This window comes from Podarcis melisellensis, assembly GCF_964234715.1.
Source record: "Podarcis melisellensis genome assembly, chromosome: 7".
Lineage (NCBI taxonomy): Eukaryota > Metazoa > Chordata > Lepidosauria > Squamata > Lacertidae > Podarcis > Podarcis melisellensis.
The window spans coordinates 44,519,615-44,755,738 of NC_138539.1; the positions used below are offsets into that span (position 1 = coordinate 44,519,615).

Sequence of the window (236,124 nt, forward strand, 5' to 3'; positions counted from 1 at the left end):
GAGACATGATTTCCCACCACCCAAATGGGAACAGGAAGCTAAGGCAGAGCATCTTCCTAACCTCTTCTGAACTATACGTAGCAAATAGGAAATTAAGGCTACAGCCATACCTGGGAGTAGTCCCATGTCCCATTGGATTTAGTAGGACTCACAACTGAGTAGACACAGAATCACCCTTTTTTATAGCTTTTCAAAGCAATTTATAAGTTTTTGTGATTCTTACAAATGACCTCTTCACACAGCTCATCATGCAGTGTTGGCCACTGGCTAACAGACGCTTTTGAAGGTGTGGGATTTGAGACTAAAACCGCCTTCCACAATGCCAGTTTACTCAAGAGCTAGCCTGCCTCTAAACTGGATGTTCCATACAGCTATCAATTGAGATATCTTTCTTTCTCCAGCTTCAGAGACAGTCTGTCTCTGAATAGGCTGATGGAGACTTAACAGAAAAGCATTATTAGCCTCAAACTCTGCTTGTGGGCTTCATTTTGAACCTGGTTTCCATTGGGGTGAATCCAGGGATGCTGGATTAGATGGACCTTTGGAATGGGCCTTTTCATATAATCTGATCCCTACCCCATTTTAAAGAAAAGATTGCTCTTTTCTATCTATCTTGAATCAAGTTTTTGCTTTTTTGTTAGCCTGTGAATACAACCCAGTGCTTCGAGAATGTTAACAAATCCCACTGTTCTGACGCATGAAGGTTTTTATTCTGTAATACTATACAACTGACAGGAAAATGATGCATTTTAGCATCACTATAGCCTAAAAAAGTTTCTAGAGTTGCTTACAAAGATCAGACAGTCAGGTCTCGCTTTGAGGGAGAAATTTAAAATCATGTAACTACACGTAGTTATTGGGAAGGTGGAAGGGAGAGTAAATTTTTTGGTTGGAGGACCTGAGAACACATTGGGAAAGAATGGTGGTTGGAAAGAATTGGGGGAAGGGGGGGTGAGAGATGGAAGGAGGGATGAAAAAGAGAGGTGGAGAACAGAGAAAAGGCGGAAGGAGGATGCTGTGCTCTGGCAACCCCAGAAATAGTTCCCCTCTAAGCTGGCCTATCATTACTGCAGAGCTTGTGCAAGAAACAGAAGTAAAGATCATTATCACCATCTTTATATAGCCTTAATGAATACAAGTAAAACATTAATGTGTACCAATATCTACTTTTGTGTTGTCCACCCCCACCCCATCCAAGCTTTTAGCCAGGCTATGAGCCTCAAATTTTTCCTTCACCTCCAACTTCACCTCCAATTAAAGGAAATGGATGTTTATGTATAATTTTGGTGCAGTAAACTGATACTGTCTACACCAAAGGTGGGAATGCATCAAGTATCCTACAGACTAACATGGTGTTTTAATAGATGCCTTAACCCTGTTCACGTGTTACTTACAGGTGGGACATAATTGTGATGGCTGCCAGGGTTTCTTAGACAACCCAAGCTGGAGATGCCAGGGAATAAACTGTGGACATTCTGCCTGCATTCTTTGGGGGAAATCATGTGCTTTAAATGTCTAGTGTGTTTGTGACCTATGTTATTGGAAACTACTCCCAAAAGTATGTTTACTTTACGCCCATCTTTGCAGGTCACATCTATTCATGGTTTAATTTCTTGATAGGACTAAATTACACCCACCCATCCTTTGTAGGCTATGCTATCTTTAACTACTTGGTCAGCTCATGAAGATGAGAACTATTTCAGAACTGTTTTAAGTACAAGAAGGCATCTGCATTATGAGGCCCACCAGGCTAGAATGACACCACCAAGCAGTGGCGTAGCGTGGGGGGTGCAGGAGGGGCTGGCCGCACTGGGCGCAACATCTGGGGGTTAGGGTTAGGGGGCGCAAATCCACGGGTTAGGGGGTGCAAATTACTTGCCTTGCCCCGGGTGCTGACAACCCACGCTACGCCACTGCCACCAAGCCAGCAGTAGCTCTTGAGCCCCTTGTGGCTTAAGCTGGCCTCATCTGCTGCCAACAAAGCTGCATTTGACCCATTTACACAATGTTTGTAGGAACAGATCTACTGTTTCCTAATCACTGGAATTTTACAACACCAGCACATTGACAAACCCCAGATCATCCCCAAATTTATTTAAGTCTACTATCTCCCCCTCCCTGTTTGGCTATTCTCATACACCCTGATACACTGAGTAATTGGCCCTCAACACTATGACATGCGTCCTTTTAAACAATACACTAGACAACATCCAACGTCATGTGAGGAGTAGGGGTGGGAGTGGATGGGTAAGGCCTGTGTCAGAACTGGACATCTGTTCCACAAGCAGGCTGACACTGTTGGTTGTCACCCTTAATACAGAGCAGCAGTTCTAAAGCATCAAAGCAAAGGCAAACCGGGTAAGATTTTCAGAAGTAACAAAGACAGAATTTCATGGATTGTTAAAAAGAACGGAACTGATCTGCACGTCTCAGCAAATCTCTAGAAAACCAGCAACCTATTCCATACTTTCAAGTTCAACAACAACAAAAACCAGGACAAAACTACTTTTATCTTTCACATGCAATACCAGCTGGAAAATAACTCTGAGTGGCACTCAACTAAGTTTTACTCAGACTTATTCAAATGAATAGGCCCAATTTAGTGATGTTCATTAATTCAAAGGATCTGCTCTCAGTAAAACTTAGTTGAATGCCACCCTCTATTTTAAAGATAGCTCTTCATTAATTCTGCAATGTAGAAAACTTGCAGCAAGTATTCTATGGACCTTCATCAAATTTCTAACCCAAACTTAGTCTCCAATAACGAACAATGCACATGAAGGAAAAAGAAAGCAAATGACAACAGATTCAGCAAGGGGGCTCACAAGCTTCAAACCTGTTTCTTAGAAATTGGCCAAATGCACATTCCAAAGGAAATCAGCAATATCCCTTCAGTCATTTGTTGAGTATTTTTTAAATGTTCTATGAACAACACTTGATTTGCCACTGCATCTCTGAAAAAGGGACACACTCACCAAACCAATTAAGATGTGAATGGCATCAGCACCTTCATACAGCTCAGAGCACTATGTCCTTGGAAACAGGGTCCCATGTGCATAACTGGGCAGGGAACAGATGCGCACAACACAGTGCTCCATGTGCCATTACCCTCTCTACGCACTAAGCCACTCTCTCCATGCACTACAAGTCCCATCGTCCCTGGCCATGCTTGCTGAGGCTGGTGGGAGTTGTAGTTCAGCAAAATCTGGAGGGCCAAAGGTTTATTTACACCTGCATCAAGTCCTTTCCTGAATACAAAAGTCCTACCAATGAATTGTGGGGCAAGGTGGAAGGTATTCAATTTCCAAACTTTTAACTTTTCTGCCAAATAGTCAAAGAACAGAATTTAAGTTTCATAAAAAACAGAAGCTAAGCACAGACTTTTGCATCAGAGCCATCACCTGGGAATACAATCCTTTGAAATCAGTAGGATTTGAGTTCCAAGTTGAAAGCTTATGGTCATTGCCAACTGAGGTGTGTGCAGAGAATTCTAACATTATTTTAGTGTCCCATTTTCAGCAGCTGACAACCCTTAAAAAATAAACTACTTGTCTACTATTTATTTCTCACTGTTCCCAATATGAAAATGGTACAGCTTCTTCTCTAGAGGGAAATGCATAGAATAAATGTGGGGTTAGCAGACATCCCCCCCCCCCCCCGTTTGCAACCTTGGAAGAAAACTTTCTGATCCCAGAATGGCTGCAGCATATTAGAAATGTAGCCCACTACAGAATACATCTCTACAACCAACCAACCAACCATTAAAAAAATAAACAAAGTGAACTGATCTACTTACCCTTTTGCTATTCTGTCCTGCGCACAGAGGCAGTAGTAAATGTGATCTCTCCTGCTATACCATAGCTGCCTGCAAAGGGTGCTTTATCCCCAGCTCCTGAGCCCTTCTTCCCATTCATCACATCTTCCAGTGGTATGGCAACTGAAAGAAAAACTGGAGTTGGAGGCCTGCCGCTATCCTGTGCGGAGTTAAAATTGGGATTGGCCATTTTCGGATCTGCTGCCCTGGCAACTGGTACGGGTATCGTAGCGAACCTCCTCACAGTCCCGCCAGTATCCTGCTGTGCAAGGACAGCATGGCCAGGGATGGGTTTCCAGTCCTGTTTATTCTGAACAGAAGAGCCCACTAAAATGAAAGGTGGTGCATTTCCCTTCTTCCCTTCTTCCATCATCACATAAGTTGGAGAGGACACTTGTGGTGGTTGGCCTTGTTGTAGCATCTGCGGCTGTAGATACTGCGGCTGGTCCTTACCACTAGATATGAATAGGGTTGCCTGGGGAACAGGAGCACCAGTTCCAACAGGTGGAAGGGGTGGTGGAGGTGGTGGTGACTTGCGACCTTGTTGATGCATATCAGTTAGACAATAGAGAGTCCACACATTAGAATATGGTGGTGGTTGTCCTGGTTCGCTTGTTGCCATGGCTATAAAATAAAAATTTAAAGAAAATTTGCTGGCATGAAAGACCATCTAGTAGGATGTACGAACTGCAGTCACATTGCATAGCCTTACCCACAACTTTATGCCACAAAGAAAGGATGTTACAGAGAGGAGAGAATCCCTGAAGGCAAAAGGGAGGACCTTGGCATGGCTGAAATGGAGAATAGCAGAAGAACCGGTTCTCATAATTTTCGAAATAAATCCAAAGTATCAGATTCACAACTTTGGGGGGCAATTTTTGTCATTAGGTACTTCTGTTGGTTGTAAGGATACTGTTTTTGTATGGGTGACCCAAAGATCATGGGTTTAAAGTGTCTCCTCGACCACAAGTCCTGTCCAGCCATGCCAACCCTTTGTATTCCTCTAACCCCTGTCCCCTTCGGCATTCTCTCTTCTGTAAGATGCTTCCAGACCTTACCTACCTATACCTCTCTAATGGGAAGTGACTAGGGAATAGTGTGCCATCGCAGGGCACAGCAAGGCCATGGGAAAGGTGCTAGGAGAGCTTCTCCAGCTTGAGAACAGGAGAGGGCTACACACTTCTCACGGAGGGAGAGCAGAGAACGAGAGGAAACAGTGTCGCCATGGGAAGCCAATCCTCCAGCTGCAGCAAGATCTGCAGTTCTCAGCAAGAAGCGATTAGTCCCCTCTCTGTCAACAATCTGGAGAAGACCAGACCTAATGGGACAGCCCAGGCAACCACCACCATTTCTTTTAAATGCAAAAACCTAAGCAGTGCCATGGCTGAGCATCTGAATACTTGTTCGTTTTTTTAAAAAACACAACCTGAAGCCACGGTCACCCACATCACTTTCTGTTAACCGCTGTGAGCATGTGTGTAATTTTGATTCAAGATGCATAGTCTATTGTGAGAGGGAATAATCATGGTTTAAAGAAGAGCCAAAAGGCATTGGCCTAACCCCCCGCTGAATGTCATCCTGCTCCTGCCCAGTCTGCTTGCAGGAAATGATACAAGACTTGAGCAGAAAATTGGGGCAGCTGGCACTCACGCAAGGTACATTTTGGGGCCTACTCACAATCAACCATGCACCTGGAAAAAACCAGAGGCAACAATTCCAGACATGCACATTCCAGTTAGGTGCTGTGGGCTCTGCAACTCCCTAAAAGCAAAAGTGACCAATCACTTATCTCAGCACTGCACTGTCATAGATACTTGCATTTAAATAATTAAAGCTCCAGGCCCCAAGGCACTGTACCAGCACAAGGCCTTTGGGGTCACAACCACACCATTCATTTAAAGCACATGGCTTCCCCCACAAAGTCCTGGGAATTGTAGTTTAAGGGTGCTGGGGGCTCTGTGAGAGGTAAACTGCAGTTCCCAGTTTTGTGGGGGGGAGCCATGTGCTTTTAATGTACAGTGTGGGTGTGACCTCTGTCTCAGCTGAGCTATGGGCACAAGTGCATTTGAGGAGATGGAGCCATCTGTTGATTATGGAGCAATAATATCACTACAACATGGAATAGGCAGCTTTCAGAAATATCTTGACTTTCTTACCTGACATAATAAAACCTGGATCAGCTGAACTCAGTTCCTCTGCAGTATCCATCCTGTCAGGGTCACATTCTGCATCATCTGCAGATGGATCTAGAATACTAGCAAACTGACCTGCATTCTGTGAAGCCATCAGCGGATTAAAGAGACATGCTACAGTGTCTACGAAAGGAATTACTATCTGCTGCGGAAACTGCTCTACATACGGTGGTGGTTGGGGCTCTCCACCAGCATTGGGATCATCATCACACATGGGGGTGAGCTGTATGTCTGATGTGAGCTCAATTTCACTTGAACAAGATTCAGCCTGCAATGGGTCTTTATCAGGAGGAGGAGGTGGTGGTGGTGGCGGGGGCGGCTGTTCTTCCAGCAAGGGGTCTGAGGAATCTGGATCTGCTACGTCGGCAGGTGGCTGCTCAGCCTGACTGCCTGAGGTAACTACCTCCCCAAGAGCAGAGGTGTGACTTTGAGTGGTGGACCCAGCCCTGAGAGAGTGTACAGAAGCTGCAGGGGCAGCAGGTTCTGCTTCTGCTTCTGCAGGGGCAGCAGGCTCTGCTTCTGCTTCTGCAGGCGCAGCAGGCTCTGCTTCCACGGGGGCAGGCTCTGGTTCTGCGGGGGCAGGTTCCGGTTCCGGTTCCGCAGGGGCAGGTTCTGGTTCTGCGGGGGCAGGTTCCGGTTCTGCGGGGGTAGGCGGTTCCTCTTCTGCAGGGGCAGGCGCTACTTCCGATGGGGCAGGGGCAGGTTCCGGTGCGGGTGAGGGTGGTGGGGCCTCTGTGACTGAAGCAGCAAGATTCTCTACACTTTGGGATGAGGTAGGGAGCGTCTGCACTGAGACCGCCACATCCTTCAGTTCAGCTTCGGAAGAAACAGGTTCAACTTTACCTAGCATCTGGGATGCCAGCTGGGCTGGATCGGCCGGGACGTAGGCGAGCCCAGCTCCCTTTTCGTCCCCAGCCCTGTCTACAAACTCGTCCACGGTCGATGGGTACTGGGTTGTCTTGGTGCATTGTTCACGGCGTGGTTCTTCACTTATCTGGTCCTCTTCTGTGTCAGTCGATTTCTCCTTCCGTTTCGGTTCGTCACTCATCGGAGCCGTCGTGTCCACCTCTGGCCTATATGCATCTCCCACATCAGCCCTTTTGCGGGGCACCTGTGCCGCTCCTGCTGTCCCTTCTGCCCATCCTTCCACTGCAGGGTGAACAGGAAACAAGGTTAAACAGCTTTCTCTTTAAAGCGCTTTCTCTCTCTCTCTCTCTCTCTATCTCGGTAAGCCACCAACTTGCAGTTGCTTAAAACCACCAACTTCCTAGCTTAGTTTTAAAAGCTTAACATTTATTAATTGCTGGGAGACTCAATGAACGGCTAACATGGAGCTTGTGAAACATTGAGGTTGTTCCATACATTCAACTGCCAAATAGTGTCCACTTGTCATTTCAAGGCTGCACAATAGGAGCCGGTTTCCCAAAGACTGGCTTTTTAAAATACTTTCGCTTTATACTTTAAATGCTGAACAAGAAATGCCATAATGACCTATACAACATTAATCCCTTTCCATAAAACCACTTATTTCCTTTGGAGAGGGGTTACAGCTCAGTGACAGAGCAAGCATTTTTTAAAACCTCTTCCTGTAATAGTTAGCTCATGATCTGTGATTTTTATATTTTTAATGTGGTTTCAATTGTACAGATGTAATTGTTGCAAACCACTTTGCTATTTTTTATTTAATTTTCATATGCAGAACAAATACATATACAAGGTCCGCTGTTTGCTCCCCACTGCTGCCAGGCAGGACTGGGAAAGACCTCTATTCAAAACCCTGGGAAGTTTCCACTAGTCAAGTATCAACAATACTGAGGTAGATACTGGCCTGATTCAGTATTAGGCAGCTGTGTTCTTTATGGAAGGTGTCTGCTGAGCACCACTTTCTATAAACCCCAGGTTCCTACAAATCGTAAGTGGATCCTTTCTACTTAAAACAATTCATCTGCTTCTGGACTATTACCAAATAGTGGTCATGGACCTGATGGACCTGACCTGATCTCAAGGCCGAATAACCCTAAATAGCCACTATGAGGAGGCTGCCCCCCTGTGGCCACATGTCCATTTGACAAGTATGTGCACTATTCACTCCTTGTTTTCCTCTAGCATCCACTCAGCAGCCTAATTTAGAAAGCAGGGGAGACCTTTTCGTTGTTGCTATTGTTAAACAACTGGGCATCAGAATCCTCATGGATCTGCTGTGAATCACTCAAGAGATCTACCTTCTGGCCACCTCTGCCTTACAACATAGATCAGGGACATATTTGGGGACAGGGTATTTTGTGACTGCATGAATAAACTTCCCCAACCTGCAGCATATTTTCCACAAAAATACAAGTCAACTTTCTACCAGGGATGAGGAAGCTGTGGGGCCTTCTAATGTTGCTGGGCTAGAACTCCCACCATCCTTGACTGTTGGCCATGCTGTCTGAGGCTGGTGGGGGTTGTATCAAAACAACCTCTGGAAGGCCACAAGTTCCACCGTCCCTGACTGCTGGCTCAAACAGTGTCTCTTCAAATTGCCATTTAACAGGGGATCTCTCCAAATCCAATTTAGCTGCCTCGGTTATAATCCCTTTTTGAGGGAGACAGAATAACACATTGCAGTAGTTCTGTGATCCTGTTTACAGGGGCGAAACTAGGCTTTATTTCATCCAGGTCAAAGACCCAGTTTGGCACATACACACACACGACCATGTGCATTTGTGTACACACAGAGAGGCTGGAAGCATCAATGGTGCCCCTCTGAAAGCTTCACTCGGGGGGGGGGGGAATATGGCTAGGTCTCCTCCACCCCCATAGCAACGGCTCTGCTGTGTAGCATATTTTAAAAGGCATGAGATTCCAAGACTCAGGCTATGATATTAGTGGAAGACTGATGTGGCTGAAAAGGGGTTTCTATTGCTACAATTGATAACAACTGTTACTATTACTAATGATACGGTTCAATATTCTCTAAACAGAGATATCAAGTCTTTTTAACCCAAAATGATGATTCCAATACAAAAACTGCAGGCTACCATTTAGAAAGAAATACAGTTTGCATAGTGCCTGTCAATATATTCTATACACTGTCTAAAGTTTATCCATACATACAATTCCTAGTGATTTAAAAACACATGTGCAAAAACACAAGATTGCTGATTTCCCCCCACTACAAGGACAATTTTTACTGCAATTAAAAGGTTAACAATTAATGTTTTGCTCCATTTGACACATTTCATATTTAATTCAGTAACATTTAAAAAAGCAAGGTTTCTTATTTGATTTTCCAGGGTGAAAAGCACCCTTCCCAAGCTGCATTTTCTTGTATGGGGTGAGTTTCAGTTGGAAAATGGGATGAGGAGGAGAGCCCCTTTCCCCCCACGCCAAGCTTCCACTTCAAATCGCACCCTCAGTTTATTTCTTTTAAAAAGAGGGAGGGAAGGCAGGAATGATCCACACCATGAAGTGCATTCAATGCACACTTAAAGCAGACTGCTTTCCTCAAAGAATTTCAGGAACTGTAGTCCCCCCAACCTACAATTCCCAGGACCCTTAAACTACCACTCCCAGGATTCTTTGGGGGAAGTCATGTCCTTTAACTGTGTGTTGGCTGTGCTTTAAATGTATGGCATGCATCTGCCTGTGCTAGTTCTTGCCCCAAGAACTATTGCGTTGCTGCTAATGTCTTACCTCTAGTCATATGAAACTCTCTCACCAGGTCTTTAATGTCTAAATTAGGGTGGTCTGGAAAGAAAAGGTGGGGAAAGCCAATTAATTATAATTCAGGATATCAGATTTTGCAAAGGCTTGAGGGGGTGTTGTGTTGACAATTTACAAATTGGAGCCATTGCAGCAGTACTATTAGTCCATAATGTCACTGAATTGCTCTATAAACTAGTATTTAACTTAAAAAGAAGAAAAGCAAACCTTCTCGGAAAAGTATCAGTTCCCTGAAATACACAGCAGCAAATTCAGTAATGTTAGAGGGACTGGCTTTCAGAACTGCTCTGCTCACTCCCTCAAGTAGAGTCTTGAGGCCATAAGGAACCACCATCCTGGGCTTTGTGGTATGCATTGTTGCCACTTGAAGACAATACTGCAATTTCACAACTGTAAGGAAAGGAAACTGGATGAAAAAAACTGGTGTTTTCTACAATCTACACAACTACTTTCTACCCATAACCCACATGGAATGTATCACTCACAGTGATTTTTCAGGGCCTCTAGTGGACATGTGTAGACCTCTTATGGGAAATTTTGGAGGGGAAGCCATGTTAGGCTGCAATCCACACCTCCCTCCTTGCCCAGTTCACACTGCTAACTTGCACCCCCAAGGGTAGCTGTAGAATGATGTCATTTCGTGCATTTATATTCTGCCTATTAGGGTAAACCCTCCCAAGGCAGCTAACAAAAATCAATACAAGATAGCATTTCAAGAGGTGTTAGACTTCTGCAGCAAAAACAACAGAAGTTGCTTCCAAATCCATTTACTGAGCATTCCTATTGATTTGTTTGCACGTTTGTGCGAAGGGTTACACACCTCACTTTCCAAGGTATTTCCCCATCACTCTCCGAATCACAAAAAGCACCACCTGAATTTGCAGGTATGCACTTGAATCACACCTGTAAATAGCAACAGGTGGAAGATGTCCAGAGACTCTTACAATGCCTTACAGATTAACAAATTTAATATGGAATAAGCTTCTATCAGATGCATGGAGTTTTATACTGAGTTACACAATACATATGGAATTTTTTTTGGGGGGTGGGGGTGTAAAAAGTGAGGTCGGCAAGGGAAATAAAATGCAAAAAGTATTAATTATGCACATTCACAAAACAGTTAAGTACATCCTTATCACCACACCTGCATTGTATTTCCAGCTATATTTCTACTCAGACCTAAATATGTGTGTGTGTGTGTGTATCTACACAAACACACACATATATGAATCTGATGAAGTGGACAAAGTGGTCCACGAAGTTTATGCCATAATAAGACACAAAGAGCAGAGAAATGTGCTGGGAGTCTTCCCTGTGGGGAGGGTAACCACAACTGAAATAAAGCATCCAGCCGTAGTAGGGCGCCGCTCCCGAGGCCTCGGGCCCGGGCTCCGACGCCCTTTCCTGCACGCCCCTTGCCCAGTTTCGCGGCCCTGCACACAGGAAGCCGCCCCTCGCTCGGCTCCTTGTTTGCTACCCATCCAGCCCGCTCGTTCTCCTCATCAGCCACAAGGTGGCTCCCTCGCTCGCCAAACCGCCGCTGGCTCGAAAGCCGCCCGACCTTTCTTTAAAAAATACTTCGCTATTCGGCTGCGCCAAAGCTCCCGCCTCGCCCCTTGCCGGAGCCTCCTCTGGAGCGGCGAAGAAGACCGGCGGACCTTTTATATCGAGATGCTCCTGGTGGGCGGGGCTAGAGCGCACGCATTTGTGAGGTCACAAAGGCCGAGTTAGACCAGCGCTAAGGAAAGGGCGGGGAGGCCGGCCCCGACGTTCGCCAGGCCTACTCTAGATATACGCGCGAAGCCCCTCAGCGCAGCCAACTCGAGATGAGCGCGCGCCTCACTGAAACAGGCGCGAAGCGGGTCAGGGCGTCGGGGGTCCAGCTGCAGTTATTACACGGCCGTTACATAAACGTGTCATTATTACAGTAAAAAACCCGCCAGTGGCTTTACGCGTGACGAGTTATCTAGTACAGAGAATTAATATGTCCCTCACTGTTTGCATTACCAGGTGAAACTGACTTGGCTACGCTCGTTTACCTGGGGGAAGCTCTTATTAAGCCTGTGGTGTTCAACAAGAGGCCGACCCCGTGCTGGCAAAAGGCAGTTCCCCACATTTAAATTCAAGTTATATTGGCAATTAGAGACGGTGTGGCATAGTGCCTAGGGTTCAAATCCCCACACAGGCATGAACTTCACTAGCGGACCTTAGGGCAAAGCACTGCATCTTAGCCTCACCCAGCTTACAGGGTTCCTCTGGCGATAAAATAGCGAGCAGAAGGCAAGGTGGTTATAAATGTGTTTTTAAAAAATTGTTTTGTCTGAAAAGATTGTTTACAATCTGTAACACATGCTTCTCCCACCCCTATAAAATGTATCTTCATACTGCTGTCAAAGGTTAGATTGCACACTCATGAAGACACAGACCTCTCTTCTTCCAGTATTTTGGAGGTGCTTTATAAATAAGCAGCAACAAAATGGATGTCTGCATGCATACAAATTGACAACATACAGGAGGCATGTGAATATGAGTACAAAAGACATCTTTCTTAAATGTTTGACTTTTCAAATCCACTTGCAATGTGTCAAGAAATGCTATATAAACGTGAAAAGCTCAGCTATTCAGCATTAAGTTCTCCCCTAGCTCCATTAAATCCGTATAATTTCACTGCTTGAGCGCCTTCCAAGGGCCATAGGTAAAGGTAAAGGGACCCCTGACCATTAGGTCCAGTCGTGGCCGACTCTGGGGTTGCAGCGCTCATCCCGCTTTATTGGCTGAGGGAGCCGGCGTACAGCTTCCGGGTCATGTGGCCAGCAGGACTAAGCCGCTTCTGGTGAACCAGAGCAGCACACGGAAACACCGTTTACCTTCCTGCTGGAGCGGTACCTATTTATCTACTTGCACTTTGACGTGCTTTCAAACTGCTAGGTTGGCAGGAGCAGGGACCAAGCAACGGGAGCTCACCCCGTCGCGGGGATTTAAACCGCCGACCTTCTGATCTGCAAGCCCTAGGCTCTGTGGTAACAAATTAACAAGTTGCATGCAAGTCAACAGGGGACTGTTGGCATCTGCTTCTGTGAGTATAGCTATATGAGGCATGTGCTTTCCGAACATTTATTTGCTACATTGACTTCTGTGTGCACCTGAAAATAAAGTATGTGAAGAGATCCTGAAACACAGCAGGCACAAATCTCCACTGGGGAGTTCATGTAAGCTTTTGAGGCTTCACAGTGTTCTGGTTTTTGTTGTCATGTATTTTCTGATTTTGAACATTGTGGACCAATTCTCTGTAACTCAGGACTTTAGGAGAACGTAAAAGACAAGTGTGGGAGTGAATGCAGGACTCTTGGCAAAGCTAGTGGTCAAGTGAGTAAGCAATTGAGTATAGGCAGATAAAAGGTTTTCAAAGCCTGCATATGCATGGAAAGCAGAAGTAGAACTTTGTAGATCTGGAATTATTCAAACACTCAGGTAATTAATACAAGTGTATTTTGATTCCTTTTTTTAATGCTAATGTTTTCAAAATGCTGGGATCTATTCAGGTATTTCCCTATCTTATGTTTGAGCTAAGGCTTGAAAGCACTGAACTATCTGCAGGTTGGTACTACAGATTAAACCGTATACAACCTTGTATGACCACCACCTTGAATACCTAAACAAAGTGATTTTTGAAAAATTCTCAAACTGAAGTAGCGAACATTGTGCATGGTCTAATGGATTTTATGCAACCATTACACTGGAAGAGATTGAAGGCCATCTAAACGTAACCCAGCACACAAAGACCATTCACCCACTTGCCCAACACAGATCAACCTGTGGCACAATTCAGCTCACAAAACAAACTCCAAGGCCTCCAAGCAACTTAATCTAGAGTGAAATACCTTCCAAATGTAAATCATACCCAGTTCATACCATGTAAAATTTATCCAAGTTATGCTGAATGAATTATTGTGAGTGTGACTTATGCTACAAAGCTTCCAGTCTAATTGTGGCAGTCTTGGCACTCCAATAGAAAAAGAAGGGAACCAGTTTTCAATGCAATGGTTCACAAGTGAGGGATGTGAAAATGTACAATTTCATTGATAAATATTATTGTATCATATTATAAGCCCAGCACACTCCATTTCCTCTGAGCTAGGCTAGCCAAAAAATTAACTCAATATAAATTTTCTTTTGATTTCCACAGTTTGTTCAATTTAATTAATTGCTCCTGTATTGCATTAACTCTGCTGTTATTTGCTGTGCAACAATTGTCCCTTTCACATTTGTTTGATCAAGCAACCCTCCTGGCTAAGCCGCTGATGTAATCTATGCAGGTGCTGAGGGATACAACAGGATGGCATTTAAAAAACAGAGGTCAAGTCAGGAAAATGTTCTACAGATTTTATTTAAGAACCAATGTGGTAAATATAAGAAACAAGCATTGAAAGTTTAGTGGCAGAACATAAAGTGTTTGGCTCCGGGGGGCGGGGGAGTGAATACATCTTTTAAGGAAAACATTTTTTAAAAATGGTAAACAAGTACAGATTTTGCATGGAAAACATGTCTTTGCAGCACACATGGAATACTGTTGTCCAAGCCACAACTGAGACCCATTTCATAGGTTGAATTATGCTTACACAAGACATGGGCAGTGCATCAACTGAATGGCATGAGTACTATTAAACAGCTGGGTTTCCCTACAGTAGACACGGGAAACTAAAAGGAAAGAATCACACACCCTTGTAACCAGGTATATTTAGGGAAAACCAGCAATTTTAAGTGCATGCTCAGCATCCAACCAACATCTGCACATGTATTCTGTATGCTGATATTTCTATGCAAGTATGAATCAGTTCTGAGCTGAATATGGTAGAAGTACTCAGTCTGCAAAACCTGGAGAAACTAAAACATGAAGAACAAACATTCAGGTTCCGGTGGCAGCCCAGAACATTTCAGCCTTTGTTCTCACTGAGGTGATAAACCAATCTGAGCTGTACACGGAAAACTAGGTGTTAGGAAGAAGGATTCTAGGTTAGAAACTTCTTTTCCTGAGAAGCTAGTCTTCTATGTGGAGGTGTTGTGGTTGTCAAATACAGAGGAACATTTAATCCTGTGAGCTCACTTCCTCAGATTTTCTTGAAAGAAGCCAAGCACAGGCCTACCACCTCAGAGAACTAGGCCTAAAGACCCAGCCTAGATATGACCCTAATTTGAATAGAGCAGAAGGGGAATTCAATCCTTTCTCTCATCAAAATTCCTGCTGCCCAGAATGGAAAAAGGTAACAGGCCCTAGTATTTATTCTCTCAAGTGCTTGCGTGTATTGCTCAGTAGGTGGTTAAGCACCACCCTCCTTCCAACTCTGATCAAATGAATGCCCTTGCAACTGCATTAAACAAAACTATTGGGAAACCCTCCACATGTCTCCTGCACCACATCAAATTTGGCCATAAGTTACACCATTCACTTTGATAAACATCCACGTATCCTTGAAAAACTATGCATATTTATCACTAGAAGGCTACTTAACTGAAGGGTAATTACAAAGAAGGGAAACCCTCAAATCTTGTTCTTAATTTTACTCAGCAGAAATATTTTTTAAAGTACAAGTTCTGCAAATTAAAGACATTTATAGCACACCAAAGTAAACAATCTAAAGTGACATGTAAAAATTCAAGTTATTCACTTGAAGGACGTCATAATGCGATAAGGTATCAACAACAACAAAAATATACCAGACCTGGTAAATTCTTAATAATATATATATATATTAAACCAATGAGATGCTTACTCTGTTATTGCTATTAGACCATGCCTCCGAGCTATAAAGTATAAAAACTTATTCCAGTTACATAAAATACAGCTGAGATTATTCTCATCACTGGCATAATCTAATATAAAAATACCTTTGACATTTACAAGATAGAGGTTTCTTCTATGTGTGCACGAGAGGGGTGGGAGTGGGGGAAATACATGGATGGCACTGAGCTGCTGTCAACATACAAGGCAAGATTACTTTGCTTGCAGGATTAGCACATCTCAAAACAGACCTGGCGACAGCAATAGGCCCATGGTCAGGTCACTACTGTTTTATTTATCATCTAGACACTTGTGAGGAGCCCCTCCTATGAACCCATCATGCCAGTGCAAAAGTCTTCTAACTTTAATAGCCTTGCTCAGGCATTTATTGGTGTGTAATCCTCAAGTCATGTAAGCTGGCACAGGTGTACTTAAAACAGTTAACTTCTACAAGAGTCTAAGATGCTGAGCTAGTTTAACTTACCAATTCGTGTCTAAAGAAAAACCTGCAGATAAGGTAAAGTGCTTGCACCAATTAAAAAAAAAAACTAGCAGAAAAATTGTGTGTGTGTGTGTGAAAGTCATAAGCAATCAGGGGTCAAAAATGCTTTCACACAGGCATATAGCTCCCAACCCACTACGTGTTTTAAGTTTTGTTAAATTTTGTAGCTGTAGGATGGCTGCTCCTGTTTCATGAGCTCAACATTGAAAGCTTATCCTCCGATCCCATGACCATGCAGGGATGAGGATGCTGCTGCTGTGTTTGATACCCATTGACTCTCTGTGTGACCACCAAGGGTGAAACCATCTTGTTGTAAGGCAACTGCAGTCTATTTCTTGAGCACTGCTAATTTCCCAATCCCCTTGCCCTTCCAAGGAATTTACTGCAAGGATCCCAACAGGTTTGTGGTTTTTTTAAATCTCCAAGCCAAGAAACAGAATGGCAAATCCTGCCATTTAAAGCAAACTAAAGAGCAAACATCCCATGTCTACAAAATGAAACCAAAGCAGATAAGCTGTCAATCCATTGAGAAATGGGACTCCTCCAAAGAAATAAATAATGATAATAATAAAGATATATTCACAGCATATAGTGTTACTAAAAAGTAAAGGTGTAGTTACATCTCTTAAACATTCAACTTCTCTTTTAGAAGGCAGCAGGTTCAGCTGTCGTGAAGTGCTTTTTACTGGCCAAAGGGAGAGTAGGGCAATCTGACCCACAGCTCCAGTCAATACTTGGCAGTTTGGGAAGCAGGCCTATGCAGGTTGGGGAATGCTCTATATGCACTGCACCACACGGAGTATCAGCGAGAGCTGGAGGTGAAATGTGGAGTCCCCTGCTTATATTTAACTCCACGTGTTCACTAGAAGCATGGCAAGGTCTGAATCAGGGCCAACAAATTTGTACTCTCCATATGCCAAGAAAGTGTTGGAGCCAGTCAGTCAGGTAAAGTATAAACAATGTAAGCATTTTTCAGAGTGTGCCAGAATAAATGTTTATAGCTAGATACCAGGAGTAAAAGCAAGGCTCTAACCACTTTGAAAGAAAATGGTACTTCAGTTCTATAAAGTTACACAATTCCCAAGTATTTAGGAAAACTGCTATTCCAAAAATTGGCGTTTGAGTTGTTTTTGATTTTTTTAAAAAACACTTACTTGTTAAAAATAAAACACTAAAACAAACTGGAATAAAGATAAGTGACATCATAGGTCTGGACTGCCACATGGCAAGTCCCATTATATTTAACATATGAGTGATAATTTGTAAACACCTTGTTAACAGCAAAGCTAGTAGGCAACAGTACCATTTAAAACAGATAAAAAATGTCTGTAACACAATTATTAAGGGTTTAAAAATAAACATTTGGCTGAAAAATAGAAGTTTCTAAATCTTCACACAATTTAACATAAATATAGGGGTAGGCTCTGTTACACATGCATTTGGATGATCAATATAACTTAAATGAGCAGGTTTGCTGTGCTGTGAGTGAGCCAGGCTTGATTCTTTCCAGGCTCGCTCTGTTTTTGTTGGCCTCTGAATAAAATAATATCTATTTCTGCCTATTTACAGTTTCAAACAATTAATTACACAGTACTGTTTCAAGAAACAGTTGGTATCCCTCTTCAAAAGAACAAATAAACCTATCCAAAATGAGAGAAAAAAGCTTTTTGCAGAAACTGAGCCAATGTTGTTATAGAAGTCAAAGTGTGCTTATTATAGGCTCATTTGTACAATCACAAGCTAAATATGTTCCACTTGTCTAAGAACAAACAAAAAAGACACACCTCAAAAGCAAAGGCTTCCAAACCTGGAGAAGTCCTCTAGCACAAATCCCACAGAATCCCAGAGTAGAGATATGAAGACAAGTGGGATGTAGGGGCTTGAATAATTGAGTAACAACTGCCTCTCCACGACCTAACCCAATTTTCCAGTCCCCATCGCCCCAGGCCTTCACATATCTATCCCAGGAGTTAGGCAACTTCTAGCTCCCACTCACTCAATTAGGACTTGTGCAAGAGAAATTGCTACTGGATTAGGCCCTAGGACACTTAATATTTTTTGGCTAATTTTGTCCTTAACCATTGAAGATGGTAATGTTTTTCTGCCACCAACTCTAGATGTCGTGGAAAAAGTGTCTCTGGCACTGGTGGTTGTTTTCAGTAGAGAAGCTGGTCCTCCTAACAGTTTTGCTCTGAGTGCAGAAACAGGGAGAAGAAAGAGTCGAGGCGTGCTGCCCATCACTGGGGGACCACTTCTTTTAGAGAGGCTAACGCTGCATGTATGCGGACATGCAATCTGTTCTCAAAATCATACCCTGTGAATTCCTCCTGCAATGAAAAAGCAAACAAACGAATACATTAGCCTAACTCACTCAGGTTTACCAAAAAACATGGTGACTTCTACACAGGACAGAATATGGCATTTATTTGTTTATAGGGCATAGCTCAATACCCTCAATGGCAATGCAGGCTGGGAAGGATAAGAGGTTTCCATTCACATCCCACAATTACTATTAGCAATGCCACCCTCCAAGTCCAGCCAGGTTATATCATGAAGGAAAGGACGCCCCATCTGTATAATAATAACAATGCTCAATTAATTTACTTTTTTTTTTACCTTTGCCTGAAGCAGTAATGCTTTGCCTCTTGGTACTGTCTGCAGGAGGAAGCAAAATGTCATTTTTGAAATTTGTGTGCAAATGCAAGAAAATAATACTTTGGGAGACAGACAATGGCACATTATGGGACTTTCTTCATTTCTTCACTCTCTGCTTAAATCTGCTCTGGAGGTTTTCCAAACCCTACAGTGAAAAATTGGGGGGTAGGCAGGGGAGAGGAGAGGATGTCTTGTTGCACCAGTGGAAACTTGTTCTATGGTCTGGTTAGTCACCACTGAATGTCCCTCTTTAACTGGTCTAATGAGAATTCAAGTTCTAATAATGAGTTTGGCTAGCAAAATGCCAACTACCGGAAATTAGAAACGTAATTTTAATAAATAACGTCACTCAATAAGTTTTTAGTTATCTCAAAATAACTGGCAGCTGTCTCTCCACATTAAAAAGAAGAACAAATTTGCACACACAGTGGGCGATATTCAATTAATGAGTCCCATTAGCACAAGGATTTCTGCTTGTGCAACGTGACTCCACCCCCACAAATCTCCTTCTAGAAAGCAGTAAACCTCGTAGGCCATCTTCCACATGCATTGTGTGTTTTTAAGTATACAAAAATGGGGCATAGCCCTTGAATATCTCCTCCTCTTCATACAAGGATCCAAATAAAAGGCAAATATGAAATACTGGATCTCTGTTTTTCATGTTCAAAACAAGCTCGTGCCGCCTTTCCATGGTCTTGCTGGAGAGCAATTAAGAGGCAGGTCTGAAAAGCATCAATTAAAAGCTATTTTAAGACCTTCTCTTTAAATATGGCAATGAAGAGAAGTGTGGGCGGCTGAGTGTATGAAGCATGAAGAGAAAGAGTACGAAGATCTCTAATTTTTACATGCCTAGATCTTTACGCTCTTACTAGCTTCACAAGTTTTGCCACGCACAGTTGGGAGTCAATAATGCTTGGACTACTCAAGAGTGTTCCCTACTGGAAAAGGGCTTAAGCAACCCAGCAAGCCACCCATTCCTCACTCTCTTTACCTGTACCAATGCTCTTCCCTTCCCTCCTAATCTCATCCATGATGCTAACCACCGCTCTCCCACTTCACCCTAAATGTGCTGGAGAGGTAGGGGTAGTGCTGGAGAGGTAGGGGTAGGAAGAGATACTCCAAGCCACATTCGTAGCCAGCTAATGCCTGGTTTAAGAGTAATGCTGAGCATGCAAAAGAAAGGGGAGGCGGAGAACCCTTACCTAAAAAGGGTTCAATGTAGCCAATGTAATTTTAAAAATTTGACCACTAGGCTCTACCTACCATGCTGGCATAGCATCAACTACAGGTCCCTGACATGCTAATGCTACATGTATACAGACCAGCAACACAATTTAGATATCTTCTCATGCAGTATTCTTTAACCTTTTATTGTGATACTTGAACTCAAGCCTCATTGCAAAGGGGGAAACAGGTCACCTGACACCATGCTGATGTCATGTGACCAACATCAGAGTGGCTGGGGATGATGGAGTTCAGGAAGTAGCCCGCCAGGCTGAAAAGGTTTTCCACCCCTGAGCTAGATCATATGTTGAAATGCCATATGCAATTCATTTGACTCCATCTGAGAATATCACCTGTACTACCAATGCAATAACATTTCACAACATTTTTCACCAACAATGCTGCAGTGACTGAATAAATAGACATTTCAAATGGACCATTGATTTTATTGCACTGATTAAATGCAAGAGCCATATCAATAAATTGCTGGTAAACTTGATGCAATTATGTTAGGCAATCAGTAAACTGGTAGGATAATATTAATACAACTTCCCAGAACACAGGAACATGTGTTAAAAATAACACCTTTAAGAAAGGCCAAAAAGAGAAAATGCACATTCCAGATTGCTTGCAACCTTCCTCTACTTCTCTTTTGAAGCAGTAACGTCACACCAAATATCAGACAGTTCCAAAGTATGCTGTACTGTTTACCTGTGGGTCTTCTAACAAGAGACAGCCAAGTTCATAGCAAGCATAGGGTTGGATATATAAATTGTTTTGGCGGCACAGTTCATCTTTAAGGGCTCGTTGAAAGAACTGTAAAACAAAATTGACACATTCAACACACAGTGACATTTCAAAGAACAAAAGAAACCTTCACACTGGACAACACATTCTCAGATCTCACAACTATCTTCACCTGCAGGGCCTGCTGATTTGCCAGTTAGCTTCGGAACCAGTTAATGCATCAAATCAAAAATAAACGTGGAAGAACTCCCTAGCTGTTAGGAGTTCAGGGACTTTAGAAGAGGAACATACCTGAACAGCATCTTCAGCATTTCCTAAGCATTTGTGTATGGCCCCAAGTAGCAAGTTCTTTAAACCAACAACAGTGGAATCATCAATTTCATGGCAAGCTTTATCAGAAAAGAAAAGGTTGAAGCATTTAGTTTTTAAACTATATAAAAAAAATTAAATTTAGTTCAACAATTTGTACACAATTTTATTACGATTGCCTTTAAGCAGTATACAAGAAACCCAACGTAATTATAACAAAAATGAATTAGATACAGAAAGCTGCTTAAAAAGCTTTAAAACCAATCTTCCCCAAGTTGCTTCTCTACAGATAAGTTTGGGACTTCAAAATCTCATCAGCCAGTGGACAGGGATGATAGGGGTTGTAGTCCAAAACATCTGGCAGGCAAATGATTGAGGAAGGCTGCTTTAAACCTATCCCCTAATCTTCTGTCTTCACTTTAGACTTTTTAGTCCAATCAACATCTGGACAAAAAAATGCTAATATTCTCCCCTTTCAGTCATCAGCCACCAGATGGATCTGGTGCCAACTCTACTACTCATGCATGATGGCAATGGGTCCGATCTGGGCTGTGGAAGCAGCAGTGGCTGCATAGCTCCATCAAGCCCCACCGGTGCCAGCTAGGGGGATGGATTGACCCTAAACCTTCAGCATGGCCATTCAAATAGGCAGGAGAGCCAGGTGAAACCATATATGAATTGGCTCATAGTTCAACCAACACCAAAAGTGTTTATAATAGCTTTGAAACATACTGTTCTATTGCACAAATATTTTCATTTATGTTTATGCTAGAGGAAATGCCAAATGTGTTTAAAGAAGCGGCAAATTTATGTTGACTAAGAATTGGTTAAGAAACAAAGGAGCAACGAAAAGTTTGTGAAGTTACCAATAAAAAACGAATAATGTAAAGCGTTATAAATCCTTCACAGTGGACGCTCAGCTTGCAAATATGATCCGTGCGGGAAGCACGTTCGCAACCCGCAGTGCCGCGTGTATGCACGCACGGGTTGCAATTTGGCACTTCTGCACATGCGCAAAGCGCAATTTAGCGCTTCTGCACATGTGTGACCGTCGAAATCCGGAAGTAACCTTTTCCGGCACTTCCGGGTTTCGGCGCATTCGTAACCCAAAAAAACACAACCTGAAGCATCTGTAACCTGAGGTATGACTGTATTTGCATGAACCAGGGAGGAACATGTTGGACACAGAAGTGTACACACACCATGGAAGGTCAAGCTTTCCGGCCTTGTATTCTGTATGAGTCAAATGGCACAGAAAAATGAACTTCTGGAAATATGTTCAAGTTGCTGCCTTTACCCCTGGATGGCTTTTCCAACCCTAAAGCCAATTTCCCAAGGCCTAAAGTACAGTCATAAAAGTCAGAAGAAGGCCTTGAGAAGCTATATACTGTTTATATACAGAAACGTGTTTTAAGTCTTGTCTAAATTGCTCACAGCGAGTGCCAGCTGCCATTTTGAATATGAATCTCTTCCATCCTAAGGCTTATAGCTTCTTCAGCAACCCGAGACAAATGACATCACCACTAAGATTAGCCTTGGCACTAAAGAACTCTGTTAAAGAGATGCATGACAAGGCATCTGTATAGGAATGCTGTATAGTTTTCTTTTTCTTTTGAAGCAATATGTTTTTTTATCTTCAGAAATCCAGTCTAACAAAGCGTGCTTCAAATTAAGGCAAAACATGAGTAGATAGCAAAGACTATTTGTCATCTGTGCCTGTCTCTACTTCCTAAAGATGACAGATCTGGCATCAGTTATTCATGCCCTAATTTCGAAGTGAATAGGTCGTGACAATGTGGGGTTCCCTTTAGACATTCAGGAAACTTCTACCAGTTGTCATCAGGTACTGGAAGACTGGGTCTTATACCATCCCTACTGGTTGCCCATCTGTTTCAGGGCTTTATTTACACTGCTGGTTCTGACCTTTAATGTGCTAAGAGTTTAGGACCAGATTGTTTCAGAAACCAGTTGCGAGATATGAAGATGCAGACTGGGCAACTAACAGCCAACCCTATCTATGTAATATCAAGTAATCTTTGCTGTGCACAGAGGGGAGTTAGTGAGAGGAGAGGGGGTGGCATAAGCTGGATGGGCAGTGGCTACCTGCCTCAGTGTGCCCCTTCCCATCACCTTGGACTCCTGCATCTATTGATAGCTCTCTCTTGGGAAGCTGCGTGAGCACTGGTACTCACAGCCTGAACATCAGAAATAAAGGGAACAATGGCAAACCACAACACTGAACCAGTAGCTACCATGCACTATATTTTGGCTCACATTACTGCCAAGAATATGTTCTGATCGGTGGTGGGAGAACAATACTCAAATTTCCACAATCTGGTTTATTATCCACTTCAAACTGCTTATTATTCAAAGCCCAAGAGTTTATAGTGTATCAATCATTAGATGAGTAAGCGAGTTTCTGCCTTAAATTGGCACAAACTGCAAGTATTAGCGACATAAAAGTGAGGGTTTGTAAAAGAAACAGTTTGTGCAGAAAACAACAATAAAAAGAAACAGACATCACATCTTGTACCTTGACTCATGTGCTGTAGGTTTGGGAAGGAGCAGTTTGGAAGAGCTTTCCATAAATACAATACTTCAATGGATGCCAGTATACAGAGTTGCTTGGTTGGTTTCTGCTTCCTAAATCTATCTGCCTGAAAACAATAAAATGGTTTATTTTAATTTCCATTCTAAGCCAAGGGCAAGAAGTTTTCAACATGTTTTCAAAATGCAACCTTTAAAGTTATACAATTGGACAAGCTGAAGGATATTTTTAACATTCAGCCAGAAAAACAGCAAACCTCTAAAGACTGAAATGTCAGCGTAAAGAATCATGTGCCACAACATAATGCTCCAGTGTACCCCTAAACACTACAAAGTGTGTGCTGTTCGGGTCTTCAGCCAGTCTAGCACAGGAACTTTGTAGTACTGTTTGGGACTCGCAGGGCGCACATTTTTAAGTCCCACTCTTCCAAAACATTCCCCTCTAGTACAGAAAAGCTCAGAATAACGATAGGCTGATCTTTGCGCATGACCATGGTGCAGCTGGGCATTTAACCCTGTTGTTAAATTGCTTTGAGACTTTTTTGTACAAAGTAACTAACAAATATAAAGACTAATACACGCAATGCAGATCTCATAGATTTAAAGTTAAAGGCACTTCCCTTTAACTTAAGAATTTTGCGAAGCATTTCTGAGCTCACATCAAAGGAGAGCATTTATGTTGCATGTACCTACTTTCTGGATCAGATTCCTAATCATAAAGAGTCACAACTTGTCTTGTGAGGATGAGGGACTCTTTCCAATTAGTTAAGAAAAAAGCAATTTGTGGGCGAGTCCCAGACTCCCATGGGAGATCCATAGCATATCACTTATTAGATCCTTCACCTCATTCAACCATACCTGTCCACCCAGACCAAGCCACCCCCATAGCAGAAATGTACTGGTTTTAAGGTCAACAACACACTTGGGTTACTGCCCAACAGCTCCCTCTTCTAATTTAGATCTGCCTCCAGGAATCTAAACTCCTGGTATTATCTCAGGTATCAACAAAGCAAGGGGACAAACATGGGAAAGTTTTTAAGGGCAAGAGAGGACAAAGGAGAGAGAAAGAAAAGGGACCAGATAAAAGAAGTGAAGCCTTTTTCTCTCCAGATCGCTTGTTGGCAATTTAAACTGTTTGACACTCAGTGGTAGAAGCTGAGATATGAAAACTAGGAGCTAAATGGCACATTAGACTAAGTTATGTTAGCCACAACAGAATGACTAGGCACACTTTTTTATAACAATACAAAACTGAAAATTAATGAACTGCTGCTAAAATCTTATGTTCATTTTTCACATGGTCTAGTCCTCATCTGAAAACTGCAAAAAAACACAAAGCCATGCTTCCCCTGCCTGCCCCCTTAATATTCGAGGGTCCCTCAAAACACAGCCTTTCTGTAAGGCCAGCTGAGAGGCAGAACCTATCAGCTTGCCTGGTGCTGCAGTGATTTCTTGGAAGTTGAGCAGGCAAAATTTCTCCTCCCACACCATCAGCAGCGGCAGTTTAAATCAGAAATTTTAGGTGCAGTACTGCTCAGAAATTGTTTGTGCTAATGAAATTCTCAGTCGCAAAATGTGCCTAGAAAAATGGGAGTTTTGAACGCTGTTGACACTGCTTTAAGCCAAGACATAAAACAAATGCCAGAGATTTTAAAATGTTCTTACAGCACTAACCTTAATAGGATCATTCTACAGACACTAACAGCACAGTAACTGAACAAGGAAAACGGCACAAACATAGCAAAAAAATTGATTATCTATTTTTCTCTTCAGAATGTCAGATGCACTATAATATTATTTTGCTTTCCCATTAAGACAGACATGGTATAGCTTTTCCAGTGGAATTCTTCCACTACCAGTTTCCATTTACAGAAGTATTCCTGTATCTGGTAGAAGAAGCATGCAAAATTAAGATTCTCATTAAAATTATGTGCACTCTCTCCATAAGGAGAAAATAATGTACAAACCAGCACAGCATTGCATGATTCTCTAGCGCTGATCTCATGAAACTCATGGCCTTTTCCTAAGTTGAGAGGGGTACAAACCGGGGGGGGGGGGGGAGGTGTCCCAGCCTGAAACACACATGCTTCTCATGACAGGTCCTGACATACTTATTTTAAAAAGGGTCAATAAACATCAGTATTTAAACTGCATTGTTCAGAAAATATTTTAAAAGAAGATTCAGCTTAGATTGCTACCACCACCACCACCACCATCAAATCAACTCGGCCTATGCTCATCAGACCTTTTTGACCGAAAACTGCTCAATTTGATTGTTTTTTCTTTTAAAAAGCTTCTGGACTTCTTTGAACACATTCTGAGCTCCATTCACATCACCGGTGGCACCTTGACACACTGTAATAAAGCACACACCAAAAGTTTATTCTAGTTATCGTAGGGTATAAAACATTTTCAGCTGCCATTCCACATATTCATAAAATTTCTTAAATGTTTAATGACGAACTGATGCCTTGATTTGCTTGTTTTTCTTTCCTTGCTCCATCTTTATGTAGGATACCTATGAGATTATAAGCCTACAGGCAGGTTCTGTGTTGCTTTTGATATTTGTACAGCACCTAGAAAACCTTAGGTGCTTCATACATAAATAATAATGAGATACAAACAAATGCAGATAGAGGCTATCATGCAGGAAGAATATTGCATGCTCACATTTCATCTAATTAACAGTAAATAAAAATATATAAATACACACCACTGTTACATTAATGTTGTGATTTGTGAAGCTGTAAATCTAAGGTTTATTTACAATACATAACCTAGAAAAGGAAAAATGTAAGTTGTGGGTAGTTTTCTTGCAGAGATACGCTACTGCCATATAATGATCAACAAATTCAACACACACACTCCTATTCATGTAATGATACTTCCCTGCTGTCAAATAGGCATAGTAGCATTGGGACCATCTTGATTCATTTTTAAGACGCTCAAAGGATTCAAATGCATCCTTGAAGTTCATTTCTATCATGCTGCACCAGCCTGTAAGAACAAGCAAAACATTTTTTAAACACACTGAAAAGAAATGGTTCATACACGGAATAAGTACACAGACACACAAACGTGTGTGTGTGTGTGTGTGTGTGTGTGTGTGTGTGAGAGAGAGAGAGAGAGAGAGAGAGAGAGAGAGAATATGAATATATCTGGAGAAAATAGAATCTGCCACTGATGCAGGACTGAGTCCTGATCCCTCACTGCACATGAGAGCACAAGCGTCTTGGGTGTGAACAGCCACTGTAGAAGTGGAGTGGAGTTTCTGTAAGCAGGCAGCTTTTCTGGCAGCAAGTTGCCCATCACACTGCTTCAAATAAAACCTGCTTGTTTTCTGTCTGAAGGAAGTCCACAAAGGTTAGGAGATGTTACAGTTTCAAAGAGTGGGTGAAAAAAAATGCATTCTTTGTCTTCTTTTAGAAGCCATGCTGCCTTTAATTATATCTGAAACACAGTCTTCTGTAAGAAGTCACCGAATAAAAACTAGAATCTGAAGTGTAAACACAGCTCTTAACATGCTTTCAAAATGTGTGTGTATGTGGGGAGAAGAGGTTTACTTTTGGTTTACTAATGCTGCACTTTCTTGACAGTAAGCAAGACCTGCATTCACTCCACAGTCACAGGTTGAACATTATCAATGAAACTTTTTAGGTGTGTGTTAATAAAGGCAATGAGCATGTAGCTCAAGTAACCCATATGCATCAATGGACAATTAAGTGTGGTAAACTTAATTTTCCCCTTTGTCTGTTGACCAACAAATGATCATGATTATTTAATTTACTAACACAACTCAATATTGCTCATTCAAGCACTAGTAGCAGTGATTAAACACAGTAGCAATAAGAAAATACGTTAGTATTATTATATACCAATTTCATATAGACAGACATGCTGAATCTCTCTCTGATCAATTGCCAGTTCCAAAGCAGTATGAAAGGAGGTCAAGGCACTGTTGATTTGACACTAAGAAGAGAGAGAGAGAGAAATACTATTATCAAAATGCAAATATGAATAAATACCAGTTGTAATCATTACAATTCCAAGTCCTCCAGCAGAGTTTGGAAGCGAGGATGGTCTGGTGTGATTTTACTGCAAGCCTGCAGCCCAAACATCAGCTGGCTACTCAAATCAGGCCTGGTTCCCAGGACACACTAACTTGGCTTAGCAAGATTACACAAAGGTATGGTCTGCTGGACAGGAGCTGACGGCAACTCTGCTGTTCCCTGGTCATTTTAGCTGCTGCAATGTACTGAGTTAAGCCAAGGTTCAACTTAGTATGCCATATGAACCAGGTTAAGTTCTCCTCTCATTAACCAATAGCTGTAACAAAGGTTTGTTGGTTCGTTTCTCTCCAAAGAGTTTGTTTGTTGCTTTGTTTAGAGAGAAACAAACCACAAGCACTGGTTTACACATAATACTAAGCCCAGCCTCCTGTTTTTCTTCCTCCTGGCATGGCAAAAACAGGAACTGAGTAAGAGCAAAGCAGGCACAAATGAGGAGCTTTCACTGGCAGACTCTGGTTCTCATTAAACCATGGTTGAAGTATGGTTTAACACTGCACATGAATAAGGCCACTGTTGTGCTGCCACCATTTTAGCTAGCCATGTACAATTTCAGAACAGTTCACTTCTTCTCCCACAAGGGGTCAGGAAGACACTGGATTGACAGGAATTAATGCTACCAACGGAGCAGCAGCCAGATATGAAAAATGTCACCCTTTTGCCAAAGGAAAACCTCTGTTTTGACATCTATAACTGCCAACACATTTTGGAGATATTTTCCGCACCCATGACCTCTAGAAACTTGCTTTTCAGTTTATTTTTCTTTTTTTAAGAGTCCAGGGTGCCATGTTTCATGCTAGATAGAACACTCCCCCAATCCCTGTCCTCTTGACTATATTATGGATAGGCCGACTGCATTGACACTCTGTTATTGAAATGGTTTTGACTCAACAAATCTTGCAAAATTACAGTCATACAGAGAAGTCTATCAGTACCTCTAGACGCTGTATTCTTCCCTTGAAGAACATAAAGAGAGACGAGTTTGGATAAGCAGCTTCTTTTTTCTGGAGAATGTCTTTAGCCTCTTGCAATCCTGCTTTGGTGTCACTGCCATCCAAAGCAAAAAAAGGACGAACCACAGTGTGGTACCACAGCAAGGCTAATCTGAAAAGACACGCACACACACAAAAATCATGACGCTAGCTGGTTCTGTAATGAGGAGATACTGACAAAACATTTTCTTTCTCTCTCTCTCTTCTGTGCCAGGCCAACATTATGCCAATACCTTAATTTAAACCTTAATCACAGCAAGAGGAGACATTGCCTTTAGTAAGGGGGGTTGTCTTTTTATGCTTCTAAGCAAGGTCACAATCCTACAGCATCACACACACAGGGTAGGACAGAAAAGTGTGCATTTGTGTTGTCATTCATTATGCAACAGAACAAGCAAACATTCCCTCCACCCAGCTACATACTTAAAACCAGTTTGCAATTCACCACACAATCAGCTACAGTAAAAGATTCAGAACACCTCAGGCTATGCCCAACTTATTCCTCCAGCTGTGCCAGAGATGTCTAGGGCTCCAGTCGAAGACCACTTGTGCGCACAACATGTAATTAACACTATACTACAAGAAGGAAACAGCTCAGCACCCCTGCATTATGGGGCTTTCATTTCAGAGGAAGAGGTAGCCCTCAGCATGCATCTCTTTGCACATACAAAGCTCTACTTTTATTGAAGTGAATACACACAGTATTTCTCAATCCAGAACCCTAACGTAGTATTTAAAAAATATGAATTACAGACTGCAATTGGAATTAACATGTTAAACCAGAATTCTAAATGAAAACAAATAGCTGCCATGCAAAATAAAAACCAACATTAACCCAACTTTGCAGGCACAAGTCAACACCAGCTAAATCCTTAACAAACAAAAAATATGTTTCTACGAAAGGTAAAAGTGGTATATAATTCATTAATATCATTCAAATCTTTCCAATAGCTTCACTGGATAGAGGCTGCATTCACAGTATTTCACCTCAAGCCAAATACTTCTTGCAGCTGTGGAGAACCAGAGGGTCCTTGCCACAGGGCTATTACATGCAAAAGGAGGCTATGGATTGGGCATAACTATTCCCTCCGCTGAGCTGAATGGAAAAACCAGAATAGAGGAGTTCTACATGTTGGTCACAGACCACTCAGGGCTTTTAAGAAATGTGGTCCATCATTGGAATGCACAGAATCACACAGGGACACAAATAAGAAATTCTATACAACATTACTGAAAACCAGTTTTAAAGGTGCCAAATTATTATTGCCTTAAGAGCTGTTTATTTCAATCAGCATTTATCTAGGCTGTTTGAATTTGTAAGCATCTGAGGGCACAAAAATATATCCTTGGTGAATTAAAAATCTCTCTAAAAGCCAGATTCTCATTTCATAAACCATCGCACATCAAGCAACAACTTTATCTGGTGATGTTTCCATTAAGATAAAATGAAAATAACAAATACAAGACCGCTTCCTAACTTACGTTGGCTTGCAGTTTACTTACTTTCAGTACTAAGTTATTTACCAAAGCATTGCAATATAGCTACTCACGTAGCTAAAGGGGCCTTCATGTCCTTACTTTCACTTGCATATATCAGTGAAGAAAGCCCCTGCAGGCGGTCTCCAGGAAAACCCAGCAGGTTGATGATTTTGAGCAGGTTTGGGGGCACCATGGATATGCAAAGATGAAAAAGTCCATATCCAAAGCTAACAGCACCTTTCAGACGGTTTAGTGAATCCTCCGTTATGCTTTCTGCAGCAATATGATTATCATTTGCAGCGTAAGAAGTCAAGGATTCCTGAGTTATCTTCTTCTGATATAATTCCTGAAGTGTATTAATGTCTGTATAGCATTTATTGTAGATTTTCCAAGCTTTTCTAAGGATCCACCCACCTTTTATATAAGCTGAGAAACGAAAAGAAGAGTTTAGTCAAAGACAGCAGCATTTCCAAACAGAGAAACAACACAATAATGATTCCAGAACAGACCTGGACCCTGCAGTCATAATCTGAGGCCCTTCTTCATGTGCTTTCTCCATGAAAGGTCCATGAGAACAGGCCTTTTCCCGTTTGTGGAATGCTCTCCCCAGAAAGGTTCGTCTGGCACCTTCATTATACAGTCAAACCTTGGCTGTCGAACATAATTCGTTCCAGAAGCCCGTTCGGCTTCCGAAATGGTCAACAACTGAGGCGCGGCTTCTGATTGGCTGCAAGAGCTTCTTGCACTCAAGCTGAAGCTGTGCTGGACATTCAGCTTCCAAAAAGTGGTCAAAAACCAGAGCATTTACTTCCAGGTTTTCGGTGTTTGGGAGCCGAGGTTTGACTGTACATCTTTAGGGGGGATGCAAAAACATTTCTCTTCTCCCAGACCTTGGGCTAATTAAACAATCTATGTATGACTTTTAAAACTGTGTGTGTAGGGTATTGTTTTTGTTTGTTATTAAGGTATGTATTTTTGTTTTTTTTATATTGTGAACTGCCCTGTGATATTTGGATGGAGGGCAGTATAGAGATTTAATAAATAATAATACTAGTAAAAGTCATTCATAAATACTGAACATCAACTTATTATACCTTTCCCCACAACAAACAAACTTTACAACACACAAAGTGTTCCACTAACGCGAGCACTTTTGGCTATGCGATGGAACTTCACTTCCTGTGTGCCCTCTAAATAAGTTCTGGGGGTTCCCCCAACCCTCCTCAGATATAGGGAAGCAAGGGGGCGAGGAAGGGGGAGGGAATTCCCATTGCACAGTCAGAAGTGCTTGTGCTGTACTGTTTTTAACACTGACTGGGAGCCGCCCAGAGTGGCTGGGGAAACTCAGCCAGATGGGCGGGGTATAAATAATAAATTATTATTATTATTATTATTATTATTATTATTATTATTATTATTATTATTATTATTATTATTATGCTGGTGGATCTGCTTAATGGACTAAAACCTAAAAAACCTTTCCAACTTATACATGTGCTCAAACCAATATGCAGGGATTCTGAAAACAGAAAAAGACTAAAGAAACTAAGCAGTTAGTATGTGATATTAAGAGGAGATTCTGGTTTTTGGAGGATTCTGCCAAGGGACTCAGAATATGTGGGGACATATAGGGCCCAAAGAAAAAAATGATGTAGCATGCAAACTCTAACCATAAATCTTTACAATGGTTAAGTCACTATTCATTCCAAATTGCTTTGGATAGGCTGTAAACAATGAAGGAAGGAACAGTTTCTTTTTTAGAACTACCAAGCTATGGAAAATTAAGCTGTCTGTTGCAATAAAAACATTCAGACCAACAGCCATGATTCAGCTTTATTAGGAGGCTAAAGTTACTGCAAGACTGTGCAGTTCGACCACTTTCTGCTGCATAGCACATTTGGTTCTTGTGTGGCTCACCACAAGGCAAGTGTTTACACAATTTTGTTCAGCAATGCCGCAGTAAGCATGGAGGAGGTAAAATACATAGTCCTCTCCTCACCTTGTGGCCTGGACATCGACAGATAAAGGTCAAAAATGAGAGGTACACTTCAGAACAATCTTATATAGACGTGCTGTGCTTTGCACTGAAATATTAGTTTTCAAAAAATAATCAGATATACATGTATTTCTTCAGTATGCAATAGATTCATTTAAAATATTCCTAATATCCAAGGGCGACACAAGAAAGTAAAAAACACACACACACACACACACATTGGATGCAGAATTACTGTTATCACATCATTTGATTAAATGTAAAGCAGCTTCTAATCTGACCAACAGTGTTAACTGAAAGGAGACCAACAACTCACTAACAGTAACTTGGATTTATAGGGTCTAATGTTAAATAACAATAGGAGTTCCAAAAAGAATTTGAAACCACACACAAAGAAAGCTGTAGCATGCACATGAGAGGAGAAAATTGTCTTTCCTTCTAGCAAACTGTTTTAACAGGCTACTAGAATGGAAAAGACTCTCCTCCTGCAAGAGAGGGGAGTGGTTGTGGTCGGGAGCCAGGCATTAGCCCCCTGCCTCCCACTCACCTGGCTGGCGCCCACGCCCTCGGCCAGGCACCCAACCAGGTGCCTGCGAGGGGGGCATGTTTAGCAGCCTAAATTGCTGCGGCACAAGCCTTCCGGCCTCACTTTTCGTCATCCCGTCGCGAGTCACCCACCCTCCACTCCCTTAGAGCTCAGGGTCTCAGTTTTCTTTTGGCCTTGCTATGGACCTTAGGTTGGTCGCCCTGGTTGTCCGGGGGGCCTGGTAGGAATTTTTCCATTTGGCATTAGGCTTTTTGGTTTTTTTCGCCTACCTCGTAGCAATCGTCACAACTTTCGTGGTATTGGTGGGTAGGTTAGGCATTGGAATAATGTGTTGTGGTGTGTCAAAGGGCTAGGTGTGGCCATCGCCTGCGCCTTCAATTTTGGGTATTCCGTTAAAGGAATCCGGCAGTCGTGTATTCTGTCCGATGCCTGCGTGGCGGGAGGCCATGGCACGACCCTCGGTGACATCAGGGGAGAGCTTATAGTTGGATTAGCATCAATAGGCTCCACCTACTGGTGAATAAACCCCCCTGTTTTAGACTCACCCCTCTCTGAGGGGGTGGAGTCAGCTGACGTAATCCAATGCCTAAGCCAATACCTTTTCACTTCCTGTAATCAATAAAGTTGTGGCCTTTTCTTGCCCATTAACCTTATATCGCATGTCCTTGTGTTTTCATTCCACTACGCGGGGATCGGGTCCTCGAACCACAACTGTAAGTTATCAATCACCTGCGAATCAAACTGGTCAGCAACATTTTATACTTTCTTGTCACCTACAAGTGGGAAGGACTGGAGAACTCAAAAATTCAGTTGGGGTGGGGTGGGAAAATAAAGATTTAATATTAGAAGTCGGAGCTCACCCGAGAGTTCTTGTTTCACAAAAGAAAGCACAGCAAGATAAACTTGACAGTCTGCTACAATGATTTGTCTCTGCAGTCGATCAATCATGGATGGGGTAGCCTTTCGGCCATCAACCTGTTTGAAAGCCATGAAAATAGGGTAGAAACATCCAATGAATCTTAAATTCTTCTAACTCAGGCAACATATTTTCCCTTGCAACAAGGTGGTCTTTCATTTCCCAATAGGGACACACACAAAAACTGTGTGAAATCCTAACACAGCACTGAAACTAAAGAGAATTGCCTATCACATTTACAAAACTGTCTGTATGTTTGGAAACTGAAAATATTGTACATTTTCCATATGTTGCAGAGGAACACTTTCATATGTAAGAGCATTATGATAAGGAATGTATTGTCCATCCAACAGAAAGCGTGCGTACATACTTCCTGTCTTCTGCTCTAGCAAGTAAAAAAGTTCATGACTGGAACCATGAAACAAGCATATCTATTGTATTTCCCATTCCAGCAACCTTCATTTGAAATCATTTTCTTATTCTGTGGAAGCATAGAAGGAGATGAGAGGCAGTAGCAACAAAGGAGAAACCTTTCAAATAAAGCCATGGTTAGCTTCGTATTTTAGTTCACTTTGGCATAAATAATCAGATTCTATTACATAAATGCATATGCAAGAGTGTTTTAAAAGAAATGGAATAGAAAAGCAAGCAGTAATACCTGCACATACATTTCATAAAATGTTGGGAATATATATCACCTTTTCTTTATTCAAGTGTCAGAGGATGTTACTGTCTTTTACCAAAAAAAAAAGGTGATAATCTGAGGAGTGAGCACTGAGTTCAATAGGGCATTATGCCTGCTGTTCCTCTCTGCAAAGTTGCTGCCCACCCCTGCCCCTCTGCAAAAGATGATGGATGGTGCATTTGTACACTGGGAACTGGAAAACAAAGACCTCCTCATATTCCCATTAGAAAAATATATGGAACAGTGAAACTAAACAAACTGCTCAGATTTTTATACACTCAACATTAATAATGCAGGATGTTCTCAAGGGAAGCCAAAGCTTCATTATTTATAGACTATGCAGTGCTGCACTGGTCCACTGAACTAGCAAAGACAAACAGCATCCATGGGATACTTCAGCAGGATTACTAGCCAAAATTAATCATTCTGGTTTGGAAGAGGAGATGTGCCAACTACATATATACAACAGGTGGTGGCAACTGAAGCAGAAATCCTCTATTAACTTACATCATCTGAAACAGTAATATATTAATTGTAATTTGTTTTAAGTGCAAAAACATGTGCTTAAATGTCATTTCAATTACAAGTGTCGGCTTTGCAGTCACAGACAAGTATCAAAGGTAAGCAGAGATCCACATAGATCTGTCAAGTCACAACACTGCAAATACCTGTATGAACCTGCAAATCAATAGACAGAAGCATGAGGGTTAGAAGCTAAATGGTAATTGGTAACATCTGGATTAACAGATGCACCTTCTTTGCTCTCCAAGTCCTGCCTTTAAACTAGTGTAGGGAAAGTGAGGAGAAAGGACTAGGTTTCAGTGGAGGAGGCCTGCACAAGTGGTAAAGAGAAAAAAATCAGATATTCGGGGGGGCAAAAGAAATTTGTCTGGGGTGTTGGGGGGGAGGAGAATCTGGGTAAGATTTTACTGTTTCAGAGAATCTGAAGGGCCAATTACTTTGGAAGGTTTGAAATTTGATACTCAGATTTCACCCTCTGCTCACTTTGAGATTTTGGGCAATTGCCCCATCGAGTTAGCATTCCACTTCCACCAGGAGCCAATGTGGAGTTCTATTTAGAGTTTTCCTAAACAGAAATTCTATTTAGTTCTCATGGCTGAGAATGCAGGCTTCCATGGACAGAGCTGGGGTGAAGCAGAAACCAAGGGAAAGTGAAACAGGAGCAGATGAACAAGAGCAGGGCGTTGTAGCTGTGGTCCCTCTGGTTTCAGGGGTTATCAGCTACCACTGTCAACAACTCAGCAGGGTTAGCAAATAGAATGGAACACGCTTCACAAAAAGAAGAAAGCCAAACGACTATATATGGCCAATATCTACCAATGAGATGCCTAGTGGCACCTGAAAGAAAGCTTCTAGAACAGCAAGACTAGCCATATCAGGCTACATTTTTTGTCACGACAACCAGAAGCCAAACCAGAAACCAAGACCTGATCTCTCAATTGCCATAAGCAGTCTGAAGTTGGAGCTTGTGACAAAACAAGGCCTTTAGGATCGCCTACCTGGAGTTCCAAAGACCCAAGCTTGGGTACCAATGCCTATTTGAACAGATGGCGGTTATGTACCCTGATGATTCTACGAAGTGGTAAATCACAGGGCTGATTGGTAGAATGTAAGACAAGGACCTCAGAGACCAAGATTTAAAACTTCACTCAGCCATTAGACAGATATCTAGGAAGCAGTTGCCATATTAGCATGGGGTACATTAGTACACATATTAGCAATGTTGCACTTACATTCTTCTTAATTTTGTTTTTAATGGTTTCTATAACTCCTGCTTCTTCACTCTCACACAGTTTTTCGGTAGCTTTTAAGTCCTCACACGCCAGCTGCATTTTTTCTTCTTCAAAAGTCATCATGGCATTCTGTTAAAACATAACCAAAACCAAAACAAAACACCCCTATTGAATCATAAAGTGACAACCTAATCTAAACCTGCTTACTGCTCCACAATCTAAGGATATTGTATAAACGGTTTTATAAGCACTTGAAATAAGCTCACTATCTAAGCCATATAAGCATCTCACCCAAGAGCACTGCATTCAAAATGTCACTGTGAAAATGAGAAGAGAAGTCAAAAATTTAACCATTTGCTACTGTGCACTGATTAAGTATTATAAAAGGGTACTGGGATGAAGGCTTCCCAGCGGAAAAATTATATACAATTAACTGAAGACTTTCTTGGAATCATTACACACTTAATGTAATAGCCAAGGTCACAATTAACTTTGCTAACATGATTGTAATTCAGGAACAGAGAGCATGTGGCCCTCCAGATGCTGTTTGATTCCATTTCCAGCTCCAGCCAGCATGGCCAGTGGTGAGATATGATTAAAACAGTGGTCTAACAACTCCTGGAGAGCCACAGGTTTCCCATCTTGGACGTAGTACTTATCAGACTGGCCATTCCAATGCATCATCAGAACATGAATCTTTTCCCATATGGCATGTACTTACTCTAATAAGTCTAATGCTATATCAGCTAGCATCAAGAGACCACCATATGAGACTCTGGGAGTGAGGACACAGAGTCGAAATATTAAGACACTAGAAGATTGTACTCTACTCTCATTAGATGGAAACTAATGTCAGTGCTCACGTATTTCCAACAGAGCATGAAGATTCTGTAGCATCCAAACTCCCTATATATAATATTAATATTTGGCTATTAGTTTTGATAACCTGTCAAAATTATCATGGAATTCTTTTTAACAGCTTACATTCCAGGTATTCCTGATAGAGCATGTATATTCCCTACAAGTTTAGGGAAGCTTTTAATGTTTAATAGGTTATTGCATTTTAGTGTTTTGTTGGAAGCCACACAGAGTGGCTGGGAAACCCAGCCAGATGGGCGGGGTATAGATAAATTATTATCATTATTATCATTATTACAAGTTAACTTATTCTTGAACTTCCAGGCTTTTAACACAGACATAAAAAAGAAATAATTAAACCACTTTCCAACATAAATGAATATACATCACCAAGCTTAAATACCGTATGTTTCTGCCTGTTCACATTATAAACTTATCAAGCGGCACTTACTAAGCATCAAGACAGCTGTGCCTGTCCAGCCATTTTAAAAGAAATGTTAACTGAACGCCCACTGTCCATCTACGTTTTCTGTTTTTCTTCCAAAATTCCCATTAAGAAAATAGATGTTCTCATGAAAATTTCCAAGGGAAAAAAAATCTTCTTTCATCAAACAACACGAGTTAGCAAACACTAAAACAACACGAGTTAGCAAACACTACACAGAAGCCATTGTCTCATTTGAATTTTCATAGTAATATGATTTTTCATCTTATTTTTGGCACAGCACTGATTCTTTTACACATTTCAAATTTGTCCTCTTGTTAGGATAACAGGGTACAAAGTACACCTTTCCAAGGGCAAATTCGCTTCCCAAACTGCCGCATTACTCCAGTGCAACTGAGGTTGTACAGTCTTTTGGACTCTTATTTCTGCTACCTGGAAGCAGGACAAGCAGCAGCAGACGCGCCAGGGCTGCCATCGTTATTATTAATATCACACTGATATCTCAGCATTCCACCCAAAGGAACCAGTTGATCTGGGTCTGGGAGTGCTTCGGCTCAAAGCTGAGCCCTTGCTTTTGGGTTAATGTTTGGAAATTTCCATCTCGTGGACCCATACTTCTCCCATCCCAAATCATCCACAAATCACTTTTGCATCTTGGTTGGGGAGAGCTTGAGACAGAAAGGGGAACGTCTCACTCTGCTTGCCTCTTGCTTTTACTACCCAACTTCTGAGACTTTGCTTCTTCCCTGACAATGAGGGATGGTACTGCCTGTACAGGTGCACTCAAAGGCTATTAGAGGTGCTGTGGCTTGGAACCTCCCCCCGCTCAGCTTCTTCCTGCAATGCAGGGAGGTACCATAGCTGGGATCCAAACCAACTTCAAAGTGATCCCAGACAGGCTCTGTGATTTCTGTATCTGTCTTTATTCTGGAGGACTTACACAGGACAAGCATCAGGGGGTGTGGGTATTTGAAGGAGACTCCTTCACACTGATGTCGAAGCTTGCTCTCCCCAGGTGCCCACCACCAAGACACTGCTGTCTGGTGGGGGGGGGGTGCTATCAGATCTGCTGAAGGTAATATTGCCCTCAACTAAACTGACCAACACTTCTGATAGATCCTCTGGGATCTCCTCCTTGTCTCCATGCCTAACAAACTGATCTCCAGTACAGCTCCAGGCAGAGGCATCTCCAGTGCTGCACTACAAAAAGAACAACAACAATAGCAGTAGTAGTAGCCAGAGTAGGCTTTCTTCCACCACTAGTGCTGCCAGCTTCAGAGGTGGGCTGCAGATCTACTGCATATCATTGCTGTTCCTGCCTGCCATAGTAAATGTGCATGTGAGTTTGGGGGGTGGAGAGAATTCAATGGCCAAGTGTTACTCTGCCACTGCCATTGCCACTGCCAACTGAACACCATAGACAAGCTCAGAATCCTTCCAAAGTGTCCCACTTCAGCTTGGGATTCATCCAAACCTGCTGCACTCCCAGAGTATTAACTCTGCCTTTATAGCTTGGCAGGTATCTGGGGTGGGGTGGCCAAATAAATAATGGCTAAGCAAATAAATAATGCTTAAGCAAGGCTGTTGAATTTATATACAATGCCAAACCATACTTTTAACAAACACAAAAACTGTAGCTTCACATCATGGTTTGTTGTCAGAAAACAACCCATGGTTTGTCTAGTGGGGCGGGTTCAGAAGTCCAAACAATGTGCTTCAGTCTAATGGAGCCAAGCCTTAGTGTTGTGTGAACCAGTCCAAGAAAAATCAGAAATTAAAATAGTTATCTGATTCTCCCAACATAAGTGGGTGTTTCATATACAACTGAACTGAAATTACTGTGATACTGTGTTTGCTGAAAAGAGAAGTAATGTTACATAAACACTTCATTATTGTTACTTCTATAGTTTCTATTTGTACAGATTCTCCTATGTATCTATCATCACTTTTATGCCTCAAAGTCAAAAGCAAACAGTAACCCCTTTACTTCTGGACAGGGTAATTTCATCTCAGCTCCCACATATAGCAAATTTATTTCCCAATGCTTTTTCTAATGGACGTTTTGAATGACACAGGCATGTAAAGTGCTGCAGCTATATTTAGAATAGTAACTAAGCAAAAGCTTTTCAGGGCACAATGATGCTGTGCTGTGGTGTTACACTGGTTCAGCAAACCAGCTCAGATAAGCAAGAGGGGTTTTTTTTGGGGGGGGGTTCTATTTATACACACCAAAAGGAAGCTATTCCTAAGAAAATATACTGCATTAAGCCTTTCCCTGACATGACAGCTGATGTTACTGGGACACTAGCAAACTCCAAGTTTTACAAAAATGTCAACACAGCTGCAAGTGGGATTTGCCCCGTACTTCTTTGCTTCCCATGTAAATTCGGCAATAGAAGAAAGTAGGACTAGTAGATATGCACATTCTTAGTCTAAAGATGCCATAAAAGCTTCTGCTGTCTTCACTATTTACCTGAAGCCACCAAGTTTTACTACATTGATCATGGCATGTGCTTTCATGGACAAGGGCGTACTTCACTTGATGAATCATTATCAGCAGCATCTCAGAGGATGGTTAAGGGAAAAGGTTACCTATTTTAATTTGCTCTAGTATGTAGGGAACGACCAAACAATTTACTGTGCTACAGAAGGAACAGGTCTGTCTTAAAAGTAGAGTTCATCATCAGATGTTGCAGAGTTATCTTTTTAATGTATGTTTGAATTCTTAGAAGATGATCTGCAGTAAAAGTTCTAAGTTGTCAGCATAGCTAGCATGACCTGTGCATGTGCTGCCAGGTTACACAAAAAGTGTTTTTGCTAACCACTAACAATGAACCTTCTTTTTCAAATTAAATAATTCAGTATCATACTACCAGGTGCAGAATTTACCAACATTAAAATACTTCTAGATCAGGAGTGGGGAACAGGATCTGATGGGTGGGCTTTATCTGCCCTACCCAATGCAGAAAAATTGGCAGGTCAGCAGGTTACCCACCTGTTACTTGATGTCAGGAGACACAGTGGAGTATTCATCTCTACCTGCCTGCTGCTGCTGCTGCCACCTGCCCACTCACAGGTGAAGTGCACAAGCTGCTCTGAACAGCACTTTTGAGCCGCTGATGAATGGAGATTAAATCCTGCTACCTTGACTGCATGATCCTGTTCCATGTCCTCCAGTGATGTCAACTGATAGGCAGATGAGTGTGCTTTGAGAAAAATGGCCTTGCAAGCAAATTGGACCCCCTGCATATATCCTTTATCACATTGATTTATTTAGACAATACAATACAATACAATACAATATAATATAATATAATATAATATAATATAATATAATATAATATAATATAATACAATACAAATGACCGCAAGAGTATTTGTGCTCACTTACCAAAAAACTGACAAAGCTAGCCCCAAAACTCATTAGTGGACTATGGTTTCTGTAAAGGAAAAAGAAAAAGGTAAAATTACTACTTGTGTCAACATTCCGTATTACTACTTGGGTGGAAGCATAAAAATATGATCAAACATCTTTGAAAAGAGCCAACATACACATCCAACAGTTTTAAAGTTGTGCTGGCGGGGACTATTGTTCTTTAATTTTCAGGATCACAATAAAGACCTGTTCTATAAAATAATCATTCAAAATTCAGATCCATGTTCCACTTTTACACAATATACATGGATTTAATACATTTCCAGGATTTTCAAAATTCGTAGCATAAAATCAAACTCCAGATTGTATTTTTAACTAAACATAGAATACACACTAAATATGAACGAATTGAAATTGACTACAGTGGTACCTCGGGTTACAGATGCTTCAGGTTACAGATGCTTCAGGTTACAGACTCCGCTAACCCAGAAATAGTACCTCAGGTTAAGAACTTTGCTTCAGGATGAGAACAGAAAATGCGCAGCGGTGGCACGGCAGACCCCTTTAGCTAAAGTGGTGCTTCAGGTTAAGAACAGTTTCAGGTTAAGAACAGACCTCCAGAATGAATTAATGAATTCTTAACCTGAGGTACCACTGTATATGAATTTATTCCAGCAAGGAAAAGTTCTAGTCTGAAAGCCAACAAATAATAACAAGAGAAGGAATCAGGTTTGCAGGCAGATGTTTCTTTGGCATTTCCACCTGAAATCACACTGCTATGAAGCATCAAGCTATATTTTTGACAGAAAAGTGGCTTGCTCATTAATGGTATGATCGGCTACAATGAAAATTCCAAAAATATCCAAAGTTCTCCTAAAGAACAAATTTCCAGAATAATACCATATAGAAAGCATTACCATTTTTATCCTAAACACTAAAAACACATAGATAATGAAGGAAGGACCCCCATTTCCCAACAGCTGGTGTTATCAGGCACAGGTGACAATAGAGAGTTCCATCAGGCTACATAATTTCTATGACACAGAGCTAACAACCCTTAAACTCCTTCTTTCTATGTATACCCAGAGGTAAAGCTAGATAATTTGGGTCCTTGGACTTAACGCTCTTGGAGTGCCTTTCAGTTGATCACAGTCACTCTAAAAAGTACTCGTCACTTAAATTTATTTGTCTTAAATTGCCTTTTATAGTCATTGCAGAACTACATCTCAAAACTAGATAGCCCTTCTAATCTTAGCTTGCTGATTTGAAGTTATCATGCTGACAGCTAATAAGACAAACTGATTTCAGTATAACCAAAATATAGAAGGAATGAACTGGGAGTGTTGCATACATTAAGTAAATTTAAACAGTAAATTGCATACTTTCTACTCAGGCGTGAACAAAATATTTAATTGCCACAAAGTTAAGAAAAATTAACTGTTTCCCAGGAAACATAAATCTATTCCACAAGAGACCACATGAATTTTAATTAGCTGCCAGCAATAACAAGTCCCCCACCCCCAGGAACTTAATTAGGACACAAAATAATCAGATGAACAAAAGAAATGCATGAAAGGTCATCCTTCATTACTTCATCTCTCTCTCTCTCTCTCTCTCTCTCTCTCTCTCTCTCTCTCTCTCTCACACACACACACACACACACTATGCAAATTCATATACCCAAATTAGGTATAGAATGTACAGTACTTAAATCTAAACTTACAGATAATCTTGGGAGGGAGGTTGCAAAAGGGAAAACAGACAGAGGGAAACTACTGTTTTGCAGCCATTTTCAACAGAATGGTCAACTTTGGCCTGATCATGGCACTCAGCAGCTAGATTTTACTCTATGCCAAATTTCAGATAGTTTGGACAAATGACCTGGAGCTTATTAGCATTCAGCACTTATAATTGATTAATGCCCTTTGATTCCTTCACTGAGCCTGTATAATTTAAACAGAATTCAGAGTGAAATGGAATTCAGCTAGCATGCTACTGCAGAAACACGTTAACTGACCCTTACATGTATGTGCTACTTCATTTAAGATGTACTGTATATGATCGCCACATCATACAATGACCACTGTGCTTTCCCTTCAACTGTCTTCATTTCATCCAATTCCACAACTGGTTTCTGCTCTAAAACAGCTGTCTTTTTCTGTCTCGTTTCAATGCGTGGAGTTCAGTGTTGCACTATGTCAAACATTCCATCTCTGCAAGCATTTCAGCTCACCAGACAGCACAATCCTTTCCCCCCCCCCCATGTGCTCTTCTGTAGGTTCTCCAACCCCACCCAGAGCCATGGGGGGCACAGGGGGAGGAGAGAGGAGAAGAGCCCCACTCCCCAAGTGGAAGACCTTGCACTCAGGTTCTGCTGATGGAGCTGTTGTCCAGCGGATCTTTAAAAGAGAAAGAAAAAGCATGCCTCCCGTCAGTTATTTTTTCCACAGCTACGAGCAGGGTTTGGGGAAAAGCAGCTCATATTAATATCTTTATCTTTTCCAGCCTTTTTGATGGTTTTCGTTCAACACTATTTTCTTGATAAGGCTGCATGCCTTTGAACTACAGATCTCCATAATGGGATTTATTGGCTAGAAAAGAGAGCAATTCCATATTGGCTAATCCTCTCCTGAAAGGTGGGGGCACATGAGGGATGAAAAGAAAACACTAATACAATATAAGAAACACTAGAATATTAAAGTAATGGTATTCTTACTACTCATTTTTACAAAAATTGGGCAGCTATTTGGAAACAGGCAGCTTTCCATCATGCTTAAACAATCTCTGTAGAATTGGGCAAATAATAAAACAACCTACAAGCAGAACCTGCAACAATTTGTTGCAGTGCTCTTGTTCATTTTTCCAGCCATTTTCCAGGGCACTCCATTTCACTTCCACTCCTTCCCACCCACCTATCTTTTTTGCCCCCTTAGCAGAAGTATTGAGTTTACAGAAGTACCAAAATTCCCCAGAGGCAGGGTAGGGACCACTAATACCTCTCTCTTTTTTCTCTGTGGCCCCTATTTGGCTAAAAACATGTTGTCACTCCCTAGCAGAGTTTGCTATTACAGTGAAGAATGCTGTTCTAGGTTTGTTTGGGGTTCTTTTTATTTTATTTTATTTATGAAACATTTCCTACAAAGAACCTCAGAGATTTCACGTTGCAATAAAAACACACATAAAAGGATGTATATAAATACAATTGCAATGTAATACATGTAACTGGCTAGAATAGGTCTCCACATAGAGGGCTTGCTGAAAGTGTTTCGTCTATAAAAAGAAACTCCTGAGAAAGGATAAACCTGCATCTTTCTTACACTTATTTTACTTACATGATCGTAGCTTTGCTGGGTGGGGAGAAATAAATAAATATATGGAGAGCGGAGGAAGCCCACTTGCCATTTATTTGGCACAAAGCTGTGATCATGGGCATACTTGGCTTTGGGAAGGCGGTGTGAGGGCTCTGGACTACAGCTGCAGTTGGCAATAGTCTTTTATCCACAGATGTCCAAAGCTTTTTAAAAGACATCAAAGCTTTTTAAAAAAGAGGGCTGCCATGAACCTCAGCCACAACTTATACTTATCTGAGGGAGTTTTCTCCTTCCATCCTCTTCCCCCATTTCCTCTACATAATGACCAGACTTGAGCACCAATTATTTTCAGAGCCCTTCAATGAAGAGAAGCACCCCATTAATTCCAAAAGGGAAAGCACACTTATGCAAGCAATCTCATGTGTGCAAATAATGCTTTCTTTGTTGAAATTAATGGTTCTAGCATAAAACAACAGCAAGTTTTCATGTAAGAATTGGACTCATTCGGTAACCAATACTGCTGCTACTACAATTCTTTAAATTGTACCAAATGTTTATTTTACACTCTGTTCATTTCATTTTTCATTACATTACATTCTGTTCTCAAAGTTACAGCTCACTAACACAGAACAAAAACCAGAACAACCCTTTCAATCTTTATAGAGGACAGAACTCAAATTAGGTATTTGTTGGATATAAGCAAGCAAGGAGATTGGTGTACTAGCTTCTTGGCAGAAACAATAAGCTCAGAGGGCTAGCAAAGAAGCTATACACTGAAAAATCCAACAGGTATGAATTAATTAAATCCAACTACAACTGAGCTCTGGGAAGAGAGTGAGGTCTAGCTGCAACACAGAAGAACAATGATCTATTAGTAACACAGGTGTTTTCGAGCACAATTTGAAGTGTTGCTGCTGACCGTTAAAGCCATAAACAGCCTCGCCCCTGTATACCTGAAGGAGCATCTCCACCCCCACCGTTCAGTTTAGACACCGAGGTCCAGTTCCAAGGGCCTTCTGGCAGTTCCCTCACTGCAAGAAGTGAAGTTAAAGGGAACCAGGCAGAGAGTCTTCTTGGTAGTGGCACCCGCCCTGTGGAATGCCCTCCCACCAGATGTCAAGGAAATAAACAACTATCTGACTTTTAGAAGACATCTGAAGGCAGCCCTGTATGGGAATGTTTTTAATTTTTGACATTTTGTTATGTTTTTATATGTGTTGGAAGCTGCCCAGAGTGGCTGGGGCAACCCAGTGAGATGGGTAGGGTATAAATAACAAAATTATTATTATTATTATTATTATTATTATTATTATTATTATTATTATTATTTATTATTATTATTATTATTAAAGATTTTAACTTGTAAATCCCCCAAAGCTTTGGTTCTTAGTTCTAATACTACCATGGTGATGAGTTAGTAAATTCTTGTTCATTTTTATAACTGTCAGTTTCCATTTCATCTTCCTAACTATTTTTGCATTTGCTGACACTCTTCATTTGCTTTCTTATACTGTATCTTCTCTTTTCATTATTACTCTGACCCCCAGCAACCATGTTAATGGTACGTTTCACTCTTACACCAATCAACATTACTAAATTTGAGTCCTCTTCTTCTTTTATAAAGCCATCCATCTTCAGCTCCTTGACAGCATGCATCCCCTCAACCCCCATTTCAAGCACACAAAATTATCCTCTGATCTGTACATTCTCCATCGGGATATGGAGCTGTTTACTCACTTTGTTGGCAATGACAGTGACAGTGAAAGAAACAGATGCTGTACAGTTAAGGTGCAATACTGAGCAATGACAGGAATACAAACGGGGATGCAATTTTGGAGAGAATAATGGAGGTAAGAAAAGAATACTTGTCAGGAATTAAAAGGTGTGAAAGACAAAAAGCAGAGCCAGGTGTGTTTCTGTCACTGCTAGGAGACTCTGATGGAGTGAGTGAGTGGCAAAGGCACTAGATAGCTCAGGTGGGAAGAGCCAGACACTCAAAACTACTTTAATTGAATGTTTCAATTACTTCTACACTTGTTTTGATGCTCAACTACAATTTAACAAACCTTTTTACATTATTGCATTGCCCCAAACTGTCCACTATTTCAGTCAATTTAGAAGAGGCTTAAAGCTTTGACACACCTGACATGACACTGAGAAATTTCCTATGAACATGTACTTTAAGTGACTGTTCTACACAAGTAGGGTTAATGGACTAGTCCTAGTTCTGCGAGGCAGCAACCTTGGTTCCAACTCTCAGAAGTCTCTCCCTGTTACATCACCAAAGGTCCTCACCCATATGTTCAAGCTTCCCGGAAGGGGGGGGGGATTAACTTCAAGGTTACAAGACTCTCAGGCTAGAAGTGGTTGGAAAAACTATAGGAAGAGCAGTAATTGACTAGCTCGGACAAAATCACATCTCACAACAAGGGGTGACATTTTTTTCAAGTAGTCAATACTGTTACTCTGGATGATCACTCTGGATGATACACTGGGTCTCCTCCAAACCTGTAATTCTGTGCCTGAGAAGATAGAATGAGTAAGATGAAGCCTGCCAAACTAGTTCTTTTGTAAAGGTATTAGCTTTGGCTAACCAGTTACCGGTAAGTAAGGTAAAGGTAAGGGATCCCGGGATGGTTAAGTCCAGTCAAATTCAACTACGGGGTGCAGCACTCATCTACACTTTTCAGGCCAAGGGAGCTGGTGTTTGTCCACAGACAGCTTTCCGGGTCATGTGGCCAGCATGACTAAACCGCTTCTGGTGCATGGAACACCGGGATGAGTGCCAGAGCACACGAAGGAGGAAAGCCACTCTCCGTTTATTTATTACCCCCACCAACCTGCACAAAGCTGCAACCACAGGCTTACTCAACTTTGGGAAAACAGTGTAAGGACTCTGGCAGAATCCCAGAGCTCTCACGGTGTTATCCCAAAGCTGGGTAAGCAATTACTAGGCTTTGGGAAGGAAACAGGAGGACTCTAGGACCCAGTCAGAGCCTTTGCACCTCCTTCCTTAAGCTGGGCAAGCTGCTCACTACTTTGCAGAGGGGAGCAGTTCTGTGGGTTCCTGGCTTTACGCCATTTTGCTTATATTCCCGATGGCCAGGAACCCAACCCACCACGTAACATGTGAGTTAGCTGTATTGCTATTTGCCATATGCAAAGAGGTCACTCAGTTGCCATCCCACTTCACTTGGTTGAATGCCATGCCATCCTAGGATAGAGTACAATGAGTAAGTATGTGAAAGTGTTGTGTGAGAGTTTTGAGTGATTCTGGAAGCTGGGGACAGAGAAACATGTCTTGCTCTGAGCTGGACTTGAGGCTCCCCTGGAAAACTGATGGGAAAGCAAGATCTGTTGAGGGTGTTAATGTTGTGAACCCCTTCATCTTACGTTCAGGTGCATATATATGTAAATATAAAATGATATATCCTTAAGACATCACACTCACCACTGACCATTCCAACTCTGGGTAAGTGCACCCCTAGAAGCTCTTGCTGCTTGCAGACTGGGGTAGGATGCAATATACAGCAAGAAAGAATTGCAACAATTATTATACCATTTGACTTGCAGTATTCTATATTCTTCATAAATCATCTCTTTCCTTGGGTATAAATTTTTCTATTCAGAAGGTAAGTCAGAAAGCCCCAGGCAAAAACTACAAGCAAGCAAACAAACAAACAAACAAATAGGAGAGCATGGATTCTAGGAAAACTGTTCTGTGAAATCTGCTTTGTGTCCTATCTTCCATGCAGCAACACAATTAACAAATGCTGGAAGTGATTAATACTTTCTATAATTTCCGTTACAACTAGCTGAGAGTAGGCAGCAACTAACGACAGCCACCCCCAAGTCATCTTTTGATTTCCCTTTCCAATTACTAGATCCTGGTTTGCATTAACACCGATTGGATCATCTATTCAAATAAGATGCTATTTGCAACACCCTGAAGCAGTCGCTGAAACTCTTTAATTTCAGAGGAGAAAACTGAGACATCATTTCTTTCTGCCACCATTTCTTCCTGTTAGCTGGGCTCTTCTAGTTTCTACCTCTGAGGTCCACAGAATAGAGGAGAAGGTTGTTTGACCTATATTCATGGTGCTGGTAGAGTTATACCACATGTTTTTTCTCAACTAAGATCAACTGAAGGATTCCAATTTCCCACTGGTATATACAGTACTTTACTATCCACTTATCTAAATATCAGAATAATTTTGGAACACATATGCCACTTCCCACATCTCAGCTGTTATTGCTTCCTAAAGTCTGTCCTAGAAGTTAAGGAAAGGATACACAGACATACACATATGTTCATGAGTCAAACTTTGATGTGACAAAGATATCTGATATGTTCCTGATTTGTGAGTAGACAGGTATACCAACTATCAGGAGCAGCACTCCTGTGACTGATTAGTAATGGTTTATGCAAATAATTTAGATGTTTTATCTGAAATTGACAGAAAGCATAATTATGCTGTTATAGTTGTTCTAAAACCACATATACCAGTTTAAGATCAGATTAGTTTCCTCAAATGAACAAGTTAATATGAAATACAAGGTGAAACAGCTATTTAGACTCAACTCTGCAAAACAACTTCCTCAGATAATAAATGACCCCCCCCCCCTCTTTTTGAAGTACAGGATTCTTGGAGTGTTAAAAAAAAGCACTGATTTTGATGCAGATTCAAAGTCTGTCAAACCTGCATCCCATCCAGCTGGCACTGCTGCACACCAGGTGTTCAATACCCAGCTGTGTTTACACCTCTTCCATGGTAAAAGTCAGGACACAGTCAAATACCTGCCAGGATACAAAATGCACTGAAGTATACATTTGCCACTCAAAAGAAAAAAAAGATTACTCTTTCATACTTCAACTTGCCTAGAGCTCAGTCTTTGCATAATGAAGATCACAGGAGAATAATTACATGAACTAGTCTCATTCTTTAAAATCTTAAGAAATCTATTTTGTGCAATAGAAACAGCAGAAATGGAATGCAATGTATGATTTTTCTAGAGGATTTTTTTTTTGCTTGCTAGAAAACATTTGCTGAGCAGCTCTATTCTTAGTAGAGCTTCCTCTAGTAGTTGGTATGCTTTAAACACACGTATTCAGTACAATATGAGGCCAAAACAACATCCCCCAAGTAAATTGAGGCCAAAACAACATCCCCCAAGTAAATTGAGGCCAAAACAAGTCATGGTTTGTTCCCCCATACACTCCCAGTCCTGTAGCATCCCTTGCACCCATTCTTCCCAGTCCCGTTACGATTTTGTAAAGCTGGTATACTATTTATAACTTGACAATGAAAGTTTCATGGGGGGGCATGTAGGGGGGCATACTTATACCTATTTTGCCTGCAAGACCAACGACGGAGACTAAAATTTAAATAACATAAACTATATTAATATAAAGAGATTCAGTCAGCAGCAGTCATGAGATCAGCAATAAAATCAGATTCCATTCTTCTTCTTTGGTGATCACTCATAGCAGAGTAAGAATGTCTTCCATAAATACGGTTTTAACAATGAATCCGTAAGTGACTGTAGAGGCCAATTCTGGATCTACACGTCCTTTCACAGTGGGGGCACTGGTTTCCGGGCAGGAGTTGATCACTGATGAGATCAGCAATAAAATCAGATTTCATTAAACTAGCTAGAAAGAGGAGAACTTTCATTCCTGTCTGAAAGCTGCAATGATAAGCCCTCGACAAACTGAAGTAAATAGCGGGTTCTAAACTGAATAAAACTAATAAAGACATATAAAGACATTTCCTTTTTGAGATAATTGTTAAAATCTGAATGGGATGGTTCTGAAGACAAAAAAAGGTCTTCTGCAAGAATGTTTGATCAATTTCAAGGTCCCTCTAACACGGCAGCTTTACTGAAGCTGAGCAGGTTGTCAGTGCCTGAATGAGAGGTCACCTAGGAACCCAATATATATTGACTTGAGTTATATATTTCATCCCTCTTGGACTATGTATGTAACAAACAAAGCATGTGATGCAGGAAGGCTGACAAGTGTATTTTTGCTGGTTCATGCACTACAAAGAGGAACAGGAAGGACTAAGCATAAACTTAACAATTTTATGCTGAAATAAATCTCAAGGACTTCAGCAGAAAACACTTCCAAGTGAATGTTTTAGAATCAGGACATAAGGATATAATTCTTCACATTTTACCAAACTTTAAATGTACCAAAACTTACTTTGGCTAACAAAAGTATCTATGAAACTGTACACTGGGAAAACAAAAACATACTGAAGAGGGTGAAATGGGGAAGGAAAAAAAGTCAACTAAGCAGATAATCTGCTCTGCTGAACTGAAATAAAAGAGTGTAATAGAAGATGACAGTATTCTTCCCCCAAATGCTTGCAGGATGCAAGGAAATGCTCTCATTAAGAAGATACACAGCATTTGTGCTTAAGCTTCTCTCTTTTCAGCAGAATCTAGGTGGAATAAAAAGAACTACACTGATGCTATCTTAGTCATGCTAAGAGAAAGACTTTCTGTGAAAGACTGGAGAGTGAACTGGGAGGGGAGGGGGGAAATTGGCTCATACAGGATGAAGAGATGGCACTGTAGTTTATGCAGGTGGCAAATGGCTGATCACAGGCCTGCTTACCTAGGTGCAACACAAGCACTAAACAGGGCTTGCAGGGAAGGACAGGCACTATCAGTAAGCAGAAGCAACAAAGCTTCCTCAGAGCAAAATAGGGCAGACGTTAAGCATGACTGGAGATCCCAGAGACAATACTTTGAGACAGCCATCATATTAAGGAACTGGCAGGGGAATCAGCATCAGCTAAATCAATGTGAGATAAATGGTCACCAAAGCAAGATTAGCAAGCAACCTTATGAGAATTTTCTTCATTTCAAGAAATTAGTCCCAACTCTAGAAGCACTGAGGTCGTAACAGCCTCCCCCACTCCTGTTCCGGTGTCTCAAACACAGAAATACATTTCTGTGATCAATGAATGGACTTGAAGTACTTGATGCAAAACTGTCTACAAAGCCAGATGAGAGGGTGCCTGGGAATACAATTCCTTAAGAGGCAGAGAAGGCCAAATACAAATGTAACAATAAGTACCACTTCAAATTATGAGAAACCACATTGAAAACTGGTTTGACAGAGGACAGGAGACCCAAGCTGTTGCCAGTCAACTTTTGAGTGAGGTAGGGATGAAGAGTATGGAATTCAGGAAAGCGTCATAAAGTGATAGAAGGTGGTTAATGATCACCAGCAGTGGCATCTCCTTGAATAGTAATACTGCTAGCTAGGTTGGCAGTTCAAAAGCACACCAGTGCAAGTAGATAAATAGGTACCACTGCAGTGGGAAGGTAAACAGCATTTCCCTGCGCTCTGGCTCCTGTCACAGTGTTCAGTTGCACCATAAGCCGTTTAGTCATGCTGGCCATATGACCCAGAAAGACGTGGGCAAACACTGGCTCCCTTGGTCTTAAAAGTGAGATGAGCACCGCACCCCATAGTTCTTTGACTGAACTTAAGTTCTTTGACTGAACTTAACCACCCAGGGGTCATTTACCTTTTACCTACCTAATACTGCTAGCTAAATGAATTGTAGAAGGTACCACTGAGTGCCTAGTTAATGTTTCCTAGACACTGGTGGTGCTCATTGGTGAATGGGACAGGGGCTAGAGTTCAAACAAGGTCAAATGCAGCTGTTTTCCTGACCAGGATTAGCAGTACAGCAGTGTTTGAGCAAGTACAAAGTTTCTCATTTTCACCACTGAATCATCATTAGCACTCCCATATATACAAAAATATGTGTATGCGTGCACACGTGGGGAGTAAATTTTTGTGTGGCAGTACTCACTGGTATGGAGGACCAGCATCTCCCTTTTTGCTGCCTGTGGCAGCCATCTTGTGCAGGCACCCACAGCTGGTATAATATACTGATATAATATACCAGCTCCTCATTTTTTACACCACCACTATGCACACACAGGCTTCCAGGATATGTTGCATTACTACCAGGCAGTGTGGAAGTAATAGGAGCAAACTCCTAGGGGCTGAGGGGTCTTTGCCACCCCAATAAAATATTTGAGGGGCTGGGCCCCTCCAAAGTTGATGGGCATTTCCATTCAGATTGTGTGTGTGTACCATGTCATGTGATTGATTTTGCAGGGCAGGGTTTACCTGCCCCCCTCCAAATATTTTATTCAAGTTGGCACCCCTGCTGGAAGTTTCTACCAATTCCCATTTTATAAGTTAAATATTAGGGAGTAACTATCCCTGAAGCCCAACAGATATTTCGCAGTGGGGAGACAAGTAAACTGGGATGAATGTAAGAAATGCAGACAAGGAAATAAAATGAATATGTAATTGTGATGTGAAGTCTAACCATAGCTGTCAACTTTTCCCTTTTTAAAAGGGAAATTCCCTTTATTCCGTATAGGAGTCCTCGCAAGAAAAGGGAAAAGTTGACAGCTATGAGTCTAACAATTTGTGGGCAGGTCATGAGGTATCCACAGCTACTGGAAAGTTCACGCAACAAGGCAAAGTAAGGGAGATTAACTGTAAGCAAACAAATAGGCACCAGTGGCTGTAGTGAGAGAAGAACTAGTTGATTCCCAGCAGGAAAATATTTTGGAAAGATTGAAACAAAGACCACCATGCAGAATTTCAATTTTATTGTGAAGGGGGTCATCATACTGATGTCAAAGTGGTACCCAGGAGTATTATTGCAATCTACTTCATTTAGCACTTATTCCAGAGGTCTATAAAATTGATTAAATTTTTTATTAAACTGTTGGGGAGGAATATAAAAACTAATGAGAGTGGAGGAAAAACTACTGAAATGAAACCAACAACTACTGAATGTGTGAGGTAACACAGCATAGTGAAAGTAACCAAGACACAAGCAAGGGGGGGAGGAACCATAAAAAGACTCTTATTTGTTTGTGGGGAAGAGAAGTTATGTGGCTTATACTGAAATACTGATATCCACCTGGCTGTTACATACAGCTTCTACATTAGTACATTTCTCTAGAATTGTCATCTTCTCTTCACACCATTTTCATAGAAGATCCAGTTTGGTTGACAAATCATTGTATTATAGAGTGATTTTAGCCTTCGCATGTTTCTCACACTCAAGTTGTATCACTTTTTAAATTACAATTTAAACCCAAATGCATTACCAGTCAACACTAGTGTGGACAAGCAAAGTGCTACTAAGGCTTTTCAGAACACCTATTCCTTTAATTAGAAGTATCCTGCTTGCAGGTTCTGTCCCTTCATTACTTCCTGCCAAGCATACACAGCTCTTGTTCCTAGAAATAATTGTCAAGATTACTTTAATTAGTTCTTTTCTCTCACTGTTTTCTTTATTTCCCCCCTTTATTTTATGTAAAATTGAAAAGCGAATTATGAGAGGAAATCACTGATTAAAGTCCCTATCGGAACTGATAATAAGGAACAACTAAGTGAAGCTGCTGAAGCAATAATTAAGAAGTTATTTATCAGTAATCCCACTGCTACACTCAATAGGAGCCAAAAAAAGGATCAAAGCATTCAAGTAGGAAGCTTTGGAAGAGACCTTTGCTTATGAATATATATTACAGAAAGATCGTAGTCAAGGGGAATAGCATTGCTGGGTAATGTACGACTGTATGAAGTGCAGTCTTTATTTTAATTCTGCTTCCCACTGACTTCAGTGTGACTGAGGCATTACCTTTCTGTAGAACTCTGATGTGGAAGTAACAGTAGTTGCAGACAGTGCACAACTTTCCCCCCACATGTATCATTACCAGGATAAGACCAGCCACCACAAAGCAGCACACTGGGCACATTCCACCAAAGAATTGCCACTGTGCAGTCTCTATAAACTCTCATGGTTTTTATACAATCCTCCACATATACTGTATATGAATGAAGTTCTATCAGCAGCAGTGTTAGTTAGGTGAATGGTGTCCAGTGCCTTCCTGGACAGAAAAAGCAACCCCCTTTCCACCACTGCTTAACCACAGTTTAAAGATCAGTTTTTGCTTTTAATGCCAATGTTGTGTCCTGATCTGCTTTTAGTGCCAATGTTCAGTCCTGAACCCCATGAAGTTATTAAGCATCTTCAAGTATGTGCAGAGTGGCTTCTTTCTTTCACCACTAACCACAGTTGATTGTCACATATATCTGGGTCTAAGCATTCAAAGATACAGAACACTGGGGAAAAAATCGAAAATACAGTGGCCTGAGAAAAGAAAAGATCAGATCATGATCTGGAAACGGTTAGCCCTCAGTGTATACAGTGGTACCTCGGGTTAAGTACTTAATTTGTTCTGGAGGTCCATTCTTAGCCTGAAACTGTTCTTAACCTGAAGCACCACTTTAGCTAATGGGGCCTCCTGCTGCTGCCATGCCGCGGGAGCACGATTTCTGTTCTCATCCTGAAGCAAAGTTCTTAACTCAAAGTACTATTTCTGGGTTATCAGAGTCTGTAACCTGAAGCGTATGTAACCTGAAGCTTATGTAACCCGAGGTACCACTGTAAAACCATTCTGCCAGCAAGTTTCAATAGACACCTGCTAAAAAAAAGGTGCATTAGGTGACACAGGGTGTGACTGCAGTGACGGGTATTGCTCCAAATAGGAATTAAGGCACAATTGGAAGGTGTGATCTTGTTCAGCAGGAGATGCAATAAAAGCGAAAGACGTCATTTATTTAATTTGGTATGTGGGCAACCCTTCCACATATACAGGAAGAGCAAATCCCTCTGAACATGCTCAAGGCTATTACCTCACACATCCCAGGGCCAAGTGCGGGCATTAAAAAAACAAGCTCAAGGTTGAGCACCAGCGAGGGCCGAGTTCTAGGTGCAGCAGCGAGGGCAGCAACGCCAAGCACAACAAAGGGAGAAGGACAAGTGGCGCACATTGCTAGGGTGGCAAGGGAGAGAGGAGCAGGTGGAGGGCTTCTGGCGGGCGAGCCTCCATGCACCCAAAGGCAACCCTAACGGTTATCATTCCAAAAAAGAAAAGCGGGCCGGGGGGGCGGCTTAAATTTAGGCTGGAGATCCGTCGCTTCTCACGTGCCCCCAGTTTAGACTGCAAGGTCCTTGGGGGGCCAGAGAGAGAGAGAGAGAGAGGATGGCGGGTACCTGTATTTCCTGAAGAGCTGGTCGGACTCCCGGAAGCCGTTGTTGAGCAGCATGTTGATGCCGGCCAGCGCCAGCTCGGAGTCCTCGAGGGGCAGCGGCGCCTCGCCGGTGCCGCCGTCCTGCTCGGAGCCGGCCATGGCAATGGGCAGGTGGGAGACCCGCCCAGCAGGCTCCGTCCTCCTCCTCCTCCTGCACGGGCGCCGGCAAGCGGAGAGGCTGGGCTAGCGCAGAGGGATATAAAGACGCGCAAACAAAGCCGAGGCTCGTTCCCGCCGCCCTTCGCGGCCCCTCCTCCCTCAGCGGCAACCGCCCGCTCTCCCCTTCGCCGGCCCGACGCGAGTAGCGCAACCGGTTAGCTAAGGCGACTCCGCAGCCCTCGGAGCGAGGGCTTGCCGCTGGCGCGCCTGCGCGGGGCAGTGCGTGAGCCTGCGTGCCTCTGGCGCCGAAGCCGCTGCCCTCAGTCAGCCGCCGTTGGCACCTGCTCGGAGTGGCTGCTCGGGGTTCCAAAGGGGAGAGATCTGGGGCGGGACGCCATGGGGAGAGTTCCTGTTTGCTCCTCCTGGTGGCGTCAGCGGGTGAAGGTGGCTTCTTTAACAAACCGAAAAAAGAGGAAAAAGAAGGGGGGAAGGTTTTGGAAGGGGGGTGTAAGCTTTATATTTAGTCCGCCACCTCTAAGCATCAAGGGGGCTGAAGGGTGCACCTGATGCAGTGCTTTGTTTCCAGCAGTGGCAGAACAGATGCCTCTCTTAAAGTCTTCAAAGATAGGCTGCTGCTGAATGTGGAGGTTCCACCATCTAACCATCCTAGTTAACAGACCTACATAGCCCAGTCCTCTCCGGTGCATGTTTGCTCAGAAGTAAGTTACACCGATTTCAACATACGTATATGTGCTTGTTTCCAAGCTTTTAAGTCCTGCCTCTCGGTCATAAGTGTGGTGGGCTAACAACATAAAAAGGCGGCGGCGGGGGGGGAGGAATCGATGTGAAATTCGTCAGTGGGGCTTTCTGTCTGGTCGGTGTGCTTAAGACTGCAGCAGTAAAGGATTATTGTTATTTAATGCAGTACTTACAAAGTGCCTAAAAATTTCCAAGCACTGTACTAAAATAGATGTATTAAAATATAAGATACACTTCCTGCCAGCAGTTGAAATGTGATACTCTGCACAATTGAACTATATTTTCAAACATTCTGTCAAATGTCCGTTTAAAAAAACCTTTGTGTGTTTTGATTTAGCTGTAATTTCTCCTTAGAGTGAACAAATCACGATAACGCTGCTATGACTGTGTGTGTGCTGTGCCTATACAGCAATTTATCAAGTGTCTCCATAATATATATGGTTTTCTGAAGCAAAATATCTCAGGAGACTTGAAATAAAAATGCCAGAGACACCACGATGTAATATGTTACAATTATATTTCTGCCTGCATTGCTGCATTAGTGAATGTGAGAAGTTGAAGCTGTGTTTTTACTTTATATTCCCCTTGTCATAGAAGCCCTGCCTCCTAATACCAGGTGTCTGACAGCAGCAGGAAAAGTTCTCTAAACATGTTCAAGGAGGTTGCCCTCCCTCTCGTTATTCTTTCAAGGACAAACCCTGGACTCCAAAGCAGATTGTGAGGCCAAGCCTTGGCCCAAATTCAGTGTAAACATGTGACTGCAGTTTAACACAGAAAATTGAACAGGAAAGGGCAGATTTTCCTCCTAATGGCAATGGATTGAATCCAAACTGAAATCCTGTACATGCTTACCTGAGAATAAGTTTAATTGAACTTAAGGGGCTTGCGTCTAAGTAGACAAGTAAAGGCTATTGCTGATGAACAAGCACACAGTTTTAAAATCTTGAATGTTTATTGACACAGCTGTCATTTAAGCTGCAAGAAGCCACACACAAGGATAATAATGCAGAAACTACTGGATTAAAAATAAAATGAAATACCAAATATAAATTTCCAATTATGTAGGACTGAAGATTGTGAGCAGCAGGGGAGGGGAGGCTATTTGCTCACTGTCAAAACTGACTGTGACACTCAGGTTGGAGGTGAGCGGTCTCAGGCCCACAATTTGCAGGGGCCCCATTGCCAAACCCCAGAATCTCCTGTCCTCCTTCCTTGCTGTTGCTTTTTCTTTATGCCCCAAGGAGGACCTTAAGGTCCATAAATAACAAAATGTTGGAGGTTCTGAGCCTCAAGGAAGTTAGATTGGTCTCAACTAGGGCCAGGGCCTTTTCAGCCCTGGCCCCAACTTCGTGGAACTCTCTGACACAAGAGACCAGGGCCCTGCGGGATTTGACATCTTTCCGCAGGGCCTGCAAGATGGAGCTGTTCCGCCTGGCCTTCGGCTTGGACTCACTCTGACCCCTTATATGGGATTTGGTATGTAAATTTTCCCTTGGCTTTTTTGCTGGCTCATGTAGGACCAGCATGGATAGCTGGCTCTGGTGAATATCTGATGTTTCCTCCCTTTATGGTCTTGATTTATGGGCTACTACTAAAATGAGGCTGCATTTTAAGCCGTATTTTAATTAACTGTCCCCGCCTTTTTTCCTATTATGTTTTATTGTAATTTATATTTGGTGTTAGCCGCCCTGAGCCCGGCCCTGGCCAAGAAGGACAGGGTATAAAAATTTATATTGTTGTTGTTGTTATTTGTCCTCTTAGATGCAAGTAGTAACTAAGGGAAGAAGATGCGCATAGAATCATAGAGTTGTAGTGTTAGAAGGAACCACAAGAGTCATCTAGTCCGACTCCCAAAATGCAGGAATATTTTGCCCAGTTGTGAATACACAACCCTGAGATTAAGAGTCTTATGTTCTACTGACTGAGCTACGAAGGCTTAATATCCTAGTTCCCACTAATATCGTTCTTAACAGGGACTGTTCTGAGTTTAAGTAGCAGCTAGGAATTAAGTACACACAGGTATATGGCTAGAGCTTTCTGGATTTTCTGGTGCATGTATACTGTGTGCTGTTGCTTGTCAATGCATCAGTGTATTCAACATACTTCACCTGGACTCCTCATCCTGCTGCAAGAGACATAGCATTAACATTTAAAAACTGATCCTAAGCACTGTACTGCCAAGTTGTTTTGCCTACTAGTGACTGCTTTACAGGCAAGCAAGAAAAGGATTTCAGACAGTAAGGATTGTGGTATTAGAATTCAGCAACAAAAATCTTTGAAATCTTGCTAAAAGATGGCTGAGCACCTTGCAAAGCCTTGCTTTCCGCAGAAGCCATTTAAAAGAACCCATTTATTTACCAGAATCGATGCTGCTAAAAATATCCCAAACCTGCCTGAAATAGATTGTAGGGCTTCATTTATTACTGAAATTTAAAAGTCCTTGTATCAAAAATGTTACAGCTCTTTGGCATATGAGTCCTTGCTTTAAGTGATTGTCATCTGACAGCACAGGCTGTGCTCTGCATAATCAAAAATGGTCTCAATTTTTTTTAAATGCATGAGTTTTCAATCCTTTTAGTTGGCCAGGATAGAAGTTAAATCTAAAGAGGTGGTTCTTTTCTATGTAGGTTCATATTTAAACACTCAAGCAATCTTCCTATCATTCAGCCCAAATTGGAGAGGGACAACCCGTGATCCTTCTAAAATCTGCCACCTAAAGTGATATACTCCCTTGCCTAACAGTAGAGCTGGCAGTTTCTACTGAAAGCAAATAACAATTTCCTAGCTGTATCGAATTCAGAGTGATAACAAATCCTTGTATGTGATGTTCGGCCGATTCCTATGCATGTTTTCTCAGAATTAAGTACCACTGAATTTAGCCATGAGACTTTAACCATTTAAAATTTCAGATAACATACAGACTGGTTGCAAGCGAAATCTGCAACAAAATTTTGCAGTGGGGTGTGTTTCCTTTCAGAATTCCAGTCACACGGATACTCCTTTCTCTCTGGTTTTCTAGTCCTTATCTCCAACAGTCCATCAGCATTCTATGGTCACTGAGCACACCTAGTCATCACTGGGCTGTTCTGCAGGGTTCCCTAATATCCTGTTCATAAGACATGTAGATTTGATATATGTTGAGACAGACGGATCAGGCCCCTGGTTGCATTGAAAGACTTGCACAGTATGTTCAGAGAACAGACCAAACACATTTGGGTTTCGTTGGGACATGATCCTGCACACACCCCACCCAGCAAACATTTGGTATATACGCCATGTGAGCCATATTCATCCATGAAGCTCACAGGTTGACCTGGGGCTAGTCCCTGTCAGCCTAACCTACCTCACAGGGTTGTTGTGAAGATAAATGAGGGGAGGGTTAGAATCATGAAAAGTACCTTGAGTTCCTTAGAGGAAATGTGGTATATAAACATAATGGAATAAACAAACAGATGAAATGTAATCTGAAAACAGACAGCCTCGATGTATTTCTTACATTTAGATTTGCCTTCATAACCACTACTCATCATGTGGTTTGCAATTTAGCCAAGCAAAAATCATGGAGGGCACAGGACTTAGGTACTTATTTGCTATCTGTGGAGTTCCCTGCAAAGTGTGAGGACCATGCTCTTTAGTTAACTCTGTATGGCCTACTTACAATCAAGTTGTGCCAAATGCTTAGGAGGATTTGTGGTGTTGAAAACTGTATTTCCACTACATTAAAGCAAACATGACGTACTTCAAACAGCAGTGATCAGGCAATTTTACTGCTGCTGTTTAGTGTTACAGCCTGTTGTTAATAGTTTTATAGTCCTTTTCCTGCGTTAATAAAGTGCATTTAATCTCTTTACTATGGAACATCAAGAGATCAGCCATGCTGCAGGGTTGCTTGCAGGCAAAGTCTGTTGCATAGTAATAAAGGCTGATTTGCAGGACTTCAGTTTTTTAAAAGTTGATGGGAACAGAATAAAACTGGATTGGTATTGGTAGGGCTGTGCAGCTTTTTAAAAGAAGATCCCAGAATTGTTGGACCTAACCCCAAAATAGTGATTTGAAGCTTTCTGAGCTGTTTCCAGTGCTTTTTCTATCACATTACCATACATCTGGGTTTACCTACTAACACAGCCAGCCACTTAAAAAGCCCATTGTGGATGAAAAGCAAAATATAAATATAATTTATGAATTAATGGGCAATATTTGCCTAGTCCTGTTAAATGCGGAGGGGGTGTTGATTGGCTGCACCTCTTGCAGATTAAACTGCATCCTTTAAAAAGAGGATGGGGACTTTATATGGCAGGGGAAGGCTTTCTAACTCCTCATGATGGCAAAGGTGTTCAAGCTTAGCTTAGTGCTGAACCTTGGAGCTCACCACCAGAGTTCGCAACCAGACCTCACAAATAGGGACAAGGATTGCAGAAGGAGACTGAAGAGAGTGAGCTTGTGTCTTCTGGAGCCTCAGAGTGTGTGTGGCTGATTGCTTTGTGGGAACACAGGATCTGAGGGGGAGGCGTTACAGCTAAGAGGAAGCCAACTGAGATGGGAGTTAGCAACCAGCAGCAGTCAAACTTAGCACAGTCCAGATCCTGGGAGCTTGCAAATAGACCTCGTAAACAGGGGCGTTTGCAAGGGCGTTTAGCAGGAGAGTTTAAGGGGGAGGACCAGAGTTCTGTCTCTTGGTGTGTATAGGACCAGAGACATGGAGGGTGAGGGAGCTGCTGCAGTGACCTGTAACACCTGTGCCATGTTTGTAATAGTACACTTGTAGCAAGTGCAAGCTGGATGATGACTCAAATGCTCCTATACTTACTTACATGGGAGTAAGTCCCACTAAACTCAATAGGACTTTGGGGGGACAAGGATTGCAGCATCAGTGAACTGTGAGGCACCCATAGAAATATTGACATTGTGCAAATGAAGGTCAACATGAGCACAAACTTCCCCATCCTCTTCGATGTAAAGGAATGTATCATGTATACAGTGCGCATTTGACTCATTTCCCAGTCTTGAGGGTTATGGTGCAGCCTTCCTTCCATGCACTTCCATGGGGCCCTGTGTCTAGGCAGATTATTTCAGTAATGAAATAATGAAATCAAGGCATAGAAGGGCCTTTCAGCCCCTAAATCAATCGATTCAAGATTAGTCCATGCTGGTAAAATTATTATCATATGACAGCCTTGCTTAGGCATGTGTGTGCGCGCGCGTACACACAAAGAACATTGTGTTCTCTCAGACCAGTTATGATGTCTATATACTGCATTGAGAATCAAAGGCAGTGTGCTTCTGAACACCAGCTGCTGAGGAACAATAATGGGAGGCAGCTATTGGCCTCATATCCTCTGTGGGAAGAGGATGATGGACCAAATAGGCCTTTGGTCTGATCCATCATAACTCTTAATGTTAGTCACCCCTAGAGACAGTCTTTTAAATAAATAAACAGGTACACAAATTGGGTGGCAGGGAATCAGTTTTCAATAACATGTCAGCATTGGATGTGTGTGTTTGTTTGTGTGTGTGTGTGTGTGAAATAAATCAAAATATTCATTATTGCTATTCTCAACACATATTCTCAATATAAAATTTCTACAAGTTAAGCCACTCATAGCTGCAGTACAGAAACTGATTGCTGAATAACCCTGAGAACATAACAAAATGTACTTGAGTAACCTTGTGAAGTGCAATACAGGGAAGTCTATTCCACCTTCAGTACCTGTTTTGGTTTGATGTACAAATACCTAACATCTTTGCCCTCAGGGTCATTTCAGTAAAGTGAGGTTTAAGCAAGGGTTTTAGTCTATAATTAACTAGCTCTTATTTTGCTGTCCTTTCCAGAATAGCTAGTTTCTCGGGTGAACATAGTAATAATGCTAGAGCTGTTAACCTTTCCAGAGATTGTATTACATTTGATCCTTTATGGCAAAAATCCTTCACTTGAACTCCACGGGAATTACTTCTAGGTAGGCATATATAGGAATGGACTGATTTGGTCCCCCAGCTATCACCTTGTGTTCCTTGTGACTGACAGTGCCTCTGACTCACTGACATTATGCACAAAGCGCTGTACTTAAGTCCAGGCACAACCAATTACAGTGAGTGAGTAACTCTAAATCACTTGTAACATACATTTTACTGTTCAGTTTGGAAACTTATTGCCCTCCAGATGTTGGACTACAGCTCCCATCATGCTTGACTGTGGCCCAGTTGACTAGGGCTGATGGGAGTTGGAATCGAACATCACCATTGGAGGAGGAGAAATAGTTTTCTCATCTACCTTAGTGTTTCCATTCTCAAGGGGGCTTCAGCTAAGGCTGAACAATGAATAAAACAGTAAAATTAATTGGTAATTCAAAACAAATTGTATAGCAATCAAACAGTAGAATATGGGTTTAAAATCCAAGTCAACGAAAAATTCCTCACCTAGAACTAGGTACTGGGTGAGCTTCCCTGGGGGGAGCATTCCATAGGGTGGATGCCACAATCAAGAAGTCTCTCTCCCTACGGTCACTGCCTGCACCTCCAGAGGCAGAAGAGCCAGAAAAAGGCCTCAAAGGATGACTGTAATGTAGTCACAGGTTATTGTGAAAGCAGAAGGGCATTCAGATACCCAGATCCAAAGCCATAGGGTTAAACACTCAGCAAACTATCATGGCAGCTTTGAACTGAAACACACAAACACCCCACCCAAAATTCTGATTACAAATCTATGTCATGTCCAGTTTGGCCCTAGTAATAAATGAGGGCTCACACAATATTGACTCTGGAAAGAGATTGTACATACTGTACTGGGGAGAGTGTTTGTTTCTAACATCTGATATAGCATCCCTGAGAAATACAGTTTTGTAATCTGAAAGGTTTTGCCACATGTGCTTGGGAAAATAAATGACTGTAATATGTGTTTTAGGAGTGGGACTGATACAAGTCTTTGTTTCCCTTTGTATGCCTGAACATGAAGGACTCTTCCTCAATTAAGTGTATTAAATGTGTGCATTCAAGCACAATAATTTTCATGTACGTTCAAGTGACAGCATTATCCATGGGCAACAGCTGGGTTAGGGCTCTTAATGCTTAGATAAGCTTTAGTCAAAGGCCTTCATGCCTTCCCTCCATTCTCAAGACACTGGAGGTCACAATGCTGGCTTATTTGTTTTTCTAAGGAAAAGCCAGTTCACGAAGCTGAAACTGGAAGAGAACTGTTTGTGTTTATATGTGCTTGATCCTTTCCCCTCTTGATATCTGTCGGCTTAAAATAATCCCCAAGTCACTTTCCTACCCACAGGGGGAAGGATATGGAGACACCTTATATCTTCCTTTTCAGGGGGAAAAAGCAGCTGAAGGAAAATAGTAAAGCAGCCTCATCCTGATAGCTGTCCAATTCCAACGTCTTGTTTCATTCTGCATCTATTTCAAAGGGGAGGCTGTGACAGGGGATCTGCCTGCCATCCTTTTTCAAATGTTAAATTAAATATGGGGAACCTGTGGCCCTCTTGTTGCTGGGTTCCTGCTCCCACCACCCCAGCCAAGATTTATCTCAGTCCATTTAATATCTGTATGTGGAGTGGTACCATCTTGTCCTTTGCCTCAGCCAGCAAAGTATCTTGGGGCTGTCCTAGGCAGGAGTATGTGAGCTGGAATTAGGGGGAACATAGAGCAGCTATTCAGGGACACAGGTGGCGCTGTGGTCTAAACCACAAAGCTTAGGGCTTGCCGATAGGAAGGTCGGCGGTTCGAATCCCTGCAACGGGGTGAGCTCCCATTGCTCGGTCCCAGCTCCTGCCAACCTAGCAGTTCAAAAGCATGTCAAAGTGCAAGTAGATAAATACTTCCAGCAGGAAGGTAAATGGTGTTTCCGTGCGCTGCTCTGGTTTCGCCAGAAGCGGCTTAGTCATGCTGGCCACATGACCCGGAAAAACTGTTTGTGGACAAACGGCGGCTCCCTCGGCCTATAGAGCAAGATGAGCGCCGCAACCCCAGAGTTGTTCACGACTGGATTTAACTGTCAGGGATCCTTTACCTTTACAGTGGTACCTTGGGATCACAGACGCTTCAGGTTACAGACCCCGCTAACACTCCTCTTTAATTGTTTCTTGTAGAGAAAGGGATTAACAAGGGGCTTAAGGCAAGTTTCCAGTTCACTGCTGCACCCCTTTTAGAAAAAAAAATGTCACAGCCTGTAAAACAGATTGCTAAAGAATCTAGCAGAGGTTCCTTTCAGGAGGTAATACTAATCTACTAAAACAGGGGTGTACAGGTGATGAGCATACTTTGTTCAACTTCTGCAGCCTGCATGGTTTTTCCCCCCACCTGCACCAGGCTTTTGTCATGTTGATGAATTATTGTATTATGAGTGCAGAGAGGCAGTATGTCAACATGCTATGCTAGGGCAAATGAATAATGAGATCTTAAGCAAAAGGTGAATAAGTAGGGAGTGGTGCTTGTAAATGGAAACAGGATATGCTTCCTTTAATACTGCTGCAAAAAGAGTGTTGACACTATGCTCCAACAAAGCCACTATTACAGTTTCTGATGGTGCCACTTAACTCTCATGAAAAGCTGTCTTTCCTGGATTAGTACAGCAGCTCTGATGATGGTATTCATGGTAGGTGTATTAGGGGCTTGTCATCTTGTGTAACCGCTTGCTTAGATCCATAGGCTGCCTCATGCCAGGGGCTCAGGGAGGATACTCAGAGAATCATCCATCTGGAAGGGCCAGAAGACCATCAGTTCAATGCAATCGTACAACAGGGCAAAACCAATTACAGTGGTCACTTCCTCTTTCAGCTTACCAAAGGTTAGGTCTTACCACAGCAGCATCCAATGGTTTGTTGAAATATGCTGTTGAATTACCATGCTTTGGCTTATCTGTACACATGTTAAACTGGCGCTGCTTTTTTGCGGGCTATAGAGGGGATCTGTACTTCAGCTGACTTTGCAAACGAAAGCAAGGAAATGGACCAGAGGAGGCATGGAAAAATAATAGGATAGATAATTACTAGTCACAGCTGCAAATAGGCACTTGTTTAATGGTGCACTATGCACACATAAATGTGACTATCCCTTTTTTTTAGGAGCTGGATGCTTCCCTATATATTATGCAAAGTGAAACAAGCAGAAAGAGAAGGCAAGGTTAGAAAGCAAGTTGTATAGGTTGCATTGCTGTGACTCCTTTTGCTCTCGACAAACATGACTTGTGAACCATGTGGTTGAACTTCAGTGCTATTGAGCAAACGAGGAAATGGTTTGTGGAAGTAAAGTATGAATGCTAACACTAATCCAAGCCACAGAGCTGATAACGAGCAGCAAGTTTTTCTATGGGAGTTTTTTTGGAGCTAACAGGACCAGGATGAGGAAATTAAGAAGTGGGCAAAAGGAGGAAACCTCCCAAATGTTACTGGCCAGGTAACAGGACGGTTAATTACTTTTATGGTTTTATTAATTTATAGACAGGGTTGTACCTCTTTCAACTTATTATTAAAACAATACATATCCTATTGGGTGCCACAGTGATAGGAGGTGCTAATATTCTAGTGAGGAAGGGATTCTTAGCAAAGTCCAAGTATCTATGAGCAATGAGTGGTACCCAACTAAGTCGGCGCACGCCCACTGAAACAAATGGAATTATGTTATTCATAATTATTTAAGTCCACTCCTTTCAATGGGTCTACCGTGAGAATGACTGGAAATATACTGATTCCTTCATCCCTGCATTATACAGGTGTAAGCTGGCTGCCAGCATGGCAGGACCATAGGATTACTAAACTGGTTTCTGAAATGTATGTGTTTCTCATAAGAAACATCATCTTCTTTAAAATACGCAATTGATGGTAGAATTGAGTGTATCATTGCAGCCCACATTGCTCAGGTATTTCTTAATTGTTATTTTTTTAAGTGGGCTGGTATAAAGGTAAAAAAGGTGGAAGGAAACCCTGAAAAAATGGCAGTCTAAGATGTAGATAAATCATGAACCAGTTGAATTTTCTAGACGTGTGAAAGAATACCTCTGGTTGCAGATCTTGCAGTCTCCAGACTGAAACACTCACGGAAGATCAAACTACCTTCATTTTCTCCACACACACAAAAGGGCACAGCATCTTTCTCACTTCTGTTATTATAGGAGGAAATTATACCACATAGAGATATTTTATGCATATTAAGTAAAAGATAGTGGGCTGAAACTTATTGTCCTTATTCAGCCAAATTATTTTGATTAAAGTTGTTCAAAATAGTGCCATGTGTAAATACAATAAACATACAGATATTTTTTTAAAAGCAAATTGCATTTATTTGGCCATAGAACTCTTAAAACTGTAACTTCTTGGATTCCATTCTTTTAAAGTGCTTCATATTCAGGTTTATATTATTTTTGTCAAATGCACACTTATAAGAAAGATCTGGTTCAGCAATCCAACATAATTGTCTATTTTTATAAAATTCTGCCAACGAGGTCAGATTCTGGTTGTAATCCAAAGATTTTTCATTTCTAATTTGGGTAGTGCTTGTCATGTCAGGTGCCTCAGGACTGGCCTTTTATGTCAATACAAGTGTTTTAGTTATGCACAACTGTGGCTGAGAACAAAGTCTCACCTGATTGTATTATGTACAACAGCATTTTGTATTTCATGTGGCTTTATCATATGGAATGAATTGTACCCAGCAAAAGCCAAACAAAATATCAAAGCATCTAACAATGGTGGCCCAGACCACAATTCTGAAAAATATATACATCCTTAAACCATGTTAGAAATAAGTGGCAAGAATAACACACAGTTTAGAAGAGATGAAAACATATTGTGGCATTCATACAGTACATTAAGGAGATTTCATCCTGAGGAGATACATGGGGAATTTAATTGACAGGGCACCCTTGCAAGCTGACAACACCATGAACATCTGAAATTTTGCTCACTAAAACAGGTTTGTCATTAATTGAAACACCCTTCAGACAGCCAAGGAACACGTCCTGAACAGGAAGCCACGGTGTTGCCAAATTTACTGTAAAGAGAAAGGATAAAGATAAGTTGAATACAGCACATTGCGGTTTGGTACAGAATTGTAGAAACTGCAGTTTTTCTTTATCAGTAGAAGTGGAATGAAATCAGTATATGCCTATTCCTATTCAAAATAAACTTATATAATGGCTATTAAAAATTACTTGGAATTCATCTATGTTTTGCAACAAATGTTAACATTTTACAAAGGCTCTCTTTCCAGTCCCACTGATTGGACAGCTTTAGAAAGATTAATACAGAACTCTCTAGTCAAGTATCTTCTCTTGCCCCCTCCCCTTCTACCTAAACTCCCTGGCTGTGGTCCTGTTCCTATCTATTTTCTTCCTGACTGGCCTCTTGGCTTGACAATGCTATATTCCCTTGCAAGCATCAAGCTCCCATGGAACTGGCTGGAACTTTGAAGTTCTTTGTTGGGATGACTTGTGTGTCTCCTCCAAAATCTTGGAAATGCATCATTTGCCCCTGGAGGGAAGCCACAACTGACACCAATGATGATCAGCTTCACTTCTGATATAAATAGCAGCTTTCTTAAGGTAAGGCCACTTGTCACTGGGGATAGCTGGGGTAGGGGGAAGGATTAAACCTTTTCTTCCCCCTTCTGTGGTCCTGCTGCTTTTGTCCCCATGGCTACTATTTACACTTTTTAAAAAAATAATAATTGCATTTTCATTTCATTAATGTGCATGTTATCTGCATTAATGTAATTAACTTCTCATCTAGTTTGGCCTTCAAAGAGAAAGGCTTATTCATAAGGAATGAGAAAGAGATTCTACTTTCTTTTGACCGAATGCGGTTTTTCCAGATAGAAGGTTGTCACATTCATTACATACATTTCTTTAAAAAATAATAAAAAAGTTAGCAGTACTGAAAGATTAACCAGAAAGAGTCTTCCTACCTGGAACTCTCCCAAAATAAAGTGGTTGAGCATGGCTGGTGGAGAGCATAGCTGATGGTCCAGTGGTGGAGTTAATCTTTGCATCTACTTCGAGGTACACAATGTTCTGTTTCCGAGTTACTATAAACAATCACATGAATCACATGCCTTTCATTAAGACATTCCTCAGTTTCAGTCACAGTAATACTTCACTTATATCCTTTCTCCTTGGATTGATCGATCTATCTATGAATGAAAATCTTTCCTCACCTACAATTCCAAGACACCTATTCTAGACAAATACAATATGTCTGGAGGTAGCCATGTTTAAATATTAGCCTGGTGGTGGTTGCTAGCCCTTTTCTCCCTGAATTACCTCTCCGCATGCAGCTTTTACCCCAAACCTGTTCACCTTGCAACCGTAGGTCTGAAAACCCTGGGGGGGAGGAACAGCTGGGGGTGGGAGGATCTAAGGAAAATAGGGTAGAATAGCTACATATTACAGCTGTAGTGTAATATGTAGTTTGGAATGCAGGAATGTTATTTGCAGTACTGTATAGTTTATTTCATTGTTATTCCAGTGAGAAAAGCATGTGGGAAAGCTGCTACAGAGAAAAAGAGCAAATATGACTCCACCAATCCACCGTCTAATGTTACTTAATAGATCTGTTAACCAAAGCAATAAATCACCTTGCTTTAGAACAATCCTGCTGTAGTCCCACTGAAATCTATGGGGTTACTCTTAGATTATTCTGAACTAATTTACAGATTGTGTTCATAACACGTGTATAGTCAGAATTCATATCAAGCTAAACTGAAAATGCACACAAATACATCTTAAACAGATACAAATTAAGTTATGCATTTAAAGAAAATTAGTTAAAAATGCATTAGAAATTCAGTTAGTCATCTTTAAAAAGCATGAAGTGCTACTTTTTTTTAGAGCTCAGCAATGTCTGACTCTCATTTTCTTGCCTCTAAAGAACTGGTGAATGAGATTGCATAGTACCTGCTACGGAGTGCCATTTTCCATCACACAGAGACTGCTGAGGCGTGACTGACGTTGAGAACTCTCCAGCACCATTATTACCAGAGGCAGTGAGCTGTGAAAACAGACATCTTTTAAATTAGCAGCAACAAAAGGAATAAAATAAAAGCATGGACACAAGAAAATGTGACGATGAAATATTTGCTGAGCCTGATTAATTTAACCAATGCTTTTAGGGACGGTTGTCTCACTTGTAAACCCTAGATTGCTATGCTGTTGATCTTTGGGTATACTTCCAATCCACAGAAATGCCAAGAAAGTGAGTTTTATATTCGGTGCATTACTTTGGTGAAAAGGAGGTAGCCATGTTAAGAGTTTTCTAGGTGGTTATGGCTAAGTTGAAGCTGATTTAATAATTTATACTGACATCACAAGACTTTGGCTTACACTGCCCTTGACAATGCCAGTGTCTGCAGTGAAACTTAGATTTTGCCCATTGTCAGATGTGTCCCATACTGCTGCCCTGTACCACAAAAATATATAGGAACCATGAAAACTGAGCCAGGTTCTATTTGCACAACTCCATCTCTTCATCTGCATAGTCCATCACCAGTTCCATTTGTCATGCTTGAATGTGACAGAAGTCTGGGAGCTGGCTTTTGTAAATACTGATACTAGATCTTAGTAGTTCAAAGTAGATGCTCCCTTCCCCTCACCCACTCTGTCTTCACCAAATCGGGGGGGGGGGCGGAGGAGAGATGGAATCACACCTACCATGCCGCCTTCCATGTACACAGTTAAATAGTTCCTCTGTTTGCTGCCAGTATGAATTAAAATGCCATTCAAGCTTCTTGAACGAATCTTAAATACAATCCTATAGTCCAAGCTCAATGAAAAAGCATTTTCTGTGAAGCAAAAAGAATTGGGAAAACATGTTAAAGGGGATGCCAGCTCTATACTGTACATTGTTACTTGCTACTAAGATGTGTATGTGTTCCAAGAGTCTTTTCTTTTAAGATGGTTATTATATAGTCCCCCATTCTGTAAGATGTCCCTGGTCCCAAAAGGGTTCTGACTGAATGCACAACCTCTGAATCTCTGTTCTGATTGAATGCACAGCTTGTGTTCAGAACCAACTATTTCTGCACCATACTTACCAATGACAATATGCCCCCCTTCGTTGAAGAAAGAGATCCCATTCTCCAAAACATTATCCAAGCAAGGCAGAACACCGCTGTTCTGATGGTATGTACGCATGTGCTTTCCTTCCACGTTAAAGTTTCTCAGGCAACCTGCAAAACTCTTTCTTGGTATACTCTGGAAATATAAATTCAACACAGATTATGATAATATTTACTTGAACAATGCATCACTCCATGCTGGCTGGCCTAGGAGCAGATGCCTAAATAGATCATGCAGTTTTTAGGCTATCTTGAAATGTCAAAATCTCTAGAGCTATATGTATTCTAACTTTACAAAGGAATCAGGGTCAGGCTAGAACATTGGTGAGGAACCTGTGGCCCTCTAGTTGTTGCAAAATGAAACTTGTGCATCCATATTTCTCAGTGGGAGTCAAGTTGGAAGGTGACATGCCAGTGACCATCTTGGCTGTGAGACCTAGAAGACCAGCTCCCTACCTTGCAGGCCTTTTCTACCTAGTCTGGGAGGGTGGAGCCCTGACTGACTCCAGCTACAAAAGCTGAGGCTGCTGAAGAGGCCAGAGACCATCTTGGCTGTCTCTTAGTGCAGACCCAGGGCACTGAACCTCAGCTTCCACAGCCACCACCTGCCATGAGCCACCATTGGCAGAACTGGCAGCAACAGACATGTTCTATGCTTCTGATAATATTTTATTCACTTGTTAATTATGCTGTTTTAAAAGTGCATTTTGTATTTGATTTCCTTTAGTAAAGTTTTATTTTTAAATATTTTCCTGTTTCCTGTTAATTATGTTGCTTTGAATGTATACTTTTTAAAAGTTCTTCAGTAATGTTTTATTCTGGATTGTTTAATTTTATGTTTTAATGTGTTGTAAACCACTTTGAGATTTTTTTTCCCTCTTAAAAAGATAAAGTAGTAAAAATAATAATGCAATTGTCACAGATTGGAAGTACTCCGTGTGAGAACTTTGTTGTTGTTTAGTCGTTTAGTCATGTCTGACTCTTCATGGCCCCATGGACCAGAGCACGCCAGGTACTCCTGTCTACCACTGCCTCCTGCAGTTTGGTCAAACTCATGTTAGTGTGAGAACTAGACTGCCACTATTTTCAGGTGGCATTCAAACACACACCAGCAAATTCAGGTTGTGCCATTATAGCTGATTGGGATGTCTTGTGCAACAAGCCCACTTCCCCAAAAGATTGGATTTTTTATGATAAGGAAGGTATAGGGAAAATGCACTGGAAAACTAGCATTAACTAAACTAACCTCCTTAATGAATGCTCATTAAGTATTGTCATCTAATATGCCTACAAACAAATCAAGATGAATGCTGAATAAGCAGGTCATCTGAAACCACCCCTGATTTTATGCAGCTGGAAAAAGAAAATGTTACCTGCCTTGAGCCAACCACATCTAAGTCCACATCAACTGAAACACCAGCTTTTTACCTGAATTTTCAATGAAGGAACCCCTCCTAGGTAGATCGGTGACTCAGTCATGGCAAAGAAGGAAGGTTCTGTGTTTACTTCCCGAGCTTTCAGACCATCAACAACAAGTCGTACTCTCTTTCCAGCTCTGCTGAACACCACCTTTTCAGAAAACAAGCACAGTCTTAAACAAATACACCTAAGTTAAAAAAAATAAAGCAGTGCTAAATGTCATCTTGGAGTAACACATAACTGCTTTTTTCATGCTAAGTGGTAACAGGACTGTGCCTTTTTTCAACTATTTTGAAGTGTAGCATTCTATGGGGGACACATAACTAACCTTCACCTGGCATTGTCCACACATTCTGAAATATATATTCACAATGATGAGGGCTGGACGCTTCAGTTGGTGACAGTAATGCCTGAGTGGATGTTAAATAAACCAATTTGCTGCCATGTAGTCATCTGGCAGTTCCTTAATGTGGAGAGTATGAGAGATTCTCTGTGTTTTAAATTTCACCAGAAATTGATCTGAACTAACCAGCCACAGAAGGAGAGGGGAATGAGAGGCAAATCATGGATTGGGTTCCAGTCAGATACCCCCAGCAGATGGCATGAAAATAAAGTGGTTTGGACCAGTGGTTCCCAATTAGCTAAATACTGTGGCCCCCCTGTTTTTCAAAAGCCAAGACATGGACCCCCTACTTTTGAAAAATTTGATATCTCTGTGGTAGTTTTTGTGGGTCTACGACAGCGGGTCCATGACACAATTCTCATGTAGGTTAAGCAAACTCCCTGGGGTCCATGGACCACCAATTGGGAGCCACTGGTTTGGACAATAATTGTATCACTAGACTTTGCTGCTTCTTCTTCCCACCATGGTAGTGGTAGCTTTTGTCCACAAGCTGCCTCCTTCAGAGTTAGACATCTGTCACAATGGCTGCCCTATGCACTAAATGACTGAATCCTTTAGCCTAGGCAGATTTCATACTCACAGTATGCCACTGTCCGTCATTGTATTTAGCTTTGCTTTTGATTTTTATCTTCCTTCCATCAGCAGCAAGTAAAAGCACAAAACGCCCTTTTGAAAGGAAAAGAGCTGTGTAGCTGTTCCCCAGCTTGTCTCCCATGAAGAAGATCAATCCTCTAGATGATGATGTACGAATGTCCACAGCAAAATGGGACCTTGAATTACATTTTTTTTTAAGTTCAGAGAAGATTAACCAATACGGAAGCAGAAAATGCTATGGTTATATTATTATATTTCTCATTAAATTAATATTCAGTTGCTTCTAAGTTCCTCTCTCTTCAGTGCTCACAATTACTCTTTGATGAAGGATATAATTTACCACAAAGACATCAATAAGCTCCAAGTATAACCAGATATTTGAACCTGGATTGCTGTATCCAAGCCCAGAACTGATTATCACATAAATAGTCAAACAAATGCCGCATTACATTATTATTACAATATGGGATAAAATATGTTCCTAAGAACCCAGTCTGAAAGTACCTGTATGATGTTTGGGGACATGAGACAGGGACTCAGGCAACATAACTCAGGTGCCTCTGAACTCTGCTCCTCTGGGACAGATCTCAAGCTGAGGGCATTACTGACTTAAATCTCCATTGTTCTGCAGCAGCATGCATATGGTGACATGAGCCAGAAAAAGCTGATTTTCAGTTCAGTTGGGACCTTGTGACTTAAGGAACCAACTGTAACTTGACGTGCCGTATATAAATCTTACTCCAAGTTGTGTTTCCCAGTCTGTGCAATTCATCCAACAGAACAATAGAACTGCCTTGTCACAGGTCTGTTGACTACATTCCTCCCGCCAGCAACCTGGTGCCTAGCCACCAGCCTGCCTTCCACTTGTTTCTCTGGCCCTTGTTTGTCTGATCCAGTGTCTGAACTCCAGCCTGTTTGTCTGCTGCCTTTGACCCAGCCCTCGTCTACTTTGCCAGACAACAGCTAGGTCTCAGCCTGAAAATATTCCATGGAATTCTAGATGCTTTGAAAATGTTGAGAACAACAACAACAAATCCCATTACCTGTCTCTTGATGATGCTTGAGATGTTGTAAACAACAAATGAGTGTCAGGAGTATTGCCAAAATGATATGCTCCAGTGACAAAATTTAACTGAGCATGTAAAGGACAGCCCTTGTTGTTTTGCTGCATAGTTCCATCTGTCAAATAGGCAATGGTTTTTTTCCTCTGGAAAAGAAAATGTAAATATTTAGTACTGGCACCTCTTATGAATAACCTAATACAAGGTTGGGGGTTAATAATTTTGCAGGGTTATGCATTTCCTTGAGATCATTGAGTGTATTCACTCATTTGTCGTGTCTGAAAATTGACATCTTGTTTTTCTCTCTGGTATCTGTCATAGATCTGAGGATATTTTTAGAACTATGTTTCAAAAATCATTGAGTCACAACTTGAGGTTTTCAAGGTTTTCAAAAGTAAATGCTATTCCTCTCTGCTCTCAGTGTGGTGTTCTTGATTAAATTATCCATCCTCTTCTGATTGGCAATCTATGTATGTTTACTCCAAAGTGACTCCCTTTATAGTAGGGATGGGGAACCACAATTCCTGTCATCCTTTACCATTTGTCACGCTAGAAGGAGCTGATGGGAACTGGAATCTATAGAAAATGGAATCCATAATGAGCTCAAAAGACGAGAGTAGCAGTTGCCAATCACCATGCTCCTGATGAAGGAAGCAACACTAGCACCAAATGAGCCCATGCAACCCACCTCTGGATCTGAACGACAGCCAAGCACCATATTTTTCGCTCCATAAGACGCACTTTTTCCCTCCTAAAAAGTAAGGGAAAATGTCTGTGCGTCTTATGGAGCGAATGTGTGGTCGATCGCTGGCTCTCTTTATGGCCCCGCCCCCTTACCCAGGCCTCCATTGTTGAATGTTCTGCAGACGGAGGCTGTTTGTTTCCCCAGCGACATGTGACTGGCTGATTAGATTATCTGTCTGGAAACTGTAGAAACTGCTCCCTTTCCTTTCCTAAAGAAGCTGCGGAACTGAGGTGAACCCCATAAAAACATGATTTTTTCGCTTTGCAAAGTAAGCTCAACAACTTTGAGCTGATCCTCAAAAAAACAGGGCTTTTCCCCTTTGCAAAAGAAGCTGCACAACTGAGCTGATCCCCCCAAAACCGGGCCTTTCCCCCTTTCCTCCTCTAAAAACTAGGTGCGTCTTATGGAGCAAAAAATATGGTACTTCTTCTGGCTATCACTTTTCCCCTTATCATGCCATGAAGCAGCATCCAGCAACGAAGCAGAGGAGGAAGACTACATTTGCTGTATTCACACCTCACTGGTAAATGCAGCAATGCCCCCACCCCCCGTTTTCTAGAGGTTGTTCTGCTTTTATGCAATTTTGCTCATAAGCACAATAGCCCTCACGTAAGATGTGAGCTAACTGTATGTTCTTTCCATGGTAATTACCAACTGTTATTCTTTCAAAGCATGTACTGTATATGCTAATTCAAGCACATTAGCAAAAAAATTACACATGGCTTATTTGTTGACTATGATCACTGAATGTATCCAAATAGGTTTCTTCCTTTACCCAAGTCATTTCCCAGAGTTTGTTCTCAGTCAGAGCTCTCTTTTATTATGCTTCTGCTATCACCACTTGCCCTATTCAGGCTTTCATTATAAGGCTTAAATGCACAAGCAAGGAGAGGAGAGGTACACAAGCTCACCTCCCATCCCCATTGCCCTCTGTGTGTTTAAGGGTAACTGTTCGCAACAAGGACGCCTCCTGTACTCATGGAGGCTCCTAAGCATTTTGGAATCCTGATTTCTATTTCTAGAGAACTAGACATAGTTCTGTAATTAAACAACACAACAATCAGAAGTTATGTTTTCTTGTTGCATAAACTTGTATTTTCTTTTCTTTCCCTTTTCTTTACAGAACGCTGAACTTCCAACCTTTAAAAACCTTGGATGGTCCACATCATCCAGGTCTTTCAGCAGCATCAGCTTGGGTTGTTTCTTTATCATACAGGATCCTAAGGATACATCAATCTTCTTAGTGTTATCTGTTAGGTTTTGAACTTCAGGAAGCCGATCTGATCTGGAATAGATGTAAGAGAAGGCACATATTTCACATAGTGGAGCCAGCTGGTAGGCTTGTAAAATACTTAAGAGAAATTCTTTTTTCTAGGAAGACAGTACAAATAAATCAATTTAGCCTAGTTTTCTCTCTAACTGCTTTGCCTCTGCTGTGTTTTGTATACGAGGTGAAACATTTGGAGGTGGCATTTTTATTGGCCCTACTTTATTAGTGAAAAATGAATGCATATTTGGGAAAGGTGTTCTGAATGCAGCTGTGCTGAGAATAAGCACCCACAATATAGGGAATAACATCTATAAATTTGTAAATCTTAGTTGAATTGATGAATGTTCTGCCTTGCCCTATCAATAATACTTCTCTTTTAAGTGGCTCCTTACTTATTCTGTTAAGGGGCGATGTGCAAAAATATTACTTTCTCTCACAGGGACTCCCACCTGGAATCTGATTTAACAAAAGGTTCTCTAATATTTATGTTAGAAAGTAGCTGATACACTGGATAGGTTACATGGGCTAGAGTCTACAGGGGATAAAAGATTGCAGCCTGAGTTGAGAGAAATGAGCAGGTAAGCTCAGTATGGGTGGTACCAGAGGAAGAGGGGCAAGCGCCCCTCTAAATGAGGAATTTGCCCTCCTCTTCATTGCTGGACCCCTGTCCTTAACACATACTGTTATTTTTCTTTCAGAGAGCAAGTTGCTCACCTAGAAATATACTTTGCCCCTCCTGTTTGCAACCCCCAAAATATTTTTCTGGTGCTGCCTCTGGGACTCAGCAACACCAAAACAGTTATGAAAGTGTAAAAGTATCACAACTGTACCTCCGCACATTTTGGGTGGGTGCTGATAAACTGATGCAATGCAAGCTGTACTGGAAAACTGCAGTGTGCCTAATCTGCACCAATTTCCTGATAGTCTACGAGCTAAGCAGTATGGCAAATGCCAGCAGAACAGTCAACACAGAGGAAGGGTGATCCAAACCCCGCACAATACAGCATTGTCTTTTTCAGGTACTACTTGCCAACATTCTGGTTTCACTTTCAGACATACAGATGCTACTTTTTCAGTATATGCCCAAAGGCATTGTGCTGTGTATTCTGATTCTGTTGTGTGTGCTCATTGTAAACACTGGTTTTGTGAGGAGCAGAAAGTACCATATTAATGGATTGGAACAGTCTGTGCTCTTGGGCAATATGTTTACCTTTGTATAAAGACATTGGAAATGCATCCTTCAAAATCATTCCCACCCAACTCTATTGGCCGACTCATTGTTTTCCTTCCAAGGGTTCCAACTATTGTTGACTCAGGCACATCATCAACTAGCATCTTAAGCCTGGAACAAGAAAAACACAATCTAGAGTGAAATTTTGGAGCAAAACTATTAAGTCATCTCAACGTTTATTTAATCAGCCACTTAACATTCGTACAGTACGTTTTGACAGTTGTTCACAAAGCTGTTTACAGCATAAAGCACTACTAGTACATTTTTTAAAAAGAAAAGAAAACCAAACAATCAGATCAGTACACACACACACACACCTGTAGCATTCCATTCTTAGTTAACTCATTTTCAAAAGCCTAGAACATTTTTTTTTTTGCTGGCCTCAAAAAATAGGCAAGTGAGAGCCCCCTGAAGGAGGACATTCTATAATACTGAGACAGCTACCCAAAAGGTCCAGTTTCTAATGGACACTAATCTAGAATTCACAAAAAGATGATACCCTGAGCTGGTAAATTATGACTTCAAGCACAGCCTTGTTCTCCTGTTACAACTTGGATGGAAAAGGGTTGCATATAATCACCAGTGTCTATTTATTTATTAATCGTGTATTTATTAAATTTGGACTTACTGCAGTAGAGTTTCCCCTTTTCTGCATGAGACCGTGATTAAGCAGAGTAGAATCAGATTCCGCACAACTTATGCAGAAGTATGTGGCCATGTTGGTGCATCTTTTGCTCTTTGTTTTCACACTGCAGCACAAAACCTACACCACTCATTAACAGTCCGACATTTTCTGTGGCTAGCCAAAGGCCCCATGCAGTCTATGTATACCCATGTGACTAAATGAGAGCATCCAAACCAGATTCTAAAACTCCATATAGGCATTATCTTAGAAACCAAACCATTACATTTGATACATTATTGCTGATGAATTGGATTGTTGCTGCAGTGCTCTCCAGAGACAGAATTCAAGCAGCTAGTTGGTTGTCATGGGATAGGGTTATTTCCTGCCAGGTTACCTCCCAGAAGCTGGTATTCATGGAATAAGAAGCCAATATTTGTGATGGCCAAACCACGACTGAACGTTCAACTAACCAGGTTAACCATGGTGATGATCGTCACATGAGATGCACATCATCAGAATCTAATCATAGAAGCTTCTGCTCCACCAAGCCAACACAAATTAACAATGGGTGCAGGCTTCACAATTGCAGCAACATTACAGAATTTCCCCATTTATGTAAAAACAAAAATAAAAATGCCATGATTCCTAGGTTGCTAGCAAAGATCAAAACAGATATGAAAAGAAGATATTTGAACAAGTCCATACAAAGAAGATGTGGAGGCAAAAGGTTAGCAGCATCTGTGTATTTAGCATAACCTGGGAAAGCTAAGAGATCAATTTATACATGCTAGTTGTGATCTAGCAGTCGCAATCTGCTTGCAGAGCTCTGTGTGCACAATATTTGCTTCATTCTGTTCTCTGAGAGGGAAGCGCATAGTGCACACAATGGGAAATGCCAGTGAAGTCTTACAGAAGAGTATGAAAAGCCTTTCTACTCTTATATGCAGAGTTCTTGATCATGCCCTATGGAAGAGGAGTGGGTTGTGAAACTGGCGTACCAAGCACAGAGATAAGCACATACAGAACACACAAAAATAAACTGGGTCTACATTTTGTCACAGAAAATGCTCTAATATTCAAGAATGGAACTGTGAAGACTTTGAAAATACAAAAAAAGTCTCCTGTTTATTCTGAGGTTCCACATCAACTGATGGCATTAATCCTAATGCAGTTTTAACTTTCTAGATATTATATACAGTGGTACCTCGGGTTACATATGCTTCAGGTTACATACGCTTCAGGTTACAGACTCCGCTAATCCAGAAATAGTGCTTCAGGTTAAGAACTTTGCTTCAGGATGAGAACAGAAATCGTGCTCCAGCGGCGCAGCAGCAGCAGGAGGCCCCATTAGCTAAAGTGGTGCTTCAGGTTAAGAACAGTTTCAGGTTAAGTATGGACCTCTGGAAAGAATTAAGTACTTAACCCGAGGTACCACTGTAATCAAATGTCAAGTCAAGCAATACAGCCCCATATTTTTTCTCTAACATAGCATTCACTCTGTCCCATAAAGTGTTGGACTTACGTGTCACCCTCTTTCATCACTGTTACATAATGCATTGAGCCATCTTCATATCTCTTGCTAGACTGACCTTCTTCATCAGCTAACTTTACGATGACAAAGCCATTTCTCAGGAGCACAGTAAGCACATCAGGCTAAAAACAAACAAACCAAAATTTAATTTTTGAGGTTTTAGCTTTGGCAAAAAAGGGAAAATGATTATCTTTGAATAGGAGAACAAAAGAAGATATATCTCTCATACCCGTAAATTGTAATATAGCAATGTTCCATCAAGGGCCAAAGTGTGAAAGCCAAATCCAATTTGGAAGTCGTTAGGAAATGGAAAACCATCATCACTCAAATCAAGTACTCCATTCTTAGAAAAAGTCGCAGCTCTCACAAGCTAAAAATACAAATGGATAATGAATAGGTTTCCTTTTTCAGAAGAGTCATTCCTACTTTCCTTGCTTCTGTCTAATATATCAAGTGGAATTAACGGATCTCACATTATGGGCTCCATGGGAAAGTGGGACTCACAGATCTTATTTTGGGAAGCTGTGGAAAGGTTGGTTTTTTTTTGTCTTAAATGCATTATATGAATGAAATGCCATCATGATCATGATTAGTATCCAGTACCTAAGGACGTTGTAATCGGCAAATTACCTTCCAGTCTTCGGGACAATTTTTGCTGACACCAAGCATCTCAGAGATGGTAGGGGAAGACTCAAAAGAAGTTTTTACATTCTTCATGCACCCACGAAATGGAGGTGTCGATATATTAAAGCTGTTTCCGCAAAGAAAGAAAAAATACCACATAGCCTTTAAATTTGCCATTATTGATTCCAAATGTCTCATTTCATGTACAAACTGCTTTCCACTTCTTATCTCCAGAGTAATTCAGTAAGTGCTGCTAAGAGATTGTGACTTGCCCTAGGTCACTAATTAAATATCTTGGTTAGAAAAGGGTACCCTACACTCAAATCTAGCACTCTATTCACTGACCCCCACTATACACATGAGAGCAGTATTACAATGGCAGAATGACAAGTGCAAACCGGCATTAAACTTATGTGAAGAATATTTTTGTATCTATGTAGTAAGCTTTTGTGTTTGCGAACTGGAACTGGAGGTACAAACTAAGGCCTTACAGTTCAACCCAGACCTGGGAAAGGACCATCTAGGTCTTTCAGTGAAATGCTCCGCTTTGTGTTAATCATGCCTGCACAAATGAAACCTACCAAGCTGAATACAGCCCAGCTGCCAAGTATTTGTAGTGTTCAAGATGATTTGACAATGCTCACACTAGACATTAAACACAGGAGAAACCCCCGTCATACCCGTCAGCACCCCGTCATACCACAACACCTGGAAGGTCACATCATTCAGCTCAGTGGACCCCAAGTTGTGCAGGCCTGACTTCCATCCATAAAACAACACAACAATCTTAAAGAGTAATCTGTAGTATAACTCACCGTTCTCTTACAGAGGCTGGGATTCCACCGAGGTAATATGAATTGAACGGAAACATACTTATGTTAACTTGTTCTCTAGGCCTGCCAAAAGCAACTATTTGTGGACCAATGAGTAAAAGAACCTGAAATGAATAAAACAGTCAGATTTTAAACCAGCCTACAAAGAAACAAGGGAATATATATATATATATATATATATATATATATATATATATATCATATTATCACAACTTGTTTTTAAAACAAATAATGCTTCAGAAGCTAATCTATCTGTTGTTCCACTGGGTAGTTAAATAACTAGTAAAAGTGAGAAAACTAAGTTCTTTGAAGGAAAAAAAGACATAACATCTAGAAGATGCTAAGCAGAAATGTTAACTTTTATAAATGGTGTGAATTCACATAATTTATAACATCATTCATAAGTGATTACATTGTCGGATATTCATTTATTTTACTTTTTAAAAAAAAACCAAAAAACCTTACTATTTGATCCATTCCGTTGTTTATGACCACTTGGCTCTTTGCTTCTTTCGGAGGCTGTGAATCAACTTTATACCTGAGTACCAGCTGGCCCTTTTCAATCCTCAAACAAATGAACTTGTCCTGCAATTAAGAAATAACATGTCGTGTAATATATTATAAAGAGTCATTTATTTGAATTAGGCATAATTAGCAGTACTCTGTGCAGTAATCCTGAAAATTTCAGCCTCAACGTTTTAAAGAAAATGTGCATTTCCAGTTCTAGTGGCTGAACGTACAGATGAATTTGAATCTGAGCCACGTTTCAGAAATCCATAACTCGCCATCCTCTACTTGCTCTCTTCTTTTCAGTGATCAAAGCCATATTAGATCCAACTACTGCACATTTCTGCTCTCTGAATCAGGCTGCCTGCTTGGTTCTTTAGGCATCTAAGTAACCTTAGTTTCAAGGACTCAGGCTTGCACTCGGAACCCCAGGATTCTGGGTCCCCATTATTGTGTGTTCAGGCCTCAGAGATGTCTTTATGCAGAACAGAATAGGAATCTGCAACGTCCGCCTTACAATTGGCAGGCAGCATAGAGTTTCTGGATTGGCCAGAGCTGGTATGATTGCCATGGCAGGTTCCACAGCCTTATTATATATTTCTAGGTTAGGAGCTCATATGTTGCACCACTCAAAAGCCCAAGAAAACACAGTCATTCCTTTGAGGACTTTGTTCTGCTTACTGCAGCTCTGTCCTACTATTATGTAAGTGGCCTACGTTAGAGAAAGCAGAAAGGCAACTCTGAAAGAAAATTTTATCACTATTCCCTGAGGAATAATTCATCCTTTCAGTTGATTCACATCTACATTTTTTTTTACTCAAGCAGTATTTCCTTTGATCTGACACACGTAAAACTTTTGCCTCAGCTCTATTTATTTATAAAATGCATATAGCGTTTTTTTATATGAAGACAACACAAAGCAGTGAACACAGTAAATCACAGTCTGAATATTTAGGTTGGGGGTTGTTACAGTAATTTCTCCTAATCTTTCATTCAAAACATTTCACCTGCTAACCTCACTTCTTCAAGACTGTGGGCAAAGTAATTGGGCATAACCGTTCTTTCCACTTCTGCCATATGTTTCTATGGTGCCTGCTGGCATCAGAATTCCTTGCTGAAATAATACAAAGCTTTAAATGGGTCAAGAATAGTCTTCTTTCAATTGATTAAGCTTATGCCCTGGCCTGAAGAATTAGTTAACTCAGATTTCTCAATAATCATTGAAGTTACTCATCAATTTTTGCCACCAAGCAATATGAAACACTGTGTTTTACAAGACATGTGTAAAGCACATGCTTTTTAAACATTTGTTCCTAATTACATTCAGGTTCTACAATTCAATTTTCTTATCCATTCACGCTTAATTGTTATGCAAATATTATTTGAATGAATCACTTTCTCCGCATGAGCAGAAATATTACCTGATTACTTGCAAAAAAGACAATTCCATCATCTGTAGTAGTCTGAATGGTTTGTTCATATCGTCGAAAAGTGCTAGTTGGTGAAGTTACATCAACATGGGCGTAACCTGTGCCTTCAAAATAAAGTTTAGAAGACTGTTCTTTATATCTGTAACAAAAAACGGGGGAAGTGAGAACTACTGCATGTTCAGAATCTCAAGAAGTATGTTAAGCAAACATTCACAAAATTAGTATTTTTCAGTTTGAGATCATAAAAAGGGGAAGTTGTATTTTAAAGCTTTTTAAAAAAAAAAATTGTCACAATTATTTTTAAAAAGGCTGCTTTCTCCTGTTGGGACACAAACAAGAAAAATCTACACAGTGGATTTATCTTGCACGATCTCACAGCAAGCCCACACAGATGACCTTACTTCCCCAAGATGAGCATTCTCATCCTCTGACAGCTTAATCATTAGTTTAACTGGAAAAGATTTTACAGAAAGAATGCCTGAGTTGTCTGTATGGCCTTCTTAAAACTGCACAGGACTTGGAGCAGTTCAGCACACCTAATTGTTAAGGCTTGTTGAACACGTGTTCATCTTCCTTTGCTAATTCTGTTCCATGTGGATGCCATTACAATATGATAGAAAAGATATCTCTTGAAGCCACAATGGCTAAACTTTGGTTGGGATAAGGTGAGTGTGGCAGTGTTAGAAACTGAGATATGAAAGCTAGGAGCTAAATAGCACCTTAAACCTAGGTTATGGGCACAACAACGGTTTAGGCGCCCTTTTTTATAACAAGAATACGATACTGAAAATGAATGAACTGCAGCTAAAATACTATGTTCATTTTTCATATGGTCTAGTTTTTCCCCGTTCACCCCCTAATATTCTTAATACTACTCCAGTCTTCAGAGAGTAGCTGGAAGTGGGGAGGCAGAAAAAGGCCCTCCTTTCCTTCCACTCTGCAGTTTTAAATCTGAAATCTTAGGCGCAGAACTGAGCCCAGAGCTCGGAAACTGCTCACACCAATGAAATTTCCTGTCGCAAAATGCACCTAGAACAATGGGAGTTTTGAACACTGGTGATAGATTATTCTGTGGCGCAATGCGTCAGTGCACCTGGCTGTTAACCAGAAGGCTGGTGGTTCGAGCCCACCCAGGGATGGCTGTGGGCAGGATTCTTGCATTGCAGGGGGTTGAACTAAATGACTCTCAGGGTCCCTTCCAACTCTATGATTCTATGTATTATAAAATTCCAAATATACAGCACAGGGCATGTGGTAGGATTTTTTTATTTCTTTTACCTTCTGCATGGTTGTACTTCACTGGTATCAAGATTAAAACTCCTCTTGAAATTGTACAGGCTGATAACTCTCTCGTTCAAGCTATCCAGTTCAATGCAGCCTTCATAAGGAGAGTAGTTTAGCGTACTGGGAAGCTGTAAAAGTAAAAACAGTCTTCAGAGAAATTCAGCACCATAATTTTAATTAATTATTCAGATTGATGAATTCTGCTTTTCAATGCAAAATTTGGCTTCATTTTTTGAAACCCACCTAGGATATATATCTCATACTAACTAACTAATAAATAATAATAATAATAATAATTTATACCCCACCCAACTGGCTGGATTTCCCCAGCCACTCTTGGCAGCTCCCAGCAGAGTATTAATAATAACAATAAGTTATGGGTTGTTATTGCTTAGGTCCTTTTTGTGAAGCAAGTATCAGCACTTGATTTACAACACACACACACACACACACACACCACACACAAAATATTTCCATAAGTTATAAACACATTACTATAAAATCTGACGGATATCCTCCAACATAGAAGACCACATTGTCAGGATCCAGGTTGAGAAGAGTATGGCTGTTTCCACTGCTGTCATCAAAAGGCCCAAAGCTTGATGGTGAAGGAGAGGTTGCACCTTGAATGTAATTCAGTTTTGCATACTGGTAAATCCTAAAAAGAAAAAAAAGAGACAAAATTTGAATATCTCAACCTAAGCCCACAAAAAGATCGGGAAGGATTTTTTTTTTATAGAGTCCCATACCTTTCAAACTGCACACGATCCAAAATTGCATCCTTGGTATCGCTTTCAAACACCGATTCAGGCACCCGTATTTCAGCTTCATCACCTCCTAAACTATAGGCACAAATGAGACGGCCATCGCGGACAGCCATGCCTATGTAGTCCTTGGAACTCTAAACATGAAAAATAATAATTCTTAATTAAAGCTGGCTTCACATTGATTTATTTTTAAATAATCTTTAGAAGTATCGGTTGTTTGTGTGTGTTAGGCTGTGCACAGGGAGTACATTCCCCTCACCCAACCTTTTCTACCTATTTTGTTGTCCCAGTGAAAATTACCCTCCTAAAGCTGCCATTTGCCCCAAGATGGCAGCTGCCAATTGGTGTCATTTATAACTTGAAGCATAAACCAATTCTAGGCCAGTTAAAGTGGCACACCAACTCCAAGAAGTATTGGAACTATAGTTTTGAGCCTTCTGGTTATATTTTTATTTCTTACTTGCCTTTCACCATGGGTTCCAGAAGTATTCAAACAAATTACAGTCACAAATTACAGTCACAAGAATTGACAATATTTATCTCGTGTCAAAAGGGTAAAAATGTGCATCTACAATATATTATGTGAACTACATTATGAAGGTAATTCCATTCCCACAGAGATGTCAGATACATCTCTGTGGGAATGGAATTCCAAAACTTGAGGACTGCCACAGGGAATGCCCTCTCCAGATCACAAAAAACCCAAACTTCTGAGAGTGGCCAAATTACCAATAGGGCCCCTTCTGTTGATCTTAACATCCAAGAAGGTCCATAGGGAACTATTTGGCCAGGGAGGAATTACAGTATTCTCTAAGCCAATTTGGCCTATCTGAGGCTTTCGCCTACCTCATAGCTATTGTCACAACTTGCTAGTGGATAAGGCATTGTGTTGGATCTTTAGTCAAGGGAAGGGAGTGGGGGGTTGGAAGTCCCATCCCTTACTCACAAGAATCAGGGTACCCCATTAAGGGAGTCCAGAGGAACATGTTTCTGTCCAGATGCCCAGGCAGGGAATGATGGGCCATAACACGCCCACCCCAAATGATGATTCTGGAGAAGTCGCCCCAATTTGATATACGTCATAGGGTGGTCCTTCACCTAGGATTAACCCTGCCAAATCCAGACGGGATGGATGATTCAGAATATACACCCAATGCCTACTGACATCTGCAATCATTAAAGTTGTGGCCTGTTTAATCCCAAAATGCTTGTTTTGTGATTATTGCATCTCCCCGTGCCTTGGCCCCCACCAGCCGCAGCCTACTATGCCTGGGCCCACAAGCCACTTTCAGTTAATTGACTGTTAGATAGAATAGTCCGATGTCCATTCACATTTGCCACCCCAAATTAAGTTAATAAGCCATGTCTGTGCATGTTTAAAAGATGTAACCGTCACTCGACTTTCAGCTACTATTATAGTCAAAAAGTGGAATACATTCACACAGTGATACACAAACTACTTACATATGTGGGTTTCTAAGGTATAAGAATAAAATTATCCCTTTATTGTTTTTTAAATTCCTGAAATGTAATTTTAAATTATAACACAATGGGCCTTTATTTACAATGGGTCTGCAAGCTTTCAAATTATCAATGGATTGCAAATTAAAACCACATTTGCTTTTTAAGGCTAATTTGGTTCCAAATGGCCACATAAAACTGCGTGTATCTCACATAAAATAAAAATTGAAAAAATTGCCACCTAAAACTATATAAAACAAACAACTTGGCAGAACTGAATTCACATAGACTTTTTGTTTTGTTTGCTTTTTGCAGAGATACTCACTTTATCAAAGTAATTCAATTATTTGAACAGCTGCTCAGATATTTACAACCCATTGTTCATAATGATGGATGAATAGCGTAATAAATATTAATAAAAATAATGGAGACAAGAAACGAATACTTACATCCTTGTCACCCAAGTACATGACAAACATGTTGGACGTCTGCCGCCGTGGGCTATCCAATCGTGAGAGAGGCCTTTGCAGATACAAAGAAAGAGAAGTATAGCCTTTCAAGTCATCAAGGTTATCTGGAGGCCGGACCTCAACCCCAGAACTGCCATTGAACCTCATGGGAACAGCAACCTATTAAAAATAAAAATGAATATGATTACAAACTCATATGGGAATCAAAACAGACATGCAATTTTGACTTAAGTTCTCGGGAGCCATGCAACAGCCTTAATATATGTAAACAACTACAGTCCTATTCAGACATTTCATTTTCAGTTATCACTGTGTGGCTGGGAGAGTGCTCACTGGCCCACACCAGCTTTTGTATCCCCATTGGCTTCCCTCTGCCACCCATGTTTTGTGTGTGTGTGTGGAGGGAGGAGCCTGCCCTACATACATGGGCTCCCTATACAGTTTGTAGCCTATGTGACGAGGAACCTTATATGTGTAGAACAGTCTCCTCCTTCAGACCTCCCCCCCTCCAAAGCATTCAAGAGGAAAGCAATATTTACATTCTGTGAAACAGAGAAGCAGGCAACTGAAGCTCTGTTACTGTGGGCCTGTAGGATATGTTTGCACCCATGGAAAATACTGGTTTTTCTTGTGACTTACATTGGTAAGCACAGGAACATTTTTAAGCATGTAAGTAATGATTTTTACTCAATTAGTGAACAATATTAGCACTTAATTCTTGTACCCTCCTTCTCCAGGGCCATCTTGCCTGCTCCATAAGGGTAGAGTCCTATGAACATGGATTAAGGAACTGAGATAATGCCATTACTCCTCATCATGACCCATGGGAGTTCAAAACAACAGGCCACAAATTAGCAGGATACCCAAGCTGACACCCATTTACAGCAGCATCTTTGCCCCAATGCTTTTGTGAACTGACTGCTTTTAATGACTGGGCTGGTGCCATACTGTGTTTTTTAATTGTAATTGTATGGATTAAACAGATTTTATATATGTATATAGCTTTACTTCTAACAATGTTTACTTTTTTATTATTGTTTTCCTATACTTTTAGTGGTTCTCATTTTAATATGTAAGCTGCTTTGAATCCCATCAGGGAAAAAGGTGGAGTATAAATAAAATAATAATAAGAATAATAATGATGATGATGATGTCCAGATGGCTTTTCAGCATCAAACCTGTCCTGGGGGAAATTGCTCTCTGGGCAGACCTAAAGAATAAATTATTTCTCTTTATTAAAGGTTTCACTAAATACACCTGGGTGACAATAATAAAATATGTGAGCGTGGGCATGTAGCAACTTTATTGGGCGAACATGTGATGACAAGTAGCAAAAGAGGACAGAAAGAAGAAGCTATGGAAGATTCTGCCACAAGCCACATACCTTGTTAGCAGCATCTCTTGCTTGCTGGATGAGCTCTCTGATGCGGTTTATATTCTCCGATATGTTAGCTATTGGCATAAGTTGTTCATTGATGCGTGTAATCTTGTTAAACAGATCTGGGAGGATGTTTGTCAAGTTCTTTACTGTGGATAGGATTTTCATTTTTTTTTAGTGACATGAGGGAAGCATTATGTACTAAAATGCAAAATATGAGTCATGTAATCTGCAACTGCTGGAATACAGTGGTACCTCCGGTTACATACTTAATTCAATCTGGAGGTCCATTCTTAACCTGAAACTGTTCTTAACCTGAAGCACCACTTTAGCTAATGGGGCCTCCCGCTGCTACTGTGCCACCGCCTCGCGATTTCTGTTCTCATCCTGAAGCAAAGTTCTTAATCTGAGGTACTATTTCTGGGTTAGCGGAGTCCATAACCTGAAGCATATGTAACCTGAAGCGTATTTAACCCGAGGGACACACTCAATTCATACCAGGGTAGTTTCCTGACAACCTATTCATTTAATGTTTATCCAGCTGTTTGTGGGGTAGTGGGGATGGTTGTACGACATTAAGTAAAGCAATTGTCATCCCTTGCTTTCCAGTACATTTTCCTTTCATTTCCCATTGTGCTTCTTACTTTAAAATAAAAATAAAAATTGGAAGGAGCTTTTTTCGCATCTAATCCACTTATCTGTATGGCCTGAATTATTTGCCAGTCTTGAGAGTGAATCCCACTCACAAAACAGTGACAGTCTGGAAGTGCCCCAAGACTTAAGAAAAGACTTTGGGTGAGGACCTTTTCTAGGAATTCCCAGCAATAACCAGATTTATAACATCTATATTTAGCAAGTTGTGAAAGAATATTCAACAACAGCAACATGGCCTAGTTCTCCCCTCCAAAACAAATGCTGATATCACTACAGAAAGGCTGGAAGAGGCCCATGGAACAAACAAACTGCCTACCTGTATTGTTTGCATCATTCAAAGCCTTGTTATAGTTAGAGCTCTGTGTGCTTCCATAGGAAATCTTGATCTTTTCCACATCTTCTTTAATTGGGTTCAGTTCCGTGAGAATATTAGCAGTAATGTCATTGGCATTTTTGACCATGTTCTTTGCACTTGTAATCAAGCCGTCTGTGTCATCTAGAGGAAAGGAAAAGATGCACAAACATCCAAATATGTGACTGGTTTCTATATGACCGCATATTTTGCTCCTTATTATCTTTCCTTCCCCATTTGGGTAGGGCTGTTTTTTATTTACAAGGCAAGGGCTGTCTAACGTTTTTGGTCTGAGGGCCACAGTTACCCTTGGCCAACCCTCCAGGGCCTGCAGGCCAATGGTCTTGGCCTCTGCACCCTCTTGCACACAGCCCCCCGGCTCTACGTGGCGAATTCCTGCAGATCATCTTAAGGGAATACCTCCTCCCCACTCATCAGTTGATTGATCTGATGACTGGGGAGAGAGTGCAGGACGCAATCTCTCATTTATTTTTCTGCCAATTGCTAAAATTGGTGGGGGTTTGGGTGGTTGGCAGAAGGGAGGATTTTGCTTGCGGAAAGTTGGGCCAGGGATTAGTTGCTTGGCATAATAAGAAATGCAGAACAAAACATACAGCATTGGAAGTCCACATAAATTATTTACCTCTATTTATCCCCTGAAGGTCATTTTGAAAGCTTGTAAGGTTTGCCTTTATCACATTTTTCTTGTGCTCAGCAACCTCAAGTCTGCTCTTTAAGTCATCAAGAGTGGGACTGATATCTGTAAAAAAACACACACACACAAAAACCACCAACCAACCAAGTGTTAAATCAGTCTGATAACTATGGATTGGATCATTTTCTGGTGAAGCTTCAATACTTTGTTCTCTAGTCTTTCAGCAGGAGGAGGGGAAGCAACTCCATCACAGCCAAATTCAATCCTAATATAAGCACATTAAATGGCCACCTTTACACTTGACTTTGGAGATGGGTGAGCATTGGGTATACTCAGTAAACTTGTAATTCTGCATTAAAAACCCAATATTCTGCAACCAGAGAAAAGCTTTCTATGGGATCAGGTTGTAAGTAGTAAAATACATGAAGAATTACCCTTTCAAAAAAGCTCCAAACGGATTTTATTACTTGCCTAAAAGCAGCTAGCTGAGAACTAAGCAGGACAGAGATATTTGGAATACATATTACTCCTTAATAGCCAATAACAGTGATGAGGGTGCCACATGTCTTATGAGTGGACTGGAACTGCATGATTTTAATCACTGAAACCCAACTATTCTCAGAATCCCTCAATCCTGCATATAGCATCCTGGGCACTGGGAGTATTTCTGGCTGCACACCCCTGATCCCTGGTGGGTCAGGGTCTGCAATAAAGTAGATATCAATCAGGATGTTGCACAAATCCCTCAAACAGAAATATATATGACTCCCAACCGTTTTTGAATGATATCCTTTTTCTCATGAGTCAAGAAGCATGCTGATCAAGCTACATGCAATTTCCCTCCTTGACTTTGATTTCATCTTGTTAAAATTGCTGCAGGCCAGATCAAATTGTTGCATTGCCTAGATTTGTCCCATTCCCAGCTTTGAAAGGTTGTAAGGTTGTAATGCTTTCTAAAGTGGTAAAGCCCTCAAACATTACTTTTACCACTTCAAAGCGGAGAGATCTGTTTCTCCAAAATTGTTCCCAAGTAACCAAAGCCACCCACTCTTCAAAACGAGCCAGTCTTTCATCTGATACTGTTACTTAGTAATTGGCTCATCTGAAAACTGCCAGTTTCATACTAACGTCTTTCACCATTAACATTGCAGTAATAAAGATGGTGCAACTCAACCCTTAATGAGACATGAAGCAACAATACCAGAATGGTGGCAAAACTTTTATGAACCTGCACATTATTTATTTGCTTTTCAAGATACCCTGTAAGGTCTTTTGTGCAGCTTGTGCTTGGTTTAACAGATTGCCGCTGTTGGTCTTCAGTCTCTTGGCACTTCCAGCTAGGTCTTTTCTCTCCACTGTCTGAAAATGAAGCATTGCCATGTAAAGTCTTCATATAAGGGAAGATAGGATACATAAAAAAAGTCAAAGGAGGCAGTGCACACAATCAGGAGGATTTAATCTCTGCCAGGTGTTTTCTATTTTTGTTGGATGCAGTCCATGAACATCTGCTACTGTGCAATCTCCATTCATTTTAAAGATACTTCCATGCAAGCCCTATTCAGAATATGAGATGCTTGGAGAATTGTCAGAATGTTGCCTTGGAACGTATTGTGAATCTGCCTAGATCAGTTCTATAATATCTAAAGTACTGTAATGATGAAATGAGATGGTGTCTTTTTTATTTAAAAAAATCACAGCTAAGCTGAACAAAATGTAGGCAGCCCTCAGATATGTAAGATTAGGATCAAAGCTTCCCATTCTATCTCCCTGATGAGTCTGGAGTGCTATTAACTCACTTTTCATCAATCAATCATTGCTTTTAACTGCATTAAACAAACAAACAAACAAACAAACCTGTATGTGTGTAGCATATTTGCAACAGTAGCATTCCAAATCATGCAAGATACTAAGCTGTGAATTTGAATTCACATTCAAATTCTATCTAAATACCCAGCTAAGAGTTGCCATGTTCTAGCCTAAGCACCTTAAGAGAACAAAAACAACAAGAAGGAGCAGGGCGGTGTCCCCCACTCTGGTGCTTCAGCGGTTCCTCTGCCCATTCTCCTTTACCACCTGCTATGAGGCCCAATAGGAATCTTGGTGACAGCAGGCAGGAGAGAGGGGTGGGACCAAAGAGATCCTGGAAGTGGAGAGGTGGAAGCAGGCTTTCCTCCAAGGCTAACTTCAGCTAACAGGCAGGCTGTCAGGTTGTACCTTAAGGGCTGCGCATTTTATTTAAAATAAGAAGAAATAAATCCAATGGCTAAAAAACAATTCTGATGTGATTTCAGAATACTCTTACCGATAAAGCTGAGTCTGCAGCATTGGATGCACTGTTGGCAGCAACCTCTGCTGCTTTGATGGCATCAATAATGTCATCGTAGGCAGTAGCTGCTGCCACAGAACAGGACACCAGCTCGTCATCGCTGACATTTTTCTTGATCCTGTGGGGAGAAAAGCAGAAAATCTAGCAATCTGGACCATGTATGGTGAAAATATTTTTGGTTGCTCCTTTGGTGGGATTTGCTCATAAATGCCCGACAGAAAAGTATACATCATATAAATAACACAAGTGGTCCAACAGATGGTACTTTAAGGTGCCCTTTTTGGGTAGGGACACTCTGCTGCTGTAGTCCCTTTTTTACCTTGAGAATTCATGTCATGAGGCTGTAGATCAAAGAGACCACTCCAATCCCCAAGAAATGTTTACATGAGGTACGGTAAGCGCTTAAATCAGAATTTAAAACTGAAACACTCACACACACTTTTATGAAAGAAGAGAAAGAATGAGAGGCAGCCAAAGCCATAGGTGCCAACTCCCTGAGTGCCCAAGCACCCACAAATTTCAGTGCCAGGGCCATGCACACTGCATGACACCCACGGCTCCGGGTACCCATGGGGCCAGGCTGGCACTCCTGGTCAAAGCAAAACGCTTTCAAATCCCACCAATTCCATCTAGTTAAATGCTGGCTTTACTTTCCCACTGAAAGCAGTGAGACTTAAGCATGCTTCCCTGTAGCTGGTTCAGTGTTTAATTTAGGCTGGCAAATTTACACTGCAATGTGTAGTTTCGATAAAAAATCAGAACCCCTCTGGCATTCTAAAGATATGGTCACGTTCTGGAAAGTGACTGATACACAGGTGTCATCTGAAGGGAGCATGCCTGCAGGTTTGGCACCAGTTTCATGGGACCCTGGGCAAGTACCGCCCTGGTTCCCCCTAACCCACCCTACAAGTGGGAAGGGGCTGCAGGAGGCAACCCAGAGCTCTGAAGGGAAGCTCCAGGTGAAGCAGCTGCCATTTTAATTTCCTCAGAATGCCTCTGGTCCCTATATCAGGGGTGCCACAGAAATTAAACATGGAAGAGGCTGCAACTACCTCTTTTCTTTAGAATGCTGGGCCCCAAAAGGCAGAAGGACACAAAAAAAGAGACTGGTGTCAGTTGCGGTGGGTCCTTTAGGACCCTGACATTTGTCCTACCATGCTGGCTGATGGAGCTGGGTCTGCATGTTCACCTTCCTTTCTGCTGGTGTGGGCTTGAAGGGCAGGAAAAGGGGTTTAGAACATGATTCAGTATAAGAACCTCTCCCATTTGATCCATGAATCTGCTCTCACATATAAATAACAAGTTCCTCTTCTTTTGCCTTCGCCGTTTACCTTTAGCACAATACAGTATACAATGCTCTTTAGCAAGATACATGGTATCTAGCTATTCATCTGCAAAAATGAAAACATACTCATCCAGTTTTCTTGCCAGGTCTTGTAAAAAGTTGGCATGCTCTTCTGCTCTCACTACTAGAGGTTCCTTGCTGGCCGATAAAGACTGGCTCTTCAGTTTTTCACTTAGGTCCTTCCTTGCGCCATCCAGCTGGGCAGCTAAGTTTTCATATTCCTGAAGTTTGAAGGCAAATGTCACTTTATTTGCTGTGACCCAGACAGATTTATAAAAGCAGAGGAAATAAATGGCAATTCTGTCTTTTGTGTGCTTCAGCTTTTCATGCAAATGTTGGTGCTTTGAGCACAGCACAGAGGATTAAGCACAAAAGATTAGACAGAAATGGGGGGAAATGTTTTCAACATATAACTTGTATTTTGTGAGCAGCTATTACCGCCTACAAAATCAAATCATTACTTGCAATAGATTTTTATTTCCATTACAATGATTTCTCTCTCTCTTCACAGAATTAAAGCATTACTTCTTCAGTACCTCTTTGCTCTTCTGCAGCAAGCCAAACACACTGTTTGCTTGAGACAATGATGCTTCAGCAGAACTCAGAAGATCCAAGATATTAGTCTGTTGTTTAGTCATTGCATCAATCCGTTTCTGACAAAGAAATGAAGAGGAGACTCAATTTTTAAATGCAGCTCTCATTGGCAGAGATATAAGTAACATAGCTTTCTGAATAGTAACAAGGGGCACTATCTAGCCATAGGGTGTCTCCAGGTGCAAGTGCAATTTGGGGAAAGGTATAACTTGTTTAATGGTCAGGTTGCATTTACCCAAAGGCAGGCTGATCCTAAATCAAGCATGTGTCTTAGGGCCAATCAACATGTTACACCATCTACTAAATCATAGCTTTAAGTGAAGGGTTTTCATTTTTGGCATGAATTGCCTAATCCGGATTGGGACCCATGCCTGCAATTTGCATAGGGAAGAAGTTCCCATTGAAGCAAATGAGACTTTCCTCACCTAATGCAAATTACAGGCATGGGGCTCGTATTCAGTTCAGAACCATAGTATGGACAAAAGATTAAAGGCCCCCCTTTCCATGGTTTATAATCCAGGCCAGGAGTACCGCCACCACTCCCACTGCCACTTTGTGTACAATACAAGCAGACAGCTTTGTATTTAAAGGCACAGCTGCATAGCTAATGTAACCTGGCATGTAGAAGTAAAGATTCTGATTAGGAATCCTGCAAACCCTAACTGAAGGGAGGAGGACATAGAAAATTCATAGTGCAAGCCTTTGCACGGTCTACTCAGATTTAGGTTCCACTGAGTTCATTGGGTCTGACTCCCAGGTAAGTGCATATAGGACTGCAGCTTATGCCTATTAGCACTCTACAGCAGCCATTGCAGGGGTTCCTTATCAGTGCTCTACAGTTCTGGACCCAGCTTCCTGAAAGCCAAGAAGGGTTGGTCCAGGATTAGGGAAGGAGAAAGCCCTTCCTCACTCACATCCAGCGCCCCAGGGGGTACTCAAGGGTACGCAGTACCGGCATCTCTTCTTTGTTAAAAAGTGTGTTACTTACTGTAACAACTTCATGGTGAGCACAGCACCTATTTTTCAAGTGAAGGTATTGCTGTATAACTGAAGACTATCCTATCCTGAAATCTCTGGATAATTATTTCCTAAACTAGAAACGATTACTATTATTATTAATAGGTAACTAATTAACTACCTACCTACTGGTAACTGTTTCCTATATAGGCATTTGGCACAAAAGTAAAGCAGAACAGGATAGAACAATTTATGACATGTCTGTGTATCATTGGGTCATCCCAGGTAATTTCAGGACAAAGAATAGGTCTGGGCAGGCTGAACAATTAAATTACACCTCATATAACTGTTCCAGAGAAACTAAACTTTGTTTCTTTATTAAGAAACAAAAAGCAAAATAAAGCAGCAGTTTCTTATTCCATCAGCCTTTCACAGTATCCTTTTGAGAGAGATTATTGATAAGGCCAGATAAAACGACTTGGAATTTCACATATTCTTCATCTATTAAATATTTTTTAAAAAAGAAAAAGAAAATAAATAAAAGTGGTATCACCTTAACATCTTCCAAAAGGAGTTGATTATTTCCATTTAAATTTTCAGCCAGCTTTGTTTGCTCTTTTGCTTCTTCCAAAGATATCCGAAGGTCTTCGAGCTTGGATTCATACTCATTTAATGACTCTCTTATGGTTTTAATAAGTCCCTGGTTTTTTGCTTGGTGCTTTTGTAGTTCAGTCCTTACACGCTCCAGCACTATGGAGAGAATTAGAATGGATAAAGTTTGATTATCGGATAGCATAATAAGAACAAATTTGATTATCCATACTGCTGTAAGGAGATAGCATCCACCTAGCTTAAGTCCTTTCTGGTCACTAGTCCTGCTCTGTTCTTGCCAATGAATGCAAAATTATGCTACTGCTACAATTCACAAGAAGACCTTTAGTGGGCACCCAGAATGTACTATGTACTACGTGCTTTTCTTGTACAATCCTGCCATCATTAAGTATTTTGCATTCTCTCCACAATTTCTTTACCAAATTGTGTAACAGCAAATGATGAATACACATCTGTTGCAGGCAAAGTGAGGAAAAAAGGAGTGGACATTACATATCACTGCTTGCCAGTTTTGGAAAGAGAAAAGAAGTTCTCACCTTGACTTCTTGAAATGCAAAAATTAAAACACAAAGCTTATAGGCCCAGCTGCAGTAAGCACTGAAGGATGGAGGTTTCACATCCAACCAAGAGGATTTGTTTAACCTGCTCCTTGGACTTATGGACCTCAGATAGTTTCTTCATGGTCCAGCATTTTCTGATCTTACCAGCTATACTCCTGTCCCCAAGCCTACCACCTTCATCTTCATCTTCTCCACCTCATGTTAGCTACAGAATGATCGTACATGATAAGACCACTTTCAGTTCCACATTGTTTACAACTCCACTGGGGATTTCCAAAGGAGACAACGGTCCTCCTCATTCTAGCAAATCTATTCCGAGTCATTTCTATCCCAGGATCTATGCATACAGTCTTTATGCTCTTACAAAGTTGGGCTTCTCTTTTCTCCTTTTCTGCTTCGGTTAGTTGTTGCTCAAAATTGCGGTTTCTCATCTCGTTAATCATTCGCTGAGCTCGAGCCAGCTCTTTGGCACCGTCTCCTGAAGGTGAAGGAGCTGCTGCTGTAGAAGTACCAGTTATCTGATCCAGGAGAACTACGACAAGGAAAAAACACAGATGAACAAAATACTCTGACAGATACTTTTTCTCAGAGCCATGTGTTGTGTTGTTTTCTTTTCTTAACCTGAAAGGTTCTACTTTCCATTCAACACATATTCAATGATGCAGAAATAATCCATCAAACGATCCTAGTGCAACAGCCCTTGCCTTTGGATCACTTTGACTGTTGTTGGGGTGGGGTGGGGTGTTAACCTGCTTTTTAACATGCAGATTATATCCCACTTATTTAGTAAGGTACTGGGGTGAGTGCTTATGTCTATCTTGCCAAGGGAATGATGCCAAAACAACTTTCCCCTGGTGAGTTGTCCACTCCTTAGCTGTTCTACTTAAAAGCAGTGGTTCTCAAAGGGTGTGGCAGGAGGAGATGGCAAGTGTGGCAGGAAGATTCAAGGACAAAGAAACATTTGCACATTTCATTGTAGTATAAAATAGCATTCATTCATTCATTCATTCATTCATTCATAATATGGATAGATCTCTTCTAAAAATGAGAGCAAGAGCATCAAGTGTTCAGGGGGATGATTCATGTTCTTATGCAGCTGTATTGTTTTATACTATGTGGTGTCCTATGATCATATTATAAAGTAGTTGTGTTCTATGTTATAAATCAAGCACTGCTTCGGAATTGTTTCTTTTTTGTTTTCCAATGTATTTCTTATCAATAAAAAAATTAGATGTTTATTCTGAAAGTGTGACCCAGAGAAAGAAGTTTGAGAATCACTTAAGAGTATTTTACTGCACAGATCATCCTCCTAGACACCTTCACTTTTTTGGCAGCTCCTAGCAGGGCAGGGCAGCATCATGAGGGCAATCCATGGGATTTGAACTTCTATATCAGATGTAGGGAATGTTTTTCAGTCTGAGGGCGGCATTCCCTTCTGGGCAACATGCTCGTGGTGGGGAGAATCAGAGGCAAAAGCAGTTGAAGCAACAAATGTGAAAGTTACTTTAGGACAGTAGGATAGTTATATACATATTCGTATACTCTCCTTTATCCTCGATCCAGACAAGGAATAGGACTATCTGAGTTAAATTGCAATTGCAATAAAGCAAAAGAAGTCTGGGCGTGAAGCAGGGCCAGTGAAGAGTATGGCCTAGGAAGAGTTTTGAGGCCTAGACAAAGAGGTGTGGGAGGTGGGCACATTTGGCCACCAGGCCTGAGGTTCCTCACTCCATTCTACACATTACAAATTGGGGGAGGAGAATTACCACAAAGATGCCATTTTCAATAACACTTCTGAAGCAAGCATAATGTCAGATCTTAATGTAGGGCAATAATAATTCATAAGATTTTCTCATCAATAAGCACATCTAAAGCCACTGCTCATAAACCCCACCTTTTATTTATGTTATTTTATTAAAGTTTTTATTGTCTTACAAAAGTACATGCCTTGTCTCTTTTTTCAAGTTGCACAGTCTTTTTTACAGATCCGTCACATTTTTTATGAGACATTAGTGTTGAGTACAGTATAAGGTAAAGGGACGCGGGTGGCGCTGTGGGTTAAACCACAGAGCCTAGGACTTGCTGATCAGAAGGTCAGTGGTTCGAATCCCTGCAATGGGGTGAGCTCCTGTTGCTCAGCCCCTGCTCCTGCCAACCTAGCAGCTTGAAAGCACATCAAAGTACAAGTAGATAAATAGGTACCGCTCCAGCGGGAAGGTAAACGGCGTTTCCATGCGCTGCTCTGGTTCGCCAGAAGCGGCTTAGTCATGCTGGCCACATGACCCGGAAGCTGTATGCCGGCTCCCTCGGCCAATAAAGCAAAATGAGCGCCGCAACCCCGGAGTCGGTTACGACTGGACCTAATGGTCAGGGGTCCCTTTACCTTTACCTTACAGTATAAGGTTGGGGAGGAGAGGAGGGCGGGTGGTGAAATTCATATTTTTTACAGTGTATGTGTGGGATTTTGGGTCAGCGTCAACTAGATAGGTTCTCTTTCCATTTGCTTGTTACATTTTCTTCGTAGTGAGAGAGGTTTGAGGTCCAGGGTATGGTTGGTTGTCTGCAATGGGGTTTGTTTGCATTGATGGGGAGGGCTTGTTGGGCCAAGTAAGACAGTTTGATTTGTATGCTGTTGGTGGGTTCTTGCTGTTGTCTTGTTGGCCTGTGTATGTGATGAAGGGGAGCCATATAGAAGGTATCCTCTTCTATTTGTCCCCGTGTCAGTTTCAGTTTATTGGTTAGCTTTTCTAGCAAGGCTGTTTCCCATACGATTTGGTACCACTGGTCCATGTAAACCTGACCTTTTATAACAATACTCCATAATCAGAGAAACGTGGTATATCAAGTTGCAATAGTGAATTAAATCAGCTGGAATTTATCTCCACAAAACAGGATTGTGATCAAATAAAATAATGTAGGAGATCAGCAATTACTCTTACCGTTAATATTGGTGGCAACACTTTGTATCTTGGAAATCAAGTCTTTCCCCCTTTCATTAGTCTTACTAAATTTGTTGAACAGTGTCTCTGCTTTCTTGTAATTGCTTTCAGCCTGACAAGAGGTAAGAGTTTTAAAACAAGAGAGCACAAATCAATATTTGTTTTTTTTTAAGTATTTGCTACTACAATTCAATGTTTCTGATATAGTAAATTCTTAACAAAATTTGTTAAGTCGTGACAGATTTCAGAAACTTGGTGAATTTGACATTTACTGGTCATTCTTAAGATTCTGCAAGAGAAAATATCAGAAGTGTTTGTGTCATGTTGCCCTTGGCTTCAGTGTGCAGGACATTTATTCTGATAGCTATAAATGCTTTTGTTCCCCAAACTACATACATAGTTCCTTTAGTTATCTATGGTGGAGTAGCCCAGGCAGCATGGATCACCCCAAGCAGAAGGACAATTAATCTTTAGTTCTGCTATGTCCTCTGCAATATCACAATTGGGACCTTCTTGGAAGCTTCCTGGTTCTGCTTTTCAACAACATATTCAGTTACAGGGATACCTCTCCACCTGTGTCCTCTGGAAAATGCTGGCAGTTCCTAAATGGGAGCACTAGGTCTTTGATTATAAATAAGCCCCACCAGGATATTGGCACAGTGTTCAGCCTGTAGGATCTCATCATAGGGATCCCAAAGGGAACCCTCCAGGTTGCAGACCTACCCAATTCACCCCTCTCACACCTTTATTTTTCTTCCATTGCATGCTCTTTAATGTCACTGCCTTCAGACCTCCAGTTTCCAGCTTTTTTGCTGTAGCTGCAGTCTGGGGATGTTCAAGTCAGTATGCTATCTGGTGGCCTCCTTTCATGTGTCTTCCTGTCTTCTCTTTCTATCCTCCTCAAGGATAGCTTTCTGTCTGTCACTTCTCCTCACCTTTCCCCTGTTAGCTCTCCTCTTTCTGTTGAGCTCTTTCATTCTTTCCTCCCCTCACACCACATTTTTTATTTCCTTCTGATCACCTTATGTGGCTATTATTGTCTCTCCTCCCTGGGCATCTGTTTCTCACTTCTCGGCTAATTGGCAGGGCAGAATACCACCTGGCAGTGCCCACATGACTTGCCATTTGTGGGTAACTCCACTCAGAACTCTTAATGCAAGGGAAAGGGGGCTTCCTCTGGCTGGGATCTCTCACAGTCAACACAGGTAAATGACATTTAATACCCCATACATGATCAAAAGTCTTTCAGGCAGAAATTAGGCTTTCCATTAGAATTTTAGTGAAGGCACTGATATTTCCTGACCAGCAAATTCCAGCACTTCTTATATATATATATATATATAAATGTAAACAGCTCACCTTTTCTTTTAGAGCATTAACATTTTGGTTAAGGTCGAGCAGGTCTGTCTCCAGTTCATCCACTTTTGGGCCGTGAGTCGTAATAACAGTACGATAGCGGCTCAACAGAATCTGAAAAGAAAGGCCACCAAAAAGAGGGGGAAAGGGATGTCTGACTGAGCTGAAAACTGTATCTGAATTCAGCATGAGTTTGGGCCAAAACATATTTTACCTAGACAGGAATCCTAAGTCATTTACATAGGAAAGAATTCAACTGAAAGACTTAGGCTGCAATCACACCCATACATGTAGGAGTAATTCTCATTACACTCGGTTTGATGTACTTCAGAGGAAACATGCGTTGGAGCAAGCTGTTACTTCCTAGAAAAATATATTTAGAGTTTTGGTGCCAGTCAGAACAGATTCAAAGATCTGGTGCATCCAATGCCTTTAAAGTATTCGGCATCTAGCTTGTCTATAACCCACACTAATAACAGTTTATGTGGCAGACTGAAAAGATTCAGAATATCAGTTCAGGCATCATAGCAGGATGAGACGGACGACAGGCAAAGCCACAATCTACTTGGACAGAGCATACAAAATTCCACCCAGCGTGTCTTACTTTCCCAACTTATGGGTTTGTGCTAAAGAGATGAACTGGGGCCATGAAAAGCTTTCGTACAGACAAGCCTTAAGCCTACCTTCAATAAAGCAGAGCATAAATAGGTCCCTTATGGCACTACGCAGGACTAATTAATTCTGTCAGTTCAACGCCTAGCAGCTGAGGCCAGGGGACCTGATGGGTATTGGGCGGTGGAGTCACAGGGGCTGCTAAGTCAGCAATGTGCAGTCATGTGGCTGCTGACGGGCCAGCAGCAACCATCATAGACCATGTGTCACGGCCAGTGCTAGACACTGCTTGCCATGGTGGTAAACCACCTGTCCTTGAGTCTCCTCCACTGTTCCTGCTCCTGCTGTTTATAGGGGCTGATGGGAGCTGGAAACAAGGGAAGGTGGGAAGCTCCTCTTTCCACGCAGGCCCAGCTCCAAAATATGGCACCCTTGGGCAAATGCCAGCATTCCAGTGCTCTGGCAGGCCCCACTGCTATGTTGACACCTACCCTGCTGGTTGTTCCTAGCGCAGGCTCATGTGGGAGAAGGCAATCTTTCAGATACCGGGGTCCCACAAAATGTAGGTTTTCAAAGACAAGCACCTGCACTTACCGTATTTTTCTGTGTATAACAGCCCCCCGTGTATAAGACGCCCCTTATTTTGGGGGACTCCAAATTCATAAAATGAGGGGAAATTGCCCAGAGTTGTTGAGCTTTTCTTAAGGAGGGGTTGCAAAAAAATGCTCACCCACCTGACATACACTGCCACTCACATGCAAATGCCACTTATTGTCTGTCACCTTGCTAGCAGAAGACACCCAATAGCCACTGACAATCTCCAGCTCCATGCAACCAATTACATGACCCTCCGCTATGCACTATCCGTGTACAAGACGACCCCCAATTTTTAACAAAAAATAATAAAAACCTCATCATATACACGGAACAGTATGGTAATTGTGCTCACCAATGAATCTGCAGCCAGTATAGCAGGCAACAGTTATTCCCCCTTGCCAGTGCCGGGCACTAACCATGCAACTATGCCAGCTTTCCCCAACCTCCTGCCCTCCAGAACCTGTTGGACTACAACTCCCATCACTGGGATGGGACCACTGTCTGGGGAAGACTGAGCTATGCTGTGACTAACTGAATTTTCCAATAAGGGACCCCCAAGGATGATGTGGACTGGGCTGCCATGGTCTTTCCCAAAGAACCGGCACAGGACCATGCAACTGGCTCCATCAGTCCAACCTCAGCCACATGGGATCACGTCACAGACAAGTGGATCTTGCCCAGCTGCTTCTAAAGGTCATCACATTGTGTAGTTAATTTGAAACCTATTTCTTTATTTCTTCTCTCAGCCCCGTAAGGAAATGCCAGCTTTTCAACATTACCTTCAGTTCCTTGATGCGGTCTTCCAGATGCTTCATCTGCCCCAATGTGTGGGCACTGGCATTGACGTTTTGCATCTGAGACTTAATCAGACGGAGTTCGTCCCCCATTGTACTCAAATCCTTCAGCAAAGTAATTACACAGCTATCACAGGCTGAATGAAAAAGAGCACATCCAAAGAGTGCAAAGTGTTAGTTTGCTGTATGGGCAGAGAATGACAGCACCAAAATAACACCTTTCCACAAACTGTCATCTACTGCTATAAATGAACAACAAAGGCAGGGGAAGCTCAAGTGCATTTAAGGCAGTAACCAAATCCTGAGGCCTTCCCTAGTATGTCTTGACTTATTTTAGAGTTACTCCCTGTCAATTTTCCTTAAGAGTAGGATAGAGCTGCATTCTTTACCTCAAGAGCTGCATTCTATCAGAGGTAGTCTGTCACAGTGAAAAAGTAGACACCAGCCCTTTGTAATCAACAAAGAGGGAAAGGGGCAGAGCAGAACGATAGAGTCTCTCCTCCTCTAGCTCATTTGGTGTCCTTGGTTAGAACAGGACGCAGCAGGAATGAAGGCTTCTTTAAAAACACACTTCATAGCAGATGAAAGGAGAAGGGGCTGCAAGACAGATTTGAGTGCACTGTAGGCTGCACTCAAGGGGTTCCCCACCCCTGTGTAAGAATATCTGAATAAGTTCACTGTCAAAGCATGGGTTGACCTTTGCAGTCTCCCATTTAAAACAATGGTGACTCTTTAATGAAGCCCTATAAGCAAGCATCCAGACTGCTCATGCATTATTACTTACAGTCACAATCTTCTTGAGGATCTATATCTTTCGGTTCTTGGCTTATGCATTCTGGAGGTTAGGGGGCAAAAGAAGCAAATTACAATCACATGATAATACAACACAGATATCAGGCATGAGATTTTGAAATCGCATTCAGAAAACTGATACCGCTATATAATGGATGCTCTCTTTATTCACTGAAAACTAACCATAACTCTTAGCAGGTTTTCTACTACTGGAAGATGGAACTTGTCTTTTCAAGAGTTACTTTTCCGGCATGTACTAGGGAATGCTACTCAGTTTAACTTCCTTTGTTTTTGTTTCTATCTAGGACACCACCTGAAATTAATCTCTACTTCTCTTTAGTTCTGTTGCCTACCTAACAAGGAGCTTGTGTGTTTTACTAGAGACAAAACAGGATGCGGGTGGCGCTGTGGTCTAAACCACAGAGCCTAGGGCTTGCAGATCAGAAGGTTGGCGGTTCAAATCCCCACAACGGTGTGAGCTCCCATTGCTCAGTCCCTGCTCCTGCCAACCTAGCAGTTTGAAAGCACGTCAAAGTGGAAGTAGATAAATAGGTACCACTCCGGCGGGAAGTGGTACCGTGTTTCGTTTCCGTGCGCTGCTCTGGTTCGCCAGAAGCGGCTTAGTCATGCTGGCCACATGACCCGGAAAGCTGTCTGTGGACAAACGCCGGCTCCCTCGGCCAATAAAACGAGATGAGCGCCACAACCCCAGAGTCATCCGCGACTGGACTTAACAGTCAGAGGGCCCTTTACCTTTACCTTTAGCGACCAATCAGGGTTAACTGGGGAATTAATCACTGTGTATGCCTTTGTTCCAACAGTCCTGGGTGTAACCTGAAACCTGCACAGCATCTAATCCAACAAACTTAATCCAAGTGAGTCTGTATCTTTATTTTCAGGCTGTGGCTAAATACAGATAATCTCAGTAAATTCACATTAAGGACGAATATCGTGCATCTATGCCAAAAGTTACCTAGACTGGAACTAGGAACTTGTGCAGGTGCTCTATATGGTGAGCTATCAGACTGCAACTTGGGACATCTTCTGGGCTCTGCCCTACCCACCCTCTACTTAGCTGAACTTCCGGCCTGATGAAGTATTCTGGAGAACTCGAAATCTTGCTTACTCACTGACTGTGGATTTTGGATTCCTCCGACCCCATGGGCCAACATGGCTTTGTTTGCTTTCTGACCATCTTGCTAGTTGTGGTTAGAAAAATGGTCTCAGGCTGTCCAAATTGAATAATAGATTGACATCGGAAAGCAAGTTCACACTACCCAGAGTCATTGGTGTTCTCAGGGTTATTGTTACAGACTGGTTCTCTTTAAATAACAATTTCCATTAACATGAACAAAAATGCCATGCTCTATCTTAAGCCATCCTGAAGTCTGCTTCTGCAACAACTGCCAGAGGCAATAACCCTGCTGTTGTTCACTTACACAATGATAAAATGAGACCAGTCAAGAGCCCTTGAACTTGCTATATAACTAACTTTGACCGTGATTTAGCTCTTGAACTAGTAAACAGAACAATGGTTAAAGTGACTGTAAGGCTCATAATTTCACAATAAAAATGTAAATGAGCCTTGAAAGTCTGCAGTGAAAAAATCCTGAGGCCCAAGAATTAATCTTTAGGCCTGGCCAAATTTCCGCTTGTCCTGTGCCTCAAAATCACAGGTTCAAGCATGTTACCATTTGACTCTAAGCAGAGGTCTCAGCTTGTCCCACTTTTCCCAGGAAAAACCCACTCTTTGGTGCTAAATCGGAGCAAACGTCAATCCAGAGAAAGCTCCAATTGCCATTTGCTCCAATCAAGTGCTAATTAGCTGTTTTCTCCCGGGGGAAGCAGCAGGACAAGAGGAAGTGTGGATGCTGAAATTTTACACATTTATTCCAAACCCAAATAAAGTTTTGGAATCCACAAATGACAAAAAAATCTCTAAACATTAAATAAGTAGTTCCTTCTGCAGCACTTGGCTCTTTCCCATACTGATCAACAATGAAATCAAAGGTTGCATAGCATGGGTCCATGCCATGGGTCCAGACCATGCCAATTCTGCTCTGGTCCTCTGAAGGATTGATGCTGGCATTTGAAGGAGCATGGTATGGTACTGTTGTTGTTTAGTCGTTTAGTCGTGTCCGACTCTTCGTGACCCCATGGACCAGAGAACGCCAGGTACCTCTGTCCTCCACTGCCTCCCGCAGTTTGGTCAAACACTATCCAACCATCTCGTCCTCTGCCGTCTCCTTCTCCTTGTGCCCTCCATCTTTCCCAACATCAGGGTCTTCTCCAGGGAGTCTTCTCTTCTCATGAGGTGGCCAAAGTACTGGAGCCTCAGCTTCACAATCTGTCCTTCCAGTGAGCACTCAGGGTTGATTTCCTTCAGTATGGAGAGGTTTGATCTTCTTGCAGTCCATGGGACTCTCAAGAGTCTCCTCCAGCACCATAATTCAAAAGCATCAATTCTTCGGCAATCAGCCTTCTTTATGGTCCAGCTCTCACTTCCATACATCACTACTGGGAAAACCATAGCTTTAACTATACGAACCTTTGTTGGCAAGGTGATGTCTCTACTTCTCAAGATGCTGTCTAGGCCTGTCATTGCCCTTCTCCCAAGAAGCAGGCGTCTTTTAATTTCGTGGCTGCTGTCACCGTCTGCAGTGATCATTGAGCCCAAGAAAGTAAAATCTCTCACTACCTCCATTTCTTCCCCTTCTATTTGCCAGGAGGTGATGGGACCAGTGGCCATGATCTTCGTTTTTTTGATGTTGAGCTTCAGACCATATTTTGCGCTCTCCTCTTTCACCCTCATTAAAAGGTTCTTTAATTCCTCCTCACTTTCTGCCATCAAGGTTGTGTCATCTGCATATCTGAGGTTGTTGATATTTCTTCCGGCAATCTTAATTCCGGCTAGGGATTCATCCAGCCCAGCCTTTCGCATGATAAATTCTGCATATAAGTTAAATAAGCAGGGAGACAAAATACAGCCTTGTCGTACTCCTTTCCCAATTTTGAACCAATCAGTTGTTCCATATCCAGTTCTAACTGTAGCTTCTTGTCCCACATAGAGATTTCTTAGGAGACAGATGAGGTGATCTGGCACTCCCATTTCTTTAAGAACTTGCCATAGTTTGCCGTGGTCGACACAGTCAAAGGCTTTTGCATAGTCAATGAAGCAGAAGTAGGTGTCTTTCTGGAACTCTCTAGCTTTCTCCATAATCCAGCGCATGTTTGCAATTTGGTCTCTGGTTCCTCTGCCTCTTCTAAATCCAGCTTGCACTTCTGGGAGTTCTCGGTCCACATACTGCTTGAGCCTTCCTTGTAGAATTTTAAGCATAACCTTGCTAGCGTGTGAAATGAGTGCAATTGTGCGGTAGTTGGAGCATTCTTTGGCACTGCCCTTCTTTGGGATTGGGATGTAGTCTGATCTTCTCCAATCTTCTGGCCACTGCTGAGTTTTCCAAACTTGCTGGCATATTGAGTGTAGCACCTTAACAGCATCATCTTTTAAAATTTTAAATAGTTCAGCTGGAATACCATCACTTCCACTGGCCTTGTTATTTGCAGTGCTTTCTAAGGCCCATTTGACTTCACTCTCCAGGATGTCTGGCTCAAGGTCAGCAACCACACTACCTGGGGTATACGGGACATCCATTTCTTTCTGGTATAATTCCTCTGTGTATTCTTGCCACCTCTTCTTGATGTCTTCTGCTTCTGTTAGGTCCTTTCCACTTTTGTCCTTTATTATGGAAATCTTTGTACGAAATGTTCCTTTCATATCTCCAATTTTCTTGAACAGATCTCTGGTTCTTCCCATTCTATTGCTTTCCTCTACTTCTTTGCATGGTATGGTACAGACTGCTGCTTATGTGACCCCAGACTCCAGTAGTTCTCAAACCACTATAAGTAACCTCAAAACAAGCCCTTATTCTCACATTCCATGGCTTGGCGGAGATTCCAGGTTGTGTTTAGCCCATACTATGAACACACTGGATTAGAATACTTAAAATGGACTGAGCCTGAGCTACATGGAACAAAAGGCTTTTTACAGAACATTCATGTGTCTGCTATCATGGCCTGATGAATTCAGCCTCTCAGTGGATTGTCTGTCGGCTACTGTGTGAATCGAAAGCAACTGTTCAGGCTAAGAAAATATGAAGCTAGAAGCTCAAATTGGAAAAACTGAAGGGGGATGTAATCTTTCACATTTAACCATTGACCACCACACGTAGAAATCCCCTGTATACATATTGCACGATATATTTAATTGGCACCTTCCTTTAATGCAACTTTTATTACAGCCTGTGCAGCATTAAGGACAGTCCGTGATGATGCAATTAAATGCTTCAGTAATCTAGTGGAAGACCGCAATAATGTCTGAACCTACTAAAATCACTGGTCTGCTGATTACAGGTGATACTGCTGCTGATGTGGAAAAAGCAGTTCAAAACTTGAAATAAAACTGCATTCTGAGTCAAGATCAAACTTGTCCTGCCAACCTTTAATTTCAGCAAGGCAACATATTTTCTGCAGAATATATCCACCAATAACACAACTCTAGTGAAGGAGCTTTTGCATAATGGAAGATAGTTAACATTACGTTTGAGAAAGAAAGCATTTCAGTCGATTCATATTAAGAATAAATGAATTGCATTTATGCCAAAAACTACCTGGGCTAGAGCCTTGTGCAGCTGCTACCAGACTGCAGCTTGGAACACTATCCAGGCTCTGCCAACCAGGTTGGTTGTTGGGCGCTCCTGAACAGGTAGAGCTTCCTGTTTGGATTGGAAACTTGCCCGAGCAGCAAAACTTTCCTGGCTCCAGCATAGGAACATAGAAAGCTGCCTTATACTGAGCCAGACTATCAGTTTAACTAGCTCATTATTGTTTACGCTGACTGGCAGCGGCAGTCCAGAGTCCACACAATCTCCTTTGTGTTGTACAGTTCAATGGAATACAGTCACTATGAATAGCTGTACAATTCTACATACCCCCAGTCAGGCGTTCACAGGTCATGAGCTGACCATTATCAGGGCAGTTGCACTTCTGACAGTAACCTCCATATTTGAGTGGGTTTCCAAAATAACCAGGAGCACAGCTACACAGGGGAAAAAACACAATTTGCAATTAATACATTTTTACTCAGATTGGAACATCTTCTGCTGGCATTATGGTTTGCACAAAATCCAGTCGTGAAATCTAGCCATTTTATTAGATTTAACTTGTAATTGCCTATTCTGACAAAATTTTCACACACAAAAATTCTTAACACATCACATCAAGCATTTGGGGTTAGCTGTAACATCTGAAAGACTGCAGAAAGAAAATCCAACTGTTGACAAAAAAAAGCAAACCCTGGAAAACTTGGCTGTATCTTGTTTCTTTCAAATCTCCTATGACACTGGCCTTCAATTGGTGGGTTAGGACTCACTCGTGGGTCATGGTCTGATTCAATGTAGATCGCAACTACAGCACTCCCACCACCCAAATATATGTTAAAAGGTTAATAAATGGGACCCCAAATGCATGTTTAGGTTAAAAATGGCTCCTGGATATGAAAAGGTTGAAGACTATTGTCCTACGAGGCAAAGGACCAGTTAGTCCAGCCAGAGTTGTATGTATTAGATAATAACTAATTGGCTGCTCCTCATTGTCTGGACATATAATTCAGGACTCCTGCAATCTTAAAGAAAATTAATATGTGGTCATGAAATTCAATTATGTTGTCATTATTAACATAAAGAAAGAGAACTTAATTCAAAGTTACGCAAGCCAGGATTAGGGAGAAAAGAAATCATCCAACAGAGATGATGTTTCAAAAAGTCTAAATTAAGAGGAACACATTGCAAAGGGCTTAGGCACACTTCCTCTTCTCCTACTGATTTCCCCAAACAACTCTTTAGTGCTCAAGTGGAGCAAACAGCAATTTGGGTTTTCTCCAGATTGATGTTTGCTCCAACTGAGTACTAAAGAGTAGGCTTTGCCTGGGAAAGAAGCGGGGAAAGGGGGAAGGCTGCAAAACCTCTTGTACCCACGCTTTCTAGGCATGGGGCAAGTGGAAGTGTGGACAAGGCTAAAGTGACAGTACCCAACTTTTTTTACTGCATTGGCTTGGCCAACAATTCCTACCTTTGAAATTCAAAGCTGATTTCAAGTTGGCTTCTTTCAAAATGAACCACATTTAATAGTACCCACTACATGCCAGTTTGGACAAAACAACAAACTACTGTACAGTTAAGGCATCCTTTTTTCAGCTGCTTGAAGTGCACTTAGGTTAATTCTTGTCAGGCTTAACTATGCTTTAGTGAGCTGTCCAACATATTATTACATATAGGGTTCGATCCAGAGGGGTTGGGAAGTGTACTCTCCTTTGAAATTAGTAAAATTTTAGCAGAGTTAAAAATTTCTTTGGACTGCACTTGTATTTCACACTGCTGCTCAGATCCAAATGCTCCAAAGTGCATACAAGGGCTCTCATGTACAATAGGAGATCTGCGTAATTCACGTCGAAACCAAGAACAGTGTGCACAATCCCAGCAGAACGTGCAGACTTCCAAAAACACTGAATTGAATGCAGCAGGTTGTATCTGCAGAAAGCTTTCTGTGTGCTTTCAAACCCCACAGCGCCTTGGACTGTAGACCAAGTATGTTAATATGGCACACCCTTAGAATACACAATGGGCTGATACGCTTGTCATGCAGAGCCAGACCATGGCTTGGTGCAAACATCCATGAGTGGGGTCTTCTGGAAAGAAGACCGTAGCTGCTTTGCTGCTCCCTGGTTATTATGCTGCAGATTTGTATTGAGCTAAGCCACACCTTGGCTTAGTGTGTTGCTTGAACCTGGGCATGTGAGTTAGCTTTCTGCACACTAACCACAAACTATAACCAAGGCATGTTCTAGGTTGATGGCTCACAGTTAATCTGGAGAGTGCTCAATCATAAGCCTGGATTTGGACAACATGCTGAGCCAGGTCATGGTTTAGCTCATGCCAGAGCCATAAAATAGGGGACAAGGAAGTGAAGCAACCACACTCCTGTCTTCAGTAGCCTGCATGCTTATATGTTTGTGCTAAACCATGGTTTGGCTTAGCATGATGTGTAGACTAATATTTTGCAATGTGCCACTTTTTAATTAGAAAACCCATATTGAGGCAAACAATCACCTTTCACAGTGCATTCCAGTATAACCTTCTTTGCAGAAACACTGAATTTCTCCACCATTTTCCACGCATCCATTAGCAAAACTGGGGGGAGGAACAGAAAGACAATACATATAAAATACGTTTTACACTTCAGGCATATTTAGACAGGTTTCAATATTTTGCAAGAAGCTGAGATTTAAATTGCTGACAAAATATCAAATAGCATTGAGAGTCCAGGTGTATTGCTGCCTATCTGCCTAGACCTTCTGAGAACAGTTTGTTCTGCTTAACAATACAAACAACCAAATCCTTAAAAAAGGAAATAGGGAATAAAAATGACATCTATTGATGTGTTATTATTGAGCAAATACAAATCTACTGCATTTCCTTGAGGATTCTAAGTGAGGCGTTTTTATCTACAGAAATCTTTGTATTTGGTGATGCATTGCCATGGATAATCTCTATGACAACTCACTCACTGTTTCTCTGAATTCTGCACACGATTTAGTCTATACTGACATAGCAGATCAAGGCATTTATGCCAGGCTACCAGCCCATCCCACCCTTTATCAGGCTCATAGTGGCTGGTAACCCCAGTGAACTGAGCATGTGTAGTATGATGGCACCTGTGCAATTTACTAGATCTCACTCATTGCACAAGAACAGTGCCTGTTGGTGACAAAGGGGCATGAGAGGAAGCAGGAGATCTGCCACTACATCAAATTGCTCAGACAGTGGTGCTATTACACCTGCTTCTCCTCTGTGGTGTAATTTCTCAATTCCCTTCCCCCAAGAAAATATCCTTGCACCTTGGGAATCTTGATACAATTTGGTCCCCCATCCACCATTCAACTATGCAACACATACATAGGCACGAGGATCAGGATGTAAAACATTCACTATTATTTGCTTTTTTAAAAAATCACTTTCTACACACTCCTGAGGGAAACCATTTGTGAGTTTTCAGAGGAAAAAACTACGTACTTAAAGTAAACTATCTATCATCTATCTATCATCTATCTATCTATCTATCTATCTATCTATCTATCTATCTATCTATCTATCTATCATCTATCATCTATCATCTATCTATCTATCATCTATCTATAGTCTATCTATAGTTTATCAGTTATTTTCATAAGGCTCTTGACCTCTGCTTTTGCACCTGGCAAATGTTTGAGGCCCTTGGCCATTAATTATCCTAATTTTAAGTGCTACAGGGTCTTGCTATTTCACAGGACCCCAAACATTTTTAGCCAAGCTCATTCTGAAGAGTCAGGTCCAATGTAATCTTCATCAATTCCTATCACCCCTTGAAATGAAAACAAACCCCAAAGGCCGCTATCATACACTGCAGTGTGCTCTGTCCACACAGGCATATATAACTGTTTTTGCACTGTTGTCATTAATTGTCCCTCCTATATTCTTTTGGCAAATGGTGGTATTTCAAGAAGATCAGACAGCTGCAATCTACCCCATTCATATACCCAGTAGTAGCTTTTTCAACTCCTATCATAGGATCAGGTGTCAAATTTTAGGGAACCATACTAACATGGGTAAATACACCATAACTAAGGAATAACATGCTCAAGGAAGCCTCAAGCATTCAAAAAAGAACTACACTTAGCAGACATAATTCTTTTCTTGGCAGAATGGTCCAACACATTTGTCAAGCAGCTGGAAGATAAGGAGAAGACAAAGAGTGAAGAAAGAGCTGTCAGTGGAGGGGGGTCCTTTCTCCATCCTCTAGACCACTCAACCAACCTGCTGTACCTGAACTGGGTGTGGTGAGTGCAGCTGAATGGGACACAGCTGTGGGCAGTCTGAGGAAGTACCATTCACCTTGAGCCTGCCCATAAAAAGCAAATCTAGAGTGAGAGACTAGGGTGATGTCTGCTGTTTCCATGAACTCTTTATTGTGAGACTTTTGTGGGTGAGCTGAAAGTTTGTTTGGATCCTGGGCAAGAACCCAGAGCCTAAGAGGGAGGGTGTGATGTAGTATATATATTAGTAAGGGACGTGGGTGGCGCTGTGGGTTAAAGCACAGAGCCTAGGACTTGCCAATCAGAAGGTCGGCGGTTCGAATCCCCGCGACGGGGTGAGCTCCCGTTGCTCGGCCCCTGCTCCTGCCAACCTAGCAGTTTGAAAGCACATCAAAGTGCAAGTAGATAAATAGATTATTGGCTCCCTCGGCCAATAAAGCGAGATGAGCGCCGCAACCCCAGAGTCAGTCACGAATGGACCTAATGGTCGGGGTCCTTTTACCTTTACTTATATATATTAGTAATTTTGTATTACTGTAACATTTTTATATGTAACTCTGTATTTTTGTAATATATTGTTTAAGTTGTCTGTTGTTGCTTCAGCGTTCTGTACACTGCTTAGAGATATTTTTAATACATTAAGTGGTATAGAAATTAATCAATCAAATAATCAGTCAATGTGTCAAGCACAAGAAAAACACAACTCTCCTTTCCTAGCATCCCTCCCCCATGCCCCCACAGTACCTGCTTGTAAAAGGACAGCGACAAGCCCTGCAGGTTCTTTGCGTGGCATCTCCAAAGTAGCCTTCTTTACAGCGTTCACACTTCTCGCCAGCAGTATTATGCTGACAATTCTTTTAAAATATGTACAAATATATAAAACCAGAGAGTTAGCAGCAATTCAATTATCAGCAGGAGAAAATTAGAGTTGATCAGTTCCAAGCCATTTCCTCCACACAATTTTATTACCACAAGAACAAACATATGACTTTGACAATGTCTTCATTCTCTTGAATTATAGAAAAGTTGCTCAGCTGGGGCCAGAGATGGTAGAATATTACAGTATCCACACATCTGGTTAACATGTCACTGGTTTAAATAACTACACATCCAAGAATCGGACTCTTAGTTGGAAGTGATGCAACTACTTGTGAGCAACTTTGGATTCATTTCACAATCTATTCGAGTTTCTCTATAAATGAATATCCTGCTACCCATTTTTTTCTGTTTAGCTCTTTAGTTTGAACAAGTTTATATAGTCTCAAATCTAGGTAGACTGGTCCAATAAAAGATTTTTTTTTGTACTTCTCACAGCCCTAGCATAGGACTTAACATTCCCAACACCACTGGAACAACAACACTAATACAGGGAGGCAATTGCCTCAGGACAAGTACAACAATTTTTCTTAAAATTAGTTTTTATTCAAGATTTTATTGTGTTACAAAATAAATCAATCAAAAAGGAAAAGTACATATAGCATCTCCACTTTCAATTCATACAGTTTTTTCCCCACAGTTCATTTATGTTTGGTATAAGATACTAATGTCCTGGACATCTTGTGGTCAGGGGAAAGGGGAAAGAGAGAGGGGGGAGAGAGGGGGACATTTTTCTTTATTCTGTTGCATAATGTTACCTGTCAGAGCAACAAAACCTGATCAGATCATCAAACTGCCACCAATGAATTGACTTTTTACTTTATGGGGACACATAACTGCACCCTGGAAAAACTATTTCCTCTGCAAAATGAATTGAAAGTGTCCATCTTTCAATTTGAATTTGGAACCAATAGTCATCAAACAGTCGAGACCACCTATGCACACAGAATGCAAGCTGCATTAATTAGTAACAAATATATGGCACTAGCTATAACACAGTTTGCATGGCTATTAAAACAGCAGTAACAAGGCTGAAAAAGCAAACCTTGTCGTCTTTTGATTTTCCTGCCTGTGTGTTTTCTTGTCTTAGCCTGCCCCATTTCTCTAATCAAAATTTCTTATGATTCATACATCTCCTGGAACATGCTGATTTGGCTAACAATTCCTATGTTTAACCCAAAAGGGTTTGTTGAAGCCAAAGTCAAGGGAAGTATTGCATAATCATCGTCAGAGGATTTCAATGCAGCCAAAATGGGTTCATAATGAAAAAAGCACCCATGCAATGAATCTGGCAGTGAATCCATGCAATGAATAGGGGGCATGATCCTATGATAACTTTTCAAAATAAACTATTGAGACAAAAGCAATGAAATAGAATACAAGATAACAATCTCCCAAGAGTGCTATTGATGTAAACCCTGATCCTTCAACTAGAGCTCATATTTGTGCAAGTTCTTTAGCAACAGAATTGTAAATTACACTTTTAAAAGCGTAATTCAATTCAGATGAGATTTGTATCTTGCTGTAAAATTAGTTTGCAGAAATCAGACATTGACCAATTATGTCTGCATTATAACTGTCCATTTCCAATGTGCGGAACTACCTTCTCTTGGCATGCTTATACATGCATTCTGTAGCTTTCACTCTTTGGGCAGAACTAGTTGCTACAAGAGAAACATGCTGCGACCACTTTCTAGTCTTTCTATCAATGTGTAGCTTATTATCAATGTGTGACATGGTTACTGTCCTGAATGTTTTCTGCTCTCTGGTTCAGACAGCCAACAAGTTGAGATGGTAGTGGGAATTGCAGTGCCATGGCATCACATCACACATTAGCCACACATTACCAGGAAAACTGGAGACACAAAAGTGGCAGCAATTCTGTATTTTTTGTAAAATGCAGTTTTATAATGAGCATTTAAAGTCTGCAAAGCAAGCAGCTGGCATAATCATACTAGCACACCCACAATCATGGTTCAGGTAAATAGGATCAGTGAACTAAAGTTTCCAAGTGGAATGCACTGCTAAATGGGTTGCATTTTTAAAAGATTGGGTGCCATTTTCAAATGATTAGAGAGATGGAACCATTTATTACTGTGACACACAGATTTGTATTCCAGGTAAACAACTTGCATTCTTACACGTACTGGATGATGGATAATATTTTACCTATGTTTACTTGAAAAACAACAAATAGATATATAGTGCCTTGAAGGCTAACAATGTTATTATGGTAAATATTTCGTGGTTGAGGGTGTACTCCATCAGATGCATGGAGTGTTACTGGACAATACTCCATGCATCTGATGAAGTTGATTCTAGTCCATGAAAGCTTGCACAATAATACACCTGTTAGTTTTTAAGGTACCGTGCAATTCTTTGGGGTGTTGTTGTTGTTTTTGTACTAATAAACCAAAGCAGACACCCTTATAAGATCACTATACTTTATGAGTTCACTACACATGTGCTCATAGAACTCATTCACTTCAGAGGAATGGTTCAATATATGCATTGCTTTGTGCACAATTTTTTACCCTCTACTAGACAGAAGGGCCTAGGATCTAGTGCAGTACTGGACAGAGCAAAACTACTATGTACGTCAGTGGTTAGTAACTAACAGCAGTGATAAATCACAACAATCTTTGCTATTATTACTTACAATACAAATTCCAGAACCATCCAGGCACCTATTTGCATTTCCATGACAATTGCAAGGAACACACCGTCCTGTTAATAGGCCACTGTTCTCACGGTAGAATCCTGGGCTGCATTCCTATTGCATACAAAGGAGACTTTTTTAAAAGGCTATACGTTTATACCGTTAAAAAGAGGTGTTCTGTGAAAGGTAGAAGGAATTAAATTGCTAAATACTGTCATATGAATACCTATTATATGATTAAGAGGAATAGGTTTTATTCTAATAGTCATCTCAGTTTGGTAAGCCAAGACATATGGCCAAAGTTTTTCAGTTTGGACGCAGCAGGAAACTATACTTAATGGAAGACTTCTTGGCTTGTTTGCTTGCTTTCAGGAAGGGGTGAGCCAAGGGTCTCTGTGTGAGACCAAAAGGCTCCTTCATAACTTGTCATACTGAGATATGATCAAATGCAGTCAATGTCAACCATGTCTAAAGTCCACAAACTGCCCAACCATTTTGAAAAGTAGCTGTATATATCAGTGCTCTGAGATCTGTCAAGAAGGATTCTCTCAACCTAAACCCCTGAAGGCTGTTCTGGCTGGACATATTTCATATCCTGTGAAAAATATTTCCAGAATAAGTCCAGTTTAGTAAAGTATTTAAAATACAGCTAAAGGTGTTTTTGTTCTAGATCCATAGGTTTCTGTAGAACTATGTTTGTTCATTAGCATTTAACCAATTTAAAGTTTAATTTTCAAAACTACTTGCTGTAAAATAACCTCATCCTGATTTCCTCACCTGAGGATATATGAAACTATGTTGAAGCAATGGGAGGCATTCTTTAATATGAAGCACAATTTGTACGTACAGACTTGTCCCAAAGACAAGTGAAGCATGAAAAGAATGTTCATCAACTAGAAGCATTTAAGAAGTAAAGCTGCTCTTCCGCTATCAATGTCAACTGACAGAATTTTGGGGAGCAGGATAATATTTTTTTAAAAAAGAAAAGAGACACAGTTGTCAAAAAGCCATGTCCTGTTTCAATAAAGCATATCAATTGAAAATGTGGGTTTCACCAATGAAAAGGGATTGTAAAAAAACTTTGATAATCTCTGGGCCACCACTTCAACCATCCCCTCTTCAAAACTTATAATCTTCTATGAAGTCCAGTTGTGATGTGAGCATCTTGACAACCCCAGTACTGTATGCACGCTCTCTGTGCTTAAACAAATGGAGTGAGAAGAGGGACCATATACAATGGCCCCACCCCAGATATCACCATGCCCCCCTGGACCTGTCCTTTTCCTCCATACATGAAGTTTGAGGTCTGAAAGGGGCATGTACATCCCTAGGTGCTCCACGTGATGGGAGACCTTGCACATTCAGACTTTGTGTGGAACTGCTTCATGTGTCTATTCATTTCTTTTAGCATGAGACCTTATTCCTGGCTGAGACTGCATAGGACAAAGTATTATCAAAGGATTAATCCCCACCAAATGCTAGGGTACTGATCCAGATTGCTTCCTCCCTCTGCCCCCAGCGGCAATTTGTGTAAAAGAAAGAAAGAAGTCAAGGACAAACAATGAAATGAGTTGTCAAGTTTTAGCCCTTAGGTGTGGTTCTGGGAAACTTGTCTTGAAGTCCAATCTCTCTCATGAATACATTGTTTAGAGCTGGGCAAAACTCCCTATGTGTGGAAAAAATAATGAGTAACCTCACTTGTTTATTGTGAGGACAAACAAAATGAAGATTATAAATCACATTACAAATTAACAGGTCTATGTGAATGGTTGTAGTAGAAATTTTTAAAACAACAATTGATGCTGTTCACAAGAGGGAATTATCCTGCAGCAGCTACCAGTACAGGCATTTAAAGTAGGGATTATTGCAAAAACAGCTTGCTGAAATAAAGCTACTTATGACCCAATTATTAAAAATCAATTAAAGCGAACTATTTGAGATGTTCATATGAAATAATCAGTTTAAAGCTAGCTTTGTCTTTCTGGTGTAATTTTTTTTTTTAAGTTCTTCCAATAGTAGTTTCCCTGCACACTCAAATTCCATTTTCAATTGCCTTGAAGGAAAATAAGATATTCTGTGCAGATAACACTTCCATGGAGGACACTGGAGTGTGCACTGTAAGTTTTGACAAATGCATATTTGTCCACTTTGTTCAAATGGCTAGGGAACAAATATTTTGTTGGCCACATGGTATTATCACTCTGGCGGTCAACATTTCAAAGCCATAGTAAAAGTGAATGTGCATTAAGTTTTGTGTTTGAAACAAGGACTGCAATCTTAAAAAAATAAGGGGGGAAAATAGAAACAGCCTGGCCAACCATTTTATGACCCTGTACACCAGTAGAGACTAGTACAAATGGTTAACAAACTGCCCAGCTAACGACTCAAACAGCAACATTTTGTAGCAGGTCTTCTGGACAATATAGTCCAAGGGATAAAGAGATCAGCTTGTTGTTGTTTTCACTCAAAATACTGCATAACACACTTTTATGTCAGGGCTATAAAAGCAAAACAAAACACCTTAAAGCAGGGGGATAGGGGAAGAGAGAACACACGTTACCTGTCTTGGTTTAAAATCCCAGTGATTTTGCTGCTGCTGCCCTCCGCCAAGAAGATAAGGGAATGCTATCCTGTGTTGTGTAGCATGCACCAAACAGTGCCTCAGGCCTATGCACAACACCAGCCATCCAATGTTGCCCGGCCTCTGCATTCCGGCCGTCATTTTACTTAGCTTAAGGCTTTGCTGCTCACATGCAAGGAGACTCTTTTTGCTATGCAGCCCTTTTCTTATACTACCCTCTTATTGTTCAGCTTCTCTGACTCAGTCTGTGTGCTGTGATATGCCCCTCCTTTAAAACTTCATACATGAGTCAGGTTGTGCAACACATAGCAGTTCTTGAAGTTAACGAACCGCTTTCTAATTCCTGCAAATGAGCGTATATCTGCATTAAGGTGTGGCAGGCATCACCTTTTCCCTGCCTAAGACAGTCAGGCAGTACTAGACGATTAGAACTGTAAATCACGGGCTGAGTAATTCTGTGGAAACATGCAGGGTGTGTGAGCTATTTTATGGAGTACTGTGGTTCTATACCTTCCTTTGGGCTACATGTTTTAATCAGTCCAGGAAAAGGGAGCAAAAGAGGCATTTTTGCACATGGTGAGTAGGAACAGGAATGAGAAGAGTTTAGTTAGTGTATTAAATGCAAGCCTTGGCATGCTGATCGATTGCATTTTTCATATAACAGACTGTGAAGTGTATTTTTTTTAAGCCTCTGAAAGTATTTTTAAAAATGACAAGCAAGCTTTATGTTATTATTGTAACCTGAGAATAAAATTGAGAGACTTGCACATCAATCCAAGTGCATTTACTTGGAAAAGTCACAATGAACATATCAATGAAGTGTTACCAAACAAGTAGCATTATTAGAGGTAGTAAAACACAGAAGAAGACAGAAGCTTAGTAAGTACAACTTTTCTCCTATGACAAATAGCAGCTGTCAAAACACATTCTCCTGTGCAGATATCAAGGTACAGGCCTTTGGTCACCCCCATGAGCAGAGAACAGAGAACCAAAATACCTAAAGATCAGTTATCACCCCCTTCCCATTCATCAAATAATCAACCTGATGCCCGCAGAGGGTAATTTGCATCCCCACTAGGGAGCTGGAGTAGATGGAGATTTAAACCTTTCCAAAATCATGTCTACCTTCTTCCTATTTCTCTTTACTTCCCATCCAAGTACTAACCAGGCCTGACCCTGCTTAGCTTCAGAGATCAGACGAGATTGGGCGTGTTCAGGGTAGTATGGCCGTAGACCTATTTCTCCTTACTTCCAATTCCTTCTCCTTCTCCTCCTTCCCACTGATGCCAATATCAGTGGGTTTCTGGGAGACCTGAATATGTTGTTTGAGGATGGGTTCAGGCTCCCAGGCCACCCTATATGTAAGAGCAAACCAGTCAAATCCAGATTTTCAGATTAAAAATTTAAGTACTAGGCAATTTTTTCCTCTCCTTTACTTCTGAACAATTCTGAAAATAGCTGTCACACAGCATTATGGGGCATAATATGGAAGAATAGTGATCAGAGGAATGTCTGGTGGCAATGATGTCTTGGCAGAGTGCGTGGGAGATATCTACTGCATGACCACTCCTGCTGATTGGCAACTGAGGAACTAGCTAGTTGTCTCAGGATATTCCTCCCCCCCCCAAAAAAAAAACAACTCCCCAATGCCTGACTTTTTAAAGAAATGCTGAAATATTATGTTTCACACATCTTTAGAAACTGGGTTGTATTTTATTGGTTTTACTTTTAAACGTTTCTTGGTTCTATTTTGTCATTTGGATGTTTGAAGTTATTTGTTCACACAAATGAATTAAAATGAAATCCATAAATTATAAAACTCCATAAATATATAATAGCTGAATTAAGTACAACTTCTACAAGAGGACTACACTATGAAGGTGGAATGTCCCATCGAACATAATTGTTCAGAAACGCGTCTCTCCTGCGCTTTTAAGGCAATCAGTAAGAATGAATGAATAAGACTCTCTCGTTGCTATAGCTAAATCAATACTGTTATCGTGTGTCATGAATGATGCAGAGCAGAAACAAAGACAATTTCCTACCTGACATGAATCACCCATATATTCAGGAGGGCAGGAGCATGTCTCCACATCAAAAGCAACGATGCCATTTCCTGCATTGGAGACTTCTTCCAGACCGACCTCGCCCAAGGTTAACCGCTGAGATTCTGTGAAGTAAAGTCCTCTGATTCGTAATCCATCCAGTCTAGACAGGACCATCATCAGTTCCTCTCGAGATACCAAGCTGTTGCTGCTTGCATGTCTGAAGTTTCCCTGCACATTCAATATATAATTAAAGTTAGCAATCTACTCAGTGTAAAAGTACTGCTGCACATGCAAAGGGATATCGATTAAACATAATAATAATAATAATAATAATAATAATAATAATAATAATAATAATAATAAAAAACAGGTCCATGCTTTATAAGAAGCAACGGGTGCTGGTAGCCTAAGGGAAAAGGACACTAGCAGAATGAAAACCCAAGCAAGAGACAATATAAAGTAAAGTAAAATAAATGAGGGTCAGCCTCAGAAGTAGACATATAAGGGCAGATTACAATAATAACATACAAAGTCAACTAGGACAGGAACAAAAGGTTTTACTTGACACGGGGCTGTGCAAAAAATTCCCAGTGCTTAATTATTCCACAGAAAATTTCCTGTTTCATTAGTAACAATGAATGGGTGCTAATTTCGAAAGAAAAAACAACAACCATACCAAATTGCATATATGCATACATTGTGATAAAATACATTTAGAAATCCACACTTGAGAGAAAAGACATTCATAAATGTGCTATTCTATGAGAAAACGCGTTCAAAAATATATATTTAAATATCATGTGAAACTGACATGGGACGGAAATACACCCATCCATCCACACTTCATTGACAGAGTTTGTTGTAGGCTGGACTACAAATGCCTGAGAGGAAACCTCATGCATCAAAATGTGATTTGTTTGGAATGGCCTCAAACCATTTGCAAGCACATATGTAATTGAAGGCAGAATATAACTCAAAAGTACTTTTATTTTACAAGTTCAGGCATGAGCCTGACAAGAACCCAACTTGACTTTGAGACTGCGGGAACAAGCAGCTGTTTCGCTGTAAATAATGACACTATTTCTGGACCACAATGAAGCGAAGCCCTTTTCAGAGTTTGGCTTTTCAGAAGTGTTATATTTCCTTGGGCTGTGAGAAGTCCAGGTGCAGCACAACAGGAAGTATTTAATTTAGTTGAGAGAGAGAAAGAAAAATACTGGAGAAGTATTTCTGGGAAGTGGGTTGTACAATCTCCAGTATACAGACTCGCCAAGCTCAACAGCCTCATACAAAGGAAAAGTTAGGAAAATATGCAGCAAAAAACCACTCACTTTCCACAACTAATGAACCTTAGAATTAATCACAACTGTAACTCACACATTACTTTGACCCCATTGCAGTACAGATTAGGGAGAGGTCCCAGTGCCTCATAACTCTATGCTTCAAGTAAGCACCAGTTGTACGATCTAACTCAGGATACAGCAACTTCATATGTACCATTTATGCTTCACATTCTCAGTTCCTCATTGGAGAACTAGGCTTCACCTGGCATGCATGGTGATATTCTCTTTGTTGTATGGTTTCTTTTCCTGATTAGAATACACTTGCAACACAGTTTCTTCACATTTGTTCAATTTCAAATGTTTACAACAGGAAGGAAACAACAGAACAATCCTACGCATGGTTACTCCTAAGCAAATTTTGTTCAGTGGGCTTTACCGGCTCATAAGAGTATTAAAAATTGCAGGCTTTAAAGTGTACTTTGAAGCAAGACTGTTTCTGATGCTGAGCTATAAAATAAGCAGAAATGTCAGCTAGTGATTTATGAAAGGGAACTTCCACGAGTCTTACCTCAAGTAGCCGAACTGATCCATAATACTGTTTGTCAGGCAAAGGATTGTTAGGATCCACATAGATTAATTTCATTTGGTGGCCCTGTGCAAAAACATTACCATTCCAAACATCAGTATAATATTCAATGTGCAGAATTAGCATGCTTTACAGAACTGTGTTAGTTGAGAGATATTTCAGTTGTTATTAGATCTCAACAAAAAGAAATGTAGTTAACATTAAAGTAGAGTAGTGGTGGTGGGGGAAAACCTTTTCCAGGCTGAGGGTGGCATTGCCAGAGGCAAAAGTGAGTGTAACAATGAATGCCAAGTTTGCTTTTGTACAGCAGTCTAGTTACTACACCCACTCCTCTCTACCCTCCATCCAGGCCATCAGGAGGAATTATTAGAGTTCAGGGACACATTCCAGCCAGGGTGTGTGGCCTGAGGAGAGCCCCAAGGGTCAGCTAGAGAGACCCAGTGCTCATCCAGACTTCCTTTTGTGCCATGTTTCTAGGCACCGGTCTGTGCTTTAAAGCTACATGTCTGGGTGCTCCCCCCTTTTTTTGGCCCTATGGAAAAATCCACTTCTTACCACTGAATCGGAGCAAATGGCAATCTGTGGGAAACCTGAATGCTCTTTGTTCCAATTCAGCATTAAAGAGCAGGCTTTCCTGGGAGAAATGGTGAGGAAGAAAAGAAAAGAAAAGAAAAGAAAAGAAAAGAAAAGAAAAGAAAAGAAAAGAAAAGAAAAGAAGAAGCACTCAGACATGATGCTTTAAAGAGCAGACCTGTGCCTGGAGAGGAAAAGGTAAACCCCTAGAGAGCTGCATTTGTATGAGTTCCCCACCCTGGAAGTACAGTATGGTCTCTCATAAATGATTAGCTAGCTTATTGCATCATTTTAGAATGCTGTAAAATAGAAACAGTGTAAAAACTCTATTCAGACCAGGACGGTTCTTGGGGAAAGTTTAGGAGCAGGCTTTAAGCTTACACATTTCATTCTCGACTGGCTTCAACTTTTTCTTCCAAGAAATAGTAAATACCAAAACCAGGAAATCCCAGGTTTCTTTTAATGTGTGATCTTCCAGTTCCTTGCAGCTAAAGCTAAAGCCATCTTTCCAGCAGATTTATTCTCATGTGGTCATAAAGATGGCACATTCAAATAAACACGTTTCAGGCTTTCGCCTCTCCCAACAGGGGCTGTATAAAGTGAGCAGCAGGAGAGGGAGAGGGAGAGATTTCACAGGCAACTTTCACTTACAGTAAGCTGCACATCAGGCCTTTTTTCCAGGAGAGTCATGCCTTCACTAGGCAAGCCAAAGGATTTAACTTGATAGCTCAAGTAGCCGCCATATGAAGAAACCTGAACAACATATTTAAAAAGATGGTGAGAATTATTATGAGAGCTTATGACATGGTTTCTAAGTATTCAGAGCACACTTATCTCAGAATCTTGACCCTTGCAAGAACATTTCCAGTGCTACCAACACAGGATTAACGGAGGTGCAGAAGCAGTCGGATCAAGAAAGGAGTAATGTATTCTGAAACATGCACCTTTAGAAGGCATTTCTACAGGCATAACCCCAAGCAGAACTGATGATTACTACTTAAAATACTTAATAGAGGGCAGGGAACCAAAGATTACTGTACCTTAAAAGTGGCTAAATTGTGTGCTGCTGCTATAAAATTAAGGATACAAGCTTAATTTTAATCTATTTATGTTTATATGCTCTCTGTTCTTGTATATGTTGCACTCTGGTCAGTGCACGAAATAAATGGATTCATTCATTCATTCATTCACCCAGCCCTAACACACATCACGCCTTGTGATATAATGCCAGGACAAAAATTATGAACCCAATATGGACTTCAAACCAGTTTTGGACAGTATATCAATATATCACCCAGCCCTACTATTGACCTTGGATGGTAACAATGTTCTGAAAACAGCTTTGAGGGTCATGTACCTTTTCTCCCAAGTAAGATGGTGGTGCTACCCAGTATAAATTGTGTACGGAGGGAGGCAGTTCTTGAACATCAGCAACGACACTGTTGCTGCCTGGATTGAAAGTTACAGGGATGCTCATGCCATTATCCACAGCTTCTAGGTACCAGTTCCTCATATCAACAAACTAAGAGTGAAACAGACAATAAGACACTTAGAGAAGTTTCTATACTGAATACAGTTTTCCCAGAGCAATAGAGTTAATGTGCATGACTACCTGTTTTCTGGTGGAAATGTTTTGTTTTGCCTCACATGAGAAGTTTTTCCAACTCCTTGCCATGAGCAACAGCTCCTGGTTTTGTGTGACACCACAAACCGTTTCAGGCAAGTTACTGCATTCAGTAGACTGAGGTTCTACACACCCACCAGCCATATCACAATATAGAAACCCTTCTGCAGCCCCACTACCACAAGGAATGGGAACTGGGAAGCCACCCAATTCACAAGTGCTGACAAACTATGTGTCCGGAGGGGGTGAGAGAGGCATGTCACAGGGATTGCTACGGTGAGTGGAACACATAGCCTGTGTGTTATAGTGATGTGCAAAGCTTATTGCTTCTGTTCACAGTGAACAAGCAAGTCATACTCTCTTCTGCAATCAACAGTCAGTCAAAGGCTGAAGAAAAAAGTACCAACCACAAACTCAAGAGCAGCCTCAATTAGCCCTAGCTGTTCTAAGAAATTACAGTGGCATAAAGGGGAGGGGAATAATACATCTGAAAGACGCATGTATATAAAAAGTCACACCCCCAACTTCAGACATAAAAACAGTGACTCTAATTCAGTCATACCTTGGTTCTCAAACGCAATCCGTTCAGGAAGTCCGTTCGGCTTCCGAAAATGTTTGAAAACCAAGGCGCGGCTTCCTATTGGCTGCAGGAGCTTCCTGCACTCAGTCGGAAGCCACGGAAGCTGCGTCAGATGTTTGGCTTCCAAAAAAAGTTTGCAAACCAGAACACTTACTTCCGGGTTTGCGGAGTTCGGGAGCCAAAACGTTTGAGTCACAAGGCGTTCGAGAACCAAGGTAAGACTGAAATTGGAATAAGTCTTTAATTTTAGGCCACAAAACTAGACGAGATTTGATCCACGATTGGATCATTCATTTTAAAGAAGAGGTTAGAAGCGGCACACCTATAAGTTTTTCCCTGCAGGTCAAGCAGCACCTTCAGGAAGAGGGCTATTTAGACTGGGGAAAGTGAAGTGTGTAAATTCTTCATGGCACCGGAGCCCAATCGAATTTCCCCATGCCACAACTAATTTGAATTGAAGCAAACAGGAAATCCAATCAGGTCTCCTGCTAGTTGCACCCTTAAAATAGTGATTGAAAAAAGAATAACTTACAGCAAACGTACCTTAACCCTACGTTTATTTGTGCTGCGACAAATATTGGTTGCTCCGAAACAAAAGCAATTGGTGCAACCCTTCGGGTTAGCAGAGTCCAAATAAAACGACCCAGGGCGGCACATGTCACACTGAATACCTTCAACATTCTCCTATAAGTCAGTTGCAATAAGTCATTAAATGTTTCCACATAAAGCTCCTGCAGTAATATACACATGAAAAAAGCTGTAAAATACATCTAAAATAATACATAACATTGTTTCATCGCCTTGATTTTCAGTACACAGTAGCACAAATGTAAATGAGGTTGTCTCCTTCTGAAAGGAGTTTCAAGCAAATGACACACATATGCTTTTGCTCCTTTGAGTGCATAACAAGCAGCTCCGCCAATACTATGCTTGTGTGCATTAAAATTAAGGTGTTTCCAAACAAACCTTTTTTTGTGCATGATTGTCACACATTTTGACTGCTGTCAGTCACAGACTGATTCACACTGAACGCACACAATACACAATATTGTGCGGCTCTTGATCTAGTTGGAAGCAGGGATGAGAAGAATCCATCTATTTCTGGTCCTTGTCGCTATTTCATGTGTTCACCCATACGTCTGTTCTGTTCCATTTCTACATTGATCCACATTTTATTTTTATTTTAAAGCTCTGCACAGATATTTGCAAAATATGCATTTTAAAATGGACTTGGATATCTTTGACCCAAGAACAACAATGTGTCAGAACACTCAGGAACTGTAAAAGCTGGTGAATGGCCAACTAATGTTCTGATCTGAAACTTAGTCCAAGAGGTTTGTTTTGGAATTTGCAAAGATCAACATACAACATACAATCGTTTAAAGTTTAAAGACTGAGCCCAACTATGTGTGTGATAGCCACTGTGTCAGAGAATTACAATAATACCAAATATATGTGATGTGCAGCTGATAAGACAACTAAATTAATCATCCTAGAAAAAGATAATTGAAACTCAAGGGATTGTTGAAAGTGAGCAGTTGCACTTGTACTTACTCTTGGAAATGATTGTTTGGAAGCACTAATAAAGTTTGGCAATGAACAGTTAGTACATCAAGTTAACACTTTATATATGGGACCATGTGCATATTCCTGAACTGCAGGGGGTTGGACTAGATGATCCTCAGGCTCCCCTTCCAGCCCCCAAATTCTATTATACTATAAGTCAGAAGTTGAATTAATGTGGGATCACAACTGAGTAACTCCCGCAAATCTATTGCTACATTCACTGAGCCCATTACTAGATGTTTAGTAGTGAAGTGGGCAGCTGGAGTGAAGTTAGCAACATTCAACCAGAGTCCTAGAAATGTGCTAAGCAGTGCACACGAGATATTGGAGCAGTGTACACAAATATCCCCAGGACAATGGAAATGGGTTTTCCTAGAACCATTTGCACTACTGGCAGTAGAGAGTATTTAAGGGGGAGAAGGTTTTTCAATCTGTATAGTAACAGAATCCAGTTAAAGTGTTTCTATTGATTTCGGCGGGAGGTGAATTTGCTTCCCTCTGAAATAAGGGACGAATGGTGAAATAGACACTCAAGGAACAGCAGTGTTGCTATATGTTTCCTTCCGAGGCTTGATTGCAAACCAAGGTGTTGTACAGTGGTACCTCAGGTTACATACACTTCAGGTTACATACGCTTCAGGTTACAGACTCCGCTAACCCAGAAATAGTGCTTCAGGTTAAGAACTTTGCTTCAGGGTGAGAACAGAAATCGTGCTCTGGCGGCGCGGCGGCAGCAGGAGGTCCCATTAGCTTCAGGTTAGGAAGTGGTGCTTCAGGTTAAGAACAGTTTCAGGTTAAGTACGGACCTCCGGAACGAATTAAGTACTTAATCCAAGGTACCACTGTACTAACAAATGTTTCCTTGGGAAGCTCACAAGTGTTAGCTCCATTTAATAATTAACCATTGGTTTCATAGTATGGTAATTCAGACCTGGAAAGCACTATACAGCTAATTAATAATTTTATTATTCCTTAAGAAATCATGGGAACGGTAATCATCATTACTAGTTAACTAAGGAGAAACTCCTGGCAATTACAGTCGCACCAATTCTGAATGCAAAAGCACCTGACCTTACAGAGGCAAACTCCTGTCTGTGGATGACAAACATCTGGCTCTGTTCCTTGTCTGTTACATTTGCAAGGTTTGCAGTTTGGAAAACCATAGGAACCAGAAGCACATCGATCGCACCGTCGACCAGTTATTCCTATGCGGCATCTTCAGTAACAAAATAAAACCAAAAAACAATTTCTGAAAAAAGGTTTGCTTTTTTGGAAACTCAGTGAGTCAATGAAAGAGTCTTTATGTAACAGTATTAAAATCAGTGTATATCGTAGTTTTCCATTAGCAAATAAATATCACACCGTGATGTCATAAAATACTAGTGTTTCTTAGATATAATTTAGGCATCAAAGACGGACATGCTAAAACAAACATTTAGAAGTGTCAGCTATAGCTGAATGCTGTTCTTCAAGTGAAGACCTCATTATTAAAACTCATTGCTTTCTTTCACAGTGGTATACAGCAATGGCATTTTTTAAAATGTCTGAATAACAGATTAGTCTGAAGGACTAAACAAGGTTCAAAGCTCTGCTGAAGTATACATAAGGCAAGTAAGATAAGAACACTGCACACAGGTGAGGCACAAAACGCACAGTGTTGAAGTGCGATATCCACACATCTTGATAATAAAAGCAAATTTGCACACTAAATTGGGACTTTGAGCTTTGGTGCACTGCATAGATCTGAAGCTGTGGAAAGACAGTAGCTCTGTGCCAGCAGACATATGGCTGCTGACCAGCCCGAAGTGTATGTCGTTCAGAAGTCACATGTCTGTATGGTGCTAACCCAGCAGCCCCCATCCCATTTTCTTCTGGTTAGGTCCATAGGTAAGAGGGACAGGATCCCCTGTTTCCTCAACTGTTGCTTGACAGTGGTAGCGTCTTTCTTCCCAAACACACCCAATCACCACCATAAATGATATAGGCCAATTGGCAAATTTGATTCATATATGGGAAGCTCAAAACACTTATTCTTTCATAACATAATGTAATGCAGGCCAGGGAACTGTGGCTATTGGGTGGAACACAGATATTGTATATAAATAATAGACGCATACAGCCAACAATAAAGCATACTGTCTCCCACAAATTGTTTCTCAGAGTAAACCAACCTCTTAGCACACGCTAAAGCTCCTAGGCATTCCACTTTTCAGAAGTTAATTAACACTGCATAGATGCCTGTTTTGAAGAAAAGGGCTTCTTGTCCCATCCCATTTCTCTCCCTTGCATTCCCCACCCCCCAAACGTGGAAGTTTAAACTGTAGCCTGATAATATCGACTTACTTGCATTGCCCAACAATTTTATCACATTCAGCATTTCCTGGATTAATAATGCCTTTCCTGGAGCAATTGCAGCCCTCGCAGCCAGTGAGTGGGTGATAGCCGAAGTGCTGCCTCACACACACTTCACATCTGGGCTTAACGGTTTGAGGAGGACAAATACACTTTCCAGTGATGTCATCACAAAGTCGCCGCCCACAGCTGCATGCTGGGATTGAGAGAACCATTTAACACATGAATAATATTGTATACCAGTATATGCAAGTTCATCTAAATTTGAATAGAAGTTAAAAAAAAAAACCCACTAGAGCTTGTTTTGCCTCATATCAACTTTATCATATAATGGTCTTAAAATAGTTTAAAAAGTGGAAAATGAAACATATATATGCTACAGGAAGTAGTTCTTTGGGAGAAGCACTAGGCTTTTCTGTCATACTTTCTAATTACAGTAGGTTTTTAAGTAACAAACACGAAAAGCACAATAAAATACAATTAGAAAAAGACAACATCTCAGATATCTCATCAAGTACTGGGAAGAACATGAAGGTGTAATTCTGCTGCCTGGGTTTTTTGAGGCGCAAGAAAGACTTGAAAGCCTTGCAGACAAGAAAGAGTTGCAGCTGTACACAGACCTGGACCTCAAAACTGGAGAGGCCAGCACTGCTGCACTGCCCTCTACCTCTTTCTCTCTACTGAGATCTGCCCAGTGTGTTCTCCACAGCTCTCCTCTGAAGCCCCATCTCTAAACCAGCTTCATGCCAGCATGGGACTTAAATCAGAAATAAGGGGAAATGGTGAGAAGACAGGATGCCATATAACAGCTACAGCTATATGATAAACCACTATTTGAGACCATACACATACTGGCTTTCTTTGGAGGATATACATCTTGAAAGTGCATGTTTGTTGCTAGGAGCAGATATTGAGTAGGTACAAATGGTGGCATGCACTCCTTTCAGAGCGGAGATCAGTACCCAGTCTCTCTCCATGTTAGAAAATGTGTCAGGACATATCTTTTCAACTGGCCTTTTAAATCAGTATTAGTGCTCCTACTACTGCGTGTAATGCTGTTAGTTACGCTTTATCGCTTTAATGCTTTTATGATGCTGTTGCTTTATTGTTCTGCTTCGTTGTAAACTGTCATGACTAGTTTACAAAAAGGCAGTATAAAACTATTAACAGTAATAATGTTGATATTACTACAGATGCACTTAGATGTCACGTTACACTATTGTATAGCAAAATATAAATGAGCCTAGACTCCTCTAAGGCTAGCTTTAAAAAGTCAGCTTCAAAAACCATGGTTTTAAAGTACCATAGTTAAATGTTAACCACAGTTTGTTGGTCTGGGCAGCACGACAAACTGTGGTTAACAAAAAGCAGAGGAGAAAGCTTCCGAATGCTTACATAGAGAGGGAATCGGGGAGCATGTTAGTCCAAGAGGATTCTAGGCTCGTTTACATCTTGCTAAAACATAGTTTAGAGTGACATCTGAACTCCAATAGTACAAGCATATATAATATAATATAATAATTTCTCGAAAACCCACAAAGAGAGGGAACCAAGGCTTTTTGTGTAAATGTAATAGCTGCATTAGTATTTGCTTTGGTCATTTAAAAAAACCTGCATATAGATGACCACTGATAGGAAAGGCTATAAACTTAAGGGAAATAAAACTGGAATGAAATACAGAATGAAACTTTAAACACTTTAGGCAACATTCCAAAAAAGTGTAACGCAGCACATGACCTCTCCCAACAGTTATTAAAGACATCCTTACGTTTGCAAAAGGGAAATCCATAATAGCCTGTTTGACACCTGCTACACTGGCGGCCAATGATGTGCTGTCTGCAATTGCACTGCCCTCCCACAGAGTTGCAAGTGCGACTGGTGGCCCCATTTCTGTGGCAATTACAAGGCAGTGCTCCATCATTGTAGGCAGCTGCAAGTGACCTTGCAGACGTTCTACAGAATTCTGAGGAAGTGGCAGGGCTGTTAAAAGAAAAGAAAAAAGTAAACTATGATTTGTAAAGCACCATGAACACCACAGTGGGCAACCTGTGGCCCTCCAGATGTTGTTCAACTACAAATCAAATCATTCTTGACCACTCTCTGGGGATGATGGGAGATGGAGTCCAACAACTTTTGGAGGACTACAGGTTCCCCACTGCAACATTACATAGACAGTGTAAGTAAAATAAATTAACTAGTTAACTGGCCACCCATATAACAGATGTGTTTGGTGTTGCAGAATATGAGGCTGACTTACTTAATGGAAAAACTGTTCCCACCACAATGATAGATGAAATCAAACGACTTGTCCACAGTGTCTTTCTGAAGAAGTCTATAACTGTAGCTGTCTGCTGGAACAGCCAGGACACGTTCCTTTAAAAATGATAAAGAAATGAAATGGTATGTTTAATCTTAAGTATCCAAGCACTGTTTCCAATTTCCATTCATTTCAACGCAATGTGTATGCAAATGGCACTTGAACTGCACTGATAGGCGCTCCAGAAAACAAGGGCCTTAAAGTATTTTTATTTTGCATACCACCCTCCATCTGAAACTTAACAACAGCCCATTAAACCCAATAAAATAGGAGAAATAAATAAAACATATCACAGCAGAGACAGAAAACACAACAGAATCTGGAGAAATAAAGCGGTTTTTCACTGGTGCCTAAAAGATGTTAATGTAGGGACCAGGAGGGACTCCCACAGGAGAGAGTTCCACAAGCAGGACGTTACAGTCTAAAAAGTCTTCTCCTCCATTGCCACCTGCAGCCACATAGTGGTAGCACTCAGGAGAGCTCCTGACGAACAGCTTGATATAGTAGAAACAGATGATTGGGGGGAAAGACATTCCCTCAAAAGACAGAGGTCTCAAGCAGTGGAGGGCTTTAAAGGTGAGAAGCAGCACTTCGAATTGTGCTTAGAGACAGACCAGAAGCCAATGGAGCTCTTTAAAGATTTGGTGAAATGTGTTCCCAACCCAATATCTTGTCTCATTTGGTGCCACGGTGGCAATGTTTTGAACTGCTGTTTCTAAGCAGTCTTCAAAGCAGGCCTTCATACAATAGCTGTAGACTGGAAATTACTAGACGGTGGATAATTGTATTTTTAAAAAAATAATACTGTAATTCTAAACAACCAGCTCATTCAGCATACATCATGGGGATGTGTGGTTATAAGCACTAAAACATTTTATAATTATTAAGTCATAAAATATTGTAATTTGTCTATCTCTTTCCACATAAAAGGAATCTTCCCTGGTTGAAAGAAAGCTGCAGCAGCTGCCTGCATAACTCAATGAAAACAGCTATACCACTGTTACCTATGCTTTGGGTAACTTTCCATTTAAACTATTACAATGTACCGTATATAGCATGTGGAGCTGTGTTTTTAAAAAGTTAGAAAATCACCATTGGTCTGGAATAGGGCTACAGATTTATTGACTGAGAAGTTTGATCATATTACATCTGTATGTTGTCAAACGCACTGGTTCCCAGTCTGTTTCTGAGCCTAATTTAAAGAACTGGTTTAACCTTTACAGAGATAAATAGGTTGAGACAATGTTCGCTGAAAGATTGCCTTCTCCCATAGGTACTTATCAGAACCTTAATATCTTTTTCAGAGGTTCTGTTCCAGGTGTCCTTGCCAAACAAAGTGAAGCAGGTAACCACAAGGGAAATGGCCTTTTTGGTAGTGGTATCCCAGTTATAGAACAACCATCCCTTCGAAGTTTGCCTGATGCCATCTTTGTGATTTTTTGGTGCCAGGGAAAGATATTTTTGTTCACCCAGACTATTTAAATAATGTATGTCTTATGGTCTGGCCTGGTCCTCTTATGTTTTTTTTTTAAAAAAGCAAACCTGTATTTTATATGTATTTTAAGTTTTTAATAGTTTGCATTGTTTTATACTGTAGTTTGATTTTTGCATTTGTTTTGTAATGAACTTCTGAATTGGGTGACAATATAACTTTAGTTAGTTTGTTAAAATAATAGTTTTTAAATAATAATACTAATTAAATTGTCTTGAATATAACAAACCCTACCAACACAAGCATTTTTCCATTAGGAATTTTCACAGTGACTGAGATATCGTGCTGAGGGATGTCAAGTTCAATTCGATTTTCTGCCATCACCAAACCCCGGCATCCAGCAATATGCGGACAAAATGAAGCATTATAAGACCCTAAAACAGACAAATGTAAAATAAAATAAAATGAAAACTGTGAAAACTCAAAACGTGCTAAAAATATCTAAACCCATGTAAAACCCAACTCACCTGACCAGAGTCGTCCTCCATCAACAGTCACGTGTACAGGAAATGTTGGGACCTCCGGCTGGTAAAACTGTATGACAAACACGTATCTGCCCAAATGCGTCACTCTCCCATGCAGAGTAATTTGGTTCTGTCAACATAAGAAAAGTTTTGTGTTTTGAGCTTCATCCTATTTATAGTCAAAGTGTGGCAATGCCTAAGCACCATCCTTGCACACTACTGGTTATTCAATTTAGCACAACTGAAAGTGTGGGGCGGTATCCTATATAAAAAAGAAGGTTAAGTTTATGTACAGGATAGATAGATAGAGATAGATAGATGATAGATAGATAGATGATAGATAGATAGATGATAGATAGATAGATAGATGATAGATAGATAGATAGATGATAGATAGATAGATAGATAGATAGATAGATAGATAGATAGATAGATAGATATGCTAGAAATCTCTTGTTTAAATTCTCATCCTGCTTGGACCTAGAAAGCTGCAGTAGGGACTGTCCTTAGAGGAAAAGAGAGGCACATCTAGTGACTTCAAGAACTACTTCTTTCTTTCTGCACCAGCTTTTTGCCCAGACCTGTAGTGGAATTTAATGTCAGAGCAAAAGCTCTGTAAGAGGCCAACGTATTGTAAATCATTTAAGAGAAACTCCAACAGTTCTGCAAGAGTTCGGCTGCATGCCAGATGATATTAACTTCTACCAATCAATTGACATAAACACAGCCAAGTCTTGCTGGACTATGACCCACATTTAATTCAAAATGTTAAATACCTGTGAAGAAGTCAAAGTTACTCCCTTAGCTGTATGAGCAGATGGCAAAGGAGAACTCAGTGGCTCCTGGTATATCACATTTCTTTGCACTTCTGCAACCTGCCCATCCCTCAGAGCATCCAAGACCACGGCTGAAGGAGGCGTTTCATATTGCGAGGGGAGGCAAGAAGCACTTTAAAAGGGAAACAGAATCAGAACATATACATGTATACACAGAAAAGTGAGCTCAAATAAATGTGAAGCCTATACATTTCATTTTAAAATTGCTTGCTGCCTTTTTACATTACTGTATTTACAACATACCCTGTAAGTGTCCCGGAAAAACCGGGACATCCCACTTTTCCCCATGAGAGCATGGCGGCCATTTTGGGTGGCGGGATTTCGTGCAGAGATCTCAACCCAAAAAACACTTTGGGGGGCACGACCTCGCACAGTGCTCCAAAATACATGTTTGGGGGCATCTGCTGTTGTGCAAGAGCACAGCCCAGAAGAAAGCATGTCTTTTGGGCTCCTTTATCTTGCGCAGGTCACATGATTCACGCATGAGCACGGCTGAGAAGATGCACATCCCAGTTTTAGGACTCAACATGTTGGACGATATGTTTACAACCCACCGAAATAATGAAATACACAAACAAAATGTACATTGTTGTGGTATAACAATTAAAAATGCTGGTGTGTGACTGTTTTAAATGTCCTGAGATGGAACATTTATCAGAGTTTGCAAAGAAGCTAAAATAATTCAGACAAGCCAAATTTCTCAAGAGTGTGTGCACAGCTCTGGGCAAAGCCTTGCATATCTCCGCTAAGAAGAAAGCACGACTGAGATCAAATTATTCTTATTTCAGAATACACAGAGTAGCGGCAGCCTTGCTGTATGATGGGCACTGCAGTTATTCCCAGGTCAGAGCGAGCCTTAAACCTTCTTTTGATGGAAGCAAAAGGGAAAGAAGCAGTTTACCTTGGATCAGCTGAATGGCCAGAAGTGGCAATGCAATATACTTTAGGTTCCAAGTACTCTATAGAAAAATCTTCCAGAGGAATAAGGCAAACTTTATGCTAGGAAACAAAGACGACAATGAAGGTTCTGTTATTTTCTTCTTCCAGCTAAGAGCAGCATGTGAATAAGGCAGCTACAATATGTGAAAACAGCACACCATTTGTGCTGTTAAAGAAAGGAAGGAAGCAATTCAGTTTAGCAAAGAGGCAGTGCAGTATGTAGAGACCTGTGAATGGAAGGCTTGTAAGCTGCAGGATCCTGCCAAGGAAAGGGAGCTCAAAACCCCTTTCCATGACCACAGGGCCTTCTACAATCTCTTGCCTTCATTAGAAGGATTTGTGAGAAGCCATGAGGACAATGTGGTTGGCCAAGAGCTGCTACTCTACCATTATATGGGATTAGAAGTGTACGCTTTTGACAGTGAGTCACACAGCAACTGCTCATTGGTCTTTACTAAGAATAGAAGCAAAAAATAAGCATTCAGCCTACTTTTACTGTTCAACCACAGTAAGATTATTCATTCCAACTCCATTTATTCAAAGCTGATAGTATTCCCGTGCAACTACAAAATGTGGACTGTATCCCAGAATTTGGCACATTGAAAACCTCAACTTATTTTTGAAGAAGCACAGTTCTAATCCTGATGAATTCAGATAAATGTCTGAAAACACACAATGTGTACCTATTAGACGGCCATGTATCCTATCCATGTATCCTGCACAGGCTCTCATAAAGACAAGTTGAATAAATGCGTGCAAGGCAAGGACTGCAGCTAAAGGCTCAGAAACAAAAGCTGACCTCTTCTGATAGCTCCAGAATCCATCTTATGGTGAACTTAAATTAGCCTCCCTTGGGAATAGTAACAGCCCAAGTCCTGTGGAACTGAGAGATCCTGTGGAACTTTCTTTGCCGCTTTCCCAGAGGCAGGTATTTTTTTTTTTTAAGAAAGCCTTTGAGAATTCCTGAGAACAAACGGCTATTGCCCTGTACTGTCTGCTCATATTTCAGATATTGTGCTGCCATTTTATTCCACAATTTTTTCCGTTCTGTTATTTAGTTAGATTTCATTAAGGGACTTTCTATACATTGCTTCTAGCTTCGTAAAGCTGTGAGAGATATCATATGAAACAGAAGTGCAGAAAGGGTTAAAAACAAACAAATAATAAATAAACCAAATGTCTAATAATGATTCAAGAAACAGAGCAGCAAAACAATCTCACTGACTAACCAGTGAACCAAGAAATTAATTCCAGAGAAATTAAAAAAGGGGGGTGGGGGTAGGGGAATCCCGTGGCGAACAGGATTCTGGGTGCACTTCCTTGCCAATTCTGGGTAACTTCACCAACAGGAACATATGAATCTGTTAGGCCCTTGGTCCATCTAACTTAGTATTGTCAACTCTGATTGGCAGTGACTCTATAGGGTTACAGGCAGGAATATTTCCCAGCTCTGCCTGGAGATGCCAGGGACCTGGAACCTTTTGAATGGAAAGCATGGGCTCTGTTACTGAGCTATAGCCCTTCCCCTATTCAGCCATTATTGATTTTTTTAAAGGAGTATTCAGTATGAATGTCCACAGTACCTTGCAACAAGCAGATGTTCAACTCCTTCTGAATGCAACCACCAAGGAGCCGCATTCTATTCTGGCTTTTATCCCAGCGTTCTCCATATGCATGCTAGCCAATGCATTGTTTTGAAAGCAGAAGGCACAAGGGGATAAGTGAGGAAATATTTAAAGTATCCAAAAGGTGGCAGCAAAGATCTTATAATGAAACTTTTAAACCAATTTCCGCACAAACCTATCTTCATAGCCAGCCCCTTTGCTTTGCATTTGGGAAGGGTTGAAAAAGACCCATACGCACACATTTTTGTGGGGGGTATTATGGAACCACACAATCACTGTGATCATTTGAAATCAAAATATGTGAAAGCCTGCATCACAGCGGCTGGCAGGACATTGATAATAATGGATTCTTATTGTGGTCATTATTATTTATTTATTCATACCCCACTTTTTTCCCTGGCAGGGACTCACAATGGATCCAGGTGGCAAGAGATCCCTTATTAGAGACCCCAGAGTAGCCCACCTGACAGGAAAAATATTGCAGAACTGAAACTTACTAGGAGAAAATCTATTGCTGAAGCCCTGAGATGGAAGTTTGCATCAGCCAGAAGGTCATAAACTGCAACTCGGTGCATTTCATCAAGCACGACACTGCGGCATAGAAAGCTGGAATAGATTTTAAAAGTAGTTAAAAACCATACTGGAACTCTTCCACCGCAAAAGAATATTCTTCTTCTACCGTTTGCTTATTTCCTCCAAAGCCAAGAAACAGTGAGTTATTTATCAGGATTGTATCATTTATATCTGGCTATTTTAAATCATGTTGATTGGAAAATTGATCCGGGATAATCAATACAATCCAAAACAGGGAATTATGTTTGGAATTAAAGAATTAAGTTCTCTCTATGGATTAATGCAATGAAAATAATTTTAAAATCTATTTACATCAGTATTTGACTCCTTCAGATTATTCTGTTTTCTTTAGATGGAGACACACACCCGCCGCCCAATCCATACACTATTGTCATTAGATCATTAGATCATTAGATCAATTGATCATTAGCTCATTAGATCAATCTAATGATCATTAGATCATTAGATCAATTGTCATTGTCATTAGATCAAGCATAGAGCACAAGAACATAGAAATTTGCCTTCTAATGAGTCACACCACTGTTCTATCCAGCTCAGTATTGTCAACACTGGCTGGCAGCAGCCTTCTAGGGTTATAGGCAAGAGTCTTTCCCAGTTCTGCCAGGAGACACCAGGAACCTGCAAAGCACATGCCCTATTGCCAAGCTATGGCGCTTCCCCTACTCAATTCCCATTTATTTTAAAACAGTATTCAGAATGAGTACACAGTAGGCATATGTAAGCAAGTTTAAAAAGAAAGACAAAACATATATTCAACCCAACTGGATAATTAAGTTTCCACATTTCCCCACCTGTATTTGCAGCTATATATATTGATTTTTGCCTCCATCACATTCCCAGGGGTGTCAATCTTCACATTGCCAACATATACTCGATCATGTTCATTAGCATACTCAAGGACTACGACGTAGCGGCCAACTTGGGGAACTGTCAGCCTTATCTGCAGATCCACCTAAGAAAATTCGAACCACATTTGACTACTACCAAAATAAGGATCGCAGAGGATGCCATCCATTTCCCAGGAAACACTTTTCTCAAGCATGCAAGAGTTTCAAGAAAGCAAAAGGAGAGCTACATAATTCCTGAACGCCGAATCCCAAACCCGCCAAAGCCTTTCCTACAGAAAAAGCCTTCCTTACTCTGCCCACCAGAATGATTGCCCCATGGGTAAGTCACACAGTAATACTGCAGGGGATGCATGGAACTAAAGGTAAAGGTAAAGGACCACTGACAGTTAAGTCCAGTCATGAACGACTCTGGGGTTGTGGCACTCATCTGGCTTTACTGGCTGAGGGAGCCGATGATTGTCTGCAGAGTTTTTCCGGGTCATGTGGCCAGCATGAATAAGCCGCTTCTGGTGAACCCAGAGCAGCGCACGGAAACGCCATTTACCTTCCCGCCTGAGTTGTACCTATTTATCTACTTGCACTTTGACGTGCTTTTGACAGTTTTTCCGGGTCATGACTAAGCCGCTTCTGGTGAAACCAGAGCAGCACACGGAAACACGTTTACCTTCCCGCAGGAGCGGTACCTATTTATCTACTTGCACTTTGACATGCTTTCAAACTGCTAGGTTGGCAGGAGCAAGGACCGAGCAACGGGAGCTCACCCTGTCGCAGGGATTCGAACCGCCGACCTTCCAACTGGCAAGCCCAAGGCTCAGTGGTTTAGACCACAGCACCACCCATGTGGAAATAGAATGTACAAAATTGACACATATGGTGGCAGATTTACACACAAACAGAGCCATCTTACCTCTTGACCAGTGATATGAGACATTATGGGATGTTTGGCTGTTGGCTGTTGGGAAGCTACGTTCCTGTACTCTCTTCTGTTCAAGGAAACTCTGACTTCTGAACCAAGCACACAGCAAAATCTGTCCAGTGGGAGGTGCTCATACTGTAAACAACTTTTTTAAAAAGGAGGAAGAGACACCATTAAAATCAAATAAAACAACCCAAGGCAATGGTCTCAATAATATAATAGGCGCACTAACTTATCTGTCACTGCCTGTCCTGAATATGTGCAAGCCTCTGTAACTGGTAACTGCAGGATGGGTGCTTCATAGTAGTCACTAGGCAAGAGCACCAGGTAATCCTAACAGGACAAAACAATATTAACATAAGCATATTTATTAAGCACATAGAAAATGATTATGTGAAAATTTCAGCATAAGTTGCAAACAGAGTGGGCTCCTGTTTCCACAGAAGATTTAACAATGCAAGCCCATGTATTCAGATATAAGCCCCCAGTTATTTTGACTTATTCCTATGTAAATGTGTATAGGATTGCTCCCCAAGGACACAGTCCTGTACTCAAGATCGTCTAGCTGAGGGATTTTAAGAAGTGGCAGAAGCCAGGAAACAATAGTGGATCTTGATCTATGGTGCCACATGTCCAATGGATTTGTATGATATTTTTCTTTTTTTCTTTAATTCTTTTTTTATTAATTTTCATATGAGAAATCAAAAATAAGCAAACAAACATCGAAAGTCAAAACAAACAAAGAAAAATAACATAAATTTCCATTGCAATCCTTCATCATCTTATTTGTATCCCTCCTATATGTACATGTTGACCTCCCTCTCTCCCGATTTCGGGCTTCTTGGTAGAAACTTCTTTTTTTTTGCAGTTTCATTAATTAATAGTTTACACGTCGTAAGATTTATGTTAGACCTGCTGTGGGTTTTAAACTTCTAAAATTTCCTTCAATGTATGTTATAAATTTACTCCAATCGCTAATAAACTTTGTACCTTTTTGGTGTCTAATTTTTTGCATCATTTTTGCTAGTTCCACATATTCAAATAATTTTATTTGCCAATCTTTAACAGTTGGGATGTCTGGACTCTTCCATTTTTGTGCTATTAGTATCCTGGCAGCCACTGTTGCATATTGGAATAGTGTCTGATCCTCTTTTTTAATTTCATCCCCAATTATTCCCAATAGGAAGGCTTCCAGTTTTTTAGAAAAAGTGTATCTAAATATTTTTTTTTAATTCATTATATATGAGTTCCCAAAACTTTTTTATATCTTCACAAGCCCACCACATGTGGTAAAAATTTCCTTCTTTAATTTTGCATTTCCAGCAAGCTTTGTTACCGGTTTTATACATTTTTTCTAATTTCATTGGTGCGATGTACCACCTATACATCATTTTTTCCAAATTTTCTCTGAGCGTGACACAGGTCGTGAATTTCATTCCTCTGTTCCATAATTCCACCCAATTATCGTATTCTATATTGTATCCCAGATCCATTGCCCATTTTATCATTACCTCTTTTATCTCTTCATCTTTGGTATCCCACTCTAACAAAAAGTTATACATTTCAGATAATAGCTTAGTTTTACCTTCTAATATTTCTGTCTGAAATTTAGATTTTTTTCTCATTCATCCCTATCTTTTTATCTTCTTTCTATAATGCGCTTATTTGATGAAATTGCAACCAGCCTGTTAATCTATCTTTTAACTCTTCAAATGTTCTCATTTTCCATCCGTTTTCTGTTCTTATCGATAAATCTTCGTAAGTCAATCTTCCCCCCTCCATGTTTGTTTTTTTAGTTGTTAAGATATCGATCGGTGATAACCACCAGGGTGTTTTCCTTTACAATAGTTTTTTTTTTTATTTTCCTCCCACACCTCATATAATGATCCTCTAATAATATGACTTGAGAAACCTTTATGCACCTTTTCTTTGTTATGCCACAGGTATGCGTGCCATCCAAATCTATCTAGATTTGGATGGATTTGTATGATATTTTTCAACCTTCAGTCCTAGGTGCTGTTGGACTACAACTCCCATCATCTATAAACGTTGGCTGGTGATGGTGGGAGTTGTAGTCCAACAACATCTGGGAACCCGAGGTGAAAGACTAGTGGAACTCTTCCACTAGTGGCACCATTCCATCAGCAATTATATGACAATGGAGTAGGGGGGGATGGGGACAGGTTAGAGTTGTACATGTGAGAGGTACACTTGTCCCAAATCCTATACTCACTCAGACCACAGTCATGCTGCTGACAGCATCATTTTACACTAACCCCACACCTGGACAATAGAACTGAAAGCAGTCCCTCTGCCCACTCTGGCACAGAATATGGTGTGATTCAGCACCCAATCACAGCACACTAGCCGAGCACAGAGAGACTACCGGTCCAATAACTAGGCACAGCTCATGAGGCTATATTTCTCTGACCTCATGTTGTGCACACTGAGAGGGGGGAGTCAAAATAGGGAAGTCTGATGGGGGGGCAGAGAAGAGAAAGGGCACTCTGCACAGAAGGAGACCATTTCGCACAAGACAGTCCAACCTCACACAACACACATAAACTCTTAAGAGGAGCTCTGCCTCAGGACTCCAGGCACAACCAACTGACAGTAAACTCCACTTCACCAACTGGGGTTTTCAGAACCAAACAAGTAAGGAGAAGAGGAACACAAGTTGCAAAACGTAATATCTGTGACAGCCTTTCAACCTCCCTTCCCCCTTTTTTTGCTATATATGAAAACTCTGTTTTGACTGAAGTATACTGCACTAACATTCTTCCCCCTCGTAATTATAGCAAACATCTTACCAAAAGGACTCCCTCTGCCATGATTTTAAAAATCCAGGTTCCAGGAGCCAGTGAAAATGCATCTGCAAAGCTCTTCCCTGGGACAGTGACAAAAGCAGGTTCTTTACTGGGCGGGAAGACAACACCTTTGCTCTGAGGAGTCCCTGCCAGCAAACAAGAAAATAATAATAATAATTAAAAAAAACACTCCCTGATGACTCAGAAACCAACATTTTTATTAATTTAAATGAGATAAGCAGCAAACTGAAAGAGCAGGTGCACCCCCCTGCCCACCCAACCATGTACAGTGGTACCTCGGGTTACATACAATTCAGGTTACATACGCTTCAGGTCACAGACTCCACTAACCCAGAAATAGTACCTCGGGTTAAGAACTTTGCTTCAGGATGAGAACAGAAATCGTGCTCCAGTGGCACGGCGGCAGCGGGAGGCACCATTAGCTAAAGTGGTGCTTCAGGTTAAGAACAGTTTCAGGTTAAGAACGGACCTCCGGAACGAATTAAGTACATAACCAGAGGTACCACTGTATGTACCTGCAACTCAAGACAACACTTCATGTGTCTGATAAAAGGGACTGTAGCTCACGAAGGCTTATGCCATAATAAATCCATTAAAGGTTACCACATGTCATTTTTTAGATTTACACTTTTTTTTTGGGGGGGGACCTTGGGGGGCCAGCTAAAGATTATGTGTGAAGAGGCTCAAAGTGTGTGACAGACATATTACTGCAATGCACTGCAATAGACTGTATGAGGTATGAGATTAAGATGCAGCCAAATCCCACGATGTATGTGATCCACATTCTGTAACAGGCTGCCCTCCATGAAACCACCCTGGGAAATATCTGTCAGAAGAACTAAAAGTGGCAAGCAAGCTATTAATAAGCTAACATTTTCAATGAATGTTGGTTTATATTTATTTTTTAAGGAACCTACTGGTACCTGTTTTTACGTCTAGCATCAGAGGTCCTTCTCTAAATATCCCCGCCACTCTGTAGGCTTTCATAATAATAATTACTATTATTTACATGCCGCCACCTGATTGGGTTTTCCGGAGAACCACGTTATAGACTTTAAAAAACTAGCCAGGCCAAACTTGCTAGTTGGGCAGGGCCTCCCGCTTGCCTATCACCTGATGTCCCTTTGATGCCAGGTGATGCTGTGCTTTGATATCCCAAATAATCAGGATTTCAAAGGGCAGTGCTATTTGACAGACTTGTAGCTGAAACCCTTGATAGACTTGTAGCTGAAACCCTCTGGAAGCTCAAGCATGACTGGGGGGGGGGGTGCTCTCTGATAGCCCTGAAAAGACTGCTGGTTTTGTCCCCTCTGATCACCTGACGGGCAAGGGGTGGGAGTGCTTTTCGGAAGCATCAGCTGCCTATGTGCGTCCAGAGCTTCCAAAAGGAGGGACCAGGTGTGCTCAACCAAACAGAGCCCTTTGCAAGCCTCCCTGCGATGTTCCCTTCAATTTCAGAAATTGGAAAGCGGCTACTTCAAAGAGCAGCAATGGGAGGGGTAAGCGCTTCGCCCTCCTTGAGCAAGGCACCTTCCAAGCACCCATCAGCTGATGGGCAGGCAAGAGTGTGCCTTGTTCCAACGAAGGAACAACAAGGAGCCCACTTTAAGCTCCTGCTTGCTCCTTTGAAGCCCCGCCTTTACTCACCCCACACCAGACAACATGTAGGGTGGGCAGGTGGGCATGGCATAAAAGAAGCTTTTAGTTCAACTGAATTCAGCGCATGAAGACACTTTGCAACTACCTGCTGAGTTCCACCGCCATTTTATAATAATAATAATAATAATAATAATAATAATAATTTATTATTTATACCCCGCCCATCTGGCTGAGTTTCCCCAGCCACTCTGGGCGGCTCCCAATCAGTATTAAAAACAATACAGCATTACATATTAAAAACATCCCTAAACAGGGCTGCCTTAAGATGTCTTCTGAACGTCAGGTAATTCTTTATCTCTTTGACATCTGATGGGAGGGCGTTCCACAGGACGGGCGCCACTACCGAGAAGGCCCTCTGTCTGGTTCCCTGTAACCTCACTTCTCGCAATGAGGGAACCGCCAGAAGGCCCTCGGCGCTGGATCTCAGTGTCCGGGCTGAACGATGGGGGTGGAGACGCTCCTTCAGGTATACAGGACCGAGGCCGTTTAGGGCTTTAAAGGTCAGCACCAACACTTTGAATTGTGCTCGGAAACGTACTGGGAGCCAATGCAGATCTCTCAGAACCGGTGTTATGTGGTCCCGGCGGCCACTCCCAGTTACCAGTCTAGCTGCCGCATTCTGGATTAATTGCAGTTTCCGGGTCACCTTCAAAGGTAGCCCCACGTAGAGTGCATTGCAGTAGTCCAAGCGGGAGATAACTAGAGCATGCACCACTCTGGCGAGACAGTCTGCGGGGAGGTAGGGTCTAAGCCTGCGTACCAGGTGGAGCTGGTAGACAGCTGCCCTGGACACAGAGTTAATCTGCGCCTCCATGGACAGCTGTGAGTCCAAAATGACTCCCAGGCTGCGCACCTGGTCCTTCAGGGGCACAGTTACCCCATTCAGGACCAGGGAATCCTCCACACCTGCCCGCCTCCTGTCCCCCAAAAACAGTACTTCTGTCTTGTCAGGATTCAACCTCAATCTGTTAGCCGCCATCCAACCTCCAACCGCCTCCAGGCACTCACACAGGACCTTCACCGCCTTCACCGGTTCTGATTTAAAGGAGAGGTAGAGCTGGGTGTCATCTGCATACTGATGAACACCCAGTCCAAACCCCCTGATGATCTCTCCCAGCGGCTTCATATAGATATTAAAAAGCATGGGGGAGAGGACAGAACCCTGAGGCACCCCACAAGTGAGAGCCCAGGGGTCTGAACACTCACCCCCCACCACCACCTTCTGGACACGGCCCAGGAGGAAGGAGCGGAACCACTGTATAACAGTGCCCCCAGCTCCCAGCCCCTCTAGACGGTCCAGAAGGATGTTATGGTCGATGGTGTCAAAGGCCGCTGAGAGATCCAGCAGAACTAGGAAACAGCTCTCACCTTTGTCCCTAGCCCGCCGGAGATCATCAACCAGCGCGACCAAGGCAGTTTCAGTCCCATGGTGAGGCCTGAATCCCGATTGGAAGGGATCCAAATGGTCCGTTTCCTCCAGGCGTGCTTGGAGTTGTTCAGCAACCACCCTCTCAATCACCTTGCCCAAGAATGGCAGATTTGAGACTGGGCGATAGTTGGCCAAATTGGTCGGGTCTAAAGATGTTTTTTTAAGAAGCGGTTTAATGACCGCCTCTTTCAGCGGGTCTGGGAAGGCTCCCTCACAGAGGGAAGCATTCACCACCCCGCAGAGCCCATCGCCCAGCCCTTCCCGGCTCGCTTTTATCAGCCAGGATGGGCAAGGATCAAGGAGACAGGTGGTCGGTTTCACTCGTCCAAGCAGCCTGTCCACATCCTCGGAGGTAACAGATTGGAATTGATCCCATGTAACAGGACCAGACAGAACTCTAGCACTCTCCCGCCCTGGCCCTGCTCCCACGGTGGAGTCTACCTCCTTCTGAATCTGAGCGATTTTATCTGCAAAAAACTTTGCAAAAGCATTGCAGGAGATCTTGGGGTCCCTACCAGGCCCCGGTGGTACAGGTGGTTCTGATAGATTGCGAACCACCTGAAAAAGTCTCCTGCTGCTGTTTTCTGCAGATGCAATGGAGGCGGTGAAGAAGGCCCTCTTCGCCGTCGCCATTGCCACTTGGTAGGCTCGACGTTGAGCTCTAACCCGTGTCCGGTCTGATTCAGAATGAGTTTTCCGCCACCGGCGCTCTAGCCGTCTCAACGATTGTTTCATCACCCTCAGCTCCGGGGAAAACCACGGGGCTGTCCGGGCTCCATGCAGTCGGAGAGGGCGCTTCGGAGCCAGACAGTCAATAGCCCTGGTTAACTCCGCATTCCAGCGGGCCACCAGGGAATCAGCTGAAAGGCCATCAACTTGGGATAGAGCATCCCCTACCACTCTCTGGAAGCCAATTGGATCCATTAAGTGGCGGGGGCGGACCATCCGAATCGGTCCCACCTCCCTGCGGAGGGGAAGGGTTGCGGAGAAGTCCAGTTGCACCAGGAAGTGATCTGACCATGGCACTTCTTTTGTTTCGCTTTTAGTTAATGTCAGATCACCAGCATCCGTAGAGGTAAACACCAAGTCTAAGGCATGTCCGTGGCTATGAGTTGGGCCAGACTTATTCAGGGACAGCCCCATGGAGGCCATGCTTTCCACGAAGTCCCGAGTGGCCCCTTGTAAGGTCGTGTCGGCATGGATGTTAAAATCCCCCAGGACAACCAGGCTAGGTGTCTCCAGGAGCATATCCGCCACGACCTGAAGCAGCTCGGGCAGGGAATCCTTGGTGCAGCGGGGAGGTCGGTACACCAGTAGGAATCCTGTACTGCCCCTATTGCCCAACTTCCAGAACATGCACTCAGAAAACTGGGTCTTCCCAATAGGACGCCTGGTGCAGACTAATGACTTCCTAAAAATCACTGCAACCCCCCCTCCCCGCCCACATGACCTGGGTTGCTGTGCGTAAGAGAAACCTGGTGGGCAAGCAGCGGCAAGGACAGGCCCATCTGCTTCATCCAACCAAGTCTCTGTCACACATGCCAGGTCAAATCCTCCATCCATGATCAAGTCATGGATGGCAGTGGTCTTATGAATCATTGACCTGGCATTGCACAGCAACACTTTCAGGTCATGTGGGTATCCCTTGCTGATTCTAGTATCCATCCGGTCAGGACCAGACCCGGAGGTAGGAATAGTCCTCAGACAACGACTAAACCTGCCTCCTCTGTAATGACATGGTCTGGTCTTAGCGTAACTCCTCCTCCTACCCGTGATCACTGAGATCGGTTGTCCCAGTGCATTCCCCCCTGTGAAACATGTCCCAGCCATTTTGTGGGCTGGGGCCCACTCCCCGGCAGCCCTGACCCCTCCCCCTAAGAACAAAATAACAACCTATACAAACAAACAAAACTAATAAAACAATACAAACAGAAAAAATGTAAAAATTACAAGAACATCAAAATAAAAAAATAATTCCCCAAACCCAACCAAACATCCATCCCACCCCCACCCCCCACATACAAAAAATCCAAAAGAAATTTTTTAAAAACATTTTTAAAACACTCTGTGCCCCTCCTGCAGTAACACTGTCCTAGTGAGGCCTGTCAGGCCCCGCCCTGGGCCAGATGGTAAGTGGCAGGAAGGAGCAGGGCCCTCAGGCACTCACTCAGGGGAGTCCTCCTGGGCAGCAGGCAGCAAGCACCACGCAGTCCTTGTGAGGCCTGTCAGGCCCCGCCCCAGGCCAGATGGTAAGTGGCAGGAAGGAGCAGGGCCCTCAGGCACTCACTCAGGGGAGTCCTCCTGGGCAGCAGGCAGCAAGCACCACACAGTCCTTGTGAGGCCTGTCAGGCCCCGCCCCAGGCCAGATGGTAAGTGGCAGGAAGGAGCAGGGCCCTCAGGCACTCACTCAGGGGAGTCCTCCTGGGCAGCAGGCAGCAAGCACCACGCAGTCCTTGTGAGGCCTGTCAGGCCCCGCCCCAGGCCAGATGGTAAGTGGCAAGAGCAGGACCCTCAAGCACTCACTCAGGGGAGTCCTCCTGGGCAGCAGGCAGCAAGCACCACGCAGTCCTTGTGAGGCCTGTCAGGCCCCGCCCCAGGCCAGATGGTAAGTGGCAAGAGCAGGACCCTCAAGCACTCACTCAGGGGAGTCCTCCTGGGCAGCAGGCAGCAAGCACCACGCAGTCCTTGTGAGGCCTGTCAGGCCCCGCCCCAGGCCAGATGGTAAGTGGCAAGAGCAGGACCCTCAAGCACTCACTCAGGGGAGTCCTCCTGGGCAGCAGGCAGCAAGCACCACGCAGTCCTTGTGAGGCCTGTCAGGCCCCGCCCCAGGCCAGATGGTAAGTGGCAAGAGCAGGACCCTCAAGCACTCACTCAGGGGAGTCCTCCTGGGCAGCAGGCAGCAAGCACCACGCAGTCCTTGTGAGGCCTGTCAGGCCCCGCCCCAGGCCAGATGGTAAGTGGCAGAAAGGAGCAGGGCCCTCGGCACTCACTCAGGGGAGTCCTCCTGGGCAGCCATTTTGCTCTACCTACCTTTACGAAGACGAGAATAAGCGATTATGTGGCCAGATACCGCAGCAGTTCCAGGATTAATATACCTCAAGATAACACGGAATAAACGGAGGTTTGATTTCTCCACGTTCAGAGTTATCCTTACTTCATTCTGTAAAATGGGAGGTTAATAAACAAGGAGGAAAAAGCCATAAAGTACCAAAAGGATAAATCTTCAGAAGCTGTGCAAGCAAAATACACAATTCCTACAGGGGGGGAAATAAGAATAACAAGTACCACACATATAGACAGAGACATTTATGCGGAAGGAAAAGCATTTTCTGGCATAAGGAAGAGAAAGACAGGCAAACCTAGCAAGAAACGTAATTCACTTACAAGTGTTATTAGGGCCAAAATGTTTCCCCTCAGCAATTGAGATCCTCCCTCTACAGCTTTTTGAAACCAAGGTGACATAGTGCAGTGCTAGGTGGAAGAGCTTAGGAGGAGCCACAGTGACAGGTACTACCACCTCTGGCTAGGGAAAAAAGAAGCAAAGAAGAGGACAGGAAAGCATATTATTTTAATACTACCACCCAAAAGGCAGAAAATGTCTAGAAACATTTAGCAAATGTAACACGGCAATCAAAAAAGTTATGGTGGGTTTGGATGAAACACAGGTCTAAAGCAGTTCTCTTCTTACTGATCCTCACTGTAAATGATATCCTGATGAATTCGGAAGGATAACAAGTTGGCTGTACTATGGTCCGCATTTTTACGGCTGCACTCTTATACACACTTACCTGTATTGTTTGCTCCTGTGTTTCTGAGAAGACATGCATATCAATGCTCTGTTAAGCTGGCATAGTACTGTGGTGTCCATGTGGCATGGCTTAAGGATAAGAACTGTGTTAAAAGATGTGTGCTAATGTTAAATCATGGATGATGTACCTTGCACTTCTCCAATCTATTTTAACTTGGCATTTGAGATGAAGGTTTTCCATCTATTAACTTTAGGGTTGCCAAGTAACTACTACCTAGAGAATCCAACTGGATGTCAACAATGCAATGGAAAGGTTTGAAACCAGATGACTGAAGTTCATTTGGCATATGCCTAGAGTTCCATGCATTATTTAACTTATTTGGCTCGATTATTCTTCCTCACCCTTTTTCTATGCATCTCCTATTGGTTTTTCATTGGTGATCACCAACTACAGAATCACTGCAGCAAGGAGAGGGAGGAGAGATGTTTGGGGTGGGGATGTCAGCATTGCTTCCCTTCCTCCTCCAACAAAAGCTTCAAAAATGAAGTTGAGTTAATGGGAACAAAACAGGAAATGCTGAGCTGCTCTACTATCTAAAATTAGTATAAAAAAGCCAAAAATGTTCTTCTCTGGAGCATCTTAACTAGGCATTTTCTGGGGGCTGATCCAGGTTTCTTAAGAGCATGCTCTGTTTTTGAAGGCTAGGAAAAGCAGAGGGGGGAAATGGCAATGGAGAAGTTGTAGTTCATAAATTTGTATTTTACCCTTGTAAAATTCTGACACGGCTAACAGAATTTAAAAGAATAACCCTAAGGGAAAGCCCTAGATTAAGAGGAGTAAGGCATACAAATGAATGAAGATTAAGCAGAAGGAATCCGTTATATATCATGCTACTCCAACAATCTCTCTGAACGCGTCCCCAAGGATGAACAAGAATCAGTTGGTGAAATAAAACATATTCTCTAAAAAGATGCCAAGGCAGCACTTACTGAATACACTCCTCCAATTTTTTCTGTAATGCTCACAAATTGAGAATCACAGAATCATAAAACTGTAGAGTTGGAAGGGACCTTGAGGGTCATCTACTCCACCCCCTGCAATGTAGGAATCTCAGCTAAAGCATCCATGACAGATGGCCATCCAACTTCTGCTTAAAAACCTCCAAGGTAGGAGAGTCCAACACCTTCCAAGCAAGTCTGGTTCACTGTTGAACAGCTTTTACTGCCAGAAAGTTATTCCTGTTGTTTATTCAGAATCTTCTTTCTTGTAACTTAAAACTACTGATTCAGGTCCTACCTTCCAGAGCAGGAGAAAACAAGATTGTTCCATCTTCCATGTCACAGCCCTTTAGATATTTGAAGATGGCTATCATATCTCCTCTCAGCCTCCTCTTCTCCAGGCTAAACATGCCCAACTCCCTCAACTGTTCCTCATAAGGCTTGGTTTCTAGACCCTTAATCATCTTGGTTACTCTCCTCTACACGTTCTAGCTTGTCAATATCCTTAAACTGTGGTGCACAGAATTGGGCACAGCACTCCTGGTATGGTCTGACCAAAGCAGAATAAGAGTGGTACTATGACTTCCCTTGATTGGAACACTATACTTCTGTTGATGCAGCCTGGAATAGCATTAGCTTTTTTCTGCTGCTGCTGCTGCTGCTACATCACACTTTTGACTGATGTTAAGACCCCTAGATCCTTTTCACATGTATCACCAGCAAGCCGGGTGTCCCCAATCTTATATTTGTGCAGGTGGTTCTTCCTGCCTAAGTATCGAATCTGACATTTGTCCCTATTGAAATTCATTTGGGCCCAGTTCTCCAATCTGTTAATGTCATCTGGAATCTTGATTCTGTCTTCTGCAGCATTAGCTATCCCTCCCAGTTTGGTATCATCCCCTGAATTCCTTCATCTAAGTCATGTATAATTGAACAACAATGGGTCCAGGAGAGAACCCTGTGGCACCCAACTTGTTACTTTTTCCCATGATAATAAGGAACATGAGTGAGCACTCTTTGGGTTCAGCCAGTCAACGAGCTACAAATCCTCCTAACAGTTACCTCATCCAGCCCACATACTGGCCTGACAGTATAAGGCAGCTTCCTATGTTCCTACTCAATTGTAACAAGCTTAGGGCAAGTCTAAAAATATTCACTTCTGCCTCACAACTCCAGCTATTACACCTAGGAAAACTTGCTATATGGGTCATCTCAATCACATGGAGAGTTTCTACAACTACAGTGGATTTCCTGGAAGCATCTGTCCCTGGTGTGGATATATCTCCAAGTGACTGGAAGGAATCACATGGCAGACTGGAGCCAGTGGTGGTGTAGTGGTTAGAGTGTTGGACCAGGACCTGGGAGACCAGGGTTCGATTCTCCACTTGGCCATGAACTCACTGGGTGACCTTGGTGGCCAGTCACAACCCCTCAGCCTAACCTACTTTACTGGGTTGTTGTGAGAATTAAATGAACTATGTAAGCCACCTGGAGCCCCACAGAGACAAAGTTGAGCTATAAATTCAACAAATAAATAAAAATAATAAACTGCTGCAGAAAATGCAAGAGAGCATGTTGAGTCACCACTTAGAAGATCTCCCCACAGAGAAAGGGTAAATGCATAAAGCAGGCTTTGCTGAAGAATGTTTCCTTCACACCCATTATAAACTTTTAAAAAAGAAAATAAGTTTAAGTATATGTGGGATTAACTTCTTCTGGCCTCTTCTATAATCCAGCAGGACCAAGGAAATTAACTCACATCTTCTTCCCAAGGTTATTTCACAAAGTAAAATCTGAACAGTTAAATACATACTTGTACTGAGGACATCTGTGCATAACCTCGCCAGCTAAAGCCAGGAAATTCTTGAAGATCATAACCAAACCGGATTCCTCTTCCATTAGGAGATGTACCATCTTCAACTTCAAACTTCATGTGATGTAAATCAGGTAAGTAGTAGTCCTTTTCAGGCCTTTCATAAATACAAAAATGAAATGGCAGGCAATGCTTTTATTTTCTAAAAATGTTTCATTTGCTACATATGAAAAAGAGATATAACACTTAAGAACTGGCCTGCTGAATTAGACCATATGGCATAAGTTAAGGAGGGAGGTGGCTAAACAAATCCTCTCCATACTACTACCAAGTTGAAGTCACAAAGAGTGCCCTCGCAGAACTTGGCACCCACTGTTGAAAGTAGCTGGTTAATCCCAGATTACCAATCAAATGTTGATGAATCAGCACAAAATCTTAAGGAAGTTTTGATGCTGTATTGTGTTTTTAATATTTGATTGGAAGCCACCCAGAGTGGGTGGGGAAACCCAGCCAGATGGGCGGTGTATAAATAATAAATTATTATTATTATTGGATTTACTGGTGCCTAAGCTTCACTTTTCCATCTTACTTACTCATTGCAGGATTTTCCAACCATGTGCCTTCTGCACTGGCAATCACCTGACAGATCATCGCACACATGGCTTACGGCCCCTCCCACGTCACATTTGCACCCTGTGAGTAAAGGAAAGAACCAAACTTTTTAAGCAAAAATATATGATGCCAGAAGAAAGATTTGTAGGTTTTCTGGGATAAAGAGATGGGAAGAACACTCTCCACCTTTTCGTAAATGACTTTAGTGTCGCATTGTTTATGCTCAAGATCAATTCTCAAAAATGTATATGTATGACTTTCTGCAGTGGGCTTGCACAGCCCCAGAGTCATCACAGCAGATGCTCAACAAAGTACCTGTACAGATCCAAAGTCACCTCTCCATCTCTCACACACAATCAAGAGCTAGGAAAGAGCAGAGGAGGAAGAACTGACATTGCCCCAATTGCTATGGCTGTTTTACTGAAGGTCACTGTTGGAATGAGTCCCTGTTTCTGAAGGGAAAGGGTAGCATAAACAGAATGAGATAAGCAGGGACTCATTAAAACAGTAGTCTGTTTTCTATTTATATCCCACCTTTCCTCCAAGGTAGCTGACATAGTTCTCCGTCCTGCATTTTATCCTCACAACAACCCTGTGAAGCAGGTTAGACTGAGAGACTATGACTGGCTTGAGGTCATGAGGTGAGCTTCAAGATTGAGGGGGTCTAGAACCTTGGTCTCCCAAGTCTGGGTCGCTAACCACTACACCACACTGACTCTCAAAAACTCTGCACTGGCAACACAGTAAGTGCGCAGTAATCAGGAGTGTGAACACAGCTTAAGGCCATCATTTGAAAGAGTGATCTGTGTTGAAGGAAGCAGATATTTAATACTGAAAACTTGCCCACTGTCACTTACCAAAAATTAAACAGAAGACTCACATTGGTAAGAAGCAATAATAAAAGTTCATATGCAAATATGTTATATAGGAGTGATTTGAAGACTGTTTTTTAGAAACATGTCCTGTAGTAACTAAACCACATTTTACCTTGACATCCAAAATAATTATTGTCTTCTAGCCCATAATAACCATCTTCACAAGTATCACACGAATCTCCACAAACGTTAGGCTTGCAGTAACATTCACCATCCACCTATAAGGGGAAGGGAGTGGAGAAGCTTTCAAGTTTTCCTTTGATACATTTCTTATTTCAAAAGAGTCTTTAGTAATGACCTAAAATATGTTTAAATAGGCATGAATGGGTGGTTGTGGCATTAGGTGGGAGCTGGTTTGCAAACAAAGAGATCACGATATAGGAAAGGAAAGAAGCCAAATGTCCCACTTCTGCAGGATAGCCTTATGTGGAATTATCTCCCAGGTTCTAGTCTAGTGATGGGGTCCTTGAGCCACTGTTGGACTCCAAATCCCAGCATTCCCAGCCAGCATTGTCCTGGATAGGGATGGAGCCCAATAAAATCTGTGGGGCTCTGTTCTAATAGAAGCCTAGCGTGGGAAGTTGCTCCTGTGATTTGCCAGATTTGAAGTCAGCCAGTCACGGGTAACTTTGGCAGGGTGAGGAACTCATTCATAAAAATTAGCTAAACCTGACACCAACTTGCTAAGCAAGCTACTTGGGATACAGATATGAACATTTACATGGGAGTAGTTCCTATTTAATTCAGTATTGTATTGTATTGTATTGTATTGTATTTAGGTAGGCTATTTTTCTATAATAACAAAACTTCTTTAAGAGGCTTACAATGTAGACCAAAAATTCAAAAATAAAAATATTACAATATAAGCTAACAAATAAAACACAGCAGATCAAAATGTAGATAAAGGGATAAACAGAGAGAGGGATAAAAATGCACAGAATTAAACCAGTTTTAAAAAAGGGAGCAGAGAAATAAAATTCACTGAGGTAAAACTAGGTTGTCATCCTGTTTGCCTGGCAATGAAAAGACATTAGGGTAGGTGCTAGGTGGGTCTCTCTGGGAAAGGCATTCTACAAACTAGGGAGTCACTACTGAGAAGGCTTTTTCACACATTGTCATTTGCAGTTCCTCACCTGAAGGGGACATTCATGCATGTCACAAAGGACTCAGAAAGATGAAAAGCAAAGTTTTAAATTGGGCCTAAAACGCAAGACTTGCACCCAAGCAATAAAGAATATTGGGATGCCAAGGTCCTTCCCACCCACATTTGGGGCTGTAGACCAGTGTGAGAGTTGGTGCTTGATATGGATTTGTTCAGCCAAAAAAGTTGAATAACATATAAGTGAAAACTGAATGTTTTTACCTGCCGACACTCTCTGACTCCACTCAGTGTTCCAGATGCTTCACATTGGCACTCTGTAAAGGCAAACATATCCACCTGAAACCCATTTTCTTAGACCCTTTATATGATTGACATCTGCTGGATGAGGACTAGACAACAGGCATGCCTAAAGAAACTCTCTGCCTTTTAAATTATAAGACCAAAATCCAGAAAGACTTAGGGTTCATATAATACTCTAACTTGGAATGTCTACCTGTGGTGAGATGAACCTGTCTGCCCCCTCCAGCCCCATCTGCAGAGCAAAACTCCTGAACTAGGAGATAGCATCTGTTTGAGTGGAAGCTCCCTCTGATTTCACAATCCAGACACTTAATGAAAACAAGGCCAGGATTACACAGACAGGGAGATTCCAGTTTAAAATAAATGTGGGCTGTTCCATTTCAGGTTCATGATGGAGGAGGTACACATGAGACAGAGATATGCTCCTGGTTTTCCCCAAACACAGAAATTCTGGGGGGTAAGTATCTTGCATGTGTTCCTGCTAGGTTGACTATCTGTTATCTTCCTCAGTAATTCTCCTGGGGCTATAAAAACCTTACCATCACAACCACTCTCCAGGGAATCTTTGCTGACCTTGCCACATTCTGTTACCATGCAAGTGGAATTCAGTACTAATAATTCCTTTATCTTTTGCTAGATCGGTGGAGGCACATTACCATAAAAGTGACATGAATGTTCTTTGGGGGGGAAGCTATTTTAAGACTCCTTTCCACACAGCAAGCTGTCTAAAGTCTAGACCTATCAGATGCACTTTGGGCATTGCTGAACATTTTGAAAATGCTTGCAGTTATTGTTGTACTTATTTTCCATGTTCTGCACCTCAACGTAACTCTAGGCAGTCAATGAAAAAGGCAAGGGGAAAAAAGGAAAACTACCAACAGGAGGCTTCTTGGACAAGTAAATAAACAATTTTCTCCAAGCAAAAAGGCCTCACTCTGTGCCAAATCAATCACTAGATTGAGGGTGCAATTCTATAGCCCTTGAACCTGGGAGTTAAGTTTCATCAAACTTAAGAGAACTTACTTCTGAGTAAATATTTACAGGAATGTGCTGCAAAAGCATGCTTGCATTTGTGTATTTCTAATTTTATTTTTAAATAGCAGCTGTAGATGACCCTGATCCAGATCAATACTGTAGTGTATAGGAAAAGAGGCTTGAGCCCTTTATTCTGTGTCATTTTCACGATAATCCGGGCCCCAAAAGGCTGCTATATGAGTTTTGCAAGTGTATGTTGCCTAACTCTGCTAAATTTACATCAAGTGATTCTGCAGAACAGAATTTGGCAATGGATCATTAGGCATCTGTGTTACTAATGGGAAACAGTGGTGTTTTGGTTTTTTTTTTAAGCAACTGCAAGAATACTGGTTTGTTTGATACTCTCAGCCTGTGAGAATTGTGCTTTCACTAAAAGAGAGCACAAAACCTGCAATATACAAGGCAGCTGAATCCAAAGCCAGTGGTTTAAGACTGCACAGTGAAGGCCTTCGCAACAATGTCCACATCCATGTCAGTCCGTGAAGCCCCTTTGGAACCCCAAATGTGTACAGGTACTATCATTTTCTTAGGGTTGCTGAATAAAAGATAATAGTGGCAGGTCTGGAGGACCTGGACTGGGCTGAGAACAGGGGGAAAACCACAGGCTTTGTTTTTATAATATAACATGAGGTGTGTACAGTGCTTTTTTCATTTAAAAAAATGTTTAGAGGTACTCTCATTTTCCTACTCATAGTGAAAAAGTGCTCCTCAATGAGGCCAAACATAGATTCACAAAACGTTTAGGGGTGTGCGTACCCCTGCGTACCCCCAGAAAAAAAGCACTGGTTGAGTATCAACACAGCCTTACCTATGCATCCATACGGGTTTTCTCTGGCCAGATGCCAGTAAAGTGGTTTGCAAATGCTACAGGTTGGACCTTCTACATTTTGCAGACACCGGCAATCGTCCTAATGGACAAAGGGAATAATGCATATGTCATGACAGAGAGCTAAGGGTCTTGAGAAACTAGTATACAGCTCTGAAATACACATAGGAAATGGGAGATGGAGAACAGTTTTACAGATGGAGAATCCAGACTTAGAATTAGTAATTTGTCTGAAGATACACAATGGGAAGAATTCACCTAACGAGTTCCATCAGCAGAAGTCCTGCACAAGGGCTTCTGCTCATACAACAGGACTTTCCCCCTCTCCTTCACCTGCAGCCCCTGAAATTGGCTTGGAGAACCCCCAGAGGCAGCCTACAGGGAGAGGAGAGGGGAGATTGTTTCATCTGGCAAGCTGCAACACTTGCACTGATGGGACGTTCCACCCAATACAACCCCAATACAATGATCTGTAGCCGCTAGACTATACTAGTTTGGATCCTTGCATGGCTCAACATGTGACTGGAGGAGCTGAAGGAACCTATCCAAACTCTGAGAAAGCCCCCCCCCCCAGCCAACTCACAGTTGCATCCTTCCAACTTGCAGATGTACCCTTAGAAAATGTGTTGGATTTCTTCATGCTTTTTAAATTAATATGTTTATACAGCCCATCAATAAAGTCCACTGGACAATTTACATTAAGTTATGGATCAATAAAAAAACACATATACACACACACACAAATAAAAGATTATCAAAAGCCTGTTTGAGTGGGGAACAGTCTTACACCTCTTTCCTCAATGGAACTAATGGGACTTGAGCAGAACAGAGGCAAATTCACTACAGAACATTTCCCTATTATGTATGTATATTGTCATCAAATCTCACAAGTAATAATATTCACACATTTGATATTAGGAGATATGAGAAACATTCCATTTCTCCTACGCTTATGAACTAAGTTCCTTATCTAAAAGTCACTTACTGGAGGAGTCTCCTCCCTGGGGCTACAGTGCCTGTGAGGACAACTTGCCCCATGCCCATTAACTAGCAACGGAAAAGGGTGGAGAACCAGTCATTCAAGCCCTAGCAATGTGGCCTTGTGTTATAATTGTAGATGCCACAGTCAGGTTATTTAGCAGGATAGGTGATAATGTGTTGCCAGCTATTTGTTTCTTTCTCATATAAAGCCACTGTTATGAAAACGAAAGTTCAATGAATTATGGCCTTTGAATGACAATTCTATTATGTAATACAATTCTATTATGTAATACTTACAGAATAAGAATCCATGGTTCCTGCTGGGTCACATTCGTTGCTGTTTCCTGTTTACATTTTTAAAAATAAAAAACCCATTATTTTAAAGCTATTTATTTTCAACAATCCATATAGCACTTTTAAAGTGAATAAAGTATTCCCTGGTTATTTCACTATGCATTGAGCCTCACAATAAACACTGACAGTTTCTCTCAGATATATTCTTAATAATATTTAAATACCTCCTTTTATGTACATACTGCATAGTGTTTTATCCTCACATTGGCCCTGTAGTCAATGTTGGTCCCATTTTAGAGGTTGGAAACAGAGATGGAAAACATTAACTGAGGCCAATAACATGAGTAAGATTTCCCATTAATTTTATACATAACACTGCCCAGTCATTGGTTTTGACTGTCTTGGCCATGGCCACTGTGGGAACCTCATGACCACAGAAAAGCAGAAAGAGATGTATGTGCATGTGTCTCTCAAACTTAAGTCCAGACACATTTCATTCATGGAGGATTGAGCTATAAACAACCATTAACTCCTTTCCTGTGGCATCAGGACAACAGAATTTCTCCGATGAAGCAAGATTATAGCATTTGAAACTTCTTAATTTTAAAAGTCAAGTAAGAGGGGATGTAAAGGAAGTGTATAAAAGTATGCATGGCATAGAGCAAGTGACAAAGAATAGTTTTTCTCCCTCTCTCTTAACACTAGAAGGCGTGGACATACAATGAAGCAGAAGAATGTTGATTCAGAACAGATAAAGTACATCTTCACACAGCACATAGTGAAATGATGGAATTTGTTCCTATCAGAGGCAGCAACTTGGATGGCTTTAAAAAGGGATTTTCAAATAAATTTTATTTACTTATTTATTTAAAACATTTTTATCCCACTCTTCAGCTGAAAAATTGTTTGCAAATGTCTGAGGCAAAGTAGTATGGCTTCCTTGCCTCAGTAAACTGTCCCTCTGAAACACCAAATGACATCCTTCAGGACACCTGCCACCACCTGAGCTCTAAGATCTAAGCATCTTACAATTAGCAATGGCAGCCTAAACAAGTAATTAGCCTCACAATGAGGGCAAAACTTGTCCAACTCCCCTGATCGCATACAATTTTCTGCTTCTAAAATATCGCCATAAATAGATGTGTCTTGGTAATTATTACCTTGGCAATGAGGAAAACTGTTGGCTGCTGAGAGACATCTGTGACACTGTTGTCCTGTAAAGCCTGGTTGACACTCACACTGGCCTGTGACTGCATCACATGCGCTCTGGTAGGAGCCATGGGTCGAGCACTGACAAGCTGAACAAAGGTGTTAATTTTATAAGGACACCAGGTTTCATATTACTACACACATACATATACACACACATGGATAAAAGTTTGGAGACATGCTCTGGCAAGCAGCTGCTTCTTTGTGGATTGATACATTCCATGCTTCTCCTTTTGGAGAGAGATATGTAACTTGGGGTCAGAGGTCTTATTCATCCTCCTTCTCCTCATGTAGCCCCTAGCTATGTAGGCAATCTCTCTGAGGACACCAAGCCAGAGAGCAGAGGCTCCCTCAAGCCATATTTTCCTCTAGTCTTCATGCCTCCATTCAAGCACTTTGGGCCTTGAGCAAAAAACAAAAGGCCTCACAAGTTGGTGGAATTCTACAAATATAACACACTGAAATCATCAGCTTCTGAAGTCCACCTACTCAAATGCTTTCAAATCTTGCAAAAATTTTGATGCGAAAAGTTAATTTTCACAAAAAGTATCAAGATGCAGCTAGTTCTATATTGAACAATACAGTGCTGCTGAAATCTGCAATTTTGAACACAGGCCTCTCCCTCTCGCTCTCTCTCTCTCCCCACTCCCAGTTAATCTGAGGACAGGAGTTGTTTGAAGCAAAGAGCATGGAAAACATGTTCTCTGCTTACTGTGTAGGTTGTCAGGAATTCTGTCAGCTGCACAGCTACTATACTGTTCTTAGTTATGCAGCCTTTGCCAAGTTGGTGCCCTCTGGATGTTTATTATATTATTATCTACATTTCTATCCTTCCCTTCCTCTCAAAACAGCACTGGCAGCCAACAACAAAGCAGCAGAATGGTGCAATAAAAATCAATAAATTAAAACTTCAAGGACATCTAAAAACATTTTAAGACAGTCACATATCCTCACACCTCATCATCATTTCAAGGTTGCCAGGAACAGTCTCTTTCAGTCATCAAATGCCTGGGTGAACAGGAATGTTTTTTAATTCCTCCTAAACGCTGATAATGAGGTAGGAAGACACACTTCATCAGAGAGGGCATTCTACAACCAATGAACTGCCAATGAGAAGGCCCAAGCAGGGGTCAGGGCCAACCAAGCATACTGGCTGGGACTAATGGCAACAGTAGTTCATGACATCTTTGAGGGCAGCAGGCTGGGGAAGGGTAAGTGAGCATCACCTTCAGAAAGTCACAAAGATGTGCATTCTACCCAAGCTAAAGTTGCTGGGCACACAAACAAAACGTTTGCAATATATTGAGCCAGTCTGCTGGTCCTTATGCAATCGAGGGTCAATTTACACCTGAAATTTGTCACGTAGCTTCCCCTTGTGCAGCTGGTTTTTTAACAAATAAAAAGCTGGTGCAACAGTGGGAGGGTGACCAAGATCAGCATCATGGCACAGGGGCAATAATCCTTTGCCTCCAGTCAAAATGCTCCTCCCACCCACATGCCTGTTAGAAGCAGTTTAGTCCTAAGTGGCAGCTGCTTTCTAGAGGTAGGGGTAGGGAAACGTTTTTGGCTCCATGGGCCAAATCCCTTATCAGAACTTAGCATCACAAGCTGAATTTGACAGGTGGGCAGGGCAACCCACCTGTCAATCACATGACATCATTTTTCTTAAATACATCTAGTAGACTAAAACAGTTTTGCTTCCGTGTATAGTAATACGTTGTTAAATCAAAGTTCATATCTGAGAAAGAAACTTGATTGGTTACTTACGCAAACAATTGGGATAGCTATAGTAGCCAGGAGCACACTGGCTGCATTTTGGCCCAGCATAGTTTGTATAGCAATGACAATGTCCCAAAGAGCCACATGTGTTGCTCACAGACCCAGATGTATCACAGTTGCATTCTGTAAGGGGGGAGAGAATAAGAAACCATGACATTGTTGTTTGTTAGTTCTCTTTAAGTTAGAGCCTGTGGGCACATTTGGAAATCTAAAAGATTGTTGTGGGCACCACAGAATGCTGATTTCATAGAAGGCAAACTGGTGGTGCTCAGAACCCCCCCCCAAAAAAAACCACTTATACCAGCTAAAGCAGGCAACCTCCCTGCCTTTAAGAAGCTAGCAACCCCTCCAAAACAAAAATTATTTGAAAAAACATTGAGAGGGACAGGTAGTTTTGGATGGTACCTAGAAGAATGTCTTGGGGTTCTGTGGTGCTCACAGGTGCTACACTGGGGACCCCAGATTTTAATCATAATTTTTATCCCCCAAAAGCAAATGTCAAGAGATAGCAGTAAAAATCCTAATGTTAGGAGGAGGGAGGGAGGGAAGGACCATCAGCGAAAGGAAAAAAATTATGTTCTTCTTGGCACATCAATATTTAAAATTGTGTCAACATTTATTTAAAAAATAATAATTCAACTAATTTCAAGCTGCAAACCCTGAAGTTTTCCAGTGGACACCAATGCACCATAAGCATTGCCTTTTTGTCTATAAAGTTAGAGAGATGGCTCTAGCATTAGGCAGAATGAGGTGGCTACCTCAGGAGGATGATTTTGCATGTTATGAAAGAGCAATAAATTATTGGCTATTTAATTTAGTGTTGTCACATTTTCACTGACAGGGAGGGGAAGAGGTGGCCATGGGATATTCTGCCTCAGGCATGAAAACGACTTGACCTGGCTTTGGTACTATGAACCTTGACTTGGGAAGGTGGGTGCAGAAGGCAACATGTGCTGCTCTCCCTTAGGCAGCAAAAGGTATGCGGTCCACTTTATAACTGACATGTCTGAGGACCATGCAGGATGAAATGAAGCTATCCTTAGTTAAGTGTTTGTGGTATTGCTAGATGATACCCTTATAGTACTAATTCCCTGAGCCTAGCAGCCGGTTACTAAATATGCCTTAATTTTTTGCAATGTCAGCTATTAGCATAACCATCTGACGTTCTGTGAGCATTTTAAAAATGCTGATCAGTCTAAACTCTGCAAAAGCAAACTGACAGATTAATGGCTGCTTAGAGCCAAAAGTAATGCATTTATTATGCATACGCATTGGCTTGTGGTACATTATGAGATTTAACAAACTACTGTTGCTACTTCACTTCACTTTTTTAAAAGTTCTTTATGCACCTCCAGCTGTGAGCTACTATCTGAAGACGGCCAGAGGGAGGGCAGGAATGCAAAGTAGATGCCTCTTAAGATACATTGTAACCTAATCCCCTTTTAAATATATCAGAATCATTATTGAATTTGGCTTCAATATGGAATTTAGTTCAGATTTCTCAGCTCCATCTTGAACATGACTGTGGCAAATTATCTGGGCCGTTATTATACTGTATGGTGAATTCTGATGTTCTAAGCCTCATTAGGTCCTCATGGATAATTACTTAGCTGGAGGCTTTTGCTGCAAAAAAGGGTGCCCTCAAAATCACATACTGGCCTAATTCAGGCATAAGGCTAAGCCCAGCCATGCATTGGCGTAAGGAAGTAAATATGAAAGCTCCCAGTGAGAAGATCATAGGCCCTCCAGTCCCAATTGCTGTTGTGTTGCTGTCCAAACCTGGTATTGTGATTTTCTAGCCCCCAAATAAACCATAGAACAAACCTTTTGCTAAACCTTTTGCTAAACCGTGGGCCAAGGTTTTGACAAAGTGCTAAACCAAACCATAGCTTAGCACACAGCAATGTGTGCAGGAGCAAAAGTAGAGGAAGTGGTCACGATCTTCTTATTGCAGGTTTTCTTAACATTATGTGCAAATGGGATCACTGATTAGTTCCATGTAACAGAAAACATTCCCCTCCCCACCCCCACTCCCCAGTATTTCAGGTGCTTTAGTAAGGGCTCTTGCACTGTCAAATCAGTTTTTTGAGCATTTTGAAATAAAAATGGCTCCACTTAAATCAATATAATGGAGAGTCTTTCATCAATTTTAATGGCTATGGATTTAATGTCTCCCACATAAATCTCAACTCTTATATTTTGGGATTTTAACATTTCCCTTCCGATCTATTTAGCTTTCATAAGATGTTTTCCTTTCTTTGGCTGCCTTTTGTGAGCCCCTCTCACCTGGGCCTCATGTCAACTTTTTAAAGCTCAACATGTCAACCAAGCCAATTTGAGGTACATTTTCTTAACAAAGCTATGAACTGACTCATTTCCAATGAAACATTCTTCCATGCCAACTGAAGGATATAAGTTATGGTTTTCATTAAATCATTTGTATGTCTTCCCGGTCCAGCAATATCAAACTCTTTTGCTGTGTCGTCTCAATCCAGCATTTTGCAATAAGTGGAGAACTTTTTCAAAGTTCATAATATTTTCCATTGTCACATTCAGGAAGGGGCAAGCATTCTGCACTCCTGTGAACATAGTGCTGTTTATATTTTATTTTGCCTTTATTTTCCATCACTTTCCAATTACTGGGTCATGTGATAAGAAGAAACTGTCACGCAGTCATGTGACACATTGCATCTTGACACCGCAACACATAATGTATGGGGAGGAATTATAGTACAGTAATTGCTTAGCGAGATGCGGGTGGTGCTGTGGTCTAAACTACTGAGCCTCTTGGGCTTGCGGGTCAGAAGGTTGGCAGTTTGAATCCCCGCAACTGGTTGAGCTCCCGTTGCTCTGTCCCAGCTCCTGCCAACCTAGCAGTTCGAAAGCACGCCAGTGCAGGTAGATAAATAGGTAACGCTACAGTGGGAAGGTAAACGGTTTTTCCATGAGCTCTGGTTTCCATCACCGTGTTCCATTGCAACAGAAGCAGTTTAGTCATGCTGGCCACATGACCCAGAAAGCTGTCTGTGGACAAACCGGCTCCCTTGGCCTGAAAGCAAGATGAGCGCCGCAACACCATAGTCGCCTTTGACTGGACTTTACCATCCAGGGGTCCTTAGCCTTACAGTACTGAGGCACAACACATGCTTTGCAGTTTCAGGTGCAACTCCTAGCCTCTTTAGTTACAGGGTCTTAGCTGACATGCTGGGGGAAACCTTGACTGAGACCCTGGAGTGTGGCTGCCAATGAGAGTGGATAGCACCTAACAATGCAGTCCTATACAACTCTATTCAAAAGTAAGCCCCATTGAGTAAGCCCCACTGAATTCAGTGGGACTTACTCCCAGGTGTGTATAGGATTGCAGCCTAAAGGACCCACTGCTTTACTCAGTGTAAGGCTGTTTTAATATCTTAATATGCTTCCCTCCGAATTCTCAAACCATAAGGATGCAGCCTAGAGGGTTTTCCCATCTCTCTTTCCCCCCACCCCCAGCCAACATGTCATTTTATAGAACACTGGGACAGCCTTCAGCTCTTTCAACAAATTTAAATCAGCAATCCAAAAGGAACACACGACTGTACGCATTTTCAAGTTTGATGTCCCCCTGACCAGATCAATGCATTTAGATTTATTTATTTGTTTATTTTACCTTGACAGAAGGGGAAGGAATAGTATCCAGGCTGGCAGGCGTTGCACTGAAAGCCATCTACGCCAACACGGCAAAGGCATCTTCCAAGGAAGTCACATATTTCAGGGAGGGTGCCAGCTAAATTGCACTCACACACTGCCAGGGGAAGACAGGGCACTTTCAGAAGTGCTTCTGATAGAAGCAACACACTTCACACACGTCAGAAGCTAAATTACCTCCAGGATTGTAGTGAAAATTATCACCCCTCCCACCATTTGCTAGTTCACAGTTTGACATGCAGGTCATAAAATAGTTGATTCTAAAGAAAGCTAATTATTTATGCCACTGTGGAAATCCGATTAACTTGAACTGCACTGAACACTCACAAGTTCCATAACTAGGTCAACATGCTCCTTCCCCAAGCCTGTTGGAAGTGATATTTATTTTTTCTTCATTGTTTAAATTTTTTAAGACAGATATGGAACATGTGGCCTTCCCGAGGTTGTTAGACTCCAACTCCCATCATCCCCAGGCAGCATGGCCAAGGATCAGAGATTATGGGCAACATCGGGGGGACCGCAGATCCCCTATCTGTGATCTAATAGGTTTCCAAGGTGGCTAACAAAAACGCAACACAAATACTGTATAAAAATAAGCCAAAACTATGATTACTTACTTTGACAGAAAGGGTAATGGAAATAGCCTACAGCACAGCTATCACAGGCAATTCCTTGAAATCCTTCACGGCATTGGCACTGTCCTGTTTGTCTGTCGCATTCACGATCACCTAATGCACCTGAGCCATGGCACTGGCAAGCTAGGGACATTTTTAACAAGTTAATAGTCTTGAAATTCAAACGTATTTGGATGGGGGGGGGGTTAAAATTGCATTGCATTTGATTTTGGCATCTGTCAGCAGAATCAGAATCGTAGAACTTACATTGACAACGTGGCCCAAAAAATCCTGGCTTGCAGCCTCCTAATGCAGAAAGACAGAATGACGCCGTGGAATTAATAGAACAAGCAAAGGAAACCCTCAAATGTAGCAAATCTATTAGTTGCTAAAGAACGTTATTAAAGGATAAGCCCCGCCTTGCTGATTTCCAGCTGCAGGAACTGAGGAAGCCAGGAAGCTCTAAGTAAAAGATTTTTCTCTTCTTTTTTAAAAAGTAGTATTTATTAAGCTTTTAAAACAGTTCCAAATGTTGGCATTGTTCAAATGTAAGAAGCTATGCACAGTGTTGTTTATTCTGATTGGTAGTGGCTCTCCAGCATCTCAGGCAGAGATCTTTCACATCACCCTGCTACCTGACTCTTTTTTAATGGAAATGTCAGGGATTGAACCTGGGACTTTTTGCATGCAAAACATGGGTTACTTCTCTCAACGGAGAATGAAGTGAATCATTGTGATGCACTGTCTGCCTTTGGTCATGTCCACACCATACATTTAAAGCACTCTTATACCATTTTGACAGCCATGGTTTTCTCCAATGAAATCCAGGGACTGGAGCTTGTTAAGGGGGCTGGGAATTGTAGCTCTCTGTGGAATCCTCTAACAACCCTCAACACCCTTATAAACTAGGATTCTTTGGAGGAATCCTTTAAAAACATGCATTACTCAAAGTAAGCCCCACTGGGCTTAAGTGACAAGGCCCCACTGAGCTCAAGGCCTCAAGCCTATGCATACTTACTTGGGATTATACTCCTGAGTAAGTATAAGATTGAGGCGTTGAAGCCTCTTTCTCTCATCCCAGCACAGAAGTCAAGCAAGCTGCCAGAGGACGGACAGAGCAATCAGTCCCTCTCTGGGCAGTGTGCGGAATGGAAAAGAAGAATGAGGCAAAGAGAAAGGAGAATAGTGGGTGGCATAAAGAGAGGGAGAAAATGAGGTGGCAGTAAGAGAGAAAAAGGACACCAACGAAAGGAGGAAGGCACTCACAGGTTTTAATCCAAAGAGGAAGCACATTCATACTAACAATTTCTGAACACCAACATGCAAACCAGCCTCAGAAAGAAAAACTCATATGCTACTTGAGCAAACCCACCCTCAGATTAACTATATTTATCGGGATTGTGCCCATGATGGATACTGGGTCATTAAATTATAAAAATGCAAACACAACAGAAAAAGATCACTTGCCAGCTATATGACCAGCTGAAGGGTCTTCTGGACTTGGAGTAACAGGATAAACAGGATTCCCTTTCAAGAGGGGAGGAAAAGAAGACGATTTTCAGAAAATACCTAGTACATTTTACTTACTTACTACATTTATACATCACTCTTCTACCCAAAGCACTCAATGTGCTTCACAGTTTAAAACAATTACTTATAATTTCATAAATATGATACAATGGCTCAGGATCGCATTATCTCAAGGACCACCTGTCCCCATATGAATTGACCCAGACCCTGTGATCATCATAAAGCCCTTCTTCGTGGGCCTCTTCTACAAGAGGTCCGGAGGATGGCAACATGAGAGTGGGCCTTTTCTGCAGTGGCTCCCCATTTGTGGAATGCTCTCCCCAGGGACATTCAGCTGACACCTTCATTATGCTGCATCTTTAGGTGCCAGGGAAAAACTTTCCTCTTCAACCAGGCTTTTGGCTGATTAACATTCTATGACCTTTTAAATGTGTTCGGGGTGGCGGTTATGGGTTTATTTTGTCCTTGTCCTTGTTCTTATTATGAATTTTGTGTTGTGAATCACCCTGTGACCTTTGGGTGAAGGGCGGTATACAAATTTAATACAACAATAATAAAATGAATCATGACAATTACTTGAGACAATTCCAGAAGACGTGGGGGAGGGATGTGAGTTGGTGCATCCTGGCTGGCAGAGAGTTTCTCACTGTGTCTCACCCCTTCCTCTAATACACCGTATTTTTCGCTCCATAAGACACACTTTTTCCCTCCTAAAAAGTAAGGGGAAATGTGTGTGTATCTTATGGAGCGAATGCAGGGGGGAAGCAGGCAGGAAAAGCCCCCAAGAGCTGCACACAAGCTCTGCGCAACTCTTGTGGGCTTTTCCCCAGGAGGGAGAAGGGACTGACGTGGCCAGTCAGTCCCTTCTCCCTCCTCGTAGAAAAGCCCGCAGGAGCCGCGCGCTCCTTAAAGGGTGCGCGGCTCCTGTGGGCTTTTGCAGGAGGTGGGGGAATTGCCATAGCTGCGCGCAGCCTCTCCTGGTCGGAGGGGCTGCGCAAGGCTAAAGAAGCCAAGACAGCGAGTGGGATGGATCGCGCTTGCTGTCTTGGCTTCTTTAGCCTTGCGCAGCCTCTCCCAGCTGGAGAGGTTGCGCACGGCTAAAGAGGATGGATCTTGCTCGCTGTCTTGGCTTCTTTGCTCTTTGGGGCTGGGGGGGGGAATAATATTTTTTTTCTTGATTTCCCCCTCTAAAAACTAGGTGCGCCTTATGGTCTGGTGCACCTTACGGAGCGAAAAATACGGTAATATAGGAAGCTGCCTTACTCAGAACCAGACCACTGGTTCATAGCCCACAATTGTCTACACTCTCCAGCATCTCTCCAGGATGAACAGATAGGAGACATTCTCAGTCCTATCTGAAGATGCCAACAACTGAACCTGGGACCTTCTGCATGTAAAGCAGATAACTCTGTCATTGAGCTACAGCCCTTCCCAGATATTACATGCATGGAGCTGCATAGACTTGTTGGGATTAGGAAGGTGGGGCAATGGCTGAAAACAAAATCTTTTGCTTCTTACCTTCCTTTTTTCTTTTGACTAACTCTGGCTCCTCACTTGTCAACATTCTTTGTCATTCTTCCTCCTCCCAAATCCCCCTCCTGACACGTCATCTTTACCTCTCTTTTCCCCACCCTCCAGTACCTCCCTTGGCCTTACGTTCTCCCTTACCCAAATCTTCTTCTTCCCCTTCCCTCACTCAAAACATTCCTCTCGCTTACTTCCCCTACCCTTGCTCAGATCAATGCCCTGTCCTGGCCCTCCCCATCTGAAGAAGAACTTGAGCTCACAACTGGTTCTGCCAAAGGCTTTCATTTTCAGATTAGATCAATGCATGAGGCATAATACAGGTTACAGGAATCCGCAGGTACATGGGAGGTTAAATGTAGGGCTAAGTGCCAGCTAAGGCATTGATGCAACAAGCAACATGCCCTTAGTGGCAAGCAGCAGCTGGAGTCCTGAGACTTGGCAAGCAAGCAGGCACTACTTGAGGTGGGCTGGCCTTGTTCCAAGATGACAGAGGCAGAGACACAGCTAACATGGCATCAGACTTACTGCTAGCCACCTCCCCAGAAGTGGGTGGAGTCTTGAGTGACAGGACGAACCATCAAAGGACTAGGCATCTCTTGAGGGAGAAGAGTAGAAGGCTCCTCCATCCATCTACTTGGGCCCTCCCCAGTGTCCCCCAAGATGCTGTGTCCCTCCTTGAAATTCAGACACATTTTGTGCCCCAGAATTAATGATGATCATAGGGACCCTCCCTGAGGTCTTCTAGTGCCCATTCTTCAAGCCCCTCCAACTCTTCCTCCATGTCTGACCACTCCCTCCATGATACCCCAAGGCAGTGTTCCCCAACCTTGGGCCTCCAGCTGTTTTTGGACTACAATTCCCATCATCCTTGACCACTGGTCTTGCTAGTGAGGGATGATGGAGTTGTAGTCCAAAAACAGCTGGAGGCCCAAGGTTGGGGAACACTGCCCTAAGGGACTCATGACACCCTCTTTTGCCCACATCTCTCCCTGGATCACCTTCTCTTGCAATCAACCCCTTGCTCTTCTTCACCCAGTTCTCTTCTTATCCACTCTTTATTTCACCCCAATCCACCCTGTCCTTCATCCTTCCTCCTCACCTTCCTCTGTTACAGAGAACTGAGTGAAATGATGCATTTAAAAGGGATTTCCCTTGTGCTGGTAGACCTTTGGAATGCTTCAATGGCCACCTGTTTCCTTTCCCCTAGCTATTTTCTGCATTTTTCTGCAAACCATCCCCCCCCGCCCCTGTCATGTTTAGGTATGTAGACATCTTGCAGCTTTAGAAAAAGAATTCTATATACCATGACCTTTGACACTAGACTAAGATGTATATTTTTAGGACCCATCCTATTTTTCTGATTGTAAATTGTTTTCAACTGTTTTTAATGTTGTGTTTTAAATTGTTGTACGCTGCCCGTGACCTTGAGGTTAATCGCACATCATCATTATCATCATCATCTCATTATTTTCTAAGGGCTGTGTTCTATAAGTAACGGTAGCCTGAAACACAACTGAAATATTACGCAGTATTGGAATGGAAACAAAGAAAACAGGGTTGGGGAGGGGCAGAAACACTCAGCCAGAGAAAACATGTTTAAAAATAGAAGTTGCAGATGTCTGCTTCCCAACCCATGAGCCAACCAGTCACAGAGATATATAACAACATGTTTTGTTAGTAGAATTCAGCTTTATCTCACATTTATGACGGCTGCTTCCATCTATGTTTCATTGCAAAACCCAGAATATTTATTTCCTTGTCTTTTTTTGCAGTATAACTTTTACTTACTGGTGACTTTTGGGGAAATATGATGGGAACAAATGCATGTGTGTGGGGGCGGGATATTTAATGAGACAGGACAAAAATGCAGAACTGTGTGTTGATATATGGATACTCACCATAGCAGAAGGGGAAGCTATGGTATCCTTCAGCGCACCGGTCACAGGTCTCACCCTGATAATTCAACTTGCAGTAACAGCGACCAGATCCTTCCTCACAGCCATCAGAATGTTCTGAGTTACAGCTGCAGGCTGTATATAAAACAATATCAGCCCCAAATCTTTCTTCAGCTTGAATTTATTTACTTCCTATTAAAATTAAAATTAAAGGAATGTCCCCTGCACTTGGGCTACTTCCTGGTTTAGATAGCGCTGTTGCAATAATCCTTTCCATCTTTAAAGTGCTGTGAGAATCAGTATTACCTCTTTTGATCTCACACCAAAAACACAATAACATGACATGGGCAAAATCTATCTGAGCATTTCTCAAGCACATACAGCAAAAAATAAAATAAAATAAATTGGTTCCTGTACCTTTACGGTTTGCATGGCAGGGAGAAGCTGTTCTTGAAAGTGAACTACGCTTAGAATCAGAGAAACTCTGGGGCAGTAGAAATATACTGACTTCACATTCTAAAATATATTGGCATTAACTTCCCATTTTCCTATGAAATTGGAAGGTAGAGTGGAAACAAGGTAAGCCTCCCCGTGAGGTGGGGTGAGGCAGCCACCTCGAGCAGTGAAAGCCCCTTCCCCACCACCGCCAGGGCCCCCGCTGACAGAAGAAACGCACCGCTCCCAGCAGCACCAGTTTCCAGCGGCATCTCACAAGATTTCAGCATGATTTCGCTGGAAGCGAGTGCCACTGCTTACACTTCACAGGTGCCACCATGCAGCACCAGGGAAGAGAGACTTGCGGGGAGGCAGGATGCTAGCGGGGCAGCATATTCCAGCTTTGCCTCAAGGAGCAAAATGGGATGCGCTGCCTCCGGGTGGAAATCAGTAGGGGGGGAAAGCAAGAGGGAAAGAACATACGTATACATCCATACGTTGCCGTCACTGGAACACCATAAGGACGGTAGAAGCCCTTCAAGCATTTCTCACAGTTTACACCGGCTGTGTTGTGCTATGTAGGATAAAATAAGGAAAAAAGGTGACACGAGAAAAAGAACAGCTAAGCAAAGAACAAACTGAATGTGGATGTTTTAAAATATGTTACTATGGCCAAGGAAGAATGTTAATGTGGTAGAAATGCAGTGCATTGTGGGTCTCGGGGGGGGGGGTCTTTTGCATGCTGTCAGAAGCTAAGGAGTTAGAACCCACAGCTCTGGGTACAGTTACCTAAGCCTGAAGTAGCACCTGAAGTAGCTAGGCCCACTCAGGCTGTCTCTTGGCTTATTCCCTTGTTTGACTTCCTGACTCAAACTCCTAGTCTAACTCCCAACTTAACCCCCTTCTCTTGGACTCCTCCCTCCAACTTGACAGCTTCTATGACTCAACCTGGCATGTACAGTTGTACCTTGGTTTTCAAACGCCTTGGGAGTTGAATGTTTTGGCTCCTGAACGATCGAAAACTGGAAGTGATCGTTCCAGTTTTTGAACATTCTTTGGAACCCAAATATCTGACGCAACTTCCACGGCGTCCAATTGGCTGCAGGAAGCCGCGCCTTGGTTCCCAAATGTTTTGGAAGTTGCACAGACTTCCGGAACGGATTCTGTTCAACTTCCAAGGTACCACTGTATTGACAAATGCCCTATATGATCAACATCTAGTGAAATTAATGAAATCTTATATGAAAGACTGACTTTATGGCTGCCTTGACTATTAAATGACTTTTGCTAAATACAGTGGTACCTCAGTTCACGAACTTAATTCGTTCTGGAAGTCCATTCTTAAGCCAAAGTGTTCTTAAACCGAGGCACGCTTTCCCTACTGAGGCCTCCTGCCGCCGGTGCCCTTCCACTGTTCGGCTTCCATTCGGCTTCCGAGGCAAAGTTCACTAACCGGAACACCTACTTCCGGTTTTGCAGAGTTTGTTCACCGAATAGTTAGTTAACAGGGCTGTTTGTTGACCGAGGTACCACTGCATAAGAGAACATTCACTTTGGCTCTCCTTTAATTTACATCAGAAGGGAAAGCCAGTAACAAAGTTATCTGATTTCCATTTGTTGCATCACCCCCACACCCAGTTCATTTCAAATGCAATTGGATGAAATGTGTTTTTAAAAATGGAAAATGTAACACCAACTTATTTGGATAGCAGAGTTATTTAAAACTTTGTGATCATGAAAGATCAGATCTACAGCAAGGGAATGACATCTGTGTAACAGTAACTCACTGCCTGACACAGAGAACAAAGCATACATAATATCATTATTTTGCAAAGAAACAGAATCTGTACACCATGTCCCAGTTTTCTTCAGTTGGTCATTTATGCAAAACTTTATAATTGTGTTTCTATGATACAAATTGCAAAAGGGTAAGCCCAATACCTATGCCTTTTTTAGGATGGAAAAATTATAATTAGATTTCACGGCTAAGCAATTTCATGCAGCTTAATTTCCACAAAATCAAATTATGGACAATCAACATCAATTGCAACAGACAGCTTTTTTTTTAAGATACCAGTCATTTTCCTTGCTTTGATGATGTTCAGAAAAGATGCTTAGCTAACATATTCTTTCATGGGCAAAAGTGCAAAGAGGAAACGACACAGAAATGTCAAACTGGAAACAAAGAGTTTCCCTCTTTCCCTTAAAAAATATTTTTTCTTTGATTTACATCCAGCTACATGTGAAACAAATACTGCTTTCAGTTTTAGCATGATTGGTTGCACTGGATGTTTCCTATGACCTCAGGTCTCAAGTGGAAGGCTAGCTGTCCTCTGAAGCAGTTGCTAGGGAAGAATGGGTTCTGCATCAATTCTGCACTGCCTTCCCAGTTCTGAACATGGCTTGACTTCTTCAGCTACCCAAGCAATGGCCTGCTTCCTCTCCTTAAATGATCAGAACTAGTATAACTGCATTGATTAATGGGATACAGTTGTGGTTTCCCAACAGGCTTTTTGGCCTCCTAGGGATCACCAAGACTACATGAGCAACAGAGCAGCTGTGCTGCCTGTGATGATCCTCCAATCAGCATCTTAAACATGTGGATATGAGGAATGACCAGCACTGATTTGTTGTGTTTTTCCACTGATAAACAGCATCCAAAGTATCTGATTTAAATGGCAAAAGTCATCCTGCAAATAGTCTGGAGAAATGTCTCAAAATATCTCTCTTGCGTCATTTCACCTTCATTATTCATGTCTCTTTAAAAAACATATGCATGTATTATTTCAAGCATGTATTATTTCAGTCAAAGGTTTTGGGATGAATAAGATGAAGTATCCTATACTTGGTACAACACTTTTCCTTGAAGTGGTGTATCAAGTACAAGGTCCTTCATCTTGGTCATCTCAAAAGTCTTGTTCCCTTGATTTAAATTGCTGTTGGCTGTGCCTATTCAGAAGTTTAAAAAACAAAGTTCACAACACAATCTAACACACACACGCACGCACACACACGGAAGTACCGGTAAGTCCCACTCAATTCAATGAGACTTGTGCCCAGGTTAGTGGACCTTGGACTGCAGCCTTATATGACTATCTCATACTCATTTACGTGGTAATGAGCCCCAATTAACTCAGTGGGACATCTGCGGAAACATGTTTAGAATTGCACTGTCAATCTTTCATTACTGAAGTTTACATATCAAGCGACCAGTGATTTGGGCTATCTCCTCTTTTGGAACATTTGTAGAAAAGATTGTGATGGATAGGATAAGAAAATGTATTACATGGTTTCAAGACAGAGAGGAATGAAATAAACACTTTAATAAGGGGAGTTTTACCTGACAGTTGATGCAGACCCCTCCACCTTGATACTGTTCATAAAGATTTAAGCTCTCTCCACGTTGCTCAACTTCAGGATCATAATAGCAGTCCACGGCATGTCCATGGCAGTTGCAGGCTGAGAGAGACGATAAGTTTCATTACAAGCATCAGGCAAATGAGCATTGGAACACAGAGAAGAAAAAAAGCACCTCTAATTTCCATATGTCATGAAATGAAATTCCATCAGATGCAGCAAGGTCGTCACAGTCTGTTCAGTCCAGCACTGTTCAGACTGAGAACTGTCATTCTGGGGGACATACAGAGGGCATTGTAAGACTGAAAAAGCTGCAAATTCACAGGGCATTTTTTTAGCAATACTTTCCAAGCACACAAATGGGGCCAAAATTGCTTCTGAAGAAGCAAGGACTACCTCAACCAATTTTTTGCCAGATATCTGGCCTTGACATTGTTCCAAGTCAGAGCAGATGGGAAGAAGGGCAGGGAGTCGATCACTTCAGCATCCAAGCATGACCTGGAAATATCAAACCTGCATGGTTGCACTGGAGCTCTTAACAATATAGGATGATGTCATATTATTTACTTATTCACAGCCTATCTGTTGCATAAAATAGATTTTTCTTCCATATTACTCATGTGGGATTCAGGTACTGTTTGGTCTGACATGCCTAGTTTCATTCAAAAGTTTTTGCAATGTTTGTCACTTTCAAGCTTCACAATATAGGCCGATTGGCCTGAAATGTTTGTACATTGATTTCCGTCAGTCTTTTGTTCTATGCCACATCCATGGCACGTGTCCACAGTTGAGTGCTCCTAATGTGGCTCTCCAACTCAGTTGCAAAACATGTTCCAATTTGCATCCAGAAAGCAGCTTTGCCAGTCCTTAGCTTGTGATGTGGTTCCCAGCTGGCTGTCAAGCACTTGGGAAATGTTGTGAAAGGGACTTCAGCAAGTGGATGAGACAATTCACTTGCCAGTCATTTGATGTCAGAATGGCATAAGGTGATTGACAGGTTGGCTATCTTGTCCGCCTGTCAAAGTTGGTCCACAGGGGTGGAGACAGATAATAATCTGCCTTGGTCTGAAAGGGCACTTCTTTAAATGGCTGGACTGAATTCTTTCAACATGTGAGGCAATAATACAGAGGGAAATTATATTATGTATATTCAAAGCACCTTTCCCTCCCCACCAAATAATCACATTTAGACGCTAAACTTACGTTCACAAGCATTTGTACTGCTGGTTGTTGCAGGTTGCCATTGTTTCTGGTTATATCCAGGGCAGCAATGATTGCAGGTTTCTCCACAAGTGTTGTGCTGACATTCACATCGGTACCTGGATATATAAGTAATTATCATTTAATTCCCTCCCCCCCATCAATGATTCTCTCTTTTTTTTGTACACTCTAACGTGATGTGTGCACAAACCTAACTCACAGAATGTACCAGCAGTCTCTTAAAATTAAACTTGAATCCTTTATAACAGCCATGGGGTTGAAGTATTATTATTATTATTATTATTATTATTATTATTATTATTATTATTAAATTTCCAAATCAACTTATATGAAGACATCTCAAGATGACGAACAATGTAAAATAGCACAAAAAATACATTGCCATACATTTAAAGCACTGTTACAACACTTTAACAGTCATTGCCAAAGAATCCTGGGAAATGTAGTTTGTTAAGGGTTAAGAGAGCTATAATTCTCAGAGTGGTTCAATCACTCTTCTCAAGGAACTCTGAGAACTGTAGCTCTCTGAGGGAACCGGGATCTCCTAATAACCCATTTCCTGAAACTGGGATTAATTTCCACCTTAGAAACAGTAAAGTGCTAAAGATGCCTTAAACAAATTCTGAAGTTATAGAAGTAAAACCTGAAAATGATCATTGTACAGCCACAAAGCTGTACAGCCACATTGTACAGCCATCATTGTACAGCCACAAAGCAACTGTTTTGAAAGCACAATGGTTTTGGTCGTACTGTTGTATCCTTACCTGTATGAATTTATGTCCCTTTCGGCATCACAGATATCTGCATGTCCATTACAAACACACTGTCCACCAACACTGATGTCTTTTATGCTGTAGTAATACTAGACAGAAACAATATTTGCAGATAAGTAGCCTACAGAGCTTATCCTCAGGATGTTCTCTCAAAAATTATGAATTCTAGACCCAAGATGATATAAACTTGCTAGTTAAATATATATATGACTACCAATAATTCCCCCACCATGAATTTCTGACCTTGATAAACTTGTTCGCTAAAATTTGTATTTTAAACATATTTTGGTTTTTTATTGATTGATATGGGCTGAGGAGCAGATGATAAAAAAAGGGAAGTGAAAAATAGAATGGGCAGCTCTAGAACAGAAAGTTATATTCATATGTTTCAACACTTCATCTTTACAGTCTCATCTTTTTAAAGGGCATTGTAAGGATGATTAGATTAGCATATGACTAAACCAGATCAGGGTAGCTAAAGGGTCTCAAACCCTCGGTGAGTTAGGAGCTTCCCCTGCATATGAAGACAAGCTCCGGCAGATTGAGCGGACAAGACCAATACTGGGTCCAACAGTCATGAAGGTGGTTTTTACATGTGCTGTAAAGGGAAGTGAGGGGCTGATGGAGCTCATCAACCTGGGAAGGTAGCCCCTCTAGGAGAAGGAAAATGCTGGTCCTAAACCTCTGCTGCCTTGCAGGATATCTTCAGGAGAAGAAAATGAGTAAACCTTACACAAATCTGGAGTGGAGTCCCTAAGATGGCTGGATGGCACCTTGCATGCCTCCTTCCAGCAACTCCTGCAGCCAAGCTGGTACCAAACATATTGCTCTGCTTTCCTTTGGACCACATCAACGAGGCCAAGAGGGGGGTCCTGTAATTTGGGCTTGCACCCCAGGGAGATCAGTTTGGTGTTGCTAACACAGTGGTTTGACTTCACCCCCAGAGGTGCACTCCATTGTCTCTCCAGACAGACAGATGCCAACAATTCTTTGAGCATTTAGGAAGAGGTGCAACACATACTTATTTCATCACGTGTAGCCATACAGTGGTTTCTGTGTTTCATACAGCACCTACGCAATAACAAGTCTTTTTCCATAATGTCAAAAGGTACAGAGCTATGCAGATCAAAGCCGAAGATCTCAGAATTATGTTAAACCCCATGCTCCATGGTTTCAAATTGGCCAACCATCTACTGACTTAAACAGCAGGAATCCAAGACATAGAGTAAGCATTACAGCAATATCAAGTACAGTGGGAATACAAAAAAGATAATTTCCACTCACTATTCATGTCACTGACCAGGGGCCCAAAATAATGTACTGTATAGTCATCTCAGAAACTCAAAATCGTTAGTTATTCTCCAGAACTGTTTAGCCTTATTCAGTGCATGTCTGTTCCAATATAACAATGCAGGGATTAAGATTAAGGCTGCAGTCTATAGGAATTTACTTATCTTGTAGTGCTCAGTTGAGTCTTACTTCTGAGTAGACATTCACAGGATTGCACTGCTTGGCTGCAATTGTGCATATGCTTATTTGGAAGTAAGTCCTATAGTACACAGTGGATTTATTTCTGAATAAATATGCATAGGATTGGGCTTCTAGTCATTTGCAAGCACTACTAATCCATATGGTGTTCAGAGAGCTTAAAAAGTATGTTATCTGAGCACCACTCCCTGCCACCAGCCCATGTATGGCAGATAAAGCCACACTCAGTCAATAGTTATAATAACTTCTGTGTACATTTAAGAAAGAGAGAGAAAGATTCTCCACCCTACCTGAGCAGTACTGATGGAAGGAAGAAGGCCAATAAAGAAATCAAGTTTGCTACCTTATCCTCAGTGACCAGGAAAGGCAAAAGGTTGCATCTGCAGGGGAATTATTTTATCTTACAAATTCTGCTTCACATATGTGTAATGATTAAAAGCCTACTCCATGTTTTCCTAGCAGTTCTAGCACATAAGAATCTGGAGTAATTCAAAACCAGGTTTTATTTAGGAGTCACATTCTTTTTCTCTAGTAGAAGATTCTAGTAGAACTCTGTGAAACTACCTGCTTGATAAAGGTCATAGTGATAAAATCATACTCTGCTTAGACCACTTTTCTGTATCTTCCTGGATCCAAATTTCCTGAAGAAATTTACAATATGCATCCCACTTTCTCCAGAAATCCTTAAATATGAATGTAGCTGGAGTAAAGAGCGGCTTTAGAACAGAGGTAGCCAACATGGTACAATATTGCTGAATAACATCTCCCTTCAGTACCAACCAGTATTGTCATGGCCAGGGATGATGCTACTTGCAATCCAGCAACATCTAAAGGGCACCACATAAGTTGGAAGGTTCCTTATGTAGAGTTAGACCATTGGTCCTTCTTGTTTTTAAGCAGAGTTTGGATGGCCATCTGTCATGGTTGTTTTAGTTGAGATTTCTGCATTGCAGGGAGCTGGACCAGATGACCCTTGAGATCCCTTCCAACTCTACAATTCTATGATTCCTCCCTGCCAAAAGATAACATTTACTCACTCTGCGTGTCACTGTAGGATCCCGTTGAGCTTTAGATATCAAGTGCCCAAGAAGGGTATTGGTTCTGAGGAAATGTAAACGAATATTTGTTGCTTTAGTAAATTCTCTAAGTATAGGAGAATGGGTGAAGTTATTTGCTCCTGGACGACCGTTTACCAAGGATATCACAATCTAATATGAGAGAGAGAGATCAGTTTTAAAGCATGGACAAATTAATAGAAAGCAACTTATAAATATCTAGGACATGAATAAGTAAACTGGGCCCCTGGTCCATTATTGCAACCATTATTTCAAGGGTGTGCATTGTTTCAAAAGGTGAATAGATTCCAGTGAAATGTTGTTAGAATTAGTATAATGTCACCCACTACAAGCATAGCTAAATGCAAATATGGACCTAGGCAATTGGTGGCCACACAATACAGACACAGACTAGGGGAGAGGGAAAGGAATTACAATAGGCTTCACTGTAGAAACACTCAAGTAACTTGCAGCAACCAGCCTAGACATGTCCTCTCAGAAGTGAAATCAGTGGGCTTACTAACAGTCAGGCCTGGAATGAGAAGGCAGCGTAGGGGCAGCAAAACACCATACTGCTTTGATAATGATTTGGGGGCATGTTGCAGCTCTGAGCTGTCAACCATAATGTTTCAAATGAGCCCTCAACCCAATCTTCTTTAACAGATTTGGGGACAGGGGTTGCAGAGAGAAGGGAGAATCAATGAAAGTCATCTCTTCCCTTTCATCTAACAGAAGCCTCCAATGGATCAATGAGCCTTTAATCAGTGGAGCAACATAATAATAATGTATTTTACACCACCCTTCAATCATATTCCAATAAGAGTTTAAGACAGCAAATCAAAGAAAAATGAGTCTTAAGCCATGAATTACACGTGTACAGTATAAAAAACTAAGTACAGTGCTACCTTGGTACTCGAACAGCTTGGCTCCCAAACAAATGGACTCCCAAACACCACAAACCCAGAAGTAAGTGTTCCAGTTTGTGAACGTTTTTCAGAAGCCAAACATCCAACGCAGGTTTCGATTGAGTGCAGGAAGGTCCTGCAGCCAATCAGAAGCCACACTTTGGTTTTCGAAAGGTTTTGGGAGTCGAACGGACTCCCGGAACGGATTAAGTTCGAGAACCAAGGTACCACTGTATTCTAAAGGCAACAATTGCCTAGGCTCTCAATCTATTAAGTTAGCCAACAGTCACAGCTTCCCACAAAGGATAAATAACCTTGTCCCATTTGTGATATGAAGGCATCTTCAATATTAACTATCTAATTGAAAGAACCTTTATGTCCGGCAGATAAACTAGATTAAATGCTTGATCATTTAATGTACTTTAAAGCACTTAGAATTATTGCAAATATCAATACTAGTTATTCATACACCCCTAACAATCAGTCATGTTGTTAAAAGATGTGTAAATACTGAAGGATTTGGCCAAAATGAATTATTATTTTTAGTTGTAGCACAAGGATCCATGACATAAGGGATTGCCGGCAGCAAATAAGCTTTTTAATTACTCTCTCTTTATGATAGAAAGAAAATACAAAATGTAGTTGTGGAATTTCCCCATAAGCCAGAGCAGGTTTTTCTAATGATTAAAGAAAACTCTTCAAAGCCCTTTTTAACAAGAGCTCATTGTAGACTAATAATCAGCTCCACTAACTCAGAACCCAGTTCTTGGAACTATACTATTTTAGGAGCCAACTGGAATCTTTATCCATGCCTGTAAGCACAGTAAGTCCTACCAATAGGGGGAAAGAGATTATCTGTATGAATGATTGCTAGCTAATTCAAGACCAAGGTGTCTGTTTGTAGTTTTATGGCCTACAAAATGACTTATAGTTTTTAGAACATGGTGGCCTGAAAGGAAAGCAAAAAGCACCAGTAACTAGGGCAGTTGTCAGTAGTGGCACTTGCGGTGGGCCAAGAAACAGAGGAGGTGGATATCTGGTGGGAGAAAGTATTCTATATGTCCTTGGAAGAGTGGAGTGTAATTCAAGAGTGCTCATCTTCAGATCAACCCATTCACCAATCTAACTTATATCAGAATGCTGGAGTGGAACAGGGAGGTAGACAAGTGAGGTGGGTTTCAATGGTGGTTACAGAAAGAAGAGAGAATAACCACTGGTCACTAAGAACTCATTTAATAGTACCGATCTGCCTTATAGTTTTGTTATGGTACTATTACTGAGGTACATTTGAAGTACTTTCATGCAAAACTCTTGTCTAAATGCTAAGTGTTATTACAGTATTGCTGTCACCCCGTCCCCGTTCCCTGCCCTGAACTTACCTCTCCATTTTCTAAAGGCACAATCCGAGAATATTCTGTAGTGCAAATGACATCATCATCTTTTCTAACACGGGCATTCGCTTCCTTCCCAAAACGTTCCCAACAGCCTTGCTTAGAATCTAACAAAAATAAATAAATCACCATGTGGAGTTCCTGACCTTCAGAACATTACTCCAACAGTTACATAGAAAATAACATAAACCGCTGAATCTGAAGTGGAATGAATCCTGGTAACTCAGATCCTGCGGCTTGACTTCCCAAGACTCTTTACTGTTCTTACAAAGTTATGCTGGATAGTCTGAGTGTTTCAGTGAGTCTGAGAAAGGGACAAGGGAAAAGCAGGTCTTGCATGCCCCATTTAGCAGGAAAATATCACCTCTTTCCCAATATTGGGGTGTCTAATCCACCTCATTGGTTGTTTTTAAACCTTGAGACAAAATGTGCAATTAGGCACCGACAGAATCTGGTCTTAAGGTTGCCTTAAGTGAGCATTAAACTACAAACTTTCAGTCTCATCCTATGTAGCATTCAGCATGCTCACTAAAATCTATTGATGTATACAGTACATGTTTGGCTTGACAGGATTAACCACAGTTTCTAAAGTTTAGGCATAACAGGAGGCTGGGGCTTATTAAAACAGAAAGTGAAAGATTTCCTTCTCCTTTACTCACTGGTGAAAGAAATGAGTGGGAAGCCTGCAGCCTGATGAATCAGTCCATTAGCGAGTGATATTGAACATAGCTAGAGGTATTTGGCAGGGCAGGGCAGGGTGAGGGGGGGTGAGAGAGACTTGTTCATGAATTCCTTAAGGTACCACATATTCTTAGAAGTTAAACGCCCAGCAGGAAATAGTTGCTATTGTCAAAATAAAAAGTTATAAGAGTTTTAAAAACTGGTACTCACAAGCAAAATATTGCCATGGCATATAAGTTTTTCCAAAGTCTGTTGATCTTTCTAATACCCACAGATCAGGACGAGGAGAATTTGCAAATTTGATGAGGACATAGGCCACGTGAAAGAACTGGTAATAAAATAACATGTAGAGAAACATTAAAATACACTAACTTGTACAAAGAGAAAGGTAATCCTGTTATTTCTGCTAGAAAACGATAGGGCTGGTGAGGTTGTGCCTCCAGTGGAATTTAACATTTAATGTCTGATATTAGTAAATAAACAATATCATGCCTATGCTCAAGTTTGCTCTTCTATACCAGTGTTCTTTAACCTTGGGTCCCCAGCTGTTGCTGGACTACAACTCCCATCATCTCTGACCATTAATCAAGCTGGCTGGGGATGATGTGGGTTCAACACTCTTTTGGACCAATGTTGTTCAGTGCTCAACTAACTGGATGTTTCAAACGCACTTTAAACAGCAGAGGTAATTAGCTGTAAGTTACTTTGGGTTGCCTTGGGCAACATAGTGACTGACAAATTTAAGGGTAAGGGAAATTCCATTGCCATGCAACACCAAAAAATGATAACCACAACAATTTAGTCACGAAGACAAAGTATAACTATGGTGCCAGAACTACAATGAATGCAACTTCACTGGAGCGGATCTAGAGTAAGCAATTTTTACACCATAGCCATAGGGTTCAGTCTTCCTAACTCTTCTGTCAATGTTCATATCAGTGGTATTTTACTTGGAACAGTGTGTGGAGGCTTGGCCTATTTATTTCTTTAACATCAAAGGGAATGCAGTAATTAACAAAGTTGAAGCCTACACTTGATGAAGAGAAGTCAGTAGGCCTGTCCCAGGCCTTCAAGCACTGATGTTTCTTGGTACCCACTTCCTAAATGAATGCTGTATTCTGGCAAAGCGCCAACAAAGCAATCGTTAGCAACAGGACACAGTACAGTTCAAAGAGAGATAATGACAGAAGATTCATTCTCACAGCAACTAAGAGCAATTTGTAGTTCAGGGTGGGCCAACTTTTCATACCAACTGGGCCACAAGAGTACTTTGACATGGAACCCATGGGCCACACACTGCCTTGTTCTATGTGGGGTGGGAGGAGCTAAGCCTCACTTAGCTGAATCCAAGGCTGTGGATATGGGGGAAGCAAGGCCCTCTTGGGGTGTTAATGCTGTGAACTCCTCCATCATAGGCTCAGGCTGTGTATATATGTGTGTAAGTAAGCCATATATCATATAGACACAACAGTCTCTGCTGTATCTCATTCCAAAAGTAACACAAATCCTGGGTAAGTGCCCTGGAACCCCTGGAATCTCACACAGCTCAGAGATTGAGGTGGAGTGCAACAGTACTGTTCATGAAATATATATCTAGCATAGTAGCCAAGAATCTGAGCTATGAATAAGGGAGCTTCTGGTTAGAATCTCACTAAAAGCCCTAGCCAAGCCATACTGTCTTTCCACCTCAGTTGTTGCATCTAAAAATGGAGGAAATACTGGTGTACCTTACAGGATTGTTGTGAGGATTACAGTTAAAGAATGGAAGTGAAGTTAAATAACCCTTCAAAGAGCTTTACAAATATTATCATCACAGAATTGGCATTAGTATTGCCTAGTTATATCACACAGAAATGCATGCATTCTCTATCTTCCTCATAAGATAGGCAGTTGGGGAAATATGTATCCTTCTGCAAATTATTTTGGTTATATCATGGGTTCAATCGATCCAAGTACAGACTACCTTAAGAATTTTTAACCAACTTACTTATGAATCACAATGATTCATTGTTTTTATTAAGTTCATACTGCTCTCTAATAGAAAGATGTTTGTAAGCGTTGCCTGTGGCACTCAAACGATTCTGACTTCATCTTTTTTGGCTCCAGCTGAGGTTCATCCAAAGGACTTTTGAAACTGTGGTTAGTATTCGTATACCATAGAAATGCAATATCTGAAAATATTATCTTAGTTTGATTACCTGAACATAAAGAATGGAAAAGGAGCATAAGCACTGGCCACATTTGGACTATCATATTTCAGTTTAATAAATTAATTTATGAACAAGTCTTATTCTCCTACATGCAGCTTTTTTTAATATTCCCTGTGGGTGATCAAACAAAGTCCATAGTAAACTATTGCTTCCAAATCAGGAAACTCAAGTTTAAAAATCAAGTGTAATCCTGATTACTGAGTGGAATAACTTACCTTTGGTATTTTAAAATCTTAACTAAATGACGTAAAACAGCGTTGGAACACTTACATTTACGTAATTTTTTAGTTGGCCATGCCTACTCTCGTCAAGTGCCAATGGCTAACTGGTGGGCAGCGTGGTCGCAACAGTTGTACTCACACATGTATAGACACGGTTTAGTGATGTCGCAACACAAATAACGTTTCTCGATATTGAAATATTGTTGGTGTATCAATGTGCCGCTTGCATCAATATGCCCCACCTCACCCTATATGAAACCATGGTTTATTGTTGCCATTAATCAGAGTTCCTTGGTTTGGATGTAACCAAGTGCAGACTTCCTGCTTTGTTTTCTAGGCTGAGTGAAGGGAGAAGCAAAGTGGGTGGATGCTGGCATATGAGGTTTGTTTAGAATGGGCTTATTTATTATGCCAGTCTTAAATCCAAACACAGCACTTTTCTTATATACCTTTCAGTGCTTACAAGTTGTTGAAATCTCCTTTAAAAAGCTAGACGGTCTCCCTGTTTGCCTTGAAATATAGAATATATCTTTAGCATACTAGTAGAGAGTCTCACTGAATTCACTTGAAGCTATTTCTGAATAAACATGCTTAGATTGTGATGATAGTTTTGATCCCTTTATTTAGAAAATCAGCCATAACGAAACAGTCATATTAAACAAATAGGCATTGTCCTTATGTATAGTACATAAAGACAAACAGATTAACAACATTTGACTTTCCTGGTTGTATATACAGCGATTTCTATTAAAAGAAGTTGACACATTAATCTTCCAGGAAAGAATAAAGCTGCTGACATCTGGTATGCAGTTATTCAAAATGAAATGTTCAAATTAATCTTAAACCACACATGCTTAACCTATGAAGCCACTTGAAAGTTTTTAGATTCTGGGCCCCATCACATGGCCATTTCATTATTTAAAAGATTTTTGTGAAATAAAGGAAAGCTCCCAGGTGAGAGCTGGGATGGTCCACCGCTTTCTATGTGAGACAAGGGTTAAGAGCTACCTTTCAGAGAGGACTCGTTTTCTTTTCTTTCTCTCGGTGTTTGTTTCTATTTAGACTATTTTCTTTAATCTTATCATATTATGAAAAAAGCTTAAATAAAATCTTATTTTTTTATTTAAAAAAATAGAAATGCAAATAAACAAGCAGAAATCAATACACACAAGCCCAGCCACAATTTACCATATCCAGCTGAATGCTTTTAAAAGGTTTTTCAGTGGCATAAAAAGTGGTGGTGGCACAAATACAAGGCAAACTATATAGAAGGTCCTAGGATATGATCTAAAGACATATACTTGGCTCTGGTCAGCAGCTGGGTGGGTGGCTGACCTCTTGGTAACCATAGGTCCACAGCCATGGACCTGGCTGTGAGGGACATTTTCTAAATGGATTAATTTACTTTTAACCATTTTAGCCGCTTATAAGCTAACGTTGCCATATTTCTAAAAGTGAAAATAAAATAAAAGTTTTTGGCAAAGTTGTTGAGCTTTTTTGGCAAAATTGCAAAGAAAAAATTAATTTTTTGATTTTTCCCCGATTTCTGCCCATACACTGCTTCTGACTGCAATATTCCAGATATGTCCAGAAAATTCCGGACGTATGGCAACCCCATTATAAGCCAATCCTACATTTGCTCATAAATCTCCACATATCATACTTCTTGCATTCACTGCTTGAAACTGACTGATCCATCACATGAGGGGGACACAATCAGCAAACCACTACCAGTTAAAATTTCAAATATATGTTTTGATAAACTATATGTTGTGGTTGCGAGGAAAGTACCACAACTACAAAGAATACTCATTATCTATGAAATAAAAGCAGAACTAATGTAAAAAGAAAACCTATGAGGTTTGCCAAGCAATGAGTAATGTTAAAGTCCGTGTTATCAATAGATCTTGCAACAGATTCATTATGGTCTTTGAAGCATTGTACCATTTGCTTAAGGGTTTTTAGTTAAAGGTCATTTGCATGTCTATGTCTGTCTGCTAAGCAGCACTTACGTTATCTTTGCAATGAAATAAAAGCAAAATAGGAGGCCAATAAGTATCCTAAAAATGATCATGTTCCACTTGTGAGCTTCTGGCTAGTCCATGTGGAATACTAGGCTAACATGAGATGTTAGCCTAGTGGGAAGGCTTTGAACTGGTGTTCAAGAAAGGAATCTATTTAAGGTATTGAATGTACCCCACATATTTCAACGTTTAGGAAAAACCCATAGATCTGTGATAAGCAACATGCAGCTTATACTATTGCGACAGTAAAGGAGGTACGGTAGCCATTTTCAAGATGCCCCAGGTTCATACAGTTCACGTAAGATACAGATCTGAGAAAAGGAAAACTAAGTCAGGAAAAAACGTTTCCTTGATCTGGAGACAAGCAGAGACCTGAATCACCCATGAAAGCAGCAGCAATGTCTTCGCTGAAGCAATTTCATTCATTAAGAACAATGTTCTTAGGGTGGACTGTAACATTGTGAAGCTAAGATGGCATATCAAATCCCACATTTGCCTCAAAATGCTCTGTGTGTGTGTGTGTGTGTGTGAGAGAGAGAGATTTGCAGGAGAGGACTGGGGAACAGGGGGTGGTGCTTAATCCTTTCCTAAATCAGCTGATTCTCCCTGAAAGTTATCTCCTAAAGCCATTTTTCCCAAAGTGGGCCTGAGATCTCAAACAAAACCAGCAAGAGGAAAATAGTTTTGGAGGCATTTAAAGAGGATAATAAGGAAGGATGAGAAATTAAACACACAAAGCCCACCACCTGTTTCTCCCTTGCAAATACAGTGGTACCTCGGGTTACAGATGCTTCAGGTTACAGACGCTTCAGGTTACAGACTCTGCTAACCCAGAAATAGTACCTAGGGTTAAGAACTTTGCTTCAGGATGAGAACAGAAATCACGCGGCGGGCAGCAGGAGGCCCCATTAGCCCCAAGTGGTACCTCAGATTAAGAACAGTTTCAGGTTAAGAACAGACTTCTGGAACAAATTAAGTTCTTAACCAGAGGTACCACTGTATCCACCTGCTTGGGAAATGCAAGTTTGGGGATATGATTTGCTGAAGAAGCATGCATTCCAGAAGGCAGTGAAAGGAGGTACACCATACAATATGAACATGACCCTGTTTTCTTAAAATGTATTCTCAAGCTGTCATCAGTGTGAGATATAAGAATCTATAACCTTTTAAAACATACAAAGTTACAAGAATTGTATATCTGGAAGGGACTCATCAGGACATTTCATCTAACCTACAAGACACAGAACAAATAGCCTATATCTGAAGGATCTCCAAGATGCTTATAAATTTTTTTTCCTCAGAAGCAGATCCCACAACCTCCCTTAGCGGTACATTCTTTTACTTAATTGCTCTGATAATTGGGACATATCCCAAAAATTAACTGCAACTTAAATCAACGGCCTCTAGTGCTAATTTCACCTACTTCTTTCTCAGGTCCTTTAAAATATTTCGAAGTATTTATTTCCTCCACGTTTTCTGTGCAACACTGCCCTTTCCATATTATATGAGTGAGTGAGAAAGTAAGTGAGTGAGTGCATATGAGTACATACATCTGTGCATGTACTTCTATGTGTACCCAGTTCTTTTATCTAGGGCAAGGGTGGGAACCTTTTTCAGCCTGAGGGCTGCAGTCACTTCTGGGCAACCTTCCAAGAACCACATGGGGCCAGAGGCATAAGTGGGTGGGGCAATGAATGCAAATTTTACCTTTGTATAATAGTCTAGTTTCAACACACACCCTCTGTCCTCCAAGCAGTCAAGCAATAAGCATTTTCAGAGTTCAGGGACACATTCCAGCCAGAGTAAAACACTTAAGGAGGGTTTAAGGGGTGAGGGCTGTGGCCTGGGGTGTGGGTTGTGAGAACCAGACGGAGGAGCCTGGAGGGCCACATTAAGTCTCAATGCCTGAGGTTCAAGACCTCTGCTTTTCCTTCTGAACAGAAGTCCAAAGCATCTGACAAAAAATTACAACACAACCAAAGCAAAGTTTTCAAAATTACAATCAGTATAAACACAATAAAACAAATATCTGAACAATAAATCATGCGGTTCAGAATCATACCAATTTCATAATGGCAATTCAGCTAATAAATAGACAGCAATATTTCAATAGTTAATCTAACTATGTAATCCAATAATGAACCAGAGAAATACAGGACAACAAAGTCAACAGCATGTACACTTTCCTCAGAGGAGACAATGTGGTGCCTTTAGATCAGGGGTCTGCAAACTTTTTCAACAGAGGGCTGGTCCACTGTCCCTCAGACCTTGTAGGGGGCCGGACTATATTTTTTTGGGGAGAAATGAATGAATTCCTATGCCCCACAAATAACCCAGAGATGCATTTTAAATAAAAGGACACATTTTACTCATGTAAAAACACGCTGATTCCCAGACTGTCCGCAGGCCAGATTTAGAAGGCGATTGGGCTGGATCCGGCCCCTGGGCCTTAGTTTGCCTACCCATGCTTTAGATGTTGCTGGACTCCAACTTCCATCAGCCCCAGTGAGCATGGCCACTGGTCGGGGGGGGAGGGCTTTTTTTCAGGCAGAACACACCAGAAAGGCATTCCAGCCCCTCTCAGCTGGGCACCGGGAGTAGACCTGACCTGATAAGCCTCAACAAAGCCCCAGCTGGTGAGAAGACCCTCCTCAGAGCCCTAAGGGGACGTACTCTATGGGTCTAGAGAGGGTCTCTTCATAAGCAGAGGCGCAGCAGGGCTTTGCTGAGGCTCTTAAGTCTCCTAGCTGATGGAAAGCACAAGCCAGAGAAGTGGAGGATGGGAGCTCATTATGTTGGATTCCATTCCACCTTTTGTTGCAGACATAGGATTGTTCCATGTCACATGTCTGTTTACATTCTAGCACAGTTTGCTGGTGTGAGCGGAACTTCTGCTCTGTATTGCTTTTGTTTTTTAGTCTCTCTCCGAGAAGACGGCAAGGAGAGATGACATGTTTTCTTTGTCCTGATTTATGTATAATAAATGTGTAGTTTAGTATGTGTCTACAGCCTCAAGCCTCTTCTGTTGCGCAGTTTACACTGCTGAGTAAAGTGTGCTCGAGTCTGCAAGCTTGAGTCACTGATCACGTTGGAGCAGAGGTCGAGAGATCTCCGCAGCGGCAAGGCTGACAGGAGACGCTCCAGCTGCGGCCAAGCCAGCTGGCCTTTCAAACCCCCCCCCCTCAATTCCGACAATTAAGGTGTCCAGCTGAGGCACAGAAGCCTCTCTGCCTCTCAGCTGCTCCAGCTCATGCAAGCCAGATGATGCAGGTCTCCTTAAGGTGCTCAGCTGAGGTGTGGAAGGCTCCCCTGGCCTCAGCTGAGCAGCCTCAACAAGACTCTGGCACATGAGGAGACACTCCCCTCCCCAGCCCAAAGAGATCCTCCTAGGGCTCTGGGGTGGGTCTTCTGAGGGAGGTGCATTCCGCCATCTTTTTTGTCTAGAAAAAAAGCACTGGTCAGGGGTGATGGGATTTGCAGTCCAACAACATTGAGAGACCACCACATTGGCTACCCATGTCCCAAAGCAACAGCAAGAGGGATAATAGAGGACTAGATATTAAAGTCCAAATGTCTTTCTTAGCTGTTGCTACTGTTGCTCAAACTGCCCCTGCTGTGCTGTTTGAGTCCATGCTGGCTTTGGAGTTTATCCAGATTACTGAACTGAGCTGTGCCAGCCTGTCTTTTTTCACTTCCCCCATGCTAAGGGGAAAACATTGTGATTGCATTGCTGGTATTTATTAGCTCCATTATAAATCAGTCATTTAATATGCACAATGAGAGGAAAGCAACTGCAAACAAAATCAAACACTTTTCGAATGACATGTTCCTCCTATTCGCTCTCAGTGACTTCCTTCCTTCTTACCTAATCAGTGTAAGATTTTAGCTCTTTTTAATGGGTGAGAAGCAGTGTGGAACAACAACTTTGGCATTTGCTTTCTTATAGTGAAAGTACACTGAAAGACAGGAAATGCTTCCTTGGCTTTCAATATTTCTATAGAATTTCTGTGTATTGGGAATACGCTAGTTTACAAAGCTTCCAAAGTATATTGTTAAGCACACTTGTTACTACGCACACCAATTGTTGTTGCTCGGCCTGTTTACAGATACCTAAGCAAAGACTCATGGGCTTGTACAGCAGACAACAAAAACTACTGATCTTAAATCAGATTGATAGTGAAAGACACTTCACCCCGAGAACTGTCATCCACAGCCAGCTCATGACATCTGTTCACTGGCTTCAATCACACCTAACACTGGCCACAACCCATGGTTAGAGAAATTAAACTGTGGGAGAGCTGTGAGCTGCTACACAGACAGTTCAATCACTCCCTGCTTGGCTTCCTAGAGTAGGGAAATAAACCAGAATGTAGCCAGCTGAGCATTACGTGTGAACCTACACTTCTTTCTCTCCAAAGAAACCACAATTGGAAGCCAAGGTTTGTTTTTGCCTTCCTATTTATGGTTTGTTTGAGAAAACAAATCACAACTTCTGGTTCTCACTTAACGCTAAGCCATTCACTCTATGGTTTGTTTCCACAGTCTAGGAAGGAAGGAGCTAAGAAGGCACTGCTTGAGCTGTGTGCATCAACAACCAGTTGTTCAAGAACTCAGTTATGTTTCTTGATAGCAGCTGAATTGGTTGTTGCCCATTCCCATATGCTTACAGTCATTCTCAACTCTCTGCTTTTGGATCCGTTTAACGCCACAGAATTTTACCTCTTTCCTTAATATGAAGTTAGGTCTGAAAAATGAGTACGGTAATTTATTTAACAGCTGCTAATATCACAAAGATACCACACTGGGGACCAGTGATGTTTCTCTACACCTTCCTAGAAGGAGCATGCGAGGAGGGTCTTCTCTCTCAGGTGAAAGATAGGTAACTCTATGGAAAAGCTGGGATGCTATTTCTCCCGGAAGGGGAAGAAGCAGAGGTGTCTTACTTCTCCATGCCTGCACAGAGCTGCCACTACCTCATTTGAACAAAGCAGCCTTGTGGGTAGTGGGAGCCTGCATGCACCCTGGAATTTCTGAAGCTGCAGGAAATCCCCGTAGTAAATCATTCTGATCTAGTGAAGTCTTCAGCAGTTGAATTATTAAACAATATCATCTACTGATGGAACAACAAAGTAGCAGCAACTAATTCTTCTCTCTGTATCCATTTCATTGGTAATTTAGAACAGAGTAACCACACTATTCAATTACATAAAGCCCTCCTGGGGCACAGTGGGTCAGTGGGTCTGGCTCTTAAGCATAAGGTTGGTGTTGTGGGCAGGATTTCCTGCATTGCAGGGGATTAGACTACAATTCTATGATTTACTTGGCCTAAAACATAATTTAGTAAATAGAGAGGATTTAGTACCTATGGTTAAAGATTTTTAGTCAACTAGCAGCCCCCCTTTAAAGGGATTAGTCACCTGATTCTTTGATAAAGTTTCATAATCTCAATACAAGTGCTATTTTGAATATGTTTAACTAGCATAACAGTTTTATTAATGTCATGGACATCACTAATTGATAACCTCATATCAAGGACTGATAACTGAGGTCAGACACTGTGACCCAGAGCTCCTCGATTATAGAGTAGAATCTCCAATGGTAGGGGAAAGAAGTTGATGGAATTCTTGTTGAGCTCAGCATCCAGAAATAATTCAGAGTTACTCAATCTGGAATCTTAAAGGCATGCACATCTCATTACATAAAAATGGGTTTTATCCTGAGAAGTGGGAGCAAAAAGAGGCTGGCGGTTAGCTCTTTGAATGCTAAACAGCTCCCATCATACCTTGGGCCATGCATAGACAAAAGACAAAGGAAAATGTCAAAGTCAACAACATGGAAAGCAACACCTGTACTTGCCTGTCCTAGATCTAAAGTAATGTTGACCACATCATACTTTAAACCTAAGGAGAGAGAAGGACTTTGCCACCAGCGCTCTGTCCCGTCTATAGCATTGGTTGCTGGGTGAGCTTTGTTGGGATCAGCGGCATCGCAATAGTCACAAAACTGGCCCTGAAAGAGAAGAAAACAAAAAGATCAATGCAACAGTATGAACTTGACTGCTAATAGTTAAAGATCTAGGAAGTTGGAAGATCTAGCAGAGGTAGTGCTTTTCAACAATCAGCTAAAAGCAGAATTAAAACGATGGCTCTAGATGGCACCTGATAAAGTGTTATATTATCTAACAACACCCTTGCCCATGGCCAAAATCCACCAATTTTTACACACGTTACTTCCAGGCACAAGGAATAGTAGTGCGCTAATTAAAGGGCAATTCACAAAACTTCCAGGCACACCAAACAAGAAGCAAGGCAAGAAGGAAGCTTTTCAATAAAAGGACAGTTGCATGAAGTTTTTCTGCACCAGGTGGAGAATTTTATTAGGGAGGATCATCAGGTCTGAAAAAATACAGGACAACAATATGAAAACATTAGGCTGCAATGGTTTGGCACACAGCAATGGCCTCTCCTCTAGGAGAAGAGAAGTGGCAAGTGGAAGTATTTAAAGGGGTGGTAAGAAAACAAAGTAAACAAATTGGATTTGGGGATGGAGGTTCTCCATCCTTCCCCCCCTCTGCTGATGGTCAAACTGGACAGGCTTTTTTTGCCAGGTTACTGCAGATTAGGCCACAAGAGAGCCATTTCAACTTAACTAGGTCACTTGGAGTTCTGAGGACAAGTTTAATAATGTTTCTAAATGTACATCAGTGAATTCTTCTGGAGCAGCAAGCATCTCAGTTATTTAAAGTACATTCCACAAGAGCTGCCAACGAAGATGGCAGATGGAAGCTAAAGGAAAATAAGTTGTCGGGCAAACCTTTTCTTTTGCTTTACATGAGCAGTATCTGCGGAAAGGCATTCCACAATGCAGCCTGGCTGGTACAATGTCTCAGTTCCAGGAGATTGGGAGTACTGCCTGGATCTGGGCCATGATTCACCAAAGCAGCTCTGAATATACTAGTCACCTCAAAACGCACATCATCTAGAGTTTCCATATCTGTGTATATAAAAGTAATGTAGCCTATGGAAAATTGGAAGTATGACTGCATATGTACCTTCTACAGGAGTAGAAGGGCATAAACGGAACATGTAGGAAATGATCTTCTCAAACATAGTGTTGTTGGAAATTCCAGTCCAGCTCTAAGCACAACACTCATAGCTATGTTGCCCATCTAGGGTCAAAACCATAATGACACCTGGGTTGTCCCTCTACTTTATCCTATTGGATATACCTGTTGGGAGCTGAGTTTCTGCTGAAGAAAGTCTGCTGCACTTGGATAGACTCCCTGGCCTATTTAGAAACCACATCTTTCCAGGGTTTTAAATAATGTGAGGAGTCTAAACAAGTACAACATACTCGCCACTGCAGATGTTTCACTCCTCAATAGGGGAGAGGGGATGCTGCAGGAAAGGGGATGAGTACAAGAGGGAGAGGGCTTATCATCGCTCTCCCCTTTGAGTGAAGTTAATTGTGTGTAGGGTGGTGGTAGAGAAAGAACTGAATATAGCTCTGAGGTTACAGGATACTGGGTTGCCCTTCCTCCTGTCAGGTAGATTGCTTGTTAATAGCACAAGATGGTTTTCGCTATGGGAGTGAAAGGTTAGGGTATATTTGGGAATAACTCATGTTTCAATGAGATAGTTCAAAAAGCTTGGAGAAAGTCATATACATGTACCATTACCGTAAATGGAGGAAAGAGGGAGGGCAGTATACATGCATAGAAAGAGCTATTTGCATTTTTTAAGAGGCAGAAACAGAAAGAGGGTTTAGAGATGTTTGCAGCCTGAATACATCTCAGTGATGAAGAGCTGGAAATGTGATGTTGGGAAACAAATCAGCTGCCTTGTAGGATTCCTGAAAGTGACCTTTGTACATGTATTTATTTTAAATACTCATATACCATTCTTCATCTGGGCGATACCAGATGTAAACATAATATAAAGCAATCACACGTTTGAAATATTTAAAACCACAATAAAATGACCTCCACCGTGAGGCAATATAGATACCAAGCTAAAAATGTCAGCAGCCAACAAATCTTCAGCAGGTACTCACCCAAGTCAGTGCCTGCCTTGTTTCATTAGGGAAGGAATAAAGAATAAAACTTTGGAAGCAACTTGGAAATTCTGAAACCTCACCCAGAATTCTCTCCAAGTTACCTGAGGGCTGTGGATCTGCCAGAGCAATTACATCCTTTGAATGTAAAGTGTCCTTGTCTCCCTCACTTCATGCTTTGTATAATATCTTGCTTGAAGAGTTACACAGAACTCAAAAAGTTGGCCACACTTTGTGACCTTTTTGGTTGATCTAAAAATAGGTACAGTATCAGCCTGTTGTGAGTTTTGGGGTTTGGTTGGTTGGTTGTTGTCCCACCCCCCCTTATGCTGCTACCTTTGTGTTGTTGTTGTTGTTTGCAGGAGACCTTCTTTTCTGGGCACAAACACACACACCAAAGTACAAGGTCAAGCCCCATTCATACTTCTGACACAGTGCAGGGCACAGTGGAGCAAGTACACTCTTTCCAGTTAACTGATATTTCCTGTTGCTAAAGTTCTCTATCTTACATCTATGATTATCTGAATATGTTCATTCACTCTCTCCATTCTTTTATACTGCGGACATGAATAGATGTGAGCATGTTTGTTTAAGCCTTCTCCCATTTCATAGGTATTTGAAATATGGTGTCCATAAAAACTCTCTTCCTTAACTTTGAATTCGAGGGTTGGGGCAGTGTGATCGCATATGCACTGTGCTGTTATCACATTTCCCAGGTCTGCTTTCCCCAGCCTTTTGAAAGAATTTGGAACCCCTCTTGAACCAAAAAGATGACTGGTAAACTACAGAAATATTTCTGCTATGTGTCTCAATGAGGCTTTGTTAGAAACAGGAGAGGGAAGCTGCTGAATGCACATTTCTACAAATTCTGTAAGCAGCACACAACATGTACTCTTGTGCCAGGGCACATCTATCAGTAATCCTTCCGGGAGCTTGGATCAAGCACAAATCACAGATGACCTCTCACCCAGAATCTCTGCAACAAATGTTAAAGTAAGAGGAATTCTCTTGTTCACTATTACTGTCATACCTATCTGTAGAATTATATCAATTCACAACTAAACCACAGGGTTTTAACTTCATAAAGGGGTAAAAGGAAACAATACCACAGAAACAGTACCTTTGGCTTAATTCACCTGTTAGGATTTGTTTCTGCCTAAATGATTGTAATTGCTTCTAAAACCTCTTAATGTTAAAATCAAATAGTCTGCAGCATTCAAATTTGCCCCTCAGAAGACTCCTCAGCCTCTAATTTCCTGTAGTCATATAAAAATTTTGGTGCAGGTTAGCTCTAAGAGGGGTGTCATCTCGCTCACAAAATAAAGAAGGCTTAGTCTACAATCCTAGCTCTTCCTACCTGGGATTAAGACACACTGGATTCAAAAGGATTTACCTTCTGGGTAGAGATGATTGCACAGTAAAGCTGTTCTGCATATACTGTATGTTAATTGATTTAAAATATGCAAATCTAAACTGATTTTAGAAGCAGTTAAAAATAGATAGGAATCAAATACAGACATGACAAATAGGGATTTGGCTTGGCAATCATTTGGCACATTTCTTCACATATGCCATTGTAAGGTACATGCAGAACTAATGGTGCACATTGCAATAGATCATTTTTTGGTTAGCATTTACTGTTTTTATCTTCAGACAGACAAGATCTTAGAAGCTACTGTCAAAGCAGGAGGTGGGGGGGCATTTTCTTTAACCCAATCTAGTCCAGAATTCTGTTCTCACACAGTGGCCAACCAGATGCCTATGGGAAGCCTCCCACCTAAGCAGGACATGAATAGAATAGGTCTTCTCCTTGCCTTGCCAACAGATTAGCATATCATAATACTGACACAACAATACCAGATGGAAGGCAGGTCAATGAGGAGAGTAACAGAGATCGACATAGAGACCTTCCTTCAACACTGACAGGTATAAAGTGTAGGAGATCAGTCTTATTTTTGTAAGTTATGTGGTCAGTTCTGGACAAGATGTGTATTTGGCTTGATCCAGCAGAGCTCTTCTTGTGTCGGACAGGCACAGAGAAAGTGGAAGGGCAGCTTGTATATATTGCAGAGGTCCCTGGGAATGCCCTACACAATTGGAATATGCAGTCTCTTTCTATTGAAGGAAGGCCACCAACTGTTAAGAGGACCTTTTATTCAGCACTTCCTTCACAAATTCTGAAGGACACTTTCTGCCAGTACAGCAGTTTTCCCCATTTTTAAGTGGTGAAGCAGCATCTCTAAGCTGCAATGGATGAGTTAACTACCACTATAACCTCGTTCTGTATTCCTAACCAGTTACCTTCAGCACGTGCACAAGACCCTACCCTTGTACTCTACTTGACAGACTTTGGGTGAGTGAGATCCAAAGAATAATAGTTACTTTGGTCCTCATTTCAATCATAATTATGTACTGAACGTATGGAAAGACCCAAACATTTCCAAAGTGTCAGCACCTGGATCATGAGAAGAGGGCAGTGAAGGCAGGGATATCCGATCCAGTACTCCCTCCCCGAATGTTTTTCCCCCTACACAGTTCCTGTGCCTTTAATCTATCAAAGAAAGACAGGAATTCAACTGGTGCATCTTTCTGCTGCACAGAGATCCGATGGGAAAGCTGCACCTGCTAAATTTCTGTCGTGTACAGGTGTTAAGCGGTTAACACGCCGGTAAAACAAAGCTGGCAACTATTGATTGCATCTTGCGCGTAAAGTACTGGCGGAAGGAGAGGCGCCCGCGGAAGAGATGCAACCTTCTGCCAATTCATTAACTATCCTGATGCTATACTGTTCAGTCTAGATTAAGGGGTACATCATGTTAGGAGACCAGAGTGGCTGCACAGGTACAGAATGAGTTAATTTGTCCGCATTTAATGATCTGGACTGGAGGATCCATGCCACTGATCCCTCAGTCGATCCCCAACTTAACCCACACCCGCGCCACCCGGAGTTACCTGGATGTTTTTCCCCGCGGGGAAAGCGGCGGGCCCCCCCACCAGCTTGCAGAAGAGCTCTCGGCGAGGCCTCCCGCTCTCGTCCTGGCCGCAGGTGTCGGTCGCCGAAATCTTGGCGATCTCCGCCAGGTTGAAGTAGGGCGGATGGAGGCTGAGCCCCGGCGCTTGGGACTCGTCCGGAGAACCAGCCACCCGAGGATCCGCGGAGCAGCAGCGGGACCAGAGCGCCAAGACGAGCCCGGCCATCGCTGGGTTGGCAGCCCGGCTCTTGGCCATCGTGCCTGGGCTCCCTTCCAGCGCGCACGAGGCGACCCCGGGGCTGCGTTTGTTTACGGCGCGCGGAGCCACTGACCCGGGAGGGAAGGGCAGGAGGAGATGGGCCTCCCTCCGCTCCTCCTGCGCGCCTTTGTTTTGCGCCGATTGGCCCGAAGGGCGCAGAAAAGGGAAAGGAGCGGCGAGGCGGAGGAGGCGGAGGCAGCGAAGACACCCCCTGCCGCTCGGCCGCCAGCCTCGCAGGATCCAGGCGGAGACGCCGCCGCAGCCTACATTGCGGAGACGGAGTCCGGGGAGGCAAAGGGGCGGGTGGGGGGCAAGCGATCCACTGAGAGACCTCTCCTTCAGCCCAGCCTGGGAAACAGCCAGCAGTCATAACAACGGCCACGTGTAGGGAGGTTGGCAGGTTTGGGGTTACGCAGAGAGAGACTAGCCCTCCATGGCATTTCTCCCGTGGATGCGATCAGGGGTGCCAACTTGAATGAAATATTGGGGTTGGGGGTGGGGCAGGTAAGCCCCGCCTGCATAATTGATCCCATGATGCGATACACGTGCACCATTTCTATGGCAATGTCCATCAACTTTGAGGGGTTGTTGTTGTTCAGTCGTGTCCGACTCTTCGTGACCCCATGGACCAGAGCACGCCAGGCACTCCTGTCGTCCACTGCCTCGCGCAGTTTGGTCAGACTCATGTTTGTAGCTTCGAGAACACTGTCCAACCATCTCGTCCTCTGTCATCCCCTTCTCCTTGTGCCCTCCATCTTTCCCAACATCAGGGTCTTTTCCAGGGAGTCTTCTTTTCTCATGAGGTGGCCAAAGTATTGGAGTCTCAGCTTCAGGATCTGTCCTTCCAGTGAGCACTCAGGGCTGATTTCCTTCAGAATGGATAGGTTTGATCTTCTTGCAGTCCATGGGACTCTCAAGAGTCTCCTCCAGCACCATAATTCAAAAGCATGAATTCTTGGGCGATCAGCCTTCTTTATGGTCCAGCTCTCACTTTCATACATCACTACTGGGAAATGTTTTATTGTGGTGGGGCGAAGGAGCCTAGGCGCAGACTCAACTTGACTCCATGGAGTTTGTTTCCGTCTCTACAACTCTAGCTCAGGTTGAACCAACCAATCTCTATCTCTCAGCATAGGCCCCCTTCACAGGTTGGTTGTGGGGGGGAAAGTGGAATGGAAGAACCATCTCTGCTCAATGCAGAAAGTTAATTAAATGAATAAATAAATTAGACTTAATGATTGGCAACTGAATATCTGAAGTGTAACATTGAGAAGCACTGCAATGTTTTATGAGGTGATGGAGGTGATCTGAACAGTTATGTCTGGCGATGGCCCATTCACACTTGCAAGTAGGGACAGGGAGAAATCCAACTCAGTTTGTAGTTAAGGAAACGGATTTGCACTTTCTGGAACAATGTGAGAACTGAAACACAGCAGTCCTTCAAAAGTTGCACTTATATTAATTGTGCAGTGCAGCTCTCCAACCAATCAATGGTAGATTTGTTTGTTTTGAAAGAAAAGCATATATTAGGGGAAGTGTGAATAGCAATATAGTAATGAAGATAACATACAGGGGTGCCTTTTATGAGAGGAAATTGTTTGTCAAAATGTGTATGTAATGTATTTATTAGGAGATATTTGCACTAAAATTCTGAAGAATTTCCATGAAGATTTTAATATATATATATATATATATATATATATATATATGCAAATTGCTGCAGAAATATGGAGAACTGTCTTTAATACTGTAAAAATGAGAAATGGAGAGAACCAAAATTGACAGACACTTCTATCCGAAAGTCATCAGCTGATGTTGCAGTCCATAAGATTTAAGTGATTAATATGTATGTGTGAAATCAGACTGGTGACAGGGTTTGTGTGATGGGAATGAAGAAATTACTAAAAAGCTAAGTCTGTCTCTACAGCGCAACCCCCATGAACTGAACTTAAGATAAACTACTCAGGGTTATCTTTTTTAATAGCTTTAGCTACACAAATAATATTTGTAATTCATAACCACTTAGGGAATGTAATAATAAATTTTCCCCTCTCCTCTCCTCATCATTCCCAAACATCTTAGACAATGTCCAACATCATCTGAGCTGGGGAATCAAGGAAGGAGAACGCTGCACACACACACACAAAACTCTATTGCTACATCCACAATGCCATTTGTATCGCTTCCTGTATAACAACAGAAATGACAGCTTTTTAGATAAGGTATATTGGTGATAATTATCAGTTAATAAGGCTTGCATGTTACACACTTATTGAGGTTTGACATGTTACACATGTAGCCACATTTTAACGCCTTTTGTTGTTGTTTCGGAGGTAAGGCCATTTTGGGAGGGATCAGTTTAGAGCAGGCACCCCCAACCTTCAGCCCTCCAGATGTTTTGGACTACAATTCCCATCATCCCTGACCACTGGTCCTGTTAGCTAGGGATCATGGGAGTTGTAGGCCAAAACATCTGGAGGGCTGCAGGTTGGGGATGCCTGGTTTAGAGCAGAGAAGCAGTATGAAGGAGAAGAGCTGCTTCCCCCTTTCTCCATCCTCCTCCACTACAGATTGCCCCCTCCTGAAGTTTCCTTTCTGGAGAGGGGGAATGAGGGGGGAAGAGAAGCAACAGGTAGATTTGATTCATGGGTGTAGCCAGAGTTTTTGTGAGGGGGGAGGCCTTTTGTTAGGGGGGCAGAATCTCAGTTAGCTATGCATGTATATTGATTTTTATTGATTTGGGGAGGACCCCCTGCCCGCCCCGGCTATGCCCATAGTTTTACATGCTTTTCTGTATAATGTGTAATTGGGCCTTAATTTTTCAAAGTTGAAACATGTTGACTCAAACAAATACTTCCTTATAGACTCTTGAAAAATGTTGACTTACACATGACACTAAACTTTTTTTCTGCAGAGTATCAAAATCACCTTTCAGCAACTGTAAATGGAGACACTTCCTCTGCACATAGGCTGCCAGAGGCTACTTCAGCACTTTGTCAAGGTTAAAGAAGCATAAGTAAAGTGGCAGGATTACCTTATAACTTACTGCCAACATCTTCTTGGGGAAATTTTGATGAGCACAACTAACCGGCATGCTGATCTTGCCTTTATTCTTCAGAAACAACAGTGTGGACTGCATGCTGGCGAGTTTTAAACCCAGCCACAAGCTGGATCAAGAAAGTCCACCAGTTCTACTTACTTTTTCAGTTAGAAAATTGTGGGGTTTTTTTATCTTAAACACATTGCATTTGGAGTGTAAGACTTCTCCAGGAATAAAACAATATGTCAAGGGGGAAATTCATATACATTTATTTTTAGAAAACACTGACAGGACAATCCTATATATGTTTACTCAGAATGAATCTCATTGTGTTCAGTGGAGCTTACTGCGTTGTTGTTTTGGTACATATTCCAAGGCAAGCATATCATAAGCCCATGGGTAGCTTGTGCACTTACCATAAAGAGCTCAAAACCTGTTCAAACACATGAACGACAGGACACAGCACGTTTACTTCATACAATGTTTACACTTGCCAGTTATGCATCTTCTGGTGTTCAAAGCTCAGTGATCCAACTTTGGACCCAGAAGGTGATTCACTGATTGATCAATGAGATAACAAAATGATGAACTTTAGAAACATTTGTGGTTATTTTTATTCAAATTATGATTTTGGTTTCCCAGTTCTTCCAGCTAATTGCTTTAAAAATTCCCAGCCTTCTTTCTCTTTCTCTCTCTCTTTCTCGGTTATAGAGGTCTTGGGAATGCCAACATATATTGCAGCTTAGGAATATTTCTCCTGCCTTTCGCAGGGTTCCTGTTAGCAACACCCTTATCCTCTATGGAAGCCACATCCGATAGAGTTTGAGTAACAGAGCCTTTAGCAATGCTCCCCTTCAGGCAAATTAGCCCCCTTTATCTTAGGTCAGAAAGGTGCCATGTTTTTTTCCATGTATGCCGGAGGCCACAGTCTTGCTATCCATCTTGGTATCAAGGATGCAGACTGAATGTCACATTACTGCCTTTAAATCAAGCTGCTCACTGGGCCATTTGGCAAAAGCTAACATGTGGTAAGGGCAAGCTTTCAACTGATTGTCTGGATAAGCTCTAACACTTCTGTTTCTAATCCAAGACACATTGCAGAGTTGTACCCACTAACTTGATCCAGGGAAATGCTTACAACACTGTATGAGACACAAAGGAGTCGTTTGTGTGCTTATAAGAAAAGAACAATTTAGGTATTTTGGCTTCTTTTCCTTGGTAAGATCTAGGCACTCTAAGCGAATTACACTGACTTCTTGTTTCTCTTGTCTTATTGGACTTTTGCCCAGCCCAGTGTTATATAAACATAAATAAAAAAACACTTGTCATTCCACAAAGGCATAATTAAGCATCACTCTGAAACCCCAGCTCAGGCAATTCTCCCTAGAATTGATGGGATCGGTCTCTGAGTGCAGTAAAAATAGGGATGAGCTGCTAAACCTGCACTAGATGGATACATCTAGCCAAATCTTTGTTAGATGCTTAATGCAAAGACATATTGGTAGATAATAAAAAGACTCTCAGGGCTGGCCTAAGACGTTTTGCTGCCTGAGATGAATAAAAAGATAGTGCCCAGCCCACTTTGCCTATACTGAAGCTGACCAGTATAGGATCTTACTTCAACACTGGCAGTGGGACAGCATTCTCCACCACACCTTAAGGCAGCAAATTAGCACAAGGAAACACAACTCTCCCCTAACATATCTCTGCCACTGATTGCTCTCCAGAATCTGCTGCCTGAGGCTGGTTCCTCACTTTGTCTAATGGCAGAGCCGCCCTGGGGAATCATATAAGTAGGGAACGACAGCTACATTTTGCTGTTCCAAGTGCTACTGAGGCAGTGTTGTCAGCTTCTGTCATGCCAAACAAATATTGCAGGGTGGGGGAATTCATGCTAAATCTTTTGTATTTCACATCCTGTTTTTAATGTGCTGCTGCCGCTGCCAACGTTCCTTCTCTTTGTCATGTAGGTCAGGAAAACTGGCTGCAGTGGTACCTCAGGTTACATACACTTCAGGTTACATACGCTACAGGTTACAGACTCCGGCTAACCCAGAAATATTACCTCGGGTTAAGAACTTTGCTTCAGGATGAGAACAGAAATCGTGCTGCGACGGCAGAAGGAGGCCCCCTTAGCTAAAGTGGTGCTTCAGGTTAAGAACAGTTTCAGTTTAAGAATGGACCTCCGGAATGAATTAAGTACTTAACCCGAGGTACCACTGTATTACCACACTTTTGCCACTGCATTCAGAACAGCAACTTCAAGTAGCTGAAACGTCATAGGGATGTTTTCTGAGCAAAGAGGCCCAAAGGCCTAGCCCCAGGATGAAGTAGTCCATCCACTGCCCAGCCATAACCAGGCCCTGAGAACACACCTCCATTGAAGACAATGCTGGGCCAAGAAGGAGTTTGCAGGCACCACCAGGCAGCCGATGAGCTATGGAAGCCCAGTGTTTATATTGGACTCATCGGGTCTACAAGTGCATATTTTGGACACTGCCCTACCAATATAATTCCATGTGGTATCCATAATATTGCAGCCTTATAATGGTTCTATCATCTTTAAACAGAATATTTCCACAATATCTACATGCTATAACGGTGTGTGAAAAGCAGAATCAGTGATAGTGGGATAGGAGAGAGCTGAAAAAGCATGCCAGGTATATTGTGCTCTAGGAGGCTTAGTTGGGTCAGAATCGAGTATACACTTCCAGAGTCAACACTAAATACATTACTTCTGGTAAATGAGCCACCATAACTGCTACAGGGCTGTGAAAATTTGTGTCCCAACCTTTTGGCGCTGTGGGTTAAACCACAGAGCCTAGGACTTGCAGATCAGAAGGTCTCCCCGCGATGGGGTGAGCTCCCGTTGCTTGGTCCCAGCTAGTGCCAACCTAGCAGTTCGAAAGCACGTCAAGTGCAAGTAGATAAATAGGTACCGCTCCGGTGGGAAGGTAAACGGCGTTTCCGTCCGCTGCTCTGGTTCGCCAGAAGCGGCTTAGTCATGCTGGCCACATGACCCGGAAGCTGTATGCAGGCTCCCTCGGCCAATAAAGCAAGATGAGTGCCGCAACCCCAGACTCGGTCACGACTGGACCTAATGGCCAGGGGTCCCTTTACCCTTTACCTTTTACCCATGTACTATCTGAAACCAAATGGATGCAATGGTTGGCAGATGTGAAAACTATTGGTGTTATTTTCAGCTCTCCTACCCCACGATGAGCATTACGTGACTAAAGACTAACTTGATGTCCATTGATTTTGAAGGGTCTACTCTGAGTATGACTTCATCAGAAGCCACCCACGATATTCTCATTTAAGATGCTGTCATTATAAGTCATATTAATGTCATAGTCAGTTTATTTGTATAGCACATTTTCCACAAATACATGGTGCTCAAAGCTCTTCAAAGGATAGACAGTTTAAACAAAGGCGCTCTCCTCTATTGTCTCCTGAGACAGACGGATGCCAACAACAATAATACATTACAACTTAACATTACCAATTCCATAATTGCAGGTCATTTGAACATTATCAAAAGTTTAAATTGGCATAAAACGTACCAGTAGATCAGTTAATAATACCCAATACCAATAATATCTGTACTGCACCCATATTCAGCAACTCATTCAACAGTTGATAATTAGGAGATCTAACAAAACTAGTGGAAAAAAGAGAAGAATAACAAAATAGACTCAAGGCACTTTAAGCAGCCCATCCTGAACAACAGGAGAGATCCCCTTCTCACCAGGGTCTCCGGTCTCATGCCAGGAAAGGGCACCTTCATCTCCACAGCAACAGCTCTCTTATCTCTGGGCAGTAGAGCCCCAAGAGAGGCAAGATGAGGAAAAGCCTCTCCAAGTCTTCAGATAAAAGCACACATACTGTTCCTATACTCATGCCATGAATAAACAAATTGCCATCTCCACACCCAAAACACATACAGTACAGATAGTGTATTAAAAATAGGCTTTACTGGAGCATAACTTTTTATTTCAGCTTGTTGGTAACCTAAAGCCTTTAACCTTCTGGATGCAGCATTTTTAGATTGATTTTAACAGCAAAAGTGCAATTCACTCACAAAATTAAGCTCCCCTGTAATGTAAATGTGCATGGAAGGAAATGCTAAGAAAAACAGTAGAAATTCATTTTGCTTCTTTTATTGAGTCAACTGAGGACAGGTAAAGTTAACTATGGAATGAGTCATAAAATACACAAAAGGGGAAAAGGGGAGACGGGAGGAATCTGAAAAGTTGGCAAAACAAGCCATGAAATTATAACCTGCACACAATGTACCAAAGCTGGATGGGGGGGGGGAATACTCAGGGCTGGGAGGGGAGGAAGAAAGTATTTTAAAACTTATTGTAACTATACATATATGAGGAATGTTTGTACACCCTAAGAATGAAACTCAGCGATACAAAGAGCAACTTGAGTCCTGTTAAAGGTTTTAAGAACTGAAGCGGGTTCCGAACAGCATGCACAGTTGTGCCACTAATTGGAAGCCAAAGCACACAACATGCCACAATCCTCTCTCCAGGAAACCACATTGATTCTCATGTATATGATGGAAAGTGAGTCAAGCACCTTTTCACCCTATTCAGTGAATCCCATGATGTAACTGACAAGTTACTTAACAACAGGAAAATGGGAATGTGTGCTTTGTTGTACTGGTTTGGGGACCTCCAGTTCAGTGGCTCACTTTAAGTTGTGGCATCCGATTTAAATCTTATACGAGAACTTTCCAACGCAATATACAGTTAATGTGCATGACTCAATGCCACAGGATGAGTGATGGTCATATATTATAAAAGAACCAGGCTATTTATTGTGGAATTCATGCTATTTCGTGCAGAATGCTATTGGCAGCTAGTTAATGCCATATATCCACAACCTCTACAATATAGCAGGGGGGAAATTAACATGATAGGTCACTCAATTATTGATTTTAGTTCATGTACATTTACCATCAAGTATCCAGGACTGGTGATGCACAAAGCCAGAAGGCACATTCCTGTTTGATCGGAAGGAAAAGCTGTAAATGCAGTCTGTCAATATGACAACCAATCAATACAGAATAAAGCCCCATCTGCACTACACAGTACAGAGAGCTGCAATTCCCAGACTTCCTCTAGAAGTGGATTGTTAAAGCACTCTAAAAACTGTAGCTCTATGATGGCAATAAAAGTCTCCTAAAATCTCTCAACATACTTAAAAACTACAATTCCCAGTTTGAAGGAAGCCATGACTGCTTAAAGGAGTATGATACTGCTTTAAATGTCTTGTGCAGAGATGTTTAGGTATGGAACGAAGAGATTATCCCACTGATAAGTTACCTGTTGACGAGATAACAGTGACAGAAAATGCTGAGTGGCTGCTACATACTTCACACTGCAGCATTCTGCTGTGGACTGCAGTGGAATCTCCTTGAGTTAAAACTGCATGTATAGCTAAACGCTCTGGGAAAAGTATTTAATATGGCTGTAAATAATTTAAAGCACGCTTCAAAAGCTGTTTTACTTTGAGTCTGTAAGAGATGAGTGATTTTCATAAGATATTTCTAACACTCTTTGCTGCTTTGCTGGAGAGAAGAGTGCCCAGAATTCAATTAACTAAAGAGGAAGCAAAAGTTAATGAAAGGGCATGGCATTACTGGCCACAGGACACCATTTTAAAAATGTCAATGTGCGGATGCATGCGTTAAGAGTTCTCAGTCTTCATGATGCTTCTTTTGTCTCTAGATGTTAAATCCCAGGGCCTGCAGATTCATGCATGCATATATTTTTAAGACCCACCTTATTATTCTCTTTATTATATTTGTGTATTGCCCTTTATCCATAGATCTCAGGGCGGTTCACAACATTAAATTACAATATAAGAAACACAAATTGTAAGTTGCTTTAAACTGTTTTTAATATTGTGTTTTAATGTTGTAATCTGCCCTGGCACCTTAGGGTGAATGGTGGGTAATTAATAAATAATAATATTAAATTACGGATCTAGTATCTTGTGGCACTGCCAAAGAGCTTCATAGTTTTTTGTTGTTCTTACAAGCTGTTGTTGTTAAATGTATATTTACATGCATATACTCCAAGGCAAATATATAACACAATGAAAGCTCACAATACACTCCATGAGCAGAGAACATAGGCACTCAGTTTGGGGTATCAGCATGTAAAAGTCTGGAGGATGAACATCAGTGCCGCCCTTGGCTATATGCCTTCATTCCACAGTGGCACAATGAAAAACTGGATCTATTTTTACAGTGCAGTCTGTAGGCAAGGATGTTATTAGGCCGTCGGTCTGGGGCATCTAACTGTAAAAATCAGGATCTATGGAAGTTGGCATTTCAGATCTGTGTTTTAGCATCATAGCTGTTCCAAGCTAGTTGTTTTTTATTGTGCAATCCATGGGTATAGAATTGAGTTACTAATGCTCCAGTTGTAAAAGTCATGAGGTTTTATGTCTTAGCTCTCCATTCTTTTTACACCATTGGATTGAATATATTATTTGCATAGCACACTTTCTAGCATGGATGAAAGCTGTAATCAGATAGTGCATATACAAATTGTGAGGATTTGTGTCTCTGAATTTATACTGCAGCACTGCCACAAAGTAGTGGATCTGTGATTTGTATGGAATACTCTGAAGGCAAAATGGTGAGTTGAACCTTCAGGTTTCCAAGAGGTCCAAAGTTTAACTTCAGAGGATGCTGAGCCATGGTTAAATGCCATGAAGGCTGAACTTGATTCCTTAGAGAGGAACAAGACATGGGAACTAGTTCCAGGCCTGCCCTGGCCACAAAAGGTTTACAAAGTTTAGTTATTGCAAAAAAAAAAAAAAAATCAGTATTAATTTTATGCATTTTTTAATCACCATGGTATTTAACAATATTATCTCATGTCCTTTAGAGGAGAAATTGTGAATTGTAGAATTTTAAATATCTGTCATCATCCTTGGGTTCACTGAATTTTGTTTATAACACTCTTCCATTTTCTTCTAGTTGTGAGGGTGGGGGATGGGGACGGGCCTCACAAGTGGAGTAGCCTAGAGCCCCTCTTCATCTAAATCCGGCCCTGGCCCGCCCAGGTGCTTAGAAAATAAGATGGGCCTCTTTTCCAGAAATAAGCAAGCAAAGCTTTTCAAAGCATGGTTTGCATGCTGTTACAGTTAGAGGAGTCAGTTGCAAACTGCATTGGATAGGATGACCAAATGCAAAGTTGGTCTGTTTCTTAGTACCATTTATGTTGCATTCCATGGGCATGGATTGGAGTTATTGTTAGATGGTGGCTCTGACTGTAAAAATAATGAAGTTTTACGTCTTGGCTCTGCCTAGAACAGACTTTCAGTGGGCGTGGCTTGAAGGGCCTCAGCTTTTTTACCATAAACTTGGGTCTCCAGCTGGTTTTGTGGACTACAGTTCCCAAAAGCAGCTGGAGACCCAAGTTTGGTGGTAAAGAAGCTGAGGCCCTTCAAGCCACACCCACTGAAGGTCTATTTCTAGGCAAGTTTTGGAAAACCCTGATTGGGGGGACAGGCCAAGTATCCTGGGAACTGTAGTTTGTATACAATTCCCAGCACTCTTAACAAACTACCTTCCCCGGTATTCCTGGAATCCTTAATACAGCTTGTCTGCCTGGAGAGAGTGGGTGTGTGTGTGACCACACTTTCAGGCAGAATTTCCCCCGTGCTTCAGGACTCAAAGCTCTCGAAGAAGTAACCTTTTTTCAGCCTTTTCAAGAAATCCTAATAAAGGTATTGATCAGCTCACACAAGTGAAATTTGCACGTGCACACACCACGGCCAGTAGGCCTCCTTGCACTTTTTTTTTGCCTTCCTTCTGTCTACCCTCATTTAGGCGCAGAGCCAAATCTCTCGCTTGCAAAGTGCTGCTGCAACGTGCGACGCCCAGCACGAGCGCGCGCTTCTCAACGCCCGGCTGCATATCAATTCACCATAGTTGCTAGGTCAGCCGCTTGCGGTGTAACCTAAGCGGGCGAGGGAATTCTCCGAGGGGGCAATGATGAGAGGGCAAAGCGTGCAAGCTGCGAAGGAGAGCAGGCCTCGTGCTCCTGCTGCTGCTGCCTGGCTGGCTGGCAGACTGCCGCGGCTCTTACTCAGACGCCGGCTCGGGCGCGGTGCTGCTGCTGCTGCTGCCGCCGCCTGCAGCCCTGCAGCCAGCTCTGCTCCAGCGGCTCCGCAAGGCGAGCCAATGATCGCTGTCGTGCCGACGCCGGGGAAGGCCTGGGAAGGAAGTGCTGCTGGGGAAGCGATGCGGCTTCGCTGGGTTTGGCAGGCATGAACCGCTTGGGGGATCTCACCATGTCCTTCAAGGTAAGCTTTTCCCCAGCCGCGCTGCTCTTCGGCTTCTTCATCCTCTTCCAAGCGCTCCTGCGGCTGTGACCCGTTATCACTGCAGATGCCATGGCAGGCCTGCCTCTGGCTTTGCGGGGCAAGCTGGGCTCCTCTCTTTTCTCCTAAGCGCCAATGCATCTGGCGGGAAAGCCACTTCCGGGCATGCCCCAGGAGGTGGGGTTGCGGGCATCACGCCCACCCCACGTGAGCGGGGGCTGCGTTCAGCCCCCGCGAGAGCAAGGGAATCCCGGCCGTCCACGCCTCCCGGCCAGCCAATCGGCTGGCCGGGGGGGCGTGGCCTGCCCTATTTAGGGCCGGAGCGGAGGGGGCTCGCCCTCTCTTCTCCGGCTAGCCTCCAGGTTTTTCCAGCTGATCCGGTCGACGTTGGAGCCTCCTTTCTTTGGACACGTGGATCTTCAGCGCAGCAGGCGCGAATCTCTCCGGGGCCGAGCAGCCGATCGACCGGCGCATTTTAGTCACCCCGCAGTCCTTTTTTCAGGAGCACTGCGGAGCGCTCCTTTATTCTGAGCTGAAATCACTGGCGGGGAATTTTCTTCTTTGCCCGCTTGCGTGCTCCGTTTCAGCGCGGGCAAAAAGAGCTGAAATCACTTGGGTTCCGCTGGGGGGGGTGCTTATTCTCGTAGGTCTCCATCAGTGGAGGAAGGATCACGCATCGCTCCGCTGACCACGTGCGGCAGCTACACCGCCGATAGCCGCTGGGCTCCAGCAGCCGCCAGCCAGCTGATTACTCCGGGGCAGCCTCCCTCCCGCAACCTTCCTCCTTCGCTCCAGCCACACGGCTCTGCAGGGATTACCCTCACACCGCTCGGAACAGGTCGTATTGGGTTAAGGGGATTGAATTCGGCGGGAGGTTGAGCCACTGGTCCGTGGAGCGCGTTTATTCCTTGCTTGCCGTGTGGGCGCGTTCTTGGCTGTTGCGGGCTGCTTCTCTTGCGGGGTTGGGCTTTGGCCCAGAGGCTGCCCTTCGGCTCTCAGAGCTAGCAGTTGGCCCAGAGGCTGCCCTTCAGCTCTCAGAGCTAGCAGTTCGGGCACGGGCTGCTATTGTTTAGCGTTTGTGAGCGTCTGCGTCTGTGTGCGGGTCGGCTTTCGCTTCGTGTTTTCTTTCCCAGCCTTTAAGGGGAAGCCGCACTGTTGCTAGGTAACCATCTTGGGAACCACGTGGTTTGCGTTGCGGCCGCCATCTTAGGATAGGCAGCCACCCGGGGTTAAACGTCTTTTACGCTACGGTGTGTTTGGTTTTCTAGAACAGCTACTGGCAGCTACTAAGGCAGCTACTTGTTTCTTAGCTCCCTGGCGGGCAACTTTTCCGGCATAGGGGAATCGCGTGTGTTGGCAGACGTTAGGATTATTTCCTGGGGTAGCGTGAATACACGGCCAGTAGGCCTCCTTGCACTTTTTTTTTGCCTTCCTTCTGTCTACCCTCATTTAGGCGCAGAGCCAAATCTCTCGCTTGCAAAGTGCTGCTGCAACGTGCGACGCCCAGCACGAGCGCGCGCTTCTCAACGCCCGGCTGCATATCAATTCACCATAGTTGCTAGGTCAGCCGCTTGCGGTGTAACCTAAGCGGGCGAGGGAATTCTCCGAGGGGGCAATGATGAGAGGGCAAAGCGTGCAAGCTGCGAAGGAGAGCAGGCCTCGTGCTCCTGCTGCTGCTGCCTGGCTGGCTGGCAGACTGCCGCGGCTCTTACTCAGACGCCGGCTCGGGCGCGGTGCTGCTGCTGCTGCTGCCGCCGCCTGCAGCCCTGCAGCCAGCTCTGCTCCAGCGGCTCCGCAAGGCGAGCCAATGATCGCTGTCGTGCCGACGCCGGGGAAGGCCTGGGAAGGAAGTGCTGCTGGGGAAGCGATGCGGCTTCGCTGGGTTTGGCAGGCATGAACCGCTTGGGGGATCTCACCATGTCCTTCAAGGTAAGCTTTTCCCCAGCCGCGCTGCTCTTCGGCTTCTTCATCCTCTTCCAAGCGCTCCTGCGGCTGTGACCCGTTATCACTGCAGATGCCATGGCAGGCCTGCCTCTGGCTTTGCGGGGCAAGCTGGGCTCCTCTCTTTTCTCCTAAGCGCCAATGCATCTGGCGGGAACCAGGTGGCTGGCTAAAGCAATGTTTGCTTTTTATTAAACGGCGATCGGGGTGGGAGAGTGTTGAAAGGTTAAGCATGTGGAGTGTGGGCGAGGCATTCATTTTCAGGCTCGGTTTGAGACTGAGCTGCGGTGTGTGTGTGTTTTAAACTGAGCGGTGCCAAGAAGTGGTGCCGTCCACTTCAGGATGAAGCCCTTCACCCACTAATCCCAGATGTGCGAAGGCTGGCCATGTTGAGTGGTGAGGGAAAAGCTCTCTGTCCATGCACAAAAGCACTCCTCTTTTCTCCTGCTAACTATTGCACGTGCTGTGTGGCGGGTGAGACCTAGCATCAGAAACATGCCCTGTGTGGAGCAGTGTTGGAGGAGGCGTTTTCTTCACAACGCAGACATAACACGTCCGAGGGTGCTGTATAGAGAAAAGAGTTTGCGCTGCATTATTTGTGTATTTATTATTAATATTCCTGATACTTTTTGCCTCAGAAGTAATTCAGGAAGTCTCAAGGCAGCTCACAGCAAAACCAACACACACTGAAAAAATAATAGTTTTAACATAGCAATTATATTAATTTCAGTTTGCGTGCATCCAAGCACCTGCTGAAACAAGTTGGCTTCTGCCATTGGTCAGAATGCAAGGAACAAGGAGCCAAGCTGGCCTCCCTCCACAGAGCATTGCATATTTTACATGGCACAACCAATAAGGCCCTCTCTCTTGTACCTTTTATGTCTGCCCACCCCCACTTTTGCTCACTATTATATTGTATGAAATTTGAGGCTGTGTTATACAAGGGGGTGCTGTCAAACTTCCTGCCCCCAGTCACATATTGAAAAAACAAGTTGAAACTGTTGCGCTGCATAGCCTTGCCCCATGCTTTCGACATGTGTACTGGCTATAGGATTCCCTATCTGAGTGAGATCCCTGGGACATTTCCACCAATAGTTTCTCCACTGGCTGGCAGTGGCTCTCACATGTCTCAGGCAGGGATCTGTCCCGCTCCTTGTTACTTAATCCTTTTAGCTGGAAATTCTGAGTAATAGTTATGAAAAATGAAGGTGATGCTTGTCAGTTGTTCCTACTTGGTTATGCTGTTTGGTCAGAGAGGGCGTGTTATCGTACTAGGGTGGTAATAAATTAAGATAGGCCGGACTTCAAGGATTGCAGTAAGAAGCCTAAATCCACATAATTCACCCAAGTACATAAAAGAGAGGAGGATTATAACTCATCAGAAAACAGGTGACAATTGATAAACAGAAATGTTCACCTGAAAGTGTGCTCATTGGTCTCTATATTATGCAGTTCACGTACAGTGGTACCTCGGGTTACATACGCTTCAGGTTACAGACTCCACTAACCCAGAAATATTACCTTGGGTTAAGAACTTTGCTTCAGGATGAGAACAGAAATTGTGCTCTGGTACCGCGGCAGCAGCAGGAGGCCCCATTAGCTAAAGTGGTGCTTCAGGTTAAGAACAGTTTCAGGTTAAGAATGGACCTCCAGAACGAATTAAGTACTTAACCTGAGGTACCACTGTATTCTTGTTTCTTTAAACAGATACTTTCAAGTTTGATGCTGTTTGCAAATATTTAATATTTTTCTTCATCCTGCATCTTACTGCAGAACATTTTGTTCATTTGTATGATTGTGTGTTTTTATGAGCGCTTATTATTGGAGTGCTGGAAAGCTAAAGTGCACAAGCTTCCAAAGAAGAAGAAAAAACAAGCACAATGACAGAAAGATATGAAGCTTTTTGTAGGGAATGACATAGTAGTTTGAATTCAGAGAAAATAAGTAGTTGGATTTTCCTCAGGAAATGGGCAACATCTCAACATTCCCCTAAAAACAACAATTATGTCATCTGGAGAGGATCTATCTTTTCCTTATGCCCTTTGTTAAGCTTTTACCCAGATATAATTTTATTATTTTTGGTTGGTTGGTTGATTAAAATCGACATAAATTTGTATAGGAGTAAAACAATAGAAACCGCCCCCCCCACCTCTGTTTTTGGAGAAGATGCACATGTGTCACATCCAGCTCCATTTTAGAAGAAGCATTCCCTCCTGGGTAGAAGAAGAAGAGGGTTTCCTCTTCTAAGGTGACACCTGCCATGTATTGTAATTGTAATCTTTAAAACATCTAATCTGTTTTGTGATTCACAAGCAACAACTTTATAATTGATTAAAACATTTTAAATGAGTCACTGCACTGAATATCTGAATATTTAAAACCTAGCCCTTTGGAATTCATGGCCATGGTCTTGAGGCAAACAGGGTGCAGTGGAATTGCATTGTTCCTTCTCTATGTTGCCACTTGGCTAACTATGACTCTGCCTCATTTTAGCCATTCCACCAGCATGACAATGTAGCTTGTGTTTCTCTAGCATACCAGGGTGTTGGTTCTGCAAGATTTTATGCCCCCTTAGCTGCTGTATGAAGGACACAGATGGTGCTGTGGTCTAAACCACAGAGCCTAGGACTTGCTGATCAGAAGGTTGGTGGTTCAAATCCCCACAATGGGGTGAGATCCCGTTGCTCGGTCACAGCTCCTGCCCACCTAGCAGTTCGAAAGCATGTCAAAGTGCAAGTAGATAAATAGGTACTGCTCTGGTGGGAAGGTAAACAGCGTTTCCGTGCACTGCTCTGGTTCGCCAGAAGCATCTTAGTCATGCTGGCCACATGACCCGGAAGCTGTACTCCCTCGGCCAGTAAAGCGAGATGAGCGCCGCAACCCCAGAGTCATTCGCGACTGGACCTAACAGTCAGGGGTACCTTTACCTTTAGCTGTTGTATATTGAATATAGGGTTTTGCCCTAAAAACTATTATTGTGTGCTTGTTTCACAGTGGTCTGATCCCTTTCTGTTCTGATGCATATCTTATCCACCCTTTTGTGACCAAGGGTGACCAAGGGTGAGCCAGGTTGGTGTGCTTTGTGTGGTCTTTCTAGAGCAGAGCTTTCCAAACTTTTCATGTTGGTGACACGCTTTTTAGACATGCACAATTTCACGACACAGCAATTCAGTTTTGCATGATTTCGCGACAGAGTGATTCAGTTTTATTATCAAAGTAGAGGTTATGCTAACCCCTTTCCAGGCCCAGGAGGAGCCTGGGGACCGTTCGCGTGACACACCTACACACTGCAGCCAATACATTAACGTGTCACGACACACAGTTTGGAAAGCTATGTTCTAGAGCATAAAATAATGACTCTATGCTTGCATTAGTGTGTAGGCCCAATACCCACAGGGTACGAAGGTGTTCTTCGAGAGTCAAATGGGTGGAGAGCAGCTTTCCTTTGCGGAACAGCTGTGCTTCTGTTAACCACTTAAGAAAACAAAGCAGAGAACATGCACTGTTAAAAGCAAAGGACCCTTGCCAGGAAAGAAGAAAAAAGATCCCTAGTAGCAAGACTTCACAGATATCCCCACGTTTGTCCAGAATAATCTGATTTTTGTTGCATTTTGGTTTTGTTAACAGAAGGAGACACCACTTGCAAATGCTGCGTTTTGGGCTGCAAGGAAAGGAAACTTGGCACTTCTCCAGCTGCTATTGAACAGTGGGCGTGTGGATGTGGACTGCAAAGACAGCGTAAGGACTTTGTGCATGACAGGAACAGATGATTTGCATCTGTTTGCATAATCTGGTCTAGCGGGAGAGTGGGGAAACTTGACATGAATGCATTATTTTCTTCATATTGAGTGTGCTCAAAAGCAGGAGTCAAACAACACGTTACATGGCAGTTACATGACTGGGACTCCCATTGCACTTTTATTTTTCTTAAAAAGCAGTTTGCACACCTTCCAACAGTTTGCAGACCCTCCAACACATTTCAGCAGAAAATCGAGATTCACTGATCTGGAGTGCTGGGATTCATTTTGCACAGAAGCCATAAACCCTAGCATCCTCTTGTGCTCAAAGTATGGGAATCACAAAGCATTTTGCGTGTGCCAAAAGGCCTTCCCTTCTCTATTGAGCAGGTGCAGAGAAATTATATACAGCCTTCAGGTTTGCATGGCTTTCTATCCTATTTTTAAGATAATTAGTTTGTATTTCTTTATGCCCAGCTTGGTTCAACAACGCTTATGGTAGCCTCGTACTATGGTCACAAAGAATGCGTTCGAGAATTGGTGCTGCAAGGAGCTGATATCAACCTTCAGAGAGAGGTACGGTAGAATTCTTAATTTTAAAAGGGATTGCAAGAAAGACTGGGCCAAAATGCGAGATTCAAGACCTATTTTATTGTGAGAACTTGTGGCTGTACGCAATGAGTGACATATATGCGGTCAGCAAGTTTGGGTCCTGGTTAGTAGATACCGCTAAGGGCCCCCAAAGATGAGCAATAGGATATCACAATGCCCTAGTTAGTACGATCAGTTCCTGATGTAATAAGCCATGGTATGCGTTGTGTACTTGTATACAGTCCCTATGCAAAAAAAACCCACAAAAAGCAAGCCAGGAAGCTCAAATTAACCATAGATTTCCATTTCATATAAGCCAGGAACAACATTGATGGCTTCTAAAGAAGAGGATTAGGAAGTCAACTTTCATTTAATTTAAAGTTGGCTTTTGAATCCTGGCTTGTTTAGAATCCACCTTAAGTTTGCACTTAACAGGAAACTCAGATTAACTGCAGCTTCCTGGTTTATTTCTTCACTTGTGGGGAGCTAGCAAGAGCAAAGTGGGTAGCTGGAGGTGCATGAAGGTCATACATAACCTAGCCAATTAAGCCAGGATTAAATTGTGTAAACACGGCTAGTATCTTTGACTGATGACAGAACACAGAAATGAGTCAGAATAGTGGAGTTGATATTTTGAATTTCCTTGGTTACTTGCAACCAGGATATCAATCTCTTGCTGTAGGGTTGTCAGCCTCTTATCTGGCTTCTGTACAAGCAGGAGACATCATTTGCCATTAAACAGCAAGCAGTGTAGTTCAACTCAGACTTGGCCTGACAATTGGAGGTTGCTATTCTCCCGGGATGGTGCTTCTAATCCCCCTCCATCATTATAGCATTTTAATCAACTTCTTTCCTAACAGCCTTTGAAGTGCCTGTCTCAAAAGGACTACAGGATATAGTGACAACCACATCCTCATTTTAACATATCCTGTTTCTATGCACAGCTTTTAATTGCAGCTCTCACTGTTGCCTTTTAAACTCAGAGAGAAAGTTAATCACCAGTGAAAGTTGCCACCTTTTCCATGGTGCGGCTCCTCTGTTTTGCACAGCTGTAGGGATGTAGGTGGCGCTGTGATTTAACCACAGAGGCTAGGACTTGCCAATCAGAAGGTCGGCGGTTTGAATCCCTGCGACGGGGTGAGCCTCCGTTGCTCGGTCCCAGCTCCTGCCAACCTAGCAGTTTGAAAGCACGTCAAAGTGCAAGTAGATAAATAGGTACCGCTCTGGCAGGAAGGTAAACGGCGTTTCCATGCGCTGCTCTGGTTCGCCAGAAGTGGCTTAGTCATGCTGGCCACATGACCTGGAAGCTGTACACCGGCTCCCTCGGCCAATAAAGCGAGATGAGCGCCGCAACCCCAGAGTCGGTCACGACTGGCCCTAATGGTCAGGGGTCCCTTTACCTTTACCTATGACAGGCAGAAATGCAACAGGTGGAGATTTTCTTATCAAGGCATCTCAGCACTGGGAAAGGCTTCATACATTAAATTTTTACCTGTCATGCAGATATTAAATGCACAGATACCTTATGAGAAGAAGGAGTGGCAAGCTTGATTTGGTGATATCAGAATTCCCTCCAGTAGCAAATAAGTGGTTTGTCTAGGCCTGCGTTAGAATTATTCAAAAACTTAGCATCTTGATAGTGCACCAGGAGCCTGGAGTCATTTTTTCCTGATAACAGAAAACAGGTATATGTCTAAAGAATGACACAATTCTCATCTGTTTACAAAATATGTGTGTATACCTGTCTTGGTTACCTAAAATTAGGATAGTGATCCCTTTGATGACATCTGCAAATTGCAACATCTACCAGATCTACTGGTGGATAATAGGAGTTTTCCTAGATGAATTTAAAGATGGTTAGAATTGCTTTAGAAGTTGCTGGTATGAGGCTTTCATCCAACAAAGCCCTTAATGTATGTGAGCAGCTCCATTATCTCAGTGTACTTAAGCATCTGATAAAGAGCCCTAGGAGAATAAAGCTAGCATGTCCACTTGACCTAACTCTGAGAATCTCGTTTGAAGTGTTCCTTCAACAAGGGGAAGGCATAGCAACAGATCTCGCTAAACTTATTTTAATGTATCCCTTTTCAGGTACAGATGACCGGTTTGCCATATGGTTGCATGCATGCTTTTGTAGCTAACCACTTGTTAAACAGTTTAATGTATTTGTTCCTAGAGCCAGTGTGGTGTAGTGGTTAAGAGCGGTGGACTCGTAATCTGGTGAACCAGGTTCGCTTCCCCGCTCCTCCACATGCAGCTGCTGGGTGACCTTGGTCTAGTCACACTCCTCTGAAGTCTCTCAGCCCCACTCACCTTACAGAGTGTTTGTTGTGGGGGAGGAAGGGAAAGGAGATTGTTAGCCGCTTTGAGACTCCTTAGGGTAGTGATAAAGCGGGATATCAAATCCAAACTCTTCTAGATAACTTGGGATTGTGGTTTAAAACAAATTCTAGAATGGTTATAATACAACATCAAATCATGGGTTATGAAACTGGCTTCAGAAGCTCTCCCCACTGCCATGCAGGAGGAGAAAGAGGGAGGGGGAAGCGTGCAACCCAAGTCATGTGCACATAGCACTAACTAAACCATGATTTAACATTATGTGTATACTAGGCCGCTGCCTTCCTTTTCCCTCACAGCTGTGTTACAGAAATTTAACAGGTTGTTTTCTCAGTTGTTCTATCCCCAAGCTATGAAAAGTAGTGTCTTGAATTTCGGCTTTGTTACTCATTTTGAAAGTTTAATTTTTTTTTTTAAGTGTTGGCGGGGAGTGATGGGAGTTGTAGTCCAATACAACTGGAGGGCACTATGGTTGGTGAAGGCTGTGCTGGAATCTTCCAGAATAGAATCATGTGGGAATGTTTTAACTGAAGAGCAGCTGCTGCTAGATATGAGAATTTGGATTTGCACATTTCAAGCATTACCAACTTTAAAATAAGGTTTTAAAAGACATTGTTATGTAGATTAAATGAAATGTACTTACATACCTAATCCATGGGCTTTATGTTTCTCTTTTTCAGTCTGGTGCCACTGCCCTGTTCTTTGCTGCACAACAAGGTCACAATGATATCGTGAAGTTTCTCTTTGAGTATGGAGCCTCCACAGAATTTAAAACCAAAGTAAGAGATTGTGCTTGGCTTTAACACCACGATGATGAATTTTGGCAGGCAGGGATTTGGCATGGAGAGCAAGCGAGAGGCCCATGATATAATTTTGCTTCTTGCCACACAGTTCTCTGGCAGGACATACTCTCGGCTCAGGCTTTTACTGCTCCATTTTCATTGTATAAGTGCTGCTCCATTTCCTAATAATTTTTACTCTTTCCGTTGCAAAAGGGCAGAACCAGAGCTGACCAGATTGGTTGTCTCTTTTATGCTACCCAGTGGTGTGAAGTCAAGAAGCAATATCTAAAATGGGGAAAAAGAAAGACAGAAAGAGGCCACTCTGCTTGGAAGTCAAGTTGTATGGAATTTACAGCTGCAGGCACTCAGGCAGCTGGATTTTCTTGAAAAGATGCTGTCATTTCATGTTTAACATGACAGGAGTAGCTACTGTATACCTGCCAAGATAAGACTAAATAACTCATGTGCTTTAGGCTGTCAGATGACCGTGGCCTGAATTGTGAAAGAACTGACTCCTTTCTGTAGTCAATGCCACCTGCACAACTGCTTTAGGCAAAATCTGTTTCTTTGTGCTAGCATGAAATCACCTATGGCTCATGCAAAATGCACTCGTCTCACCTTCACCTTTTCTACTCTTGCGCTATATTCTTCATATTAGGGAAGAGTTGAATGTAGGGCAATTTTCCCATCAACTTTTGCCGTTGACCACCTGTTAAAACAATTTCTCACTGAATTTAACTGAACGGAAGCAAACAAAGCACGGAAGTGCACAGATTTGGAAGAGATCTTAGAGTGCTAAGGAAGGACAGATCCACAGAACTGAAACACCAGTTCCTGTCCTTAGTTTTATGGGATTTAAGAGTCTGTGGCTGTGTTAGTATCGGAAACAAGGGTGGTATCCAATTAAGTTTTACTTAGAGTAGACTCATTAAAATTAATGGACCTAACTTAGTCATGTCTGTTAATTTCAGTGGTTCTCCTCAGAGTAAAACTTAGCTGCATACTACCGAATGACACTATTCCAGCCTAGTGCACAAATCCGTGTTGACCTTGTTTTGTTACAATTATTTACTTCTGGAGTTCTTTCCCTCACCCTCACCAAAACCTTGTTTTTTATTTATTTCATACATGTAGGCAACCAAAGCTGAGGCACTGGCCCAGCTTGAACATCACACAATAATTTAGCATGATGAGAATGAGCCTAGCTGAGCCTTTGGCTCTGCTGTGGTGCAAGGAGGAGTTTGGAAGCTTTTTCTTCACCCCCCCCCTTTATTAACCACAGCTTGTTGTGTTATCCGAACCTCTCAAATAGTGGATGATCATAATTATGAAGCTGGCTTGTTTCAGCAAACTAGCTAAGGTTAGCCACGGTTTAGAGTCCAGATCTAATGTAAAAGCAGGAAATTTATCGAACTCTGCAGAGAGGAAAATGCACGAGTTCCTCCTTGCAAACGTTTGCCCTGGAAGATCAAAAGCAAGAGAGATGAGAATTGTGCGTATTTCTTTTCAGAACTTAATGTAATATGAAAATCTATAATAAATCAGCCAGTGCCAGTGAGAGAGAGGGAGAGAGTGAAAGGGAGCACTCTCTCACATTAAGGCACGCATGGTATTTTTGCTATTTATATACCGCTTAATTATCCAAGGACTTAAGTGGTGTACATAAGGTAAGTGGTGTACATAAGGATGTAGCCTTCTGCATTCATGTGGCTGGGTAGGTAGTCAGGAGAGATTGGCTTTTGCTTTCCTTCCAGATTGCACAGTAACACGGCAGTGGCAATATTCCGAAGTAGGGGGCGGGGGGGGGGGGACTGCAGCAGGGAACCAAAAAAATTAGAGAGCATGCACAGCTCTTTGTAGCACATTGCACTGCCTGTTGGTTTGTTAAAAAAAAGAAAGAAAGCATTTTGCAATAGCTGGAACCCATTGTCATTACTGTCGTGAAATGCACAGCATCAGCAATATGATTTCTGCCTTGGCTTTTCTGGTTTGAAAAGACCTCGCATGCGTAACGCCAGCATTATGCAAAAGTCTCTGCTTTGATTTGCTGATGTGCAATTGTGCCAGGATGGTTTTCATTTCTCGGAATTTCCAGCGTATTTGCCAGAGACAGCTTCTAATTCCCTACAGATGTAGCCAAAATTGATCCAGAGTTAACATAAACAACTGCATCCAGTACAAAAAAATGATGAGGAATGTGAAACACCTTCCCTAGGAAGCAGTGCTTGTCATTACTTTTTAGATGAGGAGGAGTAGAGAAATGTCTTAAGTGTAGGAATGAGCATTCATCCTGATTTGCCTGCAGGGTGTTTTATACATTTTCCAGTTAATCGTTTGTTCATTTCACACTTTTCAGTACCAGCTTCCTGTCCAGAAAATGGTCTGTTTCTTTTTTTAAAGTGGATTTGTTACAGACCTCAGTACCTCTGTGGGAGCAAGTTGCTCACTGGCAGCTCTCCGTGGTGCTACAACTACCAGCCTTCTTCACCTCTGGGAACTTGGTAGAAATGGGTCAAAACAGCTCTTTCCTTTGCTGACAGACCAGCTGAACCGTTTCCATCTCAGTCAACTTTAAGAATGTTTTTACCTCCCCCCATGCTTTTTTCCTTTTGTGTCATGTTTGCATGGAATATCCTCTTTGTAAAATTCATCTGCAAACCATGCTTTGAGGCTTTGCAGCTGGAGAGCTGGATAAAAATGTGTCAAATAAATAACACCCCCCTCCCACTGCTTACCTCTTTTACGTCTGCCCTGTCAGTAATGTCACTTTTCTCTCAGCTAGGCTTCAAAAGCCCTGCTAAGAGAAAAAGTAAAAAAGGAGACTTCCTGGAAATACACAACCAGGGAGCAGGATGGCCCACTTCATCTGACCTGCTTTCTCTTTTAATTGTGCCTCCCAGTTCCCAACTGCATGATGTGTGAAAGGGCAGGCCTTACTTCAAGAAACTGACACAGTTTTGTTTTACATGACATCCCATAGAATTGTAGAGTTGGAAGGGACCCTGAGGATCATCTAGTCTAACTGACTGCAATGCAGGAATAGGCCAGTACAGGAATCAAATGTGTGATCTTGGTGTTATCAGCACCACACTTTAACCAATTGAGCTAACATGTTGGCAGGGGTGGGGGCTGACTTTTGTAACAAAAAAAATGTTGGGATCCAGTGCTAGTGATTTTAAGGAAGTCTGTAGTAATCAGTGCTTTTTTTCTAAAAAAAAAAATGTTTATGGGTACTCTCATTTTACTACTCATACATTTAATGCTATTTTATCTATTGATTGGTTTTACCTTGTGGGCTTATAGCCAAATAAAGTATTATCTATCTATCTACTCATACATTGAAATACTGCCCCTCAATGAGGCCGAATTTAGATTCACAAAATGTTTAGGGGTATGTTTGTTATTTATACCCTGCCCTTCTGGCTGGGTTTCCTCAGCAACTCTGGGTGGCTTACAACATAACTAAAACCATAATAAAAACATCAGTCCTTAAAAACTTATCTAAATAGGGCTGCCTTCAGATGTCTTCTAAAAGTCTGATAGTTGTTTATTTCCTTGACATCTGAAGGGAAGGTGTAGATACTAAACTTCATGAATGACTGTAATTGAGAAGTCATAATGTCATAGCCAGTATATTAGGGCCTGTGGCTTTGCAGCAAGACCATTAAAGTCCAAGAAGAAGAAAGCCAAGTTCATGCTGGAAAAAAGAAGAAAAGTGCTTTCCTGTTTTAAGAGACCCTGGATATCAAATCCTTGGATGGGGAATGTTGCTGGAAACTATAAGTGACAGCTGTTTGAAGTAATATAGTGTGGACAAGTTATCAGAAAAAGCCATGTTCAGAATTTCACGTTTTAGGCATATGGGAATTATGTGTTGTTCAGTGGTGGGGTTGATAGCCACATACAGGGACAGTTTCCATTCACTGTGAACTAAACAGGGTCGCTTCCAACTCTACAGTTCTATGATTCTTTGAATATTTACTTAAGCCTTCAACAGGATACACTTATTCCTCCCAAAGTTCTTGTTCCAAGGCCAGGGCTTAAATGTCGTGACACGTTAGTGTGTCAGCTGCAGTATGTAGGTGTGTTGTGAGAACGCTCCCCACACTCCTCCAGGGGATGGAAAGGGGTTAGTTTAACCTCTGGCTTGATAGTAAAACTGAATTACTGTGTCGTGAAATGATGTGAAAATGAATTACAGTGTCGTGAAATTACGCATGTCTAAAAAGTGTGTCACCAACATGAAAAGTTTGGAAAGCTCTGGCATAAATTCTGCCACTGCCAGCAGTTTCCCCTGGCATTATCTGCAGAACTTCCGTTTGATTTCTTCATTGCTATTATTGTATCGTATTGAAATGCAAGACGTAGGTGGTATTCTACAGCCTTTGTCTTTTCCCCTTCACTTATGTCTATTTTGTACCTTCTTTTTACTCCCCCACCCCTTTGCAGGATGGAGGCACTGCTCTGTTAGCTGCGTGTCAGTACGGGCACATGAGAGTGGTGGAAACATTGCTGAAACACGGTGCCAACGTTCACGATCAGCTTTATGTGAGTTTACTTGGAGTTGGCCTTCAGCCATTCTGACCCTCCCTTTCCCCTGGAATGTTCAAGGTTTAAGGAAACCTTTCCGGGGTTCATTTTTTCTGTTAATGAGAAAGCAGAGTGCTCTGGAACTAGTGTTTCTGTGCTACTTTACGTGCTGGAAAGGAGTTGGTGGAAAATTCAATGCCAGCCCCTCCTTACACTTTGAGCCATTCTACACATTACACAGAATGAGAAGGCAAAATTATAAGCTGTACGTGTTTAATATTGCACATGGAGATTGGGAATAATGGAAGCTGCCTTTTATGAAGTTTCCCTGCAGAGAGTTCTCTTGTGCCCAGGAGAGGGGCAGCTACTTCAAACAGCTCTTTTGAGAAACACTTAAAGGCAGCCCTCCATGCTGGAACTGGAATGTGGTGACTGCCTTAAAGCGCTGTTTGAAGCATCTCACATACTTCTCCTGCGAGTCGGTGGGTGGCAGCAGGGGAGAGGGTGGTAGAGATTCTCCTTTCCCACCTGCTCTTGCTGCTGCCCACCTGGTCGTAGGAGAAGCATGTGTGCTGCTTCAAATAGCACTTTTGGATAGGATATGAAATATGTAATGCATTTTAAAGCAATGATTGAAAGGAAGTTGTTCTTAAAACCAAAAATCTGATCAGCTTCTGTTGCTCAGCAGCACTCGCAAAGGACTTCCACAAGAGGCAGACTTCAAATGCACATTTGCTGGAACCATTACTCAGAAAGCACCAGGGTTTATTGTTTAATCTTTAAATTGATTACATGAAAGACTGGAAGCAGACTAATTAAAGAGCAAGCTTGCTTTTTGCATTCATCAATGCTGCAGAAATGTATCGGTAGTTATGAAAAACATACTTCAGTATATAAGCAGTCTTGCTATGCTTGTGGGCTAATGGAGGAAAGAAAGAGTTCAATGGTTCTGTTAAGAAATCTTTTTTTGCCATCTTAAAAGCTAATTAAATATTTTATTTAAAAAATTAAGGACGGAGCTACTTCCCTTTTCCTGGCTGCCCAAGGTGGTTACCTGGATTTAATTCGGCTATTGCTGTCTTCTGGAGCAAAGGTCAACCAGCCAAGGCAGGTAATGTTCAGCATTGTTAAGACACAGACAATGTTTGTTACCCTCCCTTATTTATTTTTAAGATTGATACTGCCTAGATTTTCCCCTTCATGTGTTCATATGCTAAGACTAACCAGCTGTGCCTTGGTGCTGACTACATTCCAGTTATTGGTGTGCCTTTGATATGGAAGTTAATATTTGATCAAATTTGGATACATGTGCTGCTGTTGGGTTTTCTATACAGACTGCCGAGGTTGTAGTTTAACTTCCTCTAATACTTGGCATTTCTGGTTATGCATTCTTACTTAGATTATAGGTATTTCCTTGAATCTGTCCCGTGGAACAGTTGAAGGAGGTATGTGTGCCATGGAATCCTTAGAGGACACAAAAGTCAGAAAGTTAGTTAAGAAATCTGTTCTATCTCCCCAACAAGACCAGAACAGCTGCAAGGGGTGGAAAACCCCAGGCATGTGGACCATATGTGGTCCTCCTGGGCTTTGCCTGGCCCTAAGCCATGCTCCCTGCTCTGGCTGCACCTTTTCACTGACCCTTTTCTGTGCCCATCATGAGTGCCTTTGCCCGGCTGGGCCTTTGACAGTTGCCTGTCAACTGTGGATAATATGCCTGTTGCTTGAGCATGGAAGCTTCTGGGCGTATACATGCGAAAAAGCCTCTTCACTTTCAGGGCTCTGGGATGTAACATTTCCCCACCCATTTTTGGCTTTGGCCCTGCCCACCACTGGCATGGGGACCAAGGAAGGTTCCCCGTGAGGGACTGTAGCTCTTGGGTTCAAAGAGGATCCCTACTAACAGGAAATCCCCAGTGCCACAGAAATCCGGCTGAAGTCCAGAGCCACCTACTGATTGAACTATATTGCATCAGAGGTTATTTTCTACCAAGAGTAGATGAAGGTGTACATGCGGGAAATTGCAGGTTCTGGGTAAGTCGGTTCCTTAAGCATTTACATTCACAGGTTGCTGATAACAAGCATGAACTCAAGTGATGTGGCTTCTCATTTGGTATTTCCAGGCACACAAAGCCACAATTAACTATAGGATGTGTAAAAATCTTGTTAGCATCCTGTGTTTCCTTATTGCTATAACATAAGAAGAACCCTCCTGGATCAGGCCAAAGGCCTATCTCATCCAGCATCCTGTTCTCACAGGCCAACCAATTCCCCATGAGAAATTTACAAGCTGGACCTAAGCGCAACAGCACTCTGTTCTCCTGCAGGTTCCAACCACTGAACCATACTGCCTCCGCAAGTGGCGTTAGAACATAGCCATTGTGGCTGGTAACCACTGATAGCCTTGTTCTCCATTCATTTGTCTACTCTTCTTGAAAGCCCTCTAAATCTTGTGGGAATGAATTCCGTAGTTTGCACTGTGTGAAGAAATTTCTTTCTTTTGTCATTATTGAATCTCTTTAACATTAAGCCTCACTTTGATTGACTGTATCTGAACTTTTTCCAGTCCACAGTATCCTTTTTGAGGGAACCAGAACTGTATGCACTATTTATTGCCTTGTTCCTCATGTGTTTTTGGAATTTCTGCTGCTATCATTATGCTCTTTTCATTTTGCACCAGCCTGTCCACAGGGTTTCAGTTGCTTCCAACAAAAAATAATTGTTTATTATGAGACCTTTTTATTGGATACTACTACCTTGATAAACAGGGCCCAAAGCAATCTAGTCCACAAGTAACCCTGTCACCTCCTCAGTTGGCAGATCTACTGTTGACTCAGAAGGTTATGACCTGAACTAACAGGTTTGCTGCAGTTGAGTCTTCTAAGGTTACTAGTTCTAGGAAACACTGACACCTTGTGACACTGAACTGTTTACAGGAAATGAGATAAGATAATAAATGTTGCAGTCCTATACATATCTATTCAGTGGGACTTAGTCCTGGATAATTGTGTACAGGCCTGCATCCTAAGTGCCTTGTTTGGTTCCCACTAAGGTCCATGAAAGCCTTTGCATTTTTTCTTTGTATTAATATTTGCCGGCATCAGTCTGTCTCAGAAAACAGTGGAAGAGTGTGGCTTTGTGGGTAAAGTCAAACAGCTGGAGAGTTACAGTGCCTGCTGTGGCAGCAGAGACATGTTTTATTGCAGTTGGGGCAGATGAAGGTGTTTGCTTTTGCTGCTATAGGTGCACCATGGCATTTCTTCTCTCTGCATTCCTCATCACTGAACATATCAAGAAATAAGCATTTCAAACCTTCTCCAGTTCTACCATTTGATATTCAAGAAACCTTGGTGACACCATCCACAAACCAATATTTTTTTCCAACCCATGGTTGAAAACATACACAAGCTAACCACAAAATTTAACTGCTGCACAGCATGGTCACTAGTAGAAAACAAAGAGCAATTTCCTTTCTGAAATACAGTGGTACCTTGGGTTACATTCGCTTCAGGTTACAGACTCCGCTAACCCAGAAATAGTACCTCAGGTTAAGAACTTTGCTTCAGGATGAGAACAGAAAACGCGTGGTGGCGGCGCAGCAGCAGCAGGAGGCCCCATTAGCTAAAGTGGTGCTTCAGGTTAAGAACAGTTTCAGGTTAAGTACTTAACCTGAGGTACCACTGTACAGAGTTTTAAATTTGCATCCTGTATAAGCTACAGGTATAAAGAAGCGCATTTCTTATCTCAGCAGAATTATATATTCTATGGTTGCAAAACTCTTTGGGTTTTTTAAAAAAGAAGAAGATGCAAGGCTTTTGTAAACTGAATTGGGCACAGGAAGTAAAACTCAAGAAGCTCCTCTCCCTCAGCCTTGTTTTTCCACTTCAGCACTGTTTAAACTGTTTATTTTTGTTTAAAAAGAGTCCTTCAAAATAATACAGAACTACACTTCATGACCTGATAACAAACAAAATAGACTCTTGTCTGCGTTAAGCTTTAGGAGGAACCAGTACTTCCTGCTTCTTAAGCTTTGGTATAGCATCTGATAATAATTAAGGCATTTAAAACAGAGAAAATACTGTTTGTTATACAGCATACTGTTTTCATCTTATTAAGTTATTGAACATTTCATTTGCACTGTTCAAACTTTTATTCAGCCACAAGGACATGCTGAAATATATAGATTCTGTTTGCCTGTTTGCATTCCCTGAATGCTGAGCTGAACACGATGTCCCTTCTCCAGGGGAAAACAGGTTTTCATCAAGGATTCAAGTTCATTTTGTCCTTGAGTTCCAGCCAGAATCTTGTGGTGAGCTGCCAGAGCTGTTCAGCGTGCTGCCTGTATCAAACTGATGGGTCCTGTTTTGCATGTTATTTCGTCTTCTTCTTAAAGGATGGGACAGCTCCATTGTGGATAGCCTCTCAGATGGGTCACAGTGAGGTAGTGCGAGTGATGCTGCTCCGAGGAGCAGAACGAGATGCTACAAGGAGTGTGAGTAGCTGCCTTTTGTTTTGGGGGCTTTATATTAGAAGAAAAGGAGTCAACAGTTCTCTGTGATATGGTGGACAGGAGTAGGGAGCCTGTTTGTTGTTGGAGTCCACCTCCCATTAGCTACAACCAGCATGGCCAGTCATCAGAAATTATGGGAGCTGGTGTTTAGCAACCTATGGAGGGCTACATGTTTCCCACCCATATTCTAGAATATCTCATTGGTGTGCTGTGGCAGTCAGTACTGCAGAATAGGTTGGCTAGCATCCCTCTCAATTATGTCTCATTGCAAGGGGCATTTTACAACAGAAGGAACAGCTTCTTCTGTTTCCAAGTTGGAGATGTTTTACAAAACCAGAGCACAGAAACATACTTAAGAAAAAAGCCAATCCCTTTCCTCTTGGTAATAAAAGTGTAAATTAAACAGTTAACCTCTATCTCTGAGTGGTCCCTGTCACTGTCTGCCATGTTACTAAGAAAAATTTGGTAGGTCAGTAGCGACAAAGATGTAGTGCTCAGATCCACTTGGTTATTTGTTATTTCTCAATAGATTACACAGCATGGCCTTGGCATTGAAGGCAAGTTTGAGGGCTGACGTATTTTGGAGGCTCAGTTTAAGATCAAGGATAATCTGTATCTAAAGAACCTCTTATCAAATGTTGCATGCCCAGTAGAGTTCTTTTTCTTGAGCACTAGCCCTCTGTGGTAACTGATAGATTTCAAAATAAAGTAAAGCCCACTGGACATACAGTTCACTCAAATGAGTAGAATATAATAGATTAGGATTATTCTTGTTTAGTAAACCACCAACTCTTCGCCATTATTATTACTTTTCTTATGCACCAGCAGGTCCCGGGTGGATTACAATTTTAGAATTAAAAACAGTTAAAACAAATGACAATCACAGGAAAAGGGTGGGAAATGACTTCATAGTTTATGTATCTGTGTGATGTGTACATTTGTGAATTTCACATTTTTAGGTATGTCCTTAAAACCACTTAGTTTTACATCTATAAATGCAATGTGCGTACTGTTCCTTTGGTCATAGCAGCCATTGTGGTGGTGGTGGGGAGAGCTGCAGACTGCCCTCCTGACACCAGCATTGCTACAGCTTACCTGTACAGGGTAAAGCAGCAGTGGCAAAATTGAGGCTGTGTAGTTGCACCAGGGGAAACACCATATTCGCCCCAGACTCAATGCTGCCTTGTAACAATCCTGGTGTCAACAGGGTAGCTGCCCAATTGCAAGCAGAGCTGGTTCCATAAAAAGAAGGAAAAGGTAGTAGCAATTCTCCCTTTCTCCTCTTCAGTCTTACTTAATATTTATTTTGCTGCTGCTTAAGCAGTGGCAAGGCCCTCCACCTCCCCGCTCCAAGGTCCTACCTTGAGTGAAGCATTCTGGGCATGCTGGCACTGCTATGGTTTGCTGCTGCCGAAGCCCTATTTAGAGGGAAATTGTACAGTAATTCTAAACCTTTTCCGAATAATTTTAGGTAGTAAACTGCAGCAGGGGCACGGAGTCTCAGCCATCGCTCCTAGAATGCTTTACTCCAAGGAATGCTTTGCCCCTGAACCTTTCTTGAGAGAGGCAGGGAGCGAGGAGGCGGAGGGCTTTTGATGGCAGCAAGCATGTCATGCTATACCAGGGAAGGCAAGCCCAAGTTAACCAGCCTCACCACCTGAGCCAATTGCTTCAGTTTGCTGAGTGGCGATGCTAGCTAAGTTCAATAGGACCTATTCCTAGATTAAGTGACTATAGGGTCACAGTCTAGGAATGTTTCAATGACAATATTTTTAAGCATTGAAATCTGCAAACCTAGGGTATGGATGTCATAAAAGCACTGCTGCTGCATGCAGTAAGGGCTTCATGTACAGTAAGGACACTCAAAGCCTGCTTATGGGAGAAATAACATGCTCTAAATGGGTTATAATGAACGGGAGGACCCTTCCCTTATGAATTCTATACAAGGACAAGTCTAAAACAGGACAAATGGTCATCTTCAATTCATGTTTCTTCTCTCTCCTCCTTTCTTTTGTAGGATGGCACAACTGCTTTACTTAAAGCTGCAAACAAAGGATATAGTGATGTTATAGAGGAATTGCTTAAATTCTCTCCTACGCTTGGTTTATTGAAGGCAAGTACTGAGAAAATATTTAGGATGCTCGGAACCATAGTTCTCTTGGATGCTGTGGGAGCTCTCACGAATTTCAGTGGGACTCTCACAGAAGATTGCTCAGTTTGACTCAAAATCCTAAGTTATTTCAAATATTTTTCTAATATAGAGATATTAATATAAATCAGAGCAGGGTCCTGGGTCTTTTCCCTATTACGTATGCCAGGCTTCCTCAAACTCGGCCCTCCAGATGTTTTGAGACTACAATTCCCATCATCCCTGACCACTGGTCCTGCTAGCTAGGGATTGTGGGAGTTGTAGGCCAAAAACATCTGGAGGGCTGAGTTTGCGGAAGCCTAACATATGCCATGTCTCAAACTCAGGTGGGTTAAAGTCTTCTTATGCCCACCCATCTGTTGGAAATAGTTGGAAAAGACTGCTACCAACTCTGCCAAAACCCTTCCTGCATTACTGTTAAGAGACCTGAGATTTAAAAGTTGTTGTTGTTGTTGTTGTTGTTATTATTATTATTATTATTATTATTATTAGCAATATCATCTGCATATAGATATATTTTATGTTTTTGTTTATACTAGAATGGAACATCAGCTCTCCATGCAGCTGTTCTTGGGGGCAGCGCTAAAGCAGTAGCACTACTCATAGAAGCAGGAGCAGATCCGCTCCTTAGGAACAAGGTAGTGTGCTTTTGTTTTAAGATTGTCAGACCTTTGAAACTGTTAGGAAAGTCTCAGTCTTTGCATGAATCTCTTTGTAGAAATTCTTAGTAATTTTAGCCTGAAGTTTTACATTAGGAACAAAAACAGAGAATAAATGTCGTATATTTCCATGTCGTATATTTCCATTAGAGGGCAGCACACTCTTGGGGAAAATTGTTTGCGTCAACCACATTCATCCCACAAGGTAATTCTGTTACCTGTTGCAGCAAAATCATCCTAGTTTCAACTGGCACCTTTAAAGACTAATAAATCTGTTTGGGCATAAGGTTTTCTGGACATTTCTGTCATTACAGAATTGCACCACCGCCTCTTCTAAATTTACTGGAGCCTCCACATTATACTAGAATACAAATCTGTGTAGACCGATATAGTATTTTTCCTCCTCAGGGGAAGCCCAAAGTCAGTTCATTACAGATCTAGTTTAAATGCTACTGAAGCCTGAATGTAAATTTGAGTGTCAGCTGATCCTGCTCTCATGAGTGCCAAAGACAGTAATCATGATTTTATTGGAAAGAAATCTATGTTTAATAGTCATTCATCCCTGCAGCATAGCATATAGAGCAAGGATGAGGAACATGTGGCCTTCCAGATGTTGCTGAACACCAGCTCTGACCATTGCTCAAGCTGGCTGGGATTGATGGGAGTTGGAATACAAGGTGAGGATGGCCACAGGTTCACCATATCGTAGAACCTTTTTGACTCATTTTCTTTCAACTTAAAAGCCAGAAAACAAAAGGCAATAACTTGCACTCCTTGAGTGTCTTGATGTGCTCCTTGAAGCAGAATCGCTGCCCTGCAGCAGCCCAGGGAAGTCACTAGAATATGATGGGGTAGCTTGCTGAAGACCCCTTTGGATCTGCCCTAGGGATGGGAAGTGCAGAGTCCTGCAAATGGCATTGGCCCTAGCCTCAGTCGCCATGGTCAGTGGTCAGGGATGTAGTCGAGCAACAAGCAGAGGACCACGTTAGCCACCCTAATCTAAGTAGTTCATCACAAGCCAACTTCGAATTACAGTCCCTGTTAAACAAGCCTGCTGAAAGGCTCAGTAATACAGCATTGGTATATTTTCTGATGAGAAGTGCATGAGTCCACAGTTGAATGTAGCTCAGTGCAGAATGTTGAATGCCAATGCTCCTTTGGGTGATGTTCCTTGAAGTCTGCTGCATGAGAACCAGATGGTGAAAGTCCTTTCTCTGGTTTCCAACCAACTTGTGTCTTGTTTCCAGAAAAATGAATTGCCTTCAGATTTAACAAAAAACGAGCGCATCCTACGGCTTCTGCAGACCAGAGAAAAGCACCGAAAGAGCTAATACAGCTTTGCGTCTAAAGAGAGAGCCAATGAGCCCTGCCCATATTCGCCCTCAAGCAAAGCTAGTTATCCTGCAGAACTGGAAATGTTTTGCTGAGACTCAAGCAACATGCCCTGACTCTTCCTCTGTGAACAAGGTTAGGGTTCTCCATGGAGTGGCACTGCTAAGGTCCTAACACTACTGCACTCACCAGATTTTTGTCTCTGGCTTCAGATGCAGGCAAGACTGGGTCGCTAAGTGGCTTTCCTGAATAAAGTCTTTTTCTGTTCCAGAGAAATATTCCTTTGCTGTAGCATTATCTGTTCCTTGAAGTAAACCTCCTGTTTCTTATCAACAGTTGCACAGGTCTTTTTAGTTGTGCTCTGGCAAGTCCAGTTTGGTCTGAGCCCTTCTCAGGGTATGCAGATGGCACAGACGGGGGCACCAGCAGTTTGGTTTCTCATAGTGCTTCAAGCCTCCTTTTATAGCCATTTGCTCACTGGTGTCATAAAGGTTTCTGATAAAAATGTGGGATGTTCAGTTACTTGCAGCAGCACTCCACTGCTAAGGCACACATCACCTGTTAGATTGTAGTTGTCACAGTGCAGGGGGGCAGGGTTATTGGGGGGGTGCTTGTGGGTGGGGGAGGTAAGGAAGATGTTGGCAGGGAGGGAGCAAAGCCCAAAGTGGGTGCCACCCCCTTGGGTCTGTCTTCCTGTCCACCCCAGTAGGTTGTCAGGAGAGGGACAGCTTCCTCTTGCTGAATTGAACACCCAGAAGAGAGCTGCTGTGATTAGGCTCAGAGTCACAAGCAGCTCTAGGGCTGCAGGCTGCCAGCCCCAGTCATGTTGATATGATATTGCTGTTAGCGTTCTTTAATACCAAGGCCCACTTCATAAATTATATTCTTACTACACACAATAAGTACCTAGTGGTGATCTCTAGACAGATTTCTTATTGCCTACTTAATGATGCTTTCCATTTATTTATTCAAGACCTATCTTCCTATACAGTGGTGCATCGCAAGACGAAATTAATCCGTTCCGCGAGTCTCTTCGTCTTGCGGTTTTTTTCGTCTTGCGAAGCACGGCTATTAGCGGCTTAGCGGCTATTAACGGCTTTTAAAAAAAGGAAACAAACTCACAAGAACTCGCAAGACAAAACGTCTTGCGAAGCAAGCCCATAGGGAAATTCGTCTTGCGGAACGACTCAAAAAACGGAAAACTCTTTCGTCTTGCGCGTTTTTCGTCTTGCGAGGCATTCGTCTTACGAGGTACCACTGTATAGAGATTCTGTCTGTCTGTCTGTCTGTCTGTCTGTCTATCATCTATCTATCTAATGCATATCTCATGGAGCTTTGCATCTGTTTGTATATTGCCCTTCAAATTATTTATCCAAGTATGGTTTACAATGCATATTAAGTTTTCCTAAATCTAAGAAAAGCATAATGCATGGTTAAGCCCTTACTCAACTGGTTTGTCTACTACTGAATCCCAGAAGGTTTTTGGAGCTACGTTGAGCAAGCACAATAATACGCTAGGAAGCCCAACCATGCAGGAAAGGCTAGCAAACACATGTTCTATGCAATTTAAATCAATTTTTGAAGAGATTTGCCTTCATTCTGGGATGGGATACTTAAAGCAGGCAAAACAATAAATTTTATTTCACATACTAATTATTTAAAATTGCTGCAGGCGTTCAGGATTTCTATGATTAACTGACTGTTAGGGGGAGGGAAGTACACTACTATAATATGGAATAAGGGTCTGTGGCTGGGATTCAACTAAGTTGTTGTGAACAAGCAAAACTCTCCTCCTCACCCCCAAATCTGCTCTGGAGGCTTGGGGAACCCCAGAGCAGGCTTGGGGGGGCATGCAAGGAAGGAGAGAGGGCAAAGCCCCATTGTTCGAGTGAAACTAGCAGTACATTGAAGCCAATCCTATGTGTGCCTGTTAGTCCTTTGGAACAGTCCCAAGAACAAAGTGAGTAGTGAAAGCCTATTACTCTGTAAAAGAATACAGTTAAGATGATATTTGTTGGATCAAACCAAGGGTCCATCTAGCCCACATAGTGTCCTTTTTCCAACACTGGCCAGCCAAATTGTTCCTAGAAACACACTTGATGGCAACTGTTGTCCCCCATTGGTATTCAGGGGCATGCTATCTCTGAACAGTGACATTCTAGTTAGTTAACAAAATTTACAGAGCACTTCTACAAAAAACAAACAAACCTCTAAGTGAGTCAGGACTGTGTATACATTACTGTTTACTCTGCATCCCCATTGCTGGTTTTTTAAAGCCATGTACACACAACATTAGCCACAATTCATATCTATCCCGAAGTTTATTGAGAAATCCTGCTGTTTAATGTGTTTTCTTTGAACCAGCTTCCATCCAAGCTGGAAACTTAAGGTACAGTCACTTCGCAGTTCAGCTGAGGTGTATAGTATGCAGTTGAGAAAGCCATTGCATGTGTGCAGATGATTGCTTAATGAATAGGAGTTCTGAAGAGATTGCTTCGCTGTGTCCTCTCTGCCCAATTGTTTGGATAGACAGCGGGTGACTTAGGAACACATCAAACTTGACTGGTGTGTACAACACCAAACAAAAGCAACTTGAAACGCAGCAGGGAAAACAATCTTGCTGCATTTTAAAACTGGTATTGTGTACCTAGCCTACATAAAAGTATACACTATTATAAAGTTTAGCTGTTAAAGCTATTAACCATCAATAGCTTTGTACTGGACTAATACATTTCTCTATCTGGGTCAGTTGAAAGAAAAACTAGAGACAGTCACCAAGCCTGTAACATATTTTAGGCACGAGAATCTACCATACAGGTGCTAGAAACATGCACAGCATAAATAAATCATCTTTAGTATTTATCAGCTCCTGTGAATTGGACTTCCTTCAGAAACCAGAGCAGCACAGATATCCTGCTGAACAGATACAAACCAATGGCATAGGAGCCTTTACATCAATAAGTGGTGCTAAAAAAACCCTTATGTCTGATAATTTGCAACAACCTATTTTTCTAGCATAGTCAGGATTGATAACTCCAGGTGCATTGATAACTCCAGGTGCAATATGACTGAAACGTTATCCCAGCTGTCAATATAAAAAGACTCTGTTTATTATCTTTCCTTGTGAACTGCTATGTTAATATGCCAGTTCTTGCTAGTTATAACTAGGTGCCAACCATTGAGGGTCTTTTGTGCTTCTCTAATTTGTTAGAAGTCATGCTACTCGGTTGCTTGTGTCAGAGTGGACATATTTTCAGGGCCAAGGGAAATCAAAATACCATTTGCAAAGGCTGTAGGCTCAAAATTCAGCTGCAATATTTCACTGTTACCTTGGTAAATAATAATGTTTAAAAAACCCACTTTGCTGTTGCTCAACTATATTGAGTCATTTTGACTTATGCCGTAGACTTCAAGGATCATAGCTATTGCAAAACAAAGAGTCTGATCTATAGGAGGAAGGAAAAGAAGTGGTGAAGCAAGGCTCTAATGAATTGCAAACACAGAGAATGCACTTTTCTAATAATATGCTGTTGATGGTGTTTTTTAAAAAGTTTTGGAGCACTATGCTTAGCACAAGATAAAAGCAAGCTGCTTGTGTGCGTTACCATTAATACTGTGATACATAGGTTAATGTTTTGGGGTTTTGTTTTGTTTATGTTTGTGTCTGGGTTAATTCCCCTTTAAAAGCTGCTGAATTAAAGCCTCTTGCCGTCCCATTTACCTTTGGGAGTTTGGCAAGGGGTAGTGAGGGTGCCAGGATTGCTGAAAATTTCAGATTTTATTTCCCCAGCCAGCAGATATGCCAATGCTTAACACTGGTATGGAAGGAAGATTTGTCTACTGTTATATAATGGTTTGAGAAGGCAACTTATGCTGAGTACCAAAGTATTTCTATGACATTATTTCTGGTATATTGTTATTTGTTGCATTTATCCATTGCTTTATATAGAAAATGTCTCAAAGTGGCTTGCACCACCATAAAATACAAAACAGCTAAAACATATTTATGTCTGATATAGAATGTTGCTTGGTTAAAAAGAACAACCCTGGTTATAGTGTCATATTTTGATATAAGTGTAGCTAGTTAAGATGGTGTTGTAGTCAGTCTTATGGTATACCTGTGAAGCCTTAAATTATATTACAAAATCTGGAGCTTCATTCCTTATGTGACAACCTTTAGCATTATTTTTTTTGCAATATACAAATGATTCATTTAAAACATCTAGCCTATAATGCTTGAATTAAAGGAAGATATATCCAGGTGTTAATTTTATAGTTCTACAATAAATTTTGTGTAGTTCAACATTACATGAACTTGGATTAAGCTGTGCTTACTACGTCAAATATCATAATCACATTTCCTTCCAGTGACTTAAAGTGTAAATTGATTCCAGACTGGCCACTTCTTGTTCTCTCTACCCAGAAACGTCTCTTTTCACTGTAAGCAATATGCAGAATTGCAACTGACTTCTGTAGTTCTGGAGATGAGAGGATTGTATTTGCATACATACATGCAGCTATGCTCTATGCACTCTAGTGGGCATGACACAGCCATGTTAGTAGAGGAAGGAAAATACCAATCAAAAAGTAATGCTGTCGTATTTTTTATAAGGTTTGAGAAAAGATAGAAGAAGCATGCATCGGGGAGGAAAGAGCAGCAAAATTATTTGATGACGATATCATGCAGCTTCCCTGTAAAATGTGAGTTAACCAAGAGTGGCAATTTCAGAGTAAATACATAGGGCAGGATTCACCTAACAATACTGGGCAACAGAAGCCCTGGGCAAGGATTCCCACTTGCTTTCCCCATCCCCTGAAATTGCCTTGGGGTGGATGGGATCAGGAGAACCCCCAGTGCAGTGCACAGGGGGAAAAGAGGGGGCATTGTTCTGTCTGGCAAGCTGAAGTACTTGTGGAGACAGAACATTTGCCCAAGTACAACGCTGAATTCCACCTCAAGTGTGGAAGCACCCACAGAAACACCTCTCTGCCTTTAAACATTGCCAAAGGAAATGAGAGGATACAGTGGTACCTCGGATTACAGACGCTTCAGGTTACAGAGTCCGCTAACCCAGAAATAGTACCTCAGGTTAAGAACTTTGCTTCAGGATGAGAACAGAAATTGGGTGGTGGTGGTGCAGCAGCGGCAGTGGGAGGCCCCATTAGCTAAAGTGGTACCTCAGGTTAAGAACAGTTTTAGGTTAAGAATGGACCTTGAGGACGAATTAAGTTCTTAACCCGAGGTACCACTGCACTGTCAAAATGTTGCAGTGTTTGAACAGCAGTTGGACTTCGCTCATGACAGTTTAACTAAAGATGATGTAGCTGTTTCTCTTAGCAATACATGATAGTGCACAGAGATAGGAACTTGCTCCAGAATATTTTCCCATTTCGGTATTATTTTTCTCATGCCTTTGCATAGTGCGGTGTCTTTGCTAAATTATGTACAATTAAGTTTCTTTCCTCAGATTACTTTCCCATGTAATCATTAAAATAATGCTTAGCTTGTCTTAGCTTTTTTATATTCAGACGCTGAGAGGCGTTTAGTATGCAGACTGAATATGAATCTAATAGAAACTTTATTTGAATAGGACAGTTCCTTGATTTACTAACACCTACTTCTGTTAACAGCTACTCTATTTTTGAAATTTCATTCTAAACTTGAACCCACTTCTGGTATTCATCCACTTCTGGATTTCCATTATGAGAAAGTCAGTATCTTGAAAAGTATCCTGCAATCTTCCTTGAAATATATGGATGGATGATTAATAATAATAACAATAACAATAATAATAATAATTTATTTATACCCCACCCATCTGGATAGGTTTCCCCAGCCACTCTGGGTGGCTTCCAACTGAATATTAAAAACACAATACAGCATGTTTTATTATTATTTATTGAACTTAAATCTCACAAAGGAGATCAGGGTGGTAAAAACACTAATCATAAAATAATACAAATTTAAAAATCTAAAAAC

General features: G+C 41.9%; 4 protein-coding genes and 2 long non-coding RNA genes across 10 annotated transcripts in view; 3 read left to right on the forward strand and 3 right to left on the reverse strand.

The window, feature by feature from the left end:
• CABYR (calcium binding tyrosine phosphorylation regulated) overlaps positions 1-11,523 on the reverse strand; it is a 12,800-nt gene extending 1,277 nt beyond the window's left edge. The window contains exons 1-5 of one of the 3 annotated variants that reach the window (XM_081919188.1): positions 11,273-11,520; positions 9,919-10,101; positions 9,682-9,735; positions 6,850-7,155; positions 3,797-4,438 (exon numbers count right to left, since the gene is read on the reverse strand). In XM_081919188.1, coding sequence (XP_081775314.1) covers positions 3,804-4,438; positions 6,850-7,155; positions 9,682-9,735; positions 9,919-10,066 — 1,143 coding nt within the window. In that variant the 5' untranslated portion in view covers positions 10,067-10,101; positions 11,273-11,520 and the 3' untranslated portion in view covers positions 3,797-3,803. Of the gene's footprint in view, positions 1-3,796; positions 4,439-5,970; positions 7,156-9,681; positions 9,736-9,918; positions 10,102-11,272 lie in introns of all 3 variants that reach the window. The other 2 variants (XM_081919186.1, XM_081919187.1) reach the window with 2 other exon arrangements.
• Positions 1,490-3,778, forward strand: LOC309374370. The gene is made up of 2 exons (XR_014170552.1): positions 1,490-1,776; positions 1,932-3,778. It is a non-coding gene; the product is annotated as an uncharacterized lncRNA (long non-coding RNA).
• A 2,557-nt stretch (positions 11,524-14,080) lies between the features above and the next one.
• TTC39C (tetratricopeptide repeat domain 39C) lies at positions 14,081-55,355 on the reverse strand. The gene is made up of 14 exons (XM_081919185.1): positions 55,012-55,355; positions 40,605-40,653; positions 35,911-36,039; positions 33,416-33,530; positions 30,084-30,438; positions 28,477-28,645; positions 27,350-27,443; positions 26,364-26,471; positions 25,720-25,829; positions 23,461-23,584; positions 20,910-21,007; positions 20,583-20,687; positions 18,609-18,647; positions 14,081-18,319 (listed from the first exon to the last, which is right to left on the reverse strand). The coding sequence occupies exons 1-14, from the start codon at positions 55,146-55,148 to the stop codon at positions 18,230-18,232; spliced, it is 1,722 nt and encodes a 573-aa protein (XP_081775311.1). The 5' UTR covers positions 55,149-55,355; the 3' UTR covers positions 14,081-18,229.
• Positions 55,356-55,527: 172 nt separating this feature from the next.
• Positions 55,528-70,017, forward strand: LOC309374367. The gene is made up of 3 exons (XR_014170550.1): positions 55,528-55,867; positions 67,278-67,443; positions 69,892-70,017. It is a non-coding gene; the product is annotated as an uncharacterized lncRNA (long non-coding RNA).
• Positions 66,160-196,422, reverse strand: LAMA3 (laminin subunit alpha 3). Its single transcript, XM_081919177.1, has 78 exons — positions 195,906-196,422; positions 190,758-190,910; positions 180,657-180,774; positions 179,754-179,872; positions 177,452-177,622; positions 174,918-175,015; positions 174,136-174,251; positions 172,916-173,034; positions 170,059-170,149; positions 169,144-169,275; positions 165,656-165,715; positions 164,456-164,494; positions 164,192-164,332; positions 163,537-163,671; positions 159,876-160,010; positions 158,060-158,197; positions 156,903-156,949; positions 155,607-155,706; positions 153,725-153,777; positions 152,474-152,579; positions 151,468-151,567; positions 150,875-151,031; positions 147,345-147,474; positions 141,209-141,351; positions 138,631-138,731; positions 138,390-138,543; positions 137,426-137,586; positions 136,538-136,646; positions 134,378-134,475; positions 133,417-133,588; positions 132,644-132,770; positions 132,411-132,550; positions 130,625-130,740; positions 130,136-130,347; positions 128,359-128,563; positions 127,087-127,231; positions 124,993-125,133; positions 123,603-123,767; positions 122,897-122,998; positions 121,655-121,738; positions 119,801-120,031; positions 115,175-115,288; positions 112,384-112,493; positions 109,898-109,978; positions 107,723-107,829; positions 102,724-102,774; positions 101,925-102,076; positions 99,940-100,050; positions 98,581-98,692; positions 96,006-96,173; positions 95,023-95,219; positions 93,455-93,571; positions 92,985-93,139; positions 91,550-91,691; positions 90,507-90,606; positions 89,236-89,352; positions 88,557-88,736; positions 87,593-87,735; positions 86,188-86,367; positions 84,260-84,411; positions 84,006-84,168; positions 83,505-83,638; positions 82,218-82,365; positions 80,755-80,874; positions 80,272-80,393; positions 79,463-79,583; positions 79,062-79,202; positions 78,824-78,954; positions 76,656-76,787; positions 75,316-75,460; positions 73,413-73,576; positions 72,356-72,545; positions 71,382-71,522; positions 69,930-70,089; positions 69,547-69,677; positions 68,794-68,887; positions 67,806-67,925; positions 66,160-66,893 (listed from the first exon to the last, which is right to left on the reverse strand). The coding sequence occupies exons 1-78, from the start codon at positions 196,179-196,181 to the stop codon at positions 66,748-66,750; spliced, it is 10,332 nt and encodes a 3,443-aa protein (XP_081775303.1). The 5' UTR covers positions 196,182-196,422; the 3' UTR covers positions 66,160-66,747.
• Positions 196,423-209,149: 12,727 nt separating this feature from the next.
• Positions 209,150-230,473, forward strand: ANKRD29 (ankyrin repeat domain 29). Of its 3 annotated transcripts, none has more exons than XM_081919189.1 (10): positions 209,150-209,505; positions 213,145-213,255; positions 213,732-213,830; positions 216,866-216,964; positions 221,417-221,515; positions 222,510-222,608; positions 225,738-225,986; positions 228,022-228,117; positions 228,693-228,791; positions 230,060-230,473. In XM_081919189.1, exons 1-10 carry the CDS (start codon positions 209,470-209,472, stop codon positions 230,141-230,143), a joined length of 1,071 nt encoding a protein of 356 aa, XP_081775315.1. In that variant the 5' UTR covers positions 209,150-209,469; the 3' UTR covers positions 230,144-230,473. The 3 variants fall into 3 exon arrangements, with proteins under 3 accessions (XP_081775315.1, XP_081775316.1, XP_081775317.1); XM_081919190.1 differs by having other exon boundaries at positions 209,157-209,505; positions 225,888-225,986; XM_081919191.1 differs by lacking the exons at positions 209,150-209,505; positions 213,145-213,255; positions 213,732-213,830; ... (1 more) ...; positions 221,417-221,515; positions 222,510-222,608 and adding an exon at positions 223,105-223,528.
• The last annotated feature ends 5,651 nt before the right edge of the window (positions 230,474-236,124 follow it).

Bases quoted from the DNA above. Each gene is read 5' to 3' on its own strand.
- TTC39C (XM_081919185.1), bottom strand. From the start codon at position 55,148: ATGGCCGGCTCCGAGCAGGACGGCGGCACCGGCGAGGCGCCGCTGCCC. The intron at 20,688-20,909 runs GTATGTTCCTCT...TTTGTTTTACAG, and splicing joins ATGCTGAAGATGCTGTTCAG to TTCTTTCAACGAGCCCTTAA. The intron at 18,320-18,608 runs GTAAAAAAAAAA...TTTTCATTGCAG, and splicing joins CATTACTGCTTCAGGCAAAG to GAGGAATTCACAGGGTATGA.
- LAMA3 (XM_081919177.1), bottom strand. From the start codon at position 196,181: ATGGCCAAGAGCCGGGCTGCCAACCCAGCGATGGCCGGGCTCGTCTTG. The intron at 133,589-134,377 runs GTAAACTGCTTC...TCCCTTTTAAAG, and splicing joins GGCCATTCAGCTGATCCAAG to TGCTTCTTGCCTCCCCTCGC. The intron at 80,394-80,754 runs GTAAGGTTTTTT...TATTCATTTCAG, and splicing joins ACAACGGAATGGATCAAATA to GTTCTTTTACTCATTGGTCC.
- ANKRD29 (XM_081919189.1), top strand. From the start codon at position 209,470: ATGAACCGCTTGGGGGATCTCACCATGTCCTTCAAG. The intron at 213,831-216,865 runs GTACGGTAGAAT...TCTCTTTTTCAG, and splicing joins ATATCAACCTTCAGAGAGAG to TCTGGTGCCACTGCCCTGTT. The intron at 216,965-221,416 runs GTAAGAGATTGT...ACCCCTTTGCAG, and splicing joins CCACAGAATTTAAAACCAAA to GATGGAGGCACTGCTCTGTT.